Here is a 288,358-nt window from a genome sequence, read left to right on the forward strand (position 1 = left end):
CTGGAAAAGAGTCTGATGCTGGGAGGGATTGGGGGCAGGAGGAGAAGGGGACGACAGAGAATGAGATGGCTGGATGGCATCACCGACTCGATGGACATGAGTTTGAGTGAACTCCGGGAGTTGGTGATGGACAGGGAGGCCTGGGGTGCTGTGCTTCATGGGGTCACGAAGAGTGGGACATGACTGAGGGACTGAACTGAACTGAATATATATAAATGTATTTAGAGAGACAAATATAGGTATCAGCTATAGAGATCATTAAAATGTTGTCTGAACTTTATCTCATAATATGACTTTTTTGTTCAGTAGTTCAACCCGAATATTTCCATACCATTGCATTACCATTTTAGTAGCTTTCTAATATTTCATTGAGGGCACAGCCCACAATTATTCAGCTTAGACTACACTGTGAAATGTTTTGTTTATTTTCTTTTCTTTCTGTTTTGAGCAGCAATGTCATAAACATTCTTGCAGCTATAGTTTTCTTACCTAGTCTTGGTTATTTCTGTAGAAGAAATTGCGAAAAAAAGAAATTACAGATTCAATGTGTGTGTGAAATATTACAGCTTCTGGCAACTATTGCTAAATTCCCCTTCTGAAGTAATATGCCAAACTGATGGCTTCATTAGTGTTTTATTAGAGTGCCTATTTCCTCCTATTCTCTCTTTTTTTTTTTTACCATTACTGTATATTTTTATAACATATTCATTGAAGAATGCTTCAGTTCAGTTCAGTCGCTCAGTCATGTCTGACTCTTCGCGGCCCCATGGACCACAGCACACCAGGCCTCCCTGCCCATCACCAACTCCCAGAGTTTACTCAAACTATTCTCCATTGAGTTGGTGATACCATCCAACCATCTCATCCTCGGTCATCCCCTTCTCCTGCCTTCAATCTTTCCCAGCATCAGGGTTCAAATGAGTCAGCTTAAGAATAAGTAAACAGAAAAGATTAAAATTTTTATAATCTCAAGTACATGATTAACCACTGTTAACATTTTGTCATACATCTTTTTAGTCTCTATAAATATTTATATTTACATTTATATTTCAGTGTGCATATTGTGACTTTTTACTTCTTTGGTGTATTTATTTTTCTTGTGAATTCATAAAAGCCCTCTTATGAAATACAAGTTACAAATTTTTTTCCTGTTTTTTTAATCCTCTTAATTTTGTTCATGGTATATCTTGATGTACATTGAGTTTTTATTTTCATTATCCATGTCTATCCTTTAACCTTTTGTGTTATGCTAGAAAGGCCTTCTATATCTGATAAAAGTTTCTTTTTGCTATTTCTTTTTTTTTTTTTTTTTTAAGTTAGCGTCTTAATCCACCTGGAATCAATTTGACATCTAGTGTGAGGCTGAGAAACATTAACTGGCAACCCACTCCAGTATTCTGGCCTGGAGAATTACAAGGACCGAGGAGCCCGGCGGGCTACAGTCCCTGGGGTCTCACACATGAAGTGACACAAGTGAAGCAACTTAGCACAGTGAGCCTGAAAATCAATTTTTTTTCTTAAGTAGTTAGCCAGTTTCTGTAATGCATTGATTTTTTTATTTTAATCATCCTTTTTGTGATCAGTGGAGAGGTCTTCATCTTCTTTGGACTTTAATGCTGTGTTACTCTGTTTAACTGAGCTTTCTGGCCATTACTGTGCCAGTACCACTGGTTTAATTATTTCAGCTTCATCATAAAATTGTCTACAGGAACATAGCAAATTTTGCTTTGTTAATTCTCTTTGGGAATTTTTCTTAGCTTTGCCAGAATGCTAGTATTACCAATATAATAATTGCCTTTAAAAAATATTTTGACAGCATGTTTAGAGTCTTATGATGTCACACTAATAGAAAAAAACCTTTTTTTCTAACTAGAAATAAGTGTGTAATGTATGCTCTGTCCTCTGTCCTCCATCGTGTCCTGTGTATGATGCTGAGGGACATCTAGGTCTTTTGTTTTACAGTTTCTTCATGTTGTTGTCTCCCCTCCAGTATGACCCTCTTGTGGGAAAGAGATTTTGCTTTGTTTCTGGTCATGGGTTCCCCACCACCTGGCACTTCTCACATTTTAGGCAATCAAAAAAATTTTAAGCTTGCTGAATAAATAAATATCTAAGTAGAGTACATCACTTGAAAATATTTTATTACTCTCTAAGAGCGCTAAGTTTGTATCATAAACTCCACTTATATCTCCTTCCTTTAAAAAAATAGATATAAACACACACACACACATGCATACTCCAAGGATTATGCAGAAACAGAATTGAGGGCCTCAGGGAGTCACTCCAACTTCCCAAATGGAAAAAAATAAATAAATAAATAAAAATGGCAGAGGAAAACAGAACTTTCCCACAAAATATGTGGGAAACCAGTTACATGTGGAAAATAGCCATTTTTGTATTTTCCCTGATAATTTTCATGAAGATAGAAAACAAGGCAAGGAAAATCTGGTCTCTTTGTTGTAACTCGGTTGCTGATGGCACTTCAGTTGCATCAGCTCTGTCCAGCCGGCGTTCTGCCAACCCCAGGACACTTACTGACTTGCGTTGGTACATGCAGCATTGGCACTCATTGGCTCGTAGCTTCCTTATTCTTCTTCAGCGGTTCTTATGGTTTCTTTATCAGTAACTCTAATTTTTGAAAATTATTTTTAAAGAAATGATTCTACCCATTTTCCACCAAAAAATTCTAAGCATTTCTTCTCAATCCCACCCTCCATCCATCAAGTGGAATTCCAAATAGTAGAAACAGAGAATAATTTAGCACTTCACTTTCTTCAATAACTAATCGTTACACATCTATGATGATTACGTATTAGAGAATTATGCAGTTTAAAGTCAGAATGCTGTCTATAGTTTGAAATTCACCAAAATAAATGATGGATAATACCAAACAAAATTTACCTACAAAGTACAAAAGGCTTTTTGCAACTCAAACTTTTTAAAGCTTTGATACTTAGATTTTTTTATTTGAAATACAGTATTATACATAAAACCAGCACTCAGATAGTGTTTACCATGTGCTGAAAATTGTTCTAAGTGCTTTTCTCATCCTGATGACCAATGCTAAAAATGAATCCTAAGATGCCTGTACTGTCATTATCCCAATTTTACAGATGAGAAAATTGAAGTACAGAGAGATTAAATAACCTGACCAAGGGCACACAGCTAGTAAGCATAGGCCTGGGGTTCAAATCTAGGTAGCTGGGTCAAGCTTAGCCATTACACTATTTACCAATTCTGGCTTTAAAATACAGAAACATTCAGATACCATGAAAGCAGGGACTTTTATGTGAAAATACTGCATTGTTGGCCTGAGGGTGGTAATGAAACATGACCGACAAATTTGGAAATTAGAGTACCTGAAACTCAGAGCTAAAACTTTTTCTATCTTAATCTAGTGTTTTACTGAGAATAAAAGTAATAGATTGGAAAATTGGAAAAATCGAGAAAATAAAAATAGATACATATTGAAATGTATGAATTTTTGAGGTAAAATATTTGGAATAATAAAGACAGAAATGTCACAGGGCATCGTCAGTGAACTCAGTGTTCTTGAGTTTATTCAAAGAAATGTGATGAGAGATGGATGGCAGAATGCAAGAACAGCTGTAAATGTGTGTAACACACACCCAGAAAATATCCCGGGTCACATTCAATAAAGCTCAGACTTTAAATGCAACATGATGTGACTGCTCTACAATACTTGACCTCATCGACAGCGAATCAGACTCGATCTGAATTACGACAGATGGTCAGCCTAATGAAGGCAGTGCCAACAGGAGGAACATTTTAGAATTAAGTGTGGCAAAGAAGAGCCAAGAATGTTAAATGAACATCGTCAATCGATGGGTCTAATGATCACAAGGGTTTGTGAGACTATTTTAAAACTTAAAAATACTTTCAATGTATGTATCTATATACAATAAAATTTGCCCATCTGTAAAGAAATTACCAAATTTTTAAAGTAATTATATGTGGAATGTAGGTGTAAAAATGTTGTATACTTTATAAAAAAAATACATTGGACTTTATGCTATATTTTATTAGCTGTGGTGGAAAAGTTTCTGGAGATTATTAGAACACTGGGATTTGTGTCAAAGACTTTTTCACACAGGTGTGCAGTGAATCCAGTGGTTAACTGATAATTGCCTTTCAGATTTGGGTTTATCCTTTGTTTCCAAATTTTTATTATGTGCTAACATTACAGAAATTCTTTCTGAAGAATGTCAAAATGAAACCAAAGATATTTTTCTTTGTCTTCTAAACCTGAAGCAATGTTCTGTTGTTTATCACCTGAATGAAATGATGAATATTTTTAAAATCATTTATAAGAGAATTGATGAATAATGCCAAAATAACCTCAAAGCGTTTCAAAGTGAAATAAACCCTTTCAAAGGAAGAGAAAAATTGTAAGAAAAATAGATAATGGCTATTTGTATACTTCCTAAGAAGAACAGAAAAAATTATTAGTCATAACTAAGAACTGAGTACTCTAGTATGGAATTTAAATATTTTTAGAAAGTAATTATAGTGACATGAAATAAGTTCTAGGTTCACTACTTAAATGGAGTGAGCCATGAAATATAGGAATAGCCAAACATGTACAACTATGTTACAAGCATGAGGCAAATATGATCCTAGAACTTCAACTTGAATGCAGCTACCAAAAGCTCAATTTCAGCTACCATAGTATTGGCCTAAATGACCCTGGCTGATTACTTAACATAATCTTTGTTATAGTGCTTTTGTGCCTGCTCAGAGTTATTATTTATTGCTTTGATTTGGCCAATCACCAAAGCAGATGCAGCCCATTTTTAAAGCTTTTCTTCCTTAAGGCCTATTTTGAAGATTTACAGTACAGCCGAGGAAATGAAAGTATTTCCATAAGGGCAGGGGCTGGGGATGTCAATGGCAAGACTTAAGATTGGGAAAGTCCATGGCTACAGGCAGAAAGCTTTTGAAAGTTGTCACTAGGAGCTGGTGCTTTGTCCTTAGAGTACTTTGGGATAGTGATATTGTCAGATAGGCATTTAAACAAAAGCACTCTGACAGCTGTCTAAAAAATGTATTGGGGGGAAAACAAAACTAGAGGCAAAGAGGTAAATAAGGAGACCAGAAATAGACCAAGAAAGACATGATGAGGGAATGGAAGATATTCAAGAGAAGTGCAGATGTTAGGCAGCTCCTAACAGTTGGAGACATAAGCCGAAGAGGAAATAACTTCTGAGTATTTAAGTGCATCGTTGTAAGGAAGAGTTCAAAAGCCATTGTTTCTGTGTACCCCCACATGATTTCAAAATCACTGGTTGCCAGGGGTTGGGAGGGGAGAGAGGATGAAGAGGTAGAGAACAGAGGGTTTGTAGGGCAGTGAAAATGTTTCAGATGATGGATACACGTCAGTACATATTTGTCCAAGCCCACAGAATGTACATAACCAAGAATGAACCCTAACATAAATTATAGACTTTGGGTGATTATGTTGTGTCAGTGCAGTCTTATCAATTGTGGAAAACATGCTACACTGGTTAGGGGAGTGTTGATAATGGGGGAGGCTACGCATGTGTGGAGGTGGAAGGCATAAAGAATCTTGCTGTAAGCCTAATATGACTTTCTAAAACATAGATTCTAAGGACTTCCCTGGCAGTCCAGTGGTTAAGACTCCGCCGCTTCCAATTCAGGGGGGCATAGTTTGATCCCTGGTCGGGGAACTAGGATCCCACATGCCATGTGGCACAGTCAAAAAACAAAAATAAATAAGTAAATAAATAATAGAGGCCGTTCCTTCCGGAAGTGTATAAATTAGCCTGGGATAGAACCTGCACGCTGAATTTACTAATTAGAAATGAGAAACCAGAACTATAAAGGTGGCATAGAAATACAAGAAACTATTCTTAAGTAATCTTTTAAAACTTTGAACACAGTTACAGATTTTACCATTTGTGATAAACTGGTATATATAATTTAACCAGAACCATAAGAAAATTAGTATTGTGTGAATTCTGAAGCACTTTCAACATGTTGTAGGAATAATGTGGACTTTCTTGAGTTTTACACATTCATAAGTAAATGGTCTGTATCTCATGCCTTTGTTGGTTTTCTGTGAGCTGTAGTTTCTGGGAAGTGAGCAGCTCTCATTCCTGTAACTCTTGTAATCCAGTCATTCGTGTGCCTCCTTCACGAGGATTCAGTGCGGCTGTGGTGCTGTTGTCCCTCTGATAGGAACTCTAACTCAGTGTAAAGCCCCAAAGGTCTGTTACTTATTTTTATTTTATATTGTACTATATTTCATTTACAGTGTGGTGTTTGTTTCAGGTGTATAGCAATGTGATACAGTCATATATATATACATATGAATTAACAAAAGCAGTTCCCATCTTTTGATGGGGTGCTCATGGTTTATAACATAAATGGCATTATTTTGAGAGGGGGATAACTTAGGTATGGCATTGGGTTTTTTTTCTTTTTGCAGCCTGAGGCAGTTGTAAAATAACTTAATGTAGCTTTTTACAACTGTGTATTCTATAGTATTTTTTCATTTGGTGAAATTTTAACTGTTAATGTTTTTGGCATTGTGCTTTGTACCATTTATTAAATAAAAATTTTAAAAAAATACTAAAGCAAATTTAAAAAATTATTTAAATTAATCATGATGCTGTTTAGACTTTATAGGTATAAAAATACATAATTTGCAAAAAAAAAAAACAAACCTAGCCATCACCTTTGATAAGCCCTTCAGTTCAGTTCAGTTCAGTTCAGTCACTCAGTCGTGTCCGACTCTTTGCAACCCCATGAATCACAGCACGCCAGGCCTCCCTGTCCATCACCAACTCCCGGAGTTCACTCAAACTCATGTCCATTGAGTCAGTGATGCCATCCAGCCATCTCATTCTCGGTCGTCCCCTTCTCCTCCTGCCCCCAATCCCTCCCAGCATCAGAGTCTTTTCCAGTGAGTCAGCTCTTCGCATGAGGTGGCCAAAGTATTGGAGTTTCAGCTTTAGCATCAGTCCTTCCAATGAACACCCAGGATTGATCTCCTTTAGAATGGACTAATTGGATCTCCTTGTCGTCCAAGGGACTCTCAAGAGTCTTCTCCAGCACCACAATTCAAAAGCATCAATTCTTCGGCGATCAGCTTTCTTCACAGTCCAACTCTCACATCCATACATGACCACGGGAAAAACCATAGCCTTGACTAGATGGACCTTTGTTGGCAAAGTAATGTCTCTGCGTTTTAATATGCTATCTAGGTTGGTCATAACTTTCCTTCCAAGGAGTAAGCGTCTTCTAATTTCATGGCTGCAGTCAGCATCCGCAGTGATTTTGGAGCCCCAAAAAATAAAGTCTGACACTGTTTCCACTGTTTCCCCATCTATTTCCCATGAAATGATGGGACCAGATGCCATGATCTTTGTTTTCTGAATGTTGAGCTTCAAGCCAACCTTTTCACTCTCCTCTTTCACTTTCATGATGAGGCTTTTTAGTTCCTCTTCACTTTCTGCCGTAAGGGTGGTGTCATCTGCATATCTGAGGTTATTGATATTTCTCCCGGCCCTTAGGAACCTTCAATTTGCAATAGCATATCAATCAGCAACAGGGACTTCCCTTGTGGTCCAGTGGTTAAGAATCTACCTGGGGCGACACTGAGGTCCAGTCACTATCCAACACCCTAGCACACACTGGTATGATCTCTGGCCTGACTGCTGCAACACTTTCCCCGTTCTATTCTGACCTCTTTGAATCTGTTCTCCATACTTTAGATGAATTCCAAAACCCACATCTAGCTATGTATCCTTCCTGTTTAAAACCCTCATGTGTCCTCCCATTGCTTGTAGAATCAAGACTCAAGTCTTTAACACAGTCTCCCAGACTGTGCACAGCCCCACCCCTACCCACTCAGCCCTAAGCTGTTTCTGATCCATTCCCACCATCTTCTTTCAGTCTCAGGATCTACCGTGTTCCTGCTCACGCGGCTCATCACAGGACAGGTCAATAAATCCTGGAGATGAGGAGTTGAGGGAAGGGATATAGCTTTATTTCAGAAATCTACTGACCAAGAAGATGGCAGGCAAACTTCCCAATAACTATCTTGTTGGAGTCTGGATGCCAGGTTCTTTTATAGAACAGAGAGAGAGGGTATAAGGAACTCAAGTCAAAAGGCAGAAAGAATAGAGGGAGAGGCAGTGAACTTTGCAAAACATCTCTGGAAATAGTGAGCCTTTGGAAGAGATGTGTTCATCTCTTCTTTTCACAGGTGGGTAAGGTCCTCTGAGGCAGCCATTATGCATATTTATAATAACAACAGCAGCAAAAAGCAAGTCAAAGATGCAGCTCCAACATGGAGTCAAAATTGGTTCATCTCTGCGACACTCCCTCCGCTCCCTGGGATTTGCACATGTGATCCTCTGCCTATAATATAAAGCTCTTTGCCTGGTTAACTCCTGTCCATCTGTATCAGCCAGCCATTATAGCTGATAAATACTTCAAAACTCAGTCTCTTAAAACCACAAATACTTGATCGTGGCTCAGATCGTTGGGTCAGCTGATGGTTCAGCTGCTCCGGGCCAGGCTGGACTGATCTCAGCTGGCTCACATCTGTGTGTCTGTGCTTGCTTAACAGGTCAGCCGGGGCCTGGCTGGTCTTGGGTGGCCTCTTTCACATGTCTGGCAGTTAGCTGGTTGTTAGTTAAAAGGTCAGGGTTGACTGGGCCAGGTGTCTCTTAACATCCAGGAGCCTAGCTCAGCTTATTCATATAGTGATGTCGGAATTTTCAGAGGGAGAACCATGAACCCCCTGAAGGCCTAAGTTCAGAACTGACTCACCATCACGTCTTCCTCTATCAGCTAAGAAGCATCACAGAGTCAGCTCAGATAAAGACAGTTATGGAAAAAATTCTCTGATGGCAGGAGTTGCAAGTCACCTTGCAAAAGGACAGAAGTAATTGGGACAATTTTGCAATCATCTACCACATTATCTTTTAGATATTGGCTCTGGATAAGCTTCCTTGGGGGGAAAGCCCAGATTAAATCACACCATTACAAGCTCGCTCCAGGAACCACTGCTTCATTGCACTTGTCGCAGTTGGAATTTCACATGTATTTGTGTGATTTCTTTCTTTCCTTTTTTTAGCTTAAGATCTGTTTCTCCCTGTCTCTACGCTGCTTCTGCTTAGACTCAGAGACCGACGTGTCCCAGCACCTGGCACACAGAAGGTACTCAATAAATATTTGATTCATGAATTATTTTATTTCTCATTGTGTTCTTTTTAGAACAGATTCCCTGTCTCCTAATAAAATGATTTAAAATGTGACCTTTTGCTTATTTGGGGGAGAAAGCCAGAGGGTATTGAGTTCTGTCCACAGCAGACCTCCCTCCCAAGTGATAATGTGAGAATTATCACCTTTGGGGGGCATGTGGTCCAAAAAGAAAGAACTGCATGGGAAGCCACTGGGGGCTACGAAGTAGTTTCAGAACTTAGTATATTAAGACTCTCAGGTCTTCTCATTTAGGCAACACACATGCATGGACACGTGTGCATGCACACACACTGGAAAAGCAGCAGGTTACTGAGAAAAGAAAATGAGTTTAACATGCCCAGAGAACGTCCAGGATTAAAGAGGAGGTTGGTGGGTTTACAGTGTGGACACTGGTGGTAATTGCAGCTGGCAAAGTAGATGAATTTGGGCAGGGAAAGAGAAGAAGGCTAAGGACGGATCCCCAAAGACAATAATATTTAAGAGGCAAGAGGAACAAACAAGGAGCATGAGGGACACTCAGAGAAATGAAAGCAGAACTAAGAAACAACCAGTCTCAGAAGTTAAAGGAGGAAAGAGCCTCAAGAAGGAAGTGGCCTCTAGCTCCAAATGCAGTTGAGTGGTCATGAAGATAAGACACAAGAAAGACTGGTTTCCAAACGACAACTGCTTTAAGGTTATGAATTCTTTTCCTTCAAAGTATTATTTCCACTGATGTTTATATTCTAAAAATCTTAAATGTTGTGTAAGTTGCAAGAAGACAATTTACAATCACTGCAATTTACCTACTGTCATTTTGTGGACAGATTTCTACTTTTGATGATGAGATAAGCCCTGTTCAAATTCCTTTCCCCTTCCCCCCACGCTGTTTGGCCTCTCATTTATATACATAGGTAAAATAAGTTATTTTGGAAATGTTCAAGGCCCCCGTGGCAGTAAAAAATACTGGAATAGCTTAAGGATAATTTATTCCCACATTCCACTTCGGTTAAATATCACTGTGGCAAAATATCTCTAAGAACACATTTTTTTTTTAAAAGAAAAGCAAAACTATTTAATAAAGCAAATAGGACATGTCCCATTTCTACCACCAAGTGAGAAGTCTCCTGCCAAACCTGATACAAATTCATTCATTTAATAAATCTTGGCTGTTGCCCTGTCAACTGAAAAGTGTATAGAATGTTTCCCTAAGTTCTGTCTTTTCAGAGAATTGCAGTACAATCCATGAAAAGAGAGCAAATAGTAAGCAAGAAATACTGAACATTCCAAGTATTAAGGAAGCCCATATCTTCCTTTGTAGAAAGGTTTCTAATGTTGAGCTAATTGGAAGCACAATTGTTCAGCAACTTTTTTTAAAAAAGGCTTTTTAGAAGTTTTATCAAAAGGTTTTCAGATGGGACTTCCCTGGTGATCCAGTGGCTAAGACTCCGTGCTCCCAATGCAGGGGGCCCAGGTTTGATCCCTAGTCAGGGAATTAGATCCCACATCCCCCAACTATTCGGTGCAGCCAAATAAAAAGGTTTTCATATCTATTATTTCATTTTATTAAATTTTTAAGTAGTAGTGAGCTGTAACAAAATGAGACATGTAGGGAAAAAACCAGACTTCCATCTGCAATCGGGTAGCTATACAAACATTTTCCCAGTAATTGAGCCTCTAACTAAAGACTTCGATATTGCTACTCTTAGAGAGACCTGTGTTTTGGTTTTGGCATAAATTTATTCCTGAAAAAATATTTTTAATTTCACTGTTGAAATAAAACAGTGATTTTGTTCCCCAGAACATCTATTTATAAAGAAACTGAGCCTTCAAAAGATTAAGTGATTTGTCTAAAATTGCAAAGAGTAGAGACAAAACTGAGATTAGCCCCAAGTATTCTACCTCCTGGTTTCCCCACTTACCATATAAGTATTTATGCATGCATTCATGCTCAGTCATGTCTGACTTTTTGCAACCCCATGGACTATAGCCTGCCAGGCTTCTCTGTCCATGGGATTTTCCAGGCAAGAAACTGTAGTGGGTTGCCATTTCTTCTTCCAGGGGATCTTCCTGACCCAGGGATCCAATTCAGGTCTTCTGTGTCTTCTGCATAGCAGGCAGTTTCTTTACTGCTGAGCTGCTGGGGGAGCCCCATAAGTATTTATAGTAATATGTAAATAAATTTAATAAAAAAAACATTATTTTAATCTAATAGGATAACATTATCTAAGAAGAATAACTTTTTAAACAAAGACTTTTACAATGTTGCTATCTTGTTCTTGAGGTTGTTGTTATTTGTTTTTAACAATGTATATCAGTAAGAGATTACGCAGTATTTGCATTTCAAAGAATTCATTAGAAAACATTTCAATATTTACACTCAACCAGAGATTCTGATAATATCTCACAATGAAAATGTTAATGAGAACGTGGTGCTACACTATGGTAAATAATACTTCCTATCAATGTAATGTGAATCTTTAGAGAATGGATAGATTGTGAAAATAGCCATGGATTCTTCCCTCCCTGTATGCATGCCCTTGTGAAATGACTTCATAAATTCTCCAGCTGGGGCAGTGGAATCTGTTTCTCCACTCTTTGACTATGGGCTTGGCCATGTGACTTGCTCCAGGCAATGTAACATCAACCGATGTGATGCAAGTGGAGACTTGAAAAGCACTTGTACCTTAGATTCAGCTCTCTTTCAGTTCCTGGAGGCTCCACAGTTCAGTTCAGTTCAGTTCAATCGCTCAGTCGTATCCGACTCTCCGCGACCCCATGAATCACAGCACACCAGGCCTCCCTGTCCATCACCAACTGCCAGAGTTCACTCAAACTCATGTCCACAGAGTCGGTGATGCCAACCAGCCATCTCATTCTCTGTCGTCCCCTTCTCCTCCCGCTCCCACCCTTTCCCAGCATCAGAGTCTTTTCCAGTGAGTCAACTCGTCGCATGAGGTGGCCAAAGTATTGGAGTTTCAGCTTTAGCATCAGTCCTTCCAATGAACACCCAGGATTGATCTCCTTTAGAATGGACTAGTTGGATCTCCTTGCAGTCCAAGGGACTCTCAAGAGTCTTCTCCAACACCACAGTTCAAAAGCATCAATTCTTTGGCGATCAGCTTTCTTCACAGTCCAACTCTCACCATCCATACATGACCACTGGAAAAAACCATAGCCTTGACTAGATGGACCTTTGTTGGCAAAGTAATGTCTCTGCTTTTTAATACACTATCAAGGTTGGTCATAACTTTCCTTCCAAGGAGCAGCCATGAAATTAAAAGACGCTTACTCCTTGGAAGGAGGCTCCACAGCCATGTGGAAAAGCCTGGGATGTTCTACTGGTGAATGAGATACTAGGTGGTGTGACTCCCAGCTAAGAGATGAGCCTCCAAGACTACCGAGTTTCCAGCATACGGGGATACTGACCACAGATCCATGAGCGAATCCAGCCAAGACCAGTAGAATTGAGTTCAGTGCAAATTACTTATCAACAGACCTATCAGCTAATTGAAGCCACTAAGTTGTGGCGTGGTTTGTTACCCAGCAAAACCTAACTTATGCAGGGAAAGAGAACAGAAATCATCAGAGATAAACTGATGCTCAGTAAACAAAGCTAAATTGGAAAGAAAAGCATTTTCTCCTTTTTATATGAAACAGGAAACTAAAGTACAATGAAGACCCACAACGTTCTCAAAGGTTTTATTTATTTATTTATTTTGTCACCCTGTACAGTATGTGGAATCTTAGTTCTCCAACTAGAGATCACACCTGTGTCCCCTGCATTGGAAGCACAGAGTACTGACCAGTGGACCACAAGAGAAGTCCCGTGTTTTTAATATAATAAAGATTCAGTTCAGTTCAGTTGCTCAGTCGTGTCCGACTCTTTGCGACCCCATGAATCACAGCACGCCAGGCCTCCCTGTCCATCACCAACTCCCAGAGCTTGCTCAAACTCAAGTCCATCGAGTTGGTGATGCCATCCAAACATTTCATCCTCTGTCATCACCTTCTCCTCCTGCCTTCAATCTTTCCCAGCATCAGGGTCTTTTCAAATGAGTTAGCTCTTCACATCAGGTGGCCAAAGTATTGGAGTTTCAGCTTCAGCATCAGTACTTCCAGTGAATATTCAGGACTGATTTCCTTTAGGATGGACTGGTTGGAGCTCCTTGCAGTCCAAGGGACTCTCAAGAGTCTTCTCCAACACTATAGTTCAAAAGTATCAATTCTTCAGTGCTCAACTTTCTTTATAGTCCAACTCTCACATCCATACATGATTACTGGAAAAACCATAGCTTTGACTAGATGGACCTTTGTTGGCAAAGTAATGTCTCTGTTTTTTAATATGCTGTCTAGGTTGGTCATAACTTTTCTTCCAAGGAGCAAGGGTCTTTTAATTCCATGGCTGCAGTCACCATCTGCAGTGATTTGGAGCCCCCCCAGATAAAGTCTCTCACTGTTTCCATTGTTTCCCCATCTATTTGCTATGAAGTGATGGAACCAGATGCCATGATCTTAGCTTTTTGAATATTGAGTTTTAAGCCAACTTTTTCACTCTCCTCTTTCACTTTCATCAAGAGGCTCTTTAGTTCTTCTTCGCTTTCTGTCATGAGAGTGGTGTCATCTGCATATTTGAGATTATTGATATTTCTCCTGGCAATCTTGATTCCAGCTTGTGCTTCATCCAGCCTGGCATTTCACATGATATACCCTGCATGTAAGTTGAATAAGCAGGGTGACAATATACAGCCTTGATGTACTCCTTTCCCAATTTGAAACCAGTCTGTTGTTCCATGTCTAGTTCTAACTGTTGCTTCTTGACCTGCATACAGATTTCTCAGGAGGCAGGTAAGGTGATCTCGTATTCCCATCTCTTGAATAATTTTCCACAGTTTATTGTGATTCACACAGTCAAAGGCTTTGGCAGAGTCAATTAAGCAGAAATAGATGTTTTTCTGGAACTCTCTTGCTTTTTCAATGATCCAGTGGATGTTAGCAATTTGATCTCTGGTTCCTCTGCCTTTTCTAAATCCAGCTTGAACATCTGGAATTTCACAGTTCACATACTGTTGAAGCCTGGCTCGATAAAGTTTATAATAAAGGTTATGGAACAAAAAAATCAGAATAACTTATATACCAGCTGTGTTCCCATTCAGTTCAGTTCAGTTCAGTTCAGTCGCTCAGTCGTGTCCAACTCTCCGCGATCCCATGAATCACAGCACGCCAGGCCTCCCTGTCCATCACCAACTCTCGGAGTACACTCAAACTCATGTCCACAGAGTCGGTGATGCCATCCAGCCATCTCATTCTCCGTCGTCCCCTTCTCCTCCCACCCCCAACCTTTCCCAGCATCAGAGTCTTTTCCAGTGAGTCAACTCGTCGAATGAGGTGGCCAAAGTATTGCAGTTTCAGCTTTAGCATCAGTGCCTCCAATGAACATCCAGGACTGATCTCCTTTAGAATGGACTGGTTGGATCTCCTTGCAGTATAAGGGACTCTCAAGAGTCTTCTCCAACACCACAGTTCAAAAGCATCGATTCTTCGGCGATCAGCTTTCTTCACAGTCCAACTCTCATATCCATACATGACCACGGGAAAAACCATTGCCTTGACTTACTATTCTGTAATTGTTTCAGATCACCTCCAGTATCTCTTCTACTAAGTGTATTGATTATGTAAATTTAATTCCCTACATTTTAACTTATTTTCTAATCTATTTACTTCTAAGATGTTTTGTCACATTTCCTTTTATATTAAAGCAGTTCTTACTTATGTTTTTGAGAAATAAAATGCTACAAGTACAGCAACTTTTTCTTATCCTATTTATCTCTGTTCCTGTATGACTCAGGGAACCCAAACAGGGGCTTGGTAACAACCATATATCTTAACAATTGTCCTTACTACAATGGTAAATATCCCTCTTTTTATATTTTTATTTACATATATATGTCTCCATAAATAATATATAGGATTATTTTGTATATTTTTTAATATATACACTACAGGAGAGAAAAAATAAAACATTTCCTCTGTCTTCCTAGGTCTTGACTGGATCCTAGCAAATTAAACTGACAAAAATAGATCAACAAGAGAAAAAACAATTTACTAACACTCATGGTAGAAACTTAGTGATGAGAAATTCGAAGTGCTATTAGAACATGGGTTTTATATAGCATCTTAAACAATAATACATTTGTGGAGAAAATTGATAAGACAAAGGAAAAGGGGTTTAGGCTTTTAGGCCTGGAAAACTTTGGGAATGTAAATATATGGGAAACTAATGGAAGACAGGGCTTCCCTGGTAGCTCAGTTGGTAAAGAATCTGCCTGCAATTCAGGAGACCCTGGTTCGATCCCTGGGTTGGAAAGATGCTCTGGAGAAGGGATAGGTTACCCACTCCTGTATTCTGGCCTAGAGAATTCCATGGACAGAGGAGCCTGGCCTGGTGGGCTACAGCCCACAGGGTCGCAAAGAGTCTGACATGACTGAGGCAACTGAGCACAGCATAGCACAGTGTTTATTTGAAAGTTGCTAAGAGAGTAAATTTTACAGTTATTAAACCAGAAAAAAATTATATCTATGTAGAGTGACAGATATTCATTAACTTTAGTCATTTCACTATATATACATATATCAAATCATTATGTTGTACACTTCTTAAACTAATACAATGTTATAGGTCAATTGTATCTCAATGAAATAAGAAGTTGCTCAGAATAATAAACTAACAACAAAAGAGTTTTCCTCTTCCTGGTACTGGAAAGAGAGACTCCTCTACAAACAGAAGTGTATGTCCTGCTTTTAACAGACACGGGGAGGGCAGAGAGCCTTTTTTTCCCCTATCTGTGTTTGCTGTTTCTTTCTTCCTTTTTCTTTTTTTTTTTAAGATTTATTTGTTTGTTTTATTTTTTGGCTGTGCTGAGTCTTCATTGCTGCAAGGGATTTCTTTAGCTGTGGTGAATGGTGGCTACTTTTGATTGCAATGCATGGACTTTTTGTTGTGGTGGCTTCTTTTGTTGCAGAGCACTGGCTCTAGGCACGTGGGCTTCAGTAGCTGCAGTTTGAGGGGCTCTAGAGTTCAGGGTCCCTGGTTATGGTGCCCAGGCTTGCTTACTCTGAGGCATGTGGGATCTTCTCCGACCAGGAATTGAACCCACGTCACCTGCATTGACAGAATGATTCTAAACCACTGGACCACCAGGAAAGCCCAGTGTTTCTTAATTTATTTAAATGTGTATCTTTCTGTGATATTTTCAAAATTCAAAAAGCAGTGAAGCTATATCCCTTTATTTTTTTCCAGCTTTACTGCGCTATATTTTAGAAGGCATATATCCACTTAAATACATAAGACCAAGTTCATTCAGTTTAGCTACTGTGCAGTCTTCAGTTCAGTGATCAATTCTCCTAGTGATGAAATTGAGATTTCTTCTAGTTTCTTGCCGTTACAGTAATTCTTCAGTGTACACCTTTGTGTGCACTTCTATGAAAGCGAAAGTCGCTCAGTTGTGTCCAGTGACTATATGTTTTCCACCCCATAGACTATACAATCCATGGATTTCTCCAGGCCAGAATACTGGAGTGGGTAGCCTGTCCCTTCTCCGGGGCATCTTCCCAACCCAGGGATCAAACCCAGGTCTCCTGCATTGCAGGTGGATTCTTTACCAGCTGAGCAACCAGGGAAGGAATACGTAATAGCATTTACCAGAGAAGTTCAATTGCTGAGGTACAAGAAATTTAGGTCATTAGCTTCCCTAGATATTGTCAGATTGTGCAAAGAAGTTACCCTAATTTACATTCCACCAATTTACATCGACAGGAATGCAGTGGATAAGATTTCCGATTTCCTCACATCGTGACTACTTCTTTGCATAATTAGATTTTTAAAAATCGGTGCCAGTCTGATGGATTAGATATAGAACAGTTTAGTTCAGAATAGATTTCTAGGTTGATGGTTAACATTTACTCAGTAACCTGTTGTCATATGGCAGCTGATGTTGCAACTGAGAGACAGATATCAGCATAACTGTCATCCTTTTTAGGTGACATTTCTCTATCTTTAATTTTTGTCTTCAACATTAGGCAGTTCACTATAACATGCTTAGGTGCTGATGTTTTAATTCATTTTAGTCTAGACTAGGTGTCCTTACATTAGAGCTTTTATAACTTATCATGATTGAAAATTCTCAATCATTATCTTCTAAAAGATTGTCTTCTGGTTTCTGTTTCCAGCAAGTTGGTAAAATTTGGTGGAATCATCCAGGTATAGAACCCTTTTTAAAAAATAATTAATTAATTTCTTTATTTGGTTGCTTTGGGTCTTGGTTGTAGCACTCAGGATCTTTGTTAAGCACGTGGGATCTAGTTCCCTGACTAGGAATCGAACCTGGCCCCCTTGCGTTGGGAGCGCAGAGTCTTAGCCCCTGGACCACCATGGAAGTGCCAGAATCCTTTTAAAGTGATGGATAAAATATAGGAAAAAATTTTATTTCAAAAAAATGTATCTCTGCTGTGGAGAAAGGGAAAACAATCAGGCTGTAAAGCACTTGAAAGCACTATTTCAAATCACTCAAACCAGCATTTAACCTGAGGGCATCTGCAGATCCTTGATGACCCAGAATCTGAAGGCCGAGCAGGCGGAGTCAAAGATGCCCATAAAAGTCAGAATCTTCACCTAAAAATGATTTTGTAAGTGGATGAACTAGAAAAGATATACCTTGAAAAAAACAGAGCATTTGCCTGTGTTGGTCTTGACTCTAGGTGAGGTGTTAAGAGAGGACTGACAAGTCTGCAGTATTTTAGCCACAGTGTGTACTCACCCAGCTTAGGGAGTCAGAGTCCCGTTATTTGTATGGCAAAAAAAAGGTCCAAGTTGCATCCTCTCTAGAGGAACATACTTTAAATGTAGGTCCCAAGGAATGCCAAAATATTAATACTAATATTCAAGCACACAGTTCTGTTAACAACTTGAGTTTAGCCCAGTAAAATCCATTTCAGACTTCTGACCACCATAATCATAAGATAATAAAGATAATAATAAGATAGATAAAATTTTAATAAATGTTGTTGTTTTAAGCTGCATTTGTTATACACCTTACATGCCTAATCCAGGCTCTCTTGGAGGGTTCCCTGGTTTGGGCGTGGGATGAAGTAGCCCCCTGACAATTGTTCTGTCCAATTTACTGTAATTTGCACAGCATCAACAGGAAACTAAAAGCCTGGCAAAAAGCCTTAAATTTTCCCATGGACACAGTATTGTAGGTATGCAGAAAATAGCCTGCCCAGTACATACTGAGGTGCGTGGCAAACTTCTTTGCCCCTTCCTTAACCAGGCAGAGGGCCCCAGTTCTTTCTAATGTCCTTTCCACAAGTGGGGCTGACTTTTGAGCTCAGGTTTATGCACACAACTCAGTTCTAGTTTTCAAACCTGTGCAGTACCCAGGTCATGAGTCCTTGGATTTGCAAACCTTAGCACAGGGGTCACCAACCCCCCGGGCCATGGACCAGTACATGTCCGCTACCTGTTAGGAAACTGGCTGCACAGCAGGAGGTGAGTGGTGGGCTAGGTGAGCAAAGCTTCATCTGCTGCATCACTGTCTGAACCATTCTTCCCCCAACCACCCACCTGCAGGGAAACTGTCGTCCACTAAAGCAGTCCTTGGTGCCAAAAAGGTTGGGAACCACTGCCTTAGCAGACCTGATGGGGAAAAGATTTCCCATCAGCCTTAGGAAACAGGGCCAACAGGTCATCATTCCCACTGACTTATAGCACTCCTTTCTTTATTTCTGGCTTCTTAAGACCTCTTTTTTATTTCTGCTGAGTTATTTACTAAAAATATTTTTGTTATATTTTGTTATTTCATTTCCAAATAATATTAAATCAAAAGGACATTCAAAATAAAATTACCAACATTTTAGAAAAGAGCAAAAATGAGGAAACAGTAAACCTGTGAGATGCAGGCAGAGTGGTGATTAGAAAAAATATCATGTACAATTTTTTATTGGTTGCACCCCTCAGCTTGTGGGATTTTAGTTCCCCAACCAGGGATTGAACCCAGACACTGGGCAGTGAGAGCGTGGAGTCCCAACCACTGACCCACCAAGGAACTTCGGAAAAAAATTTATGAACGTAAAAGGATATATTAGAAAGGAAGAAAGATTAGAAATCAATAAGACATATCAATCATTCAATTTAAGAATCTAGAAAAAAGAATAAAATAATCCACAGAAAGTAAGAAATTTAAAAACTAAAATTAAAACTATAAGATTAGCTTAATCAATAAAACCAAGAAAACTTTTTTTGAAAGGAAGAATAAAAGCACCTGGAATTTTGCCAAATAAGGTAAAAAAAAGAAAGCAAAACTATAGCTTGAAAGTGTCATAACAGGAGATTACTATGTAGAAATTTATAGCAATAAAATATAAAACCTAAGTGGTTAATTTTCTAGAAACATGTATATTATCAAAATTGAGCCCAAAATGTAGAAACCTGAACAGGAAAATAAATAACTACCCTAAAACCCTGAAACAGACACTAGGACAAAATGGTTTTGAGTGGCTTCTGCTATGCCATAAATGAACAGATGGCTCATATTTTATTTTTATTTATATAAATATGATAGGAAAAACAAGTAAAGTTTCAAACGTGTCTGTTACCAAAACTATGTAAGATTTATTAATAGAATATTATCATAAACAGTTTCACTTATGAACATAAGTATAATAAATTGTTAGTAACTAAACAAGCAGATTGTTACATGCATAGTATAAGTAATACATCACTGAAAGAAAAAAAAAATGGATTCCATTGACAAAAGGGAGGGAAATAAGCAAAACATTTGGAAGTAAACCTGACAAGAAATGTAGAAGTCCTACATGAAGGAAATTATAAAATTTTACTAAAGGTAATTTTTAAAAAGTGTTTATTGGTTGTGCCAGATCTTAGTTATAGAATGTGATATCTAGTTCCCTGATCAGGGATTAAACTCAGGCCCCCTGCCTTGGGAGCATGAAGTCTTAGTCATTGGATGACCAAGGAAGTTCCTAAATGTAATTGTTTTTAAATCTTAAAAAGAAAGAGAGAGAGGGTGTTCTTCAGTGTGAAGTCTCAATGTTTTAAAGTTGTAATATTTCAGTTTAGTCTATAGATTTAATGTAATCAATAAGACAAGTTTATTCTCAAGTTGATGAGAAATAGAAAATGCTTAAGTATAGATAATAGATTACTGGAATTGCAGAATCAAAAAATATTCCCATTTAAGTAAAAATTTTAATCCTAGGATGTATGTCCATTTATATCAGTCTATAGAGAAGAGTCTACTAAATATTATCTATGTCCTTGGACATCACCTCTTACCATGAACAGAAATCCAGAGGAATTAAAGAGCTGAAGACATTTCTTTAAAAAACATAGAACTATTCAAAGAAAATGTAAATATTTCTATAGTCATGTATGGATGTGAAGATTGGACCATAAAGAAGGCTGAGTGTCAAAGAATTGATACTTTTGAACTCTGGTGCTGGAGAAGACTCTTGAGAGTCCCTTGGACAAAAAGAAGATCAAACCAGTCAATCCTAAAGAAAATAAATTATGAATATTCATTGGAAGGACTGATGCTGAAGCTGAAGTTCCAATACTGTGGCCACCTGATAGGAAAACTGACTCACTGGAAAAGATTCTGATGCTGGGAAAGATTGAGGGCAAGTGGAGAAGAAGGCAACTGAGGATAGGATGGTTGAATGGCATCACGGACTCAATGGACATGAATTTGAGCAAGTTCAGGGAGATAGCGAAGGACAGAGAAACCTGGAATGCTGCAGTCCATGGGGTCACAAGGAGTCAGACACGACTTATTGACTGAACAATTCAAAGAAAATATAAATATTTCTATAATCTTGGAGAATAGAAATGGACAAATTTGATTATCTAAAAATGTGATAGGTCTTCAAAATAAATGACCCCTTAATGTTGAAAAGCAGCAGGGGACCGAGATAAAATATTTACAACACATGTACTGTTTAAAGGATTAACATCCAGAATAAAGTACCACTACAAATCAATAAAAAAAAAAAAAAACCAGAAAGACTATGAACAGGCAATTCAAAAATTAATAAATATAGTCAGTGTAATTTGTGCCGTGCTATGTTCTAATCCTGAAGGATTTATTTCCCCAGCTGCTGAGAGGGCTGCTGGCTGACTGCCCTCAGCTGTCAGTCTCTCTGGGAATGAGCCTCAGTGGAAAAGAGTGGTCTCATGAAAGGGCATGTGCCTTCCCAGGGTGGCCTCTATTCAAGGACTGGGGGCACAGGGCTGGCCACTGTGAGCTAACTCAGGACAACTCCAAAGGGCCATCCTGGTGTCAGAGATCACCAAGAGGTCAGCTGAGGTTGTACTGTCCAACTTGTCCCTCTGCCTCATCCCGCCTTCCTCCCTTCCCCCACATACCAGTGCCAAGTCACTCAGTTGTGTCCGACTCTTTGTTACCCCATGGACTGTAGCCCACCAGGCTCCTCTGTCCATAGAATTCTCCAGGCAAGAATACTGGAGTGGATATTCCCCCCATGGAGGGTAATCAAAAGAGCACTCCCTAATAACTTCCTGCTCCCTGATCTCCATCTCAGCATCAGCTTCTTAGGACTCAACCTGCAACGGTCAATAAACATGGAAAGATGTCTTGCTTCAGTTCTAATTCATTCAAGACATGAAAAAAAATATTAAATAAAAAATCCTATTTTGCTCATTAGATTAGCAGCATTTTTAAAAACACAGTATCCAGGGTCAATGAGGGTTTGGGAGAAAGAGCATTTCATACACTATCAGAAAGTAAATTATCTTTGTAAAGCAATTTACTATAACCTGTTAATTCTGCCTTGTAGGTACCTATCTTAGAGAAATTCCAGTACATTCATATAAAAAGATATATATGTAAATGTTTCTTTGAAACATTGATAGCTTGGGATGAACACATGCCTTTTAGAAAGAGATGCAGCTGGGAGATTTTCTCAGAGTAGGAGAGCAGCAGAATCAGTCCTGCAATGGGCCAGAAGTCCCAGATCAGAGCAGATCTAGGCCTTGATGACTGGGTGTGTCCTGGGAGGCTGAGAGCCTCACAGAGAACAACCAAAAAGGGCCCTGGGCATGGGGCAGTGCTGACCGATTGAGGCTCCAGGTGGAAGGAACAGGAAGCCCAAAGCCCCAGGGACTCTCTTAGGGAGGCTGGGTGGCTCAGGGGAGAAGGGCAGAAGCAAAGGAAACTGGAGTCAAGCTAGGAAGTTTCCTGAACCCAAAGGCCTGAGTAGAACTGTGGTCTTGTAGAGGTCATCCTGGTGGATACTAGGAGAAGGGGCCGCCCACAATCCATCAGTGGTCTCTATTGCCAGGCCACAACACATAGGCTGCCCCCCAATCCCAGGTCACTCCTACGCAGAGAGCCATCAACTTTCACTGAAGATTTACCTAACAGAGACTGAGAATAACTCAGAGTTGACCAAGTTTATCTAGAAGGGATTCGACCAAGTTCTCTGCTGTTCAGCTAAGAACTGAGTTAAAAGTTTAAAGAAGTACACAGTGGACTAAAAAAAAAAAAGACAGTTTTGTATCCATGAGATTTGTGATCATGAGATGAGCCTGTTACTAAAATAAGGAAAGATCTCCAAGGCATTGTGTCAAGTAGAAAGGAAGCAAGTCATAAAACAATATGTAAGGAATCGTCTCCTTTACTTAGTCTCCCCCACCCTTATCCTCAGTTTTGCTTCTTGCTGTTTCAGTTACTTATGGTCAACCTGGGTCCAAAAATGTTAAATGGAAAATTCCAGAAATAAGCAATTCATATGTTTGAAATCGTGCGCTGTTCTGAGTATCATGATGAAATCTTGCGCCATCCCACTCTGTCCAGCCCAGGACGTGAATTATCCCTTTGTCTAGCGTATCTAGCCATCCCGATTATCAGATGGACTGTTGCACATGGCAGTGCTTGTGTTCAAGGACCCATATTTCACTTGATCATGGCCCAAAGAACAGGATAGTGATGCTGACAATTCAGATTATGCCAAGGAGAAGCTGCTAAGTGCTTCCTGTAAGTGAGAAGGTGATCATTCTCAACTTAATAAGAAAAGAAAAAACATCATGTGACCAGGTTGCTACAATCTACAGTAAGAGCAAATTGACCCGTGAAATTGTGAAGAAGAAAAAAGAAATTCACGCTAGTTTTGCTGTTGCACCTCAGACTTTAAACAAGGACTCAATGGGTGCTTAGTTAAGGTGGTAAAAGCATTATATTTTTACAATAATATTTTTTGAGAGAAAGCACTGCCACATAACTTTTATTACAGTATATGGTTATAATTGTTCTATTTCATTTTTATTTATTTACCTATTTATTTATTTCAAGTTCCTATTGCTCCACATCCTCACCAGCATTGGGTCTGTCAGTGGTCCCAAATTTTGGCCATTCTAATAGGTGTGCAGTGGTATCTTATTGTTTTAATGTGCATTTCCCTGATGACATTTGCTATGAGGCATCTTTTTATATACTTAATTGCCATCTGTATATCTTCTTTGGTAAGGTGTCTGTTAAGGCCTTTGGCCCATTTTTAACTTGGGTGTCTATTTTCTTATTGTTGAGTTTTAAGAGTTCTTTATGTAATTGGGTAACAGTCTTTTATCAAATGTGCCATCTGCAAATATTTTCTCTCTTAAACTGCTTTTCTCTCCAGGTTTGTTGAGATATAATTGACATACAGCATTGTAAAAGTTTAAGATGTACAGCATTATGATTTGGCTTATATACATCATGAACTGATGACCACAGTAAGTTTAGTGAACGTCTATCATCTCATATAGACATGAAATTAAAGAAATAGAAAAAGTTTTTTTCTTTGTGACGAGAACTCTTAGGATTTACTCTCTTAATGGTCCTATAAAACACTGTTGTTTAGTTGCTAAGTCATGTGTGACTCTTTGCGACCCCATGGACTGCAGCTCGCCAGGCTTCCTCGTCTCTTACTATCTCCCAGAGTTTGCCCAAGTTCACACAGCAGCATTAAGTATAGTACCTTACGTCTCCAGTACTTATAACTGGAAGTTTGTAACTTTTAGCCACTTTCATTCAATTCACCCTCCTCCCACCCCACCCCCCACCTCTGGTAACCACAAATCTGATCTCCTTTTTCTATGAGTTTGTTTGTTTGTTGAAGTATAGTTGACCTACGAAATTATGTTAGTTCGTGGTACACAATTTCATAATTGTGTTCCAGTGATCTGATAACTTGATAATTATCCATTTGATCTGATAATTCTATCCATTCCAAATTGATCACCATTAGATTCAGTCTATCCCTGTACAAAGAAACTACATAGTTACACGTTCCCTACACTGTACATTTCAAATCTGTGACACATTCATTTTGCAACTAAAATTTCTATTGCACTATTAGTTATTGTTCCTAATCCCTTACTGAGCCTGATTTATAAATCAAATTTCATCATTGGGATGTACGTATAGGAAAAAGCACAGCATGTACAGGGTTCAGTACTCCCCGAGAATTTGAGCGTCCTCTGGGGGTTCGGGAACACCCCAGCATAAGGGCACATCACTGTAGACAGATGAGAGCAGAAGGAAGTGGGAGGGGAAGGGCATACGGGAAGGATGGAGGAGAGAGAAGGGGAGATGGGGTAGAGGTGGGAGGGGGACTTTCTCCTTTTAGTTCATGACTTTCTGTATATCTTAAACTTTTTACAGGACTGAACTTAACTACTTGTTGTGTAAATACAACAATGAAATGATGTAGTGACTATGTTGCTTTTTTTTTTCTGTTTTACTCAAGTACCATAAATTCAGGACCACCTTTCTGGCTCTGACCTCCCAGTTCCCTCTCCTTCCTCTACCTGCACAGTCTCATCCAATGGTCTTCCTCTGTGTACCTCTATGGTCTTGCTATAGTGCATGTGTAATGTTGGAAATGACTGGTTCATGGCATTACCTTCTCTACTAAGCTCTGAGCTCCTCAAGGCAAGGAGGCATCTTAGGTCTGTTTGTTCTCAGAATTTTCTAGGACCTCAACACATATGTGATGTATGAATGAGGAAAAAAATGATCATAGACCTATTTCTGACTTCAGATTAAGTCCCTGAGTTTTATTTTATCAAGTTTTAAAATACTACTATTATGATCTACTTAAAATTTGAATGTGAAAGCTAAAGCAGAAAAAGCATACATGAAGACTGGAAAAGCAGGATTCTTTATTGAAAGTTAGTTCTCTGCCAACTCTCTAAGCACAAGCCATGTCATATTTAAGATGAAAGCATGAATGAAGGGCATGGATATTATGACTGATCATCACTCTCCTATCTTTAAAATTCAGGCCTAGAATTTTATGTAATAATGATTTCATCTACAGCCTTATTTTAGTACAATGTTTAAACGTTAGCTGGCACAAAAATATTTAGGGGAATTAAAAGGTACTACTCTTCTGCGTCTAAGCAACCCAGGAAGTCCAACCCCATCTCTCTCAAATTTAGGAGACATGACTAAGGCCCACCGGTGGTGACAGAATGGACACTAGATTATGATGACAGAAATTAACCAGCACGGTCTAGGCACCCAAAACTGAAACAGCGAGAAAACTCAGGCATAGAATTCTGAATCTTTATACTGGTGACAGAGAAGGTTCAACAGATTTGCAGACTTCTCTATAACTCTCAGGGGCATGATCGGGTGTGAAAATGGAGTCTCCCGGGTTTGGGAGATGGGCCTGCTTCTGCTTCTGCAGGAAGCAGGAACAGCTAAGTTCAGGAACTGAGAGTGGCGAGGAGGAAGTGGAAACAGCCTGGGCAGGACTTGGGAATCTCTTAGGAACCTCTTGTTCCTCTTCCCCACTTCAGTTCTTCCCCGCGGGGCCTGGAGGACCAGACCTGCCCTGGGTTAACCAGCTCAGACCCAGGGTAGGAAGGCTGTTGTCCTTTGTTGACTCTCAAGGCTACTGTTTTCTATCTTCTGTTCAGTCCTCCGTGGGAACCATCCCATTGCCGACTATTGGACGCAGCTACACAAAGGCAGCTGTGATCATTTCCCTTATGCTGATTTCGGGTTGCATTTCTTTGGCTGAGTTTCAAACATACACATCAAGTCTTTCACTAGGTTTTCTTTAGTGTAGCATCAATACAGCAGCTATTAAATGTGAGAATTAAAAATACTTTCATTAAAGCAAACTTTAGGGGAGATTTCTCTTTAGGTGCCTTTTCATGAAGAGCAGCAATCGCTCAAACCAGGATGCCCTATGGTTTTAGGAATGTTAAAACAAACAGACAAATGAGGCAGTGACTGAGATCTTCCACTAAATTCCCCTTTAAGCAGTGAGGCTAAGTCAGCACTTTCTCCATACTCACTGACGCTAAAACACGGCTGCCCCTCTTTGATGATTTGCCCAGTTTTCCCTTATCTTTTTGTCAAGACATTAGTCCAGAGACTTCCCTGGTGGTCCAGTGGAAGACTCCACCCTTCCAATGCAGGGGCATGGGTTCAATCCCTGGTTGGGGAAATGAGATCCCACAGGCCACATGTTACAGCCAAAAATATACATATACATATACTTATATACATAAGTAGATTGAAGTATAAAATAAACATTCAACAGAGAGGATCAACAAGTCAAAAGTTAACTAAATCCAAATCCTAATGAAAGTAGAAACATCAGGGCTGGAAAATGGAACAAGTCTAAAGATGCTGCCCACATTAAAAAGATATTGTGAAACTCATCAAGTCAGATACATTAAAGTGTACAACAAATCAATCTTACCTCAATAAAGTGTTTTGTTTTCTTTTTTAAAAGATGTTAGTCCAAGCCCCTGTCATCTGTTCCCTGGATTTTCCTATAATAGTTGTCTCACTTTTCTCCCTACTTTGACATTTATGATCCTTCAATCTATTGGAGCCATGGAAATCTTTTTTATAAACAAATTCTCAGCTTCCCAAGGGTTCCCATTACGCTGAGAATAGAATTCAAATCATTTCCAGGATCTCAGTATTGGGGAGCCCTGCCAGTCTCGCCAGGCCTCCTTTGTATCCTAGAACAGGGGTTCTCAGACTGATGGTCCCTCTGTCCAGGTTGCTCTTCACCCCACTGTTTCCTCATCTTTCAGGCTTAAGTATCTCTTCCTTGGAGAGGATTCCCCTGACACTCTGCCTATGTTCCATAAAGGTGCTGGATTTATTACCTTCAGACCCCTCACCACAATCTGTAATTGTCAGGTTTTCTGTTTACTTGCTTCTACTCTATCCTCTTGGATTGTAAACTCTATGAGGGAAGAAGTTATATGTAGTCCCTACAGTGGTACCCGGCACTTAGTAGGTACAATCAATAGATAGTAGTTTCATGAATGCATTTTTTTCTGAAGTGTCAGTGAAAAAATAAATGAGAATACCAACCGTCTTTAACAATGGTCAGACTTAACTCGTGCCCCAGCCATAAGGGACTGGGACAAACTCACAGGCAGCCTGCAGGGCTTGCTACCTTCATAGTAGGGTCCTTGCCGGCCTCCCCACAGCTGGGGTCTCCTTGCTTTCTGCCTCCGGACACCATGGACTTTTCCCTTAGCCAGGACTGGAAACTCAGGCTAAAATCTGATTCTTCTGGCCTTTTCATTTAGCCCCGACTCCTGAAGGTCACACTGATTGCGTGGCCTAGAGTTAATCAACAAAGAATGGAACCTCCCTGCTTCCCCAAACGTTAAGTGTCAGGCATGCTTATTTTTGGAGGCTCTACCTGCTCACTGTATCAAGCATGCTAAAATGAACTCATATCTCACATTTAATACAATACTAATACAATACTCTTGCTGTAAAATATGTTAGAAAAATATTTATAATTTTGCTCTTAGAATTTTGGGCTATGACTCACATATTTGACTGGCTATTTAGTATCTTTTGAATCAACCATTATGTATACTTGTAACATGAAACCAAACCCACAAATAGTTTCTGTCATGTCATTTTCATATAAAATCTAATAAACTTGATAGTATTATATTATGCTGGTACACAGTTAATAAAATCTTTGTTAGAATATTAATTTTGCAGTTTCATTTTGGAGTCCATATTTTTTTCCTGGTTTCAAGCTTCTTTTTTAATTAAATTTTAAAATTTATTTTATTTTAGGCTGTGCTGGGTCTTCTCACTTTTCACTTTCACACATTGGAGAAGGAAATGGCAACCCACTCCAGTGTTCTTGCCTGGAGAATCCCAGGGATGGGGGAGCCTGGTGGGCTTTCGTCTATGGGGTCACACAGAGTTGGACACGACTGAAGTGACTCAGCAGCAGCAGCAGCAGGGTCTTCATTACCGTGTGCAGGCTTTCTCTAGTTGCAGTGTCACAGGCTACTCTTGACTTCAGTGAGCAGGTTTCTCATTGCAGGTTTCTCTTGTTGCAGAGCATGGGTTCTAGGGCACACAGGCTCAGTACTTGTGGCACGTTGGCTTAGTTGACCCATGGCTTGTGGGATCTTTCTAGACCAGGGATCAAACTTGTGTCCTCTGCATTGGCCAGAGGATTCTTAACCACTGGACTACTAGGGAAGTCAAGCTTCTTAAAAATAATAAAAATTCATTGACCCTAAGCATTGGGAATTGGATGTCTCATACATAGAAAGAACACTATTCTATTTTCCTCATATTTGTAGCCTTCTTTTCTCTTAAGGAGTCTTCATGAACTCAGGGAGGAGCTTCCCTTCCTCCTGCATGTAGAAAGATGGCCTGTTCCACTAATACTTATTTTAACAATAACTATAATAAATATTACTGTGCTATTTATTTAATGAGGGAAGATGGTTGCATCTTTTAAAATTATTATAAAGACATGCAAATTTTAGAGAATGCAGACATATATTTTAAAAATCATCCATACTGCACCATACACACACATATACACACATAATATGAGTTTTTTCTTCTAGTATTTTTTTTAAATATTTATTTATTTGGTTGTGCTGGGTCTTATTTGTGGCATGCAAACTCTTAGTTGCTTCTTCTAGTATTTTACATGTATACATATACAAACTCATTTTATAATCTTAAAACCATACCTGTAAATAATTTCCACTCCACTTTTTCACTTATTTTAATATCATAATTATTTTCTGTCATTACATTTCTGTGAAATTATCATTTTTATTAGTTGCACTGTAGTCTGCCATATGGATCTGCTCTGATTCATTTCATTGCTCTGTCAATTTTGGAAATGACTATTTCTGTTATAAATGTGTACACAATAAAGATATGATGCTATCAGAGGTTGATTACTCTCCACCACTCCACTTCCTGTTCCTGACTATAGCCCTCATCTTCTGCTTAGGGAGTGGAGGGGAAGGTGAGGCAGGATGAGAAGTGGTCACCCTAGTGTTGGCTTCTTTTTATCCTGTCTTCTCTCAGTTCAATCTGCCCAAGTCAGGCCAACAGAAGAGCTGCCAACCAAGAGGAAGATTCCTGGAATTGCTGCCCCTGTCCTGGAAGTTCCAGCCAGCTGCAGAAGCCAGAAGAATCACCATTAATATTTTAAATGGGTGGACAATCCCTGCCAGCTGGTGCCAAACCACTGCCAGCCAAGGAAGGGTTTGGGTGCCACAGCCAAACCCCCAGAACTCCCAGATGGCAAATTGTGCTGCATCACGTCAACACCCTTCCCCCGGAAAGTAACTCATATGTTGCAGTTGAATTCTTGGATCTCATTTGCTCGGCTGGCATTTTGGCTGGGTTTGACTGTATATGCACTTTAATAATAGTCTTCCAAAATAACACCATTTTGAATGGCAAGACTCTGGATATCACTACAGAAGATCAAAGGGCATTGTCCCACATTCTGCTCTGATCTCTCCATAGAGCAGTAGAATGCATAACAGCTTCCAAATAGCACTAAGGAAGGTAATGAATTCCTTTTCTCAAGGAAGAATTCTAATTGGAATTATTCAACTGAGGAAGTATATTTTGATGAAAAAGGTAATAAAATAAACCAGAGCATCTACACTATTTCAGCTTCCATTTCTGGTATTGCATACTTTCAGTCAGTTTAGTCACTCAGTCGTGTCCAACTCTTTGCAACCCCATGGACTGCAGCATGCCAGGCTTCCCTGTCCATCACCAACTCTCAGAGCTTGCTCAAACTCATGTCCTTCGAGTTGGTGATGCCATCCAACCATCTCATCTTCTGTCATCCCCTTCTCCTCCTGCCTTCAATCTTTCCCAGCATCAGGGTCTTTTCCAATGAGTCAGTTCTTCACGTCAGGTGGCCAATTCAGCTTCAGCATCAGTCCTTCCAATGGATATTCAGGACTGATTTCCTTTAGGATTGACTGGTTGGATCTCCTTGCAGTCCAAGTGACTCTCAAGAGTCTTCTCCAACAGCGTAGTTCAAAACCATCAATTCTCCCATGCAAAGCCTTCTTTATGGTCCATCTCTCACATCCATACCTGACTACTGGAAACACCATAGCTTTGACTAGACAGACCTTTGTTGGCAGAGTAATGTCTCTGCTTTTTAATATGCTGTCTAGGTTTGTCATAGCTTTTCTTCCAAGGAGAAAGCATCTTTTAATTTCATGGCTGCAGTCACCATCTGCAGTGATTCTGGAGCCCAAGAAAATAAAGTCTGTCACTGTTTCTATTGCATACTTTAGTCAACCTAACATTTTCACTACACTCTTCTAGGATAGTAAATAAACTTGGTTACAGTAAAAGAAAGTTTTTGTTTTTTTAAAGAACAACAATCAGAAGCAAGTCAGTAATGAGAAACTTTCCAACTTCCCAATGTTTCCTTCTTTCTTCTCCATGAACTTGGCTGCTGGAGCATTTCTGGCACCAACGGCCCAACAGGCCAAATGCAAGGAGATGGGAACAGCCTTCCCCTTGACTGACATAACCACATGCCCATCCAAAATAGAACTTCCTTCCTCTTTTTTCTCTAGCCCCGCCCCTCATCAAGACCATTGTGGAATGCTGGTGGTTAGGTGCTTCCCTCCTTGACTATAAAAGCAGACTGACTTAGGTGCTGAACAAAAGACATATTATCGTTTCATTATCACACAAATTCCAAAGGAAAACAGTGATCAAACTGCTAGGTTGTTAAGTCCACGTGACTTTACCATCATCGGAGATGAGTGCAATTGTCCAATGGTTTGAATGCCCTTCCTGTGAATTGGGGTGAGGACTGACCTTTTCCAGTCCTGTGGCCACTGCTGGGTTTTCCAGGTTTTGATATCATCATCTTTTAGGGCTTTGAATAGCTCTACTGGAGTTCCACCACATCCACTAGCTCTATTGACCACAGTGCTTCTAAGGCCTACTTGACTTCGCACTCCACAATGTCTGGCTCTGGGTGACTGACCACACCATCGTGGTTATCTGTTTCATTAAGACCTCTTTTTGTACAGTTCTTCTGTGTATTATTTCCACCTCTTCTTGATCTCTTCTACTTCTACTAGGTCTCTATGTTTCTGTCCTTTATAGTGCCCATCTTTGGGCAAAATGGTCCCTTGATATTTTCAATTTTCCTGAAGAGATCTCTAGTTTTTCCCCTTCTGTTGCTTTCCTCTATTTTTATGCATTGCTTATTGAAGAAGTCCTTCTTGTCTCTCCTTGCTAATCTTTGGAACTCTGCATTTAGTTGGGTGTACCTTTCCCTCCAATATTTTGGTCACCTGATGCAAACAGCTGACTCATTGGAAAAGTCCCTGATTCTGGAAAGATTGAGGGCAAAAGGAGAAGAGGGCATCAGAAGATGAGATTGTTGGATGGCATCAGCAATGCCATGGACATGAACTTGGGTGAACTTTGGGAGATGGTAAGGGACAGGGAGGTCTGGTGTGCTGCAGTCCACGGGGTCACAGAGAGTTTGACACAGCTTGGCAACTGAACAACAACTAAGTCCACATACAGTAGTATTTAACCCTCAAGTTTAAATATTATGGCTAACCTAATCTAACTTCCTAATAAGGTATTTCTTTCTTTCTTCCTGTAATAAACTGTATTTAGTTTAGATGAGTTTTGTTTCGTTTTTGTTTTGGTTGCACCCTGCAGCCTGCAGGACCCTAGTTCCTCTACCAGGGTTGGAACCTGTGCCCCACATTGGGAGCACAGTCTCAACCACAGGATCACCAGGGAAGTCCCCAATAAAGTATTCCTAAGTGGAACACTCCATACACCCTTTGTGGGTATAGACTCTTGTAACTTTGATGTGAGAGATGAAAATTTCTTTTTCATTGATTCACCAAAACTTGGCCATAGGTGCCATGAAAAAGCAAGTATGTTAGATTCATTGGGAAGATTACAGGGTGACTATAACATGGACCCTGCCTTCAAAGAGTCAGTTGTCTCCCCCACAAGTCAGGAAATCACTTAAACCTCTCTGGATCTCCAGTGTCTAATGTAGATAATTTGAGAACTGGGGTAGTTACTTTCTGAGGTCATTTCCATGACTTGAGAACTCTGACACCACACACATCCTCCGCAGAGTAAAAAGGTCGTGTGAAAGGTCATTGGCAAAAGTCATCTCATGACCTATTTACAAATGACATTACCTTAAATGCCATTCAAAGTGAGTTGTTACCAAAAACTCTGTTCCTTAGTGATACTATATTAAAACTTAAAAGTTTCTAAGACAGTAAATCTTAAAGTTTCTCATAGCACACTCACACACCCCCATACACAAGTGGTAATTATGTGTGATGTATGTGTTAAATAAATATATGGTAGTAGTCATTTCACAGTGTAGATGTGTATCAAATCATTGAATTGCTCATCTTAAACTTACCCCATGTTATATGTCAGTTATATCTTAATAAAGTTAGGGGGCAAATTCTGTTCTTTAAAAACTACAAGCTTCCTCACTGTGCTATACAGAGTGGCTTGGGAGGTAAAGAATCTGCCTGCAATGCAGGAGACCACGATTCAATCCCTGGATCTGGAAGATCATTTGGAGAAGGGAATGGCTACCCACTCCAGTATTCTTGCCTGGAGAATTTCATGGACAGAGGAGCCTGGTGGGCTATAGTCCACGGGGTTGCAAAGAGTCGGACTCAACTGAGCGACTAACACTTTCATTATGCTATCTGAAAATATCACGTGGACCTACATCTCCATACCTCTGCCATTGTCTGCCCCCAACAGGGATGACCCCTGCGCACCCATCCAGAGCTCGCTGCCCTCCTGAGTGAGACCGCAGCTGACAGTGGTCACAAGTATCCATCTCTCCTTCTTGTAGGTTCATTCAACACTCTGTCATCACTAAATTCAGCTTTTAAGCCTTCACAGTGAGCCTATCATCTTGCATTATTAATATACAGTTAAATCCAATAGACCCATCATAGAACAAAGTGCTGTGGAAGCACTGAGGTCGAATGGATTAATTTCAACCGGGAGGACCGTGAGGCACCAGGGAAGAGATAATATGAGAGCACAGTTGTTTTCATGAACAGGACTTGGTAAAGGGGTTAATGTGGAGTGGTGATGAAAGGCAATAATCGACAATGATTCTAAGCTTTCATGACTGGGTCGATGATAATTGGTTAAACAAATGAACTTCTAGCTGGAGTAACTCAGTGACATGAATGCCATTTTCAATACAATAGAAAAATGAACCAATATATGAGATGAAGGACAATGTTTGACTTGGTTTTAGATAATTTTTTAGGTGTCTGTGGGCAATCGACATAGAGATATTCAACCAGGGACTTCTCTGAGGCCAGGGAAGCGTTTATGGGTTATTCACAGGAACTCTATGTTCCCTTTTGGTTGTGTACAGTGCTGTATTAACAAAGAGTGCTTTCCAGAGCCACTGTCTCAGTGGTTCAGAGAGGTTAACTGTTTTGCTCAACTGGTGGGAGAACTGGGCAACACTACCTCTTCTCACTGCAAATTTAGGATTTTTTTGTTTGTTTAACCACTAAGAGAGATGAAGGTTGAGGCCGAGGAAGTAGATTACATTTTGGACAATAGTATGAAACAAGAGAGAAAGAATAAAAGGACTTTCAGTTCAGTTCAGTTGCTCAGTCGTGTCCGACTCTCCGCGACCCCATGAATCACAGCACGCCAGGCCTCCCTGTCCATCACCAACTCCCAGAGTTCACTCAAACTCATGTCCATCGAGTCGGTGATGCCATCCAGCCATCTCATTCTCTGTCGTCCCCTTCTCCTCCCGCCCCCAACTTTTCCCAGCATCAGACTCTTTTCCAGTGAGTCAACTCATCGCATGAGGTGGCCAAAGTATTGGAGTTTCAGCTTCAGCATCAGTCCTTCCAATGAACACCCAGGATTGATCTCCTTTAGAATGGACTGGTTGGATCTCCTTGCAGTCCAAGGGACTCTCAAGAGTCTTCTTTCTCCAACACCACAGTTCAAAAGCATCAATTCTTCAGTGATCAGCTTTCTTCACAGTCCAACTCTCACATCCATACATGACCACGGGAAAAACCATAGCCTTGAGTAGGCGGACCTTGGTTGGCAAAGTAATGTCTCTGCTTTTTAATATGCTATCTAGGTTGGTCATAACTTTCCTTCCAAGGAGTAAGCGTCTTTTAATTTCCTGGCTGCAATCAGCATCTGCAGTGATTTTGGAGCTCAAAAAAATAAAGTCTGACACTGTTTCCACTGTTTCCCCATCTATCTGCCATGACGTGATGGGACCAGATGCCATGATCTTTGTTTTCTGAATGTCGAGCTTCAAGCCAAACTTTTCACTCTTTTTAGGACTACCCTTATGTTGAGGGAACAGTCAAAGAAAAAAGGAGCAAATGAAGGCGACCACGTGACCTGTCACTTCCTGCCCCGTGAGGCTCATCAAGCTCCTTAAGGGATGGGGTCTGTCATCCTTTCTTTCCCTGAAAGCAGGTTATGAGAGTGCATAGTGGAAGCCACTATACTTGAGAGAAGTAATAATGGCAGTAGACAGATAAAGACTCTCCAAGTGGGCTTAGTAGGGTAAGTACCTAGAACAGTATGATAACTGGGGAAGATGTAGGGACAGTGGGTTTTTAGACATGCTAGGAATGGCAACTTCCTGAGGTGGGTCATTAAGAAGGGTTAAATTTAGGTATATGTGGATGAAGACATGAAAGGATTTCTTGGAAGGTGGTGGTGTTCAATCCCTCAGTTGTGTCCAACTCTTTACGACCCCATGGACTACAGCAAGCCAGTCTTCCCTGTCCTTCACCATCTCCCTGAGCTTGCTCAAACTCATGTCCATTGAGTCAGTGATGCCATCTCATCCTCTCTTGCCCCATTCTCCTGCCTTCCGTCTTTCCCAGCATCAGGGTCTTTTCTATGGGTTGGCTCTTCGCATCAGGTGGCCAAAGTGTTGAAGCTTCAGCATCAGTCCTAATGAATATTCAGGATTGATTTCCTTTAGGATTGACTGGTTTGATCTCCTTACAGTCCAAGGGACTCTCAAGGGTCTTCTCCAATACCACAGTTCAAAAGTATCAATTCTTCCACACAAAGCCTTCTTTATGCTTCAGCTCTCACATCCATACATGACTACTGGAAAAACCATAGCTTTGACTAGACAGACCATTTTCGGAAAAGTAATGCTTTTTAATATGCTGTCTAGGTTGGTCCTAGCCTTTCTTCCAAGGAGCAAGTGTCTTTTAATTTCATGGCTGCAACCACCATCTGCAGTGATTTTGAAGCCCAAGAAAGTAAAGTCTGTCACGGTTTCCATTGTTTCCCCACCGATTTGCCATGAAGTGATGGGGCCGGATGCCATGATCTTAGTTTTTTGAATGAGTGGAATGGATAAAAGGAAGGGGTATAGGAAACACTGCAGAGGATTTGAGGTAGAAGGTGAAATTCAGGGTGTTATTGCCTGGTCACACCCAGGGCTCTGGATGAGGAATGCTGGGTTCTGTCTAAGGGAGGGTGCTAGTGGCCGTGGGAATGACAGCGCAGTAGCTTAGACCGGAGTCTCACTTCTGCAGGCTTGTGGGAAGGCCCAAGTTCGGGGTCCAAAAGGCCCGACGGGTAAAGGCACAGAAGGATTAATAAGGTCACGGCAGGGCCACTTTGGGAGGCGGCCAACGCTGTGCTCTTTCCCTCGGGGCTAGGGAAGCCCTGGTCTCACAGCGATCCAGGTCTCACTAGCTCTCCCCATTCCTGGCACGGGCAAGCGGCGCTGCACGGAGCCTCCTTTCTTCGCCTGACCACCGCCTCCGGGGGGGCTCCTGTCCTCTGACCTCCCCACTCTCCCCAGCCTTCCCTCTTCTCCCCAGGACGCCGCGCGGGAGTCCTCAGGCTCCCCGCGTCGCACGCCCACCCCGCGGCCTCCTCGGCCCGCGGGGAGCTACCGCACCGAGCTCGCCTGCGCGCCCGGGGCTGCCGGGCCGCGGCCGCCGAGCCGGAGCGCGAGGGCGCAGCTTAACGGTCCCGCGGCCGCGCCCCGCCTGGCGGCGCCGCAGCTGCTGCCCGCCCGCCCCCTGCGTCATGACGCCGGCGCCCAACGCGGAAGCCGCTCGCGGCGCGCCTGGTCCAGCCGCGGGCTGAGCGCGGAGCCGCGGGCGGGCGGGCGCGGGAGCCGAGCCGGGGCGCGAGCCGAGCGCAGCCTTCTCTGCCAGCCGGGCCGAGCCGGCGCCGCGGGCTGAGCGGGACGAGCGCACCGGCGGGCGGAGCGGGGACGCGGCGCGCCGGGGCAGCCGCCGAGGGGGATGCGGCTGCCTCCCCGGGCCGGCGTGTAGAGAGGGCGGGTCCCCGGCCTCGGGAGCGCGGCGGTGGAGGGGACAGAGGCGGCGGCCATGGCGACCCCCGGCAACGTGGGGTCCTCCGTCTTGGCGAGCAAGACCAAGACCAAGAAGAAGCACTTCGTCGCGCAGAAAGTGAAGCTCTTTCGGGCCAGCGATCCGCTGCTCAGCGTCCTGATGTGGGGGGTAAACCACTCGGTAAGGACTCGGGCTGCGGCGCGCAGTCCCTTTCCTCCTCCTCTTCCTCCTCGCTCCCCTCCTCCTCTTGCTGCAGCTGCTGCGGGGCGGGGAGCCCGAGCCGGGCCCCGGCCCTCCGGCTGCAAGCCCTCCGGGGCTGCCCGTTCGCCGCGGCGCTTGGGTGCCCCCAGCCCCGCGCGCTTCGCGCCCGCCCCTCGGGGCCGCCCGGGCGCGCCTCCGGGATCCCCTTGGGACCCTAGGGCCGGATGCGGGACGGGAGGGTCCAATTTGCATTTGAACCCTGCGGCGAGTACCGGTATCGCCCCCGAGTCCGTCCGTCCGCTCTCCGGCCGATCTGTCCCCGCAGCCCGGGAACTGGGAAGTTTGTGCGGGGCACGACTCCGCCGGGGCTGTCACCCCCGGCGGCGGGGGCTGTTGGGGCCAGAGTGCCGACGATCCCTTCCTCTGCGGGGGACGGCCCGGTCCTCCTCTGTCGGGCAGGTGTACCTGTCCGAGATTGGGAGTGTCTGGAGCCTCCCCGCACGAGGGGCAGGGACGAGAATACTGGAGATCGCGGAGCTTTAGCCGCGGCTTAGTGCTTAGGTCCTTCCCCGCCCCACCTCCCCCTTAGAGGCGATATTCTTGGACACAAGGAATCTTTCTGGCAAAGAAAAAGGCACTGTAAATACGGCACTAGCGTTTAGCATCTTTCCCTGCTCCTCTCCGGTCTCGCCCTGCCGCTGTGCCTGCTGAAGAGCTGCTTGGCGGGGCGTCGTACTCCGCACATCTCCTCCCCCACTTTCGGGAGCCAGGCCGAAGTCGCCGCCTGTGGAAGGGCGGCCTGGGGGTGACCGCAGGAGGGGGGTCTCGGCGGGCGCGGTGGAAGGCGGGCTTGAGTTGACCGCACCCGTTTAAGGGGTTTATTTCAAAAGCTGAAGGAGACGGCCTGGGAAGGTTGGCTTGGAAAGGTTAACCTAACACACAAGCCAAGGTGCTGAAGATGCGCGGCTGCGGGCTATGCGGACTGCGGTCTGAGGGTCCGAAATAGCCTCCTGCTGATCTTAACAGCGAGAAACTCTTGCAGTTTTAATCACCTTAGGATCAGGAAACCCGATAGGAGCTGTTGGCTGAGCAGCGAAAGTTTAAATGAGCCTGTGAATTTTGACCATGACCTACCCACTGCAGTCAATCGGCGTCTGGGGATAAGTGTCTGTAAGCTTTTCTTCCGTACTTTTGATTTCGATGGATGTCTATGGGCCCTTTACAGCATAATAGAAATGACGGAAAACCATGCTGGTCTTTTGAAAGAACATTCTCAATGTAATGAACTTAGTTGAAATGGTTCAAAAACATCGTATTTGTATTTTTCTTTCCCTAGCTGAGGTGGGGAAAAGGTGAAACTGTATTAGAATTGATTGATTGTGTTTGCAAGGTGTTTTTAAGAAGGTTGGGACATGATTATTTCTATCAAGCCTAATGCCTGATCATTTTAACTTCCTGACAACTTCTTTAGTAGGCTTTTGCAACAGCAGACACTACTACATCATCCTCCACCCCCCCACTTTATTACAGTAAAAAAAATGTTTTTTCCTATGTAATGCATGTACAGTTCAGAGTTATGTTTTAAAGTTGTTAAACTTTTTTAAAATAATATTGTTGTTAGTTGCTTTTTTAAAAAAAATTAATGTTAATTCTGTATGTATGGATGCTTTTATCTCCTTTGAAGTGCTGATGTTTTGGTCAGGAGAGTTTGTGTCTGAGGGTTTAAACTAGTAGAGATAACATGCCACTGAAAGAGCCTGCTCTCTGGGAATTTAGTCCCAACTCCAATTTACTTTAGAAACCTTGTAATTGTGTGTGTGTTACTGTAACCACTTCTTGGTACTTTGTATTTTTGAATTGCTACATTTGTTTTAGACTTTCCTGCTAATTGGAAATATTTTGAAACTATGTAAAGTTTGTAAAAATATGTGTGATTTGTAGATAGTGCATTTTCTTTTGCTTTCAAGAAAGTTTGCAAGTCTAAGTGTAGTCATCCAGAGAAGTCAAGTTTCCATAGTATGAAATATAACCATGTTATTCATTCAACAAATATATATCATCAGGCATATTGTGGTAGCTTCTGTGCAAAAGACTGCTAAAAATGCTCCTCATAATTTTGTCCAGATATCTTTTTTTTTTGAGGGCTCTGAGTTGACATAAGAAAGGTCTATTTCGTAGCCTTCTTTTTAAAAATGTTTCTTTTCTTTTTTTTAAAGAAAGGAAGTGTATTTAAAGATGAAATCTAAGCACTCAGATGCCATGTGTTTCTGGTTGATTTCATTTTAGGTAGCAAAGTCTAAGATAAATGTTTTCATATGACCTTGTGTGCACCAAAGTCTGCAGTATAGTATGAGAATAAACATATCAGTTGTATCATGTATGAATGGAGACTTTGGGGAAAGCCTAGTGGAGCAGGAAGAGACCATTCAAGTCAGTCCTTCTCTATGTTTCTTCTTCTTCTTTTTATATAATTTTATGCATTTATTTAATGTTATTTTTGGCTGTGCTGAGTCTTCATTGCTTTGTGCGGGCTTTCTCTAGTTGCGTTGAGTGGGAGTTACTCTTCATGGGGGTGAGTGGGCTTCTCATTGTCTTGGCTTCTCTTCTCGTAGAGCGCAGGCTCTAGGCACTCCGGCTCAGTAGTTCCAGCTTGTACGCCCTAGAGCACTGGCTCAGTAGTTGGGTGCATGGGATTTAGTTGCTCCTGGCATCTGGAATCTTCCCGGACTAGTGGTCAAACCCACGTCCCCTGCATTGGCAGGTGGTTTCTTATCCGCTGCACCACCAGGGAAGTCCCCTTCTGTACATTTATAATGTGATCAAAATTAATGGGAAAGATGTCATGAAGATTACAATTTCTTGCTTTTACAGTTTGTATTTGGAGCACTAAAGGGGAAACTACTAGTCTGTAGTCATTTGCTACACTGAGGATCATGTAGGCATCTTATAATGTTGGGAATCATCTACACACCACAGTAAAATGCTCATTGGATCTGTGTTCCCATTCTTTTTCTAACTCTGTTGACTTTGGGCCTATTAACAATTTTTGCATCGATATTTGTTCTGTGAAGTAAGGTTATTGGACTGGATGGTTTCCAACATTTTTCCCTAACTTCAGGATTCATCTACTTTTACAGTCAATTAGGTTCCTAGCATTGACTTAGGGGCCCCAGAATAATACATTACAAAAGAAAGAATAATGATAGAGTTGGACTATTATAGAAAGAGTAATAATACATAACAATAGTTAACATGACTATTATAATCTTGCAAATGCAGCCACTCTCAGGGAATTTTCAAGGCCATGGCTAGAGGCTAGGAAATCTGTGGTGATGGCAAGCGATGTGTGAACTAAGAGTTTGTGGGATTGATTGTAGTTGGACTGCATTGCAGTCTGTTATCTGCAAGTCTATTTGATCAAAATGTAGAAACTTGCAATTAAGGTGGAAAATTTCAAGTTCATTGTGGTGGTAATTCTCAGTGAAAAGAATAAGCTTGACTTTATGTGGTTAATTTGATATGTTACTGCTTTCTGACTTAGAATACCCATCAGTGAATGGACCACTGCCAATTTTTATTTTAAGTATTTTAAGTGGAGAATATAATTGAATACATAAAGGAAAAGACGACTTAAGAAGGCAATTTTGTCTTGTTACATTTGGAATTAAACTAAAAATGATCAGGCAGTTAGCTTCTTACAATATTTTTAATAGTGTATGGAACATATAGAATGATAGGAGCCAGGGCTTGTTTTAAATAGGTATTCTAAAAGATTTTTATGTGAGTGGAATAGCTTTTTAGAAATGAGTATTTAAAAGCCTGTTTAAATATCTATAGGAAGACCTTTTGGACAGAAAAAGTTTAAAGGATGTAAAAACTTGCTTAAAATAAATGTAGTGTTTAGAAGTAATCAACATTAATGTTCGGATTTTTTTTTTCTTTCTTTTTTTGGGTTGCGAGCCATGGACATGTGAATGAAAACAGGCCAAATTCTGAAATATTAGGGGCGGAGGGGGGGGTTGGAACTCACAGTGGAAGGATGAATTGGTAAGCAAACCAGGAGAGCAGGGCAAGGCTGGGCATCGTGAATAATTGGAGCCAGTGCTTGGGTGCTCTTGGGACTTTTCTGTCTGTTTTGGTTTTGTTCTTGCTCATAGCTGTCAGGATTCCTCCATGAGCAGAGAACTAATGCTTCTTGAATTTCACTGTTTGTAATCCTCCCCTGCCTGCAAAGGGGTTTTCTGTCTCTGATTCTGTTAATAAAAATCCCATGGAAGGATTCTGACTGGCCCAGCCTCCATCCGTGGTGGCATTTCTTGGATCGAGCAGTTGCGAAAAGGTGACAGCTCTTGCTCATTGGAGTTGAGGAAGAACAGTTCCCCAAAGAATGGAGAGGCAGCATCAGGCAGGTGTCCATCCTAGTACTAGAGATGAGTGATTGTCTTGGTGCCCAGGCACCATGTTTTGTGTGTTTTGGCAAATACACTGTTTTCTGAGCTAAGCATTGTAGCCTTTGTTATGTTCTCATCAAGATCTTAGACTTGCCATGATATTGGAGAAATAGTGATGCCTTTTAGGTTCATGGGTTTCTATTTGGGCACTGAAAAAGATAAAAGAAGGAAACTAGGGTTTAAAAGTGAAATGAATAACTGTGAAATGTTGACTAAATGGAATGGAATGAGGCAATTAAATGAAAACCTTAATGAACTAGACAATAGATGAAACCCAGTGAATGGAACCCAAATAACCATTCATTGAAGAACTAGTCTCAGACCATTTTTTTTTTTTTTCCTTCCCTTTACTTTATAGAGAAAGGAATAATGCCAGGCACACATATGCAAAATGTATTATTATGGAAATATTTTTATACTCGCTAAACTTGGGATTATATCCTGAGAACAAAATACATTTTCTTTTCCATTTATTGACTACTTTAGCGTGAACCTGAATATTCAGAATGATGCCCTTGGCAAGACAGTGATTTCTCTTTCTATGACAGGATTGTCTGCTGCGTTTTTGCTACAGCAAGAATTGTAATAAACAGACAAAACCTACCTTATGTTGATTAGAAAATGTGGTCAACCAGAGTCGTTAATTCTGCCAACATACCTTTGGAAATACAAATTTTCGAATTTAAGAGAATTGGGACAATTTGGCCAAATGTCTTGTGCTCAGACAGATTATGTTCAAATCCTGCCTCCATCATCGATGGGCTATTTGAGCAGAGTTTCTCCACTTGAGCCTCAGTTTACTCATTCTTACAATGGAGATGCTGATGGCTATCTCACAGGATTATTTGGGGTAAAGTAAGATAATGTATTTAAAGCCAAGCACTATAATTGGCACATGATAAGAATTCAGTAATTGTACCTTAAAAATGAACAAATTCAGATGCCATTAAACTGGTAGCATATCAATCAGCATTAGACAAGTGCTTCTCAAAAATTTGTTGTGTGTTTGAATCATCTGAGGACATTTGAAAACTACCTCCTAGCTTATTTCCCCATATGTACTTTTATTCACGGTTCCTTTTGTGTGTGTGTGTGTGCGCGTGCGCACACCATGGACCGCCCCCGCCCCCCTCCATGGCAGTCCGATGAAGGCTCTGGATACCTTCTCAGAATAATGTTTTTGAACTAATGAATGGAAATGGATAGGGTACTTCCTACCCTTCACAGATCTGCTGAATTCTATCCATGGACCACTTCGGGGGTTTGGAGAACCGAGTTAAGAACCATTCCAAGAGTAAGTTGAGGGTGGTGTCGGGTGGGAAGCCAGGAGAGCATGCAGTAGGCGGGAAGAATTGTACATGGTCGGAACAGGCATGTGTGAAAGAATTCCCCGCTGAGATCATAGTGCTAGAAGGTGGTGGGATTCAGCCCTGTACACTTAACCATGGAGCTGTGCTGCTGGGCCAGGGCCAGAACTTACTAATTTCTTGCCCTCTTTAGTGATCTTTTCTTTCCTTCTTTAGCCTTAAAGGCTTTGACTAGGTATCAGCTATTCATAAGGAGGAAAACAATTTTTCTTTTACAGAAAGAAAGTCATTACTTATATTCAAAGCATCTAAGAAGAGAGCATATGTAAAATTTATTCATGAAAAATCTTATAGGAAGATTTAAAACAGGTTTCCCTATCAAATGCTCCAGAGCCACCTATGGGTGGTGGCCACTGGGCTGGAGAAAGACTTTTGCCATCGTTGTCTCAGTTTGTATGGACAATGCTCCCACTCTGGGGCACCCCTTCTTGGGGCCATCTTTTTTGTTTTTTTCTTGTTTTCCTTCACTCCTTAGGTGCCTCGTGGGGCTCTTCCTTTCCCCCTGCAGTCTCTCCATGTTGAGACGCCCCAGGACTCTGTCCAGTGTCTGCTTCTAGAACTTCAGAATGTGTTTCATCTGTGTGACCTTGCTTAGTCCTGTGACCTCCCATGCTGATAACTGAGAAATGTGTATCTTCTCTTCTGACCTCCCTGCCAGCTCCATATTCAATGTCTTATTCGGTGTCTTCACTTGAATACCCAGTGGGCCCTTCAGATGCATCCCCACCAGGACTCTTGGTTTCCTCCCCCTGCCCTGTCCTCCCTGCCCTCATCCAGTTTCTTCCTTGTCTCAGTCAATAGACACCGTCTCAGGCGCTCAAGCCCCAAACCCAGGAACTAACCTCGACCCTTCTCTTTGCCTCACCCCTCCCTTGCAACTCCCATCTCCAAGTCCTGACTGCATACTTCTCTCTCCCCAGATGAAGTCTCTCTCTCTAGAACACACAGGAGGCTTCAGGTCTGCCTGTGGTCACCCTGCCCCGTCTCAATCAGGTTCTCAACAGCGGTGGCAGGTCGCTCATCCTTCTGAGGTGTCAACGATGTCCTGTCACTTCGGCCGCCCTATGCACATTTAGCTCGATCACTTTGCTGTACACCTGAAACTTACAAAACATTATAAACCAGTTATACTTCAATAAAGAATAAAAACAAACTTGAAGAGGAAAAGAAAACTGAACACTTTTCAAGTGGCTTGGAGATCTTACCCACATTGTCCCAGCTTTCCCCTATGCCTTCTCCCTTCTAGCCACACTGGTCTTTTTCTGTTCCTTAAATAAACGAAGCTCAGAGCAGCCCACCCCCCAGCTTCCACACTGTGTTTCTTCTTCATCTGGAATGTTCTTCCTTGGGTCTTTGAATGGCGGGCCACTGCTCCTCATTTTACTTTCTCAGCTAAAGGCTTGCCTTCTAGAGCCTCTGTGAACTTATCTAGAGAAGTCTCTCCACTCTCACACGGCTCTTAGTCTCTCCATGATACTTGACACTGTGGGAAATGGAGTTGTTTACGTGCTTATTATTTCTCTCCCCCGACTGGACTATGAAGCTGTTAACTTCACTTGTCCAGCAGCTGAGACTTGGTCTTGTCGCTGCTGCCTCCCCGCATCCAGAATGGTGCTTGTATGCAGTAGGTGCCCAATAAGTACTGTGGAGTGAAGAGTGGAGCCACTGAGTGCTCCACAGGGGTATCAGGAGCCCTTCCGCATTGGATTTTCATCAGCACACAAGCTCCGTTTCTGCTAGGACTGAGCAGAGTGTTTAGAGCAATTTGCTGAGTAGGTTGAGCAATGCCTGGGGGAGTGGGGGAGGCCTGCTGCAAGCTGGTGATAAGAGATGTGTGGTAACCACAAGCTGATGACAAATCAAGGAGCCTGTGCTCACAGCCGCCGGGGAGAACTTTGCCTTGTGAACATGGCGGAGAAGGTTCCGAGTCAATAGCCTCTCTCCCAGAACGTCACCAAGTGAACTGTGTTGAAGACTATGAAAGCACTGCTGAACAGTCTGAGACCCTGATATGCAGAAGAGTGCACTGCAGGGTCCTGTCTGGTCTAGCCCGTGCAGTGGGAGTCTGATCACGCAGGAGTCCCCAGCCTCCAGGATCGTCAATAATGCCTGATGATCTAAGGTGGAGCTAATATAATAAAAATAGAAATAAAGTGCACAGTAAATGTAATATGCTTGAATCATCCTGAAACCACCCCCTCGCCACCCCATCCTGCCCCACCTCATGGAAAAAATTGTCTTAGATGAAACCTATCCCTGGTCCCAAAAGCCATGGGGGCTACTCGGTTAATGTCTTCCTGTATCCTCTGAAAGGTCTAGCATTCAGAAGCATGCCGTCCATACGTGAAACTGAAGTTTCTACAAACATTGTGGAATCAGTGATGATCCCAGTGCCTCGGATCTTCCTGGGCATCTTTCTACAGTATTACGTTTCTGCTGGTTCTTACTCATGGTGCCTCCTTCCCATGTTTTCTTGGTAATTTTCACCATGAGCTGCTCATTTCCTATGGACAATATTTGGGGAGGATTTTTGGGTCTTAGGGTGAAAGGGTGTCCCTCTAATGAGGATTGTTCTTGTTGCCAGGTGGCTAGGAGCACTCTGGACCAAGGCCATTTTAAACTAAACTCAGAGCTTGGGGTTTTTTGGACTTGCTAGTGATATGTTTGGGCTGTAGTCCAATGGGGATAGAATGGGTTTATTTTGGGATCACCTTTCCCCTGAGGCTGTAACCCTTTTGGATCCTGGCCTTATGGAGAGAGCGTTTCCTGTAAGATCCCCACATTGGGTGGGCTCCAGGCGCCGACCTCTGTTCCTCTTCACCCACGGGACCATCAAAGCCTTCAGAGTGCAGTGGCTCCCATGGGAGCTGATAGCTCTCGCATCCCATGTTCACTCAGATTTTGGCAAGGTCACTCCTGCCTCCTCAGTGTTTTGATGCCTTTAAGAAGATGTTTTAAAAATATATTTTATTCAGGATATTTAGTTGCTTTCAGTGGCAGATAGTTCCACCTTATCAGCAGATGTGGAAGTCAGCATCAAAGTTTCTAAAGAGAGGGAAGGACAGGGTACAAGCGAGGGTGAAGTCAGAGACCCCAGGGTGCTCGGGTGCTTCTCTGTCCACCCCAGGGATCGGTCATTGAGGGACTCAGTGCCACCAGAGGAGTCCCTGAGAAAGTTATTGTTGTCCTCCAGGTAAGAGGCAACCAGAGTCTGAACCAGGGCAATTCCCTGGTGGCCAAGAGAGGGTGTCTCCAGAGATGTTTGGGAGGTTGACTTGGCTGAATTTGGTAACTGCATGGGGGAATGGATAGGAAGGCATTGAGGGTGACCCCGGGTTTTCTCGTTTGGGTACCTAAATCGTTCTCTTCCATTCATGCCCCATTACATTTATGGTTACATTTTGAGCTATTAGCCAAAAAGAATCCATATTTTCTGCACTTAGATTGCTCTTTTGTAGAAATGATTATATTTGCAATTTTGATGTTTATATAAACCTTTACAGTTTATAAGTAAATCTAGCATTTGACAGATAATTCAGTGTTTGACATCTTCAATCTAAATAAATTCCACCTCCACAACTAGGAGATGTGGTTTCATGGTCTAGTTTTAACTAATATGTACTTCATTTTGTAAAAAGTGTCATTTTCATATCTAAAGTTCTTCTACCAATAACCTGTAATTGGTCTAGGGTACTTTTTGTTTTTTTGAGGTGTGTTCTTTAAGGCCTTAGAGGAAGAAGTATGAAAAAGACAGGTTTTTTGCTTGTAAGGAATTCATAGACCTACAGGGAAGATAGGCATGTAATTATGTAAACAAGGTGCTAAACTGGTGAATTAATGAAACTGCCTTCAAGGTTTACTTGGTTGTAAATGACAGTCACAAAAATCAGCTTAGCTAGAGGAAAAAACAGGGAGGGGTGTTGGGGTAGCTCCTGGAACTATAGGGCCCTGAGAGCCACATGTAGACAAGGATCCAAAGCGTCTGCTTCCTCACTTTCTCTCGAATCTTTGCAAGACTTTTCCCGAATATTTTCTCTGACAACATTGTCTTTTCTCATTGTCCCCCGTCCCTGGGTAGCTATGCTTATTTGCCCGCAGATGCTTTGTATAAGTCTACCCGAGACAGCTGCTGCTGCTGCTGCTAAGTCGCTTCAGTCGTGTCCGACTCTGTGCGACCCCATAGACGGCAGCCACCAGGCTCCCCTGTCCCTGGGTAGCTATGCTTATTTGCCCGCAGATGCAAGTCCATTCAGATGGCATTTAGTCACCCTGCATCTAATTTCAGATTTCTTAACAGTGAAAAAAAGGGGAAGTGACAAAGAAGAGAGTCAGTGGCCATCAGAGCAGCCAGCTGGGGCCATGGGGTCTCCCACAGTGCAGGTTTGGCACCTAGGTGGAGGGACAGCGACAATTCTCAAACCTTGGAGTCTTTCTGGGCGGGGGACTCCTTTCCCCTGGTTGTGTGCCAGATCTACAAACGTGTTGGAGTTCACCTGGTAAAGAGGCTGGAGAGGACAGCTATAGGCAGAGTAAGACGTGTGTTGTTGCTGTTGTTGTTTAGTCTTTAAGTTGTGTCCGACTGTTTGCGACCCCATGGACGAGGCTCCTCTGTTCATGGGATTCTCCAGGCAAGAATACTGAAGTGAGTTGCCATTCCCCTCTCCAGGGGATCTTCCTGACCCAGGAATCGAACTGGGGTTTCCTATATTGCAGGCAGATTCTTTACTGTCTGAGAAGCGTGTACAAGAGCATAAAGCACCTGTGTCGTTTTAGGGACCTGTTGAACCTTTCTTCAGGTGCTGTTATGCTTCCCATCTTCTAGTTTTACAGTTTTGTTTCCATTCTCTCGCATGTATTCCTGTTTAAATTCCTTACTGTTTGCATTGATTCTTTTGAGCTTGGTTATATTCAGATCCTGCCTGCAAGTTGCTGGACACCCTAACAATCAGAGCTTAGTGCTGTTTGTAATGGTAAAAACATACTTTCTTTTTGTTTCCACCTGCATATTGAGAAAAGCATTATGTATTGTACTGATGGACCCAAGGATGAGAGGCCTGGATGGCACTGCCATCACATAACGTGCACAGAGATGCCCGCGTGGGAGGGGTAGTACCGCTGCCCACATGCTCCCCCACCCCCCAGCCAAGGGCTGCAGCAGTCAGAGCCAGGCTCATTTTTTGTAATTTGCCTGCACAGAAAAAGCTCATCTTCTGATGTACACAGAGGTGGCCTGTTTGCCAGCAGCCTCCCTGCTTTCCTCAGGTCAGGCATCCCAAATTTCATGTCGAATTCCTAAGGAATTCTGGAGGAAGCCTTCAGGTGGTGATTAGGCTGGACAGAAGAAAAGAAAGCAGAGTTTCCTTTACAGATTTAAATCAACTCCGGGAAATGCATAATTCCGCAGGCTTTTCTGCTGTGTACAAGCTTGCATTGTGCAAATTAGTTTGCACAAGTTCAGCCGTTGGGGAGTGATGGCCTTTGAGGCAGAAATTGGTCCATACCCAGTTGTTCTTTGGGCACGTTACTGTTTAATGCCTCCAGGTAACAGGATGCAAAATTACCTGACATGACCAAAGGCAGCCGGCCAGAGACACTCTGTCCCCTGTGCCTTGTTCTTTGCTTGACTCAGGTGGTCAGATCCTCGGTGTTGGAAGAATGAATTTCTTGGTTCTGTCCAGTTTTTGTGCATTTGCTTCTAGTCAGTATAGACTCAGTGGTTCCTTACATTCTTTCCATCACGTGATCTTCACAATTGTATTTTTAAAGATAAAGTCCTTTCTGTATTTCTTAGAAATTAAGCACTTCTGAAGACTTATGAAAGTAAGTCTTAGTATGAAAGGCTCTTAGTTTATTTTTTTTACCTATTCTACAGGTTTTGAGTGGCTTGCCTAAAATCTATGTTTAGTGTGTAAATAGAATATAAAGTTTTTTAGGAACACATCTATCACAGTATAAATAGAAACATTTGTCCTTACAGTTTATCTTGCATACCTGCATGCCCAGATTGGAATCCCCCTACTCCCAAACAGAAACACCATCACTGTCATTGTTTCATTTCCGGGGATAACCAGGTGTGGATGGTGTTGGAAGCGTTGCAGACTAAGTTATTCCTAGTCTTAAAAAACTTGATGACCAAATAAGCAGAAACTCAATTTCTTTACTCTTGAATTTTCCTGAGTAGTTCTCCTCCAGCCCCACCATGTTGCCCCCTCCGTCTGTCACAGTCCCAGGTGTCTGGGGTGTTCACGCATCTTTCACAAATCTGCCCTGACTTCTGAAGTTCCCATGCTCCCAAATGACTGGTTCCACTGTGATGCTCATCAGCTTTACCTTTTAGAAAATATGCTCTAGCTTTATTCTGTGCCCCAGAGCTTGAGAAGAAACTTTCTTTCCAACTGACCCCCTCCCTCATAGAACCAAGACCCCAGGCATTTACTCCATTAGGAATTGAAATATGTTTCCCCATCAAAACAAACAGCCAGCCAGCCACCTTCCAAATGAATGCTTTGAACTTTGAAACTCAACCCATTCGTAAAGTATTCTGCTTGAACATAGATGAAAAGTTCAAATGCTCTGGCATAGAAAGAACTGTTCAGAACAATTATGATTAATCCAGAAGGCACTTTTTTTTTCTTGAGCACCTTGAGTCAAATTAGGAGGACAGGAGAAAATTTAAGAGACATTTTAAATGAAGAATATAGGTTAGTATAAGCTAGTATATGCCTTTGACTTATTCACTTTTCTTTTGTAATTTTGGCATCAGATATTCACAAATTTAAAACATGTCAGTAAAGATTTGATCCAGTAAATAGGCCATAGTGAATATTTTTATTTTGTGTTATATGGAACTTCTTTTTTCTTTTGTCTATTTAGGTGAACCAGAGTTGTTCATGGTTTCAGTGGAACTTAAATTCTAATAAGAAGAGAGATGTGTGTATGTATGTATGTATGTATGGTATATCTTCTGTTTGAAAAATATTGACAAATATGGTGAAGAATTAACATGATCATTTTATCCAAAAGCAATCATTGTATATCTTTTTGAAAAATCTCTTTGAGATTATACTCTCTATATATTTCCTCATATCACTGTGTTCTTCACAGTGACAATTTTTAATTACTGCCTAATGGACTTCCCTGGTGGCTCAGACGGTAAAGCGTCTGTCTACAATGTGGGAGACCTGGGTTCGATCCCTGGGTTGGGAAGATTCCCTGGAGAAGGAAATGGCAATCCACTCCAGTACTATTGCCTGGAAAATCCCATGGACAGAGGAGCCTGGTAGGCTACAGTCCATGAGGTCGCAAAGAGTCGGACACGACTGAGCGACTTCACTTTCACTTTAATGAAGTTTTAATAGTCTATACATTGGTTCCAGTTCTTTACCATAAATAATACTGCAATCAACATTTCTGTATATAAAACTTCTTATATCGGATGATCTCCTTAGATTCCCATTTGAGGGAGTTGATCAGAGGGTATGAATATATTAAAGCTCTTGGTCCATTTTGCCAGGGGGCTTCTTGCGAAGCCTGCCCGTTTATAGTCCCAGCAATGTGGGTGAGAGCCCTTTCCCACATCTACTCTGAGTATTTCTAAGTTGAGCAGAAAAAGACTGGAGTAAAATGATACAATTTTCTTTACATGTGTCTTTTTAAGGGGATGCTTTAAACTCTTTTCAAGCTCTGTTTAGAGGAGTTTTGTTATTGTTCAGCTGCTAAGTCGTGTCTGACTCTTTGCAACCCATGTACTGCAGCACACCAGGTTTCCCTGTCCTTCACTGTCTCCCAGTTTGCTCAAACTCATGTCCATTTAGTCGATGATGCCATTCAATGATCTCATCCTCTGTTGCCCTCTTCTCCTCCTGCCCTCAATCTTTCCCAGCATCAGGGTCTTTTCCAGTGAGTCAGTTCTTCGCATCAGGTGGCCAAAGTATTGGAGCTTCAGCTTCACAATCAGTCCTTTCAATGAATGTTCAGGGTTGATTTCCTTTAGGATTTACTAGTTTGATATCCTTGTTGTTCAAGGGACTCTCAAGAGTCTTCTCCAGCACCACAATCCAGTTCAGCTGCTCATTCGTGTCCGACTCTTTGTGACCCCATGGACTGCAGCACACCACGCCCAATCCAATGGCATTTATTGGTGCACAAAACGCTTCGCCTCCAAGTATCCTAGTCAGGAATTTGTTGTTGTTTAGACTTGCTGCTTCATGTCAGACTTGACTGATGGCTGATTCAGATGCATCTGTTCAGAAGATGTCATGGATGTCCACCGGCGTCCGCAATCAGTGTGTGTGTGTGTCTCACCCGTCTGTAGTCCTGTCATTGGCTTGCAGCTTGGGTCTGTGTGCATCTGCTCTGCTCTGACCCACCTTATCAGATGTAAACGCATCAGTCACCTGTGCTGACCTTCCAGCCAACCTGCCGCCTGGCTAGGCAGGGGAGGGGAGGTTGAAGTTTCACTCAGTTTAAACTGTGAGCGTCCAGCTCCCTTCTGTTTAGATAACTGGGATTTAGAAAGGAGAAAGCCAGGTAGTTTTTCCTTTCAACACAAGTGAGTGAGTACACTGTGTATTTTCATAACATAATAAAATTCCCTGTTTTAATTAAGTCTTTTACACAATAGAAAAACTAACATTTCCCTTTTACTGAAGGAGAATTCCTGGGAACATTGAAGAAAACTGAAGAAACAAAGGCAGAACTCTTAGAAAGAAAGAAAAGCTTCGAAGCCAGAGCCACCCAGATCACCGTGATTTCCACTTCATGTGGATGTGTTTTATTGTGACAGTAGCAGTTACAGTTGCCAATTTTCAGGCAGCCTAAATTACTATTTCAGATGGATGCAGGCTTTAAAATTAGCCCCTGGAGAATACATTTGTTTAAAAATTGAACCTTAATTGAATTTTTTTAAAGCTTGAATTAAATAGAAAATTAAGGGCTTTTTATAAGAGATGGTAATATATATTTAACTTGAGTGATCAATTACCTAAGAGAAATATTTCTATCCTATTACTATTTTTAAATATTAAATGGTTGACACAAAAAGCAGAAGGTATTCTACCTTATTAAAGAAATCTCTTTAATTCATGTGTTAGGGGTCACAGACTGTTCTGAATAGACTTCGGGATGTGTGTTGAATGAGAACCTAGTCAGTGTGACTTCAGTTAAATAAACAGTATCAATTTTTCATTAATTCAAAATGAGAACTTTTAGAATTATGAATATAAATCTTTTATACCCCTTCTGTTCTAAAGAAAATACATTGTTTCCTCATGTGAAAATTTTCTGTAAGAATTCGAAAAAGTTTTAGTGCACAGTAATATTTTGAATGGAATTGTTATCTTCCACTTAGCCAGAGTGGCCGAAAATACTATTGTAGAACAAATTCATTCCCATTTCTGAATCTCCAAAGCAAAAGACCATTTAAGAATACATTTCAACTTGGTTACTTATAAGAAGAAAAAACTTTTCTGGTGGTATGTAGAATAGTCCTATATAACAAGTTACAAGCTAGACATATTTACTTAAAACTATTGGATACACTAACTGAAAAGAGATCTAGCCTGTGTTTTCTTTAAAAAAAGAAAAAAAAACAAAACAAAGATCTTTGACAGTAAGACACAAATTGGAAATAATATGACTGTTCATTAGTGTGAAACTTGGACTAAGTGAAGTAAGATGTGTCTGCATGTTGAAATATGTTGCAATTGTTAAACATGTTTATGGAGATGAATGAAGTGCTATGGAGAAGTGCGTATTGAGTAAGAAAGTAACCAGTGAGTTTTAAAAATATTCAATTCAAAAAAAAAAAAATATTCAGTTCAGTTCAGTTGCTCAGTTGTGTCTGACTCTTTGTGACCCCATGAACCGCAGCCCGCAAGGCCTCCCTGTCCATCACCAACTCCCAGAGTTTACCCAGACTCATGTCCGTTGAGTCGGTGATGCCATCCAACCATCTCATCCTCTGTCGCCCTCTTCTCCTCCCGCCCTCAATCTTTCCTAGCATCAGGGTCTTTTCAAAAGAGTCAGCTCTTCGCATCAGGTGGCCAAAGTATTGGAGTTTCAGCTTCAACATCAGTCCTTCCAATGAACACCCAGGACTGATCTCCTTTAGGATGGACTGGTTGGATCTCCTTGCAGTCAAAGGGACTCTCAGGAATCTTCGCCAACACCACAATTCAAAAGCATCAGTTTGGCACTCAGCTTTCTCTATAGTCCAACTCTCACATCCATACACGACTACTAGAAAAACCATAGCCTTGACTAGATGGACCTTTGTTGACAAAGTAATGTCTCTGCTTTTTAATATGCTGTCTAGGTTGGTCATAACTTTCCTTCCAAGGAGTGTCTTTTAGTTTCATGGCTGCAGTCACCATCTGCAGTGATTTGGAGCCACCCAAAATAAAGTCAGCCACTGTTTCCACTGTTTCCCCATCTATTTGCCATGAAGTGATGGAACCAGATGCCATGATCTTAGTTTTCTGAATGTTGACCTTCAAGCCAACTTTTTCACTCTCCTCTTTCACTTTCATCAAGAGGCTCTTTAGTTCTTCTTCACTTTCTGCCATAAGGATGGTGTCATCTGCATATCTGAGGTTATTGATATTTCTCCTGGCAATCTTGATTCTAGCTTGTGCTTCATCCAGTCAAGCATTTCTCATGATGTACTCTGCATGTAAGTTAAATGAGCAGGGTGACAATACACAGCCTTGACGTACTCCTTTCCCAATTTGGAACCAGTCTGTTGTTCCATGGCCCGTTCTGTTGCTTCCTGACCTACGTACAGGTTTCTCAAGAGGCAGGTCAGGTGGTCTGGTATTCTCATCTCTTTAAGAATTTTCCACAGTTTATTGTGATCCACACAATCAAAGGCTTTGGCATCGTCAATAAAGCAGAAATAGATGTTTTTCTGGAACTCTCTTGGTTTTTCAATGATCCAGCAGATGTTGGCAATTTGATCTCTGGTTCCTCTGCCTTTTCTAAAACCAGCTTGAACATCTGGAAGTTCACGGTTCATGTATTGCTGAGGCCTGGCTTGGAGAATTTTGAGCATGACTTTACTAGTGTGTGAGATGAGTGCAGTTGTGCAGTAGTTTGAACATCCTTTGGCATTGCCTTTCTTTGGGTTGGAATGAAAACTGACCTTTTCCAGTCCTGTGGCCACTGCAGAGTTTTCCAAATTTGCTGGCATATTGAGTGCAGCACTTTCACTGCATCATCTTTCAGGATTTGAAATAGCTTCACTGGAATTCCATCACGTCCACTAGCTTTGTTCATAGTGATACTTCCTAAGGTCCACTTGACTTCACATTCCAGGATGTCTGGCTCGAGGTGAGTGATCACATCATCGTGACTATCTGGGTCGTGAAGATCTTTTTTGTATAGTTTTTTTGTATATTCTTGCCACCTCTTCTTAATCTCTTCTGCTTCTGTTAGGTCCATACCATTTCTGTCCTTTTCTTTTTTTTAACTTTTTTAGCCACACTGCCCTGCATGTTTGATCTTAGTTCCCCTACTTGGGATTGAACTTAATCTTTTTGTGTCTGTGATTGCTTATATCTTTTTATAGCTTGATTTCCCCACCCCCACCATGCATTGCAGTGCTTTCATGGTTAGGAAAACAAGACATGTACTAAGATGTGGTGGGTGGAAAAAAATCTTTTACATCTTGAATTTGATAAAGCAGAGATAACTTGTAAATTTTTGTTTATGAAATAGATATACTTCCTTGAAACAAGAGATTGTTTTCTTTGGGTAGCCATCTCAGTAAATACTTTAATTAAAGGCATTACTGACTATATTGAAGAGATGATTAAATAATGATTCTAAAAATTGTTACTTTTTGTGAGCTTAATAAACAAAGATAATCTGGCATGATTACCACATATTTAATAGGTGTCCAAGTTTTTATTTTGGACCACATCAGTGAAAAAAATCTGAACACATGCCCTCCATATTTGAATTTTTATTTATACATTTCATATGTGTACTACTACATTATTTTTTAATAATATGCAGATGTTTTAGAAGGTTGCACTAAAGATAAAATAAATTTTAGCATATAAGAACCTGCTCCAGTTAAAAATAACATTAATATGTTGTGTGTTTTTTTTTAAATGAAGGTACTATGGATTAATTTATATTATTGTTTTAAAAATCTTGGTGAATACTTTGCAGTAAAGCAATTTGAAAGTCTGTTCCTACATTCAACTTATTTTGCTGTTTGTTTTTAAAACTTAGAATAGCTGAAAAAAGAAAAAAATGGTTACTTTACAAAGGTTTATTGATCCAAATGGATGAAAAACATTATTGAAAAATTTTATTATCTAGTGATTCTCATTTTCAAACCATCTGCCAGCTATGCAAGAGTTTTGGTTAAAATCTATCTGATAAATTTCTGTGTTCATTGGTATTAGAGTTTATTTTAATAAAGATGGGTTCAAAGTAAAAAACCTTTTTATATTTATTGAAAATGTTAAAAGAGATGAGAAAGTATTTCTAAGTTTTCTGTAGATACATAAGCACATCTCTTTTCAAAATGTTTTCTCCATAACACGGTTGTTTCTTTCCAAAAGGCAGCTACTTTCTTGCACTAGTTAAAAACCTCATCTTTACCTTGAAGGGATTGATTTAGTAATCTCACTAATAAAGAAAAATCTGCCAGCCCACTTGTGATCATAGAATAGGTCAATAAATTTAGAACAGATTCTTCTTTGTATTTTTTCATAAAGTGACTATAACACCTCTATTTTGTACAAAATATTTTTGTGGTCACTCTTAACCTCATTGCTTAAAGTTTGTTTTTTTTTTTTTTTAATAAAACCACAAAGATGACATCCTACCGTAAATAAACCAGATGCTTAACATAGGGCCCTCTAACATGCAAACCCAAATGAGGGTGCTGATGTTGATATAAGATGCATTTCTTTCCTTTTAAGGTAAAAAGAACCGTAAACTGATGCTCTGGTCTTTTTTTTTTTTTCCTTGCACCAGTAGATTGTCTGCTCACTCCTCTCCCTTACACATGTCTTTGGAGAGTCAGAGTCCCTTATGTGAATGAAGGAATGGAGGGGGGCTCCAGATTTACTCCTCTTTCATTAGATTCTTTTCATTTCTTGGGTTCCATCTCAAAAATCATAAAATGTTAGAACCAGATAGGGCTTGTGACTTTTTTCTCCCTAGTGACAAGGAATTTAGTCTTGACTCCAGTTCTGAAATGCTTTCAGCAGCTCTTCCTTTCCAGTAATTATTAGAAATGTGACAAAGAAAGCTCACTCATTTCTGAGACATTAGAGATGTGCTGCTTAGTGTATTCTCAAGTCACTTACGAAAGCCCTGTGGGTCCAGTGTTTGCTGAGAATTGGGTTTCCCTTCTGTCAGGAGCCCACAACTGAAAACACAGGAAATAACATCCAACAGTCAGAATCATGGACAAGCCCCCTCATCCTTTGTAGCATTGAGTGGGGAGTCAATGAGTATCAGTTCTAAGCCCCAGGCGGCACTAGTGGTAAAGAACCTGCCTGCCAATGCAGAGGGCGTAAGAGGTGTGGGCTCAATCCCTGGTTCAGGAAGATCCCCTGGAGAAGGAATGGCAGCCCACTCCAGTATTCTTGCCTGGAGAATCCCATGGACAGAGGGGCTTGGCACTACCATCCATGGGGCTGCAAAGAGTCGGACATACTGAAGCAGCTTAGCGTATACTATACTGTATTAGACTACTTGTATTTTGCACAAATGACGGTGTAGGGACTTATATTTGATGATGAAAAGTAAGGAGTAAAACAATTTTTAAAACTCAGTATCCAAAAAGTTCTGTAAGTCCTTCTGGAGGAAATAAAAGCCCAGCACCCTCTTTCTCTTGTGACGATGCATCTACACAGAAATACACTGAGACAGAAATCAGTCATCCTGAGAAGGAGGAGAATGTGTGAGAGAACAGGAAGAAACTTGGGGCGGGGAGGACAGGACTTCCCTGCTGGTGCAGTGGTTAAAAATCTGCCTGCCAACACAGGGGACATGGGTTCAATCCCTGGTGTAGGAAGATCCCTCATGCCACGAGGCAGCTAAGCCTGAGCACCACAGCTACTGAGCCCATGTGCCTAAAACCTGAACTTAGATTCAGTAAAAGAATCACTTAAGGGTTTTTCCGTATGTCTGTCTGCAACCCCCTCCCCTGCTTCTCCTTTCTGGGCAAGGTTTTCCTTCTAGGAGAGTTCACAAGGCTGGGCTTGCTGGAACCCTTCCAGGGGCTGCTAGGGTGAGGACCCCTGAGCTCTGGTCTCAATGAAGAGTAGCCCTCCCAGCTCACCCCAACCAGAAAAAGCCCACATGCAGCAACAAAGACCCAGCATAGCCAAAAATAAATAAAAATATTTTTACCTGGGGTTCCATCATATACAGATATGAAGAAAAAAGTAACGGGTCTAGAAAAGCACTCCCAGTTTTTGACCTCTAAGCTCCTGGGAAACAGTGTAGGAGGGAAGATGACAAGGATGTAGAAGAGCACAAGCTTCGTGTCACTGGGCTGAGGTTGGCCAGAAGACCTCTGGGATAGCACAGCCACCGTCCTGAATGCTGCTAGTGAACAGTGTCGTGGGCAGTGTGGACAGCTGTGGTCACCGGGGCACAGACACAAAGCACCTTTCGTGGTATTCACAGAGGAATGCCTGTGTGTGTTTCATCTGAGGGATCGGTGACATTGCAGACCAGTTGGCTTGTTGACATTTCGAGGTGTGTGAAAGGGGAAGGGCTCTTGGTGGAGAGGCCTGAAGCAAGTGGGGGAGGGGAGGGGGAAGGAAGGACCCGGAGCTCAGGGGGTCCTCATCCCAGCAGTCCCCTGAAAGGTTCCTGCAAGCCCAGCTTTGTGAACTCTCCTAGAAGGAAAACCTTGCCCAGAAAGGAGAGGGCAGTGTAGACAGATATATACATGAATCCTCAGGTGATTCCTTTATTGAATCTAAGTCTTGATTGTAATTGATTATTTGGAGATGTGTGATATTATAACAAGCCCAGATCTTTTGCTCTGGATTCCAGGCATACACATATGTAAGGAACTGAATGGAAATAGGAATGCCTCAGCTTTTGTGAGTAAAACACTTCATGCTTTTTGAGACTGTGCAGTTTTCCCATCATATGCCAGCCCTACAACAGAAAAAATATATATATAAGTAAATGGTGTAAGGTGGTTTTTAACTTTGAGCATGATATTTGAGACTGTGTATAGGTCGATTTGGTGCAGTCCTTCGTCTTAAGTATGTACAGATCCTATTCCCTATTGATAGCACATTTTAACTCTTTTGTGTTATGTGATCAATTTCAAATTTTTCTATTCAAATTGCTTCCTTAATGTAGTCAGAAAATTTTCTTCTTTAAGAATATTTCATATTATTTTAATTTTGGTGGGCCCATTTACTCATCTCTCATAAGATGTGAACTGTATTCATTTTCAAATTTAAAATATTAAAATGGTATAAACCTACTCATTACCACACTGACCTTTATTCATGGATTAAAACAGAAAGAAGAGCTGCTGGCTTCAATTATTGATTGGCTCTTTACTCTAGGATAACTGCCAGGAAGAAAATAGGCCTTTTTTATACCTGTTAATATCACTTTTCAAGTCTCTGAAAGGAACCCAGGAATTCAGTGTCCTCTCCCTCCATTGCTTTGTGGGGTTTGACTAAGATATAAAACTATGTATAAAGTAGATAACTAATAAGAACATACTGAGAACTCTACTTAATGCTCGGTGGTGACCTGAATGGGAAGGAAGTCCAAAAGGGAGTTACATGCATGTGTGTTTGTATGTATGTATGTATATATATGAAAGTGAAAGTCGCTCAGTCTTATCTGACTCTTTGCAACCCCATGGACCATAGCCCACCAGGCTCCTCTCTCCTTGGAATTCTCCAGGCAAGAATACTGGAGTGGGTAGCCATTTCCTTTTACAGGGGATCTTTCTGACTCAGGGATCGAACCCACATCTCTTACATTGCAGGCAGATTCTTTACCATCTGAGCCACCAGGGAAGCCCATGTATATGTGTATGTATATGTATGGCTGATCCATTTTGCTGTACAGTAGAAACTAACACAATATTGTAAGGTAACTATACTCCAATAAAAATTAATTTTCAAAAAAAGATATAATACATGGAGCTGATTAGATTTCCTGCAGTAGATAAGAACAACTGTCTAGGAGTTCAGGTTGTCCAAGGATAATGCAGTCAACTGCCTGGGAAATAATGAGTTTCTTATTCCTGAAATTCTCTGACTCTCTGCTGGGTCAGCACATTTCAAAGTTTTATCCATGGTGGTAGACAAGACGCGTAAACATTCACACCCAGAGCAACTCCCACGGGCAGATTGGGCTTGGGCAGCCTTCCTGATTCCCTAGCTTAAAGCCAATCCCTCACCCCTCAGTCAAGAATGAGGCTGAGAGATACAATGGTCTTGAGTCTACTCACATTCATATATAAAAAGTAATTTATTACAAAACCATGTTACAAAGTTATTGTTGGTGTCAGATGACCAAGAACACAGTTGCTGACTGAGTACTGTACGGTTACCAACGCTGGAGCTGACAGTGGCTACCCCCAAGATCTGTCTTTATCCAGGAGTGCCAGCTCCAGGGTGATAAGATTAGGGAGCTTTTAATTTTCTTTCGTTTTTTCTTTTTCATTAATGCATAGTTGATTTACATTATTACATTAGTTTCAGGTGTGCAACATAGTGACTCAGTGTTTTTCAAGATTATACTCCATTTCAAGTTAATATAAAATATTGGCTCTGTTCCCGGTTCTCTAACAATCTGTCCTTGTGTCTAATTTTATATATCGTTGTTTGTACAACTTTTAGCTTTCTTGACCCTGGGGCTTCAATTCTGTGTCATGACCAAAAATTCACAAGGAAAATTTTATTTTAATGATTCACTTGTCTTCTGAAATTTATTACAGTTGACAATATGATTCAGAGAAGTAGACTGATGTCCTCACCCATTCCGCCTGTGTACCTGCATAGCAGTAAATACTTGACCCAATATTAAGTATAAAATCTCTGGGTAAATAAAAGAAAGTCAATTGAAGGATATGCACAGATACTCTGTTAAACCCCTCTTAAAAATTACAGGCATAAAATCTCTTATGCTGTGTAATTATACATTTTTCATTTTCATTCTATATCTTTTAACACTCTCGAATGAAAGCAGAACCTTAAGAATCAAAATCCTATGGAAAATGTAAACCTTAGTATTCCAGAAAAAAACATACCCATGGCTGATCTACCATAGTTGACATGAAATGACAAGATTGTCACCAGTAATGAGGGCTTTTTTCTTGGCATCTGTCACACAAGCATGAAAGTAATCCATCCTAACCCAGTGTTTTACTAGGCTGGACACTTGCCGAAACAGCTGACAATATGAGCAGTCAAGCAGCTGTACATGCTGGGCTGAAAAGAAACAGCTGCGAGCAAGACGGGTGTAAGAAATGCTCGAAGGACCCACCAGAGCACAACTTGAAATGATTTGGCTGGGAGGTAAAATGCTGGGAAACAGCAGTAATAGACTGGGCTTTTTCCCAGACGTTTTCTAAGAACTTGAGGGTACTTTACAAGTGGTCCCTCTGCCATCCACCTGAGACATCATAGCAGTTTTCAGCAGGTGTCTCTGCTTCCAAGGATGATGCCCCAGGTGACTCTGGTGTCTGTGGACCAGGGAGCTCATTGATAACAGGGAGCTTGAGCTGATATTAAGTATGTATTAAGAGGGAGCTTCCGGTTTTCTGATAGCTATAAATGGTGTTTCACTAATATAGTTTCCTTTTGAGGTAGGAAGTACCTTTAAAGGAATAAGGAGAGCTGGTAGATATATATAAACATATATATATATATGATTATAATATATAATATTGTAGGCATATGCACACAAAAGAGTATAATGACACAAGCAAGTAGCGTTCAAAGAATAATCTTAAACACACTGGATGTAAGCTGGGGCAGGGGGGTAAGCACAGAGAGAGAGACTTTAAAAGTTTTTAAAATAGTCTTTGATTCCATTTATACGAGGCACCTAGAGTAGTCAAATTCATAGTCAGAAAGTACATCAGTAGATGCCAGGAGCCAGGGGTGGGGGTGTGGGGGGAGGGAAAATGGGGACATAGTGTTTAATTTAAAAGGAAAAAAAAAGTTTTCAACAACTTTCTCTGGCAAAAGATGTGAAGGGTCTGGCTGTGAGAGATGGAACAAGGGGCGGGACAAAGGATACTTAGTGTTGACTGTTAAGACCACATATGTTGATGCTGGTTTTTAATAAAAGAAGACCCGGTCTGTACTACTCCCTTTGAGATTGCCTGAATGTACGTTTTGAGATTAAGCATTTACAGATAGGAAAACAGCAGACTGATGGGCAAGATGAAGCAAAAGATGATCTGCCCCAGATTTGAAACTGAAGGAGTGGGCAAGCCAGTCTGCCACCGTGTGCATGTACAGAAAATTGTGAAGTAGTGCCTTTAGAACCACCACAAACAAAGAGTCTACATTATACAAAGCAAATACCAGGCTTAATGCTTGTAGTTCAGGGTTATTCATACTGTTTTCTAGCTGGTGTTTGATGTGCTGCCTGTTGTAGCTGATGACAGCCAGGAAATATGGGGTGGTTCTAGGACAGTTTTAAATATTTGAAGATATTATGCTTTGAGCCATAAGCACACTTACGTGTGTGTGGGTGTGCACTGTTTGGTAGAGAGCTACAGAGAACTGGAAAGGGTTAAGAGGAACAACTAAAAGACATTCCCGACCAGGAGAAGAAATTAAAATCAGAAAGTACTCTTCAGTCTGGAAAGACAAAGCTGTGCTTGCAAACCAGAACAAAAACCTAGACTCAACTAACTTCTTTCCCAGCCCCTGCAGAAATGAATAAAACTTTACTTGTTGATACTTGAGGAAGAAGGTTTATGATAAAAGAAAATAACTTCTGTTTTAACATTTAACAAAGCAGCTGTACCTTTGTCACTGGTTTGATCTTTACACAGCCCTGAGAGGTCAGGGCATGGGTCATCATTCATGTTTGATGGTTGAGAAAACAGCCCAGAGAGCCAGTTGGCTGAGTGGACACTTGGGGTGAGTCAGGAGCAAACCCAGCTCTGACTCAGGCCCCAGGCACTGGTCCCGCCTCTGTGTTTGAAAAACTCAGTGTCAATATGCCCCCTGTGTGAAGTCTGTCTCTTCAGTGACTTAAAATGGGACACTGGACTCTAGGTAATGAAGTACAAGTGTAAAACATGATTTGTATTAAGATCCTAAAGGAAAGCCTTGACTGTGGTGGTATTAGCATCACTTTGGAAAGTTCAGGGCATGGACAGTAACCTGTCATCTCTTAGCTCCCCTGGTGAGAGGCTGGGGACTGAATAGGATAAGGTTACTGACTTGTTCCAATATAAAGTCTCCTCATTTTTATTTGTACTGTACTATCATGTAAAATTGATGCTTTTGAACTATGGTGTTGAAGACTCTTGAGAGTCCCTTGGACTGCAAGGAGATCCAACCAGTCCATTCTAAAGGAGATCAATCCTGGGTGTTCATTGGAAGGACTGATGCTGAAGCTGAAACTCCAATACTTTGGCCACCTCATGCGACGAGTTGACTCACTGGAAAAGACTCTGATGCTGGGAGGGATTGGGGGCGGGAGGAGATGGGGACGACAGGGAATGAGATGGCTGGATGGCATCACCGACTCAATGGACATGAGTTTGAGTGAACTCCGGGAGTTGGTGATGGACAGGGAGGCCTGGCGTGCTGTGATTCATGGGGTCGCAAAGAGTTGGACAAGACTGAGCGACTGAACTGACTGACTGACTGGTCATGTAAAATAAGCTTCCCCTCCCCCACCCCCCGCCTGCCTTGATATCAGAGATGGCCTTTGCTAGGCAAAAAAAAAAAAAAGGCTGAAGGATCCAAAAATCAGTCTTGTGCGAAAAAAGGACCACAGGTAACAGGGCAGATGATGAGATGCTGCTTGTTTCCTGGGGCGGGGGGGATGCCAGTGTTTTCAGAGGCAGACCATGCATATTTAAAGATTATTGGACCATCTGTGCCTCCTCAGATGCCTGGTGAGAGGACCAAGTGTTCCGAACAAGGGTTAATGTGGTCTGTTGACCCCAGCGAACATCAAGTTAGAGTCACTCCCTGAATAAAGACTAAGAGCCAAATTCAAATATGAGGAGTTTGCAAATTAGGCTTAACATCACAGCAGATACTCTAAGTATCTTAGAGGCTGTCTTTCTCTCTGTCCTTATCAGCTTGATGCAGCCACCACCACCACCACCACCACCAATAGTGGATACTGTTAATGTGATCATCAACTTTTTTTTTTTTTCCAATTGAATAAAACACTACACTAGGAATAAAATGACCAGAATATGTAGTTTTCTAATTCTTAGGTAGCTGGCATTTTCTAGTATGTGGGCTTACTTGAGGTTGGAAGGCTGGCAAAGGAAACAAACAGCACTTTCTGTTGTCAGTAACAAAACCAAATTGAAGTAATAAGAAAAGTCGAACAGAAAGTAAAGTGGCGCTTCAGTAGAGCAGTTTGAGGGCAGTGAGAAATTTGGTAGCTGTAGGTTGAATGTTCTACACAGGAAACACATGTAGCTGTATGTGTGAGGTACTCAGCAGAGTATTTCCTCTTTGGGCATTTTTATTACATCTTTTGAATTAACTCTAGCCCAGGGATTGGCAAAGTATAGCCTTTTAGCCAAATCTGGCCTCATTCCTGTTTTGTATGGCCCTTGAGCCAAGCGTGATTTCTACATAAAACCTAAGAATGGTTTAAAAAAAATTAAAAGAATATTTCATGATAGGTGAAAATGGTATGACATACAAATTCCAGTTGTCCATAGATGAGTTTTACTGGAACACAGGTACACTCGTTTTGTTTGTGTACTCCCTGTAACTGCTGTTGTGTTAGAATTAGGCCAAGTTAACTAGTCAAAATAGAGACCGTATGACCTAGCCAGCCTAGAATGTCCCCGTTCTAGCCAAATTTTATTAAGGTCAGAAAGTAGAGTTTTTTCCTCTTTTTTTTTCCTGTGATTTTTTTGGAATAGTTAAGTTTCAGCAAGCAATGTGATTTTTATCAGATGAAGAGGCCAACATTTTTTCAGTAGAGTGCATCTCTTATAAGAACAGCAGAAAATAGGAACCAAATAGCACCCTTTCACCAAACACAAAGTTTGTCTGTTGTGTTTCTTGCTCAGCAGTTGAAGGCTGACCATTTTAGAAATGGGTTTCTTTTGGGTGTGTCTCCAAGGTGCCTATAGGTGGGTCCCCCAAGTCTCTCCCATTCTTGCATCACTGCTTCTCTCCGTGCAAGCCAGGGTCTGCTGCTGCTGCTAAGTCACTTCAGTCGTGTCTGACTGTGTGACCCCAGAGATGGAAGCCCACCAGGCTCCCCCGTCCCTGGGATTCTCCAGGCAAGAACACTGGAGTGGGTTGCCATTTCCTTCTCCAATGTGTGAAAATGAAAAGTGAAAGTGAAGTCGCTCAGTGGTGTCCGACCCTTAGCGACCCCACGGACTGCAGCCTACCAGGCTCCTCCATCCATGGGATTTTCTAAGCAAGAGTACTGGAGTGGCTTGCCATTGCCTTCTCCGAGGGTCTGCTGACTTCCCTCTAAATCTGGCCCTTCTGACTTGCTGTGACCAGTGGAATATGGGGTTTGTGATGCCGGATGCCTGCAGCCCAGTTTCTCCCTCTTGACTATCAGCTGCCAGGAAAAGAGGTCTTGGCTGGACTTCTCCCATGATGAAGAGGGACGTGGTGAAGGAAGGTCCTCTAGCTGACAGCCGTCACCAAGACTTGGAAGTCAGAGTGGGGTCACCTTAGGGTGCTGAGAAGAGCCCTCCTTGAATTGTGAGCTGACAAAACTGGTGCTTTTAGGTCACTGTGCTTTGCAGTGCTTTGTTATGCAGCATTGGCGCATGGAAAAAGTCAGGGCATATATGTAGGCTTTTTACTATGAAAGATGAAAAAAATATTCTCTAATATAAGATGCTAATAAAGGCTGTGCAGTTAACTACAATTGCATGCTTGAGTTCCTGGTACATGTGGGTTCGTCTGAAAAAGTAAATAACTGTTTTTATGGCTGTAAAAATAATGTATACTTGTTGGAGAAAATTTAGAAAAAGGATAGAAAATCCTAAAGCGTGATAATTAAATTACTCACCATTCTGCCATCTAGAGAGAAAATCCCTATTCCAGCTTTTTTTTTTAAACAAATATATTCTCATTTTATAAAATTATATGTTGTTTTGTACTCTATTTCTGTAATATTATACTACCATTAAAGTACTTCAAAAACATGACTTTTAATGACCACAGCAGCTTGTTAAAATAGATTATGAAAAATTCACATAATTCAAAGGTATTTACTATAATATCTTCATTTTCTTTTCTAGATTTGCTAGTTAGAGAATTTTTTTCTTAAACAGCTATACTGAGCTATAATTCCCATACCGTACAAATGTACAACCTAAATACCACTTGAAGTGTACAGTTCAGTGTCTTTTAGGTTATTCACAGGATTCTGTAATCATTATCACAATCTAATTTTAGAACTTTTTATCTCCTCTAAAAGAAACACAACCTCATCACCCTCCCCACCCCTGTCCCCAGCCCTTGTTGTTCAGTTGCTAAGACATGTCCGACTCTTTGCAACCCCATGGCCTGTGGTGCACCAGGTTCTGCTGTCCTGCACTGTCTCCCAGAGTTTGCTCAGATTCATGTCCACTGAGTCAGTGATGCCATCCAACGATCTCATCCTCTGTCATCCCCTTCTCCTCCTGTCCTCAGTCTTTCCCAGCATCAGGGTCTTTTTTTCAGTGAATCAGCTCTTCCCATCAGGTGGCCAAAGTATTGGAGCTTCAGCTTCAGCAACAGTCCTTCCAATGAATATTCAGGGTGGATTTCCTTTAGGATTGACTGCTTTGATGACTTTGCAGTCCAAGGGACTCTCATGAATCTTCTCTAGCACTGCAATTCAAAAACATCCATTCTTCGGTGCTCGGTCTTCTTCCCCAGCCCTAGGCAACCGGGAATCTCTTTCCTGTCTATACATTTATATAGCCTTTTGTGACTGGTTCTTTCATTTAGCATAATGTTTTCAAGCTTCATGTATGTTTCAGCCTATTCCTTCTTCTGGTCAAATAATATTACTTTGTATAGATTCATCACATTTTATTTATCCATTCATCAATTGATGGTATTTGGGTTGTTTCCACTTTGGGGCTGCTATAAGTAACACTGCTATGAACATTCATATACAAATTGATGTGTGAACATATGTTTCTGTTCTCAGGTATTAATCTAGGAGTGGAATTTTTGGGTCATGATGGTAACTGTCTAACTTTCTGAGGAATTGCCAAACTGTTTTCCAAGGCAGTTGTATCATTTTTCATTCTTGCCGCCAACGTATGAGGTTTCTAACTTCACTGCCTCTTTCCCAACACTTAATACCATATTTTTGATTACAGCCATCCTAGTGGGTATGCAGTGGTATCTCATTGTGATTTTGATTCATACTTCCCTAATGGCTAATGATGTTGAGCATCTTTTGATAAGATTATTGGCCATTTTTATATCTTTTTTTTTTTTTTTTAGAAATCTCTATTCAGACATTTTGCCCATCTTTCAATTAGGTTGTCTTTTTATTACTAAGTTGTAACAATTCTTCTGAATAAGTCCCTTATCAGAGATGTACTTTGTAAACCTTATCTCAAATTTTGTGGGTTTTCTTTCCTTTCCTTGATAGCATTGTTTGCAGCATTAATGTTTTCAGTTTTGATGTTAGTCTGACTTACCTGTTTGTTGTTGTTGTTGCTTCTGCCTTTGGTGTCGTATCTAAGAAATGATTGCCTTCTAAGAAATGATTGCCTAAACCAAGGTTACACAGATTTTAGAGAATTTCATTCATTTATTTTCAACTTACAGTTAGTACTGCCAAGACTTGTTTTTTGTTTTTAATGCTTACCCCCTTTCAGAGCAATATATATGAAGCACATTCTTTTTAATTGCTGCATAATATTCTATGGTGGATGAATAGACTATTTTCCATAAAGCAAGAGAGTGAAATAAATGCAGAAAATATTTGTAAATAGCCACTGAGAAAAGTATCTCAGTGTGCCCCATCTTCCATTTGGATTTATTTGGGGGGATCACATGAAGATACACACACACCAGAGTATGTCCATGAATAAACTGATGGGAGTGCTCTGGGAAAGTGGAGCCCACACAGCTTCTTTGCTGAGGTTCCATAACTGGTATTTAAGTTCATCTGTATTGTTGAAAGGGGGGTTGGCAGGGTTAAGAAGGATGTACCTGATGTTTTTCAGGTACTTGTGACAAAATGAAGATATTTTAAAAATGGAAGTCAAGCAATTAAAGTCAAATATAATTTTTTGGTATCATTTATTCCTACCGATTTAAAAGGAGTGAAAAACCTAGAGGAGTCTGAACTGACGTTCTAGGCCTGTAAAATCTATTTTAACATAATTACTGGTCAGATTTTCATTTTAAAGAACTAGAGTGGCAGGGCACGTTTTAGTGTTTTTAGATTCTTTCAAGAGTCCTTAGTGGTCTATCATATTTGACTGTATGATGGAACACACTCAGCCTCCTTTTAATAAATCTTCATATCATTGCTCTTATTTAGACTCCCATGAGAGGGCCACTTTGACACCTTAGTGACTGATTGAGAGTTATATTCTAGCGTCATTAAAATTTTTTTCTGATGGTTTTAGGATCTGTTATTCCCTGTTACATATGCATTAAACTAAGTAAATACTATGTAGTCAGCTGGCGAGTAGAGGTGATTTTCAGGGTATTTTTTTAAAAAAACTTTCTATTAACAGAAACCTAAAGACTTTTCCAAAGTAGAGAGAACAGTGTACCAAAGCCCCATGAGCCTGTTCCTCATCTTTAGCATTTAGCATCTCAGACCCAGTTCTGTCTTACTGTTCTGTGCCGTTCATCCCACATGGCAGCCCTTAGGACTGAACACACGAACTATGGCAAGTTCAAGGTGAGAAGCACTTGCGTGTAAAACACCTACAGCCCCTTTGGACATTCTGCCTTCCCTCCTTGGGGTTCCTCAGGGAATCCTTGCCCGCCCCCATATCTGAATAAACATCCCCCTAACCCTGTTCCCTGTAACCCCCTTGTTTGTTTCCTTTATAACCAAAACTTTACAACTAGACGTTAGTTAATTATTTGCTGGCCTGGTTAAGTTTCAGTCTGACTTTCCACCACAATGTAACTCCCAGGAGAGGCGGCCCTGGCATGGACTCACTGGTGACTCGCCAGTGACTACCTGGTGAGTGAACACCCCTGCCACGGCAGGAATGTGCAACCCAGGTGGCTCCCACACCTCCTATTTTGCAAAACATAATCGTCATCTTTACAATCTTGATGTGAAACTCACATATTATAGAAACTGTCAACACACATAATTATTTTTAAAAATTAACAGAATGCCCTAACTAGAATGTCAAAGAGAAATGTGAGTGATTTCTAATAAAATAAGGTACTTTCCTTTTTCTGTTTCTGATATTGGCAGCGTGACTTGTATCAGACTAACCCTCTGCCGGATATAGTTCTGAACTCTGGTTAATGTCCTTATAATGTACATATACATGTGCGTGCATACACACAGTAATGACAGTCCTGAATTGCTTGATCCCTCAGTTACTTGCAATCTCCCTTAAAGAGTTACCAAAGAGGCCCATCTTGTCTGAGTTCCTCGTACAAAAGCATAACCCTCATCCCCCCTACCCTCTTGCCTCAGCTTTTCCCCCATCACTTAGTACCATCTGACATTCTCTTTTTTAATTTTTAGATTTTATTATCTGTCTCCTCAACTGAGAAGCTCCATGAAGGCAAGAGGTTTTTCTCTTTTGTTCACCATATACCCCCAGCACCTAGAACAGTGCCCTGCAATGTAGTAGGCGTTCAGTCCATTTTTGTTGAACAGATGAGTCCTTTCCTTCTTGCTCTGTGATTTTTCAAGAACAGGAAGGGACTATGAATAGCTGGACTGTGGGCAACTGTCCAGTAACAATGTGCCCCTTATAAGCCCATTTTTGAGCCCTCTGGCTAATGTCTCCTCTTTGTCCTGGACATTGCGAAGTCTCTTTCAAAGTGAAATGATATGTCAGGTGGAGACTCACTTGCTATTTTTCCTGCCACATTCAGATTTTTATAGAATACCTCTCTTGAGCTGGCAGTGTGTGCATTTAGTGCCTTTTGGTTGAGGAAGTGAGCCAGATGGCTGAGAGGTGATCAGTTTGATGGTTGACCTATAGATTCTGATTCAGACTGACTGGTCCTTGACATCTAGGAGCCATCACATCGCCTGTTGGGAACAATGCCTTGTTAGTGGAAAGTTCTGTTGGTGCTAGTTTCTGAAAGAAGGGGATATGTTTTGATTAATTTAGATGCAAACTTAACCTTTATTTGCTTTTTTTGGCTGCACTGGGTCTTTATTTCTCTAGTTGCGGGGAGTGTGGGCTGCTCTCCAGTTGTGGTGTGCAGGCTTCTCGGTGCGGTGGTTTCTTTTGTTACAGAGCATGGGCTCTAGGGCACACAGGCTTCAGTAATTGTGGTGCATGGGCTTAGTTGCCCTGTGGCTTGTGGCGTCTTCCCAGACCAGGGATCGAATCCATGTCCCCTGCATTGGCAGGTGGATTCTTAACCACTGGACCACCAGGGAAGTCCCTTTATCTGCTATTGAATGCCACTTAGTGAAGAATTTTATCAAGTGGAAGAAACTTTGGTGAAATGAAAGCACATTTTGTCTGGACCGTAGTCTTTGAGCCGATACTGTCAGTGAAACAAGACCTTGGGAACGTGCCGTTCACTGAACCTCAGGGGGAAGGAGGAAAGGCGTGAAGAAAAGGGCCCCAACTGCACACAGGGCATGGGGGTAGAGTGGAGGCGTGAGGCGCCACAGTCTGCCCATCTGCTTGTGAATGATAGTTGGGAATACTGACCAGCGTTCTCAGAGTGTTTAAGTGAAAGATCATGTGAAATAAGTTGTGCTATTTTACCCAAATGGAAATCAGTTTCCTTCTTCCAAGTCTTGAAATAAAGAGCATTCCAGGATGATGACCAAGACTTAAACACTGCTGGCCTTCTGTCTCTTCTCTGGATAGTATGTAGGATGGAAATGACAGCCCATCTATGAAATTATAGTTCTCGTGTCGTAAGAAATGTGCTACAGTGACCATTTAAGGGAACCCTCCTGCTTGTTACTTATGATGGCTTGTTTATTGGCCTTCCTTCTTTACTGTTTTTCTTTTAAGAGTTAAAGCAAAGGTGTCGGGTAAATACGTCATCGTCATTGTGGCTCTTATACAAGAAGTCCATTTGTCTGTTACTTTCTCCACGCTTGTATTAGTACTAATGTTCCCCATAACCAGTGTATCAATCAACATTGTATGAATAATAAACAGTGTAAATTGTAAGAATGAAGGACCAGACAGACATCTCATAACAGTGATGACCATCCTGAGCTGTGTTCTCTTGAGGCAATTAAATAAGTTCTCTTTGATTAATGGTTACAACCTTGGCTATCTTTGACCAGCCCAAGTAAAGCATAAAACAAAATGTCTTAATAAAACAAAGCTGGTTGGTTGTCCCAATAAAACTTTATCCTGCTACATGGAATCTATAATTATAAAATTACATTTTCAGAAAATATTCACATCCGTTCATCGTCAGCTGAGGCTTAGAGTAAGAACTGCACCCCGCTTAGTGACTGGCACAGAGTAGATGCACAGTGAGTATTTGTTGATGCATAACTGAATGTTGAAGGAACAGAATTTGAGTAGTAAAATCAACTAACCTCCCCTTCTTTTGCTTCCAAGTCTGTCTACCTGTCTGTCTGTCTCTCTTTGCTGTAGCATGATTCTTAGGAGTAGAGGTGTGTGAGAAACATGGAATCTGCTTTTAATTAATTAGTTAACTTTTTTGGCTGCACCTGGATGCGGCATCCTGGATCTCAGTTCCCCAACCAGGGATAGAGCCTGCACCCCTTGCAGTGAAAGCACAGAGTCTGTGAAAGCACTGGACTGCCAGGAAAGTTCCAGAAACTACTTTTAAAGGGACAGTTCACCAACAGAAAGCAATATGAGATGAAAGGGATTACTAGGGAGACTAGTGTTGATACAGATGTCAAGGCTAGTTAACATTTTGTAAATACCCACCATGAGCAAGACAGTATCTCAGTTGCTCGAAGATGTTAGGGAAAGTGAAAGTCCACGTCCCTGTGGTTAAATGTTTGGCTGTCAGCATGCACGGAAGAGACATGACACCACATTAGACACAGGAAGAAGCAGAAGTAAAGATTCTGTGTTGAACCAAGAGGGTGGAGTAGAGAAGGCTTGCTTGCACAGCACATTTCTGCAGAAAATAAGCTGGTCTTTTAGTTGGTGAGATGACTTTTCATTTGGCTGTACTATTCCTCTGGGATGGCTCTGTGAATTCAATAAAACAAAGCTAAAGAAAAACCTATTCTGTTTGAGGGAATATATAATTAACCCATAGAAATTAGTGCCATCCAGTATATTACGGAGGAAAAAGGATTAAATACTGGTATGAATAAAAATAGTGTCTATTATTGTTCTCCCTGGGATAAAATTACAAAGACTGTCAGTCATCCTGCGTAAGGGTCTAGTTTATTATTGGCTGGGTTGGGAACAGTGCCTTCTGTCTCCCTATTACATAATAGCCCACAATTAGGTGAATAGTGGGATACCCGCCCCCCCCCCCCCCAGCTTTTCTTAAGGGTCTGGTATGAGATTCTACAGGAACAGAAAAGGCAGTTGTGGTTGTTTTGGGATTGTGTTTGGTATATTTCTGTGCTGTTAGAATGATTTGTATACCTTTTAAAATTTCTTTGTGGGTATTGCATGCCACTTTTGAGTTTAGTATGCCCTCGACTTCAAATGAGACCCCCAGACCAGAACTGGGACACCTGGTTCTAGTTTCAGGTCTGCTTTTGACTTTTGTGGGTCATTTTAGTTAATTCATGAACACTGATTGCATTTTCCAGCATTACTTTCTGTGAAAACAAAGGAATGGAACCCAGTTCCTGCCCTTAAAAAATCTGTTTAGTTGAAGGATCATCCACATAAACATAGTGATGATGTGTATGAGCTATTATTTTGTGACATAGGGAAGGAACCCAAACCATGCTTGATGGGGAGCAGTGAGGAAGACTTCCTGAAGGAGATGATGTCTAAGTTTGTTTGAAGTTTCCACCCTGGGGGATCAAGTGATTTGTAGGGCATTTGGGCTAGGATCTTCCAGTCTTGCTCTGCCCTGGTACCTATGCCTAGAACTTCTCAAGTTGAAAACCATCCATACCATTGTTATTCTCTGAGCTCTGACCTCCATTCCAGCAGGAGCTTTGCCTCTTTCCACCACTAACCTTGTTCTAACTCAATGGAGATGGATTATCCAGCCAGAGTTGTCCTTTCTCCTTCTTTCATAATGATTTCCACTTTAGAAAGATTTCTTTCTTTTTTTTATCATTTATGAAACTATACCTTTCCTTCCCCCCTTTTTTTTTTGATCTTCAACCTCTCCTCTTTTCCTTTTTATTTTTCTCTCTTGTGTACCAAAAAGATCTCCCCTAATTATAGCTGAAAAACTTTTTTAACACTTTTGATACCCATCAGAGAATTTCAGAACAATACATTTTGAACTAAAGTGAGACTTTTGAGTCCTCTATCTTCAGGGCTCTTGAAAGCTCCATGAGTGCATGCGTGCTTGCTGAATTGCTTCACTTGTGTCCAACTCTTTGTGACCCCATGGACTGTAGGCTGCCAGGCGCCTCTGTCCATGGGATTCTCCAGGCAAGAATACTGGAGTAAGTTGCCATGCCCTCCTCCAGGGCATCTTCCCGACCCAAGAATGGAACCCATGTCTCTTACATCTCCTGCACTGGCAGGCAGGTTCTTTACCACTGAGCCACGTGGGAAGCCCTGAAAACTCCCTGCTGCTGCTGCTAAGTCACTTCAGTCACGTCTGACTCTGTGCGACCCCACAGACTGAAGCCCACCAGGCTCCCCCGTCCCCGGGATTCTCCAGGCAAGAACACTGGAGTGGGTTGCCATTTCCTTTTCCAATGTGTGAAAGTGAAAAGTGAAAAATGTTTAAATCGTCTTTCTCTCCAGCTAAACATGTTTTTCCTAAATAAATGTAAACTGATAATTTTGTATATAATACTAGTGTATTATCAACTAGCAAGAAGAGAGTGGGTATTGGAACCAGGAATGCTTCACTAAAAAATGAAATATATAGAACAGATAATAGAGTTAACAGAAGCTAGACTTGAAGATATATCCCCAAAGTATGCTATTAAATTTTTGCTATTAAATTATCTCATTCGTTTGTTTTATAAAAACAACCCAAACTATGTTTTTGCTTCAAACACCAAGAGGAGTAAAAAAAATTTCTTACATAATTTCCATTAGTGTTTTGTTTTTGTTTAATGTCGAGTGTTGATGATAGAATGGATATTGCAAAGGAAATTATTTTTCTAATATTTTTCTGCCCTGAAACTGATATAACAGTATTTCATTTACAGATGAATTTCGTTTGCATAGAATTTTGTGGACTAGTTTAGAAAACCAACTTCTGTTTGTGACATTAAATTTTAGAGAAAATGTATTCTGAATTGGGAGCTACCTAACTTGTAAACCAACAAAAGGCTTTCACTTTCTACCATATTGAATGCAATCCAGAAACATCTAGTTCCTCTAGCAGAAGGAAAGCTTTTTTTTTTGCTAATTAGCCAGGAAAGACTAATTTTCATTGAAATTGTCTTTTAATTAGTGATAGTTGCTGATGAAAAATACCTACCGAAAAACTTATAATTTTGAAAATTTTTAATTCAGAGATTTTAAAAGAACAATTTAATATTACTAATGTAAATCCACTGACAACTTGAGGATTTTCCATGGCTAAGAGTCATATCAATCATGAAAGCATGACCTACTTTTAAAATATTTCAGAGGAGTTTTAAAACTGGTGTTCGAAGTTTTCTTTCCAGTGTTCTTTGTACAAGTGAGGAGAAGTGTCTGAAAGACACATATATTTTCTAATTAAGAAATACAAGTAAAAGATTCACTTTTAGAAGAGAGTTTTAATCATATAACCCACCCATATTAATGTTTTGGTGTGAAAATGTGTGTTCAGGGAAACACATGTAACATGAGAATTCATTCCTTTGTTAGGTGTTAATTGTTTTTATGACCATTAGTTTTATAAATGATCCTTTGTTTGTTGAAGAATGATTAAAACCACATCAATGTGACTTTCTCACTTAAAACTTTTGGATGAAAGCCAGCACATTCAAAGCCAAAGAACTTATAGTGAGATCTTAAGGTATTTGCTACCATAATTGTAATTTCATTTTCTGTGAAATAATCACACAGTATTTCAAGAGTAGTGTGCTGTATTTGAATACACACATCAAAATTTTCTTTTTCCTGTATGGGAAATTTAATTTAAGGCCATTTAATGGAATGAAATTGAACTCTATAGTTATTTTATTTTCCTTGCTACTTGATGGAGATCTTGCTCTTTCAAGCATTGTATGAAACCATTAGTACCCACATTCTTACTTGGTAAAATAAGGTGTTTTACATGATGTGGAAAATATTATTCTGAATCTGATGAAGCATTTCTGTACCAGTCACACATTATTATTATTTTTTTATTAATACAAAGTTACAGTCTGAGGGTTAGAAATATTAGTATTTTTTCTTCTCATTTTATTCAGTATAATTATTAATATTGTCAAAGTCTTTGTTTTTTAATTGTAGATGATGTTTAATTTCTTTTTTTTTTTCACTTTTTATTTTATATCAGAGTATAGAGCGGAGAAGGCAATGGCAAGCCACTCCAGTACTATTGCCTAGAAAATCCCACAGATGGAGGAGCCTGGTAGGCTGCAGTCCGTGGGGTCGCTAAGGGTTGGACACGACTGAGCAACTTCACTTTCACTTTTCACTTTCACACATTGGAGAAGAAAATGGCAACCCACTCCAGTGTTCTTACCTGGAGAATCCCAGGGACGGGGGAGCCTGGTGGGCTTCCGTCTATGGGGTCACACAGAGTCGGACACGACTGAAGTGACTTAGTAGTAGCAGCAGCAGAGCCAATTAATGATGTTGTGGTAGTTTCTGGTGGACAGCAAAGGGACTCAACCATACATATACATGTATCCGTTCTCCCCCAAACTCCCTTCCCATCCAGGCTGCCACTTAGCATTGAGCAGGGTTCCCTGTGCTATTCAGTAGGTCCTTGTTGGCTATCCATTTTAAATATAGCAGTGTGTGCATGTCCATCCCGAACTCCCTAACTATCCCTTCCCCCATCCTACCCCTTCCCCCCAACCATAAATTCCTTCTCTAAGTCAAAGTCTTATACTTTAAAAAAAAAAATATGTTTTCCTAAAGCAAGTAGTGTCCACCTGCCCTTTTTACAAAAGCTTCCTTGGTGGCTCAGGCAGTAAAGAGTCCACCTGCAGTGTGGGAGACCCAGGTTCGATCCCTGGGTCAGGGAAGATCCCCTGGAGAAGGGAATGGAAACCCACTCCAGCCCTTTTTACATACGGCCCATGGAATGGCATCAGCCAATGATTAACTTTCTTGTAGAGAGGTGAATGCTGGTTATTCTGATGCTGTACTGGCGTATCAGCCACCCATCAGTATAGAACTTTTAAAACCTTTTTGAAAGTTAATGGGAAAATGTGCATTTGGGGAGCAAAGGAGTGCAAGCAACCACTTGAGAAGTTCTGTTTCGGCTGGGGCTTAAACTCCATGTCAGGGCCTATAGAAAAGTAAGTGCCTGGAAACAGTGCAGTAAGCCCTTAGGTCCTTAAGAAGAACCACAGTTGGGGTTCTATGGTGGCTGAAGCAAGTGTTTGATGATAAACCAGCTGCAAGATATTGGCAGAAGGCTGTGTTGGCTTTTGGGTTTGGAGTTGCCTTCTGAGTAGAATTTTAGACTTGCTCCTTGTCTCTCTTTCTAAGTATTTGATTATATCTTTTTGGACTGATAGAATTTCAAAACAGACTTCCTCAATGAGTGCTTCCCTGCTGCATAAAAAAGCTGCTGCTGCTGCTGCTAAGTCACTTCAGTCGTGTCCGACTCTGTGTGACCCCATAGATGGTAGCCGACCAGGCTCCGCTGTCCCTGGGATTCTCCAGGCAAGAACACTGGAGTGGGTTGCCATTTCCTTCTCCAATGTGTGAAAGTGAAAAGTGAAGTCGCTCAGTCGTGTCCGACCCTTAGTGACCCCACGGACTGCAGCCTACCAGGCTCCTCCATCCATGGGGTTTTCTAGGCAAGAGTACTGGAGTGGCTTGCCATTGCCTTCTCCCTACCCTTAGGTAAATTGGGGAAAGAGGCTTTGAAAGGTCCTGATTTCCTTTATGACTTTGGTATATACGTAGTTTTGTCCCCACCTGTAGTTTAGATGGCCAGCATAAAAAACTGGTTGATAATCAGTAAGTTAGTCCATGTATTTTAAAGTCTTTTTAGCACTCCACATTTTTCAGATGTTCATTTTGAAATCAATGGTAGAAAATTTTATATTATTTTCTGTGTTCCTTAAGTAGTGTGAATAATTAGATAGAAGTATTAATGGGAAGCAAAGTATTAAAAGTAGCACAAGCGATATTATTAGGATTGGGGGAGAATGATTAAAATGTGGTCAGTGGGAATTTAGTTTTCTTCCTCAGGATATAAATGATAAGTCAATCTTCATTTCACATGGTTAGGTTTATTAGAAACCTGTCTCAAACATTATAAGAGAATGTTACATGTTTATAGTCTTTCTGGAAAATGATCTAGGGATATCTATCAACATTAAAAGTGTATATTGATCAAAGGTACGCTCCCAGTTCTGATCATCCCTCCCCTAGAAATAAAAGCACTGGGTAGAAAGGTTTTATAAATCAAATACATTTTGGCATCATTGTATATTGCTTCAAAATATTGGAAACAAAAAGTGAATAATGCTCAGTAGTGAATGGCCAAATAAATTGAAGTACATTCATACTCTGGGATATTAGGCAGCTATTAAAAGTGAGTTAGACCAGTAGGGTGAACTCTGTGATGTGTTTTAGGGAACGGAAGTGTCAGCAAAGTATATGTAATAAGAGTCCGCATTTTAAAAACACAAAGTATTTCTCTGCATTGCTTTAAAAAAGAAAAGTTCTTCTTTTTTCTTTTCTTCTCTGCTTTGCTTTGTCATATCTTCCAACCAAGCTGTCAACATTGGCTGTGAGGTTTGGGAGGGGCCAGAAGGTTAGGAGGAAAAAGTGAAGTTTTTCGTTTCTGATAAGACAGATTTACATAGGCAGTTGTTTAAGTAAAAGTAGACATGTGTGTTGTTGCTTATTTGCTAAGTTGTGTCCAACTCTTTATGACCCTGTGACTGTAGCCTGCCAGACTCCTCTGATGGGATTTCCCAGGCAAGAATACTGGAGTGGGTTGCCATTTCCTTCTCCAGGGGATCTTCCTGACCCAGGGATCGAACCCTCATCTCCTACATTGACAGGCAGATTCTTTATATCGCTGAGCCAATATAAACCCAAAACCTTTAATGAAATGCACTACCTTTCAAAGAAATGCAGAAATACATTTATTTTCAGATGAAGATAATCTGTGGCCCTGGGATAGTAATTTGTGTATATCATAAAGCTATTTCCTCTTGTGTTAGATCTATGGCATTATTAGTACTAAAAACTAAAAAGGAAAAATTTCAAAATTATAGAATTTTTGTTGAAAAACACATAGACACCAAACCAAAAACAGAAGTTGAAAGACTTGTATAATGTATACATACACACAAATATGCATATCTCTGACCCAGTAATTCCACTCCTAGGAATTTATCATTATTTAGCTAATTAGAAACATCTTTCAAAAAACATCATGTCCAGTAATATTTATTATGCAGCTTTGTTTATAATGGCCAACTATGCAGATTATAAATGCACAATAAGAATGGTTAAATTATGATATGACTATACAGTTGAGTCTTATTAATACTAATGATGTAACTGTATATGGAAAATTAGTAAAAAAAAATTGCAAAATAATATATAGTATTATTTCCATTTTTATAATATATATAGAGAGAGCATTGCCTGGAAAAAAGTCTGGAGGAATATATGTCAAAACATAATGACATTCCTGGGATGATGGAATTTTTTATCTTCTTCTCTTTGTATTTTTTTAGCATTCTGAGATAACCTCCAACTTTTGATAAAATGGGGTACCTACATACAAATATATATCTCAGTTTTCAAATATAATATGTAATATGTTCACTTTCTACAATGAACATGTATTATTTTTATAATTAAAATAAAGTGACTGTTCATTTGATAGATTAAGAAAACGCCACACAGAAATCCACCCACATGGAAAATAAACAGAATTCAAAGTTAGAGGAGAAGAGGAAGGTCAAAGTAGTAAACATTTATTAAGCACCAAATGTGTGCTAGTTTTTGTATACATTATTTCAGTTAAGTATTCTGTTATTTACTAACTTAGCAAATATATATTAAACACCTACTATTGTGTTACAGTCACAACAAACAGACCTCTTTGCAGAAACTGGCTCATAAATATATCCTTGGAGATCACGCAGCTCGTTAACTGGAAAGCCAAGGACTTACATCCAACTAGAAGTGCCAGGATCCTCTCAATTTACTGCTGACCCAAATCTGGAATGGTTAATCTACCAGTGATCCTGGACTTTTGGTAGGACTAGCAGAATATGCATCCTAATCATAGGCCGATCCCAGAATATTGGAGTTTGCCAGCTCCTCCCCTCCTCGCCTCAGCCTGGACAACGTATTCTGGGTGTTGGAGAACCGCCTGTAGGCTGTACTACTCGTGCCAGACCTTCCTCCATGTGTGCATCCCACCCCCTGTCCAAGCGTGCAGATTCCTAGCATCGTTAGATGGTCAGATTTGAATCACTGTCATTAGACGTCCCTGCCACTGGCTTTTAGCATTAAACCTCCCCCACCTCCCGGCCCAAGTGCAGCTATGTGTTGTATTAGTCGCTCAGTCGTGTCCGTGCTCTTTGCAGCCCCATGGACTGCATCCTGCCAGGCTCCTCTGTCCATGGAATTCTCCAGGCAAGAATACTGGAGTGGGTTGCCATTCCCTTCTCTAGGAGATCTTCCCAATCCAGGAATCAAACCCGGGTCTCCCACAGTGCAGGCAAATTCTTTACAGTCTGAGCCACCAGGGAAGCCCCTATTCTGTTACTATTATTTCTCCATTTCTTGTGGGGGTGCTGGGCGTTTCTAAGCCATTCAAGTTGTCATCAGATCAACCAAAGACTCCTTATACATCACTTGACTTCACATCTTGTCAAATAAGCTTTTAATCTAGCTCAGGAGTTTATTTTTCCCCTGGATAAACAATGATGTGCCTTGCATATTAAAGGGCAAAGCTGAACACTGGAGGCCAGAATCCTTAATTAAGTGCAAAATGTTTTCAACTGCATCTCCTGGCATGCTCACAAGTATCAAGTTGAGGTTGCCTTTTGGAAACCTTGTGGCGTAACATTTCAGAAATCCTCTTCAGCCTTTGGCAGAATCTCACTGAGATGTTGAACCCCAATCAGAGAGAACCCTTCTGATCTTACAAAAGGCTCCTGGTTCTCTTGGTTATATTTAGAGAAGTGGGAAAAGGAAGGGTTTGGAGTGTGGGAAGAGAGGAGATAGAACTGATGGAACAATGCAGTCTGATAGGAAAACCAGATCAAACAATTACATCTGTGTATAAAAATGAAAGTGTGAAAGAGGAGATAAGAAGTAGTGCAGACCTGATATTGACCCAGTATTGATCTGGTACCTAGACTATATTGATTTTCATTTCTGCTCCCTCCAGTATAATACATGGTTACTTACTGGGGTTTTCTTGTTGTCTTGCCTCATGCCCAACTTTTCAGAGTCAGATGCTGTTGTTTCTATGAAAGAATTTTTTAAAAAATAATTTTATTTATGTATTTTTTGGCCCTGCTGGGTCTTCTTTGATGTGAGACCTTTCCTCTAGTTGCGGTAAGTGGAGGCTGCTCTCTAGCTGTGGTGCTCGGGCTTCTCGTTGCCGTGGCTTCTCTAGTAGCGGAGCACAGGCTCCAGGGCACGTAGGCTCCAGTCGCTGGGGCGTGTGGGCTCAGTAGTTGCTGCTTCCAGGCTCTAGAGCACAGGGCTCAGTAATTATGGTACACAGACTTAGGGGCTCAGCGGCATGTGCAGTCCTCCTGGACCAGGGATCAAACCTGTGTCTCCTGCACTGGCAGATGGACTCTTCACCACTGAGCCACCAGGGGAGTCCAGTTATTAGGAATTTTTATTCTTATACACCATGAGCTCCATTCTGGCCTCTGACTGAATTGCACAGGAGTTTTTCCACATCCCGTCCCCTTTCCTCATCTTCCCCAATGTTTGTCTGTGCTTTTCCTCTTGTGACTGGTTCTGTCATTTCAGCCTCTTCTCTCTGGTCCTCACTCTAGATTCTGCTTCAAGTATCTTCTCAGAAATACAAATATATATATATATATACTTGTTTATTGACTGATTCATTCAGATAGCCCTTGTTGTGTACATACTGCCTATTACCAGATATTAAGGAAGGGGAAAAATAGCACTAAAAAGCAAGTTCTTTGCCCTCAAGGAGCTTATGGTTTAATTTTAAAGCTTATGGTTTAATTTAACTTAAAGGTTTAAATTAAAGGAGGGTGAGGGGAGGGATCGTTATTGAGTTTGGGATGGACACATACACACTGCTGTATTTAATATGGATAACCAACAAGGACCTACTGTGTAGCACAGGCAACTCTGCTAAATGTTATGTAGCAACCTAAATGGGAAGCTGAAACTCCAATACTTTGGCCATCTGATGTGAAGAACTGACTCATTTGAAAAGATCCTGATGCTGGGGAAGATTGAAGGCAGGAGGAGAAGGGGACGACAGAGGATGAGATGGTCGGATGGCATCACCCACCTGATGGACATGAGTTTGAGTAAGCTCCAGGAGTTGGTGATAGACAGGGAAGCCTGGCGTGCTGCAGTCCATGGGGTCGCAAAGAGCTGGACATGACTAAGCAACTGAACTGAAATGAGAAGGAATTTGAAAAAGAATAGATACATGTATATGTGTAACTGAATCACTTTGCTGTACACCTGAAACTGTCACAACAGTGTTCAACTGTGCTCCAGTATGAAATAAAAAGGTAAAAGAATTAAACTTCTTTTTTTAATTAAAAAAATTTTTTTTAAAAAGCACACATCGATTTAGGCCACTGATGTAGATGATTATAATGAGGTGCAAAGAAAAGTGTTCTAGAATACGAAGGGCAGCAGGCTGGCTGCTTGCAAACCAGCAAGGGGGCAGCTGGGGAGAGAGAGGGGGCTGAGTGTCTGAGGGCGTTCTGTGAGCTTTGAGCTCATGTCCAGCTGTGATCGCCTCACCCTGTTGGTGGGATTTTCCCCTTTCTGCAAAGGAATCCCTTTACTGTCCAGGCACACTGCTTCTCTGTTTCCTCCTTTGTATCGTCAGCCCTGCTCTTCCAGTGTTAGGGAACATCACTGTTATAGTCTGCCCCCTCTTTCCTTCAGATGGAAACTTGGATTAAAATGGCCTCTTTCTAAGGCTTGTTGATTGGTTCTACCTCTGGGATGGGGCGTGTCTGGAGAGGGCAGGGCATCCTTGATAGTGGGGTTCCATAGCCCACTTCAGAACAGGTGACATTGCTTGTCTTCGTTCTCGTGTATTAAGAGCATCCATACAGATAGGTATAGCCTAATGTACACAAATCAAAATTAAAAACAAGATGAGTTTGGAGAAAAACTAGGTATCTTTCATGGGAAAACTCCATCTGATTCATTTTAGGTGCTTGCACATACCAAATTATTTTATCGTGTTGTGGTTTGTAACTTGAGACATAAACAAAGGGTATGTGAAGTCTCCCAGTCATGTCCGACCCTTTGCAATCCTGTGGACTGTAGCCTACCAGGCTGCTCCGTCCATGAGATTCTCCAGGCAAGAATAATGGGGTGGGTTGCCATTTCCTTCTCCATGGGATCTTCCCAACCCAAGGGTCGAACCTGGGTCTCCTGCATTGCAGGAAGATGCTTTACCCTCTGAGCCACAGGGAAGCTTTTTTTTTTTTTGACAAAGGGTCTAAGTTGTATAAAACACTCAAGTCATTAATAGTGTAGATTAACTGACGTAGGTGTCTAGATTCCATAGCATGTTTTTTGCTTTAAAAAAAATCCTGCAAATTTTCTTGAATTATAGAGAGGCTGTCAAGTATATTTAAATGTTTATTGTTGTCAGGAGATTGGAGGATGTCCAGATTATTAAAGAAAAGTGTAAGGAAATGCTGTCTGAAATTAAGATTAAAATTCTTGGAAATCATTAGCAAGATGAGTTCAAGGTATAAATCTCCTTACTTTCAGGAATAGGTCTTTTGTACAAAATGAGGCAGGCTTGTATTTGGTGTGGGTTGAATGGGGTCCTGTGAGTCATAAAGCATATAGATCACCTAGATTCTTTTCTCTCATCTGCCTTCCTGTCTGCCTTAAAAAAGAAAATTGAATATTCAGGTGAACATTTATTGACCACTGATTATGTGCCCAGCATTGTAACAAGGAGTGGATGCTGAGGATGTAGGGATAAGTGAAACCGTGTTCATGCCCTCAAGGAGCTCACGTCTTGCAGATCAGACAGTCATGGAAACAGCAAAGCTTGTGAGGTGTGATAAGAACGCAGCATGTGCACTCTGCGGCTGGGCGGAGCTGAGCTCTGCTGCGGGTGGGAAGTGTGTGGGCTGGAAGGGTGAGCTTCAGAAGACATGGGACGACTCAGCTGCGTGAGATCACCAGCCCTACCACAGCCCGTCACATGAAAGCAGCTTCTAGAAAGATCCCCAATAGATCTGTCCGTCATATTTTTCTGTGCAGTTCTGTACAATTGAGTCATTTTGTGGCTAAAAAGGGTACAGTGACGTGTAATGTATGTGAGTATATTGGGTTATGGACTTCCCCGGTGGCTCAGCAGTAAAGAATCCGATTGCAATGCAGGAGCCACAGGAGACATGGGTTTGATCCCAGGGTCAGGAAGATCCCCTGGAGAAGGGCATGGCAACCCACTCCAGTATTCTTGCCTGGAGAAATCCATGGACAGAGGAGCCAAGCCGGCTACAGTCCATGGAGTCGCAAAGAGTAGGACATGACTGAAGCGACTTAGCACGCATGCATATTGGGTGACATATGCTTAAGAGAAGAAAAAGAAATCGTGGACACCTGGTTGAAGCTAGCTCTCTCAAACTGAATTCAACTATTAGAATGAGAAGGAGCCAAGACTCACCCAGCCCAGCCTTCTTGGGAGCAGAGGCCTGAGGGCTGGTGATCTGGCCCTCTCCAGATCTCTGAGATTCTGGTTAGTGCACATTCCACAGTGCTGAGCTGCCCCAGGCAGCCTCTGGGAGCCTGGGGAGCTGCTCTGGGGCCTTCTGGAGCCCTTATCAAAAGGACCCGAAGAGCTGTGGGTTTTGTTCCAGGATTAAATACGACCTTGTGATCTTGGGCGAGTTATTTATCTGTTCTGAACTGGATTTCCTCTTCTTTCAAATGGAGATAAAAATTCATATCTAATGGAATTGTTCCACAGACATTATGAGATAATATATGTAAAATGCCTAAGATATTACTGGGTTTAGGATAGCGGCTTAAAGTTAATTAAAAAGGAAGACATTCTTATTTGCATTCCTTTGAGATCTTTTGCTACGTAGCAACTATATAACCCCTGTGGGTTGATGAGATAGAGGAGAGTTGGAAAAAATCTACTGAAAGAAGCTTCTCATTTTTTTTTTAAACAAATAGGTATGGAATTTCTTCTAATTGTGGTTCTTGAATTTGAGTTATTTTATCTGTCTCACTGTATTTTGACCTTTCTGTGGTTTGAATCAACTATCCTTGTTTTTCTTCCATTCAACATAAATTTTATAAAGTTCTCAGATTTCTATTTGTATGCAAAACGTGAATGTACTATGGCTGATTTCTCCACCAGAGCATGGACTTCAAGTGTTAATGATGGTATTTTGTTGCAATTCCTTCTGGGGGAAAAAGAAAATCTTTCCTTGCACTTTATGTCACATTCAACACTTGGAGTCATTTTTCAGAACTTGTTGCATTTCTAATTGGCAATATTTTTCTAAAATGATTTATATTGTGGCATGACATTTTTTGCCACATGTTCAACTTAGAGCAAGCCTTTGAAAGTCTAATTCTGAAAAGATCAACAAACATTGACACAAAACAGTTTCCCTCTGGGGTGAGTCAAGTATCGATATTTTTGCATTTCACTCATAGCTGATTGCTTAGAAAACAATTACATGTTTCTTTTTCTGTCTGTGGCACTTTTGGAGCCACATATTTCTGTAATACTGACCTCAGCATGGTTTGTAACCCCCAAAATAGGTTGATCCCTTTTGTAAGTCCATTTGAAAATGATTTCCCAGTAGTACCAGCTTATGGGACTTCCCAGGTGGCACTAGTGGTAAAGAACCCCACCCGCCAATGGAGGAGGTGTAAGAGATGTGGGTTCCAGTCCCTGGGTCGGGAAGATTCCCTGGAGGAGGGCATGTCAACTCACTCCAGGATTCTTGCCTGGAGAATCCCATGGACAGAGGAGCCTGGCGGGTTATGGTCCATCAGGTTGCAAAGATTCAGACACGACTGAAGCGACTTAGTATTGCACATCAGCTTATATCCATCAAAGAGAAGAAAAAGATACTGGTTCTGAAAGTTAGCATGATTGCAGCCATTTAAAAAGTCATAGTGGGGCTTCCCCGGTGGTCCAGGTGGTCCAATGCAGAGGATATAGGTTTGATCCCTAGTCAGGGAACTAAGATCCTACATGCTCTGGAGCAACTAAGCTCACACTTAGGCCAAAATTGCTGGGCCTAAGGGCTATAACTAGAGAGTCTGAAGATCCTGCATGCTGCAACTAAGACTGAACACAGACCAAAAAGAAAAATAAAAACATAGTAATAGTAATATTTCCATCTACTCTCTCTGATCTCATGACTAGGCTTTTAGCTCTGCAGGTTGACAGGCCAACTATGCTATATACCTTTCAAAGAGTCATAATGCAGTAAAGAACACATTTCCAAAATTCAAGTCTTCTTTTCCTTGGTGGGTATATTCTGTTAGAACACATTTACATAAAGAACAAAGAATAAGATGATTTAGTTCTAGAGATCTGTTTTATACCACTGTGCCTGTAAATTAATGATACTGTGCTGTACACTTAAAAATTGGGTAGAGCTCATGTTAGGTGTTCCTTCTATAACAGAAAAAGAAAGGAAGAAGGACACAATGTTTAGCACTGTAGACTCTAAATTAGTTTTAGTTTTTAACCTTTTTTGGTTTTGTTTCTGTAAAAATAGTCTTTTCAGTGATGTGATAGGCCTTTTTCTTTGCTTTGGAGTATGGAGATTAAAGTCAATCTTTTAAGGGAGTTTCCTAGTGGTCCATTGGTTAGGAGTCCATGCTCTCACTGCCAAGGATGTGGGTTCAATCCTTGCTCAGGGAACTAAGATCCTGAAAGTGGAGTGGCCAATAATAATAATAAAGACATCCTTTTGGAATCCTTCAGGTGAAGAGAGAAATCTGAAATTGCTCTTGGGGGAATTGTTATAGCCACACAAAAGTAAAAAAGAAAATTTAAAAAGTTCCTTGAAAAGGCAAATATTAGTCCATTGAAATCTGGAGGTGTAGGTGGAAGACTGCTGCTTTGTTCCTAAAAAATCATTCATCGCCCTAAGTGATTTGGGGTTATTCTCACCTGTTCTTCCTGGATGTCCAGAGGAATGGGCAGAGGACAGGAAGCCCAGCATTGCCGTCAGCATTGTCTCCACCGGCATGCTGCGATGGGAATGATACTCAGGAGAGTGTCTCATTCCATTTGGAAGCCTGAGTTCTGAAAAGTAACAAACAGATGTTTGATGCGCCCATCGGAGTATTACGTGCTGGGACAGAAACAAAACAAAACATGACCCTAATGTGTACATTAAGCATTGAACACCATTCTCGATATTGTTGGTAACCAAAGGACACTTATTTGGGCTCAGGGAGTTTAAATCCAATTGGTAAATCACTTAGGACTCAAAATTGGTTTTAATAACTCAAGTTGGCTTGATCAAGAAGAGAACTTACTGACCCACATGTACAAAATCCAGGGGTCATTGAGCCTCAAGGCTCCCAGGGTTTACTGTTCCCTGCCATTTCCTTTGTGTCTCAATGTCACTTACTTGGCATTTGCTTTATCTTCACCCTTATGCTGGCAAGATAACTTGAATCACTCCAGCTCTACAATGTTCATCATTGAATCCAGCAGGAAAGTGTCTCTTACCTTAATACAAGTTTGAATAAAAGTCTTGGGCCTGACTGTCCCTGGTTCAGACTGAGTCCTGTTTCTGACCCTGATGGATTTCACACGTTCCACATCCCCGGGCTGGGCTGGGAATCAGAGAGGGGCTGGTTTTCCCAGGTAAGGACACAGGATGTTGTCACCAGGAGCTGAATAGGTGCTGAGTGGCGAGAACAGCAGGTGTTCATCACTGGGGAACAGGGCTAATCCAAGAGGAAAAGAAAAATAACATGACATTGAACAGTTAGGGGTGGTCCTGTCATTATTTCATTAAATGTGCTATAGAAGTTGAGAGCAGCACAAAGTGAGGCTAGAGTGATGAGTGCACGAGAGCTTCTTAGAGCAGATGCACAGGAACTTGGTCCTTAGGATGGGCAGGATTCTCAGTGTGACTCTCCCAAGACCCTGATGAGGCCGATGGTGGGGATGTTCATGTCGTCAGAACTGATGGTGTCCCTGCCAGTCCTTTGCGAGTCTCCAGTGGAACCAGGCAACACTCCACAACAAACCCAGCCCTTAGCCTGATAAACGGACTGAGAAACCAAACCCTCCACCTGAGCAAAGCATGGGTGACGAAACACAGGGATCAACAATATTTTTTTGAGAAAGGAAAAAATATGGAGTTATGGTTCAGATGCATGTTAGAATATTTTCTAGCCATCTGGTCACCTTTGCTTTCAACAAATAGTTGCTGAGTACCTATGCACCAAAATATTTTGAAGGATTTTTTTTTTTTTTTAATTTGGCTACCGTGGGTCTTAGTTGTGGCATGGGGGATCTTTTCCTTGTGATGCACAGACTCTCTAATTATGTCTCAAGGGTCCAGTAGTTGCTGCACACAGGCTTAGTTGCTCCAAGGCATGTGGGATCTTGGTTCCCTGGACCCGTAGCCCCTGCATTGCAAGGTGGATTCTTAGCCACTGGACCACCAGGGAAGTCCCCTATTTTGAAGAATTTTTAAAGGAGAAAAAGTAGGCTGCAGAATGGTTTACTGTAGAAGCTCAGCCATCTGCAAATGACTGAAACCAAAACACCTAGAAGAAATCCATCACAATGGTATGTGGTTGCCTCTGTTCTTGAGAGCCCCCTGTATTGTCAAAACAAAACAGTCTGCACAGCTGTGAACTGATCAGCTAAATCAAGAGACAGTGGTGGCGTCTGAAAACACAGAGTGTGAGGCTTCTGCAGAGATAGAGCAGGAACCACCGTGGTTGTGAAATTCAGGGCAGCGGTCACAGGCAGGCCCTCCACTCCATGAGGGGCTCCAGCCTGGAGGATATTGTCCAGGTGTGCAAACACAGGTGCAGTTAGCAGACAGTGCCTGACCCGTTGGCTTAAGAACTCCTCTTCCCCTAGAAACCTAGGGAGCTCTGCTTCCTCAGTGTTGTTCAGTTACCATGTCGTGTCTGACTCTTTGTGACCCCATGGACTGCAGCACGCCAGGCTTCCCTGTCCTTCACGGTCTCCTGGAATTTGCTCAAACTCATGTCCGTTGACTCAGTGATGCCATCCCACCATCTCATCCTCTGTTGCCCCCTTCTGCTGCCCTCAGTCTTTCCCAGCATCAGGTCTTTTCCTCAGTGTCGGGTCTGATTATTTTTCCACCTGGTAGTTCCCCAAGACCTCCATCACTTACCTTGCATGTACTCCATCTCCTCCTCCTCAGGAGGTACTTTTTCCTTCATCCACTCATTTCTTTCCCCTGCCTTTTCCTCAGTGAAGCTCCAGACCCACTCCTGCCAGACGCTTCCTCTTTGGCTTTAATTTGAAGTGTCACAGGCTTAACCTTTCCTAGTTTTCAAAACAGTCTCACACAGCATGTCAGATGCTTTGTGAAATAGCTGGATGGAGTTCTCATCCCTATTTTGAAGTGTGAGGAGAGGGTCAAGGGGTTTGCACCCTCCTGGAATTACCTAAGCAGGTCATGTGGCTCCAGATTACTTTCTGTGACACTGGTCTGATTCAGACTTTGGGGAATGCCTTCATCTCACCAACAGCAGGACCGGATTCTTTGCTGGAAATTACATGATGCCCACCCTTGCATCTCTTTATAACTTACCTTTCTTTGAAGGCTTTGCTTCTCAGAGACAGCTGAACTAGTTCTGTTCTGTTTAGCTAAACCATCTTCCCTCCCACCATCCTTTTGTTCTTATTGTTTTTGTTAAATCAAATATTTTTTATTAAGGTGAAATTCACAAAACGTAAAATTAGTCATTTCAAAGTATACAATTCAGTGGCATTTAGTGTATTCACAATGTCATATAAACAGCAACTCTGTTTAGTTCTAAAACTTTTTCATCACCCCCTAAATAAGACTATATCCAGCAAGACATCATTTCCCTCAGCCCCTGACAACTAACCACTCAGTTTTCTGTCTCTATGGATTTGACATTCTGGACATTTCATATAAATAAAATCATGTGTAATCTCTTGGTACACATGTAATTTTTATAAATTTCATAAATGTTGCTCAACTGCCTCCATAGAGGTTGTACCAATTTTTTTCATTTTTTCATATAATCTATTAATTTAAAAAAAAAAAATTTACTGGAGTACAGTTGCTTTACAGTGTTGTGTGTCTATTGTACAGCAAAGTGACCACCACCTTTTAAATTCTAAATCTTAGTCCATGTCGAGCGAGAATGCCTTTCACAGGTGTAGTTGTTACTTCTTGTTTAATCGCTAAGTCATATCTGACTGTTTGACGACCCGCCCACCAGGCTCTTCTGTCCGTGGGATTTCCCAGGAAAGAATACTGGAGTGGGTTGCCATTTCCTTCTCCAGAGGATCTTCTCCACCCAGGATTTGAACCCAAGTCTCCTTCATTGGCCGGCAGATTCTTTACCACTTAGCCATCAGAGAAGCCCTATGTAGCTGTTAATAGAATTCTCTAATTTGCAAGTTTTTATACTTTGTGATTGGAATCATTTGGCCACTCTAAGGCTCTGCACTTTTCCATTTTCTCCCCCTCACCTTCACACTGTAAATTCTTGGAAAGGGAAGGCTGTGTTTTCCATTTCCTTAATGGTTGATGTTTCTCCTAGGGGAAGTTCAAGAAGTGCTGAGTGACTGACCGGCTGACCTTGAGGAAAAAAAATCATTTTCATCCTTCAGAAACGTTTTCATGGCATTTCTGGAAATAATTATGAGATTAAATTTTCCTGAAAAATTTACTGAAACATCTGTTTTCCAAAATTAAATTGGAAATAGGATGGCCTTGGGCATCTTTGCCCAGCAGAAAGTCATTTACCATTCCAGAACCCCCTAGCTGGGGGATTTCCTTTCTTCCCCATTATTAAAATCTATGGCCCTTGGCAAGAAGGGACACTGATGCGCTTGCCAAAAACCCTCCCTTTACAGAATGTACAGTCACTTCAGAGCCTTCAGCTGATTGGTCTTGGCATTAATACTGACCTACATATCATTCTCACCTACAGTTATTCAGATTGCAGACTTTCACCAAAGTCTCCACTAACTTTGGGAGTGTCACACTGAAATCTGTTGGAGCAATTGTGGGAATCTCAGAGCACTGCCTCCCCACAGGACTCTTTAAACTGACCAAGGAGGTGTCCGTGCAGGTTTACCCTCAGCCCATCTCTGACCACTGGATGTTAGGAGCTGCTGATGGGCACACTGTGTCTTCCCCTTTTCTCTGTGTCTCGGGGCTGCTGCTGCTGCTAAGTCACTTCAGTGTCTCAGGGCAGCGTGCAGTTTATCTGCTGAACTGAGCCACTGAGAAAAGATGAAGATGAGTGGATGGAACCTGGAGTGTGTTGGTGTTGACAGCTCACCTCCCCAGTGACACTGGCCAGGGCAGAGAAGACAGGAGTAAGAAGTTTGAGAGTCAGTTTTCTCCATCAGCCTGGCTCAGGGTCTCAGGGGACCCCCTCCCTCACTGTGACTGGGTGGGGAGAACAAAGAGGAAGTGGCTTTGCTTTGCAGAACATCATCTGCCCGCCTACCCCTCCTTCTCTCCCCCATGTCTGAGGCTAGAGGGAGGATGCACCTCCCTTTCCATACCTTCTTATCTGTTTTTCCTCCTCCGATTTATCCTGAGTTTCATTCACATCCAGTGAGATTCATACCCTCAGGCATGACCTTTCTCATCAGCATTTTAAAGCAACATTGAAGTAAGGCACAGAGCAGCATTTTCCACTGAGAATTATTTGTTCATTGTTCATTGAACCAAATATCATTTTCCATTTTCCTGTGTTGCACATAATACATATAACCTGAGTTAAGACTGAACTTAGAGTAATTGACTTTTTCTTTTCTAAAACAAAATTTTTATTGGACTACAGTTGATTTACAATGTTGTGTTAATTTCTGCTGTACAGCAAAATGGTTCAGTTATAAATATATATGTGTGCGTGTATAAATACATACATACATTCTTTTTCATATTCCTGTCCTTTATGGTTTATCACAGGATATTGAATACAGTTCCCTGTGTTCTGCAGCAGGACCTTGTTGTTTATCTATTCTATGTGTAATAGTTTGCGTCTGCTAACCCCAGACTCCCAGTCCATCCTCCCTAACCCTGCCTTCCCCTTGGCAACCACAAATCTGTTTTCTCTGTCTGTAAGTCTCTTTCTGTTTCATAGATAAGTTTGTTCATCCCATATTTAGATTCCACATATAAGTGATATCATATGGTATTTTTCTTTCTCTTTTTCATGGCATACCATGAGTCATATACCTAAATGAGAGACTATACTTTTGAGATCAGAAATCCAGATTATTAACAAAATCCAGCTCAAATATGGCCTCACACTGATAGATCACTGTTAGTGTGTCCTGATATATCCTGGTGCCTATTTCCATTTTATAGTTAAGAAAACTGAGACTGAAAAAAAAAAAAAAAAGAGTGACCTGACAGCCAAACATTGACACCCACTAATAAATTCCTCCGCTGGATCATCAGGTCAGGTGTCTGTCACCTGAGAAGTCCCCAAGGGATAACTTAAAGTACAGATAAGTTAAAGTGAGACCGGGGGTGCTCTTTTCGGCTTCCTGCAGCCAATACTGGGGACCTTTTGTGGCCAGGTTGGGGGGGAGGGTTGTGTAAATGACCGTAAGGGAAACACAGAAAAGAACAGACTGGTGGTCCGTTGCTGAAGAAGAGATCTACGTAAGCATTTTGTTCTGGGCCAGCCCTCCCTCCCACACTGCATAAGGGGTCATGTTTTTTTCCTCTGATCAAGTTAATCCTGTGTTCCGTTGTATAGCCATGGGGTCCTTGGCCAGACAAGGTACCAGACGCAACATGGCACTTGTGTAGAAAAGAAATGTCAATTTGGCTCGTATTTCGGCTCAGAATATTTTCTCGCATTCAACAGTGACTCCTGTCACTGGCCTTTTTGTGTGGAGCATGAACCATCCGATAGCCAAGTTAATATTTTCAAAATGTGGACCTAATAAAGAAACTTTTCTTGAATCGAAAAATTATAGTCAAAGGAGAAAGAAACTTAAAGACATCTTAGATTCATCTGATAGTAGAATACAGGAAAATGTTAAATTATTCATAAGTTGCTTGATAACTGGTGAATAAATGCATGACGGAACATTTAGAATTTGGCAAAGCCTTCTAGAGAATCCATTAAACAAATGCATGCACGCTCAATCTCACATTTGCAAGAATTTCTGGAGAAATTATCTGAAAAAAAATGAATGACATATAAGCTAAACTCCAATTAGCGCTATGAATGAAAATATTCCAGTGCCTATGTTAGCTTTTTTTTCTTTTTAAATTCGGGGCTTTCTGACTTGTAAAAATGAGACTTTTGAGGGAAGTCAGATCGAGTGCTTCTTGATGGTAAGGTATTAATATAAAAAATGTGCTTGTTGCCCCCAAGCAAATATCTCTGGGCTACATTCTCATGATCAGAAACATCTCTCTGGTTTCTGATTTCAGGAATGCGTATCTCCAGCTTTTATTGGCCACATTCATCTCTCATAGACATTGTGGTCTGGCAGAAGCACTTCTTGCTAGTTAGTCTTGGAGTAGGTTTTAAATCATTACATTCAATTATATTTGTTGCCTTGAAGCATGGGGAGAAAACACAGCCTGTTTCAGACCACAAAGGGCAAGAGATTTTTGTCATGTTTGATTGTGGTTAATCAGGTTTTTGTTCTTCCTGGAGATAAACTGCACTGGAAACACAAAAAATACAAAAAAACAGATAAGTGGTTCAGGGTCCCCTCCCATATACTTTGAGAGATGTATGAAAGAGAAGAATCAACCCAAATTAATGAGTGTTTTTCAATCTGTGGGGAAAATACTTAGAAAAGGCAGAGAGTTCGTTGTCTGGAACAAGTAGTTAAAGATTTTCGAAGATATTCATAAAAATTTGAATGAGAGGAGTAATGAAAAGAAGCTGTTCCATGGAAGAAATTTCTGTGGTATTACTTTTCCTCTTCTTTGATACAGTAATAACCTGCCTGCTTGCATGCATGCCAAGTTGCTTCAGTCGTGTCTGACTCTGCGACACGTAGCCTATGGACTGTAGCCCACCACAGTCTTCTGTCCGTGGGATTCTCCAGGCAAGAATACTGGAGTGGGTTGCCATGCCCTTCTCCAGGGGATCTTCCTGACCCAGGGATTGAACCCATGTCTCTTTTGTTTCCTGCATTGGCAGGCAGGTTCTTTACCATTGGTGCCCAGAAATAACCTAGTGAAGTTGAAGTTGCTCAGTTGTGTCCAACTCTTTGCAACCCCATGGACTGTAGCCTACCAGGTTCAACCATCCATGGGATTTTCTAGGCAAGAGTACTGGAGTGGGTTGCCATTTCCTTCTCCAGGGATAACCTAAATAAATAACCTAAGGGACATTCAATGTTGGCTAACAGCGTACAGACAGGATGACTGCATTATGCTGATTTACCCCGTAATTTAAATGAGTGTTAGTTGTTGTGTTGTCTATTTTCTATACATAGAAAATTTATCACTCATTATTTGTTGCCTAATTTTTTTTTCTTTTTACTTTACTCAGTCTGTTTTAAGATACAGCCTTTGCAGAGAAAGAGAAAGAAAACTGTATCTATAAACACACAGAAGGGTCTGTTAATAGCCTGTGGAGGCTCAGTAACTGGCAGAAAGATGTCAGACTGGGACATCCCGGGATGGCACTGAGGGGAAAGAGATCAAATTTGACTACCCTTGGAAGATGGGTGAATGTAGGAAGGGATTCGGGAGGGTTTTTAGATAAAAACGATTCACCAGGATTAAAAGATATGGTTGAAATGTTCCCCTTGATATTTTATTTTTACCTTCTAAATGTTTTTCTTAGAACATAAATAATTCTTAATTATTTTTCTCACATTGTTTTTGTTTTGTTGTTCTCAGCCCTCTGTTTCCAGGGCTGACTTTGCCGTACTGCTCAGTGGAGGATTTATTGCACAAAATCCCAGAGGGTCACTCCACATATACTTGTTGTCAGGGGCATATTTTCATATGGTTACTCACTGTGGCTTAATTTGCCAACTTCCTCCAGGGACCCAATGCACAGAAAGTCTTCACAATCCCATCCTCCATGACCTTTCAGGGCAGTTCCCTGGATACTTAGAACGCAGATGCAATGGCTGATTGTGGGAAGAACCGTTCTCACACCAGTCACTTCATTTTTTTTTCCCCTGTAGTTGAAGACACACTTGCCATTTTTTTCATTTCAGTTATTGTCCTTCACATTCTCCTGATCAGGTGGGTCTCAGGTGGGGTTTGAGAGGGGATGTCTCAAATATGAAATCTCAGGAGTGAGTGTTTATCTCTAATGAGAACCTCCTGATGTTCCTTTCATTTTCTTGTCTGTGTCCCTGCCTCTGTCTCCATCCCTGCCTCTGCTTTATGACCAAACAGGAAAACACACACAGTGTTTGGACACTGACTTATCTGGAATAGAATAATTATCTAGATAATTATTTAGAATGTGATTCTCCCTCCCTGTGGTTGCTGCTGAGTGGCAGGCATTTGTGGACACACATACACACTCTCAGAGTTTGGGAAACAATGAGAAGAATAATCATGGTAGGAGTTATGAAAGCTTGTGTTTTGTGAATGTTCATTTATTTATTTATTTATTTTGGCCATGCCTGGAGGCTTGTGGAGTATTAGTTCCCTGACCAGGGATTGAACTAGAGCCCTCAGCAGTGAAACCTTAGAATCCTAACCACTGGACCATCAGGGAATTCCCAAAATCTTGTATTTTTGGTAATTCTGCTTTTGCCAGAGAGCCATAGAGCCTCTTTTAGAAAGTGGGTTTCGATCCTGGTCTGAAAAAACATTGTAGTGTAAGTCAACAATATTACAATATTGCTTATTTATTTTAAGGAGAGAAAACATCTCAGGGTCAGTCTAGTTGACAACCTGGTCAACTTTCACCCACCCATTTTTTTTTCCTGCTGATTCTTTTCTGTAAGGAGACTCAGTCTATATACACTGAAGTCAGTAGTTAATGTATCAGCCAATATATCTTGAGAATGATCTTGCTAGATAATCCTCATCTTTCCTTGATGTGTGCATCTAACACTGGGGTTGGTCCTCACTCTGCAGGGTGGGTTGTAAAGAATAGCTTCCTGGAGATTCTTCTAGGGAGACTGTGTTGGCTCCCACCCCTCCCGGGTTCAAAAGGGGAGGAAAACATGTCCCTCGTAAGTTAGAAACTCCGTTTAGAGAGGGTAGCTTTTACTCTGATAAACAGATGGCATTCCCAACAATTATTCTCAGCAGAAGTAAGGGTGGTCTTGATTTCCTGCCATCCAAACTCCTCTGCTTCCTGTCTCTCAGAGCCCAAGGCTGTTTGTAAGAAAAATGTGTGTACTTAACCCACCACCTATTAAATGAATGAAAGATACCTAGAAGCAAAATGCAAGCAAAATATGGTTCTTAGTTAAGTTCTTTTGTGTGAGGTGGAAGAATAAAAATGGTGTCAAACTGTCTGAATTATTATTTTTAATTAAAAAGAAAAATGTATTGAAGTAGATTTACAAGGTTGTGTTAATTTCCTCTATACAGCAAAGTGACTCAGTTACACACACACACACACACACATATATTCTTTATCTTACCCTTTTCCATCATGGTTTATCATAGGATATTGAATATAGTTCCCTGTGCTATACAGTAGGACTTTGTTGTTTGTCGAATTAAAAGTAACAATAGAATTGGAACTCCAAGAAAATCTTAACCCTCCCTGCTCTTGACTCTTTCTCCAGCTACATTTGGGGACAGGCCCTGTCTTCACTGAGAGAAATGTCATGACCCCAGAGATGGGGCCTTCATGACCAAAGAGCCAGCCTGCAGAAAACAGAGAAGTAGTTTTTTTATAGTGCCTATGGACAGCTGGCTTTCAGATGTGTCCTGTTTGTTGATCTGCTGTGCTCTGCCAGGGCTATTGATTTCTGAGGGGAGTTGATCATGAAATTAAAAGCATTTCACCTGGGTTAATGATTTCCCTAAATACTATACCCAGCTTACCCCATTCTAGCTGAGCAGAAACAGGACTCCATCACCAGGATACTAGGGTGCTTTCTGGAGGCCAGAGCCTACAGCATGGTGGGGACCAGCATTGCCCTCGCTGTGAGGACCTGTTTCATCTTCCACTTCAGCCTCTTCCAGGCCAGACTGTGGAGGACAGTGATGGCCTCCATCCTTTGTATCCTATCAGTCAGCTGTGGGGAGAGGCCAGGGTGAAGGTCCCCAGTCCAACTTAGGAAAGAAGATTCATTGCACCTGCGTGGGGCTGGGGCCAGCCCTGGACTGGGCAGCTTTGGAAGGGAGTAGAGAACTCTGATGACCAGGGAGTAGGGTCCCAGTGTATAGACTCCTGGGCTTCCCAGGTGACTCAGTGGTAAAGAACCTGCCTGCCAATGCAGGGGACACAGGAGATGTGGGTTCGATCCCTGGGTCGGGAAGATCCCCAGGGGGAGGAAATGGCAACCCACTCCAGTATTCTTGCCTGGAGAATCCCATGGACAGTGGAGCCTGGTGGGCTACAGTCCATGGGGGTCTCAAAGAGTCAGACACGACTGAGCGACTGAGCACAGACAGATGTAGAATCCTTACTCCTGTGATAACCCAGGTAGGTGTGGGGAGGGATGTGAGTGGTGAGCAGGGCATTCAAAAGAGAGGGTTGAGTGTGTGTTAAATGAGTAAATATGAGATTTCTGGAAGAGGACATCCTCACTTTTAATGCCAGTGTCACCACCTTAATGTGATCTCTGAGGATCCATTTCTGAGACAGACTGTTTGTCATGATAGAATGGCTTTGGTAATCTCAGGACCACTTCAAAAGGGCTGTAGGCAAAAGCAGAGGCCTGTGGGCAGCAGGAGCCTTTGGGAGAAAGCCTCTTTCTCCCAGCTTTCCCACAGATTCCCTGAGCCACCTCATTTATAAAATGAGGTGGATGGGGTGGATAAGAGGGTCTTGCAGGATACTAGGTACCCTCCGAGTCTAAAACTGCTTTTCTGCCCGAAGCATCATTTCTCATAGAATATAATAAATTTTACCATAAGATTTGACGATAAATTTTAAAAGCACTGCTGTCCTACAAGCATATGTTCCACTTGTTTACTGATGAGGTTTGATCATATAAGACAGAGGCATTAAAATATTTTTTTCAAAATGAAATGTGAAACATATTATGTCTTTTTTCCCCAAAATCTTTCTCTTGCTACTTGGAACTGTGTATTGCCATTTTGCGTGATCATTTTTCCCTAGATCGCATCAGGCTCCACATCTTTGCTACATGTTTATATCAAGTATTAAATATCCTTCTCTTTCATCTAACTGCAACTGCTTGTCCTCTATCTCAGCCGCACTTTGTTTCCACTTTGCATTAGGGAATAGGAAACCAAGCGGTGTTTAAGCAACTTAGTTTCAATCACTGGGGTCTAGATTCCATTTTCCCACAGGCTGAATAGAAGGTAAATAAATTGAATCTAGCAAGAAGTCTGAATATTAGGATGTGCCCCAAATTGTCTTTTTCAGCAGAACTTCATGAAGAGGGCTGGCAAGTCCCCAAGGGGGTGCCCAGGTCACTGGGAGTGCTGCCTTATTACACAGCATCAGCGTAATCCACTCCCGGGGCCCTTTGTGGGGTAGGGGGTCCCTATCTGCCCGCCACAGCTGCCATCCTGCCAGCCAGTTCTGCTGTCCCTTAAACCCTTTCAGTGTAATTTTTTATTCCCGATAAAAAGACATATTGGCCAACAAGTTGACAGATCTACGGCTTGAATCTCATTTTGCCCCATCCCAGGGCAGGATGCTCTTGCGTCTGTAGAAAGAGCTCTTGATTGTTGCCAAGGCTTCTTTTGGTCCTAAAATACCTAGTGCTGCTACCCGGGGAGAGACTGAAGTCGCGAATTTCCCAGAGGTGGCACCGTTGTCATTCTTCCATGATTTATGAGTCCCCATTGTGTAAAGCCAAACAAACATTTTCTTTCAGTATTCTAGAACTAATAAAAAAAAAATCCAGTGAGCTTCATGTAAAGGATTGTGTTTTAATAAAAGTGGTAATTCAGAACACCTGTTTAACTCGTGGCTCTCAATTCTAATCAAAGCTCTGTTAATCCTTTGCATGGGAGATCTTGATTTTTCTTTTGCTTTTTCTTAAAAAAAAAAAAAAATGACATACCCATTTGATTGAAATTTGATTCCTCTCAGTAAAACTGCCAGTTTTAATTAAGTTAGAAAATTGGAATATGACTGTGAGTTGGATGAAATTCAGCATAATAATTTCCTTCTCATGTTCTGCTTGGAGAGACTATGGATTTGTACAGATGAAGACATTGCATGTCTAATTGTTTCCTCTTCTATGAATTAAATACAACTTTTTCTTTCTTTTAAAAGATTGTTTATTTTTGGCCATAGTGGGTCTTCATTGCTGCATGCAGGCTTTCTCTAGTTGTGGGACGCAGGATTCCCACTGTGATGGCTTCTCTTGTGGAGCATGGGCTCTAGGGCGTGGGCTCAGTAGTTTGGCACATGGGCTTACTTGCTCCTCGGCATGTGGAATCTTCTCAGACCAGGGATTGAACCTGTGTCTCCTGCATTGGCAGGTGGATTCTTAACCACTGGACCACCAGGGAAGTCCCAACTTTTTAGTTTTGTTGATAGTGATAAAAGTTCTTTTATGTGTGTTGAAGTAACAGATCACTTAAAAAGATGTTCAGTTTTAGGCTATAGGTACTACTTTTTGTAGCTATAGCAAATAAGGGTTTTGACGGGGAAAGTTAAAGCAGTTTTGGGTTGCGAAAAATGGTGTCCTAATTTTAAAGACATTTTAGACAGGGTATTCATCTGTGATGGTGCACACTTTGTTTTTACTAATTTACACTCCTGAGTGTATTATCTGCTTCCCCCGCTGTTCATTTCCCAGTCTGTTTGGACCTGATAAAAGTTGAGGATGTACATACTTCTTCTTTAAAAAAAGTTCTTTGTCATGACTCTTAAATGGTACAAGTAAGAGAAATGCATTTATTTCGTGCCTCTCAATTAATTAAAGTCTTAATTCTTTTAAAAACCTCTGTTGATTTCTCTTAAATATAAACAGGGGAGCCCAGGGGGGTGTTTTTGGCAAGCTGTAGTGTGATTTCTCTGAACACTTTTTGGTTTGCTTACTTTCATGGTAAAAGCTGACAGTGATCTAAATGTGCTTCAGGTGTAATTTCCTGGTCTCAGTGGATTATCTGTATTTGCCTTTTAGTTTACCTTTTTTTTTCCTCTGAAATCTTTGATTTGGAGGGTATCCTTTTACTGAGGCTCCCCCTCTTTCCTGATCACATATTTAAGTAAACTGTTTTTCCTATCAGTATAATCAGACTATTTATTTTTGAAGAATAGTTGATGTACAATGTTGTGTTATTTTCTGGTGTACAGCAAAGTGATTCAGAGATGTGTGTGTTATTGCAAGATATTGAATATAATTCCCCGTGCTATCTAGTCATCACTGTCACTTATGTATTTTATGTATAATAGCGTGTATCTCTTAATCCCATGCTTCCAATTTATCCCTCCCGACACACACTCACACCTTTCTCCTTTGGTAAGTGTAAGTTTATTTTTTTCTGTATATTAATCAAACTAATTTGATTTTGTTCCCTCTGGTTTAAGGTATGGGCTAGTACCTCTGGCTCTGGCGTCGAGAATATACTAATGCCTTCCAGCTTAACCATCCCATTAGTCACAGCACACCCTCAGAGTGCTGTTAACAAAAATACTTTATTTATTTTAACTGGGTGCCAGAGAGCAGTCAAGATTTAAAAATGTGGATAGTGACAAGGAATATTCTTACTTGGGTATACTCCTGCTAATCTTTTAGAGAAAAACTGTAATAAATATTCCCAGACACAGTGATTTGTAGACCATCTCCTTCTTTGAACATCAAGGTCCCCCAGATTCCTTTAAAACGAAAACCAAAAAAGTGTGTCAGAGAATTTCTTGTGATTGAATATAGAATTACCTAATAGAAAAGTGTCTTTTCTATTAATAGAACATAATAGAAAAGTGTCTTTCCTTCCCTTAAAAAAAATCCTGTTCACTTAGGGAAATGGTAGAAGACAGTTTCTATTTTAAATGTTTACTTTTTAATACTTATTTACTTACTTGGCTATGTTGGGTCTTAGTTGCAGCATGCGGAATCTTCTTGCGGTGGAACTTGGGCTCTAGAGCTTGTGGGATGGGTAGTTGCATGGTGGGTTTTGTTGCCCCAAGGCATGTGGGATCTTAGTTCCCTGAGTCCCCTGCAATGGAAGGCCCATTCTTAACCTCTGGACCACAGGGAAGTCCTTAAATATTTATTTTGAAAAATATTTAGATGGATCAAGAGAAAGGAGGGGAAAATAGAAGAGGGAAGGAGAGACAGGGGGTGTGGTGGACTCTTCCTGCCCTTCCTTTTAATTTCACACTGAAATATGGGATACTTTCAAGACATTCTTCAAGGATAATTGAAAGCAGGAGGTCAGGAAAATTGATTCTTGGAGAAAGGCAGGAGTAACTTCTCTCCAGAAGTTACTGAGAGAGGTTGTAAGTTTAAGTCAAATTAACCAAAGACCATGGCCATCCATATATTGTTGGTGGTGCTGTTCAGTCTCTCAGTCGTGTCCTACTTTTTGTGACCCCAGGAGCCCCATCCCAGGCTTCCCTGTCCTTCAGTGTCTCCCAGAGTTTACTCAAATTCATGTTCATTGAGTTAGTGATGCCATCCAACCGTCTCATCCTCTGTCGTCCCCTTCTCCTCCTGCCTTCAATCTTTCCCAGCTTCAGGGTCTTTTCTAAGGAGTCGACTCTTCATATCAGGTGGCCAAAGTATTGGAGCTTCAGCTTCAGCATCAGTCCTTCCAATGAATATTCAGGACTGATTTCCTTTAGGATGGACTGGTTGGATCTCCTTGCAGTCCAAGGGACTCTCAAGAGTCTTCTCCAACACCACAGTTGAAAAGCATAAATTCTTTGGCACTCAACCTTCTTTATGGTCCAACTCTGACAGCCATACATGACTATTGGGAAAACCATAGCTTTGACTACAGGGACCTTTGTCAGCAAAGTAATGTCTCTGCTTTTTAATATGCTCTCTAGGTTTGTCATGGCTTTTCTTCCAAGGAGCAAGCACCTTTTAATCTCATGGCTGCAATCACCGTCCACAGTGATTTTAGAGCCCAAGAAAATAAACACATATATAGAAACTATATATAAAGTTATATATAGCTATAAAGAAATTATTCAAAGGAAAGAGATAGTGTAGTAGAGACAATGGAGTTCATTTAATATGATCTGCTTTTAATATTCCTCCACTCTAGTTCAGCTGGTAAAGAATCCACCTGCAATGCAGGAGACCCCGGTTCAATTCCTGGGTCAGGAAGATCCCCTGGAGAGGGATAGGCTACTCACTCCAGTATTCTTGGGCTTCCCTGGTTGCCCAGATGGTAAAGAATCTGCCTGCAGTGTAGAAGACTCGAGTTCGATCCTTGGGTTGGGAAGATCCCCTGGAGGAGGGCGTGGCCACCCACTCCAGTATTCTTGCCTGGAGAATTCCCCTGGACAGAGGAGCCCGGTGGACTACAGTCCACGGGATCGCAAAGAGTCAAACACGACTGAGTAACTAGGCACAGCACACCAAATTTTTTATCATATAGTGTTTTTAAAATCAAGACCTAATGCTTTTTATTTTAATATTAACTTATTCTTAACAAGTACAGTCAACCAGAAAGATGAAACCTGATTTAGCAAGTTATTACTCAAAATGCAATCCTCCTGAAGCCCCGTTGGGGATCGTTAGTGTAAATTCCACTGTAGATTTTGTTCCCTGGGGACCGTTCAGGAGAGGGGTGAGGAGAGAATAAGGCAGCCAAGTTGTGGAGCACTGGGTCTCTAAAGGGCAGGTTTTCTGGAGGTGATGTTTGTAGATCCATCACCAAACTGCCTTCTTGCTTATTTTCAGATTATCCATTCGTGTCATCCTGTGAATGAGGAATGCCTGTTTCAAAGTGTACTGCAAACCCTCTCAGTAAATAAGCACTGCATATCCTGGGACTCGGTGCGCATCAAGACTGCCTGTTGCAGCAGTGTGGTTTGCGATCGCTCTGGTGCTGGCGGCGGCCAGAGTCCTGGGCTTGTCTCAGCCCCATGGTCACTGCCACCCTCTCGCCTGTGCAGCTCATGCTCCTTGCCTGGATGATTCCATCCAGTCATTGCACCTGCCTTGACAGAGAGGAAAAGACCACGCACCCTGTGTGCACTGGGGCGTGAGAAAGGCTGACTTTCTCGAGGACAGTGAGTCTATGAACAGAGTCCTTACGGGCTGACCTGTGCCAAGAGTGTGGCTATGACCAGGCTGCTGCATACGGCCCAGAGCATAGTGGGCTGAAGGGTGGCAGTTCTGCATTCTGGTTTTGACGTGAGGAGTAATGAGTTTGCGGTTCTTTAGAGATGAATCATTTCTTTGGTTTTAATTTCCTTGTCTTTTGGTCATCTCTAGGGCCTTTCTCGGAGAAGGCAATGGCAACCCACTCCAGTACTCTTGCCTGGAAAATCCCATGGACAGAGGAGCCTGGTAGGCTGCAGTCCATGAGGTCGCTAAGAGTCGGGCATGACTGAGCGACTTCACTTTCTCTTTTCACTCTCATGCATTGGAGAAGGAAATGGCAACCCACTCCAGTATTCTTGCCTGGAGAATCCCAGGGACAGAGGAGCCTAGTGGGCTGCTGTCTGTGGGGGCGCACAGAGTCAGACACGACTGAAGCAACTTAGCAGCAGCAGCAGGACCTTTCTGCTCTTAAATTCTGAGATCTGTATTTGTAGATTATTAGGGGTGGGAGTAACAGGTGAGACTGTAACAGTTTAAAAAGAGCCATCTGGGAATTCCCTGGCAGTTCCTTGGTTAGGACTCGGCACTTTCACTGTCCAGGGGATGGGTTTCATCACTGGGCAGGGAACAAAGGTCCTGCAAGCCCTGTGGCACAGCCAAAAAGTAAAAAGTGCCATCAGGAAAAGGTGCTCAGAGGGATGAACTCCTATCTCAAATCATGGGGCCATTTTCAATTTTCTGTGGGTAGAGAGTCAACTTTTCATTCTGAACCTCAGACTTCTTCCACATTTGCTTTCTTGTTTCCCCACATGTTCATGCTTTGCCCCCATGTTTAAAATGTTTTGCAGCACTTATTGTTATGCAATAAATCACCCCATAACTTAATGGCTTGAAAACAACTCTTTATCTGGTCATGATTCTGCAGTTAGGGCCAACCTCTGCTGGGCAATGCTTCTGGTCTCATGTGGCTGGCTCTGGGGGGCCCACCAGGGCTGGCTGATCCCTGATGGCTCATCTCAGCAGTCTAGCAGTCAGCCAAGGCTGTCACAGTGCCAGCAGCAGCCCAGAAGGAGAAGTCCAGGACCCAGAAACTTGTCTTGTCAGGCTTGCACCTATGGTCTTGTCTCCTCTGCTGAGGTCCCACTAGCTGACACAAGCCTGGTGCATGGCCAAGACCAGAGTCTACATAAGGGTGTGGATGTGGGAGATGGGATTCACTGGGGATACCAGTATGCAGTCTCCCACACATTTGTCCCCCTGTATTTTGGAAGTTTGTACTTCAGATTTGAAGTACATGTCTGTATTCCTTGTTCTAGATATTAGTAAGCTTTCATAAAGTAACAGTATAGTTTCTGCTTAACAGATTATTGACCAGAGATGTAGCAATAGAGAGAGTGGTACAATTAACACCACTGTGCGGAGTTGTTAGAGCTTAAAATTGATCTAGGGTCTATTATACAACAATGATTGTCATTATCATCCACATTTTGCTCCATTAGGTTTTTTTTCCAACCTTGTGTATATTATAAATGTAAAATTTTCAAAAACGACGCACTGCAAAATTTGAGTGAAGAGTTTATCGGTGAATTTTATGCAGATACTTTCTGTCATTGTCTGAGCAATGTATATACTAGCGTCTCAGAGGGTGATAGTTCTTCAGAATATAGTTCTGATTCAGACAGTGTGAAGATTAGACCAGCCAAAAGACAAAGACCGTAGTGATTGATTCTGATACAGAAAGTGAAAATGAAACTCACAGTGCTAGAGGATGCTCCTTAGCTTCTACAGACAAGTGGATGGAAGACAACATTTCACGAAAATTAGAAGACGTTACAGGTGGGTCAGGTGCAACTATGAATATAATAACCAGCAAAGTGTTAGTTTAGTAACAGAATTTATTTCTGGCCAGCCAAAATAAAAATTGCTGACCATGGGCATTGGTTTCTGCTGAAGTCTCCCAGTCAGTATTAACAATATATATGCTCTGCAGTGACATGGGGAAGGGCATAATGAATGATTTGTGACGGTAGGGGTAGATGTCAGTACCTCTGAGTGGGGCCAGGAGGGAACGTGGGCTGCTCCTTCTGGATCCTCTGTCTCTAAATACTCCTTTTCAGACTCCTTTGCCAAGTCCTTTTCCTGAAGATTCTTTGACCATGTTCTTTTTTCCCTCGGATTGAGACCCTTTGCAACATTATCAATTTCTACAATGGTAGCTCTTCCTAAGGCTTTAATGACTCTCTCTCTGCAGGTTTACTTCGAAATATTTTTGGCCTCAGAACCTCATTTGTAGCTGCGTGTTAGACTTCTCCACATGAATAATCTGCACACACCCAAAATAAGACATCTTCTGTGTACCCCAAATCTACTTCCCTTTCTGTATTTCCTACTTTCGGTAGTGACTTCACTGTTCTAGTCTCAAAAGCTCTAAACCTCTTAGGCATTCTGAGCTCCCCCTCCCGCTTCCCTTCTGGGTCCCCCCGCCACACCCTGTGCCCCAGCCTGTTGCCTCAGGCCCTGAGACACTGTGGCCTCCAGGCTTCATCGTCCCAAACTCCAGTCCACACAGCAAGGAGCTCAGTCCCTACATGACCCTCGTCTAATAAGCTCCAACTCAAGACCTTCTGTAACACCTCACTGCCCTCAGAACAAATACCAGCCCTGTCCACCTGGCACTCGGAGTCTTGTCAGTTGATCCCCCCCATGAAGTCCTCCATGTCCCTGGTAGTCCAGTGGTTAAGATTCCATGCTTCCACTGCAAGGGGTGGGTGTTCGATCCCTGGTCAGGGAACCAACATCCCACATGCCACCTAACCCCAACCAAGATCCACGCCATTTCCCAGGTTAGTAACCCATTCTCTTATCCAAACTCGAGTCCTTTCCCTCTTCCAAGGTCTATCTCTAACATCTCCTTAAACTCCGTGGATAACAGTCTCTTTCTTCTAGATGCTAATAGCACTTTAAAAAAATATATCATAGACTATATATATATATTTTAGAATTGTTTTAGATTCAGATCAGAATTGAAGGAAACGTTCAGAGAGTTCTCAGCCCACCTCCCACCACCATCAACATCCTGCACCAGGCAGTACGTCTGTTCCAATGATGAACCAACATTGACACCTTATTACCAGCCAGAGTCCATAGTTTACATTAGGGTTCACTCTGCATTGTACATTTTATGGGCTTTGACAAATGTATGATGACACTTACCCACCATTAATTATCATCCAGAGTATTTTTCCTGCCCCCCGAACCTCCTGTGCTCTACTTATCCCTCCCTCTCTCCCCTGAAAGCTGCTGGCAATTTTCACTCATCTTACATAATGTCTGTTTTCATCACTTGGTTTTGAGCCCCCCCTCATCTTAGTCTTGGGCTTCTCAGATGGCACTAGTGGTAAAGAACCCACCTGCCAAGGCAGGAATCATAAGAGACACAGGTTTAATCCCTAGATAGGGAACATCCCCTGAAAGAGGGCATGGCAATGCACTCCAGTATTAGTGCCTGGAGAATCCCAGGGACAGAGGAGCCTCACGGGCTATGGTCTATAGGTTCGCAAAGAGTCAGACACGACTGAAGTAACAACACACACATACACACACATGTTAGGTCTTCATTACATAGGTCTCTAAAAAATATGGATACACAGATTACATATTTAAAATCTCACTTAGGAAGTTCCCTGGTTGTCCAGTGGTTAAGACTTTGGCTTCCAGTGCAGGGGGTGTGGGTTTGATCCCTGGTCAGGGAGCTAGGATCCCACATGCCTCACAGCCCAAGAAAAAACCCAAAACAGAACAAATTCAATAAAGACTTCTAAAAAATAAAATCTCACTTAAAGAATAAAATCTCAGTAAATATCTCCTATGGAGGGTCTGGATTTTACTCAAGTTAGAATTTTTTGATGGGGCTGGGGCAAGGGGGACATAGCACCGATTTTAAGAGGTTGCTTTTGGAAGAGAACAATGAACCTTAATAGTTAGGGAGACATTCTTCAGCTTAGTTCAGGTCAACAAGTATTTGGTGAAATCAAAGATGACTTTTGCTTCATGTAGCAATTGTCTGAGCTCCTTCCTAAATGGTTCCTCCACAGACTGAAAAAAATCTATACTTCCTAAAAAACTGTGCACTCTGCTGAATGGAGAGACAGAGAGTTGGGTGGTAGGAAAGAACAGTTCAGTGAATCGTTCTTTAGGGCCATCTCCTTTTCTGATGTAGAATAACTACCTCTTGATTAGTTTTCTAAATTCGGACATTTTAAGGATGCTCATTCATTTTAGTTAAAAAGCAGATGCATGCCAAACAGGTTAGCAGTAAGGGACCACAGAGCATGATACTGTTGCAAAGAGCTCAACAAAATCATATACAGTGCTAAAGTTGTATGAACAGCTCTGTCAGCAAGCGTCCGTATGTTCTGCAGATCTGCAGCCGCTAAGGAAATGAAGATGCACAGTAAACGAGAGGCGCTATAGGAAAGGCAGGGGAGACACCAGAGAAAGACGTCACCACGGTTTCTCAGAACAGAAGCTGTGATGAGCGGTTGTCTTAGGCTTCCTAACCGTCTTGAAGGAAACGGGCAGCCCTACTTCTGGAATACAGTCCTGTTTTGATCACGCCTCCTCCCCCCAGCCCCCATCCTCTGGGGCCGGCTTCTTTGGTCCAGGCTGTAATTTGTGGCCAGATGTCTTCCAGGCACTCAGGGTTGCCCCGGACTCTCGGCTGCAGTGCATCTGCTCTGTGGAATGTCAGCTGTAGTTTCTCACTTCAGTTGCAGGCTCATCAAGTCTCTAAGCCAAATAAGCATTTCTTTCCCCCCTCCCAGTTTTATTGCGATATCATTGACATACAGCACTGTATAAGTTTCAGATGACTTGACTTAGATCATGAAGTGAATAACTCGTGATATTCATCATCTCATAGAGATACAAAATTAAAGAAATAGAGAAAAGTTTTTTCTTGTGATGAGAACTCTTACGATTTACTCTCTTGACAGCTTTCATATATAGCATACAGCGGTGTTAATTATATGTATCATGTTGTACATTTCATCCCTAGTATATGTTTATATGAATAATCACATTTTGATGTAACCACATTTGTTTTCAATGAAAGTCAGCACAAGATTTACTAAGGGTTTTCTCTGGGACAGCACCCTAGGGATGTTGACGACAGTGACAGCCAGGCGCAGTGACCAGGTGCCAGGCAGTGTTGTGGACTCAGTGTGTGCTACCAGCAACCCCAAGCACATAGGCTCTGCTCTAAACACTGCATCTGAGATGCCTTGAAAGATACACTGCCTTCGTCTACGTGTGGAACTTTCACTTCCTATGGCCAGTCGCCTCCAGGCTAGGGCAAGGGTTTGAGAAAACAAAGCGACCCTCAAGTGCTTAGGATCCACGTTTGTTGTCTTGCTTCTTCAGCTGTCACTTGTATGAAGTGTTGTTGGAATGTCAAATTATGAACTTCTGGGTGTGGCATCATGGAATGACCACCCAGTTGAGAAGGATTCAGCACCATCTGGGAGGGGGAAATAGCGGCCCTCCTCTGCTGAGCTCTTGTGGCTGCACTCAGAATAAAATTGACAGAAGACAGATTGACCAGAGAAACAGAACACATTTTAATTAATGGGCACAGAGATCTCATGGAAATGGGACCTTAGAAGTGGGAACAAAGCATGCAGTTTTTACATGTTGTAGATAAATAGATTTTTGAAGAACTGATGGAACAGAGAGACTTAGGTTTGGAGAACCCAATTAGTGAAGAATTTAGACAGAGTTTGGGCTTGTCAATTAAAGAAATAACCAGGCTTGTTTATATAGGCTTCTGGTGTGAATCCCCTGTCTTTGATGATAAGGGTGACTGTCTATCTCTAAATGCAGAGAAGGCACCTTTCACACGAAATTGATTTCTTGCTTTCAAGGAGACAGGGGAGTCAGAGTGTCCCTCCTCCTTTTATGTATATATGTATATAATTTTATTTATTTATTTTTGGCTGTGCTAGGTCTTCATTGCTGCCTGGGCTCTTCCCTAGTTGCAAGGAGTAGAGGCTACCTTCTAGTTGTGGTGCGTGGGCTTCTCATTGCAGTGACTTCTCTTATTGCGGAGCACGGGCTCTCAGACCGGTTGACTTCAGCAGTTGTAGCATGTGAGCTCAGTAGCTGCAGCTCCCGGGCTCTAGAGCACAGGCTCAGGAGGCATGGCACATGGGCTTAGTTGCTCTGTGGCATGTGGGGTTTCCCAGATCAGGGATCGAACCCGTGACTCCTGCATTGACAGGTGGATTCTTTACCACTGAGCCACCAGGGAAGCCTGGAATGTCCCTCTTGGGCTGGCTATTTCTTAATTAACTTTAGTTCAAAATAATCACTATGCCACAGAGGCACATTTTGGGATGGGCTCCCCAACAGCACCGCTTTCCCCGTGGGCTTCTTGCCCCTATGTCCCTCTGCACCCCACTCCCCTCTTCTCCCTATATCCTTTCCTGCAGGCTCGGAGCAGCACCCAGAAACCACAGCCTATGCTGAATGATGAAGGTGACATTGTATTTCCCCTCTCAGACCGGGCAAAGCTGGGGTTTCTTCCATGAAGAATTTTTACCGTGGGTGACTGGGTAAACCAATAAGAGCAGAACACTGTATGAACTTAAAGTGGACAATTGTACTTTACATGAGTGTTTGGTTTGCTTTACGTAGTAGTCATCTACCCCTTAAGCAGTTTTCCTCTGGTTATTTTAAGTAACTGGACAGGTTTCGTTTATTTTTTTCTTTTTAAAATTTATGTCCTTTTTATTTATTTATGAGTATAAGACGAGTGGCAGTTGCCTGCCGTGGCTGAGTGCCCAGGTTCTGGAGTTGCTCTGACCAGGTGAACAGAATCAGGCCACCCTGTTCAGAGGTCACTGTGACCTTGAGCCAGTCACTGAACTGCTTGCAGCCTTGGTTTTCTTATTTGTTTAGGGCTGGGCAGTGAAACAGTCCTGTTCATTTCACAGGGTTGTTAAATCAGTTGCCTAAGAAAGACTATAAAACAGTGTGCACATACCACCACATTTGTTTGTTATTGTTTAGTCCCTAAGTTGTGTCCAACTCTTTTACAACCCCATGGGCTATAGCCCACCAGGCTCCCCTGTCCATGGGATTCTTCCCAGGCAAGAACACTGGAGTGGGTTGCCATTTCCTTCTCCAGGGAATCTTCCCAGACCAGGGATCGAACCCACATCTCCTGCATTGGCAGGTGGATTCTTTACCACTGAGCCAGCAGGAAAGCCTATAGTAAGTCCTACATAAATGTTAGCCTTGAGGATGTGTTGTTATTCTTAATTTTTAAAAATGATGAATGCCAAAGACAATAATGTGCTGCATAGATAGAAAACCAAATAAATAAAGAAAAATAAAACCCAGCTGCTTTCCAAAAGTAAGGCATCCACTCCCCCTCGCCCCCATACCCCTTGACTGGGAATTATTCATAAAGCTTGATAAAGTAACAGAGTCTAGAATATTTCATGTCCTATTTCCCTTATCTTTTTCCCCATAATTCTAATTTTTAAAACATAAGCCTTAAGGATTCATTCATTCATTCTGCACTGAGCCTGGTACCTAGGCTATAGGTATATACCCTACCCCTGAGGGATATGCTTCTTGCTCATAGAGTAGAACAGATGGAGCATGAGAGAAATATTCCCGTTAATTCTATATAAGATGCATATGTGGCATCAGTTCACTTCAGTTGCTCAGTCATGTCCAACTCTCTGTGACCCCATGTACTGCAGCACGCCAGGCTTCTCTGTCCATCACCAAGTCCTGGAGCTTGCTCAAACTCATGTCCATCAGGTCAGCAGTGCCATCCAACCATATCCTCTGTCATCCCCTTCTCCTCCCACCTTCAGTCTTTCCCAGCATCAGGGTCTTTTCCAATGAGTCAGTTTTTCACATCAGATGGCCAAAGTATTGGAGCTTCAGCTTCAGCATCAGTCCCTCCAATGAATATTTAGGACTGATCTCCTTTAGGATGGACTAGTTGGATCTCCTTGCAGTCCAAGGGACTCTCAAGAGTCTTCTCCAACACTACAGTTCAAAAGCATATACTCTTTGGTGCACAGCTTTCTTTATAGTCCAACTCTCACATCCATACATGACTACTGGAAAAACCGTAGTTATGACTAGATGGACCTTTGTTGGTAAAGTAATGTCTTTGCTTTCTAATATGCTGTCTAGGTTTGTCATAGCTTTTCTTCCAAAGAGCAAGCGTCTTTTAACTTCATGGCTGCAGTCACCATCTGCAGTGATTTTGGAGCCCAAGAAAATAAAGTCTCTCAGTGTTTCCATTGTTTCCCCATCTATTTGCCATGAAGTGATGGGACCAGATGCCATGATCGTAGTTTTCTGAATGTTGAGTTCTAAGCCAACTTTTTCACTTTCCTCTTTCACTTTCATCAAGAGGCTCTTTAGTTCTTCACTTTCTGCCATAAGGGTGGTGTTATCTGCATATCTGAGGTTATTGATATTTCTTCCGGCAATCTTGATTCCAGCTTGTGCTTCATCTAGCCCAGCATTTTGCATGATGTACTCTGCATATAAGTTAAATATGCAGGGTGACAATAGACAGCCTTGACATACTCCTTACCCGATTTGGAACCAGTCTGTTGTTCCATGTCCATTTATAACTGTTGCTTCTTGACCTGCATACAGAGTACGAAGCGCAAGTGCATGTCTGTAGGACCACACCATGGTCTTACTGTGCTGCTTTCTGGACAGCATACACGACTTGGCTCCTGACCTGTGAGAAATTGGCATCTTAGTTCCTGCCAACGTTCCTACCATTCACTGGTATTTACTCTTGTAAAAAGAGTGAGAGAGTTGATGTGTTAAACTTGGCCCAAGTCTTCTGGCTTAACTGGGATGGAGGGCAGAGGAAGGTGAGAGGACTCAGAACTCAGGTATGGCACAGTAACTGGCAGGTGATGAGTCAGACCTCAGATCTGCACATCCCGTGTGAGTTTTGATGGGTGTTGTGGTTTCTGAAACTGAGACTTGTAGAACATGAGTTTTCTGTTAGTCATTTTGAGTTTTTTACTCTCCTCTCTGGCTCATTCTAAAATTTTGCTGATAATCACACACTTGCCAGTGTTTTAAAAAAGAACACCCCAGTCATTGGTGTAAAGTGAACAAATACAGCAGTTCTAGAAGCTGCTGACTTGGTGGACTCACATTTACAAGGTAAAGCAGTTTCGCTCTCAGAGCCCCATTCCATGTTATCAAGATCAACTCTATCCTGTTAGACTTTTCATAGTCATGTAGTAACTCTGTATTTTAATATCTAATATCAATGTGTAACATATTCCAAAATGGCTACAAGATAGAGCATTGGAAACCATCTCTGTAGCATCACAGTGTATAATACAGTCTGTCAGGACTCTCAGTTTTTGTGTTCTTTGTCATAGGGTTAGAGGAAAGAATATAAGCTTCATAATTAAACCATTATTGCAATCATCAGGGTACTGTAAGTCATTGTTAAAATTGGCAGTTGGTGCAGGAAGTGGTATGGTATCGTTAACAGCTTCCTATCAAACAAGAAGGCAGCCTGTCCTCGAGACTCGATTCATGCTGTGGCCTCTGGTTGGAAAGCTACTCTAGTGGGCAAGCAATTAGTCAGGAGGAACCTGCTTATCAAGTACAGAGCATCATGTCCATGGTCCAATCAGCTGAAAGGTCAGACTTTTGGGGAGCACATCTGTCATCAGTCCATCTGGGCTTCTAGATCATAACACCACAGACTGCATGGCTTTTAAACAGCAAACATTTATTTCTCGTGTTCTGGAGGCTGAAGTCCAAGATCAAGGCACAAGCATGGCCACATTTGGGTGAGGGCCCTCTTTCTGGTTCCTAGCTGGCTTCTTTTCTCGGTGTCCTCACTTGGCAGAAGGGTGTGGCCATCTCTGTGGGTCTCTCATAAGGGCAGCAGTCTCATTCATGAGGACTTATGCACCTCCCAAAGGTTCACCTCTACTACCATCATATTTAGGAATTAAGATGTCAGCATATGAATTTTGAGGGAACACAAATATTCAGACTATAGCAATACCTAACACCTCTGTTTTCCATCATTTAGTGAAAGTAAAAGATCTTTTTTAAATCCCACTTTGAAACAAATCTTTCAGAAAGGAAGGTTTTCCCCCCACTCTCTAGAACTGAGCATATTTATCGCTATCAGTGGGCTTCCCAGGTGGCTCAGTGGTAAAGAATCTGCCTGCCAATGTAGGAGACTCAGGAAATGCAGGCTCAATCCCTAGGTCAGAAAGATCCCCTGGAGGAGGAAATGGCAACCCACTCCAGTATACTTGCCTAGAGCATCCCATGGACAGAGGAGCATGGTGGGCTGCAATTCAGGGGATCACAAAGAGTCAGACACGACTGAGTGGCGCGTGTGCGTACACACACACACACACACACACACACACACACACCCTGCTGTCAGTAATTACGGGTTCTAACATCTTTATTGTGAAGTAATACTTTACATAGGAAGTATATATCCTTTTAGAGTATTTTTTAAAAAGATAAGAGAAAATAGTAAGACTGGATTAACAAATCAACAATTTGGAAAATGTCATTTTCTAAAGCTTTGGTGAGCGTAGGCCTATCTTCTCAGTGAAAATTGTAAACCATCTCAAATATCATATTTGGCTATTTTATTATTTGTATTTATCTTCAGCACTGTTTACATATTATCTAAAAGTCACCCTTACTTTTTGAAATAAATCATAGAATGTTTTTCTTTTATTTTTTTAAATGTTTATTTATTTATTTAGCTGTGTTGGTTTCAGTTGTGGCATGTGGGCTCTAATTCCCTGACCGGGGATTGAACCCAGGCCCCCTTGTATTGGGAATGCGGAGTCCTAGCCACTGGGCTGCCAGGGGAGGTCCCTGTTTTTCCTTTAAATGAGCAGCTTGTTTTATAGTTAATTTGGTTGATATTTTGCTTGCCTTGAAATAAAAAGTCATCCGCTTCTAGCTTACTGTGTCATTTGGAATATCACTGTCCTTGTCTTTGAGTCATTCTGGGTCTCGGTAGCTCTTTATGAATTCACATTTTTAAAGAACACAGTAGGTAACATTTAACCCAGTGTAAGTAAGTGAGGTCCATAGTGTTTATTTAGGGATGGTGAGATTAAAGGTGCTTGTGTATTGAAACAATACATTCTTAAGCTTTATTGAGCCAAGTCTGATTACCGTTCTGTTCTGTTTCATCGGCTGTCAACAAATTATATGGGAGTGGAAGAAAGGCTTTGTTTTGTCAGTATGAGGAGTTATTGTTTCCTCAGTGTAGAGCAGCGCTTTAAAACACTCAGGGTATCATTGTTTTTGTGGTTTCTGAGCCTTTGGATGGTGTCAGAGGTTTGACAATTTCAGTAAGGAATATGGACATACTTTGTAAATTTGAAATGCTATGCAGATGTACAAAAACAAACATCATCTTCTCAAGAATAGCTCAGCTGGTAGAATTAAGGGCCACTCCCTAGATGTTTTGGGCTTCCCTGGTGGCTCAAAGGTAAATATAGTGTTGGAGAATATTTAATTTACTTTATTTAATAGCAGTCAGTCCATTCTAAAGGAGATCAATCCTGGATGTTCATTGGAGGGACTGATGCTAAAGCTGAAACTCCAATACTTTGGCCACCTCATGAGACGAGTTGACTCACTGGAAAAGACTCTGATGCTGGGAAAGGTTGGGGGCGGGAGGAGAAGGGGACGACGGAGAATGAGATGGCTGGATGGCATCACCGACTCTGTGGACATGAGTTTGAGTGTACTCCGGGAGTTGGTGATGGACAGGGAGGCCTGGCGTGCTGTGATTCATGGGGTCGCGGAGAGTCGGACACGACTGAGCGACTGAACTGAACTGAACTGAACCTTCCCATAAGTCATCTTGCATGCTATCAGCCCAAACTTTGGTAACTTGGTAAATAGGAATTTAGTAATTGGCTTTGTAGCTTTTGGTGTTCTGAGCGATTGATACAAATATCAGGATTTATCTTTGCTAGATAAAATAGTCAAGTCCCTTTTAAGTTTATAAGCGAAGGATTTAGCTTACAGTTTGTTTCACAACTGTTTCTTGTCATTGGTCCCTTTGGTGGGCAGGAGTATACAAAGATGAATACAATCTAGTTCCCACTCTTAACATGCTTATAATCTATTAGGGGAAAAAAACTATAGGCCAGTTTTTCTTATCATGAGAAATTTTGTTTTATTCTTTTGTTACAGCAAATGCCTAGAGTCTCCTAGTCTCCTTGGTTTGTCTTTAGATAAGGGGTCATTAGTGCTCTGGAATAATTGCTATCAATGAATATAATGGAGATTCTTTTTGAAAAAAATATGTATTTACTGTATTTTATTTATTTGGCTGCGCTGGGTCTTAGTTTCAGCATGCGAGCTCTTTCTGTCTTTGTTGCAGAATATGGAATCTTTAGTTGCAGCACATGGGATCCAGTTCCCTGACCACGGATTGAGCCCAGGCCCCCTGCATTGGGAGTGCAGAGTCTTAGCCACTGTACCACCAGGGAAGTCCCTCACAGGGATTCTTAAATTCAGCAATAAAAGGCCTTGTTTGTAGTTAAAGGGCAGCTGTGGAAGCACAATTTGTCATGTATCATAGTAGGGCTGTACATGGCTTTCCTTCTTTTTGTCCACATATTTGACTTTAGTTTAAAAAATGCAGGTTTATTTCAAATATTTTTCAGTTCTCACATCCTTGATGAGCAGAAAAAGGCAGTGTGGTAGCTTTTGATTGCCTTGCTGTTCATGGTCTACCACAGAGAGTCTGATTTTTGTTTTCATTTTTATCTTGAATTAGTAGCAGTGAGCATCAGTAAAAGCTCTCATTCTTCACTTTCAAAGGTATAACTGGTTCCTGTGTGTCACCACTGAACATTTCCATCAGGTCGAAATGACTTATTTGTGACCAAATGTGTCCTTTCCTGCTACTGAGTTGTTGTTTTGTGTCTAGCTCTTTGCAACCCCATGGACTGCAGCACACCAGTCTTCTCTGTCCTTCAGTATTTCCCAGAGTTGGCTAGATTCATGTCCATTGAATCGGTGATGCTATCTAACCATCTCATCCTCTGTCACTCCCTTCTCCTTTTGCCCTCAATCTTCTGCAGCATCAGGGTCTTTTCCAATGAGGCAGTTCTTCACATCAGAAGCCCAAAGTATTGGCGCTTCAGCTTCATCACCAGTCCTTCCAATAAATATTCAGGGTTGATTTCCTTTAGGATTGACTGGTTTGATCTCCATGCTGTCCAAGGGCCTCAAGAGTCTTCTGTAGCACCACAGTTTGAAAGAATCAATTCTTCAGTTCTCAGCCTTCTTTATAGTCCAATTTTCATACCCATCCATGCTACTGGAAAAACCGTAACTTTGACTATATGGACCGTGGTTGGCAAAGTTTGATGTCTCTGCTTTTTAACAGGCTGTCTAGGTTTATCAGTGCTTTCCTTCCAAGGAGCTACTGTTTTTTAATTTCATGTCAATAGTCACTATCTACACTTATTTTGGAACCCAAGAAAATAAACTCTGTACTGCTTCCACTTTTCCCCCTTCTATTTTCCATGAAGGGATGGGACCAGATGCCATAATCTTAATTTTTTGAATGTTGAGTTTTAAGCCAGTTTTTTCACTCTCCTCTTTCACTCTCATCAAGAGGCTCTTTAGTTCCTCTTCACTTTTTGCCATTGGAGTGTTGTCATCTACATATCTGAGGTTGTTGCTATTTCTCCCCACAGCCTTGATTCTAGCTTGTGCTCCATCTAGCCTGGCATTTTGCATGATATACTCTGCATGGAACTTAAATAAGCAGAGTGACAAGATAGCCTTGTTGTACTCCTTTCTCAGTTTTGAACCAATCCATTGCTCCATGTCTGGATCTAATTGTTACTTCTTGACCCACATACAGTTTTCTCAGGGGACAGGTAAGGTGGTCTGGTATTCCCATCTCTTTAAGAATTTTCCAGTTTGTGGTGGTCCACAGAGTCACAGGCTTTCACAGAATCAATGAAGCAGAAGTAGATGCTTTTCTGGAGTTCTCTTGCTTTCTCTGTGATCCAGTGAATGTTGGCAATTGGATCTCTGGTTCCTCTGCTTTTTCTAAATCTAGCTTGTGCATCTGAAAGTTCTCGGTTCATATACTGCTGGAGCCTAGCTTGAACGATTTAAGCATAACCTTACTTGCATGTGAGGTGAGCGCAATTGTATGGTAGTTTGAACATTCTTTGGCATTGCCCTTCTTTGGGATTGTAATGAAAACTGCTACTGAGGAACATAGGCAAATTCAAGTCCTTTGGCCTCTCCCAAGATACTGAGATGACATGTGACAAAAGAAGAAAAAAAGAGAGCACGAGAAAAATTAATAATTAACAGCAAAACAATAAAATGTTGGTCTTCCTCTACTAGAAATATAAAGTATTGATGATTCTCATCGAGTTTCACACAAAATCGCCCTGGTTTTACCTGAAACGGGTTCAGAGGTAGAAAAACACAAGTCATCAGAAATGAACTTACTCAGAGCTGATAATACATCAATTTGGAGTTATCTGTAAGTCACGTTTCTCTCTCGTGTGTGTGCCTTCTACCTGAGAGGTGACTGATACACTTTGTTCAGCTCTTTAAATCATGTTTTCAAAGACAAGCATGCTTCAGACACTGAACCTTTGGGCTTCATGATCAAAGAGGAAGATATATCTGAATGCAAAAGTGGACTTCTGAAGTTAAGGTAAAAAAGACATTCCTGAGAAAATATTAAGATGTTAACCACTATTTAAGACCCGCCTTACCGCACACCTTACCTTTAGGGGAGCCCTGTGTCCTGTATTGTCCCTGAGAATGTACTCGTAATGCTGGCACAAGGAGAGGGTTAAATGCTCATCCACAGTCTATTCCTTATCATAGTGAATACTAGTAGCTTCAAATGATTGAGGAAAAAAAAGATGATTGAAATATAATGATGGAGAATTCCCCCGCATTTCACTGGTTAGGACTCCATGCTTTCATCTCACTGCTGTGGGCCCGAGTTCAACCCCTGGTCATGGAACTAAGATCCCACAAGCTCACCTTCTGGCCAAATTAAAAAAATCGAAAAAGAAATATAATGAGGAAAGAAACATTGGGATCTTTTGTAACAGCTGAGAGTCCAGTTTCCTGTGCAGCCTTTTAGAAGTTTCCAGGTTTAAAATCCAGTGAGAAATGCCTAGATTAAATCTGGTGTGTTGCAACCTTAATTCATGTTTATAGCATATTAACATTATTTGATCCAATTAGGAATCAAGATTCTCTGTCATCTAATTCTCTGGAGGTTTTTGCTTATCTGTTTTTATACCTGGTAGAATACATAGACTGTAGTGGGAGGAGGTGGGGAAAGGAGAGATTCATTTATGCAAAACTTACGTGATGGTGAGTACTCTTTTTCCTAAAATAATGAAAACAAACAGGATTTTTTGTTCTTTTGATAACTTGTGAATTAGGAGTATTTCTGGATAGGAGATCTATACTCCTATCGTCTTTTTCAAAATTAATGAATAATGAAATGGTGACGTGCTTGTTATTTGCATTGTTTGTAAATACTTCAGGACATTTACTTGTGAGTATATATGCATCTAAGTAAAGGATTTAAAAGATCCTTTCAGCCATGACAAAGAAATTAGCCTAGCTAAAGACTATTTTTTAAACCACACCCCTGTGCCTTACAGCAAAATAGAAAATAAATTTGTATGTGTACAAAAAAGTGATTTTCTGCATTTCAGTGTGATGGAAGTGTAGGAATTTTAACTGAAATCTAAGCTGAGCTTATCCTCAAATTTCAGAAACATTTTCAGTGACAAAAGAAATTTATGTAAGAAATGTAGTTTGGTATGTCTCAGAAACAATCTCCTCTTGTTCTGAATAAAATAGCTTTGGACTATTGTTTGCTAAACAATTATTTCTCTTTTTTCTCTTTTGGACAAAACTTGAGTTGCCTGTTGGCTTTCATTTTTTAGAAAGTGCATTTACAAATGCTTGAAATAATCTTTTAGGCTAAAGAATGTAACTCACCAGGAAAACATGACTAATTCAGCATATCAGATAAAAAAGCTCAGAAACAAGTCACTCTAAAGTTTTGGAACAAAATGTATTTTAGAAGTAGGGGAGGGAAGGAGAAATTAACCTAGAAGATTAGATACTAAAAGTGCAGTTAACCATTTTATATAAATTTATATTCCCAACTTTCAATGGGCTTCCCTTGTAGCTCAGTCGGTAAAGAGTCTACCTGCAATGCAGGAGACCCGGGTTTGATCTCTAGGTCGGGAAGATCCCCTGGAGAAGGAAATGGCAACCCACCCCAGTATTCTTGCCTGGAGAATCCCATGGACAGAGGAGCCTGGCAAGCTACAATCAATGGGGTCACAAGAGTTGGGCACAACTTAGCGACTAAACAACCACCAACAACTTTCAAAAGTTGACTCCTGGCATGCCACCTCCCACCTGTATTAACCTGGCACATCCTCCTGTAGACCCACAAAATGGAACTCCGCCAGACCCCTGCTTCCTTGTAAACGATGGGGCCACAGGGGGACTGAAGTGTCATCTCTTTCCATAGGGCACCCCCTTCAGGACTGCAGTGTCCAGTGTCAGAACTGTGTGTGTGATGCTGATGCAAACATAGGGCTTATTAGCACAGAGGAGTCGGTAACTGCCTTTTCTCATGATCTAAGGGAGGCTGTTTAACGTCTCTGCTGAGTTATTTAACTTTATTTCTCATCTGCCCAGGGAGAATAATCCTACATCATTGTTATGAGGGAAATAGCAGGTATCTAAGAAAGTACTGGGGGTAGGGACAGTTTTTAAAATCAGCTATTACCCTGGCTAAATGAATACTGTATGGTATGCCCGCCTCTGGTAGCATGAATACTTGATTAAGTTTCTTCCTCAATAGTGACCACTAAGGGCTTCCAGGTGGCACTAGCGGTAAAGAACCCACCTGCCACTGCAAGAGTCATAAAAGATATGGGTTTGATCCCGGGGTCAGGAAGATCCCCTGGAGGAGGGCATAGCAGCCCACCCCAGTATTCTTGCCTGGAAAATTCCCATAGGCAGAGGAGCCTGGCAGGCTACAGTCCATGGGGTCTCAAAGAGTTGGACACAACTGAAGTGACTTAAGGCACACGCGCACACACACCCCACACACACTAAATGCTCTGAGCAGCAGAGGGCGCACTGGCTCCCTGGGTGCAGGGTTGGGGGAGCAGATGGGGAGAGGATTCATGTTGAGGTTTGACAGGAAACAAAATTCTGTAAAGCAATTACCCTCAATTAAAAAATAAATAAATTTTAAAAAGATACCTGGGGACTTTTTAATTCTCCAAAATAACACACAGCCAAATTCCTGTTTGCCACCACAGGGCTAATAGATAGGGTATAATGCATGCATTTTGAAAAGTTCCCGGTAGAATGATGGACTCCAATTATTTTTGATCACACATCATGTGGGTGAAATTTAAGCATGCTAACATGTATGAAAAATAGTAAGATTAAATATTTTAGAATAATTTTAATACTATAAAAGTCTTTTGCCCTCATTACAAATGATGATTCCGAATATTTTTTTGGGTTCCAAAATCACTGCAGATGGTGACTGCAGCCATGAAATTAAAAGATGCTTGCTCCTTGGAACGGAGAAGGCAATGGCAAGCCACTCCAGTACTCTTGCCTAGAAAATCCCATGGATGGAGGAGCCTGGTAGGCTGCTGTCCGTGGGGTCGCTAAGGGTCGGACATGACTGAGCAACTTCACTTTCACTTTTCACTTTCCACTTTCACACATTGGAGAAGGAAATGGCAACCCACTCCAGTGTTCTTGCCTGGAGAATCCCAGGGACGGGGGAGCCTGGTGGGCTTCCGTCTATGGGGTCACTCAGAGTCGGACACGACTGAAGTGACTTAGCAGCAGCAGCAGCAGCAGCTCCTTGGAAGAAAAACTATGACAAACCTAGACTGCATATTAAAAAGCACAGACATTTTGCCAACAAAGATCCATCTAGTCAAAGCTATGGATATAACTTTCCAATAGTTGTGTATGGATGTGAGAGTTGGACCATCAAGAAGGCTTTGCATGGAAGAATTGATGCTTTTGAACTGTGGTGTTGGAGAAGACTCTTGAGAGTCCCTTGGACTGCAAGGAGATCCAACCAGTCCATCCTAAAGGAAATCAGTCCTGAATACTCATTGGAAGGACTGATGCTGAAGCTGAAGGTCCAGTACTTTGGCTACCTGATGCGAAGAATTGATTCATTGGAAAAGACCCTGATGCTAGGAAAGATTGAAGGCAGGAGGAGAAGGAGATGACAGAGTTGGTGATGGACAGGGAAGCCTGGCGTGCTGCAGTCTATGGGGTTGCAAAGAGGCTGACATGACCGAGCGACTGAACTGAACAAATGATTAAGTTTTTATTGAGAGCAGTATGCTTTGTGTATTTGAAGAAAATTTTGTTTTAATATTGATTTTTTAAAAGCTATTTCTAAGATTCTATATATTTTGATTCTTGGGTTTTTTAAAAAAATTATTTTACATTGGAGTATATAGTTGATTAGAGCTTCCCTGGTGGCTCCATGGTGAAGAATCCACCTCCCAATGCAGGAGACAGTGGTTTGATCCCTGGGTCTGAAAGATCCCCTGGAGAAGAAAATGGCAACCCACTCCAGTATTCCTGCCAGGGAAATCCCATGGACAGAGGAGCCTGGCAGGCTAGAGTCCATGGGGTCACAAGAGAGTTGGACACCACCAAGCAACTAAACAACGACAACATACAGTTGATTAGCAAAGTTATGTTCGTTCCAAGTGTACAGCAAGTGAAGTAGTGATTCAGTTATACATATAGGTGTATCTATTCTTTTGCAAATTCTTTTCCCACTTAAATTATTACAGAATATTGAGTAGAATAGTTATCTGTTTTAAACATAGCAATGTGTACATGTCAATCAAAAACTCCCAAATATCCCTCCCCACCAATTCTTGGTTTTAATGGCTTTTGTTTACTGGCTGAAAACTATACTCGCAAAGATTTATAAATGTAAGTAGAAAAAGTATATCAGTGGCCACTTTTACTAAATCCTCATATGCCTCTTCTCAGCCCATCCTGCCAGTTTCAGCTGACTTAACAAAACTTTTAGTTCACTTTCAGATGGTAAATTTTGGTGGTGGTTTAGTCGCTAAGTTGTGTCCAACTCTTGCAGTCCTATGGACCTGCCAGGCTCTTCTGTCCACAGGATTCTCCAGGCAAGAATACTGGAGTGGGTAGCCATTTCCTTCTCCAGAGGATCTTCCTGACCCAGGAATCGAACCCACGTCTCCTGGGTTGCAGGCAGATTCTTTACCGACTGAGCTATGAGGGAAGCCCTCATAAATTTTAGTTTTAGTTTTCCTGAAAACTTCTACATTTACTGGAAGTTATTGTTGTTTTTAAAGTTTCCACAACTGGATTCAAAACCCAGTAACAAACTTTGAAACTCTTTGGCGAGCTTTCTAATAGGTGAGAATATTCTATTTCTGAGTGTTTGAGTGTGCTGATATAGGAGTTTTCAGATGACACAGTTACATTGTCTTTGACTAAAGATCACAAAACAGTGGATGTATTCCCCAACATCTGTTTTCTTAGAATCCTCTCTTTTCAAAGCTTTGGTTTCTCTTAAAAAGTAGTGATTTTTTTACATGATGCTGAGTCTCACCTTTACTTTGAAAGGAAGCTTATCGTGTGTGTTTGTTTTGCTGTTCAGTAGCATGCTACTGACAGTCACCTCTGACCCCTGCAAAGGTCCACGAATTTGGAACACTTGTGTTTTTTGCGAAGGAAAATTACATGCCTCGTTTTAAATTCCACAACTTTTGAAGTACTTGGGCTCTTCTTCCATCTCAGCAATACACAGTAGTTCTTTGAATCTGTGGGATAATTTAGCAAATTACATAATTCTATAAACATGATAGAATCCTCTTCACTTTGATGCAACTATAAAGCCAGTCACCTAGGCGACATGATTTCTTCTCAACCTCAAGTCTTCAAATGTTGACCAATGTTTTCTATGTATCTGACAAAGAAACTCATTTGAATTTGGTGCCATATGGGTTTTTCATGTACTTTTGGCTATTTTTACTTTAAGTGGGAATAATGAGTGGTATGAGGTTTTTGATAGCTCAGTTGGTAAAGAATGCACCTGCAATGCAGGAGACTTGGATTTGATTCCTGGGTCAGGAAGATCCTCTAGGGAAGGGATAGGCTCCCTTGTGGCTCAACTGGTAAAGAGTCCACCTGCAATGCGGGAGACCTGGGTTCAATCCCTGGGTTGGGAAGATCCCCTGGAGAAAGGAAGGGCTACCCACTCTGGTACTCTGGCCTGGAGAATTCCATGGACTCTGTAGTCCATGGGGTTGCAGAGAGTCGGACACGACTGAGCGACTTTCGTTCATTCATTCATGTGGTTTTTAGTCCTTGACTGTTGAAGGAACCTAGAAAGAAGTATCTGTATGTTAATCATTAAATTAGTAACACTTTGTGGAGTACTAAATTGGTTATTTAGTATTACATGAAGCTGAACATCACTGAAAAAACTATAGCTGTTTGATTTTGGTTGAGTGCTTAGCTTTTAAATGACATGCCCATTTTGATAGCTGGCCTCCACCCATCAGCAGCTAATGTCTGAGGGTACAATGTCCTAAGACTCAGGGAAGTGTACTCATATCAGTTAACCAAAATGGATGGGAGTCCATATTTTAAAGTCTTCTCAGTAATGTCAGTTGTTCTTGAACTATTCTTGTCCTATCTGACTAAATCATCAGTTCTTTGAGAGAATGTATTAATACTAGAAGTGCAGCTGTTAGTACTGCTGTATTCTTGTTAACTGGTGCTTATGTTTTTAATATTAGCTTCACTTGGTGATTTCTTTTCAGGTATCCTGTTAAGCACGGGTCCATTTTTTGAGGGTTGATTTATTAATAGCTTAGTCAAATCCAGATGCTACCTTCTGTAAATCTACCCAGGTGGGGATATGTAAAATGCAAGCCATTATAACACATCAGGCATAGACAAAGCTGGGGGTGTTTTCCACTGCCAACCCCTCCAAGATGTGGGTTCCTACTATTTCTTCAGGTTATCTCCCCTATAGTATAGAGCTCAGGACTGTTTGACATATGAACTGCTGAGGCCATATGTCAAACTGTAATAATAAGTTTTGCAAAGTTTAATTTTCTTAGATATATGAATAGAAATGCTCCTAACTCCTTGCAGAGGAACATGTACTCCTTTCTGGGAACCATTAACTTCAAGTTATATGATATGCCTCTGAGGTAGATACTTCTTGAGTGCTTTGGTTTTCACCTCCATCATTATTATGATAATAAATGTATGAAGAACTTTACCTCCACCCTAGGCCCCCAAACCTGCTCCTCCAGCTTTTAGGTACTTCCTGCAAGTCTCATATACAAACATATGTATACATAACATTAAAAAAAAAATGAAGTGGGAATGTTTTAAAGACATCTTGCTCTTTTCACTTCATACTGTTTCTTAAAGAATTTTTCATAGTAGCACACACATATACGTAATAATTTTCCCTGGTATTTAACCCTGTATTTCTAGGTAATAGTCTTATGCTGTTGTTTATGAATTTGTCAGTTATAGATATCACCTGTTGAGTTTCTGCCCTGCTCTATGATGCTATATAGCTTTACTACACCTTTTCATTTCTCCTTTCATCCCTCCTTTTGGCTAAAGTAATATACAGCTTTTGGTTAAAGTAATAAATGTTCACCTTACTATGCTGCAGGGTTTTTTGGTTTGTTTTTTGGCCACACTTTGAGGCTTGTGGGATCCTATTTCTCCAACCAGGGATCGAACCTGTGCCCCCTGCAACAGAAGCACGGAGTCCTAACCCCCGGACTGCCAGGGAAGTCTCTGCCTCAGTTACTTTGACTACTTCGTGAAGTCCTGAATTTGGTGATTTAATATTATAAGATGTTGGCTATCACTAAAAATTATAGACTTCATTCAGTCCTTTTCTTCCATATTAGAAGCTTTCCTCCCGCATCTGCTGGTTCATTGTCATCCATTCAGGTTCAAGAATGAGACGAGGGAAAACGGACCCTGAGCTCTGGGCACATGGCGTGCTCGACCTGCCGGGCTTCTGCGTGAAGACAGGTGGGGAGGGCCAGCCTGTCTCTGGGGCCTTTCCTCTTGAAAGGCGTGCTCCCGTTGTCCCCGCAGGGAGTGGCCACCAGCTGCCAGTGTGCCTGGGGCAGAGAGGAGAGCAGGGTAAGGGCTACGGACCCAGGGGTGAGAGTGGAGATCACGCCTCCAGTGCCCCAGCCTGGCCGTTCTCCAGGCCTGCTGTTCCCAGGTCTGAAGCCGCGTGGCTTTGGTTCTCTAAAGAATCCATCCTGTGTGTGGGGTCAGGTGGGAGAGCAGTGGTTGGCAATAAGCAATGTGCTTTCTATTACCTGAACCCCAGTTGCCAGGCCTCTGCAATGGTGAGGGCAAAGTGGCCACAGTGCTGAGTAGCAGGTTTCTCTCCTCTTTTATTAGTTAATAATCATCTTTTTTTTTTTTTTGGTCTCTTAAAGATTCGTTGAAATTTTTCCTCTTCTATTATCTGGGCTGCAGTTTTCATTGTCATGCCTTTTTTTTTCTTCATCTCAAGCTTCCTTGACTGTCATTTTAGCAGAGTTTCTGGAAGGGAAGGAGATAAAAATGCATGGTCAATTCATCATTTGACACAGGAATCTGGGAAAGTTATATAAATTGCAATAGGGTAACCTTCCTCACATTGTTCTTCCTTGCACTAAAACTAAAACTAGCTGCCCCTCTGTTCTGTTGATGGAAAGGAAAACACAGGTTCAACTCTACCTGAATCAGGAGTTCAGTGCTTCCCTTCTGGAATCTTAATATAGGTCCCAACTGCTAAAAAAAGAAGTCCTCTTTAGGAACACAAAAATGCTGAACTATATGTGTTCATCCCCTTCTCTGCCATCTGGTAGGCATGGCGATCTCTTGTTGATTTTTCAGCAGATGTGGTCCCTGGGTGTGCTGGGGAGATATCCATCTTCCATACTGGACTCCTCCCTGTCTTCTCCGTAGCCAGCCAGGCCCTGCTCCTGGAGGACTGTGCGATTTAGGGCCTCCTGCTAGAATTGCTGCCAGCATTGAGTCCTCCAGCGTCCTGTGGAAGCCTCTCTGTCACAATCCACTTGGGGGACTCTCTGTTTATGGTGACCTCATTGTAGGATGAATATACAGAAAGCCATGAGGAAGCATTCAGTTTTTGTGGCATGTTAGATCTCTGACTGTGAAAAGTCAAGTCTGTTCATTTGTAACTTGGAAGGTCAGTGTTGTGTCCTTGCTGCTGGCATTCATGCCCCTCAGAGGAAGGAGGTTTGTATTCATTCTCCACTAGGTGTTGGGGTGTTGTGGTTGGTGTCTTCAGTGGTAAGTGTCAGAAAGCTAACTCCTGCTGGCTTAGAGGGCGGACTGATGTGTATCTGAGAAGCGTGGCAGGGCTAGACTGGCCTTAAGGTCCACTGGGTCATCTGCACGTGGCTTTTGTCCCTCTTACCCCAACCTTTCTGTGTGTCCACCTTGACGTTCCTCTGGAGACAGAATCACTGGCAGTTGCAGGCGTATGTCTCTGTTTAGCATCCCTTCCACGTCTTCATGTTGATTTCAGGGAGGACCCAAGATCCTGCCAGGTCCTTAATTATAATATTGGAGCTGTGGCTTCACTTTCTGTGTTGTCTCCACCCTCCTACAGCCATATTAACACCACACTTCACAAGGTCATCTGTTTCTTACAGGAATTAAGAGAATCTCTTGAGACAGTTGTCTCATGATTCATTTCTGTTTGGGAGACTGTCTTCTGTATGCCAGGCACTGGAGCTCAGGGGTGTCTGAAACACAGGAATGAGCAAAGACATGAGGCCCAAGACTGTAGGGAACGGTGGGGCCTGTTCCCAACTAGAGGGTGAATCCCCACCGCTACTCAGCACTGGTGAGTGCTGCCAGGCAGGATGCCAGGTCTTTCCATTTTTCAAAGGAGCCAGAAATCTAAATCTGTATGTAAATTTTCTCCAGTCTGAAAAAATTGGTAATTAATTCAGGCATTTTCTAAATCACAGTCTAGGCTAAACAATACATCATTTGCAATCTCTTTATCTTCTCCAATTCCCCCCCTTTTTTTTAAATAGTATAAAGCAAAATCAAGAGAGCTGGAGCAATTCGCTCAAGGGTAGGCTGTGATGAAGTAGCACAAGCATCAGGGCTCGGGCTCTGTCTCCTGACTCCAAACACAGTGATAATGGACCGCTTTCACATTGTTTTCATCACCAAATTTTTCTTGAATTTTCTTTAAAGCCTGTATTACCTCTCTAGCAGCCCATAAATCTTTGGTTTATTTCAATCATTGCTTGTCAGATTCTTTGGGAGGTAAAATTTTAATGCGACTTCATTCTTTTGGTTGAAGTTGGCCACAGGCCAGCCAGTGAGAAACACCCATCAGAAGTGTCTGATTGAGCTTGAAGATACCAGGTTGACAGATGGTCTATAGTAGAGTATATGTCTGTGTTACAAATTAAAGATTCTAAGAAGAGTTTAAGTACTCCTGATGATGTTTTAATTTTAGTCAAGTAGCCATTAATCAAAAGATTGATTTAATGATCCTTGTTCAACAGAAAAATCACCTTAAGGATATTAACTTGGGCTTTTGAGTGTATCAGTGCTGGAACCGCAGATCTTTGGGCTCAGATTCTCATCTCCATCCAGTTTTGCTATCAGAACAGTTTTATTTGGCTCATCAAAATAAAACATTCATTTTCTAGACATCTGAAGGTAGCTCACATTTCTAAAGAAAGGTTTAATTAAAATATACTTGTTTTGTCTTATCTGCACACAGAAAGATACTGACTTTTAAAATATGGTCTTAGAAAATGAGTTTGATGGAGCAGGTGTCAAAAGTTGACCTCTTGCCTCAAGACAGATAAAAATACAATTCACAAACATTTCAACTGCCTGTTTTTTCCTGCCTCTATAATTGGTTTTAATTTGCCGTGTCTGCCCCTCTGAAACCTCAGAACTTTCAAATTGCTCTTCAATTTACAATCTAAATTGTACTGAGAGCCACACCATTCCAAGAGCAGGCTTTATGCTAGAATCACTGAGACATCAGCTTTGAAAATTTGCATTATTTCTGCCTATATTTGTTACAAAATTGTTTCCAAATAAGAGCCAATATTCGTCAATATATATATTTTAATATATGGAATAAGAAAATATATATCAGATAGTAAAAATCAGATACAATTTTTAGGTGATCTTCCCCCACCACCACAAACTTGCTAAGAAAATTAGTAGAAGACAGTAAGAAGAAAGGTATACTGCCTCTATCATATTCTTTGTTATTAGAACGTTAGGTTGCTACCACCATCATAAAATATGAACTTATGTATATAAATTGGGGCAGTATCCCCATTTTATAAATAAATTGATGTAATACAAACAATTCTTAGAAAGCTTGTTTAGAAGGTACTTGAATGGGGTGGTTATAGGTATTGCACCTAATTTGGACAAATCTGTATACTACAGGCAGTCTACCTAATTTCTTTCTTTTTTAAAAAAAGATTTTATTTTTTAACTGGGTGTTTTTAATTTTTATTTATTTATTATTTATTTATTTTGACCATACCAAGAGGCAGGCAAGATCTTAGTTCCCCAACCAGGGATCAAATCCATGCCACCCCTACCCCCTTCTCCCCCCACCTCAGTGTAAGTGTGAAATCCTAACCACTGGACTACCAGAGAAGTCCCTACCTAATTTCTTAAAGTTTATTATTTTAACCCTCAATGTTGTTATATCTCTTTGCTTCCTGGCTCCCCTCAAGCTGTCGCTCCCCACCCTTTCCAGAAATAGTGAGGTCTGGACAAGAGCATGAAGAGACTTGTACAATCTCTGTGACCTATTCTGGGTCACATTATGGAAAATATTTTCTTAGAAGTGTGCCTGAGGCCATTTTGTACTCCTTTGGGGGAGAACCAGGGAAAGTTCCAATTCACATTTAAACGGCCCCTGCACTAGACTGTCCAGCTGTAGTTTGTCCCAGTCGATCCTGGAACACCCTTAACTCTTATCTCATGGTGGTAGTAATTTTAGTTTTCGACTCATTCACTTTCTAAAGCCGATGAACTCTAGGGCAGAAATGTGCAGGGTAAATTATTGGGTGGGAGGAATCCTATGCTTATCAACCAGAGAGTCACAAAGGAATTTTTTTTAAAGGATGAGTCCAGTAAGTGAAAAGAATCTATTTTCAGACACTGATATGAGAGGCGGGGGGGAGAGATTTTTTTTTTTTAAATCATTAATGGTGAATTTGTATCCCTTTTTTTTGAGTTGTAAAGTCAGGATCCTTTTGTAGAAGCTGAAGCAATTGCAAAACTTGTTAAGTCTAGGGGATCTGGTATGACATAATTATTGTTTGGTTTCCCTAAGAAATTAATTAAAGTTAAAATAGTATCCAAAATTACATTCGTGTCGAGTCATGCACTGCAGTTCTTTTACCCCTTGGGTCTTTACTGATCTTGAATTCTGTGTGCTTATCTGGCCTGTTCTCATTGTTCAGCCTACCCACTTGATTGTTATTATAGCTGAATTGTGCTTTAAAATATGCACTCATATTCAAGTGGTAGGAGATGTTCGGGAGATAAACTAAGCCCTCTTCAATCTGTGTCTTGAAATTTTGTGGAGGAATAAATAGGTGTTTTAAGAGTATTCCCACTCCTGTCATGTCCAACTTGCCCCTGTCTGGGATGTGTTCTGCCCACCAGCGTGCATACTTCCATACCCAGCACCACGCCCTGTGGCTTCATGTTCTGTGCGTCTCTTCTTTCATCTGAATATGGCATAATTTGTGGTAAATTGTCTATTATAATCAGATTAAATATCTCAGTGTCTATACTACATGTGTGAGATTTCCTCGTCTGAGTGTTTTCAGTCCTTTTTGTTTAAACTTGCCTGAATGAAAACCAATAGAATTCTGTATTCATCTGGGGACACAGACAGTATTTAGAGTGAAATACATCTAAATTAATGAAGTGTCATTAATAATGCCTCACAATTTATAAACATATTCTTGACTCAAAAAAAAAAGCCTTATAAATTAGTGAAGTTGATGTTTTAAATGTCTCAGTGTGAAAACGCTGTGTGTGGACATGTCTGTATGCCTTTACTTTAGAACCATTAGCAGCTGGGTCCCACTTATTTATTTCTTGTCCAGTAGATGCTTATTATTCTCATTTTTGCAGCTTCCCTGCAACTTGGTTTTCTTGCCAGTATGAATTCAGTGTTACATCTTCAGGAATGACACCCATTGCAATCAGCAGATTTAATCCACAAAACAAATAAGAAAACATACTTTACAGTGTTGGAGGTAACTTGAGTGGGATAGAAATTTGAATGTTTTGCTGAAGAGAGTGATCAAGATACCTTTTCTGAGTTGGGTCATATGGTATATTACGAAAGGAAAAGTCACATGACTTTTACTGTACCATGTGTTAATCATATTTTTCATAAGGGAAATCTCAGCCATTTGCTTTAATACATAATTGCTTGAGAAATTGATTTTGTATTCTTTAAGGATACACTTTAGGATTCGTTAAGGTTTAATGGAACTTTGAGGAATATTTATTTTCCTTTTTTTAAAATTGAAGTATAGTTAATTTACAATATGTCCCTTTTTTTTTTTTTTTTTGAAATGATAAGGAATGTCAGAGAAGTGAACTTCTCAGAAATACAGATCTTTCCAAATTTAGATTGCACTTATTAAAATTACAGCTGAGGTTAATTGTAGATTGTGGTGCATATTCAATTAAACATGCATTTAATCATTTATTCTAAACATCTATGTAATTACTCCTTAGAGGAAAAAAAGGAAAAGACTCCTTTAGAAGCTTTTAACACAGTGAAGACTTGAATTGCAGGTGGACAGCTTCGTTGCTTGCTCAGAGGCCGTCAGAATCTCCAAAGGATCTTAGGGTCCGCCAGCCAGGCTCTCTGACTTGCATATTTGAGATAACTCATGTGAGTTGCCTAACTGAAGAGGGTTTAGTCAGGACTCCGTTCCGTTCCGTTCCGTTCCATTCCGTCGCTCAGTCGTGTCCGACTCTTTGCGACCCCATGGACTGTAGCCTACCAGGCTTCTCCGTCCATGGGATTCTCCAGGCAAGAATACTGGAGTGGGTTACCGTTTCCTTGTTTAGTCAGGACTAGTTTACCTAATCTCACTAAGCCTCAATTTTCTTATCTGGAAAATGGAGACAATACTAACAGCACCTACTCCATTTGGTTGGAGACTGGGTGAGCTACTGTGTCTAGAGTACTGAATGTGATGCTTGTCAGATGTCCATGAATTGTGAGCAGCACGGTTAATGCCAAATATTAACAGGAGTCAAGGTCAGGGGGAGCCTAGACCTCACCAGCTCCTCCCATCCTCCTCCATCCACCCCCTCAATGTCAAAGGTATCCTTCCCCTCTATACACTCCTCCGCACACCACCACCCGCCCCCGTCCCCCTGTCACCCCCTGCAGAACTGTAATAAAATCAGGAACATTTGGACACTTTGAACTGATCCTTTTACTCACCCTCCCATCCCCACTTTGCCCTTGTGTCTATTGAGATTCACGACAAAGCCGCTTTATTTAATGTCTGTTGCTGGGCCCCGGCACCGTCCACGCTGATGCCCAATGGCTAAGCAGAAAGTCTGGGCTGGTCCACACCAGCCTGTTTACTGCACTGTGCCTGGCACAGTGTAAACCTGAACAGGAGGCCCTTCCCAGGGCACCCGGAGACCCAGCCTCCTGCCTCTCTGTGAGGGTATATGCAATAAACTTTTACGATCACAAGCTTTATAGGACCATGGACGTGACTGTCAGTACAAACAGAAAAGGAAAAAGTATTTGCCTAAGTGGTTTGACAACTATTAAGTACTTCACAAGAATAAAGTGATATTACACCTTTGTTGTGAGAGTTTGTTCAATATTTGTTACCCAAAGGAACTGTAAATGTGGCCTTGATAATGGAACTTCAGTTTATTATTTAAGTAACCTAATAAAAGTTTAATAAGTAAACTCCAAAAGTACTTTTATCTCCATAAATTAAAAACTATTTAGATTTCATGATGTGTGCCTCTTCCTGTGGGGGTGTGTTATTTTTTTCCTCTACGATAGTAATGGTTAAACCAAATATTTTTTATTTCTTTTATAAATACTATATAGCATATATAAATGAAACTATGTGTTTGTGTTTCCAATATCTATGGAATTAGCTATAAAGCAGAAAGAAAAGTATAACTGCTTTGTTAAAATACTGATGCAAGCTAATGATGATAAACCATTATCTGCCAGTTTCCAGGTAGGCTGTATAGAATGGTTAGACTCGGTAGAATGCCAAACTGAAGATTTTGAAACCCAGGAATATTGTTCTAAAGTCAAGATCACAGTCCATCACCCTACATGGACCTACAGAAAAAAATAGAATCAACCCAACCTTATTCAAGTTGATATAGCTCATTGTCATAATCTGCATCAGCTCATTCATGTGAATCAGGGACAAGAATATATTTTAGTTTATGTGATGCCACAGTAATAGGTTATAGGAGAGAATTATCCAGGCCTTTCAATGATCAGGCAGTGCTGTAATGAATATATCTGATAAAACTGATGAATGACTGGTGAGTCCCGTATATAAAAAAATAAAATGTGTTTTTAGAAAAAAGAGGGCTCATGGATACACTACCGAAAAGTATCGTTTACTAATTAAGAGCTTCCTTTAAGCGGTAGGTCCTGTGGTTTATGAAGTGTTTGTTTACACGTCATTAAATCTAGCTACTCATCTGACCAAGGGGTGTGGGGAGAGGATTTGGGGGAAAAGAGAAACCCGAAGGAAATGGGAAGGCATCGTGAAGGAAAGGCAGTCTGGGCAAAACACCCGTGGAGTAGCTGGTAGCGGTCTAATATTATACAAGTCAGTGTCACATCCTCCTTGATCATGAAGGCCACACTGTACCAGGATATGCTGTCATCTGCACAGTGAGGCTTAGACTGGAGGATCACTAAGGGTCTCTCTTAATTTCATCATCTTATTCTCTTTTTTTTCATATTTATTTATTTGGCTGCACCAAGTCTTAGTTGGGGCACGTGGGATCTTTGGTCTTCATTCAAGTATGTGGATCCTTTAGTTGTGGCATGCAGGATCGTTAGTTGTGGCATGTGGGATCTAGTTCCCTGACCAGGGAGGGAACCTGGGCCCCTCCATTGGGAACTCAGAGTCTTCGCCACTAGACCACCAGGGAAGTCCCAAATTTGATCACTTTATGATTCTCCATAAACCAAGCTATAAGCACAGTCAGCTTTGATTTCTCATCTCTTTTTTCCTCTAATAATGAGGGCCAAGCGTTCCCTCCTTCATGGGGGGAACTCCTGGTTTATGAAGATGGAGCTTGTCGAAATGTATTGAAATGAAACACTAGTCATGGCTCTCCATCCCTCAAGAGCCACGCCGGGCTTCACTGCCTCCCAGAAGCCCTTCCGTGTACCTGCCCTGAGTTCCCGGGACACTTCGTGTCTGGACTCCAGCTTTCCCTCTCTGCTGCTTCATCCTTCATGCTGTGTGCTCACGGCTCCATCAGCTGTAGCAGGAGGCTCTCTGTGGTCAGGGAGGACGGTTTTGTACTGACTTTCCATTTCCGAGTGATAATCCTAGAATTAACTCCACTGCTCATTCCAGCTAGCAAAAACCTCAAACCCGAAGAAGCCCGGTCCTCCCTAATCAGCACCAGCTCCCTGCAGCCCAGCTCTGGGGAATGTCACTCTCGGGTTCCCGTGGCGCCCTGTGCATTGACTATCACTGTGCCCCAAAGCCCAGCCGTGTTTCTTCCTTCAGACTTGTTCTCCCACGTTCTGCAATCACTTTTTCCAGTTCTCTGTGTTCCCTCTAAGCCACCACATGCCTTCACCCTCAGCAACGCCTCAGGGCTCCTCCTTCTCAGAGAAAAAAGGAGCCAGTGGACGGGAACCCCTCTCCACTCTGGTCAGCTTCTGCCACTTCTTCAGGGTCCCGTTTCCCTCTTCTCCTTTTTTTAGCAAAACAATGGGATGGCCTTCTTTATTGTAAAACACTGTTGGCCACAGAAAGTTAGTGAATGCAGGAAAAGTGGGAGAGGGATTGAGGAAAGGAATTGAGAGTTACTAGTTTATTGGCCTTCTCTTTGTTTTATGAAAGGGGTGGGCAACGTTTAATTTTTTTTGTGGTGGTGGGAGAAAAGTAAAATGAATGGGGAAGTGCTATCAAAAATCTGTGATTCCAATAGCAGAATTAGTGAGTGTCACTATTTTGACACTGTTGCTTAGATACACTTTGTATGTACCTGTTGGCTGTTTGGAGGGGCTGCCTCCCCAGAGCCCATTTCCTTCAGGCAGACTCGGAGCCCAGTGACCCCCAACCTCCCCAGGAAGGAACATCCCTTCTTTTGACTCAGATCATCCTCACCATCTCTCTCCTTCCAAGCTTCTGAGAAACTAGCCTCGTCCAGGTCGGCCTTCTCCCACCTCCCCTGCTGTCCTCAGTGTCCCGGGCCCAGTTTCCTTTGCCGTCCTCTACCAATCCCCCCACCCCGAGGCCCCCCAACACCTCCAGCTGCCATACTCCAATCATTGTCCTGCTCCACTTCATCCTCAGGGCCTTGCACCCTCGACCCTACTTCCTGGAAAGCCCCTCCCCCTGCCCCCTCCTGCTCCAGGCCGGCCCCTCCTTCACCTCCACCCCCGCCCTGGTCCTGCCGCTGTCCTGCTTGCTCCTGGTCTGATGACTGCCTTCGTCCTGACACCTATCACTGTTGGAACTTGACACTGGACACTTCTTCCAGTAACGTGTGGGCCTCTCCAGACACAGTGTGAGAATGAGCAAGGGTCTCTGCATGGCAGCCAGCAGAGTGGATGCCCATATAAAAAGGATGGATGTGGAATACATATCAGTGAGGGAAATTCACAGATTACACATTCCACTGGGGCTGGAAGGTTGTCATGCGTTTACCACAAAACATTTTTCTGAGCGAGAACCAGATAGAGCAAAAAAGATCCCCAAAGTGTCTCTCTTCCTGCTGGCTTTCCAAAGAGATGCTGTTACCAACACAGATGTCAGCAGGACGGAAGGATGGATGGATTTCTATGTTCCCACTTCTAGACTGGGTTTTGCTCTCTCAGAAATTGCTGGAAGCAGAGATGTGACAGGAATCATGTTCTCTCCAACTTCCATTTAATTTGGTGAAAGCAATATGAAGTTGGTTGCTCCTTCACTTTTCCTTGTCACCCTATAAATTTCCTTTGCTTTTACTTATTCTCTTCTATTTCCACAAGATATTGAGAAATGGATTTAATTGCTATCCAGCTTTGTTCTAACTGTGCTTGTCACAAGACTTGGTTTTTAGTTCTGATTCTTTTTTTTTCCTCTGAACTTTGACAGTCCAGTGCTTGCATCAAGATGTATCGATTTTAATTTTTCACAAATATACTCTGAGAATTATTTAATATTATAAGATACTTGAGTAAACTGAATGGGAGAGATTATATGATTTTAAGTTAGTCTAGTGTCTTGATTAAGTGGAAATTTCATAAGTTTTTATAGGCCATAACACAAAGGAGATTTTAATAATATAGTCTAGAATGGGCTTAAACTGATGCCTGATAAAGTTATTGCCATAATTTCATAGCAACAGAATTGTAATTTGGCTTTGCAGAAATAGAGTTGATACAGCATTATCCCAAGAAAACGATTTTCTTGAAAAGGTTATAGAGATCATCAGTTTATACAGGCTAATGATTAAGGTTGTTTGGGGTGAATATAAAGTGGTTATAGGTTATAATCCAGTACAATGCATTTAAGGGATTATTTTTATTATCTTAGAACATAAATATTCTCTAATTATATTTTATCATTTGCTGTTTTAAGCATCTGCTACTGTTTATACCTGTGGTCCCCAAAATGCACCAAGGTGCCCAGGGCATTGCAGCAAATTCCCCAGGAGTGCCCTGGGATATTTTAAAATTCCAAGGGAACCATGATGATCTCAGCATCTGCACGACACCATGTAAACTACCAATTTGAGGGAGTTCACAATTTCAACTTCATATTACTTCCTGTAGTACAATGATAATCTTTGGAAAACTGGAATCTCAATGGTTATGTTAAATAAAAACAAAAACAAGTACCACTTGAAAGTCAACATGGATCGAGAAATGAGGGTGGTGGTATCCAATCCAAAAATTCATGCAGGGCTCAGCATAATGTAATTCTATCCATGAGATTTCCCAGGCAAAAATACTGGACTGGGTTGTCTTTTCCTTCTGCAGGGAATCTTCCTGACTCAGGGATCAAACCAATGTCCTTTGCATTGGCAGGCCAGTTGTTTACCACTGAACCACCAGAGAAGACACATTAAGTATTATGTGGATATAATATATATTTTATAACTATTGCTGATAGCTTGCATGTACGTTTTTGTCATAGGGTTTTTTTTAGTATTAAAGTATTTAATTTTTAGAACAAGCAATTCTTCAACATGATTCAAAAATCAAAAAACATAAAAAGAGGACTTCCCTGGTGGTACAGTGGATAAGAATCTGCCTGCCAAGGCAGGGGACATGGGTTTGATCCCTGGTCCAGGAAGATTCCATGTGCTGAGGAGCAACAGAACCCGTGAGCCACAACTTCTGAGCCTTTGCACTCTAGAGCCCTCGAGCCACAACTACTGAGCTTAACTTGCTGTAACTATTGAAACCTATGCACCTAGAGCCCATGCCCCGCAATAAGAGAAGCCACTACAATGAGAAACCGAAACCCCACAATGAAGAGTAGCCCCCCCGCCGCTTGCCAAAACTAGAGAAAGCCCAAGTGCAGCAACGAAAACTCAATTCAACCAAAAATAAATAAATAAAATTAATTTTTTTAAAAAAGCATAAAAAGGAACACAGTAAGAAGTCTCCCCATCTTGGTTGATGGCAGCTCCATCTTCTGACTGTTTAGACCAAAGCCTTTTAGACCAAAGTGTCTTTCTGACACTCCCCTATCCAGAACTGCAGAAAATCACATTGTCTCTACTTTCACAGTCTGATTCCCCATCTCTAACTACACTGTTGTCATTGTGGTCAAAACAGGCTATTACAGGAATTCTCTGGTGGTCCAGTGGTTCAGACTCTGGGCTTCCACTGGTGGGGGCCTGGGTTCCATTCCTGGTCAGAGAACTAAGATCCTGCATGCCATGCCAAAACAACATTTTGCTCTTTGTTTTTGTAACTAAGAACCCCTGCCATGCATCTTCCATTTACTTTGCAAAGATATCACTTTGCTGACAAAGGTCCATAGAGTCAAAGCTATGGTTTTTCCAGTAGTCATGTACAGAGATAGTGTACAAAACTCCAAGAGATAGTGAAGGACAGGGAAGCCTGCAGTCCGTGGGGTTGCAAACTTAATGACTGAACCCATAAACCTTTAACATGATTTTTATTACTAGTAACCAGGGAATTATCACTTGGGAGCTAAATGCAGAAATAATTAACCAAGAGAAGGTTCCACTTTTTCAATCAGGTGTCAAAAGCTGTCCCAGCCATTCATGGGAATGTAAACCGAGATGGATTAACCTCTTGTTCTCTGTAACCACATAAAGATGTGCCTTTGTCTTGACCCCTGACCAACCCACTTCCCTGTCATCTAACCCCATGGGCATATGTTTCTTTTCTTCCTGAAGGTTCCTCTTCTGGTAAATTCATGTCCCACCCTAATATTTATTTTTAAATTAGGTCCCATAAGAAAGGTAAAGACTGCATGGATGACAGTGTTGCCTTCTGAGTACCTCCAAAGTATAAGGAAGTAGTCATATCCACTAATTCAACAAATCATTTCTTAATGTGGCTGTGCCAGGTCTTATTTGCGGCACCCAGGGTCTTCGATGTTCATTGCGGCAGGTGGGTTCCAGTTCCCTGACCAGGGATCAACCCAGGCCCCTGCATTGGGAACAGGAAGTCTTAGCCACTGGACAACCAACAAAGGAAGTCCCTCCACAAATATTTATATCAGAAATTAAAAGGCCCTCTTTTTCAGATAGTATTTACAGAGGGAAGTTGCCCTGGACATGTGATCAAAGGAGCTCTGGGTTGAGGCTCTGGAGAGGACGGATAGAGAGGAGCCGAGACAGCTAGCTATGAGGGTTCACCCCCCCAGAACCCCTCTCTTGCCCCTGCCATCCTGGAGGCCGGTCCCAGACAGGGCTGAACAGGGGAAGTTGGAGCTGGGAGACCATGGTGGTGGCCAAGGAGAGAGTGAGGGAAGCAGCTGCAGGATGGGAACAGGGAGGAAAGTGGTCTGGAAAGTGCAGGCATCCACCAGGTTTCCTTGGTAAATGAAGTGTTCAAGATAAGTGCTTCCCACCTAGATACTAATAACCTGTGCCATTTATTTTGTTTTCCTAGATCAATGAACTGAGCCATGTTCAAATCCCTGTTATGTTGATGCCAGATGACTTCAAAGCCTATTCAAAGATAAAGGTGGACAATCACCTTTTTAACAAGTAAGTACAAGCATGACCTTTTGTAGAACTGATGTGGCTGCCAGGAGTATGGTTTTTGTGAATTTCTATAATCACATTATTTTTCAATGGGTGGGAGTAAAGTTTTGCTGATGAAGTTAATCCTGTGATAAACATAACCATCTGTCATTTTCAGAGAAGCAACAGCAGGCCCTCTTGGGTAATATCTTTTTGCCATATGGCATATTGTTCTCTATGAATATCTTATATGTTAAAAGTGATATTCTCATTACAATTTAAATGTTTGAAGCTGTAAATTGCTTGGAATTTTTTTTAAGCAGCTATAGACTCAGCTATAGACCTTACACAAAACTCTGCTGATGATTCCTTCATGAACAGAAATGACTGCTTCCTAGAACAATAAGGAATTAAGGTGCATTTTTATAAAATGTAATTGGAAGCCATGTTGGGCATCAAGACTATTTCTCCCTCTTTTGAAAGTCATTTTAGACATCATTAGGGAGCACCTTCTGGGGCACTACACTGAGAGCCGGACATATAGGGATGGATAAGAAATATACTGCCCTGGGACTTCCTTGGTGGCCCATGGATGGGACTTTGCCTTCCAATGCAAGGGGCACAGGTTCAATCCCTGGTTAGGGAGTTGAGAGTCCTACATGCCTTAAGGCCAAAAAATCAAAACCTAAAAAAAAAGCAATATTGTAACAAAATTCGGTAAAGACTTTAAAAATGGTCCACATAAAAAAATATATATATATATATATACACACACATTTTTTTTTTTTTTAAAGAATACTCTGCCCTCAGGGTGTTCACAGTCAGGCAAGTGATTGAAAATGGACACAGGTACAAATTACCATCATTTCCTGTCGTATGTACAGAGTACCATGATAAAGGGGTGTGTGTACCTGTGCATGTGCGAACAAAAAGGAGGAAGCAGTTCTGAATGAGTGGGATGAACCCCAGAGAAATCTCTCTCACATGAGGATCAACTGTGAAATTTCTTAATAGGGCCATTGTTCTAACATGAAGCTGCTGTGATAATTATTCTCATAATGCTCTTTAAAGGTTGACCTTTTAAGGGGGATCTTTCCATGTGAATTTAGAATTCGGTATTTACATAAAAGATAAAACAGGTCGAGCCAGGAGTGAGAGAAGGTCTTGTTTTGTAAGCTTTAGTCAGAAGGTAACCTATTAGAGGGCTTCCCTTGTGGCTCATCTGATAAAGAATCTGACTCTAACGCGGGAGACATGGGTTCGATCCCTGGGTTGGGAAGATCCCCTGGAGAAGACCACCCACTCCAGTATTCTGGCCTGGAGAATACCATGGACTATATAGTCCATGGGGTTGCAAAAAGCCAGACAAGACCGAGGGACTTTCAGTTCACTTCAACCTGTTAGAACGTGGGGAGCATCGTTTGTACTCTGTCTGCTGCCCTTCCCTCACTCTCCAAGCCTTTTGCTTCTCTTTTACTGTTTCCCCTGAATGTCTCTCCCTTCTGTCCCCCAGATCTTACTGTGGGTTGTAGCAGCTATAGACCTCAGTTCTCTTACACAAGCGAGTTCAAGCGAGTTTGCTTCTCGCTTGAAGCCCATCTGTGCCTTCTGTGGGTGGGGAGCTCCAAGCACGTCGTTGGCTGCAGGTGAGCAGGATGGTGGCAGATTCACTGTTTGTACATCTGAACTTTATTCCACAATCTGACTGTTTCAGAGAAAACATGCCGAGCCACTTCAAGTTTAAGGAATACTGCCCCATGGTTTTCCGTAACCTACGGGAGAGGTTTGGAATCGATGATCAGGATTTCCAGGTGAGTTGCTTTCATAATATTTATCTCAAATGGGTTTCACTCATGCCTTTTGCTCTGTAAAATAGAATTCATGTTTTTTTCATGTCAAGTAATTAGATAATAGTAACTTTCATTTTCTGTAAGAATTTTTAAGTGTGCTTTCTGAAATAAAAGGTTCTTTCAGTTAGGGCCCGTTATACAGTATGATTTCATTGTAATTTCATTGCATTTTTTCTGAGGCCCCCACAGGGCCCTGCGGTGCAGACTGGTTTACTGACAGCAACAGTGCTGTCACCAGCCGGGGCCCACCAGTCTGCGGGACACTTCTGTGCATACGACCTCCTTCTGCTCTTGCGACCCACCACGTGAGAATGTACCCTGTTGCTTTCCTCCCCATGTTTGCCCAGTTGTCAATTTTGACTTCTAAAATCGAGCTCATGGGCTGTTGGATCTGCTGATGTACGGTCATTTCTCCTGAAAGTGCACCTGGCATCCGTTACCTGATTTTCAGAGAGTCAGCCAGATTCGTAAAGGCCAAGGACTTTTTTTAAGAGTAGAAGTCTAAGTCAGAACATACCAGGGCTGCTTCCTGGTCTTTTATGACAGTCCAGTCATTTTATTGTGTGAATACTGACTTATTAAATGTAGTTAATTAATTAATTTCTACTTTTTGGCCACACCACGTGGCTTGTGGGATCCTAGTTTCTTGACCAGGGATGGAACCCCACCCTTGGCAGTCAAAGTGTGCAGTCCTAAGGACTGGACTGCTGAGAATTCCTGTACCAATTTATTTTAAATCTAGTAAACACTTTTTCTCATTTGCCTCAAACCAGAAATTCTAACTTATCCTGCATCACGTGTCCTGTTCCCTGGGTGACCTTGCAAGGTGAATATTGACACAGCTTATCCTGTACTTTCTCTTAAAGAATAGGTCCCCAAGGCAAATCGAGCTTAGTTAATACACTTTCCTATACATCTGTAGCCTCCCCATCCTGTCCCACTGTTGAAAGTTTTCAAGAATTTCTCATAGGCTCATTCACACCCGAGAAGCCTTCAAAGCACCATGTTTTGAAAAAGGATCCCTAGGTTGGGAAGGTCCCCTGGAGGAGGAAGTGACAACCTACTCCAGTGTTCTTGCCTGGAGAATCCCATAGACAGAGGAGCCTGGTGGGCTAGAGTCCATAGAGTTGCACAGATTTGGGCACAACTGAAGTGAGTTAGCACACACACACACACACACACAATGCTGGCCAGGCTGCGGGTGACATTCCCTCCTCTGTGGACCAGGCCCAGGTTTCCCCGGAGGCCCAGGTTCTGAGCAGAGGCTCCAGTGCAGCCCAGAGAGGGTGGAGGGGAAGCCTGCAGGGAGGATGTGGTCACGGCGTTTGCTTTTAAAAACTGAGGTGGAGCCATCATTTACTTGTCGGCTTCGTGTGTAAGAGAGAAAGAACTTGAATCACACTTGGACTTGACATTTACTGCTGCAAAAGCAAGTCACCTTTAAAGGATAAATTTTGGAACAGTAATATATTAGAAGATATATATGTAGAGAGAGAATATATTTCATATAAAAAGGAATAATTCTCCATTATGTAAGAACTGTTAACTACATTTCGAGAGGCCGTGTGAAAATAAACTGTGTACTTTAAAAAGAAAAACAACTGATAACTGACTTCCTCAGAAAATGGCCTCTCTCTGACGCTGCATTCCACTGTGTTTCTTCCTTTGTTCACCTTCCCCCCGTTAAAAAAAAAAGTGTTTTTTAATAAAATAGCTGCACTGGCATTTCACAGAAACTGACTTTCAGGGCCGATGCAACAGGATCTTGTTAGATTCCTCATTACCACAATGAAGTCATATTTCTTCTGAGAACCAACCCTGTTAAATGAGATCTAAAAGGGACCCATTAGATCCTTAGTTGCTGAAATATTAGGACACTAGGCTGGTTTCCCTCTCTCTTCTCCCTAAAAGCAAAACCATGTAAGTAGACATTTAAGTAAGGGCAAATAGCTGAGGACAAACTTCGAAGGCAGATTAGGCAACTGGAGGGTGATTCACATGTAACTAATTGGCAAGTCTGTTAAGCTCTTAGCTTGAGAGATCAGTACAAGGGAAAACCAGTGTGAGTGTAATTAATCATTTGAACACCACTCCTTCCCTCAGCCATGTTTGTGCTTTTGGCATTTAGATTGCGGCTTTCTCTTTGGCAACTGTATTTTTTTTTTTTTAAGTGGGTGTTTAAAGTAATTTCCGTAAACCAGACATATGCAGTTCCTCCGCATCCACAGATTCCACCTCCTGCGGGTCGAACTGCGGTTGGTGGGATCTGCGGTTACGGAATCAGCAGGTCAGGAGGGCCGAGAGTTCAGGCCTCCCTCCGTTTCTGTGTTCGTTTCTCAATGTCTCTATCTCTTAAAGGAGAAGGCGATGGCACCCCACTCCAGTACTCTTGCCTGGAAAACCCCATGGACGGAGGAGCCTGGTGGGCTGCAGTCCATGGGGTCGCAAAGAGTCGGACACGACTGAGCAACTTCACTTTCACTTTTCACTTTCATGCATTGGAGAAGGAAATGGCAACCCACTCCAGTGTTCTTGCCTGGAGAATCCCAGGGACAGGAGAGCCTGGTAGGCTGCTGTCTATGGGGTCGCACAGAGTCGGACACGACTGAGGCGACTTAGCAGCAGCATACCTCTTAAAATACTTTCAGCCAGGGCAGGGCCCCTAACTGAAGACAAGATCTTATATGTGAGGCTCAACCCACTTTATTGCCTACTCAGTTTAGAAAAAGGGAGGAACTTGTGCCAACTCTGGCTCTGGGTTGGTACCTCCGGGTGCCTGCACACACCTAGCCAGGCACGCAGAGGTGATGCGTGCACGTCGTGGGGTGGCGGTGCCTCGTGCACGTGTGTGTGTCGGTGCAGGGTTGGGGGGTTCGGTGGCACCGCATGGGGCCCAGACCGGAGGGGAGGTCGTGTCAGCTCCTCTGTTGCAGAGTCACTTCTCCCGGGACACTTCATTCATTGTGGCCAGAACAGGTAACAGTTATCAATTGTCACCCAGTATCAAATTGAACCCTCTTTTCCCAATCTGATTGGAAAGTGGGATCAATGATCTGAAGTCTCCTCCTCTTTTGGAGACTCTGGATTGCTCCAGCGGCCCAGCCCCTCCGTGTTCCCCTTGCCTTGCTGTGTTTATTTTTCTGAAGTGCTTGCTTTTCGGACAAAGGACTTTTAAATCTATGTGTAGTAAGGGAGCCCACCATCCAGTTCACATTCAAACCTTCATATTAAATCAAATGCATAAATGTTCACCACCTGCTCTGCGTTTGTAAATGCCCTTTTGCTGCACCTGAAAACAGGTCAGTATCGATCCATCTGATCAAAGTAGAACATAGTGATTAAACAACTGACCTCCTCAGCCAACTTCTAAAACTGAGAAGCTTCCCTGCTGTCTCCATAAACATTTGTTATCTTTCCTTTGGTTTTGATTCCTTGAATGTCTTTTAAAAAATAGAACTCCTTCCTGCTGTTAAAGTCAAGCAACTGTTCTAGAACACTCATTATTAACAAGAGTATCACTTAACATACACATGTAAACCTGTGTGTGTACGTGTGCATATGTATGCCCAGTGCTTCCAGATTCAGAACTTTCTCCAACTTATTAGTGCTTGTTAAAATTACTTTGGTTTGTGATATGCTCAGAGTTCATATATATTCTTCCGATCATTGTTGGGACAATGTCTCTCCATGATCATTCTTTTAAGATGTCTTTCAAGATGAATGCTCCCCCGGAAGCCTCCACTGTTACTGTTGCTATAGTTTTTGTTTCTTTGATCTCTGCCACTTTAAGCTCTAGTCCCCATAGGTGGGTGTTTTTATGCACAATTATCAACTCAGTATGTTTATTTGCGCCTACTGTGTGTCGGGCTCTGTGATAGATATAGGGAATGCAGAGGAAGAGAAAGGATGAACAAATCCCTTTTGAAAAAAACTTATTACATGACAGATTCTGTAATGGATGCTGATGAGATTTACAGAAACCCAGATGTCTTGATTGTTAATGTTCTTCAAGAAAGAAGAACGGCATCCCTCTTTGCAGTCTCTGAGTACCGGAGCCTGTTAATGACAGGCCCAGCAAGTCAGCTAGAGACTTCAGTTAAAATTTCTGAGCTGCAGAAGAGGATAGCCCAGTGGAAACCAAAAAGTTAGGCAGGATTGCAATGGTGCAGTTAATGTTAAATACACCACATAATAGAAACCCAGCCCTCTGGCTCTTTGTGAAGGATAATACCAGGCTTGCTTTTCCCCTGCCGAGTCTCCTGAATTAGAATCTCTTATTATTCACATTTGATGCACTTTCCTCTTTGTATTGGTAACAGAGGATTCTAATTTTAAAATAATTTTAAAATCTAACGTTTTATTAAACTTTTGATGTTCTTGTTTCCAGTTCAAAAATAAAATTCTCAAGTGTCAAAGACCTTTAGTATGTACTAAACTTGGGGAAAAAATTCTCCCATTATCTCTAAAGTCTATCATGGTGTTTGTAGTTTTCCCAAATATAATTGAAACGGTCTGAAGGCAGAAGCTGAGTGTAGCTTGTTTACTAGGGTTGCAGGTACAGGGGTGAGCACCAGCCTGGCTCTGGACAGTTAAGAAGCATTTGAGGAAGAAAGGGAGGAAGGGCTGAGGGGACATTCCTGGAAGAAATGAGCCTCTGAACCAAAACGTGGAGGCCAGAGCCAGATGGTGGTGGGCTAGCGGAAAGAAAGAAGGGAACTCAAAGTGGGAACTGGGAGAAAGACCTCCACTGGATTCTCCAGTCCAAGAGCAGCCCTGAGGATTTTTCTTTTTTAAGATTTACTTATTTTTTGTGTGTCCATGGTGGTTCTTCGTCTCTGCACCCAGACTTTTCTCTAGCTGCGGTGAGAGGGCTGCTCATTGTGGTGGCTTCTCTTGTTTCAGAGCTGGGGCTTGGTAGTTGCGGTTCATGAGGGCTTAGTTGCTCTGTGGCATGCGGGATCTTAGTTCCCCAATCAGGCACCGAACCCATGTCCCTTTCATTGCCGGGCAGATTCTTAACCACTGGACCACCAGGGAAGCCCCGATGCTGTGGATTTTGCACAGGGGAGTAATGTGATGACATCTTGATTCTCTAAAAGCAAACTGAGGCGGTTATGTGTAGAATGCATCAAAGGGAGGCAGAGAAATTAGGAAGCTACGAAATACCCCAACAAGTGAAGAGGCCTGAACCAGGGCACTTGGCACAGAGAGGGTTGAGCTGAGAGCAGCTTCACAGGAAGGGGAAAAGGGAAAGCCCAGGATCAAAGGACAGAAGCCGAGGTGTGAGACCCTGAGAAAGCAGGAGCGTGGGGGTGCTGGTCGCCAGGGGAGGGAAGTGTGGGAGTGGGGGAGGGGAGAGAGGAAGTTGAGTTTTTAGCCTGTGATTGTGGAGGTGACCTGGAGCTGCTGTGTGAGGCTGGTCAGCATGTAGTTGGGCGCCCCGGGATTGGGGTCAAGTGCAGAGGCCCAGATCTTGGGGTGATAGACACAGTGGTTCTCGCACTGTCTCCGCTCCCAGTTTGCTGACTCGAGTCAGGTAAGCTCTTTTATCCTGTGTAACTGTCTGTCATCTCTTGGGTTTGCTGTGCCCGCTCTTTCACAGTTTCTCCTCGCATGCGTTGGCCTCTCAGCTTAGTTATCGTGAACCTCACAACGAATATCGGACAGAAATTCTGCCTGGGCTGAAAATCAAAGGGCGCCCATCCGCCCTCAGTTTGGACAGGTCTCTGAATAGACTTTTGGGAAACCTCCCTCCCAGCCCGTCAGCATTCTCAGGTGTTTTTCATGTGCTTTTCCTGTTGCTTCTTAAGTGTTGAACCAATTCCTGCCCCATCGCAAATTGCCCTACCCGGCAACCCAGGCCGGCTGCGAGCCCTCGTTTTCCGTTCCTAAACTCATGTTGGGTGAAGTCTTGCGATTTTCAGCCGAGCTCTGACAGTCACTCCCGCCCAGGGAGCTCCTGTCCAGGCTGGACGCTGCCTCAGACACAGGCCTCTTGTATTTTAGTCTCAGGCAAGTACCAACCCGAGCTTTTTAAAGGCAACCTTATGGCACTCAGACATTCCTGTAACTCTTTGTCTTTCTCTGCCAGTCATTACCATTCGTTTCTGTGTCCTTTTCTGCTCAGTTGTTTCATTATTAATAAGTGTTCAATTGCACTGCCTCTCACCCTCCTCTGCAATGAAGGCCATTCCACGCCTGGGATCACTGCTCAGACTTTCTTTGAAATTCCCCAGGAGGGTAACCCAAGGATTTAAACCCAGTGGGCTTTTAATCCTTGATGATGATGTTCTTGTTTGAGTGTTGGCCTTGCCCCCCTGATGGGGTCAGAGGACCATCTGCTCACTCAGACCATCCAAATGCAAAGCCAAAAGGCAGCCCGATCCAGGCTCTGGCTCCTGGCCCGTGTGATTTGAGGCATGTAATTATAATTCTGAGTTGTCAATGAGGCAGCGACCTGCTTCCAGGTGGCAGCTCCGTGAAACAGGTAGCCCGGCTTGGGAGAAAGAACATTTTCCTGGGCGTTGGGAAGCTGGTTTGCATCTTGGCTCTTCAGTGACGGTTGCTGTGACTTAATCCATCCCCTCGGCCCTGGTAGGTCTCAGTTTTCTCATCTGTGAAATGAGGGGGAAGAACGCCATGCTCTCTGAGGCCAGTAGGTGACTGTCACTCGGGTTCTTGTGCATGGTATTGCCATATCTCCCCTGTAAAGTGCTGCCTTCACACGTTTGAGCATGGCAGAATTGATTTTGTATGTGGCTTTCCCATTGACTAAACAGGAAAACTTCCACACATGCTTTTTAGCAGAAATTACAAGCTCATGTTAAAACGGGGGAGAAAAAAAACCCAAATGTCTATAAGACTGTATGAGTAGTTCAAGAGAATTAAATGTTCAAAATGCTTGGGTATTTAAAAATTGGATAGGGGACCATAATGGTTGGTAAATCACGACATTTTTATGAGAAGTCTAGAAAGATTGGTGGTAAAGATGAGCTAATTAAATTGACATTTCCTCCATCCCCCTTGGGGGCCCCAGTGATCCTGGGCCTCCCACTGTGGAAATAAACATCTTCAATGCAGACTTTTAGAGGCTTGGGGAGGAAGGCAAGCACATTAATCCCTTTCTTTAGGGAAAGGAGAATGAATTTCCGATTATAAATGTAAGCAGTCCATTCAAGAGTGAGTTTTCATCTCTCATCTTCCTTTATTTCCTGTTGAGTCTGACATGGCACTAGAGCTTCAAATGCAGCTCTTGAGGTTTGAGATGGGGTTTTGCAATGCTATCAGCCAGGGTTCTTGGACTCCTTAATCTATGGAAATTGATAAGAGGCCAGATGCAGGCAAGGCTTTATTGGGACTCCTGTTGCCGCGTGAAAAAGTGAAACAAGTAACAGGTGCCTTCACTTGCTCCCTGAGAGCACGTGAGCTGGTCCTTTAAATGCAGGGAGGGTATAGGCAGGATCAGGTCTAGGGGTCGGGCTGGAGGGTTGACTGGGTGGTTTGCCCACCCCTTGGTGGTGCTTTGTGCAGGGCGCATGGGCAGTACCCTGGTTTTGCTCCAGACACCTCAGAAGTGGCAATTGGGTTTTTGGCCCTTTTGTATCTTGTTCATAAATTGTCAGAACTCTTCACAGTTATTTTTTAGTCCCTTATAGTTTCTTTGTATCTGTCACTGGAGGAGATGTTTGTTCAGGTGCAGGCACTGCAGCAAAGGGTCCCAGATCCCTGCCCATCTCCTTAAGATATGTGATGTATTTGGCTATGGAAAACGGGAGTGGTGAAAAGTGAGTTTACTTATCTAGTGGCATGATCATCCTGAAACACAGACTAAGTTATCCTGTTCTTACATGCCCTGCATCTAATAGCTTTACTCTGGAACTTTGATTTTTGTCAGTTTATTTTATCCCTAGCTCCCCAGCAAGCCTGGCAGCATCCTAAGAAGCGGCATGGACTTGCTGTCACGTGTTCACTGCGCTGGACTGATAGAGAGTGCCAACGATGCCACCACGCTCACCCAAACACAGCCCTGGGTCTACCGCCAGGCCCTCGGGGTGACAGGTGTGCTCAGGGGACTTGCAGGAAGAATGTTTGGACCAGTCACAAATGCCTGCGCCCTGGACGATTGTGTTATATGTAATGTCCAGAACAGGCAGGTCTCTAACAAAGTAGATGAGCGGTTTACTATTTGAGGGTAGGGGCGGGGTGGCAGGGCGGAGGGCAGGTATGGGACTGACTACTAATAGGTACAGGGTTTCTTTCTGAGGTCCTAAAATTCATTGTGGTCATGGTTTAACTGTAATTGAACTAAAAAGAATTGATTTGTAGGCTTTAAATAGGTGAATTGTCTGGTGCATGAATTATATCTCAGTAAAGCCATTAAGGAAGAAGAATGTTTGGAGTTTAAGATGAGTTTATATTTGGTATGAGACCTTTTTCTCCTCCACCACTGATTTTGACTACCTTTTTCTTGATGTATGGGGCTTGTGTTAAAGTATTTTAATTTAGAACAAGTGAATTTAAGGCATTACATAGTTTATAATATACAGCTGTCAAATGTATAGAAGAAAAGGGTAGCCAGTGAATAAAAGCTATTTGTGTGCATTTATCATTGACAGTGAAAGTCTTAGTTGCTCAGTCATATCCAACTCTTTGCAACCCCATGGTCTATCCATGGAATTCTCAGGCCATAACACTGGAGTGGGTAGCGGTTCCCTTCTCCAGGGGATCTTCCCTACCCAGGGATCGAACCCAGGTCTCCTGCATTGCAGTTGGATTCTTTACCATCTGAGCTACTGGGGAAATCTTATCATTAGATCCCCCCGAACTGAAAGCAAATCATTGTCCATTTCCTGGTTTCTGCAAACTGAAAGCAGAAGCACATTAATGAATCCTCTTAGTAGAGCAAAAAGGAAACCTAGAGACAATCAATTCCGACTGTCTTAGCAGATAATCAAATAAAAGAGTAAGGAGTAGGAGGGGCATTGATCGGAGGGGGGCTAATGCCCTTAACTTCTCACTGCTTCTCTTTCTACCACACATGCTGAGACCTGAAAACCTGAAGAGGAAAGAAAAGTAATCAAGAAAGGCGGGAGCCACTACTTGGGCAGACCTCTGCAGATTTCTATTACTTCTATATTTTCAACGTTGAATTAAGCCCTTTAAGGCTCTGCATGGACCTGGATTTTGTTATGGCCCAGCACGTTCCGTAAATGACTTCCCAGATTGGCACCCCAAGATTGCTCTTCCAGACCTCCTCCTCTCCCCTCAAGCTCTCATCTAGCCTGCCCCTGGTCACCCTTCTTGCCCTGGCTGCCACCTCAAGGTCACCCTAAGTCAGTCTGTCTGGCTCCCTGACATTCCCTGTCCTGTACCTTCCAGTTGGTTGGCATCTTCAGCCAGCTTGCTTTGCCTCCCTCCTCCTCAGGAAGGGGTCTTCCCAGCTCCTGTGCTTGCTCTATCCTGTAGAGGATCAGCCCACTCCTCTGCTGTTCCTCCTGCCCTTTGGGTGGAGAGGATGCCAGAAGCGGAGCAGGAAACATGTATAACCTTGCAGGGTAGGAATTTTCAACTTGAAACTTCTTTGTGTAAAATGTTTTAAATTCTCTTTTTCAAACTGCAACTGGTTCTTACAGAGGGCTGTAGAAAGTAAGCCATGACATGGACAGTATGAGAGTGGCAAGAATGTGGTTCTTGATTTTCACTGGATACACAACCAAAGGCTTGGCCAGGGTGGAATCAAGAGTTAACTGGAGAGACTTTCCTGGCAGGCCAGTGGTTAAGGCTCCATTGCTGGAGGCATGGGTTCGATCCCTGGGTGGGGAACTAAAATCCCATAAACTGTGCAGCCAAAAGAAAAAGGAAAAGCCAACTGGAAGAGCCCATTCTATAAGTCCTTCATTTTTGACTTACCAAATTACAGAGTAATTTGTTGTTATTGAGCTGTATCTCTAAATGTCTTTCAAGTTGAAATTTGCTATTTATAATAATAGCTACTGTTAAGGAGTACTACTATTTCCAGGCCCTGTTATCAAAATTTTTGTCTTACCTCATTTAACCCCCAGGAAAACTTTTAATGGTGATGATTCTGTCATTAGTACCTTTCTACAATGGACACTGAGGCAAGAAGAGCTTAAATAACTTGTCCAAAATCACTCAGTCTTAACTGAAAGCTCCAGTGTCTAATACCATGTTATACTGTCTTCTAGCTTCAGTATCCATGCTGAAAGGTCATCAGACCTCTCCTCATGACAACATGAATCTGAGAAAATAAGGATAAACTAAATGAGAGTATGAATAAATGTAACACAGTTTTGACGTTTGGAACCTTCTGATGAGTGTGTACATCAGGGGTTTAGAATGTCTGTTCTCCTGATGGCATCCAGGCTTGTAGAGGATGTTTCAGAAGACCAGTGGAAGGTTTCGCTTCCACTTGTGTTGTCTTTGTATTGTGACTTTGATCTTGAATCCTTACTTTGCTTTGTAATTGACACTTTCAAACTAAGAGGTTCAGAATCTCAATTTTGAGTTTGTAAAATGTCACCTTATTCCAAGAAAATAGAACTCCCTAAGGTTTGTCCATGATGAGGAATTTGTTTTCTGAGGAGAGTGGACATCTCCAAACCCTAGGTAGATTTCACTGGGTAATTTTCTCATAAAGACAGATAGGGAGGTAAGGGTGAAGGTTTCCAAGAATAAATATTTAAGTTGGAAATGGGAATTATCTTGATGAAGAATAAACCAACCCAAGCCTTAGTGCTTTGGAGGCTTTTGGACGGATGAGATCTTCATCTCAGACTTGGCTTTTTAAACTACGGGGTTAAATGGTGCTTTCAGCTAGAACTTCACACTTATGCATAAATCTTGTCCTGACTTGCAAATTTTTTCCTTTTATTTTTTTCCTATTTGCTTGTTTTAGTATTGTAGAGAGTGACCCAGAGCATCCCCAGTGTGAAAGACTTCCTATTCCGTTCAGGCTTGGCATTCTTGGCATTGTGGTTGTAAGCAGGGAAAGGAGGAGAATGGGACAGTTTTCTAAAGATTAAACCACTGATCAAGAGAGAAAGCAGACCTCCAGCAATTCTCAGAACATGTGAATTAATTGAATCAGACATGATGAATTGTGCCACATGGTTGGAAATGTGAAGAGTTCATAGGATTGACGTTGTCGCCACCGTCTACGGGACCGTCGGACACATTACTGAGCGCCAGCCCTGTCTCTGCAGCACAGATTCACTCTCAGCCCGGGGCTCAGCGTACATCCTTCTCCTGTCCTTAAGCCTTGCTTCCAAACACATCTGTCTCAGCTCTTGTTGAGAGAGAAGACAGCCCTGTTTCCTGTCCGTCTCAGATAAAGCCAAGTAATGACTGTCCTAGGAGAAGTCAGGAGAGGTTTGTACACATGTTAATAAAAGCATAAATTGAGGATTCTGGGCTGCATTAGCATTGAGGCTGTTATTGATGGTATTTTTACACATTTTACTTGGCAAATTTGAAGAACAAAGACAGGTTTGGCTTTGTGCCAGCTGGCTCAGGCATTATATTATGGTTAGAAGGTGTTTGTCACCGCAGAAAAATCTATGGTAACAGTCCCATCCTAATGCCCTCCAGACACATGTTCAAACAGGAGGCGGAGGCCTCTGCAAGGCCCTCCACGGACACTGACCCACTCAAGTCTCAAGCAAGTGGTTTCTGCTCTCTGGGCCTGTTTTCTGCTCTGTAAATTGGGTGGTTTGGAACAGTCTCCAAGGTTGCCCCCAGCTGTCATGCTCTGCGACTAAGAGGTTTATTTAAGCATAAGGAGACCCTTTGGGGTCTGGAGGTCACTCCCTGGCTGTTTCTCTCAGGTCTTTCTCCTCTTGGCTTCCCAGACTTGTCCACGTGTATGGACAAGTACGATGCTGTGGTTCGTTCTTCCTTTGTGACAAAACAGAGGACGCTGAGGAATTTCAGTTTCTATATAGGCTGTTCGGTCCATGTACCATGCCCGTCCCGAGATCAGCTGCCGCCTCTGACGCCTTATTTCCGTGCTGCTCTGAGAACTGTTACCATCTCCCTTCAGTCCTGGCCCGGGTGTCCTGAGCCATTATTGTGCCCCTGCTTGAGAGGGCGGTCAGACTCTCCTCTCACTGGACTTTTGTTGGGAGACGTCAAGTCACCTTGAGGCCTGTGCTCCCTGCACGGCCTAGAGCCGCGTGCCCTGTCTTCCTGGAAGTGCCTTTTAGAGTTGTTGGAGGTCCAAGGAGAGACCACCACCCCAGCTTACCCTCCATCACTTTACAGTCCCGGGAACTGATGCTCAAAGAGGCTTACTGCCTTTGGGTATCAAGGGTTGATGATGGAGAGAATGTTCTAGGGCCCAGAGCGGCACCTGCCTTAGTACTGCCCTCCCCAACACACATACTTCTCCCTTATGCTAGAGGTTACAGAAAGTCGACACTCATAGTATTAATTAATGGCAAAATTTAGCCTTGTCTTTGTAAATTGCCCCAAAAGGTTGCCTCAGAAGTTTTAGGCAGGAGCCTTAGGTATGTCACTTGGCTCTATTGTGTCCCAATTTCATTATGTTCACATGGGAAAAGGCACCTGGTTCTTTCTATTCCATAGTAATGCTGTGGAAATAAATATGAATATAGATTTTTCCAGGCCTTAAGAGTCATTCTAAGGGCCACACATTTTGTATAAAATTGCATTTACTCTTCTGATTGCTTGTCTAAAGCTTTCAATAAATCCAACTTACACATTTTTATATTCATAGCAATTATAAAAAGTACATCCCAATTGTTGATAAAGTGTGCTTGTTCCTAATTTCACTGTTTATTAGAAAACTAAGAGCCTTAAAAAAAATCTTCCAGACATTGGAAGCAGATATTGTAGGTTGGGACTTCTTATGTGATTATTAAAAGATTAAGACAGAATCAAGATTAGAATTTGTGATGTTTTATATCCCAGGCCATTATGAGAGGGCCAATATCCTTATACAAAGTCTGTAATAAATAATCATCAGTATCTTCGAGACTGAATGGAAAGGCAAAGAATTTGGAAGGAGGTAGCATCTGTGCTAAGGAGTTAATACATTTTTTTAAAATATTTTTTATTTTATTGGAATATGGTTGCTTTATAGTGTTGCGTGTGTTTCTGCTGTGCAATGAAGAGAATCAGCTATATGTGTACATGTATCCCTTTCTTCTTGGACTGCCCTCCCATCTCGCCCCTCTGGGTCATCATGGAACACCAAGCTGAGCTCCTGTGATTGCAGATTCTCACTAGCTGTCTGGTTTACGCTTGGCAGTGTATATACTCAGTGCGACTCTCCCAGTTCATCCCACCCTCCCCTCCCGCCACCGTGTCCACATGTCTGTTCGCTACGTCTGTGTCTCTGTTCCTGCCTTGGAAATAGGTTCACCTGTACCGTTTTTCTAGATTCTACATATATGCGTAAATCAGAAAGAGAAACACAAATATCAGTAATGCACATATGAGGAGTTAGTACATTTTAGATTCTGCCTTTTCTAGCCCTTTACTTTGTAAATCCATACACTGAACATAGTATTATCAGACATTTCATTAGTGAATTAATACACTGAATGCAATGAATTATTATTCACTGTAACGTTTTGCATTTTAACCAAACCAGAGTTGGGCAGACTATCGTGGGACTGGCACTCAGGCAGGCATGTTTGTAACTGTAACACTACACGAGACCCACCATGCTCTGCTCCAGGCAAATCCCATCGAGCCACCGTTCAGGAGACTCTCGGTTCTCACGTGTGGTCTGCAGACCCGCCATATCGGCGTCATCTGTGCTTCAGATGCCCCACCCCACACCTGCTGTGTCAGACTCCGCACTGTCACGTGATGCCCAGGTGACTCCATCGCCCATTAAAGTTTAAGAAGCGCTGACTCGGCGGCTTTCAATTCTGTTCTCTCCCACTAGTCCATGATAAAACTTTAACGCTTTCACATTCCGTAAGAAAACAGTCCATGAAACTGATGCTGCTGTTAATTCTGTCCTTTGCTGAATATGATTATCCTTTGCTAGCCTCTCTTCCCCCTTAAAAGTTATTCTACATGTATTGTCAGTTTTATAGTTTATAATCTGGTCTGCCTGTCTTTCATCAAGTTGATTATTCCTGCTTTGATTTTTATGCCTGAAAGTAATTTGTAATCTTACAATTCCTAGTGTTCTTGTTTTATTTGGAATAACCTTTTACAAATGAATGTTCAGGAAGAAAAAGACCACTTGATAAGATCAGTGATTGCTTTTTTTGGCCAGTGTTTAAAACCTCCAAACAGGGTATTCACCTTGATTTCCTTCCCTTTTATTCGTAGTAGGAAGTGGTAAAAAGGATTTTTATTTTCCAGGGGAAAAAAAAAAAGAAAAACAATATAGGTAAGAATCAAACTCTTGTTAATATAGCCATTTTCTCCCCCGAATCCTTTTCCTACTTCTCAGTCCGTCTGATGACTTTCAGCTGTCTTCATCGTTTAAAACAGCCAGATCCTTCCATTTAAAGGCATTGGGAGTTGCTTTTCACAAGCTTTCTAATATGCTAAGGAAAGCAATTTCGGTTAATTGGCCAGGGAGGCTCTGCCCTTGCCATGTGTGCCTGGTGGCCTTCAGATCAGGCTGTGCTGTCTCAGGGTCTCGAGATGTAAAGACAGTGACCTTGGGGCCAGGGCAGGTGCTGGGAGTGAGAACGCGCCCACCTCCATCAGCCCGAGACTAGGCTGCCCTTTCAGAGCTGCTGCAGCTCTGCAGTGTCACTAGACCTCTTAAGGCCCAGTCCTGGATTTCGTCTGGAAAAGGAAAGGTTAAGGAAGCTTATATTCTAGAAAGACGGGAAACTCTGCCTGACAGTCATGATGCAGTGATCCCACCTGCCTCTGAAGACATCTGCGTCCCCCTAACCAGACAGACTTTGGATCACTGGGGCTTTGGCATGCCCACTTGGGAAGAGGAAGGTGGAGTGACTGTCTTTCCCTGTGAGTCCCTCACACGCCATCCACTGGGACCGGACAGGGAGTGGAAGTCAGTTCTCAAGGGCTCAGTGAGCAGAGGTGAAGACCAGACTTGTCAGATGCTGGGGGTTTGCTGATCCCAGTAAGCGGTGTAATACTCTTGGGGAAAAGGAGGAGAGTTCCCCAAGGCTCTGAGAAGAGATGCAAACGGGAGCCACCGGAGAGGGCAGCAAGGACTTAGCTAGTGGGAGTGTGGAGAGCCTGAATCTGGCATGAAATTCTAGGTACTGGAGTGAGATGACGCCAGGAGAGCCCCCACTCACAGCCCCACCTCATCCCCTCCAGGAGATGAAATGTCCTCAACAATGACTCAAGTGGGGTTGTGGGGTGGACCAGGTCAGAATCTTCTAGAGCTGTGTTAGAGCACACCTGCCCAGGCCAGGCCCTCCCAGGGCAGCCACAGACCTCCGGGGTTTACTAATTGAGTCATTTCCTACTTGACTAGTTGAGAACTTGGGTTCGGTGCCAGCCACACTGCAGATGGAATTCTGGATCTTCCACTTGCTAAAGCTGTGTGACCTTGGCTCAGTTATTTTACATCTCTGATCCCCATCTCCTCATCTGTAAAACAACAGTGATATAAATAGTAATTGTTCCACAGGAATGTTATCAGAGTTGGGAGAAGTGTTCTGTGCTAACTTGGCAGAATACCTGTTGTATAAGGGAACACTCAGTGAACGTAAAATGTCCTTCCATGGCTGGAACCTAACTTTATTCAGAAGGAAACCTGAGCTCTTGTTCAACTCGAAAGAACAAGGTAAACAGAGCAACTTTTATTATAATTCTAGACGTCAGAGTCACTATTTTACTTTCATTTGAAGGACTTGCCATTTGAGTTACAATGAATAGAAAATGTCCTCCTCCTTATCAACTTCTTCCAAACACAGATTTTGTTCTTCTTTAAAACTTTTTATTTTGTAGTGGGGTATAGCCGATTAATAATGTTATGACAGTTTTGGGTGAACAGGGAAGGAGCTCAGCCATACATATACGTGTTCCCAAGTTCCCCTCCCATTTAGGCTGTCACATAATACTGAGCAGAGTTTCCTGTGCTATACAAGTAGGGCCGTGTTAGTTACTGATTTTCAATATAGCAGTGCAAACACATATGTTTTTGAAAACTTGTCGTGACAACAAATGACCTGGAAACTGGTCTTTAACTGGTTCTCTTCCTTCCTCCCCCATCGCCCACGGGAAGAATTCCCTGACCCGGAGTGCACCTCTTCCCAACGACTCCCAGGCCCGCAGTGGAGCGCGATTCCACACGTCCTACGACAAGAGGTATATCATCAAGACCATCACGAGTGAAGATGTGGCCGAAATGCACAACATCCTGAAGAAATACCACCAGGTAATGTTTCTTTATTTCTATTTGAAACTCTGAGGTGGTCAACATTCGTAATGAATTATCATCAAGGCCCAAGATTTAAATATATAGTTAGTTCATGATGAGAACACACTTGACACAAAAATTCCCTCTAGCTGTGTTTGTAAAAATCATTGTATCCAGCTTACAGACAATTAACATTTAGGAATGGTAGATTGTTAGTTATATATGTGACACTTCTAATCTAAACACCCTTCTGTACAGTAGTTTCGATGATTACCATTCTGATTTTAAAATCACTGAGCTTAAGGGTTGGCAACATTTTGGAAGTTATTTTGCGTATGCCTGTCGGCAGTGAGGTGTTGACCCCTGAGTGTTTAACCAATTACACCTTTTGAGAAAAGGCTCTGATTTTAGGAAATGGGTGTCTGTCTACTTACTCCCTCCTTTTCAGAGCCCTCAGCATTGTCCCTTCATAATCTCCTGGGGGCAGAATGAAACTACCCTGGGGAACGTCCATCTCTTTCTATCCTGTGCCCCCCACTGCTCTCTTTCTCGATAAATTCCAGCACAAGTGCCTGCAGAGCACACTTGCTGCTGTACTCTTAAGCCCTCTGTAAGTGGTAGTGGCCACAGCGTCATCAGGTTCTGCAGCCATGACCAGTAACCAACTATGTCACCTTGAGGAGGAAGTGTACTCTTGGGGCGTGAATAAGGCACTGTTGATGGCATTTTCAAAGCAGTCACCTTGAGAACTGGTGTTTAAACCACACACTGCAGCACATACCCACACAGGCGCACATACATACTGTTGTGTTCACCAAAGTCTCCTCAAAAGTGTTTATATCATCACATCAAGTACCAGCCTCACAAAGTGACTTCTTCAAAGGCGCTGCTTGGTTGGATCTGTGGGCGCTGAGTGTCTGTGAAAGTCAGCTTCCTTCCTCTATGGTCCTGCTTTCTGCTCTAACATCAGAAATTGTTTCTTGCCAGTTGCTTACTTTTCTCAAATGTGATCGACTGCATTTTGCTCCGAGTGAGGTCAGTGAAACTCTTGAAGCTCCCTACCTCCTGTTTCTGGAAACTTGGAGCTCCCCTGATTTGTCATTTTAAAAACATTAGTCAGCCTCTTAAATTCATTTAACATCTATTCAAACTTTATAACACAGATTCCTTTTGAAATCCATTCTACAATGTTTGCACTGTTGCCAATTATGAAGGAAATTTTAAAGTGCTGGGTTAATACCTGTAAGGGCAGACACTCCAGGCACTGGCTTCTGAATGGATGGAATTCTAGGATGCAGCTCTTAACCAGTCACCCCCCCTGCTAGAACTTACTATCATGCTGATGCATCTTTTTCTACTTTCTTTAAATTGTCTCGGAACTTTGAACTGTGGTACCTCAGTGACCAATGAAAACGTATTATTCTGATAAGTGAGACTGTTCAAATGCAGTGTGACATGCATTTCAGATACCAACTTCTCGATGACATCTCTGAGTTCAGAATTTATTGGCTTTTACAGAAGTCACAGTTTGAAAGGTTTCCTCTGGGGTGGTTACTGTAACGAATGTGCAGATTTGACTTATCAGCAGTATTACATGAAATGCACTGGGGACCAAAATATAAGTCTATTAACATGCTCCAGGGGCTGTCACAGAACTAAGTATTTCCTTTCACTTCACTGCTACAAAATGGCTATTTTTATAGTGTGTTCTTTATGCAGAAAAAGCTTCTCATTTCTTCATCGTTTATGTTTTTCCTCTTGTAAAAAGCCTTTTATTTTTACTTTTGGCTGCGCTGGGTCTTCACTGCTGCACACGCTTCCTCTGGTTGCAGCGCACCAGCTTCTAACTGTTGCGGCTTCTCTTGTTGCAGAGCTCTGGGCATTCAGGCTTCAGCAGTTGTGGTGCACAGGCTTATTTGCCCCATAGTATCTTCCCAGACCAGGAATTGAACTCTTGTCCCCTGCATTAACAGGTGGATTCTTAACCAGTGGCCCACCAGGGAAGCGCAAAAAGTATTTAAAATATAATGAAAGGGTCTTAGTGCTATCCTTAAAACAGAGTGTTGTGGGTCAACTATTCTTCAAAAACAAAGACACTCATAGAAAAAGGGATCAGATGTGAGGCTACCAGAGGTGGGGGAATTGGATGAAGACAATAAAAAAAAGTACAGACTTCCAGTTACAAGATAAATACTAGGGCTGTAATGTATAATATGATTAATATAATTAACACTGCTGTATATTATATATGAAAGTTGTTAGGGAGTAAATCCTAAGAGTTCTCATCACAAGGAAAAAATTTTTCTTTTGTAACTGAATGAATGATGGATGTTCACTAAACTGTGATAATCATTTCTTGATGTATGTGAGTCAAATCATTATGCTGTACACCTTGAACTTGTACAGTGCCATATGTCAATTACATCTCACTAAAACTGGAAGAAAACAAAGGAGATCCAACCAGTCCATTCTAAAGATCAGTCCTGGGTGTTCATTGGAAGGACTGATGCTAAAGGTGAAACTCCAGTACTTTGGCCACCTCATGCGACGAGTTGACTCACTGGAAAAGAGTCTGATGCTGGGAAAGGTTGGGGGCGGGAGGAGAAGGGGACGACAGAGAATGAGATGGCTGGATGGCATCACCGACTGTATGGACATGAGTTTGAGTGAACTCCGGGAGTTGGTGATGGACAGGGAGGCCTGGCGTGCTGTGATTCATGGGGTCGCAAAGAGTTGGTCACGACTGAGCGACTGAACTGAAAGGGTCTTCATGACTGAAAATCACCATTGCTAATACAATTTGCTTAAAGGACACTAGGTGGAAGGTCAGGAGACCTAGGTCATAGCTGGTCGCAAGCTGGCTAGTTCAGGGATCTCTGAACCTCGGTTTCTCCATCTGCATTTCACTCATTCATTCTTTGTGCATGCATTCACTCTTTTTCTATTGAAGTATGGTTGACTTACAATATTGGATTAGTTTCAGGTGTGCGGCATAGTGCTGTGATATTTTTATAAATTATGTACCACACAAGTTTTTATAATATTATTGACTATATTCCCTGTGCTATGTATTTACTCTTGACATAATTCCATAAAGGAGGTAAGGTGGCCTAGACTACTTTTAGGCTTTACCACTAGTCAGAATGTTTTTCTTACTTCGGTGGGGACTGTCATTTCTTCTTTTCTTGCTTTTTACTGCTTTTACCTTCTAATGTGCTTCTGAACCAGCAGTCTGGTCTGGACAAGTCATTAGACAGGACAGTTTCCCTGAGAGGGCAGCTCCTATGGAGTACTTTGGATGGGCTTTCTGACAGCGTTGGTTACTCTGTGGCTCTTCTTTTTTTCTTTTCTTTCACTGTTTTTTCTTGTGTTTAAATAAAATATATCCGGAGGTGCAGCTGTATTCTGGAAGGTTAAAATTACCCTAAGGCCAACCTCTGAAGGAGCAGCACAGTGCTAGATGTTGAAAGAAATTCCTCCTGATTTTCTGATGAGCCTCACCAGCAGTGCTGGTGTGGCACGTGGTTCAGAACATGAACTCTGGAGCTGACTGCTTTGCCCCGACCTGCTGCATGACCTTAGGCAAGTTACCTAACCTCTTTGTACCCACTTCTCTGTCCATACAATTTGGATGGTAGTGTCTCCTCCATCCCGTGTCGTATGGGCGTCCTAGGTGGTGCTAGTGGTGAAGAATCTGCCTGCAGTGCAGGAAGACTTAAAGAGACTGAGGTTCGATCCCTGGGTCAGGAAGATCCCTATAGAAGGGCATGGCAACCCACTCCAGCATTCTTGCCTGGAGAATTCCATGGACAGAGGAGCCAGGTGGGCAACAGTCTCCATAGGGTCACAAAGAGTTGGATACAACTAAAATGACCTAGCAGCAGCAGCACCCTCCTTCATCTGGTGTTGTGCTAATTAGGGGAACTGATATTTATAACCTGCTCAGGACAGTGTCTGGTAAATAACAAGCGCTATGTAAATGATCGAATAAGATCTTTAAATACTTCTCTTGCACATACTCAGTTGCCAGTGTCCCAGTGTTGAAATCATTAGCTCTTTCAATCCACTAGGGGGCCTGGTTTCTGGTAGAGTGTGGCACAGATGCAGAAAAATTTGAAGATTCAAACTGTAAGAAGTTAAATTTCTTCCAGGCTCCAGCATGCTGCCATAGTTCTTATCTGCTGCCCAGATCCCACCCTGATTTTCACTGTGTGCTAAGAAAGCACAGCAGCATCTTTCAGACCAATGGAAAATTTACATTAAGCAGAGCAAACCTTTATGTTCCTTTTCCTTTGTTTTTGTCTTTTTTATAGTTGGGAAAATAACTTAAGTGTTTTGCTGTGTATACCCTTTTCTTCTTTAGATTTCTGTCAGGTCAGGACAAACTTGGGTCTTATAAATGATGATTATTGACTGATTAGCTAAGCAATGCTGGAGCATTCAAAAAGGAAAAAAATGGTCAAGAACTTTCTTGAATATCTTATTTCTCCTACGTTGACTGATTTTTTTAACTGACCTAAATTCATTGGAAGTTTTGGAATCATGTAGCTTCTTCAGCTTTAATTATAATGGAGTCAGTGTCAGTAAAATTTTTAAGATTTTAGGGGAGAGAACAAGTTCCAATATAGATAATCAAGAAATGCCTATGAAAATAGCATTAAGGATATCTTTTATGTCTTTGAAATGTAGGGTTTAAAATTGACCAAGTAACTCAAAAATCCTTTCTTAACTTTTGTTATCTGGGAGACTAACTTGAGCCAAATCTAGAAGTTATGCCTAAAACTCTGGAATCGTTGTTGAAAAAGCTACCTAGTACATCAGGTTTCAGTGTAGGATGAGGGGGCGTGACTGCTTGACTTTTTTGGATCTTCCTTGGAATACATCTTTCTATCCTCCCACGAAGGACAGTGGTGTTGGCCATAAAGAAACTGAGAAAACAGGCCCCATGAAAACCAAAAGTTAAAACTAAAAAAATTAAGGGTGTGATGCCAAAAGAGAAGTTTGACACTCCATCAGCATTTCCCAAATTACTGATTGGAGACAGAACCCCTGCACTGCTTGTAAGAATTCATGTTCTGACTCAGTAGATCGGGGTGGACCTGAGGCGCTGCATGTCACGGGCGATGCTGATGGAGCCCCTGTAAATGGCAGTGTGGGCCCTACCTCCTGGAGCAGGAGAAACACTCTGAGTCTGCTCGTTGGTTCTTTTTGTTCTCTGTGGAGGAGAGGCCGATGGAAATGTGAAAAGCACAGTCAAGTTTTATGTTTAAGCAGCTGGAACTGTGAGATTCACAGCAAGTAGCAGCCCATGGATGGAGGAGCCTGGTAGGCTGCAGTCCGTGGGGTCGCTAGGGGTCGGACACGACTGAGCGACTTCACTTTCACTTTCACACATTGGAGAAGGAAATGGCAACCCACTCCAGTGTTCTTGCCTGGAGAATCCCAGGGACAGGGGGCCCTGGTGGGCTTCCGTCTATGGGGTCACACAGAGTCGGACACCACTGAAGTGACGCAGCAGCAGCAGCAGAGCCTGTGTCTTCAGGAGCTGCACACACTCTCAGGAATGCCAGGAGGAGTCCCTGTGGCTCTGGGAGCACCTCTCCAGCTCCACTCTGCGGACGGGGCATCGCTATCTGCCTCCAGGTTCCAGCAGCCGCACGGCCCACTTGCTGGCACACGTTTCCTGCAGCATGTGATCTCATTTCTGGAAATCCCGTTGCTCTTTTGTGTTTGGATAAGGTCTGTCTCCCCGCCTCTCTCCAACATTTGTGGACTGGACATTCTCATCCTGGCCTCCACGGCTCTCACTTTTCCTTTCCCCTTTTCCATCTCCAAACATCTCTGCTCGATTTGGGGTTAATTCCTCAGCTGTGTCTCCCACTCCTCATTCTCTGATCAGCTGTTTTAATCCGTGGTCTCCCCTATCCAGTGATTTTTTTATTTCAAAGATTGTAGTTTTTCTTCTAGAAGTTCCATATTAAAAAATCCACCTGTGCACTCTTGATCATTTTTCATTATATACTCATTTCTGAAATTGTATCATTTCTTCAAATACTTTTATACATAACTCTTCCAGTTCTATTTCCAGTAGTCGTAACTTCTGCCATTCCTGGGGTCCCGACTTTGCTGTCTCTTGTGTCTGCTGACTCTCAGGAGTGACTGACCGGAGCAGAAGGCCCTGCAGAGTGTGAGGTCAGGATGCTGATGAGAGAGGGACTCCAGTACAGGGAGAGGAAAGGAGTAGGATTGAGCAGAGTAGGAGGGCAGGCTGCCAGGCAGGCCCTACAGGCCACAGCCAACCGCTGGGGCCCTTCAGGGTCCTCCGCATAGCACTGCCGTGTTGGGCCCAAGGAACAGGAAGGCGGACGCAGAAGGAGCTGCCAACTGAAGCCTGCTGACCACACTCCACAGCCGGACAGCGTGGCCCCCCAGAGTGCATCACACTGTGACGCTTGGGACAGCCCTGCTCCATTTCAGCTGTAGTCACTGAGCAAACACCAACTCCACTTATGGTAAGGTGCTTACTTTTAGTGGTTTTGGTTTTTTGGACACACCGACCGGCCTGTATCTTAGGTCTCCAACCTGAGCCCTCTGCAGTGAAAGCTCAGAGTTCTAACTACTGGCCCACCAGGGAATTCCCTGATAAGGTGTGTATTTGTTTTTCACAAAGTCATCTCATCTCTCATGATGATGTCATGTATGGGTATTTATGATAGCATAATAAACTGAGTTTGGAGCACCAGTGTTGGCATGTAGGTATATTCTGCAATATTTCAGTACTAAGAATGTTTGTAAATACTGCAGAGAAATGTTTATTCCCTTTAAGCCTGATTTTTATTATGTTTAAGAAAAGCAGTAAAATTTTGTACTTACATTAGATTAAATGGAGTCATCCTTACATTCTTTTATGACTCTTGAAACCAAAACATAGTAACTGACAAAGACCATTCTCCCAAAATATCAACTCAAGAACTGTTTGGATTGTTTGTTTGATTCTTCTGAAGCAAACCAACGCTTAGTTTCAGGTTGTCGTCTTCTCTCTTCCCTCCTTCCCTCTCTTTCTTTCTGTCTCCCTCCCTCCATGCCTCCCCGCTCCCCTGCCCTGGCCTCACATAAAGAACATTGTTGAAGTGATCTATGAACACAGGCAGAGGCACCATAAGAATTACAGATAATTTAACCTTTCAAAAACATTAACTGAAGCAAGACTTTACATTGAAGTATTAATTTGATGCTATATTAAATTGTCACTTCAAGCCCCTAAAAAAAAAAAAAGAGTGAAACATGATAATAACAGCAATTTTCAAGAGCTGGAACCCAGGTTCACACTCTCATGCAGAGATATAAATATTTATCCATTCCAGTACATCACTTAGAATCCTCTCTGCTGAAACCGTCAGTCAGCTGTGAATCTTTTAATGGCATTTCATTTTGCATAAGAAAAAGCAACAGACTGGGGGATTCATAAGACTTGTTATTCTTGTTGAGTACCCATGAGCAAAGGAAACTGAGATCCTGTGGCTGTTGCATTTTATATGTTTTTAAAATTCCAATTTCACCATGTCAGTTTATCATTATAGTTCTGACAAGCTGCTGTACAGGAATAAAGTTCTAGGGGAGACTAATGAAGAGGTAAAATTTGCCTCTATTGGTGACAAGGAGTCATATAAAAAAAGACTGTTTTAAGACAGAAAAAAGTAAAAACTGTGGGTTACAGATGAACATTGCCAGCAAATACAAGTGTCTGAGAAGCACTCTTGAAAAAAACCAAAGTCACAGCATGAAAAACTACAGCCCGAGGTGACACGAGGCATCCAGCTATGAAAATGCTAAAGTGAAAAATACTTAATAAAAATGGTATTTTTAAAATGCAAACGTAGGTAATGCAGCCAGTTTAACACTGAGAATGTGGACACTGACTCCAGGAATACTTGGTGATGGTTTTAGTTCTGTACAGTAAGCATAAGAATTAATGATGATCAAGGTCAGTTTTTTAAAAATTTGGGACTGTTCCGTACCTTATTTAGATAGAAGGTCAGTGTCCTGGCTGAACTGCGAACATCTATCAGTTCAGGTGCCAGACAAGACCTTCCCTGTTTGATAGGAGAGAATGCGCCCTAGGGACCGAGTGGTGGAAATAACCGGCCAGCTTTGGGCCACAGATAGGAAGGCCTCTGGGAAAGGGCGGGATCTGAGGAGCCATGGAAAGGAAGGCTCTGCAGGCTTGTGTGTACCCGGCTGGCACCCTCCTAAAAGGCGTCATCCCTCTGTCTGTGTGTGCCCTCAATTCCTGGTCCGCACGAGGATGACTGGTGCTGCGGTGTTTGGCCCATTTGTGTCCTCTTACCTCCCCTGGGACCTCACAGTGGCAGAGGACAGACGCCCACAGACCCACCTGACCTCTAGAGAAGAGTCTCCCACGCAGCACTAGGGCACAGCACCTGTCAGAAGTGGATTGAGATATTAAAGTGGCAGATAGGGAACACTATCCTCTGCCAGTGAGAAGGACTGCCTTGTAGCCACATCAGGACGCTGATGGAAAGTGAAAGAAATATCCTCCCCTTTCTATTATTTTTTGGTTTGGGCTGTGCTGCGAGGCTTGTGGGATCTTAGTTCCCTGACCAAGGACCCAAACCGGGCCCCGGCAGCGGGAGCACCAAGTCCTAACCACTGAACCAGCAGAGAATTCCGCTACACCTTTTTAAAGAGTGGCCCTCGGGATTAAGTCACTATTTCTCCATGCTTGTAGTCCCTATTTCTCCATTCTTCCAACAAGAATTGGAAACTAAGCCTGTAAAAGGGAGGAAGCAAAGATTCATCGTTAGATTGTCTTGTGATCGAATCAACAGTGTTAAAAGGAAATTAATAGATGCTGAGGCTGTTTTTAACTATTAAAATAAGGGGCGCTCATGCAAAAAAAAAAAAACCAATCATGAGACTGTAGTGCCCCAGTACACATTTTTAAAATAATTTTTGAAGCATTTATTTACAGGTTCTTTTGTTAATTTGTCAGTGATTAAGCTTTTGAAGGGGACGTGCTCAGAGTTCTGATCCTAAAAGCAACATAAGTGAGAATTATAATTTTTAGTGTATTTACAAAAGTATTATCATACTTTATATTAAAAAATGCACACACATAAACGTTATTCATTTTTGGAAAGTCTGTTCTGTGGAGATGTGCTTTAAATTGGGAGTTCCTAGCCCGTGTTTAAATAGAACCCACTTCTCAGGGAGCATTTGAGGAGCACGGCAGGTGAAACCTTTCCCCTCCCCCTTTCCTTCCTGCCTGCCTCTCCCACCCCTCTCCCCAGGGTCTTGGTTTCATTTGGAAAGAGAGTGAAAAGGTTGGCTGGAAGTTCAACATTCAGAAAACAAAGATCATGGCATCTGGTCCTATCACTTCATGGCAAATAGGTGGGGAAACAGTGGAAACAGTGTCAGACTTTATTTTGGGGGGCTCCAAAATCACTGCAGATGCTGATTGCAGCCATGAAATTAAAAGATGCTTACTCCTTGGAAGGAAAGTTACCACCAACCTAGATAGCATATTAAAAACGCAGAGACATTACTTTGCCAACAAAGGTCCGTCTAGTCAAGGCTATGGTTTTTCCCGTGGTCATGTATGGATGTGAGAGTTGGACTGTGAAGAAAGCTGATCGCCGAAGAATTGATGCTTTTGAACTGTGGTGCTGGAGAAGACTCTTGAGAGTCCCTTGGACTGCAAGGAGATCCAACCAGTCCATTCTAAAGGAGATCAATCCTGGGTGTGTTCATTGGAAGGACTGATGCTAAAGCTGAAACTCCAATCCTTTGGCCACCTCATGCGACAAGTTGACTCACTGGAAAAGAGTCTGATGCTGGGAAAAGTTGGGGGCGGGAGGAGAAGGGGACGACAGAGAATGAGATGGCTGGATGGCATCACCGACTCGATGGACATGAGTTTGCGTGAACTCCGGGAGTTGGTGATGGACAGGGAGGCCTGGCGTGCTGTGATTCATGGGGTCACAAAGAGTCAGACATGACTGAGCAACTGAACTGAACTGCGTCATCGCTGTCCCCCCAGCGCGTTTCCCTGATCTTCACACCCTTCACAAAGCCGCTGTGCTCTAAGCATTGTTACTGCACCTCTTCTCCAAATGCAGATTCACAGAGAGGCTGAATGATTCCCAAAGGTCACACAGCTAGTGCTCATGGTGCTGGCCCAGGGAGGCTCAAGCAGTGTGATTGTGGCCCTGTGTTTACAGTCTCCCTAGCTGTGGGATGACCTCCAGGAGTTTGTGGGGTGGGGGAGCCCTCCGAGACATGCCCACTGGTGTTAGGGTGCATGCACAGCACTTAGTGGGTCAGCAGGTGAAGAACCCAAGGGGATTACCATCTGGGCCTCTCTGTGTCAACTCTCACATGCCCTGACCCTCATGCTCCAGTTCGGTGGTCTGCCAGCCCAGCTGCTCACAGAACCAGTGGGACGTTCCTCCACTGAAATGAAACAGGGTCTACTTTTCCCAGTGCTCCCACCCAGAAACTCAATTCATGGGAGAGGTTTTCGCTCTTGCAGTTTGATGCGGGAGTGCTTTCTAAACCTTTGAGACCAACTGCTGCTTGTCAATACTGGAATCTAACATGACAGGCTTTCTGGGGTTGTGGTTTTGTACATGATTATAAACTCAGGAGTTTTAAGTTTTTTAAATCTCTGTGTTGCAAGGTGTTCAACAAAGCCCCGTAGGTGAGCCTTGCTTTTGAGTATAAGAACATGTAGAAACTTGCTGATAAGATTAATCAAATTTGATCTATGTTTTAAATATGTATTATTTTATTTAATTTTATAGAGGAATTGCAGAATATAATGTGTACGCGTGTTTCTCCCTGGGGTAGGGTGGCAGGGGAAGCGCATCAGTGATTTCCCGTGTAGTAGTCAGGTGTCTTTCACATATTCGTCAGTACGGATAGTGGTATCTACACTGATCTGGGCATTCTGTTGCTCTGTACAGAGACTTGGATCAAAGAGACGTGTTCTGCCAGCAGGATTTTTAAAAGATAGGCCATGATGAGACTAAACTGAGCAGAACAGCACCAGGGGTGGGGTGCAGGGGGAGGGAGCTGAATGGCTAAACTGAAACCTGTGTGCCCCCCAGGGCAGGGGGCATGTCGCGTGGGCCCTCAGATCACCTCTGCAGAGACTCCCTCTGGGTAGACTTCAGATCACGTCCGTGAGTCAGTTTGGAGCACAGAGCAGACGGGCTGACATTGAGATTCCTTACCAGAGATTCTGGTAAGATTCCTTACCAGAAAGTAAAGAGTAACCGTGATCACCGTCCTCTTCAGTAGGAGAGAGAGCAGCACAGAACACAGGCATTGTGTGAGGTGCGCTGACACCCTGCTACCTGTAATCCTCACTCTAACCTTCTTGTAGGAATTACGGTGCTTGTTTTCTAGAAAATGACATTGAAACATAGGATAGTTTCCTAAGCTGCCCAAGATCCCACAGCTGGTAAATGGAGGCTCCGGGATGCCCCTGCATATCATCTCTCTGGCTCCAGAACCTACATCCTTCCTGCCGAACTTATGCAGCTAGACTCCCTCAGCCTCCGTGCGGCCAAGGCCCAGCCAGCCAGCCCTCTTCAGAGGCACCAGACCACCACTCCTTTTATTTCTTTACATCAGATGTGAGAAATCTTCTTTTCAGCCAAGAGCTCTCTACCACCTGTTTTGTATTAGCAAAACTCAAGTTTATTGTTTTTTGAAAGGCGAGAAATAGAAAAGTTTCCTCTGATCTGACTTCAGATTAAGAACAAGTTGGGGGTGAAACTCTACTCAGAAAAAGCCACTGTATTGAAATATGTAGCTCAATTATGGTAAGATTTTTTTTTTTTTAAGAGCAGAAGCATCTTTAAAATCTTCCAAACTTTGGGTGGCAAAAAGCAAACTCCTACACTGACGCTGTATTTCTTTTCTTTAATGATAAAAATTAAAGGCTTTAAAAAAAAGTCTTAAGATGGCTTATTATTATCAGAGTTGACTATTGCAGTGTCTACCACTAAAGTGTGTGACAGGGCATTCTGTTTACTTTCTTACTTTTATAAAAGTTCTTTGTACAACTGAAAAATTTGAGGACTGTTTTTTTTAAATGAAGGAGTTACCTTAAATGTCACCAGTACCATAGTGACTATTCTTCCAGCCATCTGTCTGTAAACAGGCACAGTAAGTACAATTGTTACAACAGTAGGTACAATTCATGCTGTTATCCTAGCGATTTCACACACATCACCTTTTTAAAATCTTCTTTTCCCCTTGTTTTAAAGGAAGGAAAACGTAACTTTAGAAAGTACAGTGGGACCCAGTTTGTAAGGATGGTCTTTTGAAAAGTGTCTCCATCTGGTGGCCATTTAGAGTATGGTCATTGAAGAGTGATAGACACATGTTGTGTTTTTGCAACTCTTGGAAACGGTGTCAGTGCTGGGGCTGACTTGTCCAGTGATGAATCCAGTGTGGGGCCAGAGAGTGTCCATCTGTCTGTAGAGCTTCACACCACTGCTCTGGTGGGCAATTTATTATTTCTTTCACTCACATGAATTTTTTATTCAATATCACTTGTAAATCTACAAAATAATCGTTTTAACATATCCAAAAAAGTATTAATTTTTTCGTAAATTATTTTTAAAATTTTATTGAAGTTGATTTACAATGTATTAACTTTATGTATAGCAAAGTGATTCACTGATACATATAAATATATATATATGTGTGTGTGTGTGTGTATATGTAAAACCTTGAAACCGAGCCTCCTGTGTCTCCTGATTGGCAGGTAGATTCTTTACCACTGGGCCACCAGGGAAGCCCATATATATGTATTTTTTCACATTCTTTTCCATTATAATTTGTCACAGAATATCAAATATAGTTCCCTGTGCTATACAGCAGGACCTTGTTTATCCATCTTATACGTAATAGTTTGCATTTAGTAATCCCAAACTACCATTCTTTCCTTCATCCATCCCCCCCCACTCAGCAACCAAAGATCTGCTGTTTTGTAGATGATTTGTATTGTATTTCATATTCCACATAGAAGCAATATCATATGGAATTTGTCTTTCTCCTTCTGACTTACTTTGCTTAGTATGATAATCTCTAGGTCCATTCATGTTGCTGCAAGTGGCATTATTTCATTTTTTTTTTTCATGACTGAGTATTCCATTGTATATTTGTACCACATCATCTTTACCCATTTATCTGTTGAGAGACATTTAGTAGGTTGTTTCCATGCCTTGGCTATTGTGGACAGTGCTGCTGTGAACATAGGGGTGCATGTATCTTAATGAATTATATAGTTTTGTCTTTGTCTGGATATGCACACAATACGTAGTGGGACTGCTGGATCATGTGCTTCTAGTTTGTTTTCTGAGGAAATTCCATACTGTTTTCCACCGTAACTTTACCAACTTACATTCCCACCAACAGTGTAGGCAGGTTCCCTTTTCTCCACAGCCTCTCTACCATTTGATATTTGTAAATTTTTTAATGTGATATCCATTCTGACCAGCATGAGATGGCACCTCAGTGCAGTTTTGATTTGCATTTCTCTAATGTTTAGTAGCAAAAATGGCAGTGAATCTAACTAGGCTGACATCAGATTAGTACTATACTGAAAAACAATTTTAAAAAACTGTGAAAGTCAGTTATATTCTAGTTGATCTTCACTTATGAAAGACCCGTTTGAGGGGCTGAACCTGGATGTATTATTTCCGAGGTCAGAGTTCTAAATTCATCCTTCTATTTTCCCATATATTTAAAGTACTTAGTAGTGCATCTTTAATGAGAATGACTACAGGTAAAATGTTGTAAGTAACACACAGAAACCCGTGTTAGTATTACATAAAAGGTAGAGATCTACGTAGAAAACTCTACTTCAAGAGAAGTTATTTAAGTAGTGGAAATGATTTGTTGTTCAGTCACTCAGTCATGTCCGATGCTTTGAGACCCATGGACTGCAACGCACCAGGCTTCCCTGTCCTTCACCATCTCCTGAAGCTTGCTCAAACCTCATGTCCATGGAGTCGGTGATGCCATCCAACTAACTCATACTGTGTCATCCCCTTCTACTCCTGCCTTCAATCTTTCCCAGCATCAGAGTCTTACTTTAAAATGTTTTCCCAAAATAAGTGCAGTTATGTTAACAATAAAGTGTGATCAAGGATTTTCATGATAAGGCCTTGAGGGGTTGAAATAACATGTTCTTCTAAGAAAGGAAAAGAAATGTTCAAAAGTTTACATCACATTTATTATGCAGCGTTGTGTGTAAAAATTGTAAGTCTGTGCTTTTTACTGTTTTTCATTTTTTAAGGAAACACCCTTATTATGGCAGTTACGATTTATATTTAAACACACCTAGATTGGATGTTATGGGTTGTTTTTTAATGCTCTTTACACTTTAGGATGAAGGGCCTCCAGGGGCCGGGGCGGGGGGTAGTCAATGGTAAAGAATCGGTGGGATTCTTAAGAATACGTGGGATCAGTTCCTGGGTCGGGAAGATCCCCTGGAGGAGGAAATGACAACCTACTCCAGTATTCTTGCCTGGATGAAATCCCATGGACAGAGGAGCCTGGTGGGCTACAATCCATGGGGTTGCAGAGTCAGAAATGACTGGGCACATACATACATACAATAATTTGTGATTTGAGCATCATTTCATGTACCTGGTGGCCATCTGTGTTTTCTTTGGAGAAATGTCTACTTACGTGTTCTGTTTTTTTCAATTGGGTTTATTTTGTTGAGCGGTATGTGCTATTTGTATATTTTAGAAATTAAGCCCTTGTTGATCGCATCATTTGCAAATATTTTCTCCCATTCCATAGGTTGTTTCATTTTGTTTATGGTTTCCTTGGCTGTGCAAAAAGCATGTAAGTTTAATTAGCTCCCATTTGTTTTTATTTCTATTGCTCTGGGAGACTATCTGATGGCAATTTAAACATTAGAGTCTCAATAAGAAACAGAAAACCGAGAGCCTGACTCTCCCAGCTTCTAACACTGAGCTCTCTCCACAATTTCCTCTGTAATCTCAATTTTAACACTATCAAAGGCGTTGATCTAGTGGCCAGGTGATGCTGCCTGAACCTCGTAAAGTCGTCATCAAGGCTTCTAGGAAGGAAGATGGTGCCCCAAGGTCATGATTTCACTTTAAAGGAGTTATAGAAAGGACTAGTCCCTTGTCCTCTCTCCTCATGCCATTATATACAAATTAGTTGGGAATGTTAAGAAAAAAGTATCTCTGGAGATAGATTTTCTTATCTGTCTGCATGGTGCACTCAGACCTGGTCTTCAGGTGTATAAACATGGTCATTTTCTGTAAATAAGACATTAATGGTTGTATAAACTATTAAAAAGCAGAGACGTTACTTTGCCAACCAAGGTCCGTCTAGTCAAGGCAATGGTTTTTCCCGTGGTCATGTATGGATGTGAGAGTTGGACTGTGAAGAAAGCTGATCGCCGAAGAATCGATGCTTTTGAACTGTGGTGTTGGAGAAGACTCTTGAGAGTCCCTTATACTGCAAGGAGATCCAACCAGTCCATTCTAAAGGAGATCAGTCCTGGATGTTCATTGGAGGGACTGATGCTGAAGCTGAAACTGCAATACTTTGGCCACCTCATGCGACGAGTTGACTCACTGGAAAAGACTCTGATGCTGGGAAAGGTTGGGGGCGGGAGGAGAAGGGGACGACAGAGAATGAGATGGCTGGATGGCATCACCAACTCTGTGGACATGAGTTTGAGTGTACTCCGGGAGTTGGTGATGGACAGGGAGGCCTGGCGTGCTGTGATTCATGGGGTCGTGGAGAGTCGGACACGACTGAGCGACTGAACTGAACTGAACTGACTGAAACTATTATCACTTTGTAAAACACCATAGGCAGAGGAGTTATTTTATATCTGAACAAACAGCTTTTGACTGGATCATTTCCCCTCCTTTTTTTCTTTCTTTCCTTTGCAGTATATAGTGGAATGTCATGGGATCACCCTTCTTCCCCAGTTCCTGGGCATGTACCGGCTTAACGTGGATGGAGTTGAAATATATGTGATTGTCACAAGAAATGTGTTCAGCCACCGTTTATCTGTATATAGGAAATACGACTTAAAGGTAAGATTTTTATTTTTTTGTTCATTAAGCTTGTTCATCCATGTTGTGTGTAACTGATCAGGCTGAGCACTTAAGAGGCACCCAAAGCTCAAAGCACTAGGCAGCCAGCAGTGCACTTCATGTTAAGTGAGGATCTGGTGGCCCAGACGGTAAAGCATCTACCTGTGATGTGGGAGACCTCGGTTTGATCCCGGATCAGGAAGATCCCCTGGAGAAGGAAATGGCAATCCATTCCAGTACTCTTGCCTGGATAAATACCCTGGATGGAGGAACCTGGTAGGCTATAGTCGATGGGATTGCAAAGAATTGGACACAATTGAGCAACTTCATTTTCTTTCTTTCTTATTGTCCCTATGAGAGATACCACATCTAATTTATTGAGCTAGTATGTATTGAACACCAGCTATGTGCCAGACCCTGCTTTTAAGTGCTGGGAACAGTGTGATGAACAAAACAGACCAAATCTGCCCTCAACGAGCTGACATTCTGGTGGGCAAAGACAGATAAGTCAGTCACATGGTGTGCTAGGAACTGATCAGTGCCATGGACAGAAGAAAAGACAGGAAGGATGGGGAAAGGATGCAGTTTGGAATCAGGAGGTGAGGGACAGTCTGTTTCAAAGATTTGGAGTGGGCGGTAGACCACTGGAAATTCTGACTGTGGAGTGAGGGGCTCTGACTTCTGAGGTCACTGATGTAGACAATGTCCGGATCAGAGGCTGGCATACCTGCCCGCATGGCAAGTTCAACTTGGCCATTTTTGTAAATAGCTTTATTGGAGTCCCACTATGCCTGTGGTTTTTGTATCATGTGTGGTTGCACTATAATAGCAGAGTTGAGTAGTTACCATAGAGACCATTTTGGACCACAAAGCACAAAACACTTACCCTCTGACCCTTTTCAGAAAAAGTCTGCCAACCTCTGGTCTTCATCAGTCAGTCTCAAATTTTTTTGATCTCAGACTCCTTCACACTCTTAAAAGAAGACCCCCAAAAGCTGCATATATAGGTTAATACTAATATTTACAATGTCAGAAATGAGAAAAAATTTTAAACTTCGTTTTTTTTAAATAGTAAAACTATTAATGTTAGCATATCTTTATGAAAAATATCTTTCAAATCAAAATGTTTAGTGGGACAAGTGGCATTGTTTTACATCTTTGCAAATTTCTGTGATGTCTGCCTTGGTGAGAGAGCTGAAATGTCCTGTCTGCTTCTGCTGTCATGTTACTTAAAGTGTATGAAAAAAATCAGACCTTACACAAATACGTAGTTGGAAAAAGGGAGGGGTTTTTAAATAACTTTTTCAGAAATTTGTGGGTGTTTTCCTTTGATGGCACACCTAGACCTGACAAGAGGTAATTTCTCAAAGCTGAGTTACAGTGTGGAATCTGAAATCACATCAGTGAACTTTTTAAAACCCATCAGTCTGTTTGCATGCATTGATCTGAGTACATCATGCCTTCGTCATTTTGAACAATGGGTTTAGCGACTTATGAGCTCTTCCGAATACTAACATGTTTCATTAAACAGTATCAAGAAGCCACATTAATATCACCACCTGCCTCATTAGAAAAACCTTTATATACTGAGAAGCTGTCAAGCTCAGGGTGGTGGATACAAGTTTTTAAAAGTTTTCATTTTCATGTGAAAGCTTTAATTTTATCAGTGGTTTCCTGTGAAATCACAGCACAAAGCTGAGCCAGCAGTTTCGTTCCTCTCTGAGCAAGTGCCAGTCAGATGCCCAGAATGGAATAAACAGGTTCCAGTTGTCCTTTCGTGTAGAAATGATTTCTGGACAAAAGTGACTAGTTCAGCTCATAATTCAAAACCGTCACACACACCTGCTTCATAAACAAAAGAGCTTCGGGCTACTCCCTGCACAGAACATTGAGAAGGTACATCATCCAGTGTCACGATTTAACAAGTCAGATGCCATTGCTTCCTCAGGGATATTCATATGTCGTATGACAAACTCTACTAATACCATTTGGTGCCACTGCTGGATCTGTGCTAACTGCCAACAGTTCTCCCCACCGTTGTTTTGCAGTATCCATGTAAATGTCAAGGCAGGGACTGTCTCCACATTATTATAAAGATACTTTTGACTTTGCAGCACCCCTGGGTGCTGAACTATGCTTTGTGAAATGTTGGTCTAAGGGAGGGGAGATGTTCCAGGCTTATCTCTTACCTCTGGAGTCTGCTCTCACCTCCAAGTCGTAGCTGTTTTGTTCCCTGGAAATGCCAGCAACCCTGCAGGGCTCTTTGGAACCATCTCTCTCACAAGGCCCTCTGAAGTGTCACTAGCTCGTCCTGTTGAGTATTAGAGGTCTGTCTGTTGGTCTGACTCTCCCACGTCAGGAGCACCATGTCCCGGTCTTACTACGAGTCAGCTGTCTGCGAGATGCTGAACCTGTAGGGGCCACAGTTCCTTCATCTGTAGAACAGAGATGGTTCTACCTCCCTTCCTGGGTTGTTGAGAGGATTAATAGTGATATGTTTGTGTCACATCCAGCGTAATGCATACAAGAAGAGGTGGGTGGATTTTCACTCTCATCCATTCTACTAGTAAGTTTCTTAAAGACAACTGTTTTTGGTCCCACTTTGTCCCCCCGAAGTGCTTCAAACAGTGCCTCATTCAAGCAGACATCTAGCAAGCATATCGTGATGTAAATTACAGACTGGATATTATGGTTTTTAATTTAACCTTTGATGTCCTGATTTCATCTCCCTTTTCAGCTTATAGAATAAACTGTTCTCACCAGTGCTTGCCATCGTGAGGGAACCTGGGCACCTGGCATTGTTTCACGGCTCAAACTCATGGCTTTGACTGACTTCTCTAATTTTGTTTTTTTAATTCTGAATGAATTTAAATCTGGATGAGTTTTTCCAGGCTAATGATCCGTATTTACATAGAGATGAAGCATCACTGAGATCAGAAGCAGAGTAAATTATATTGTAAGGAGGGAAAAAATACACAGAGACTAAAAACTTGGTTAAAGATACAAAAATAATTTCCTTCCTTTGCCCATTAGCATAGGAACTGCTCAAGTATTACAAATGCAGTAGCCAGGTATTCTAAGTATTTAATACTCGAGTATTCACCCCTCCCTTCTTTTAAAATAAGGGTATATTCTTTATTAGCAGTCAGTGTGTAAAGGAAGATATTGTGACCCGAAATCAAGACCCTATGAAGGAAGGAAACAAACCATTGCAAGTGACAGCTGCTGGGCTTGGCTGGCCAGAGGGCTCTTCTTCACGGACAACTCACAGGGTTCATCCTCACTTGCTGGGTCAGCTTTGTGCTTCTCCAACGTGTCCCCAAGAAGCTTTGAGCATTGTCCTGGGCTGGCCCAGCAGGGTCTTTTAGATCCACCAGACCTGGGAACACTGGGCGTGGGGATGATGATGAACTGGCACCGGGGAGCCCCTGGCTCAGGCCTGGCCCCTTTGCCCAGTATGAGGAGTCTCTCCACCTGTGAACAACAGGTGACACACATCCTAACTAATGCCTGAGCTGCTTGAAGGCAAGATGGTCATAGAGTAAAAATGTTAAGAGTGGCCAATCTAGAAGCTACTTTAACATTTCTCAAGTCACACACTCATTCTCTTAATGACTAGCTAATGCAAGTATTCCAGGCCAATAAATGTGTATTTAACAGACAAGTGAGCAACTTGCGCCACTGACCTCTGGTCATAGTTTGGGTGTCCGGTGCTGGGCTGTGATCCTTCCCCAGCCGTTTACTCAGCAAACACAGGTGCTGCTGTGTGAGACCCTGTGATGATCACCAAGGAGCACGGAAAAGGGATGCTCATTGTTGTTTAATATTATCAAAGTTAGGAACTTACTGGCCATTCATTTCCTAATCTTTCTTTTGCATTAAGATCTTTCACAAACAGAGGACAGTCTCTGTTCTTGAACTCTACCCTAAAGTCCTACTGCTCCATCAGCATCTACGACAGACTTGGTCGTGTTGGACAACACAGAACCAAGGGCGTTATTTGGAAAACAGTGCAGCAGAGTAGAACTACTGCAGCCAAAGCTGTGTTTTCCTCTACTTATCTCTTTTGTGCTCACCCTAGAGGCAAAAGGGGTGCAAGTAGATGTGTGTTTGAAGGGACCTCCAACGTGAAAGGGGCCAGAAAGTCCCCACTGGGTCTTAGGGTGAGTGAGGAAGTAAGGTCATCAGGAACCCTGAGCCAGGGAGATGGGCTATCAGGGGCCAGGGTGCCCCACCCTCGGTGCCCAGTGGTCACTGCAGCCAAGTGATGACCCACTGTACTTTGAAGACCCTCAAACCAACCATTTCTGGTGATGTGAGGAGGAGAGTGTGGTCTGACCCTGAGTTTAGAAAGGCATCGTTCACATGATTGTCGGGTTTTCTGGTTTCCACCAGGAGGTCAGGAACCAGGGAAAAGACAGCACAGGTGACACCAAAAAGGAAAGGTTGGAGACAGAAACCCCTACAGAGGGCGCAGTGTACGCTCACTCAGGGAGGGGACAGGGCACAGTCAGTGCTCGGCTGTTTCGGAGCTCTGCCCTGGGATGTTTGCACGTTTCACGTGAAGCCGATGCCTCGCGTGTGCTTATTTTCATCATCTCTGTTTCAGGGCTCTACAGTGGCCAGGGAAGCAAGTGACAAAGAAAAGGTAAGTGCCTGGCGTCTCTCACCTTGGTCCTCGGCACGGGGCCCAGCCCCTCTTAGTTCTGTCTTCTCCCCGTGGTTCTTGTTTCCCCTCAGCTATGGTAGGAAGCTCTTTGTCAATCTGAGGAACACTCTCCAGTTCTTTCCCTCAGGTTAGCTGCCCTGTTGAACAATGAAGTAGTTATTAGTCTGAAGTGTGGGTGAGACATTTCCCACAGCATGATCTTGAAAACACAGCCATCATTGTGATCTCATGACCCAAACAGGTACAGCTCAGCACCCGGGTCCTAACCCCACTTTAGACTGACAGGCCAGGTGTGACCCTGAGTCAGTTTCCTTACTCCCTGAGCCCCAGTTTTCTCACCTATAAAATGACGGTGTTGAGCTTCATACTCACCTGGAAAATGTTGGCTTAATGAGCTTCAAACTCCTTTCCAACTATAAAATGTTAAGACCCATTAGGATATTTTTTGTGTATAAGGACTTAGGGACAGATGAGACGCCTTACCTTTCTCCGAGACACTGGACTTTAGGTAATACTTGAACCACATTTTGTCGATTATGCAGGACTCTAGACAGATTCAACGGGAATCAGCTTAAGAATTTGGGAAGCGGCTTTCTGTGCATAAACTAAGCAGCCTGAAATTGGAACGTGTTTACATGAATGGTGCCTCTCTATTCTCAGCTATTCCTCATCATGCTGAGGTGCCTTTTCTTGACCAAACGTTTTGGAAGCTGGGCTCAAGGTTTTTGTTTCTAAATTAAATTCTTTCAGGCTGGTATCATTCAGTTTGGGTTTGAATTTTATAGATTTGAAAATCTTTTACTTATTCATCCAGAACATCTACGGTTACTGTCCTAGCTTCAGGGGCTAAAATAATGAACCACACAGACATGTCCAACAAAGCGACACACACATTAAGTAGGAACTGACCATATCAAGTGATAAGTGCTACGTGGAAACACGTAGCAAGGGGACCTAAATCTGGTTTGGTGGTCTTCTGGGAAAAGCTGATTGGAAACCTGAAGGATGGGTAGGAGTTAGCTAGAGGAAGAGGCAAGAAAGAGCAGTGGGAGTACGGGCACGCAGACGGGCAGCACTTGGTGCTTTCGTTGGAGGATGAGGTGAGGCCAACTTGCAGGACCACCTGGAGAGGCTGCTGAAATAACCCAGAATAGATGGTGGCCTGACCTGGGCTGGTAGAAGATCGAGATTTAGGGAGACGAATCCACAGACCTCAGAGACTGAACGAGGGAGGTGAGTGGTGCCAGTGAGTGTATGTGGAGGGAGGGCGGGGCTAGGGCGGCGCCCGGGTTTCTGGTTTGGACAGTGGGGTGGGTGGGAAAAGGGAGCAGATGGAGTAGTTGGAATTGTCATCTCAGCATCAGAGCAGACGTCCAGTCGGCATGAGAGGCTGCAGAGAGGGCCTCAGCTGGGAAAGGGGGCTTGGGAACCTCCTGGGAAGGATGACCAAAGGCAGGGCAGCGTTTATGAGGTCGTGCAGGACGAGCCTACATGAGAAAGGAGACACTCACTGAAGCACAGGGAGTCCTCTACAAGATAAACCCAAGGAGGAACATGCCAAGACACATGGTAACCAAACCAACAGAAATTACAAAGAGAAAATATTAAAAGCATCAAGGGAAAAGCAACAATTAACACCTGAGGGAACCCCCATAAGGTTATTAGCTGATTTTTCAGCAGAAACTGCAGACCAGAAGGGATCCAGCAATGTTCTCATTCAGATTTGGTAGAGAAATCAAAAACTTCACAGATAAACAAGAACTAAGAGAATTCGGCACCACCAAAGGAGCTTTACAGCAAATCTTAAAGGAATATCTAGGCAGAAAAGGCAACTAGAAAACAAAATTATGAATGGGAAGCCTCACTAGTAAAGGCAAACATCGGTAAAGGTAGGAAATCATCCACACACAAATATGACGTCAAAATCAGCAACCATAGAAGAGAGGAGTACAGTGCAGAATATTGGACATGCAGTAGAAATTAAGGGACAAGCAAGTGAAAGCAATCTTTATATACAGACTGCTATATCAAAACTTCATGGAGACTGCAAACCAAAACTCTACAGCAGGTACACAAAAAAAGAAAAAGCAATCCAAACACAACACTGAAGACAGTCATCAAATCATAAGAGACGTGAACAAAAGGGGAAGGGAAGAAAAAAGACGTACAGAAACAAATCCAAAACTATTAACAAACTGAAAATAAGAACATACATATTACCTTAGGGACTTCCCCAGCAGTCCAGCGGTTAAGACTCCACCTTCCAATGCAGGGGACGTGAGTTTGATCCCCAATTGGGGAACTAAGGTCCACATGCTTCAGGGTGCAGCCAAAAATTAACAATAGTAATAATTACCTTAAATGTAAATGGATTAAATGCTTCCACCAAAAGATACTGACTGACTGAATGGATACAAAAACAATATCCATATACATGCTGTCTATAAGAGACGCACTTCAGATCTAGGAACATTCAGAGACTGGAAGTGAGAATGGACAAAGGTGTTTCATGCAAATGGAAATCAAAAAGAAAGGTAAAATAGTAATACTCATATCACATAAAATAGACTTTAAAGACTATTGTCACAAGAGACAAGGAAAGACACCACATAATGATCAAGGGATCAATCCAAGAAGAAGATATAACAATTGTAAATACATGTATACCCAACATAAGAGCACCTCAATATACATAACAGCCACATAAGAGGAAACTGACAGTAACACTAGAGGACTTTAACACCCTCTTCTCATCAATGGACAGATCATCCAGACAGAAAATCAGTAAGGAAACACAGGCCTTAATAACACATTAGACTTAACTGATATTTATAGGACATGCCACCTGAAAGCAGCAGAATATACCTCCTTTTCAAGTACACGTGGAATATTCTCCAGGATAGATCACATCTTGGGCCACAAGTCAAGCCTTGGTAAAGCTAAAAAATTGAAATCAGGTATCTTCTCTGATCACAGTGTTATGAGATTAGAAATCAGACCCAGGCAAATAACTGTTTAAAAAAATATATATGAACACATGGAAGCTAAATGATATATTACTAAAGAACCAATGGATCACTGAAGAAATAAAAGAGGAAATAAAAAAATACCTCTAGATAAATGAAACAAAAACACCACAATCCAAAACCTACAGGATGCAGTGAAAGCAGTTCTAACAGGGAAGTTTATAGTAATTCAATCTTGCCTCAGGAAACAAGAGAAATCTCAAACAACCTAACCTCTTACCTAAAACAATGAGAGAAAGAGGAACATATAAAACCCAAAGTTAGTAGAAGGAAAGAAATCATAAAGATCAGAGCAGAAATAAAAACAATAGAAAAGATCAGTGAAACTAAAAGTTGGTTCTTTGAAAAGATAAACAAAATTGATAAACTTTAAGAAGGGCTCAGATCAATAAAACTAAAACTGAAAAAGGAGAAGTTACAACTGATACCACAGAAATATAAAGAATCATAGACAACTTATATGCCAATAAAATGGACAGCCTAAAGGAAATGGACAAATTCTTAGAAAGGTACAACCTTTCAAGACAGAACCAGGAAGAAATAGAAAATATGAGCAGACCAGTCACAAGCACAGAAATTGAAACAGATTTTAAAACTTCCAACAAGCTAAAATCCAGAGCCAAATAGCTTCACATACATTCAGAGAAGAGTTAACACCTATCTTTCTAAAACTCTTCCAGAAAATTGCAGAAGAAGGAACACTCCAAGTCCATTCTCTGAGGCCATCACTCTGATACCAAAACCAAACAGACCACAAAAAAAGAAAATTACAGGCCAGTATCACTGATGAACATAGATGCAAAAATACTCAACAAAATACTAGCAAACCAAATCCAACCATACATTAAAAGGATCAATACACCATGATCAAGTGGGATTTATCCCAAGGATGCAAGGATTCTTCAATATCTGCAAATCAATCAGTGTGATACACCACATTAAGACTGAAGAATAAAACCATATGATCATCTCAATAGATGTAGAAAAAGCTACTGACAAAATTCAGCAGCCATTTATGATTTAAAACTGGGCACTGAGGGAAATTAACATAATAAAGGCCATATATGACAAATTCTAATTTCTTCAAGAAAATTAGATACACCAAGGGAACATTTCATGCAAAGATGGACACAATAAAGGACAGGCACTGTATGGACCTAACAGAAGCAAAAGATATTAAGACGAGGTGGCAGGAATACACAGAAGAACTATACAAAAAAGATCTTAATGACCCAGATAGCCATCATGGTGTGATCACTCACTTAGAGCCAGATATCCTGAATTGTGAAGTCAGGTGGGACTTAGGAAGCATCACTACAAACAAGCTAATAGAGGTGATGGAGTTCCAGCTGAGCTTTTTCAAATCCTAAAAGATGATGCTGTGAAAGTGCTGCACTATGCCAGAAAATTTGGAAAACTCAGCAGTGGCCACAAGACTGGAAAAGGTCAGTTTTCATTTGAATCCCAAAGAAAGGCAATGCCAAAGAGTGTTCAAACTACTGCACAATTGCACTCATCTCACACACTAGCAAAGTAATGTTCAAAATTCTCCAAGCCAAGCTTCACCAGTACATGAACTAAGAACTTCCAGATGTTCAAGCTGGATTCAGAAAAGGCAGAGGAACCAGAGATCAAATTGCCAACATCCATTGGATCATAGAAAAAGCAAGAGAATTCCAGAAAAACATCTGCTTTATTGACTACGCCAAAGCCTTTGACTGTGTGGATCACAACAAACAGTGGAAAATTTAATTAAAGAGATGGGCATACCAGACCACCTTACCTGCCTCCTGAGAAATCTGTATGCATGTCAAGAAACAACCATTAGAACCGGACATGGAAAAACGGACTGGTTCCAAATTGGAAAAGGAGTACATCAAGGCTGTATATTGTTCCCCTGCTTATTTAACTTATATGCAGAATATATCATGTAAAATGCCAGACTGGATGATGCAAAAGCTGCAATCAGGACTATAGGAAGAAATACCAATAACCTCAGATATGCAGATGATACCACCCTCATGGCAGAAAGTGAAGAACTAAAGAGCCTCTTGATGCAAGTGAAAGAGGAGAGTGAAAAAGTTGGCTTAAAACTCAGCATTCAAAAAACTAAGATCATGGCATCTGATCCCATCACTTCATGGCAAATAGATGGGGAAATAATGGAAACATTGACAGGCTTTATTTTCTTGGGCTCCAAAATCACTTCAGATGGTGACTGAAGTCATGAAATTAAAAGGTGCTTGCTCCTTGAAAGAAAAGCTATGGCCAACCTAGACAGCATATTAAAAAGCAGAGACATTACTGACAGATGTCTGTAGAATCAAAGCTATGTTTTTTCCAGTGGTCATGTATGGATGTGAGAGTTGGACCATAAAGAAAGCTAAGCACCAAAGAATTGATGCTTTTGAACTGTGGTGTTGGAGAAGACTCTTGAGAGTCCCTTGGACAGTGGAGATCCAACCAGTCCATCCTAAAGGAAATCAGTCTTGAATATTCTTTGGAAGGACTGATGCTGAAGCTGAAATTCCAATATTTTGGTCACCTGATGTGAAGAACTAACTCATTTGAAAAGACCCTGATGCTGGGAAAGATTGAAGGCAGGAGGAGAAGGGGATGACCGAGGATGAGATGGTTGGATAGCATCACCGACTTGATGGACATGAGTTGGAGCAAGCTCTGGGAGTTGGTGATGGACAGCCCAGCATGCTGCCGTCCATGGGGTCGCAAAGAGTCAGACACGACCGAGCAACTGAACTGATGACAAACTCACAGCTAATACCATTGTCGACAGTGAAAAGCTGAAAGCATTCCCTCTAAGATCAAGAACAAGACGAGGGTGTCCACTATTGCCACTTTTACTCAACATAGTTTTGGAAGTCCTAGCCATAGCCATCAGAAGAGAAAATAAATAAAAGTAATCCAAATTGGAAAAAAAGTAAAACTGTCACTGTTTGCAGATGACATTTTACAGAAAATCCTAAAGATGCTGCCAGAAAACTATTAGAGCTCATCAATGAATTCAGTCAAGTTGCAGGATACAAAAGTAATAACAGAAATCTCTTGCAATCCTATATACTGTCAACAAAAGAACAGAATTTAAGGAAACAATCCCATTTACCATAACATCAAAAAGAATAAAATACCCAGGAATAAGCCTGCCTAAGGAGGCAAAAGACCTGTAATTTGAAAACTATAAGACTGATGAAAGAAACCTAAGATGATACAAACAGGTATACCATATTCTTGGATTGGAACTCTTACAGGAAAACATAGGTAGAACACTCTGATATAAATTGTAGCAATAACTTTTTGATCCACCTCCTAGAGTAATGACAATAATAACAAAAATGAAAATGGGACCTAATTAAACTTAAAAGCTTTTACACAGTAAAGGAAACCATAAACAAAACAAAAAGACAACCCTCAGAATGGGAGGAAATACTTGCAAACAAAGCAACTGACAAGGGATTAATCGCCAATGTATACAGTTCATGCAGCTCTATTAAAAAGAAAGAAAAAAAAAAAAATGGACAGAAGATGTAAATAGACATTTCTCCAAAGAAGATATACAGATATGACCCAAAAGAACATGATGAGATGCTCAACATCACTAATTATCAGAGAAATGCAAATCAAAACTACACTGAAGCATCACCTCACACCAGTCAGAATGGCCATCATCAAAAAGTCTATAAACAGAAAATGCTGGAGAGGGTGTGTAGAGGAGGGAATCCTCCTGCACTGTTGCTGTGAATGTAAATCGGTTTAACCGCTATGAACAAGGAACTTTATGCAGGTTCCTTAAAAAACTAAAAACAGAACTACCATATGATCCAGCAATCCCATTCCTGGGCATATATTCAGAGAAAACCATAATTCTAAAAAATACATGAACCCCAGTGTTCATTGTAGTGCTAGTTACAATAATAAGATGGAATCAACCTAAATGTCCATCCACAGATGAATGGATAAAGCAGATGTGGTACATATATACAGTGGAATGTTGCTCAGCCATAAAAAAAGCCCAAAATAATGCCATTTACGGCAATGTGGATGGACCTAGAGATTGGTTAGTGAAGTCAGTCAGAAAGAAAAAGACAAATACCATATGTTATCACTCATGTGGAATCTGACTTTTTTAAGCGATATAAATGAACTTATTTATAAAACAGAAACAGGCTTATAGATTTCAGAAGCAAACTTAACAGTTACCAAAGGGGAAGTGTGCAGAGGGATTTATTAGAAGCTTGCAATTAACATATACACACTACTGGATATAAAATAGATAACTGTTAATAACAAGGACCTACAAATAGCACAGAGAACTACTCAATATTCTATGTGGGGAAAGAATCTGAAAAAGAATGAATATATTTATCACTGCCATAGTCCTGAAACTAACACAACATGGTAAATCAACTGTACTCCACTAAAGTTTTTTTTTTTAATAAATAAAAATTAAGAAGTGAGGCAGAGAAAGGAAACGGTGGCTCCTTTGACAGTTTATATTTTTACTGTGCACCAGTGACTATATTTTCACACTTCCAACCTCTGTGTAAATCACCCTGAAGGCACCAGCTTTGACCCAAAGCAGCAGAAATGACAGACTGTTGGCTTCCGTGTTGCTGTGTAAACGTTTCTTCCAGGTGCCGAAGACTCAAGTGGGTGTTTAAGTTTTAGTCCATGAGAAACTCAAGAGACTCACTATTATTGGAATCTTCTCCTAGGAGAAAATAATCTGGGCTGTTTAAAGGACCACACACTAGCATTGAAAGAAGGCTTTCTCAGCATCATCAAAAGAAGCCGGCCCCCAAGTAAGCTATGGATATGATGCCATGCGTTACACCACAGGGATTGCTCTGCTTTTATTTTGTTCCCAAGTCTCTTGTGACTACAGCCAGCGGTCTCCGCACCATCACCCCAGTTTTGATCTCTTCAGGTTCTAGCTCCAAGGGCTTGCTTGGTCTGCTGTGACAATAACCAGTGCCAAGAAAGACAGTTATGGCCAATGGGGTGATTGCCTCAGAATCCCAAATCCTAAAACAAGAATGCATGTGAAGGAAAGCCACAGTGTTTGACGTGGCCATGACGGTTCATCGTCCTCTGCCTGTCCCTCCCCATCTCTGCCTCTAGGACCACACGCTTCCCAGGCACCCCCGGCACTCACCACAGCCCCACCCCCTGCCTCACCAGAAACGTTCAGCCTTTTATTGGTGTACATTTCTGTGAAAAGACAGGAAATTACAGAATGTGTTTAACAGAAACCCAGTTTTCTGAGGATGCTTCTTATCATACATTGAATGTATGCAAACTATTCCTCAAAACATCTCCCCAGAGGTGGACGTCAGAGACAAGAGGGACCTTGAGAATCAGAGTCCGGTTCCCCCACCTCACATGTGACAGATGTGAGACTCGGGAGCTCCTCTTCTCACACTGCATCACACAGCTGGTGGCAGAGGCAAAACCTTACCCGGGCGGGGGTGGTGAGGGGTGTATTTTTTTCTATTAATCTCAATATACTGGGATTTAGAAAGGTATGTAATAGTAACCAATGTTTGTTGAGCGTATACTCTACGCCAGACCTGTTTTCAATTTTACACAAATTTGGTCATGTCATCCTGACCACTGCCTTTGAGATGGGGGCTATTGCTACTTCCTCTGTGTAAATGAAGTCACTTGGCAGACAAGCTCTAACCTGTCCCACAGCTCTGACATGACAAAGCCAGGTTTCCAGTCTTCAGTGCACATTTCTAACCTTCTAAATGTTTAGGACTTCCTTTTAAAAAAAAGAAAAAGGGGTTTATTATCAAAACTTCATATTAATCCCATGAAGATGAACAAGGAAACATTTCACCACATTTCACCGACAAAAGCATGTAACTCAAAACAACGTGGTGCTAAGATAATTCACTGAGTCTTGATTTAAAAGTTAAAAAAGTAATGAAATGACTTCAAACCATGTTGGCAAAAACAACCAATTCATATTTCCTCCATTTGAGAAGTATAGTTACTTCTGTAAATATGGTCTGTATTACTGTATCTTACACTATATAAACATTAAGACTGTTTATACAACAGCCCCAAGGAAGACGTCAATGCTCCCTGTTCCTTTCTGGGCTTGGGCTTCCTGATAGCTCTTCTTCCAGGAGCAGCAGCTCCAAAATGCCATCTACCCTCCCTTCTAGCTTATAGGCGCTCACTGGGAAAGGCTTAAAGACATGGGATGTGAAAGTAATTAAACTTGGTAATTGATGGAGACCTGTGCGTGCTTTGACAAGAGAACATCATGCCTCTCTGACAAGGCAGTTTGTTTATCAAAGCTAGCAACAACCAAAGTAATATTCACTAAACTGTAATACATAAAGATAAATGAAATGAATCAATGGAGCTGAAGTCTTAAAAACTTTGGATTTTTAAACTCGAAAAAATTTCTTTGCTTTCTTTTTTCTGTCAATTTTCAGGTTTTCTTTCCATGATCAGTAAATAATTTTGACTCTTCTGAACAGCATGCTCTTGTCTTTATAAATAAAACCATAAATTATCAAAATAATCACTTATCTCTGGTTAGAAATAATTGGAAAAGGCTGAAAATATTTTCTACATTCTAGCCTTTTATAAACGAAATCAAATGGTTTGCAAGAATATTTTCACTACAGTTGTATAATCATTTTCTGCAAAATTGCAAAGAACAATTTTCATGGAGAATCTCCACTGACGTGGCTTAATTAGTAATCTGGATTCCTAATTTTTCTTTCATTTGCATCACTGTAGTTGTTTTAATTTCCCATACTCTTCACTTGTTGATGACAAGTTTTCAAACTGTCATTTCAAATATTTCACGATATAGGTGCAGACAAGTCTCATCCCTACGATTTGAACTTGACACATAATTAGTGCAATCTACATTAGCATAATAATGAGTATGGAACTGAAGGAAATAAAGAAGCTATTTTCCAACAATAATGGAATCACTTTCATGGCAACAAGTATCAGAACATGCATGTACAGATGTCTTGAATTTAAAAAAAAAAAAAAGCAGAATGGTGCTTTAAAAAAAAACGTTGTCAGATTCTGACAGCTGCTATGACTTGTTTTATTCTTTAATTCTTTCCTTTATTAATGGAAGGGCATCTTCCATTCATGGCTCCAGCAGTTTTGCCCCCTCTAAATGAGACAGAAATGTGAATCTCCCTGGTGGTCCATCTTTTCACAGCTGCGCTGCAATTCCAGTGTGACATCAAATTAGTAATTATAGCTGAGCAGACCGCTTTTTACAAATGACAGTCTTAGCATGCTGCCAGCAAGCAAGCTACCCAGCAGGGAATCCGGACAAGTAAAAGAAAACATAACTGGACTCACTTGATTTCTGGGGGATTTGACCTGACTCTTTAAAACGCCCATGTTCTTGAGAGAGAGTGAGTGAGTCCTGGGGATTTACACAAATATGCATTTTGTTCATCGTTCTGCACAGTTCTTCTCAAAACTCATGTCTGGTTTTATTAAGTAAAGCCAAGCCTGTGTAATGGAGTCACTGGGTCACAATAAGAAGATTCCTTTTAACATCTAACCTTCTCCCTGGAACCTATTTGAAAGAAAACAGCTGCCCTGCAATTGGCATTTGTATAACTATATTGGCAATAATCACTGTTGACACCTTGATAATGGGCTACAAAAAGCTGCCTGGTCGATTCCTAGGAATTGTGAATTGTGCTAGCAATTAAGTGACTGTCACCATCTCTGACATTGTACCTATTATTGACTGAAGGTTCAGGAAAATTCATCCTTAATACCCTCACACCAAAAAAAAAAAAAAAAGGCTTTCCTAAACCAGTTTTCAGCATTTATTTTGTGATCTTTAACTTGTAACAAATTATAATTAATTACCACCTCCAGCTGGTTCTTAGGGATGAGTGAAAAGCAAGGTAATAAAGACAGTGAGCTCAGAGCAGAAGGAACAGAAACAGCAGTGCATTCTTCTGGGAATCTTCCTTTGCTATCAGTGAAAAAGCGCTTCCTTTTCCATGTCAGTGAATGACCAGTTAAAGGGAGGTTGTCAAAGGTTTTCAGGTCCTCAACTCAGCTAATGCTTTAACCTTCTGTAAAATTTCTTCTCTCTCCAGATGGAAGTGAATTATTTCCTTTGCCAGCCAGGGCTAGATTCGCCTATCCCAGCATCCAAAGTGCAGGGGAAATTTTCCCATAGGGCAGAAGCAGGGCCATCTGCCTGTCTCCTGGCCCTGAAATGCTGTATTAATGTAAAAGGGGGCTTGGAAGGGAAAGGCACCAAACCAGAGCCTTAGCCAATCTGAGTCCCAACCCCTGCTCTGGCATTAAGGGAAGTTTGGGGATAAATCATTTGACTTTGTCTTCATTTGTAAAATTAAAGGATCTCATTGGTCCTCATGCTTTATTGTTTGCAAGAATCTCTTGTTTCAGGTGACTCTTTCCCTCCTGCAAAGGTGCACCGCAGCCGACTTGACAATCACCAAAGTCCTGTCTGCTCTGGCCATGGGTTATGGTGATTGCTGTCACTAATGGGAAAAATGTTCTGGATTGTTACATAAGTCTGCAGATGTCTGAGCAAAGGCTTAAGAACCCTATAATGTAAACCATGGGGGTTATTCTGGGAAGTGGAGTTTTAAAGTTTGATTCCTTTGGAATTTGGTAAGAGTGGCATGTGAAGAGGAAAGATAACATGCAGTATAATTCCTGGGAGCATCTCCCAGATGACAGCATTAGAGTGCTCAGGCCAGTCTGGGCTTATGGCAGTGTATAAACACAGCTTCACTGAATGCACTCAACTCAGATTATCCCAAGCACACAGAAGCAGTGCTGTTAGATGTGGGAATTTCTGACAATTTATGCAGTTGATTCTAGAAAGAGTTGGAGCAGAGACACAACTTCCAAAATGTAATATGGCTTGAATTTAAGCTGACCTGCTGCAGGTGTATAATAAAACAATGAAGTTCGAATGTTCACTAGACTGGTATTAAACCAAAAACTATACAATTTAGCAAACTTTGTGCATTTTCAGACTTTGACATTTCTTAGATTATCACCATCAACATTCAGGCCACAGAATCTCCCAATCAGACGGAAACACATCTATTCTGTAGGGCTTGCACATGCTTCATCTGTCACATTACAGCTCACAGAGGAAAGCCAAACCATCACCATGCCACTTAAATGGCCCTTCTGAGAAGTCTGACAGTATTAGGAAAGGAGTAAGTTTCACTCTCTTAATATCAGCTTTTAGGGAAAATAAATAACCAACAGCTGGGTCCTGCCAGGCTTAACAATTCTAAATTGTAGAATTATGACAGGGCTTATCTGGTTTTGTGCTTCTTAGTTGCAGTGCTATTTCTCCAAGTATGTTGAGGTATATTCTCTTTCTACATTTACACAAAGAGGTTCAAAACAAAAATTATGTGAGACTTTCATATCCAGATGCTGGTCACAAATGTATACATTCTCAGCGTGGAAATAACTAGTTATTAATGACTTGTTGGATCATTTCCCAAGCTATGAACTTGTGTAGACGTTCCGCTTATGTTTTTAAAGGTTATATGTACTTTTTTTGTGAGAAAACACCTGTTATCTTTGCTACTTCTGTTTGAACTTTACGCGTATTCACTAATTTGCCTTTTCATGTATCAAATTTGTGACTTGGATGTTTGGAGAAGCAGAACTGATTTTATTATAAAATCTTTAACCTCTCTTGCTACCCCCAAATTGATACCACATATGTGATATTATTCGGGCAAATTATCCCAGCTCCAATGTAAGGATTATCTAAAAAGTCTCTCCCTTACAGAAATATTTCTGCAGTATATCTTCAGTCCTACAGACTCTGATTCTTATGAAGTTACTTCGGCAAGCCTGATGAAAGGGAGTTTATTCTTTCTTTGCAAGTTTATTTTCAGTTACTTGAGCTTGGACTAACAAGTAAATCAGAAGCATCAGCAGTCCCTAACTTGAGACAATAACTAGTACATACTTTTTATGTTGTGCATTTGGCTCCAAGTGTAATATGGTCCATCAAAGGGACACCGGACAGCAATTTTGGACACCAAGGCTTACAATTAGACTTTTTAAAAACAGGTTGCCAAATGAGCACGTTGAACAAAAATTCATTTCTTTCTGAAATACAAGTCCTTTAATCACAGAGTGATGTGCTATGCATCATCCTTTTCATTGAAACCTTCTGGTGCCAGAATCCTGTTTGCATTAAACACTTGAGTGTGATAGAAGTACATTCCGTCTTCCCGTTAAGGTTTCCATCCTTAAATGTGACTGCATTATATAAATTTTGGCTCTGAGCATTTTAAGTACATGTATTTTTTAATTTTTCTGTTAGTAGCAATTTAATAGACTCTTTGTAAAACTTAATTGTAGAATGATGTTAAAAGCCAGTATATTTCCATTTGAATTCTGTATTTGAAGTTTTTGTCTGTAAATACAGATTTTAAATATTTGATTTTAAAAATGTTTGAGTCATCCAAAAGATATTTCAGTGACATTAAAAAGCTAATGAAAGTTTCCATGTAATTTCTGGCTTTACTAATAACTCTTAATACATTCAATATTATTAAACTCCACGCGAATGACAGCAATCATGAACCAAGTTACAGAATCCAGTGAAATATAACATATTACTAAAAGGTTAACTTCTATTTGAAACAAATAGAAAATTTAAATCCTTTTAGTAAGCATATTTTTGTTTTGGGAGAATGTGCAAAATTCAGTAATTTAAAATTTTAAAGTTTATTAAAAGTGCTAAATACTTTCATATTAGAAGCAAATGCAATGTACAAATGCCTTGCACTTTCTAAAACTCTTTCTACCATCCTAATGGAAGGAAGCAGAGCCCTCTGCTCCCAGGATCCATCATGTCTCTCTGGCCACCGCCTTCTGCTGAGCTGTCTACAGAGGCCAGTTCTAAAAACAATGCTCTAGACTTTGTAGCTCTTAGTTCTAAATATTTTTCCCTTTTTTATCTCAAACTGCTGGCCAAGTGTGTCCTGAGAGATCATTTATATCTTTTATTGGATCCTAGGGAACACTTACATATTCAGAAGTGTTTATAGATTTAAAATACTGTCCACACATCGATTCTCTTTAAGCCCTGATGCACATAAAGCATCTTTGACAATGACCAATATTGTTAATAGTGTGTTTCTTACTATTTAAGAATATGGACTTGCTGAATGACAACCTATAATACTGTGCTTTGAAAGAAACAAAAACTGGCGCTTTCCTTGTGATCCAGTGGTTAAGACTCCGTGCTTTCACTGCCGAGGGCCTGGATTTGATCCCGGGTCAGAGAACTACAATCCCACAAGCCACCTAGCGTGGCCAAAAATAAATAAATAAGAGACTTTTTTCCCAATAGTGTAGTTACAAAAAGCAAAGGAGGGAATGTTTATAATGAAACAGTTTTCTTTTTACAGCTCACAGCCAAAGAAAAAACACTTTAGAAAGTGTTCCCAAGGAGCTTGCTACTCTCTAGTTTTTGGGGTTATTTTCCGGCTACTGAGATTTCAGTTAGTGATAAGTCAGCAAAATCACATTCACTAAATTACCCAATATTATCATTTACTCTCTGAGGAAAATGAAACCCATGAAAAATTAAGACAGACTTCTGTCTTTGGCCATATATATAACTATTTTATTCCATATTAATAAATGCCATAAAATATACTTTATTACCCTAAAATTTTAACTTACCCAGTTACTGTAACGCAACATTTTATTCTCACTTGGATTTCAGTGGAGCTTTCTGGCTAGGGAGAGCTTTCGCAGTGACCAGAGGTCTTTCTGGCCAAGAAAATTCAGTCAAGGTTTGGAGAGCAGCCACGGCAGGGGCATACACAGCTTCTAATGTACCTTGTGTGACACAGTGAAGTGAAACAGCCTTGAGAACATCATGGGAGGTGTTTGTGCCTAATAAGAAAACCTGAAAACACAGGCAGTTTTAAACATGGCTTAGGTTACTATATCCCAAATTTAAAGAGCCTGTTTCTTCTAAGGAAGGATAGAAGAGACGGATAAGTCTACATTCTTCATTAGTAGGAAACACTTTGTAACAAAGTTGGTCATGGTCAAAACTGATGGGTAACTAAGATACCTAGTGAGTTCTCACTGCCAAGCACTGCGTGTTTCCTGTCTTTTCTTTCAGTTGCTAACCCTACTGGATACGTGTTATTAACATTCCATTATATAGATGAGGAAACTGAAGCTTGGACGGATTGAGCAGCTGGGTCTAAACACCCCAGCTGCTATTAAAAATTTAAATATGCCAACTTTTTATTTTAAATCTTGCTCTGGATTTATCAGTGATGAACTTTTCTCTAGACTCACACACCATACTTGAGAATATGACCAGCAAATAACAAGAACATTTATATGTAACTCTCCATGTGGCAAGCAGAGCCCTAAGCTTTTTAACTGTACAAATGAGTGTAATACTCACAACAGTGTTGTCTGCTAATCCGCATTTAAAGATGAGGAAGCCAAGCCACAGAGAAGGTTAAGTAACTCGCTCAAGTCACACAGCTAATAACTAACGAAGAGCTGAGATACAACCCAGGTGGTGCGGTTCCAGCCTGTGCTCAAAAGCACATGCTTCAATCTGTGTCCCAAGTAGAAACTGGGGCCATACTGACTCTAGCTGCGGGAGATCACCTGGCAGGAAAGTACCAGGAATATGCACTGTACCAATTTCATCCACATAATGAAAGCAGGACAGCTCGCTTGCCGGGAGGCCAGTGTCGCTCTGCTTATGCCTTTAGCTGCGTTTGTTCATTTACACATCACATCAGTAGAGATGAATGCCGTTTTGAGTCCAGCCCACACCAGTACAGTCACTTCCTGCAAAAGGGATATAGATGTGAGCTGTGCTGGCCTGGGTTTTGCACACCTCACCCCCCTGGCCAGGCCGGGCAGACCGGGGAGGGCAGTGTAGGAAGAGCAGGACACCTCATCCTCCTTGGCATTGCTGCTTTTAAGCACCATGTGAGGTACTGGAGGCTCCCAGTCTACACAGCACTAGCTGGGAGAACTTTAATGCAGAGCTAATAAATGAAGACTTAACCTACAACCACTTCAAAAAAGGTGACTGACCGCTAGCTGGGAGCCAGCTCCGAGTCCACAGTTCACAAGTGTTTCTGAGCTGATGTCTTTAGCCCTAGTGGTTTCCTCCGCCCTCTAGCTAGTTCTGCATTGAGTCAGAAAGGCTATGAAAGATGCCCATTAAAGAACCAGACCCAGAGATTTCAATGCTTTCAAGGCTCCCCTAAGTGCAAATAATCTGGTGCTGCAAAGCAAGGGGTGGGATCAGTTGCTGCCCACAGTTATTTATGTGCTGCTCTGTGGACATCACCTTTGTGGACAGTGTTAACACCAAGAGTTTATGATATTCACTAATTCACAGCAAAATAGTTTCCCTCACGTTAAAAAAAAAGTGCATCTTTAATATAAATGCTGCTCATCATTAGAAGGATATATTGAAATTTATAAGAAGTCAAGCACCAGGGTTTTCTTGAGGGTGTCTTGTTGTCAGGTGACTTCAGTTTTGTCATTGAGCTCTTAGTAGAAAACAGTGAAGCTCTGATTTTAAAGAAAATATTTTCTCTCAACCTATAATACAGTTGTAAATCCACAGCAGTTACTGAACGCTCCCAGCAATGACAACAAGTGCCACTCGCCTCACTGTTTAAACGTCACACAAGTTTTGGCCAAAATCTCAGTCATTCTGCTACAGGTAGAGCTGTGCTGAGAAGGACATGGCAACGCACTCTGGTATTCTTGCCTGGAGAATCCCATGGACAGAGGGGCCTGGTAGGTTACAGTCCATAGGGTCACACTGAGTTGGACAAGACTGAAATGACTTAGCATGCACACACAGAATTGTGCTAAGAGTCAGGCAGCCCAGGTTCCCATCTCAGCTCAGGAACTAGCTTACCAGCTCCACTTACCAAGCTGGGAGACCTTAGCTGTGTTATCTCACTTAACCCAGTTCCTCTATCTGTAAAATGAGGACAGTGAGAATTAGGGTGGTTTCGAAGAGTAAATGAGATGATGCACTTTAAGAAATGGATGCACATCAAGGGCTTAGCAGGGTCTCCCCTTCTGCATGTAGCCGGACAGCCTGCAGAGGTCCAGGAGCTGGCCTCTGGCTAGAAAGGGGAGGATTAAGGCTAGGAACCTCAGAATTCATGTTTCTAAACCCTGGTGCTCCTAAGCAGTCTGCCATCCTGCTGACACAGGGAGGTGGGCATCTGTGGATCAGCACTGGGTTCCTCTAACCACTGCCCTAAGGATCCACCTACACCTCTTGAGCCTTTCAGTAAGCCCTTAAGTCTCTTAACCAATCTGGTTGCCCTCTTTTGAACTTGATCCAATCTAAATACATCCCTAGTGCCTGGAAATTTCACAAGTAAGCCTAGAAATATAGTGCAGTGTGTCCAGAGTTTTATGAGGTAGGATTATATTCTCCCTGTCACATGAGGTAATTCTGCTGGGGTGACCCTAAAATGGCATTCATTCATCTGCATGAATGTGACTGGTACCCCCAACACAGATTGTGTGTCATTTACTGCCTTGTCCGTAGCCTGTCAGCCCTGCCTTCAGGTTTCTCGCTCACAAACAAGAATCCCTCTTCTGTTCTTTGCTTACACTCATAAAATGAGTTGTGGCGTTTAGGCAGATCTGAATCCTTAATACCCCCCCAACACACACACACAGCCATCCCCTAAATGTAGACAAATGCCCATGTTGTCTACTTAGGGAATCATGATCCCTCTGCATCTCCTATGTTTGTATATAGATCTGGCTTCAGTGCTTTCTGAAGCACTCCAGTTTTTTACCTTCCCTGATGCTTAGCTTCTCACAGGCCTCTGAGTTTGTTAAAACTTCAAATCTTCACATTTCATTCACTGTGAAATTTCATTGTTTCAGTTCCAAGAAAATAACTTAGGGTCTATGCAATTGACTGAAACATTTAATAATCTTCACATTGAGAGTTTCTTTCACATTTTACATTTTTAAATGGTGAATGACCAACTTAGGCAGTTAATCCATCTGGACCCTGGTAAGTTTTTGTGATGAAGGATATTTCATTTCTTTAGACTGACTCAGCATAAAAGTATTTGAAAGTAGATAGTCCTCAAGAACCATATTATTTATCTGTATGCCTTACACACTGCCTTGTTTTCTTGCTTTCAGTGTCTCTCATACAAAATTACAAACTCCTTTAAGGATAGAAATGTTCACCTATTCATTTTTACACTCCTGTACATGACAGTCATTCAGCAGCCACTTATTGAATGGAATCTTTGGATTTCTGAGCTTTGCAAAGATAATCAATTTGGCAGTAGTTACATCAAAATCAGAACTCACAAAACTGCAGATTTTCTCAAGGTTAAAATGAGCAGCAAAGCTCCTGATTTAGAACTGCATAATACACGTGCATGTGTGTCTACCGATAGACGTGAGTAGTTCACACACGTACACCTTACAAAATAGGAAGAAAAAGTGAGCAGTTCAGAGATTTGGAAGGTGGTTCAGCTTCCCTGGTGGCTCAGATAGTGAAGAATCTGCCTGCAATGCAGGAGACCCTGGTTTGATCCCTGGGTTGGGAAGATCCCACGGAGAAGGGAAAGGCAACCCACTCCAGTATTCTTGCCTGGAGAATTATTCCATGGACAGAGAAGCCTGGCAGGTGCGACTGAGCAACTCACTCTTTCACTTTTTTTTCCAGTAGACATATGTACCCAGTGAGTTTTTTATACCTCTGAATGAGGGGAGGCAGTGTGGAGACCAGGAGGGAGAATATTTTCTTTCCTTGGGTTTCTTCCCCCATTTGGTTCACACTTAAGGAAAGGAGGCATTCATTAGTATACTAAGGTAAGGTATTATGTTGAATTCCTTTCAACTGGAAGAAAGAAGAGGAATGGTTGTTTTTTACAAGGTCAGTCAAAAGGAGGGAGGAGGGGTTTTGAACTCTCCCAGAATGCAGGCTGCACAAAGGTGAATAATACACACTACTTTAAAGCTAGGTTGTTTTTGTTTTTTTGCTTGCAACCCATATTTTGATAATCACGCATTACTTTGTGTTGGTCAGCATAAGTATAGTTTAGTTGCCAGCTCACTACCATCCTGTTTATTTTTAAAGGGTAGACATCTCATCTTAATATGCTTTATGCCAGAAGACATTTTTCTTCAATATTATCCAAATGAAAAGAGGATTTCCTTCTTGGAGTGGTGTGCCGGAAGGTTTAGAAGGGCAGATGGCTAACCTCTGGCTGCATATTCTCCCCAACTTAGATTTATACATGATTATGGATGGTGCTTTTCTGAGCAAGATCATATTTTATCTGTAACATGAACCCAGCAAAGGCTACCCCAAAAGTGTGTGTGTTGGGGGGGAGGGAGTGGGTGAGGAGTTGGGTTGAACCAGTAAGAAAACTGAGGGTTCCTGACAAAGAATTTCAAGAATACTAATTCTATACTTAGAAGACTTCTTGTGAATCTAAGAAAGCCGTCAGGTTCATTCGTAGGAAACCATGAAATCTGTTACAAAAGCCTCATGACATGGAGTATGCCTGACCCTCCATTCCTAGTGGGAATGCTTCCAGTGGTCATGGCTCACTGGCGCCCCCTTGCGGCACGCAAGCCACCTCACATGTTGTTGCCTTGGGTAAGACCCCTCAGGGAGCAGGGCAACTCAGCCTCGCCGGTGGAAACTTAACCTCCATGATTGGAGAGCATGGGAGTCCTTTAGATTTTAGTCAAGCTCCTTCCTTATTCTTTTTCTCTCTCTCTTTTTTTTTTTAGGCCAAAGAACTGCCAACTCTAAAGGATAATGATTTCATTAATGAGGGTCAAAAGATTTATATTGATGACAACAACAAAAAGGTATTCCTGGAAAAGCTGAAGAAGGATGTAGAGGTAAGGAAGAAGAAAAAATCAATGTAAAGGATGGCCCCTCGTGTGAATGTCAACACTACTGGGTTTTTAGAAGCTTTTAAAACCATCTATTTCTATCTGAAACCAAGGCAAAAATGTATGTTGCACATTAGCTGAAGCAGTTATAAACAGGTGTGGCTCACATGTGATCTGATTTAAAAGAGAACTCTGCTGATTCAGCAGCTCCCTCCTTCAGAGGACAAATGAAAGCAGGCACATGGTGTCTTCTGCTGGTGTCCCCTGCCCCAGGTTCCCATCTTCTCTGTTGTGGGGGTAGCCTGTGCGAGGTGACAGCCCCTTCAGACCCACCGCCTTTCCCCGCCCCGCCAGCAACCAGGGCCGGGGTGGAGGGGACTGACTGCATTCTGTCAAAGACCAGAGCATGTTGATAAGTGTATGGTAGCTATTTGAATTTGGGGTTTTCTCCATCTGAACCACATCTGGGTGTTAGAAAACACCAGCCTCAATAATACTGCCACCAGCCTCTATGAAGTCAGTATCACTGGGCCCATCAAGTCAGCCTTGCACAGCATGGGAACAGCACAGAGGCAGTTTAGGACACCAGGGTCAAGGGGGATGCTGTGGGAAATAAAATACTATATGGAAATGGCCTTTTAGTCTATAAAGGAGTTCTCTTTGTAAATATTGTTTTAAGTATTAAAAATACACCTTTCCCTATCTTTTATTTATTGTAAAGGCAGTGCAGTTCTCCCAATGAACTTCTTTACATAAATCTGCTAGAAATAAATTCAGGAAAAAAGTTCTTTTTTTGAAGTTTGTTAGGTTACAAAACAGTGCAGAGAGAGCTCTAATTTAGACAGTTACTAAGCGACGGTATTCTGAGCTGTTGCTTTTGTTCACGTGTGCATTGTTTGTTTTTGTTTTTTAACTTGGAAATACAGTTCCCCACATACAAATACAGATCTGCTACTTAGAAAGGCTTTGTGAAAAGATTCTTTCTTGTGTCATTAAAGACAAAATGACTTGGGAATTCCCTGGCCGTCCAGTGGTTAGACCTCAGCGCCTTCACCACCAGGGCCCGGGTTCGATCACTGGGCAGGGAACTAAGACCTGGCAGGCAGCACAGCATGGCCAAAAAAATTAAAACAAAACATGACTTAAGCCAAGAACAAACAAATGTCATGGATTAGATTATATCCCCCATGAGGGGAGAAGCAGTATTATAATTTTCTTTTTAATCTCCTAACATCTTTCATTTAAAGACACACAGACTGACCAAATTAGTTCATGATTATTTTTAGGTTATAAGTTACTTTAAGAAATTTTTTTTGCATTTTAACCTACATTATATATATGTTTTGATTAGAACCTAGATATTGGTTATTTGTAAAGAGGATGACCAAGTGTCTTGTTAAAAAGTAGTTTTTCTCCAGTTTCTCATTATTCAGCATTTATTTTTCCTCAGTTGTCAGCAGTTTTTATTAAAATGCATATTAAGTATTTCCCTTTTACTTTGGGGTCAACTTGATCTGATAACTAAGTGCCATAGGTAGACGTACTATTTGGAAGTTTTATTCATTATCCTGAAAGGCTTTGATCCTGAGAAGTAATACTGCTTTAGCAGTTATAGTAAATAGCCCTTAGGGATATCTCATCTGCTTGCAAAAATGTTTATCTTTTTTTCCTCTCAGCTGTATATCACTCTGATTTTTAGACTCCAGAAATAATGTAACTGAAGCCATTCAAATTTACAGTTGAATTACACAAGGATTCTCTTTGCCTTTTCATTGTCTCTAATAGTGTCGTTGATTAGAAGATTTGGTTAATTTTAATCCCATCCATGGCTCTCCCACTTAGCTGTTTTGTTTAAATGGAGGCAGGACATAAAGCATTCTTTCACTTTAATAAAATTCTCAATGGTTGGTGTCTAGTTTTGAAAATCATGCAGAAGCATTATTAATTTTTTAAGCAGGTAATTATGGTAAAGCAGCTTGACATCTGATAGAATGTAATCTAGTTTCGTTTTCCATTAGTTCCATGCTTGCTAATTTAGCTGGCTGGCCTGTTTAAGTACTGGATTGGAGTGGGGGTGGGGGTGTGTGACTTAATGCTTTAAGTAAAAAATGAATTCATTACAGCTCAAATATTTCTGTAGGAAAATAAGAACCTAGCCAGCTTTTCTCTGCATTTGAAATACTGTTCTATTTATATGCTGGGCAAAGTAGCAAAGTACGTTAGTTCTGATAGCTTTACACATGAGCATATGTGAGCCTTTTTCCCCAAAGAAAGCACTTGATGGAGAATGGAAGGTCACTTTGGCCCTCTGACTCTCCTCTTGTTAGCTTTGAATGTGACCATGGAGGGCTGGTCCTCGTCTCTCATTGGCTCACACTGGGATCCAAATTTCACACAAGAGACTATGCTTTGTGTCCCATGGCATCCACCCCATCACTGGCCATCTCATGCCTCACATTTTGGGGGTGGGGGGGTGGCGTGGAGGGGAGGGAGCAGCTATCAAATCACCCATGACATTTTCCACAGAACTAGACCAAATAACCCTCTAAAATATATATGGAACCTTTAAAGACTCAGAATCACCAAAGTAATCCTGAGGAAAAAACACAGTACTACAAAGCTTGTTGTTCAGTCACCAAGTCATGTCCGACTCTTCACAACCCCACGGACAGGAGAACGTCAGGCTTCCCTGTCCCTCACCATCTCCCAGAGTTTGCCCAAGTTCATGTCCATTGAATCCAATACAGTAATCCAAACAGTGTGGTACTGGCACAAAAACAGACATACGAATCAAGGGAATAGAACAGAGAGCCCAGGGGGGAAAACCAACACACCTACGGTCAAAGGAGACAAGAATGTAAAATGGGAAAAAGGTCCTCTGTTCAGCAAGCGGTGCTGGGAAAGTTGGACAGCCGCATATAAATCACTGAAGTCAGAACACACCATCACAACATGCATAAAAATAAACTCAAAATGGCTTAACAACTTAAAGATATGACCATAGGACTCCTAGAAGAGATCATAGGCAAGACATTCTCTGACATAAATAGTACCAATGTTTTCTTAGTCATTCTCCCAAGGCAATAGAAATTAAAAAAAAAAAAATGAGACCTAATCAAACTTACAAGCTTTTGTACAACCAAGGAAGCCATAAACAAAATGAAAAGACAGCCTACAGAATGAAAGACAGTATTTGCAAATGATGCGAACAACAAGGGCTTAATTTCCAAAATATATAATCAGTTCATACAACAACAAAAACACAACCCAATCGAAAAATGGGCAGAAGATCTAAATAGACACTTCTCCAAAGAAGACATACAGAAAGAGACTTTATTACGCCATACAGTTTTCAGTAAGTGTTTGTTTGTAACAGGGCTCGTAAAGGGAATACTAGCTCAGATTTGGCATAACGAGGAATGAATTATGAGGGAAGCAGATTAGGTGGAATATTCTGAGGGACAAAGAAGCTGATCAAGGTCTGGCGGACAGTTATTAAGAAGTTGGAAAGCAGGGGAACCTAAAGATTAACAAGATTTTAAAATCTTCATGGTTTGAAATTTTATATACTTAAAAATCACTAATTTGAGTTAGAAGTTTAAAGGAATGAGCAGAAAACAGTAAATGTGTTTAAGTTCCAAATATTAGCTGGAGGCAGACCCTCCGGGCAGCCCTGGATCCCTCTTCTTCTTGGGGCCTGTCATCTTCAGCCCACAGTAGTTTCAAGATGCCCTACAGCGACTTTCTCCAGCAAGAATCTCAGGTCTACTGCATATTGTGTTTCCCTCTACTTTAGAAGAGATTTTATTTATTTTTTTAATTTTAATTTTTATTTATTATTGTTTTATTTTATTGGAGGCAAATTACATTAATATATTGGTTGGTTTTGCCATACATTGACACGAATCCGCCCCGGGTATACATGTGTTCCCTTTCTTGAACCCCCCTCCCACCTCCCTCTTCCCCATATCCTCCCTCCAGGTCATCCCTGTGCACCAGCCCCAAGCATCCTGTATCATGCATTGAACCTGGACTGGTGATTCATTTCACATATGATAATATACATGCTACAATGCCGTTCTCCCCAATCATCCCACCTTCACCCTCTCCCACAGAGGTGGGTAGAAGAGATTTTAAACGAAATCTTGTGATAAGAGCTGGGGCATCAATACAGGCTGTTCAACACGTCTCCCCCCTTGGTGCATGTCACCTGAACCTGTATGTTTAAGTTACATACTTGATGGAAAAAAGGCTTTTACCACAGTAACAACAGGGACAGTTATAAAAACCACTTCTGCTGTTACATGCAAGGCACTTCTCATTGCCCCCACTACATTCTCTCTAATCCTTTCTCCACCACTGTGAGTTTAGTGGTGCTGTCCCATTTTAGAATTAGAAACACTGAGGTTCAGAGCAGTGAATTCATCATCAAGACACAGAGCGAATAGGTTCATCAACACCATTTTTCACAGAATAGAGGCGAGGATGTAGGGAACAGACTTGTGGACACAGGTGGGAATAGAGAGGGTGGGAGGAATTGACAGCGTAGCACTGAATATATTTTACTATATACACTACCATGTGTAGAACAGACAGCTAGCGGGAAGCAGCTGTATAGCACAGGGAGCTCAGGTCAGTGGGATGGGAGGGTGAGAGGAAGGGAGGCTCAAGAGGGAGGAGATACATGTATACATATGGCTGATTCATGATGCTGTACAGCAGAAACTAACACAACATGGTAAAGCAATGATATTCCATTAAAAAAAATTCCATAAAAGATGGAACAAGTATCCTAAGATTTAATTGCCCATCTGACTCCAAAACTTAAGACGATCTGATACTTCAGTGGGTCACCGTGATCAGCAAAAGCTTTACGTTTAAGCCCGGTGCTGTCCTCGGTCTTCTTCATTTGTCTCAGTCACATGGATTTGAAGACTTACATAATCCCCATTTTTTATATAATCCCCGCTTGGGACTGCAACTCACCTCCTTAGTCTTGGGTATGTCAGAACAGCTTCTTACCAGGAGATGCATTTTTCATCTCACTGATACTTTAGTGGGTGAAGCCGGGAGCTAACTTCACTTTCATTATTGAATACAAATGTTTCTTTTCTGGGTAAGGAGTCCAAGCAGTGGTCAGACCACAGATCAGAGACCCAGGAAAGGAGCTCTGGGCCGGGCTGACGTTGTGAGTAACACAGGTGCCAGGGGAAAATGCAGGCCTGCAGACACACTCTACCTTGTGGGCAGTACAGCCCAGGCTGTTACCCTTTCCCTGCCTGACCTTTGGCACGTTAATTACAGGCCGCCCCTTTGGTACTCTCCAAAACGCTTGAAAGTGGATTTGTACCTCATCCCTCTGAAAGTCAAACGGACCTAAATGTACAGAAAGACTCTGCTCTGCAGAGCAAAGATGTCGTAAATGACCTCATTTTGCTTCCAATGGGTGCTGCCTCTTGCAGTCTCATAGGAAGGTTTATTTGTTGTTGCTTTATTCTTTTTATTTGGTTTAGGGGGTTGTTTTTCTTAGAGGAAGGGGTCAGGGGAAGTTAGAGGAAAGGTGGACAGGGGAAGTAGCAGCAAGTAGCCCATTCACTTGTTCAGTAAATATCTAGTAGCTCCATCACTTACCTGGGAGTCAGGAGGGCAGCGATGGCGTCACCGAACCAGGTTCGTTTGTGCCCAACCTGGAGCCAGCCAGACACCGAGACGCCGAGGTCTGCAGCAGAGGGTTTATTCGCAGGGCAGCCATGCAGGAAGAGCAAATCTCCAGTCCGCCTCCCCAAGCCAGGGGCTCACTCGAGGAGGTGTTTACCGGCCTAGCGGCAGGGCGGCCTGAGGCGTGGAGCGTAGCGAATGATTGGGAAAAGGTGCGGGAATCCTCGTTCCGCGCAGGCGTAAACCTACTGACTTCTGCACGATCCAAGAGTGGGGCTGGCCATCCTCGCACGTGTGAAAGGACCCTCAACGCATGCCCAGTTGGAGGGTCGGCGGGTCTCTCCAGCCTTAACCCGCTCAGCTGGAACTCGACAGAGCTGACTCCAAGTTCCTAGAAAAGAACCAGGCAGACAACGTTGTTCAGGCTACATGCCCCTTGGGGAACCTGCGAGTCTTCAACGACCTTGATTAGTGAAGGCAGGTGAGATGATCTTACTAATCATAATGCAGTTTCAAGGGCAAAACCTGCCAGAGCCCCTGCCCCCGGGGGCCTGCAGTGTTTGGGGAAGATAGAGAAGTTTCTCAAATAACTTAATAAAATGAAAAAAAAAAAAAAGTGAACGTGTCAGTCAGTGTTGTCCCAATTCAGGATCCCATGGACTGTAGCCCTCCAGACTCCTCTGTTGATGGAATTCAAGTGTGCAGCTAAGCCAGGTGTCCTTAGGGGAAAGTGTGCAGGGCACACATGCCCAGGCAGGAATTACGACAGGCTTCCGCAAGCAAGGGCCCTGCAACTGAGACCTAACGCTGTCATGGGAGTTAAAGGGACACAGTGAGCCGGTCAGAGGCCAGAACAGGATGCAAGATGGCCTGAGGGGTGATGAGACCAAACTATCTAGGTCCCATGGATCACGTGAGATTTTGTTTCTACCCTTTGAGAAATGAGACCGCATCTAAAGGCCTGACAAGATCAAATGCTTCCCTCGCCAGAGGACCAGAAGGGGAAGTTCTGACAACATGCAGTCCTTGCCAATTCTCAGGGACCTTCCAAGGGCCAGAGGAATCAGGGAGGGGGAGAAGGGGGCTTGTGCCTGGTCACCCTACAAGCTGAGCAGGACCAGGCCTGGCCAAGCCTCACCCACCCTGCACCCACTACACACTCATGGGTAGGAGATGTTGCCACCTGGCAACCCACACCTCCAGCTGTGCCCACACCTCTGGAGGGCATCCAGGGTGGGCACTGGGGGCTAGGGGAACAGACCAGAGAGAGCCCCTGGATAAAAGGGCATGGGAGGGGGCAATGGAGAAGCCTCCCCAGCTCCCACTCCCATCAGGACACCCCCAAGCAGGACTGAAGGAGGGTGTTGTTCACAAGAGCAGTGACAGAGGCATTTGCTGGTTGATTGGGACATTGGTGCTTTTATTTATTTGTGACGGACAGCATAATACTTAGCTTCACTGAGTGTGCTGCATTTCAAAGTGCTTTCACAAGCCAGATCTGAGAGGCTCCCCTGGCAGCGACATGGGAGGTCCCTGGGTTCCCCAGTAGCCAGTCTTAATTGTTGGGAGAAATCGTTTCTTCCCTGTGTGCCCTCCTTGCAGTCGTGCTCTCTGCACTTTGGTGCAGTCCTCGTCGATGTGATGCACACATTCCTCTCAGCTTCCAGCCTTGTAGTTCAGGGAAGCTGCCTGGGAGGGGACTGCCCCATACAAGAGGCTCCTGGCCGCTCTGCAGGAAGTCCTCTTCTCGCCTCTGCCGCCCCAGGGCTCACAGCCTTCTACATGTGCTTCTGTGAGCTTGCTCTCTTTAAATCTGGGACTGTGTTTAAGGCATAAACAGTTGTGTCGCTTCCTCCCCTCCAGTTTCTTGCCCAGTTGAAGCTCATGGACTACAGCCTGCTGGTGGGAATCCACGACGTGGAGAGAGCCGAGCAGGAGGAGGTGGAGTGTGAGGAGGACGGGGAGGAGGACGGGGAGAGCGACGGCGCCCACCCTGTGGGGACCCCTCCCGACAGCCCTGGGAACACGCTCAACAGCTCTCCACCCTTGGCTCCGGGCGAGTTTGATCCAAACATTGATGTCTATGGAATTAAATGCCATGAAAGTAAGTGGAGACACCATCCACTTTTTTTTTTTTTTTTTACCATTCGTTTTTTTTTTTTTTTGCACTGTTAATCTACTGGTAATCATCAACCCGGTTAAAAGCATGCTGTCCTGTAAGACTCCTTCTCAAGAGTCCTAATCAATTGATTTCGGGACAGAGTGTATTAAAGGTAATTGTAATCTCTGGTTTTGAAATGTAATGTGATGAAATCCTTGAATTGTGGGATGTTGAGGGAACATATGAAACCACACTACAGTATGCTGTGTATAAACAACACCCATATGCATATGCTTGTGTAAATGTCTGTACCATATATAAGAAATATTTTTCAATATTTTTTTTCTTAGCCATCTCTCTGTGGATCTCAAGTCACAAGTCTGTCCTGAGCTAGCCACACACATGGTCCACGCCAGACCTCCTGTGGACATTGTATAGGGCAGGTATCCTTCCTTCTCCGGAAAGGAAGCTGAGGCTAGCCCAGGTGTGGGAAGAGCATCTCTGATTTGCTACTTCATATCTGTCCTCTGCTCTTCCCTCACTAAGGGGGTCTGTGGCTCTATTCACGAAAGTGAGATTGATTTTAATCCTCAATATCTGGGTGACTGGATATTTATAGGAATATTACATGCTATGTTAGCTACTTATACATGAAAAAATTTGAGATAAACGCAGGCCTCTGGGGTTTTTTTAGTAATAAAAATTACTTGGTGGTTCATCATTGTTTAAAAAAAAAAAATCTCATGGCCTAACAGCCAGGTCGAGTTTGAGTTCTGCTTTTTATTTTGCTCACCAAAATGGTTTCTTCAACACAGAAAATTAGAGTCAAGTATACTTGAACAATAGTCCATAATTGAAACAGCAGCTTATTTGTGGAAATATGTAGAAGACGGGAATTGGAGATGATGTATGCCTTTATCCAGTTCTGATACTAGAGCCAATGAGCATTAGGAACAGTTTCAGGTAACAGTAGAAAGTGTAAGCATAATTACTTCTATTGGGTTGGCCAAAAAGTTAGTTCAGATTTTTCCATAGAATCTCATGGAAAAACTGGAATGAACATTTTGGCCAACCCAATTCTTGTTTTAAACAGTTATTTCTTTAAAAAGCATTTTTGTTTATACCAAAGTAATATACAATCACTAAAGAAAATGCAGATTAATAAAAAACATACAGTCTCACTCTTGGGCCTCTGCTGGTAATATCCCGGGGTTATATTCTCTTTTTTACTTTTTAAATTGAGAGGGAATTGGGAACAGAAAGTTAAGCTGCTTCCTGGGGATGCACAGGACTTTCTAACAGCCCCTACTGCCTTTGTCTTCAGACCTTGAATCCCTCACCCCGTCCCCCCTCAGCAGTTCACACTGTTCCAGGTGTTGTCACCATCTGTCCCACAATCATGTCTCTCATCCCTTTACAGATTCGCCTCGGAAGGAGGTGTACTTTATGGCAATTATTGACATTCTGACGCATTATGATGCAAAAAAGAAAGCTGCCCACGCTGCAAAAACTGTTAAACACGGCGTAAGTATCTCCGTTTGGTTTCCCTCTCCTCTCCCTGCTTCCTGTCGTGCAGGGGCCAGCGCAGGTCCACTCCTTTCCTAGGAGCTGCCCAGTCCCTTCCATGGCTCGGGTTATCTGCAGGGGCTGCACCCCAACGCAGAGTCAGAGCTCCCAAGGCCTCTGGCAAGTCACTTAGACTCTGCGCGGCTCTTCTGTTACCCACTGGGGTTATTAACAGACACATGCTTCATGAGAATATTACACAAATTTTTTTTGTTTGAAAAATACTTCAAAGACAAAAGCGCTGAATGACAACAGCTGTTTTAATATGAAGTGCTTAGAACTGAAACACTTAGTCTCTGCTTCAGATGCTTCTAAGATACACAGTATCTCTTTCCACACAGTCGACTGTATTTTTTTCTATTGCAGAAGGTTGTTGAGTCCAAGATCAAAGTTAGTGATACGAGTCCCTCGCTTTTATTGTCCTTGCCCGGAATTCTCACTGTTCCCAGCATTTGTTAACTTGTGGAATCCCGTGACGAGCCTTGATAAGGATAACTAGTGTGCTCCTTATCAGGTGAAGGAGCTGAGGATGAGCATTTACGGAGTAACTTGCCAGGATCAGGTCAGAAGGCAGGGTAGAGAGGACTGCTCCCCAGGACCCAGCCCCACCCCCCAATAAAGCAGTGAGGCCCACTTTGCCGGTTGGACTTCACCAGTTGTGAATCTCCCCTGTGCCTGCATTGCAGGACTCCATTTTGGCTTTCCAGGTGTGCTGAAAAGGCCACAAAGCCTACCACACACGGATGAACTTGTGCTCTGGCTCATTCACACTTCCCCAGTGTGGAGTCAACCAAGATCCACCAGAACATCAACATCTATTAAAGGCTTTTTCTTTATTTTAAAATCAAACAGGCTGTCATTCCAGCAATGGAACCAGCCCAACACCATATCCCATTTGCCACAGAAATATTTCAGTCACATTGCCAACAAGTTACGGTGGTCCAGCTTTGTGCAGTGCCCAAACCAGGACCTCAGCCTACCCGCTGAACACACTGGAAATCCTCTGTCAGAGAGGAGGGTACACAGCAGTTCTCACACAAGGTTGGGCACTGCAGCCTTCTGAGAACCATTTTAAAGTCTGTGCCAGCCAGATGCACCACCCCTTCCCCGGATTCTGAGTCCAGTTCAAGAGGTTAGTGGGGGAGGTTGTCTCTGAAAGGCTCCGGTAACTCCAGTGCTCATCTCCGGTTGAAAAGCCTAGCTGTACTGCAGGGATGGAACTGGGCCCAAGTCCCTACCTCACCTCTCCAGTTGTGTGACCTGGAGGAGATGCTCTGGTGCCCCAGTTCCCCCAGCTGCTGACAGGGCCCTAACACCTTGCTGATGAGGTTTTGTGGTGAGTGGGGAGAGGCTCTGTTTGTTCCCACCCTTCCTCAAACCTGTATGATATTCTAGACCAGGTGAAACTGGAAATGTGCCAGGGCAAACACGGCTCCACGTGTGCCTCCCCTGTCTGTCACCAGCTCAGCTCCATGATACAGCACCCAGCCTAAAACCGGGTGCAGTTTGCAAGAGCAAGACATTACTCTCCGCAAAGGAACGTTGTATCGACCTGCTGCTTGGAACCGTTCTCTGCCTTCAAAACCGGGGCTCCCATGTGGAGATCCCAGCGGCCCAGGCCAGGCGTGGAAATTACAGCTTCCCCTGCGGGTATCAAAATAGAACCCTGGTGACCTGGTAAAAACTCTGGTCCTGCCCTTTGCAGCTCTGAAAGCTGGCCAGTAACTACTGAGGGTCTTCTGGTCTGCACTGTGCTCATCACAGGAAACCCCACTGAGCCTCTTCGAGGGGCCAGCTTCCCAGCTCCAGGCAGGCCTCTGTGAAGGGGGCCAGTGGCACCCCTGTGCCTGCGCTGCGAGGACCAGCCCTTGCCCCTCAGGGGAAGTTCAGTCACAGCTGACGCCACCCCTGCCACTGCCGCTCCTTACGCTGGGCACCCAGCAGCTTACTTTGGACCTGAAAAATGAACACGGTCCTTGTGTCCTTGTCATCAGAGTTTCCCTTTGGCCAAACGTTGCTGTTTGTGTCATTCTCAAGGTGTCTCCCATCTGTTCTTCTGAATGGAGGCCACACAGATGCCACATTTGACGGGAACATCTCAAACGTGGTTGGATTTTTTGGGGGGGGGCAGCAGTCACAGTGTATATGACACCAGCCTCTGGTTTTCCTGAGACTCTGCCTCATTTTCACACCCAGATTCTTAAGAGTCTTGGTTATTCAGACCCATATCCAAGCTATTCTGAGTTACGAGTAGAAGCTGCACAGGTTTGAAAATGGCTGGCTTCATATTCAGCTGCAGTGGGAGCTGCTGTAGGTGCTGATCAAGCAGTTCTAACAGTATCACTGTTCCTCTTCTCCCACACTGCCCAGGCTGGTGCGGAGATCTCCACCGTGAACCCAGAACAGTATTCCAAGCGCTTTTTGGACTTTATTGGCCACATCTTGACGTAACATCCTGCACAACTGTGGACGGACGTGAGCATGGGAAGGACGGAGGTGGCTTCAGCGCAGGAAAAATGAACACCAAACTCAGTGAAGCACACCTCCTCGGTTCCATCTTCAGGCCAAGATGACTGACTTGGGGGCTACTTGCTTTAATAGCTACCTGATATTTCCCAGCATCATTCTAGCTATTTCTGACGTGTGTGTGTGTCTGTGCGTGTGTGCATCTTAAAAAATGATTGATTAACGGAAACTGACCAGCTTCGGTCAGTGTGTGTTTGGGGCAACAAACGTCTGATTCCAGCTGTGGACAAATGAATGAATGTGTGAGTGAGCGTGCGAGCACAAGAAGGGGGAGGGGGAGGAGGCCATGCATATCGGACCAACCAGGTTGGCACCACACGGTAAACTGTGGATCAGTTTATCTTCTGGGGTTGGAAGAGGTGAGACAGTATTCGTAATAATAATGAAGATAATAATAATGATGATAATAATAATGATGGTGATTAAGAGGGAAAAAAAAAACTTACTGCAGATGTTACACTTCTCCCACGCACACTGACACTCCTTAATATTTGTACCCGGGCGCTGGACGAAGGAGGCTGGCCTCTCCTGTGCCTCCTGGGCTGGGTGTCGGGGCTCCCCAGGTCTGGGGACAGACGCCCCTCCTCCGCAGGAAGCTGATGCCCCTAGTGGCCCTCTCTGTGCATTTTCACCTCAGTAAATACGTCCAGGAAAACGGCTTACTTCTCTTTTCTTGCCTGGAGCTTCTTCACTGGTAACACTCTTTCGTTGCAATACAGGAATTAATGCTACAAAATAAAAGCGTATCTGAAAAGCGCATAGTTTTGGGCAATGGTATCTACATCCCCCATGGTAGGAAGGTGAGCAAAGCATTCAGAACTCTCAATTCTCCTGTTGAACAGTGGTATTTTGTTATAAATTTGCCCTTTAACTGAAATCCTCAATATTACTGTTTACATTATTAGGAAAACAGGGATATTTTTGAATCTAAAAATTTAATGTACAGCACGTGATTTTTGACGTTTACATGTAAAGTCATTTTACAGTGTAGGTGAAATAATGTTTGTCATATTTTGAAATGTATCCTGCAGTCACGTTTTGGAGTGAATGTTTTATTCAAAGTACCAGGTAGACAGTCTTCTACAGTAAAAGGAAAAGGGTTGTTTTCCTCCAGATGTACATTATCAGTCTAATGATTTTTTTATTTTTAAAGAAAATGTTTAACCCAGATCTGGTTATGTAAGTTCATTGCCCTAAACTGTGCTGACTGTGTCTAATCGAGTTATAAATTTCCAACATCGATCATGTATTTACCAACTTCCTGGCATTTTCTGAAAGGCGTCAAGCTAAAATATTAAACTTGCTTAGGAATACGTTATCAACTTATACACTGTGCTAAAGCTGTGCCTTTGAAATTCTTTGTTTAAAATGTGAGATGATTTTTATAGGCAGGTTCAGGAAAGAAAAAAAAAATCCACCCTTTAATAATTACTTGCAACTCAACAAATAGTCCCGCCATACTGCCTCAACTTTACTTGAGGGCTTATCAAGTCTGCAACTGTGCCCAAAGTATATAGGTTTACTTCAGAAAATACGAAGTGACAGAAGCTGGAATCTGGGGAGCAAGGCCATTCTACCACATCTACTGACTTCACTCAGAATTTTTATCCTCAGCAGACGCCGTTGACAGCACTGTGATCTGGTTGTCCAAATCTGTATTTCATGTGTCTAAATTAACTGAAATGGTGATTTAATATGCCCCCACCCCCACCCCGCCATTCATTCTGGCATCGAGTCCCTTTCAGTGCTCTGAAGTTAGGCTGTGGTTTCTTTAATCCAGAATTACAAATGTGAGATCCTGAAGTAAAGAGAAGGTACCCACACATTATTTGAGTAACTGTTTCCTTTGTGGCCCATCGGTGTATGCTTTTAGAAGTTTACAAAATGCTTTATTTTTGTCTGTAAGAGTCTCCGTCATCCATCCTGTTGATCAAATCTTCGGACAGAGTGAGGAAGTTTGCCTTGTATCTTCTAGTGCTAACAGTACACTCCAGTTATGAGCCGGGCTTTACAAAATAAAGCACTTTGATGACTCACAAGGAGGCGTCTTTGTGCTTCTCTCTCAATTGTATGTCTCTCTATTGCAAACAAAATTTAAATACTCAGTACTAAGAGTGTCTCTAGCTGATTCTGAAGAAGGAAAACTAAAATTGAATCTTTTCACAAACAGGAGCTTTGCCTTCAACCTGTGAACTATTTCACTAGTAAATAATAGAAACGTGACATGACACACATGGCAAAACTGACTTATTGAAAGGTGGACAGAGAGAGGAATCTCTTCAATGAATACCCTTTAAAGTTACACAGTTCTATTTTTCAAATCTACCAACCATAGTTCTGTGGGTCATTCAGCGTTTTTTTGAAACTTTACTGGAATGCCATTGGTGGCTTCTAAGAAGTTAGAAGGCTTCTTAAAGTGTTTCCTTGTCACTGTGCCAGGTGAGAAAACACAGTTAAGCTTGAACGGCACTTGTTTTGAAAATGTGCAACTGTTCAGTGGGAGAGAGGTCAGGGGATCATTTGAGCATCATGCACTTTTCACATCTGCTGTGTGCACGCTGGTGCTCATGGAACATCAGCTGTGAACAGAAGACTGCCCCAGTTAACTGCACTGGCAGGAACACTCCAGGCACACCCTCACACGACCAGGGTGAGCTCAACATGCCGGGGGGCACACTGGCCAGGACCTGCTGACCTCACATCACTCTCCTTCCCTTACTTTCAACAGCCCAGGAGCTGCAGCCCTTCTGATGCCCACTACCCATGACCACAGGCATCCTCCATGTATTTTCCAAGATAATGTGCCACCTTTATTGTAGCATTTATGTATTTCCTGACCATTTAGTATGTAAAACTGTGCTACTGTTTGTATTGATAGGCTCCTTTTTCACCAGCGTATCAGTAATGACACTTTTGGGTGTTGTGCCCCAATCTCATTATTCCCATGAGCTCTGTGGGCTTTTTACTGTGTGATTTTGCACAGAGCAGGGATTTTTAGGAACATATATGCTACATTACAGCAGAGCTGACTGTGGTCAGCAGGGAGCTTAAATTCCATTTTCTTTGTGGAACAGAGACATTCATTTTCATTTTGGTTATTTAATTTCATGGGCAGAATTCACATTAGTCCCAGAAAATTGGTTATTGCTAATTCACAGAAAGACCAGAGTTGGTCTGAAGCATTAATCCTTCATGCAGCACTTTTGGAAATAGTGGTTAAGGTTAAATGCAAGAGATTAGGAACTGTATGTAATAATAATGAAGTGGTAATGCATATAATATATAAACGTATAAAATGAAGTAGGGGACTGGGGAGAAGGCAAGGCTGAGAGGTTTAAGTCCAGAGTTCTTAGCATCTGTGAACTTGAGACCCCAGGACCACTGCACACAGCCTCTCCGGAAATTCTGTAATCAGCACAGAAGCAGTGTTTATAGTGTGTGCTGTGCATGTGTACAGCCTTCAGCTCTCAAAATCGCGCCCCGTCTCTTCCTCTCTTCCTATCTGCTATGACTGCTATGTTAAAAACAGAAAAGTTACCCTCTGAAGGGCAGAAACCTGCTGCGCATTTTGGAGTCCCACACACAAGTGTTACCTGACTCCCCCGCTCACCCCGGCCCAGTCTGCAGCCCCTCCTCACACACAACTGGCATGGCCCTGTAACCAGCCTGGCACAGTGAAGTGGCCCAGAAGACCGGCGGAGTGTCTGGAAAAGTCGAGTTGACAAGTTCTCCTGAGTGATTATTGAAAGTTCCTTCATAAACGGAAACCCCATCATCTAAACCAAATGTCCTTCAGAAGTTCAGTCCTGTTTTTGTGATTCTATGAAAAATCCTGCCAAAGGGCTGTTAACATGCCATAGGCAGTGATTTTCCCACTCTTAAACACTTGTATTTAGTTTAATTTCATAAGAGAGGGACAAAGGTTAGAATTTCTCCAAAGCCACTATGAGATGTCTGTGTTTTATGGAATCCTACCCGTGCTGCTGGGGGAGGGGGTCCCAGAAGAGGAAACCTTGGCCCAGAGAAGCAAAGGGGCTTGTCCAAGGTCACGTGACAGTTCATGGCAAAGCCAGGGCTGGAGCCTGGCTCTGACAACTCAAGGCTGAAAGCTGAAACCATGAGTGAGGGACCTGGTACCGCTGGGGCTCAACCTCACAGCCACTCCTCCGTCAAACTTCTTGACCCATCCCTTCTGCTGCTTCTGGAGAGGGCTGCTGGGTATGCACCCTCCAGAATTTTAGTGCAAATGGTTCACATATTTCATTTTATGAGAGTCAACCTATATTATTCCATTTTCCTATCATTTTCTCCTAGTCCTACAGCATTTTATATTGTCACTTGACTTTTTAAATCAAAAGATCTCACTAGAGAATATAAAAATATCCCTAGACCTACTGAATGGCAGTCTCTGGAGGTAGAAAATCTATAACTTAAATGTTTCCCAGGTGCTTCTGATGAATGGCCCCCATTTGGGGAACACTGTCTTAAGCGATTAACCCCTCCCACTAAACTGAGCATGAATTTTAAATATTTTTGGTAACATGCGTCCCTCCCCCTCCTTCCTACCTCTCCTCTTCCCCCTTTTTCTGTTCCTGTAATATATGAACAAGGCAGCTTCTTACTGATCAGAGCATCAGTCCACCAACCACAGCCTAAGGGTCAAATCCAGGCCACTACATGAGTTTTATAAATAAAATTTTATTGAAACACAGCTATGCCCATTCATTCACATATTTTCTATGGCTGCTTTCAAATCACAGTGACAGTTTGTAGAGTTGTGACTAAGACTGATGACCCACAAGTCCTAAAGTTTTACTACGTAGCCCTTTTCAGAGAAACTTGACCAACTCCTGAAAGAGAGCCTCATTTCAGTATCACAAAGTAGTTTCTACAATGGACTTCAGCTGCAACTGCTGTTTTACCTACAGAGATCTTTCACTTCCTATCTGGAGACACCGAGATTTCTTTCATTCTTTTACTAAAAGCTGTTGTGATCACTGCCCTTGGTTTTTACTGAAGGCACACAAACTGAAGAAAGTAGGGAAAACCACTAGACCATTCAGTTCAGTTCAGTTCAGTCGCTCAGTTGTGTCCAACCCTTTGCGACCCCATGAATCACAGCACGCCAAGCCCCCCTGTCGATCACCAACTCCCAGAGTTTACCCAAACTCATGCCCATCGAGTCGGTGATGCCATCCAGCCATCTCATTCTCTGTCGTCCCCTTCTCCTCCTGCCCCAAATCCCTCCCAGCACCAGGGTCTTATCCAATGAGTCAACTCTTCACACAAGGTGGCCAGAGTATTGGAGTTTCAGCTTCAACATCAGTCCTTCCAATGAACACCCAGGACTGATCTCCTTCAGGATGGACTGATTGGCTCTCCTTGCAGTCCAAGGGACTCTCAAGAGTCTTCTCCAACACCACAGTTCAAAAGCATCAATAATTCGGCACTCAGCTTTTTTCACAGTCCAACTCTCACATCCATATATGACCACTGGAAAAACCATAGCCTTGATAAGACAGACCTTTGTTGGCAAAGTAATGTCTCTGCTTTTTAATACATTGTCTAGGTTGGTCATAACTTTCCTTCCAAGGAGCAAACGTCTTTTAATTTCATGACTGCAATCACCATCTGCAGTGATTTTGGAGCCCAAAAAAATAAAGTCTGACTCTGTTTCCACTGTTTCCCCATCTATTTCCCATGAAGTGATGGGACCAGATGCCATGATCTTCGTTTTCTGAATGTTGAGGTTTAAGCCAACTTTTTCACTTTCCTCTTTCACATTCATCAAGAGTCTTTTTAGTTCCTCTTCACTTCCTGCTATAAGGGTGGTGTAATCTGAATATCTGAGGTTATTGATACTTCTCCCGGCAATCTTGATTCCTGCTTGTGCTTCTTCCAGCCCAGCGTTTCGCATGATGTACTCTGCATATAAGTTAAATAAGCAGGGTGACAATATACAGCTTTGACGTACTCCTTTTCCTATTTGGAACAAGTCTGTTGTTCCATGTCCAGTTCTCACTGTTGCTTCCTGACCTGCATACAGGTTTCTCAAGAGGCAGGTCAGGTGGTCTGGAATTCCCATCTCTTTAAGAATTTCCCACAGTTTATTGTGATCCACACAGTCAAAGGCTTTGGCATAGTCAATAAAACAGAAATAGATGTTTTCCTGGAACTCCCTTGCTTTTTCGATGATCCAGTGGATGTTGGCAATCTGATCTTTGGTTCCTCTGCTTTTTCTAGAACCAGCTTGAACATTTGGAAGTTCATGGTTCATGTATTGCTGAAGCCTGGCTTGGAGAATTTTGAGCATGACTTTACTAGCGTGTGAGATGAGTACAATTGTGCGGTAGTTTGAGCATTCTTTGGCACTGCCTTTCTTTGGGATTGGTATGAAAACTGACCTTTTCCAGTCCTGTGGCCACTGCTGAGTTTTCCAAATTTGCTGGCATATTGAATGCAGCACTTTCACAGCATCATCTTTCACGATTTGAAATAGCTCAACTGGAATTCCATCACCTCCAGTAGCTTTGTTCATAGTGATGCTTTCTAAGGCCCACTTGACTTCACATTCCAGGATGTCTGACATTGTGATTATCTGGGTCGTGAAGATCTTTTTTGTACAGTTCTTCTGTGTATTCTTGCCTTCTTAATATCTTCTGTTTCTGTTAGGTCCATACCATTTCTGTCCTTTATCGAGCCCATCTTTGCATGAAATGTTCCCATGGTATCTCTAATTTTCTTGAAGAGATCTCTAGTCTTTCCCATTCTGTTGTTTTCCTCTATTTCTTTGTATTGATCGCTGAGGAAGGCTTTCTTATCTCTTCTTGCTATTCTTTGGAACTCTGCATTCAAATGGGAATATCTTTCCTTTTCTCCTTTGCTTTTCCCTTCTCGTCTTTTCACAGCTATTTGTAAGGCCTCCTCAGACAGCCATTTTGCTTTTTTGCATTTCTTTTCTATGGGGATGGTCTTGGTCCCTGTCTCCTGTACAATGTCACGAATCCCTGTCCATAGATCATCAGGCACTCTATCAGATCTCGTCCCTTAAATCTATTTCTCACTTCCATGGTATAATCATAAGGGATTTGATTTAGGTCATACCTGAATGGTCTAGTGGTTTTCCCTACTTTCTTCAATTTAAGTCTGAATTTGGCAATAAGAAGTTCATGATCTGAGCCACAGTCAGCTCCCAGTCTTGTTTTTGCTGACTGTATAGAGCTTCTCCATCCTTGGCTGCAAAGAATATAATCAATCTGATTTCAGTGTTGACTATCTGATGATGTCCATGTGTAGAGTCTCTCTTGTGTTGTTGGAAGAGGGTGTTTGCTATGACCAGTGCGTTCTCTTGGTAAAATTCTATTAGCTTTTGCCCTGCTTCATTCCATACTCCAAGGCCAAATTTGCCTGTTACTCCAGGTGTTTCTTGACTTCCTACTTTTGCATTTCAGTCCCCTATAATGAAAAGGACACCTTTTTTAAAAGGTCTTGTAGGTCTTCATAGAACCGTTCAACTTCAGCTTCTTCAGCATTACTGGTTGGGGCATTGGCTTGGATTACAGTGATACTGAATGGTTTGCCTTGGAAACCAACAGACATCATTCTGTCATTTTTGAGACTGCATCCAAGTACTGCATTTCAGACTCTTGTTGACCACGATGGCTACTCCATTTCTTCTAAGGGATTCCTGCCCACAGTAACTCAATGAAACTAAGCCATGCCGTGTGGGGCCACCCAAGACGGACATGTCATGGTGGAGAGGTCTGACAGAACGTGGTCCACTGGAGAAAGGAATGGCAAACCACTTCAGTATTCTTGCCTTGAGAACCCCATGAACAGTATGAAAAGGCAAAATAATAGGATACTGAAAGAGGAACTCCCCAGGTTGATAGGTGCCCAGTATGCTACTGGAGATCAGTGGAGAAATAACTCCAGAAAGAATGAAGGGATGGAGCCAAAGCAAAAACAATACCAAGTTGTGGATGTGACTGGTGATAGAAGCAAGGTCCAATGCTGTAAAGAGCAATATTGCATAAGAACATGGAATGTTAGGTCCATGAATCAGGAAAATATTGGAAGTGGTCAAACAGGAGATGGCAAGAGTGAATGTCAACATTCTAGGAATCAGCAAACTAAAACGGACTGGAATGGGTGAATTTAACTCAGATGACCATGATATCTACTACTGTGGGCACGAATCCCTTAGAAGAAATGGAGTAGCCGTCATGGTCAACAAAAGAGTCCGAAATGCAGTCCATTCAGGTATAACCTAAATCAAATCCCTTATGATCATACAGTGGAAGTGAGAAATAGATTTAAGGGACTAGATCTGATAGAGTGCCTCATGAACTATGGACAGAGATTCGTGACACTGTACAGGAGACAGGGATCAAGACCATCCCCAAGAAAAAGAAATGCAAAAAGGCAAAATGGCTGTCTGAGGAGGCCTTACAAATAGCTGTGAAAAGAAGAGAAGCGAAAAGCAAAGGAGAAAAGGAAAAATATACCCATTTGAATGCAGAGAATAGCAAGGAGAGATAAGAAAGCCTTCCTCAGTGATCTGGAGAAAGCAAAGGCAAGCCACTCCAGTACTCTTGCCTGAAAAATCCCATGGACAGAGGAGCCTGGTAGGCTGCAGTCCATGGGGTCGCTATGAGTCGGACACGACTGAGCGACTTCACTTTCATTTTTCACTTTCATGCATTGGAGAAGGAAATGGCAACCCACTCCAGTGTTCTTGCCTGGAGAATCCCAGGAATGGGGGAGCCTGGTGGGCTGCCGTCTATGGGGTCGCACAGAGTTGGACATGACTGAAGCGACTTATTAGCAGCAGCAGCAGCCTCAGTGATCAGTGCAAAGAAATAGAGGAAAACAACAGAATGGGAAAGACTAGAGATCTCTTCAAGAAAATTAGAGATACCAAGGGAACACTTCATGCAAAGATGGGCTCGATAAAGGACAGAAATGGTATGGACCTAACAGAAGCAGTGAAGTGACTTAGCAGCAGCAGCAGCAACAGAAGCAGAAAATATTAAGAAGAGGTGGCAAGAATACACAGAAGAACTATACAAAAAAGATTTTCCTGACCCAGATAATCATGATGGTATGATCACTCACCTAGAGCCAGACATCCTGGAATGTGAAGTCAAGTGGGCCTTAGAAAGCATCACTATGAACAAAACTAGTGGAGGTGACGGAATTCCAGTTGAGCTATTTCAAATCGTGAAAGATGATGCTGTGAAAGTGCTGCATTCAATATGCCAGCAAATTTGGAAAACTCAGCAGTGGCCACAGGACTGGAAAAGGTCAGTTTTCATTCCAATCCCAAAGAAAGCCAATGCCAAAGAATGCTCAAATTACCACACAATTGCACTCATCTCACACGCTAGTAAAGTCATGCTCAAAATTCTCCAAGCCAGGCTTCAGCAATACATGAACCATGAACTTCCAGATGTTCAAGCTGGTTCTAGAAAAGGCAGAGGAACCAAAGATCAAATTGCCAACATCTGCTGGATCATCGAAAAAGCAAGGGAGTTCCAGGAAAACATCTATTTCTGTTTTATTGACTATGCCAAAGCCTTTGACTGTGTGGATCACAATAAACTGTGGGAAATTCTTAAAGAGATGGGAATTCCAGACCACCTGACCTGCCTCTTGAGAAACCTGTATGCAGGTCAGGAAGCAACAGTGAGAACTGGACACGGAACAACAGACTTGTTCCAAACAGGGAAAGGTGTACGTCAAGGCTGTATATTGTCACCCTGCTTATTTAACTTAAATGCAGAGTACATCATGAGAAACGCTGTGCTGGAGGAAGCACAAGCTGGAATCAAGATTGCCAGAAGAAATATCTATAACCTCAGATATGCAGATGGCACCACCCTTATGGCAGAAAGTGAAGAACTAAAGAGCCTCTTGATGAAAGTGAAAGAGGAGAGTGGAAAGGTTGGCTTGAAGCTCAACATTCAGAAAACGAAGATCATGGCATCTGGTCCCATCACTTCATGGGAAATAGATGGGGAAACAGTGGAAACAGTGTCAGACTTTATTTTGGGGGGCTCCAAAATCACTGCAGATGGTGATTGCAGTCATGAAATTAAAAGACGTTTGCTCCTTGGAAGGAAAGTTATGACCAACCTAGACAATGTATTAAAAAGCAGAGACATTACTTTGCCAACAAAGGTCTGTCTAGTCAAGGCTATGGTTTTTCCAGTGGTCATGTATGGATATGAGAATTGGACTATAAAGAAAGCTGATCACTGAAGAATTGATGCTTTTAAATTGTGGTGTTGGAGAAGACTCTTGAGAGTCCCTTGGACTGCAAGGAGAGCCAATCAGTCCATCCTGAAGGAGATCAGTCCTGGGTGTTCATTGGAAGGACTGATATTGAAGCTGAAACTCCAATATTTGGCCACCTGATGTGAAGAGCTGACCCATTTGAAAAGACCCTAATTCTGGGAAAGATCGAAGGCGGGAGGAGAAGGGGATGACAGAGGATGAGATGGTTAGATGGCATAAGCAAATCAATGGACATGAGTCTGGGTAAACTCCAGGAGTTGGTGATGGACAGGGAGGCCTGGTGTGCAGCAGTACATGGGATTGCAAAGAATCGGACATGACTGAGTGACTGAACTGACTGACTGACATTGCCTTCTGATTTTGTTTCTTAGTAAACTGTGGTTATTTAAATTAACATCACAGTTACCGGTGGAGCTGTCTGAGAAACCCATTTATAAAAGGGTCATAACTTTAAGTCATTCGATCAGTTTATTAAAATCTTGTGAAGAAAGAGGACTAAGTTCTTCAACACATGTGATGTTTTCTTCACGAACAACTTTAATATCTTTATATATACTTAATATTGTTTGGTCTCACACGGTATCAGATAAAGGTTCTGTGGCAACAAGTATGTGCTATTTTTACTTAATTTTACTAAAGCTGATAGTACTAAATTTTAAGAATTTGGTTGGACTCTGTTTACCTACTTGTTTTTTCCCCTTAGGCTTCTTGGTGGCTTGGGGTGGCCTGTGAATTCAGTGCCTTAAATGACCTCAGATAGTTTCCCCCAAAATTCCAGAAAGGAGCTTCTTCTTGCTTTGGTTGTACTTATACAATCCCAAAACAGGATTTTGACCAGACAAAATAAGGAAGTTTTCCATTTAAATTCTGATAAACGAACCCATGGGCTTCCGTGGCAGCTCAACAGTAAAGAACCCACCTGCCAATGCAGGATATGCACATTTAATAACTGGGTTGGGAAGATTCCATGGAGAAGGAAATGAAAACCCACTCCAGCATTCTTGCCTGGGAAATCCCATGGACAGAGGATCCTGGCAGGTGCCATTCCATGGGGTAACAAGAGTCGGATGCAACACATTTAATTTATATGCAGCGCACACCTTGCAAAATGCCGGGCAGGATGAATCACAAGCTGGATTCAAGGTTGCTGAGAGAAATATCAACAACCTCTAGATATGCAGATGATATCACTCTGATGGCAGAAAAAAAAAAAGAGGAACTAAAGAGCTTCTTGATGAGGGTGAAAGAAGAGTGAAAGAGCTGGTTTGAAACTCAACATTCAAAAAACTAAGATCATGGCATCTGGTTCCATCACTCTGTGGCAAATAGATGCGGAAACAATGGAAAAGTGAGAGACTTTATTTCCTTGAGCTCCAAAATCACTGCAGATGGTGACTACAGCCATGAAATTAAAAGACACTTTCTCCTTGGAAGAAAAGCTATGACAAACCTAGACCACGTTTTAAAAAGCAGAGACATCACTTTGCTGAAAAAGATCTGCCTAGTCAAAGCTATGGTTTTTCCAGTGGTCATACACAGATGTGAGAGTTGGTACCATAAAGAAGGCTGAACGCTTAAGAACTGATGCCTTCGAAATGTGGTGCTGTAGAAGACTCGTGAGAGTTCCTTGGTCAGCAAGAAGACAAAACCAGTCAATTCTAAAGGAAATCAACCCTGATCATTCATTGGCAGGACTGTTTCTGAAGCTCCAATACTATGGCCACCTGATGTGATGAGCTGACTCATTGGCAAAGACCCTGATTCTGGGAAAGACTGAAGGCAAAAGAAGTGGATAGCGGATGATCAGATGGTTAGATAGCATGGCCAACTCAATGGACAGGAATTTGAGCAAACTTTGGAGATAATGCAATACAGAGGTACCTGGCATGCTGCAGTCTACAGGGTCACAAAGAGTCAGACATGACTTAGTGACTGAATAACAACTCATTCTTCTCCCGCCATACCCTCCTCTCCCCACCCTCGAGTGTGGAGTTGATTTCCTGAAAATGAGCAGGTCTTTCTAAGTCTCTGAAATAAATGAATAATCAGAGTGAATAGAACATGTTTCTGCAGTGAATGCAGATGCAGTGCTGGGCATGGAAACCAAAATATCCTCACACTGTCAAACACAAAGTCCCCAAAATCAAACACTGAGTGTTAAACACTGAAATAATTTTTTTTCTTTAATATTTTCCTACATGGACTTACTTAGCTTTTAACTAAACAAAATGCCATAAACTGAGCACTGCCTCTTTTGACCAAAAACAAGCAGCAGCAAACAATGCTAAAAATACACAAATGAATTGTTGAAACTGATCACAGCTCTAGAGACCAACCTCAGGGCATCTAGAATTCACTGACGGGCCTCACATCCACTGTTTCCATGTGGGTGGAGGATATATATGCCATCAATGTGTAGATGTTATCAGGTTTGTCCAATCTTCTTGACTATTCTAAATAATATTATGTAAAATGGTGTTTACATCATCAATGTGATGAAACTTAGTAATTCTGATGAAGTGTTTCTATAACTCAGGTGTTTACATTATGACATGGAACAACAGGCTGGTTCCAAATAGGAAAAGGAGTACGTCAAGGCTGTATATTGTCACCCTGCTTATTTAACTTAAATGCAGAGTACATCATGAGGAACGCTGGGCTGGAAGAAGCACAAGCTGGAATCAAGATTGCTGGGAGAAATATCAATAACCTCAGATATGCAGATGACACCACCCTTATGGCAGAAAGTGAAGAGGAACTAAAAATCCTCTTGATGAAAGTGAAAGAGGAGAGTGGAAAAGTTGGCTTAAAGCTCAACATTCAGAAAACTAAGATCATGGCATCTGGTCCCATCTCTTCATGGGAAATAGATGGGGAAACAGTGGAAACACTGTCAGACTTTATTTTTGGGGGCTCCAAAATCACTGAGGATGCTGATTGCAGCCATGAAATTAAAAGACGCTTACTCCTTGGAAGGAAAGTTATGACCAACCTAGATAGCATATTAAAAAGCAGAGACATTACTTTGCCAACAAAGGTCCATCTAGTCAAGGCTATGGTTTTTCCAGTGATCATGTATGGATGTGAGAGTTGGACTGTGAAGAAAGCTGATCACCAAAGAATTGATGCTTTTGAACTGTGGTATTGGAGAAGACTCTTGAGAGTCCCTTGGACTGCAAGGAGATCCAACCAGTCCATTCTAAAGGAGATCAGTCCTGGGTGTTCATTGGAAGGACTGATGCTAAAGCTGAAACTCCAATACTTTGGCCATCTCATGTGACAAGTTGACTCACTGGAAAAGACTCTGATGCTGGGAGGGATTTGGGGCAGGAGGAGAAGGGGACGACAGAGAATGAGATGGCTGGATGGCATCACCGACTCGATGGACATGAGTTTGAGTGAACTCCGGGAGTTGGTGATGGACAGGGAGGCCTGGCGTGCTGTGATTCATGGGGTCGCAAAGAGTCGGACACGACTGAGCGCCTGAACTTAACTGACTTACAGTTCATAAAGCATTTTCCTTCACTTTCTCTCATTTAAAGCTCATATCCATAGTTTTGCTATTATTACTATTCTCCTTTCACAGCTGAGAACACTGAAGCTCAGACAGGTTGATAAGCTCTGAGGTACTGAGTCACAGAGCCAGGTGGTCTTTGCATTCTCTACACTGCATCCCATCACCGCTACTTTCAAGTTTCCCAAACTATTAGAAGTCCTGTTCAATTTCCTTCCATTCAATGCATGCGGATTCAACCTAGATGTCCATCTGCAGACGAATGGATAAGAAAGCTGTGGTACATTTACACAATGGAGTACTACTCAGCAATTAAAAAGAATACATTTGAATTAGTTCTAATGAGGTGGATGAAACTGGAGCCTATTATACAGAGTGAAGTAAGCCAGAAAGAAAAACACCAATACAGTATATTAACACATATATATGGAATATAGCAAGAGGATAACGATAACCCTGTATATGAGACAACAGGAGAGACACGGATGTGTGGAGCGTCTTTTGGACTCTGTGGGAGAGGGCGAGGGTGGGATAATTTGGGAGAATGGATTGAAACATGTATATTATCATAAGTGAAACGAATCTGATGTGGTTGGGGGCTCCCCACCTCAACACTCTGTGGATTTAACAAACTGCTTCCTATACCTTTATACTTCATCTGATTTGGGCAGTCATGGTTGGCTTGCCTTGTTTATATTAATAGCTCTTGAAACCTGTGGCTTTCTGAGACTCACTCCCATGGCTTCCCCAGAGATCAGATAAAAACAATCAAACACTAATCCAGGTGTTGCTGTGAAGGTAATTTGTAGATGGGATTTAAGTCTATAATCAATTTACTTCAAGAAAGATTATTATAGACAACCTGGGTGGGCCTGATTCAATTAAAGCTTGAAGGGCCTTAAGGGCAGAACTTAAGTTTCCCAGAAGAAGAAACTGTATCTGTGGACAGCAGCTTCAGCTCATGGCTAAGAACGATAGCCCATCCTACCTGAGCCTCTGCCCTGTGTGTTGTGGACTTAGCTAAACAGTTCCCACAGTTGCATAAACCAATGCTTGCAGTAAATTTAATATATAGCTCCTACTATATTTTTTTTCTAATGGAAGATCAGATCTGATACAGATCTTCCAGAGCTTTTTCAATAACAAAGGGAAGAAGCACTTCTAGAATGGCGGGATGAAAACCTCTGAAAATCTACTCCTCCATGAAAGCATCAGGACTAGCAGAAACAGTAATACTCTACTTTTTCTGGACACTAGCCAAAAAGCATGCAGCAATCTGAAGAGTCTTTATTCAAGAAAATAATTGAATTTTGGAAAGAACAGTGAACTTTTTGAGTTTCATCTTGGTTTATATAAGCATTAAATGAGGTCCTTTGAGCTCAATTGAGAGTGAAGTCAGCAAGATGGTGGCGTAGGAAGCCCTAGAACTTCCTCCCCAACAAACCCACCAATTCATCAGCAGTTCACAGACAAAGTTGCTTTATGAAAAATTCAGAAACTAACTGAAAAGCTCCCACACCTGGGAGAACCCAAAGCTAGATGCAACAGAAGTCAGCAGGGAGATTCAAGATTCCCTCTCGCTGGAGTCCCTGTACCCGGCACAGCACCAAGAGATCAGGAAGAGACCCCCTCACCCTCTGCTTATTGCAGGGAAGGAAGGGGTTGGCTTACCATTTCAATATCTCAGCTCTTACAAGTGACCTCCTCAGAGGACTAGCTGCTTCTATTTTTTTTTTGGTCATGAGGCTTGCAGGATCTCAGTTCCCCCATCAGGTGCTGAATCAGGCCCACAGCAGTGAAAGCCTCAAGCCCTAACCACTAGACCAACAGCAAACCCCTGACTAGCTCTGCTTGCCCGTCCTGGAGCTCTGACAGGTCTGGAACAGTTTAGCTGCCTGGAAAAACAGACATGGGGGCTTGGGCTGGCAGATGCCACAGACCTGCCCCCTGCCTAGCAGAGAATGAGTAGATGAGAAACCCCAGAGGTCAGCACCCTCTAGGGAGGGAAAGAGTTGATCTGTGTGTCCACAGACCCAACTTCTCCAGGACTGTCCAAAGCACTAGCGTCAGTCTTGGTCTCTGACAGGTGCACACAGTCCAGCTGCCTGGCGGAGAACAGAGACAATGGTTTGGACTGACAGGTGCCATAGCACCCCCCAGCTCCCACTCAGGTGGCAAAAACAACAGCAAGCCGCTTCCCCCTGAAGAGGGAAAGAGTTGGTAGAGACCCCCCTAGAATCTCTAACTGGGCTGACTGATGGGAGTTTTCTCCTGTACAAGACTAGCTCATGAAGACTGGAAGAAGTGCCTGTTTTGTCCAATGTATAGATACCAACACAGAAAGTCAAGGAAAATGAACAATCGGGCAAAAACGTTCAAAACAAAGGAACAAGACTTGTATCAAGAATTCATCAAGAACTCTTACAACTCATTATAAAAGACAAATTTTTAAATGAGGAAAGAATTAGAACAACCATTTCTTCAGAGAAGATACACAAATGGTCAACAAGCACTTTGAAAGATGCTCAATATCATTAGTTATCGCTTCACCCCTGACTAGGATGGATATAATTAAAAAAAAAAAAGACAGACAACAGCAAGCATTGGTGAAGATGTGGAGGAACTGGAACCCTCAAAACACTGCTGGTGGAAATGTAAAATGGTGTATCCATCTTGGAAAACAGTCTTGGGCACAGTTCCTCAAATGGTCAAGCATAGGTTACCATGTGACTCAGATTGTAGGTAAATACCCAGGAGAAGGGCTGCATTTCTTCTGGAAGCCCCAGGAAAGAATCCATTTCCCGCTTTTCCAGTGTCTAGAGGCTGCCTGCTGGAGAAGGAAATGGCAACCCACTCCAGTGTTCTTGCCTGGAGAATCCCAGGGACGGGGGAGCCTGGTGGGCTTCCATCTATGGGGTCACACAGAGTCGGACACGACTGAAGTGACTTAGCAGCAGCAGCAGCAGAGGCTGCCTGCACTGTGGGCTTGCGGCCTCTTCATCTTCAAATCAACCTCTCACTCTCCTTCCTCTCTCCTTCTCTTCCGCTCCTTCCCTCTCTCTCTCACTCTCTCTCTGACTCTGCTTCTGTCATCAAATCTCCTTCATTAAATTAGTCAGTGTTCCCTTCCATACTTTTTTCCCAAAGGACCAGAATTTTGATTAACAGATTTGATCTACTATTTTTGTTTTCACTCTCAACATAATCTCTGCATTTACCTTTATTATCTTTTTTGCTTTCACTTAGCTTATTTTATTGTTCCTTTTTTCCTAGATTTCTGAATTGGGATCTAATTCATTTATTTTCATTCAAAATGTTTACTTGATACAGGTGTTTAGGGCCATGAATTTTTTTCTGATCACTGCTTGCTTCATAAAATAGAACTATATGCTCTCGATTTATAGCCTTTTCATTATAATTTTTCAGAAATTCTGTAGTGTTTTTACTATTTCCTCATTAACCCAAGAGTTGTCTAATAGAATTTTTTTTAATTTCCAGGTGGAAAATTTTTTGCTGTTGTTTTTAGTTTCATTTTTAATTTCTAGCTTTCTTGTACTGTGTTCAGAAACTGTTACTAATATTTAACTTTGATGAAGCCTATCTATGATTTCTTTATGCGCTAATAGATGATATTTTTTCAGGAAGGTTAGTAAGTACTTTGGACTGCAAGGAGATCCAACCAGTCCATTCTAAAGGAGATCAGTCCTGGGTGTTCATTGGAAGGACTGATGCTAAAGCTGAAACTCCAATATTTTGGCCACCTCATGCGAAGAGTTGACTCACTGGAAAAGACTCTGATGCTGGGAAGGATTGGGGGCGGGAGGAGAAGGGAACGACAGAGGATGAGATGGCTGGATGTCATCACCGACTTGATGGACATGAGTTTGAGTGAACTCTGGGAGTTGGTGATGGACAGGGAGGCCTGGCATGCTGTGATTCATGGGGTCGCAAAGAGTCGGACACGACTTAGCGACTGAACTGAATAAGTACTTTAAAAGGAGGTGGTCCATCTAGACAAAGCTATGGTTTTTCCAATAGTCATGTATGGATGTGAGAGTTGGACTATAAAGAAAGCGGAGCACCGAAGAATTGATGCTTTTGAACTGTGGTGCTGGAGAAGACTCTTGAGAGTCCCTGGACTGCAAAGAGATCCAACCAGTCCATTCTAAAGGAGATCAGTCCTGGGTGTTCATTGGAAGGACTGATGTTGAAGCTGAAACGCGAATACTTTGTCCACCTGATGTGAAGAGCTGACTCATTGGAAAAGACCCTGATGCTGGGAAAGATTGAGGCAAGAGGAAAAGGGGACGACAGAGAATGAGAGAGTTGGATGGCATCACTGACTTGATGCACAGGAGTTTGAGTAAGCTCAGGGAGTTGGTGATGGACGGGGAACCCTGGCGTGCTACAGCCCATGGGGTCGCAAAGAGTCGGACACGACTGAGTGACTGAACTGATATTCTACATTAGCAAGGAGTAGTGTTTGATATGGGCTTGCCTCATGGCTCAGTGGTAAAGAATCCGCCTGCCAATGCAAGAGACGTGGGTTCTATCCCTGGGTTGAAGATCCCCTGGGATAGCAAATGTCAACCCGCTCCAGTATTCTTGCCTGGGAAATCCTATGGACAGAGAAGCCTGGCGGACTACAGTCCATGCGATCGTGAATGAGTTGAATAGGGCTTGGCGACTAAACAACAATAAAGTGTCTGATATACATCCAAAGGATACTAAGATGGCATACACAATCCATTCTTTCGGGGGTACTGTCTGAATTGTAGTCCACAATAACTGCAGGTCCCAGTTTTTGTTGCTTTGCTCAAATTTACAAACACTTTCAGATGACCAAGAGCCCCCACCACCATCCCACACTATCACCCTTAGTTTCAGTCAGGTCGGCTCTGCTATTAAACCAGTGGCAAAGTTTCACTCACCTCTTTCTGATGACTTACAATTCGAATTTTGCTGTAGTCTTTAACATCACAACCCTGGCCAGTGTGTATGACCTCTAAACAGTTTGTGCCCCGGAGCAGGCTCAGGGCGGCACAGAGCTTCCGGCCCAGCAGCAGGCAGTTCCCCGCCAGGCCGCCATCTCCCTAGACTGACCTTTGACCTGGCGTGCCATTGCGTCAGTGCCCACGCATGCTCACTCTATCATTTAATAGGCATCTTTTGACTTCTTTTACTTACACAGCAACATACAAGCTTTCTCTGCTTTCCTGTCTTTTCTTCCCATTTTGAGTTGCACTCTACTTTCTCAGACCATACATATGTTTCTATATTATTCTTATACCCATAACTTTTATTTTAGCCACGGATTTGCAACTAAATATAGGACATACTCACCCTCAGTCCTTTTACACACGTTTGCTCAATCATCTCTGATTAGGTGAATCTCATCCCATTGAGCCTCAGGTGAGACCCAGGGCTGACAACTTAATTGCAGCTTCATGAGAGACCTTTAGGCAGAGGTACCCAGATAAACTGCTGCTGGATTCCTGACCCACAGAATCTGTGAGGTCCCACAGAATTGCTATTTTAAGCTGCTAAATAAGGAGATCCAACCAGTACATTGTAAAGGAGATCAGTCCTGGGTGTTCACTGGAAGGACTGATGTTAAAGCTGAAACTCCAGTACTTTGGCCACCTCATTCGACATGTTGACTCACTGGAAAAGACTCTGATGCTGGGAAGGATTGGGGGCGGGAGGAGAAGGGGACGACAGAGAATGAGATGGCTGGATGGCATCACCGACTTGATGGACATGAATTTGAGTGAACTCCGGGAGTTGGTGATGGACAGGGAGGCCTGGCGTACTGTGATTCATGGGGTCGCGGAGAGTCGGTCCGGAGAAGGCAATGGCAAGCCACTCCAGTACTCTTGCCTAGAAAATCCCATGGATGGAGGAGCCTGGTAGGCTGTAGTCCGTGGGGTGGCTAGGGGTCGGACATGACTGAGCGACTTCACTTTCACTTTTCACTTTCACACATTGGAGAAGGAAATGGCAACCCACTCCAGTGTTCTTGCCTGGAGAATCCCAGGGATGGGGGAGCCTGGTGGGCTTCCGTCTATGGGGTCACACAGAGTCGAACACGACTGAAGTGACTTAGCAGCAGCAGCAGCAAAGAGTCGGTCACGACTGAGCGACTGAACTGAACTGAACTGAATAGATACCAAATACCCCAGGATATCTCAAAGTTGATCATACCAGGTTCATTTTGAATGTGCCCTGTTGTTCCCTTTTTTAAAAAATGTGGTAAAATACACATAACATAAAATTTTCCATCTTAATCATTTTTAAGTGTAGAGTTCCGTAGGGTTAAGTAAATTCACATGTACATTCACACTGTTGTACACCCTCCAGACTCTTTTCATCTCACAAAACTGAAACTCTCTACCTATGAAGCAGCAGCTGGATATCCCTCCCCTCCCTGGCAACTACCCTTTCACTTTCTATGAATTTGACTACTCTGGATTCTTCATATTAGTGGGATCATAAAGTACTTCTTTTTCTGTTGACTGGCCTATCTCACTTAACGTAATGTCCTCACGTTCACCCATGTTTTAGCATATGTCAGAATTGCCTTCAGTTTTAAATAGAGTATTCCACTGTATATATATACCACATTTTATTTATTTATTCATTCATTGACAAACTTGGGTTGCTTTCATCTTTTGGCTACTGTAAATAATGCTATGAATGTGGGTGCCAGTAGCTCCTTTTAATAGATTCGGGGTTTGTTGGTTTTTCCCAGGAAGTTTTCTTCCATTTTAACTTTAAATATCAGTTTAGTTCCATTGCTTTGATCTTCTGCAGGCTCTCCAAGTATAAAAATACTGGACCAACTTAGCCCTCCATTTCAACCACTTTTTCTGTAATCCATTTCACATCTTTATTTACCTAGTTTTCTATCTCTTGATTTTTTTTCTCTATGTTTTTCTTCAATATCCTTTATTAAAATTTCACTAGAAGTTATTCTTTCTTGGGTATTTTGTAATTGAACCTTCATTTCTGAGAAGATTTTTTCTTTTCCTATTGCTTTTCTGAGTTCCATATTCCCTTGTCTTATTTCTTACCTTTGTTCTTTTCATCTTTGCTCTTCATTTTTGTATTTCTGGTTCAAGATGTTTCATCAAATCCCCAAATACTGTTTGAACATATTTTGAAGTATTACATTATAGTTTTCTTCAGCTTCACAGTCGTCATTCTGGAGAGAATTTTCACTGTCAGACTACTGTATGTTTTGTAAGTTTACAATAGTTTTGTATGGATATGGTCTGGCCTTGTTTATTTTCTTGCATTTCTTTAACAGGGTGGGAGGAGGCATTGGCATGCCTTTTGTTTCTGCCAGATCCTTCATTTTCTCCTCTTGTATCTTTCTTTTCCTCACTACCACATCTCCAATAAGTACTTTCCTTCCCTTTGTAGTTAAGTCTCCCCCAGAAGCAGTGCTTCTCCAAGAGGCGACTTCCTTTCCTACACACTTTCAAGCTGCTTTCCTGTAGCCAGTGCTATGAATTTCCGAGTCCTGACTTGCATTCAGTGTTTTGCACTGGACTTTTTCTTTACAGAGGCAACTTTTCTGTTTGATGTACCCCTCTGCTCTCTCTTTTTTTAATTGAGCCTCTTAAGCTTCCTTTCCTCTGCTGTCCACACCCACAGGTTTGCAGTGGTGAGTGGTTGAGGTGATGATGGGAGCTACTGGAATTTGGAATTTTCTATAGGTCATTTGAGCATGATGATAGTCTCTTTCTCTTCATACTGCTAAGAGGTGGGTCATGTGTGGTTTTATCTGCTCTCCTTATTGGATTTATAGATATTTTGGGAGGGGAAGTGGGAAGATTCAGAATTAAGCAGCCATCATTATCCTCCAAACCTGAAAGTTCTAACTGAGCTTTAAATGGTTTCCCTTGGAGGCTGGACCTGGGTCCTCTGTTCACTGTGTAAAACCAATTCTAGGCAACCTCGGCTACTTTCATGACTCCAGTACAATTTTATCAATTGTACATCATTAACTCCCACATATAACCTCCTACCCAAAACTTTAGCCAATTGCCTAATCATCCTCTATATATGAACTTTTCAAAAGCCCTTAATTTACAGATTTTGAAAGTACCAAACTAAAGTCATGCTATTATCTTCCCCAAACCCAGGCTTCTTTTTGGCGTTTCCTATCTTACCCCCTCCATTTAGGTTTATAAGCCAAAGTCTTAGGAGTCACTCCTTCCCAACCTCAGTTCCGTCACCCCTGCCACATCCAGTAATACCACACCTTCCTCATTCTCCCTCCTTAATGTCCCTCAGATTCACCTACTTCCTCCAAATCCATCCACCCTGTTTAAGCTCCAGGCTTCATCCAGTTGTTCAATCCACAAATCTGGGAACCTCTGTTATTTCTTTCCCTTACTACCATATTCCACTGATTAGCAGATCCTATTGGCTTTTCCTTCACAGCTCTCATTCCACTAACTTCTCTGTTTCCACTGCTACCCATCATCCCTCCCTGAGTATCCTTTTGCTAAAAGTTATATTCTCTTCTTCCTAAAAGGTAAATTGAAGCATGTCATTCACATATATAAAAACTTTCAGTGGCTCTTATTGTACTTAGAATAATACGCCCTCCTCACATGGCCTGTCATGCCTTAGATCATATTGCCCCTTCCTGGGTTTTTTGCTTTGTTTCCTTAAAACATTATTTTCTTATTCCTTCAAAATAATGATTTATTATTAAAGTATAATTGACATGTAACATTAATTTGATTTCAGGTGTACAAAATAATGTTTCGATATTTGTATATACTGTATCAATATTCTATACACTATATTCAATACATGTATACACCCTGAAATGATCACCACAGTAAATCTAGTTACCATCCATCTCCTTACATAGTTACAAATTCTTTTTTTCTTGTGGTGAGAACTTTTTAGATCTACTCTCTTCCCAATTTTCAAATATACAGTACAGTATGATTAACTTCATTGTTGTTTAGTCACTAAGTCGTGCCCAACTCTTTGCAACCCCATTGTCTATAGCCCTCCAGGCTCCTCTGTCCATGGGATTTCCCAAGCAAGAATACTGGAGTGGGTTGCCATTTCCTTCTCCTGGGGATCTTTCTGACCCAGGATTCAAACCCCTGTCTCCTGCTTGGCAAGCACATTCTTTACCACTGAGCCTCCAGGAAAGCCTATGATTAACTTTAGTCACCAGCAATTTGTTCTCAGACTGATTTAAGGTTTGATTTCTCGGAGCCTCCCCTGGAGTGAGGCTGTGGTCAAGTGTCTGTACTTCAAAGGGCTCTCAGAGAAGACAGTGGGACCAGAGCTGTCCACACAGCAGTCCAAGCACACAGTTAATTCTCCTTTCTCCTGGTGGCTGCGAGCCTAGATATATCTGCTTGTGCACTAAGCAGATAGGGTGATGCATGGCAACTTTTAAAGCACTTTTGTTTACAGAGAAAGTTGGGGATTCACCTTGAGCTAAATTCTCAGTTCCACATTCCCCACACCCTCAAGTAGATTTTATAAGTCTCAGTTCAGTTCAGTCGCTCAGTCGTGTCCAACTCTTTGCGACCCCATGAATCACAGCACGCCAGGCCTCCCTGTCCATCACCAACTCCCGGAGTTCACTCAAACTCATGTCCATCGAGTCGGTGATGCCATCCAGCCATCTCATTCTCTGTCGTCCTTGTCTCCTCCCACCCCCAATCCCTCCCAGCATGAGAGTCTTTTCCAGTGAGTCAACTCGTCGCATGAGGTGGCCAAAGTATTGGAGTTTCAGTTTTAGCATCAGTCCTTCCAATGAACACCCAAGATTGATCTCCTTTAGAATGGACTGGTTGAATCTCCTTGCAGTCCAAGGGACTCTCAAGAGTCTTCTCCAGCACCACAGTTCAAAAGCATCAATTCTTTGGCGATCAGCTTTCTTCACAGTCCAACTCTCACATCTGTACATGACCACGGGAAAAACCTTAGCCTTGACTAGATGGACCTTTATTGGCAAAGTAATGTCTCTGCTTTTTAATATGCTATCTAGGTTGGTCATAACTTTCCTTCCAAGGAGTAAGTGTCTTTTAATTTCCTGGCTGCAATCAGCATCTGCAGTGATTTTGGAGCCCCAAAAAATAAAGTCTGACTCTGTTTCCACTGTTTCCCCATCTATTTCCCATGAAGTGATGGAACCAGATGCCATGATCTTCGTTTTCTGAATGTTGAGCTTCAAGCCAACCTTTTCACTCTCCTCTTTCACTTTCATCAAGAGGCCTTTGAGTTCCTCTTCACTTTCTGCCATAAAGGTGATGTCATCTGCATATGTGAGGTTATTGATATTTCTCCCGGCAATCTTGATTCCAGCTTGTGCTTCTTCCAGCCCAGCGTTCCTCATGATGTACTCTGCATAGAAGTTAAATAAGCAGGGTGACAATATACAACCTTGACGTACTCCTTTTCCTATTTGGAACCAGTCTGTTGTTCCATGTACAGTTCTAACTGTTGCTTCCTGACCTGCATACAGGTTTCTCAAGAGGCAGGTCAGGTGGTCTGGTATTCCCGTCTCTTTCAGAATTTTCCACAGTTTATTATGATCCACACAGTCAAAGGCTTTGGCATAGTCAATGAAGCAGAACTAGATGTTTTTCTGGAACTCTCTTGCTTTCTCCATGATCCAGCAGATGTTGGCAATTTGATCTCTGGTGCCTCTGCCTTTTCTAAAACCTCCTTGAACATCTGGAAGTTCACGGTTCACATATTGCTGAAGCCTGGCTTGGAGAATTTTGAGCATGACTTTACTAGCGTGTGAGATGAGTGCAATTGTGCGGTAGTTTGAGCATTCTTTGGCATTCCCTTTCTTTGGGATTGGAATGAAGACTGACCTTTTCCAGTCCTGTGGCCATTGCTGATTTTTCCAAATTTGCTGGCATATTGAGTGCAGCACTTTCACAGCATCATCTTTCAGGATTTGAAATAGCTCAACTGGAATTCCATCACCTCCACTAGCTTTGTTCGTAGTGATGCTCTCTAAGGTCCACTTGACTTCACATTCCAGGATGTCTGGCTCTAGGTGAGTGATCACGCCATCGTGATTATCTTGGTCGTGAAGATCTTTTTTGTACAGTTCTTCTGTGTATTCTTGCCACCTCTTCTTAATATCTTCTGCTTCTGTTAGGTCCATACCACTTCTGTCCTTTATTGAGCCCATCTTTGCATGAAATGTTCCCTTGATATCTCTAATTTTCTTGAACAGATCTCTTGTTTTTCCTATTCTGTTGTTTTCCTCTATTTCTTTGCATTGATCGCAGTCTGGTAATACCTAAGAGCTGATTGGCTGGGACTTCTTGTGGCTGAATTAAATCACACATGTCAGAGATGGTACAAGATGTAGATTCACCTCCTCATTATTCTTTGAGTGAATGTTAGTTCAGCATTTATAACTTTTCTTGTGAAAAATAGGATGTGAATCCCCATCCTTCCCCTTTCTCCTTTTTTATTTTGTCACTTATTTTCATGTATTTGTTATTCCCCGGTCAGAATTCTCACAGAGGCAAAAACAACTGAGAGATGTGAATCAGATGTCAACAATAAGCCCTGAGTTTGTGCAGGGCGTAGCCTTAACAGTCAGCAAAGGCAGGGAGAGGGTTACGTGGGCAGACAAGTTCCCAGACGCTTATAAAATCAGGCCTGAGACTCAGAAAGTGCTGCCGAGAAACAAGATCTCTGGATGAATGGAAAAGGCCTCCAGGATTTGATGATACAGAATTGGCATCATAAACTCTCATCTAACAAATGGTATGGAGCTCCTGCTAAGTGCTAAGCTTCGTGTGAGCCACTGATGATGTAAAAGTAAGTGAACTGAATCAAAAGGCTTTCAGGCTAGCATAAACGATACCAGCAACGTTCTGCCAGCACTGGAGGGCTAGGGCCCCCCAGGAGACCGGCCTGTGTCCTGGGTGCCATTGTGCCAAGGGTCCGGGCCCCTGGTCTTTGCTCTCTGCCTGTGGGTATATCTGTGTCTCCCTTGTACAGTCTGTGAGTGGACAGCTCAATGTTCTTCTTTCATATCCCATCGTGAGAAGAGCACAGACTTTAAAATCACTCAGATTCAAGATGAAATCTCAGCTCTACAGCATGACCCCAGGCAGGTTTCTGAGCTTCCATTGCCACATTTATAGAAACTGGATGATCTGCAGCTCACATGGCTGCTTTGTGATGAAGGGAGATAACCTACATTATGCACTAGTTTTAGGACCTAGCACATAGTAGATGCATGTGTTCCCCACATCACTCAGGACTCTGGGTATTCATAAGATATTCCTAATTTATTAATTAGGAGGAATTAATGGAATCCACTTCCATACAGTCATCTAACAAGACAAATGAGTACCATATGGGTGGATGGTCGGAAGAGATCTGTCTGCATCCTGTCCTCAACCATGGTTTTCATTCCTTTTTATTCCTGAATCAAGTTATCAGAAAATGGCTCTTCCCTCTATTTGTTCTTCCTTTCAAACTTCCTTCCTTAGGTATTCTTATGCTGTCTCAGAGCAAGGTCACCCATGTCTAACATGTCTGAGCAAGGATAATGTTTGGGAGATATGATTTGATGTATAGGTAAGGTAAAGTAGGTTTCAAGGCAATAGGAACAAATGGGTCACCAAATAGGATCAGCTTTTGCCCTAAATGAAGTGATATCTTTTCAGGCAGCTATAGAAAGCAACACAGTAAGGGACTTCCCTGGTGATCCAGTGGCTAAGAATCTGCCGTGCAATGCAGGGGCTGCAGGTTCGATCCCTGGTTGGGGAACTAAGATCCCACATGCCACTGAGCAACTTAGCCTGCGCACTGCAGCTACTGAGCCCACGTACTCCAGAGCCCGTGTGCCACAACTAGAGAGGCCCAGTACCGCCACTAAGACCCAACACAGCCAAGTAAATAAATAAATATATATATATTTTTAAAAAGGCAATGCAGTGATGAGAGGGTTATAAGTGCATAGAACTGGGTACCTGCCTCAGAGCCCAGGCCCTGGCTGGGGGGGGGAAGGAAGGGGAAACAAAGGTGAGGAAGGAGGCTGACTCTTCACCCCAATTCTATGAGAATTTCCTCCAAGATGGCACGACAGACTCTCACCTGCAACAACAGAAAAACACCTTTTGCAGGACCTGGTGTCCACACGGCTCTGATGGGTTTTCTGCTGGGATGAGAATTTTATCTGAAGGTGTCATGATAACATGTTAGACATGTTTTTCTTCACCTTCACTTTGCCTCATCATCACCTAGCTCCTTGCTCAAGTCCTCCTGAAACCTTCCTTTTTGTCTAATGGCTTCCAGTCTGATTTCCAGTCTGATTTTTCTCTACAGGTAAAATGTACACAGACCCTCTGTCAGGGTGTTCTTTAGAGGATCTATGATGCAACTCAGAAAAAAAAAAAAAAGCTTTATTGGAGTAGAAATTTGGATAAAGCATGTTGACGGGGATGTTTTCATCTTGAGAAGTCAGAGGGATGGTGTTGGTGAGTGAGAATAATTCTTCGCTTCTTGGATGTTGTAACTAAGTGAACCTTAGATGCTTTACTAAATTTAAAAGGCTAAATAATGAAAACTTTCCAAAATGTTTTTGAAGAGCAATGAAAATGTTTTGAAAGTATAAGGAAAAAAAAAAAGATGTCCAGCTCATTAAATTGTAAATATAGGCAAAGTCACAAAGAGAAACTCAACGACATAAATCCCCAAATCTAAGTTGTTGTCTGTGGCTTAAATCAGACAATTCTCGCTTCCAGAGGATCCCATTCTCAGAGCTTCCAGCAGCCACTGAGGAATCCCACTTAGCAAAGGTCAAACCCATCAACCAAGGTCAACACTGTGGTGGCCCCTCCAGCAAAATTCTGTCAAAACTTGGATAATAGCATGTTTCATAATCTAAAAGCAAGAATAAAAATGTAAGTAAAATAAATTCCTATTTATCAAGAATCAAAGTTATCTGAAAACAAGGGTTGGCAGGATGCCTTTGTTGAACTGTGAGATGATAAATGATGATCAGACACCACTCTGTCCTAAAGAGCTTTATGGAAAGTCGCATCAATCATGGCTGGATTGGTTTTGTGCGGTGTGAGTATTATCAGGGCCTCTGAACACTGTTTTGAAATTAAGTGATTCATTTAGGGCATATTAATCAACTTAATCAGAAGTCCCCATTTCCCAATGATCCAAGGTGGTGTAGGGGGGAGGGGAGATCTACAAGGATAAGCACTGATTGACCTTCTTGGTGATTCACAAAACCTTTCACTCCATACATCCCATCCAGGAAAACAAATCCCTGCAGATACCTGCGTCACGTCCTGGGAGCTCTGGGGTGCCTACAACTCCTTGATCCACCCAACACCTCCACTGACCCATTTGTCCTTTTCTCCTTCTCCTCTGTTTCCATTCACCTGCTAGTCCAGTCATTTGTGACAGAAATTGTAAAATAAAGCCAGTTTTACAATTTGTTTTCCCCAGACTTCTCATAGGTGCACTAATTGACTGCTAAACGCTCGGGACTGAGACCTATCCTCAAACGCATGATTTTCTCTGAGACATATTCAAGCTTTAATGAAACAAAGTATTCATTTATGCCCTGCTTCTCAAAAGCCTTGTTTTTAACGGTGATTTCATGCTCAGAACCAAAGGCAGACATCACCTCATTTGACAGTCACGTGGGTCTCATGCTTTCACCCTCTGGTACCCAATCATCACTCTGCTGCTCAGAGCCTGTTCCTGAGACAGAGGCTGCTTACATATTACAACTCTTTCAAGTACCTTTTCAAAAATAAATTTACCAGAGAATCTCACTTTTCCTTCATAAATCCTCAAATTAGGGGAAAAAAAGAATTCATTATGGAGGAAATCTGAAATAATAGGATTACCTTCTAAGCAATTACTTAACCGTGTTTTCACCCTGTGGATGCGAAACCCAGCCAGATGCCTCTTTCACACAGAACAATGTTTTAACAAGGTGAAAGCAACTTCTTTTGATGAATACGCTTTAGTAGAGCTTTAACATGGCTCTTTATTTGCAAATAGTAAGTGTAACCTGTATAAATGTTCACACAGTTGCAAACCTTGTCTTTACTTATTTTTTTTTTAAACTTTGTCAGGAGTCTCCTCTTTCTAACAGCAGCTGATGCTTTCTTCTCTAAATGATAACACTATTTAAAAAAAATTTTTTTAATCAGTAAAAAACGCATCTACATTCATTTCCCCTTGCTTTGCCAGGACTGCAGGTGCTTGTCAACATGCACTGGCTCTACTTTGTGTCTTTAAGTTAGTCTGTCTCCCCCTGATTCTTAATACATGTTGACTTGGAGAAACCAGTCAAGTCATTTTAAGGCATTTCAAAAATGTAACATGCCATCACAGGGCAAATAAGTCATCATGATGAGTATGGAAAGAGTGGTAATGTTTACCACTGAGTCCATTGCCCTGATGTGAGAGGAAAGACAGGTTGGGGGTGACTGGAGGTGAGGGGCAGGGTGCTTGGTGAGGCCATATTCCTCCTTCAGGAAAATCACCTTCTTGATTTTTTTGTTTTGTTTTTGGGCCACACCACGTGGCATGTGTGATCTTAGTTCTCCAACCAGGGATAGAACCCACGTCTCTTGCAGCAGAAGTCTTAACCACTCAACCATGACAGAAGTCCCACATTCTAGCATTTTTTGCATTTAACTGCAACGGGATTGCCAATAGTCAATAACTCTTGACTGTTTCATAATGATTTCTATTGACATGCCTGTTTCTAAATCTGGCCTGAATCAGCCTGTGGCACTGGGACTGATTTCAGAAATAATCTGAAAAGGGTCCTGATATGTAGTGGGATCTGATATGTCATAATAGTACTTAAGCCAGCTCTTCTGATTTTTACTTGAAACTCTTAATAAAGGCTCCTAACGCCCACTGGATGGAGAAGGCAATGGCAAGCCACTCCAGTACTCTTGCCATGGATGGAGGAGCCTGGTAGGCTGCAGTCGTGGGGTCGCTAAGGGACGGACACGACTGAGTGACTTCACTTTCACTTTTCACCTCCATGCATTGGAGAAGGAAATGGCAACCCACTCCAGTGTTCTTGCCTGGAGAATCCCAGGGACGGGGGAGCCTGGTGGGCTTCCGTCTATGGGGTAACACAGAGTCGGACACGACTGAAGTGACTTAGCAGCAGCAGCAACACCCACCGGAAAGGTGGTTCCCCCTGATTTGCAAAGAACAAACAAGGCACGTACGGTGAAGGACATCTCCAGCCACTTAAGAATCCTGGGGCTACACTAGAAGGTTAGAATTTGATGGATCTGATTCTGAGTTTTTACATCTTGCTAGGTGAACATTCTCCCTCTCTTTAGGCCAATAAGTCACAGTAACCCAGGAATTGATGTTGCTATTCCAATCTAATCATAAAGGTCATTTTCAGTAATGGGAAAAGGACACATTTGCATATATCACTGGCAGTCCATTGTCCTGTGAATACTGCGACGAGCTAAACAAAGGCTTCCTTTCGAAGGGTAATCACGAGGGAACTTCAGAATTCTTATCTGTCTCCACGGTCCTGAATATATGGCCCACGGCACAGTATAAAAATACAACTGTCAGCTCAAGGCAAGTTTGTGTCACTCTGAATGCCACAGGAAGCATCTCTGTGTATGTGTGTGTCTCATCAAAGCCATTACTTACTATAGACCAACATTTTTTCCTTATGACCCTCTCTATAATTCCTGATTTTAAAAGGAGGAGAAACAGAAAGACTGGTGTAGGCAGAAATGTGTGGGGAAAGTGCAAATGTATGTATTGATTATTGCAAACTGCAGGGTGGACCTGGGTTGGGTTTTTTAAGCAACTTATAGTTGGCAGAAAATAACGCCTGACAGAGGAGAAGATAAACATCACTGAGGAACACCACAAACAACTTCTGTCTCTTTTCCGTTTTAGCTGTGATGCATCCTTCCCTGAGGCCGGGACCACGAGACACTGCATGTATTCATCTTCCCTTCAAGGTTTCCTCACTCTGCATCTTTCCTAACATCTATTTCCTCCCAGTCCCCAGGCCAGTCTTCAGATTCAGGAAAGGACGGGATTGGCTGCTAGCACTGGAAACTTTTCTCCATGAATGACTTTTATATGGTTTTGGCAGACACGTATAATATCAGCAGAGAGAGAGATCCCACTGGCAGGAGAAAATAAAACTTTAACATAACTGTAATGGCTTGAGTGGTGTTTTACATGTTCTGTCTGCTCAAGATTTATGTTAAAATCAACCTTGCAAAAGAGGTTTTTTAAAAGTCTATCAAGCTGCCAAAGTTTAAACAGCTCTTTCTTTCCTATCCAATGACAGTTGGTTTAACAACCTAAATGACCTGGTACGAACTGGAGTTTCCCAGCAGTCAGAGACCTTGCAGGCCTGGTCTAATTTCACCAGGCAATTTTTCATTTACTTTGTAAATGTCTGAGTCCTTTTATCCCTTCTCTCTCTCCTCACTTCTCCCTCCTCTCTACTCCTTTCGCTCTAAATCTATCCTCTTTCTGACCCAAGGGAAGTAATAGTGATTAATCGAAAGGCATTGAAATCAGTGTTTTAATTTGGAGACCACATTTGGAAATGCTCTTTCTTCACCCTAACCCCCTCAGACATCTCTGCCAGGCCCTTGTGTTGCCATGATCACTCCTACACCACTAATTGCTGATGGTTTTTTCCTGAGTTACTGGCCATCGCTATTCACACACACCCTTCCCCAGCACTGCCAGCGGGTGGGGGTGGGAAGAAAGGTACAGGTCTCCGCAATGCAGCTCTTTACATTCAGGAAGAAGAAACGCCTCTGCCTCTGCATAACTAAGCAACGTTTACATCTCCGTTAGTTGCCTAATTAATCCTGCAACGGACACCTTTTCAATCTCTGTCTGTGACACTCTTACAAGAAAAACTGTTTTCTGCATAGGATGTTCCTTCATATGGTTTAAGAATATACTTACCTCGAGTGAGGACTGGGTGTCTAATAAGAAACCAGTCTAACAACAAACCAGGAATGTTTTCTTTCTTTCTTTCTTTTTAATATATTCATTATGGAAATGCCACCTGCTTCCAAGAAGGAGCTGAGCCAGCAGAACCAGGCAGGCAGGTAATGAGTTTTCATGCTGACACGGAACCTCAGATGCCCAGTAAGTGACGAAGGGCTACAGGCTGCAGAGGGAAAATGCGAAAGCACTTCAATAAGCACCTTCAAGGCAAAGGAGGTTGGCCAGCTGTTTTCCATTGAGTGAGGCCAGAGGAGAGAGAAAAGCTGAGCTAGTGACGTTGAGAAAAAGGACAGACTTGCCAGGAAACCCAGGTCCGGGCTTGAGGCTGGGCTGCCTGGCTCGGGAACTACAAGGAGCAGATGAGGCCCCTCTGGATGAAGGGCTCCGTGCAAGGACTCTGAACCCCTGCCCAGACTAGGACTCCTCTCCAGTTGATTTGAATTTACAGCGTTTTCTAATTGCTCCAACAGTTTATAAACAAAAGGCAATGGTGACAGCCGTCAGAATGAGAGAATATGTTGCTCTGGCTGACAGCTCTGGTCCCTCAGTCACACCAGCCACGCACTGTTTCCAGATGTCTGAACAAGCAATAAAGCCCACACTGCTTTACAAGCTGGGAGGAGTCAGCATAGACTCTCCCACACATGGGACTTTCAGGTGGGGATTTCTTAGTGTGAGATATGAAGGTGTTCCCTGAGAATATGGCAGGTTGGGAGAGGAAGCCTGTGTCCTGTGAGGACAGATCAAAAAGGCAATGATGGGGCTCCTCTGGTGGTCCCGTGGTAACGAATCTGCCTGCCAATGCAGGGAGATCTGCGGGTTTGATCTCTGGTCCGGGAGGATCCCACATGCCTCAGAGCAACTAAGCCTGTGTGCCACAATTTTTCAGCTGGTGTCGTAGAGCCTGGGAGCCGCAACTGCTGAGCCCATGTGCCACAGCTACTGAAGCCCATGCACCCGAGAGCCTGTGCTCTGCAACAAGAGAAGCCACCACAATGAAAAGCCCATGTACCACAGTTGGAGAGTAGTCCCCACTTGCCACTGCTGCTGCTGCTGCTGCTACGTCGCTTCAGTCGTGTCCGACTCTGTGTGACCCCATAGACGGAAGCCCACCAGGCTCCCCCGTCCCTGGGATTCTCCAGGCAAGAACACTGGAGTGGGTTGCCATTTCCTTCTCTAATGTGTGAAAGTGAAAGTGAAGTCGCTCAGTCGTGTCCGTGCCACAACTAGAGAAAAAGCCTAAGCAGCAATGAAGACCCTAGCGTAGCCAAAAATAATAAATAAATAAATAAAATTATTTTTTTTTTAATCCAATGATGCAGAGGTTACCATTTGTTTTCTCATGGGGATTGACTCCTGCTCCAGCCCCCGGGCCTTCACCCCACTTCTTCTGAGGTATCTGTGAGCTGCTGAGCAGAACTTTGCCCCAGTGCTCCTTTCAAGAACCAGCTGACCTAAGCCCTGAGTAACAAGATGAGATTTGTGCTCCAGGAAGATGCTCTGACAGCATTGGGGACTGTAATGTCTAGTGTTGGGGCTGTGTGCAGTGCTCTCCATTGGGAAGGAAGTGGTCCCTGTGGCTTCTATAACACATATATCGAAAGGCTCTTACCTTGTGGCAGAATCATCTATAATGAGCATGTTTTTCTTTTATACTCAGAAAAGTTCTCTCTTTAAAGCAAAAACATTACCAAAAAGATGAGACTAGCATCAGATTTCAAAGGAATGTCAAGGACCAGGACTAGCCCTATCACGCACTCTGCACCTAGACAGTGGCGCTCTGGAAAATCACTCCTGGGATGTCTGTGATAGCACCATTCGGCAGCACCTGCCATGCTGGCAGCCACCTTGTGGACATCGGGCAACCTACTCACATGGTGTTTCAGCCTGCTGGCCCTCAGCTGGCACACTGGTCCTCATATGCTAGAGGTTTGGCAACTGTGGTCAAGTGGGCAATGGGCAGTGGGAGTAAAATCAGACATAAAACAAAAATCAAGAAACAGAAAGCTGAATCTGTGCAGACTGAGTGCAGAGCAAACCACAGGGACAAGGTGGGTTGGGGGGCTTACAAGAGTCCGAGACGGTAACTAAGGAGTAAGTCAACAGCAGACAATTCCCCCCACCCAGGTCTGGAGAACCCAAAGATCATTACAGAGCTGAAGGTCAAAGACAAATTAGCAATCAGGGGCACAGAAACACCTTGATTTGGGCAAATCCTGATTCAAATATGGGCTTCTCTGGTGGCTCAGACTGTAAAGAATCTGCCTGCGATGCAGGAGACCTGGATTCGATCCCCAGGTTGGGAAGATTCCCCTGGAGAAGGGAATGGCAACCCACTCCAGTATTCTTGCCTGGAAAATTCCATGGACAGAAGAATCCATGGGCTGTAGTCCACAGAGTCCCAAAGAGTTGGACGCGACTGAGTGGCTAACACTATACTGACTCAAATATGAAACCTTTTATACTCTTTTTTTTGGCTACACCTCGAGGCATGTGGGATCTTAGTTCCCCAGTCAGGAATAGAACCCATGACCCCCACATTGGGAGCTCAGAGTCTTAACGACTGGACCACCAGGGAAGTCCCATAAAACCTTTTATAATCTTCCTACTGTTGGGAGAAAGTTAAATACTTGCTACAGTTTAGTAATCTCAGTTGCCAAGCAGATCTTGACATCTAACCAATCATTTTGATGGAGTCATTCATTTAACTAATACTTACTGATGTGGACTGAATGCTTGTATCTCAGCTAAAATTCATATGTTGAAACCTAATCCCCACTGTGATGGTATTTGAAAGTGAGGTCTTTAGGAATAAGTAGGTCATGAGGGTGGAGCCGTCATGGATGGGATTAGTGCCCTTAGAGACCCCAGAAAGCTTCCTTACCCCTTCCTCCGAATTAGGTTACAGTGAGAACCTGAAAGTGGGCTCTCAGCAGACACCAAATCTGCCAACACCTTGATTCTGGACTTGCCAGCCTCCAAAAGTGTGAGAAATAAACTCTTGTTGTTTATAAGTCACCAAGAATATGGTATTTGTGATAGCAGCCTGAGCATATCAGGATACTTACTGAGCACCTATCATGTGGCAAGGACCCTGCCTGGTTCTGCAGATAGAGAACAAGAAAAACAAGCTGCTGACATACATTATGTCAGCACTTGGATGCTGCCTTGGAAAAAGTAATTCACCATTTTCAAACAGTTGGAGCATATTTAAATTGTGCGTTTAGCAACAGAGGTGCCACATTTACAGAAAATCTAAGTTGTACCAGGTCTTCCTGCTGGAAAATGATTCAGTCAATGGGATGTCCTACTGTCATCCTGGGTAAGCAGCCTGGGAGAAGGGGGAGCACCACATGAAATTTTCATTGCAGTCCCCTTCTCTGTGACTCAGCGTTCTGTCAGTACATGAACCGGAATTTCCTAAAAAGTCAGCTTGTCAAATAACACAACTTAGAGAAATCTCTCCAGATTTTAGTATAATTTGGCCTCCCTCATTCCGGTCCACTGTGATGTTTGTGTACCAGTGATGGTGATGGTCTGAGACTCACCTTAGGAGTCAATGAAAATCAATAGCATTACCAGTGCTTCTAGATACATCTGGAGATTTTAGAGAAGTGATACTCTAATCACCAAGTTGTCAAGGTTAGGTGAAATCCTCCTTTGTGCCTTTTTAAGAGACCAGATACCCTTTCTTCCATGGCATTTGCCTCATGCGTGCTCAGTTGTATCCAACTCTTGGCGACCCCAAGGGCTGTAGCCCACCAGGCCCCACTGTCCATGGGATTTCCCAGGCAAGAATACTGGAGTGGGTTGCCATTGACTCCTCCAAGGGATCTTCCAGACCCAGGGATCGAACCCTCATCTTTTATATCTCCCGCATTAGCAGGCGAATTCTTTACCACTGAGCCACCTGGCTTCCTTGGTGCTACCATGTTGAAAATTTACATTTATGTGCATGGTTATTTAATTAATACCTCTCACGCTGTTGATGTACGAGTCATGAGGGTAGATACCACGGCTGTTTTCTCTCAATCTTATCCTCTGAATCTAATGTAGTGCCTGGAACAATGCGAGTCCTCCACAAAGACCTGTGAAAGTGTGAAGGGTTGGGTGGGGTCAGGGCAGAGTGAGGAGGGACTGGAAACCGGAGAGGGGCGGAGAAGCCTGTTCTGAAGCTGCAGGGCAGTGCACGTTTCCCAACTGGAGAGGTTTGTTTTATGTCACTGAATTAAGCTGAAACTGTTCCTCTGAGCTCTCTGCCCAGAAAGGTTCCCGGGGAGATTCAGCCAGGAGAAATTTGCACTGGATTTGGAAGCAGAAGGGAAGTGGTAGGACACGCTGAAGGTCAGGATAGGACAGTAGGGGCGCCGCAACGCCTGCCCATGACCTGCTGGCTCACCCGTCGGGGTGGAGCAGCCCCTGGCCGGCGGCCTCTGCAGCTCCCACTGAGCTCCAGCAGCTCCTGCCTCATTCCTGAGACCTGGGTCCTCAGTACCAGCTCCTCTGTAGGCCTCCTGGGACTTAAGGTTTCCTTCAGTGAGAGAAAATGCAGATTCCAGAACCCTGTGGATTCCAGTCAGTCCCCACTCTCCTCCAATTGCCTCCAGATCTTCTTCCCTACTGCCATCCCTGCCCACCTCATGGACAGCCATCAGCTAATTCCTATCGTAAATCCTTTCTTCCAAATCACTCTCAGTGCTGATTGCTTCCCCAGGAGCCCCAGTCACACCGTCAGAGCAGTTTGAGCCTTTTCTTTTTGGGGGCAGTTGTTCCTATAAATTAAGTGCTTTCATGATTAATATTTATAATCATCCATAGCATTAGCTACCAATTACTGTGTGCCCAGCTGAGAAACCCACCCTCTACCATGCAGCTGAAGCAAGGATTGGAACCTGGATCTGTCAGCCTCTAATGCCTGTATTCCTTCTGTCACGCCTTTTGTATTAGTAAGGCTTTATTTTTAAATTTGACATTTGTCACGCTTGAATTTCACCCATGAGCCATAGTAAGCTGATGTTTCTTTTGAAAAACAACCAAAAAAATGTAGGGCTGTGCTGAGTAAATAGGGCTGCCCTGAGACACCAGGTCCCATCTCTTTGGCATTAAGAGGAACGGTATTCTAGTTGTGTGTGATTTTTAAGTGTAAGATGTCATGAATGGGGGACCTGAGGAAGTTTGACTTTCTAGAAGTGAATTCGGGGAATCCTTTGAGGGCCGTGGGGGCACTTACACCATCACAGTGCTTCTCACAATGCAGGGCACGCTCTGCTCACCACCACTTTCTTGGGAATGGCAGTTCCACCAACTTCATGTTGCCTCTTCCACACCTACCACCGCACCTGGCAAACGAACAAATAAATGCCTGTTCTTGAACAGATGGGTTGTGAGCAAGTTTCATTTATTCCACCAGCATACTCTTTATTTCTCTCATCACTGTTCTATCAGTCTCTTGGATTATTTTGACGTATTTTTAGCCTGGCAATTCTTACTTCCCCATTAGGTTGATTAAATGATGATATGCTTAGCACTTAGGGCCAGATTTGGGAAGTCTGTATGACAAAGAAATGAGCTGCATCTGCCCTCTCTGACTCATAACATGTCTGCCGTGAGCCAAACCCCAAATTACATGAAATGATGTAATCGGAGTTAATTCTCAAATATATTTTACTTCCCATAAAAGACTCTCATGACAGACACCCTTCTCATAGGTGGAAATCTCTGTAACTTCAAAATACCCTCAAAGTTAAAGGGAAACTTCTGTACAGTCAAATGACAAATGGTGTTGCGAGGTTTCACTCTTCTTCCAGTCTGCAGGGATGGGCCCGGGAAAGAATGCCGTGTGTCAGTTAACAATCTGTTTCCAAAGTGACACATGGTTTTTCTGACAGCCTCTGTCATCTGGCTACTGGTGACAGGTTTTTTTTTTTTAAGGAAGTTAAACTGTGACTTTCCATGCTTGCTGGCCATTTGGAATTTGACAGTGAATTTGCTAATTTATTTTCCATATAAAACATTTATCCAGTCTTTATGAACCATGGACTTTGCTTCTATCGGACCAGCCCCTTTGGGAGATTAACAAACTAACAGTGATTTTTGGTAGATCCTTTCCACCTGCCAAGGTCTTGCTGTTTTCAGGGAACTTGACACACCAGGTATCTATTCAGCCCTTTTCACCTTTGGGATTGCTCAAAAACAGTAAGTGGTGTTCCTACATTCAGCAAATATTTACTAGGAACCAGAAAGAATACAAAAGCAGTGGAGGAGAGAGGGCCTGCCCTGGTCATGAAGGGGAAAATAGTTCAGGAAGAGCATGTGGAGAAAGCCTGGGTGATCCAGGAGGTCTCCCTGGAGGAGGTGGGTCAGGTTTCTTTGAGCCCTGCGAAGCTGCAAGGTTTTAGAGACCAGTGGGGACTGATGACCACAGGCCTAGAGCAATACATTTTACTACAATTTTAAATTAAAGAGTGATAGCTTAGGAAGGAAACAGGCAACAACAGGGTGGAATAATACGATCTAAAAATAGATCCACAGCCTCAGAGACAGGAAAGGCCATCAAGTGACTTTAGCTGACACTTGCCTTGACTTTCCCAATTTCAACCATCTTCCCTTTATTTCATTCTCAGTATTCTTTTGAAGAAGAACTTGTCAGAGACCTAAAGAGATACCAGGTTCAAAGCTGGATTTAGGCCAAATGGGACCAACCCCGGCTCCACCACCACCAGTTTGAGACAGATAAGCCACGTAAGGCTCAGCTCTCTGAGTCAGCTCTCTGGTGTTTAAAATCAGGGTCATAACACTTAACTGGACAGATTGTTCAGAATACTTAATAAAATTGCATTTTATTTAATAACAAAATTGCAGCCACAATGGCATGATTTGACTCCTCCAGTACAGGAAGTAGAGGGTCGGGTGTTTCTTTCAGTGAGGATGTGCAACGGGCATGCACTAAATGTTTACTACAATGAAGCGAAGGTCCTTGCATTCCATTGAAAGCTACTAACAATTAGATCAATGTGCCATTCACCTTCATATTCCAGTGACACTTGAGCTTGTTTTGAAGAACACCTGTGACAGAAAATGCTCTTATCTAATACTTGACCTCAGAGAAGTAAATAGTTCTGGTCTTCTACCCAAATTGCCAAGCGCTGCTAATGAACATAAGAATCTAGAATGCAACAACTATACTGAAATAAGTATTTGGCTGCCAAATTCAAACCTGAAGAATTATGAGTTACTCCCTTTCTCCTCTCATTGGGTTTTTTTTTTTAATGTATTAAATTTATTACAACGTTGTTTCTGTTTTCTGTTTTGGTTTTTGGTCGAGAGGCATGTGGATCTTAGGTCCCTGACCAGGGATCAAAGCCACACCCCCTGCATTGGAAAATGGTCTTTCACCAGGGAAGTCCCTCTCATAGGGTTTTTCTGGGTCTTTACAATAAATGGCTACCTCTCTCTTCACAAAGGAAGATTAGGTGAGTTTTTTAAAAGAATATAAACAATCCATTTGTTTAAAGTAAATTGGCTTTCTTTAAAAAGAAGATGTACCATCCACCAGAGGACACAGTTTCCAACTCCTATTTCTCAAAAAAGGGCTTTGTAAGTTGCTTTGATAGGCAAATGTTGAGATTTTGAAGGAGACGTTTCAAGCCTCAGGTATACAGTCAGCTCATTGACACATTTCAAGAAGTACCTGTAGTGGTGTCAACACTGATAAAGGAAAGCCAGAGGATAAACAGATGGTAGAGTGCAGCGTATCAGAATGAGTGGGGGCGGGGTCGAGGAACATTGACAGTGAACCCCTCTCTGTAGATTCCTTGGTGTTTTGGACACCATCTGGGTCAAATTAGCTTCATGGTCAAGGATATCCTGCTTTCTGAAGCTACTGTGCTTTGAGCAATTTTGTAGCATCTGTTGGAAGTAAAATATAACCTGTACCAACTCACTTGAAATTTTTTTTTAACTTTGCCTCAGCAAAGCCCTTCAGATGTTCTAAGAGTATGTAACCCATTGTTGGGGGCAGAGCTTTGATGAAAACTGATGGTCTCCAAGAGAAATGAGAAGCTCCTGCTTCTGGCCACTTTTCTGGAAAGGAAGAGTGGCTGGGCAAATGTTAATGGTGGCCATGAAGTCAATGGCCAGAACGGCCTGATGGCCCACCAAGTGCAGGCACTGCTCTAGAAACGTGTTATTTCCGACTTCTTTTTCCTGAATATTTGCAGCAAAAAACAACAAAAAAACAAAAAACCTTTCATGACGGCCACAGATACAGATTTTCCTACATTAAAAAGAAAGAAGAGAGGGATTATAATTCATTCCTGGTGCTGGCCCTGGCTACAACCCAGTTATTAATGTTACTCTTCAGGACTCTGGAGAAGTGAGAATAATCCAGGGGTGAACCTTTACAAAACAGTGGCTTTGTGTGCGGTGGGGGTGGGGAGGGAGGGGGAATTTGGCAGGGAAGAGTAACACCTTCTAGTCAGACCACTTCTTGCCACCCCATGGGTGTGTACTTGGGCCCTGGTAACTACCTGTGAGCAGATTTGTTAAAAAAAAAAAAAAAGAAAGAAAGAAAACAAAAATTAAAAATCTCTATGAATGAGTCTTAAAAGATTCAGTGTTGGGGGAGGGGAGAGAGGTTGCTTACTAAAATGCACACATTTAAGGCATATAGGCAGAGATCATATTAAATTAAGAAAAATAACTCTGATATACATGGTATTTCCACCTCAGAAAGCCTTTATGATTAGGGGAGAACAGTCATGTGTAGTCCCCAGAGGCTGTCTGACTACCTAGTAAGATTACAAAAAATTGTCTTTTCCATTTCGGGAAAGTACAGGGAGAGGGAAGTGAGGACTCAATCTGTGTTAACACTACCTACCCTTTCAGATTGCTCATGTTGATCCAAATGAAATATTGTTTCTGTTCTTTGCTTTAAAATGTTTTTAGAACTAAAAAACATAAAAATCAGAGATGTCTATGCTGGTTTCTATTAAAATACATATAAGTTTATTATTTTTAAAGAAAAACACAGAGGCTACATAAGCTTACTTGTTGCTGCTGCTGCTGCTAAGTCACTTCAGTCGTGTCCGACTTTGTGTGACCCCATAGACAGAAGCCCACCAGGCTCCCCTGTCCCTGGGATTCTCCAGGCAAGAACACTGGAATGGGTTGCCATTTCCTTCTCCAATGTGTGAAAGTGAAAAGTGAAAGTGAAGTCGCTCAGTCGTGTCCGACCCTTAGTGACCCCACGGACTGCAGCCTACCAGACTCCTCCATCCATGGTATTTTCTAGGCAATAGTACTAGAGTGGCTTGCCATTGCCTTCTCCGAGCTTACTTATTACATGATTCTATTTAAGAACTTCTGATTTCAGGGACAGAAAATGCAGAAGTATGTTTCATTTCCCCCCGAAGCTTGAGCTTAATCTGTTAGTGTCGAGGAAGCTCACCCCTAATTGACTTCAAATGATCAACTTCAATTAGTCTTGATAAATAATACTGTATAATCAAATCACCACCAAGTCATCTGGCAGTGCTGCAAAATTGATCATTTAAATCATGGAATTATTCTCTTTAAATGTAGTCTACAAAAAAAAAAAAAAATCACAAAATCAGCCATAGCCTTGAGCAATAATCACCTCTGAAAGATGAGGATTATTATGGATAAGATAAAAAAAGATCATTCAAGTTCATTTAAAAAATTGACCCCTGTAAATAAATGGGCAAAGTATATTAACCACAATTTACATGCAAGAGGAAAGACAAATTAGCAAATGTTTCAAAAATATTTCTGCCCTCATTTTGTAATCAAAGAAATACATTAAAACAACCCCACAGTCTGACTTTACACCTGCCCAGGAGCATCTTTATAAAGTAATTAACAACAGCATTCAAGGTTAACAAAGGTGAAGGTGAAAGTGGTTCTCTTTCTTCTTTGCTGGAAGGATTATACACTCCTGCAACCCCTTCAGAGAGCAATATGACTGGGCCTAGGAAGAGCCCTAAGGATTCTTTTCTTCCCTGGAAACTGATCAATAAAAGACTACAGATAGATGTCCCGCAGCCTGATTGTCACAGTGGCTGAGCCCCTGTTGGAGGAGGGTGTCCTAAGTGGATTCTGAATCTAGCTCAGCCTCTTCCTGTGTCTGCTGCTTCCACTCAGAGCCTGATTCCAAGTCTATGGAAGAAGACTAATAAAACCTATCTTCCGAGGCTTCTGTAAGCCTGAAGTGATATCATATAAACTTCTTTTTAAAGGCTCATAGATTTTATTTATGTGTTGGCCATGTTGTGAGGGATTCAGGATCTTAATTTCCAGTCCAGCAATCAAACTCGTGCCCCCTGCTGTGGAATTCTTAACCACTGGACAGCCAGGGAAGTCCCTCATATTTGTTTTTAAAGTGCATATTTTCTTAGTATGAAGACTATAGAAATCATGAGATGTTTATAAAATCATATATTAAATAATATATAAAATAATATTGTTTACTCTTATTGAAATTCTTCATGTGAATGCAGTGTTCAAAAATAAAAAAGATGTATAAGGGTAGTGTTATGGTTAACTAAACATGATTTTAATGTCATGTTTCTATTTATAAAATTAAACTGTGTACTACAATCAGGGCACACAGGAGAACAATTCTATACTTTGGCATATACTTAGAGCTTCCCTGGTGGCTTGGACAATAATCTGCCTGCAATGCGGGAGACCCAGGTTCAATCCCTGGGTCAGGAAGATCCCCTGGAGAAGGAAATGCAAACCACTCCAGTCTCCTTGCCTGGAAAATCCCATGGACAGAGGAGCCTGGTGGGTTACCATCCATGGGGTTGCAGAGTAAGAAAAAATACTAAATCACTTTCCTAACCAGTCATTTACATCTACTTAGATCAAAATATTTCCACTTCAAGAGAATTTCTGTATTTCTATTAAACTAGGACTTGCGAAGTTGACTCACTCTGGCATAGATACAGATAAGATTATTCAGAAGAAGCAAAAAGAAAATCTTAAGAGGTACTCTGACTAAATACAGAGGCACAGAAAAACTTTTGGAGTTATACATTGTTTGGAGTTATTAGTAACTTCTTGGTCTAATTAGTCTTTAAAAAAATTTTATTATATTAATAGCCAAAAGCATGAGACTATGATACCATATACTTTTTGGCAAGTAAATATTCTGAGAATATTATTAGTTAATTAACCAGTCCCCCTGGATTTCAGCTTGCTGCTGCTGCTGCTGCTAAGTCACTTCAGTCGTGTCCGACTCTGTGTGACCCCATAGACGGAAGCCCACCAGGCTCCCCCGTCCCTGGGATTCTCTAGGCAAGAACAGTGGAGTGGGTTGCCATTTCCTTTTCCAATGTGTGAAAGTGAAAAGTGAAAGTGAAGTCGCTCAGTCGTGTCCGACCCTTAGCAACCCCACGGACTGCAGCCTACCAGGCTCCTCCATCCATGGGATTTTCTAGGCAATAGTACTGGAGTGGCTTGCCATTGCCTTCTCTGGGATTTCAGCTTATTGATCTGTAAAAAGGAGCTGGTCATATCCATCCATCAGGATTATCTGGAAAATAAATAAAACAACGTATGTAAAGAATGTAGCACCATGTCTGGCACTCAGAAAACAGCTTTCCCTTATCTTCCCCAATCCTACCTATTCATTTTTTCTGAGAAAAGATAACAGGCCCCATCTAACTCTATGTGAGAATAAATGAAATAATATGCCCCAAAAAAGTGCTCTAAAAAATAAAGCACAGAATACTATTATTTTTTTTAAAAAAGTCTGTAGGATTAGGGAAAATACATGTGTCTAAAAATGTTTTGAACTACAGCATTTAATAATCACTGAAACAATAGCTTGAGGGTCAAATAATTCTCTCTGAAAATCTTTCATTGGCATTGATAAAAAGCTGTGTGTATATTAATCTAAGCATTCCTTTTCATTCTCTTTTTATTGTTTTCAATGCATTATTTTACTTTTGGTTTTATTCTGTTCACATCTCATTTCTCTGCTTTATTACAACGATTTCAGTTAGCTTTATCCCTGCTGCCGCTCTCATTTCCTCTGATTTAAGAGAAAGATAAATAAGAAGGCAGTGCTGTGACAAGCCAGACTGAAGCTTGAGGCAAAAGGAAATGTCAGTCATACTGTTTTTATTGAAAAATTTTATCATTTGTTCATTGTGGAATTTTTTGTGTTGATGTTGATTTTTTTTTTAATATTGCGTTAAAATATTTATCTTGACCACTGAGTGTTTTGGCATCTCCTGAAATTCTGTGCACAAGGCACATAGCTCATTCACCTTGCCCTCATCCCAGGCCTGCAGAAATGGCAGAGGGAGGTCAGAATCCTAGAAGTTGTCCAAATAGAATAGACGCAGTAGCCAAATGCATACACATAGGGGAACCTCACTTGATTCTTCTACTCAGGAAGAAACCTGCATGTGGACCATTCCACTTTCTGTCTTGCCAAAGACAGGAAGAAAGAGCAAAAGAGAAAAAAGATGTCTGAAATTTTTAAAAAACACACATCTCTTTCTAGAGAAATCCACTTCGACGTCCTAAATTCAGTCTCTTGGCTAAATTTAGGATTTGGATTGTTAGGACAGAAGAAGAGGCAGAAAAGCATCTTTGTGCCATGCTGAGGGTTAGCTCATGGATGGAAGGGTTTCTAAACTCTGATTTGCTGCGAGAGGATGAGAACAATTTAGGGGAAATGCATTGAAATGTGAGCAAGTAGTACAAGGTGTCATGAAGGGAAAACCCTGGAAAAAAGTGTCTGGGTAAGACTGCCTCCTTTTGATTGTGAAGCTGGCAGGCATGTTTACATTTTTCTCCTTCCGAGGGCACAAGAGGGCACAGTGAGTCACTGGGTTCTATCTGGTGCAGCTGGCCCAGCCTGGGATCTTTCTAACAAGGGAACCAGCCTTCCATTCCATATTTTGAGATAAGGCCTCAAGTGCCAAGAGGAAATACCTAAAATGAGAGACTGTGTGTGAATATGCTTTGTAGACTAAATACACGCAATTGTGTAAAAGACACTGTCATCACTGACTCAAGGCGCCGTGGATGTGGGATGGCTGGTAACATGTATTTTCTTTGAACACTTTGGCTCAGCTGGATTCGGAGTCCTTTGGGATATAGGTTACAAGATGAATGAATGGCTACAAATCATCGCATTTAACCACTTGCCACCTTCCTCAGCCTGTGGCTCAGCCACAGGAATCAGCTCCAAGGGTGAAGGGGCAGGGAGGAAAGAGGAGAAAGAAAATTTAAAATGCGTTCTTGCTAAGACAGTGAAGAATTAACTTTCCAAATGAAGCCACTTGGCATTAGTGACCACAGCTTTGGTGAAACCAGCTAAACCTGTCTGATTGATGACTCGGCATTAATTCACAGGGGAACAAGATTTAGTCAGATCCTGACTCTGAACTTTTACCAGCACTGTTACAGAACAACTCTGTGCCTCAGTTTTCTCACCTGTAAAGTGGGTAGAGCCATAGTCATGGCTACAGAGTTGTTGTGGAGGTGAAATGAGTCAGTACATGTTAAGTGCTTAACACAGTTGCCAAGTAATTTGACTCACTGCTTTGGTGAACAGCAGCTGAGTTGTAATTTTCATACATTTACAAGTACTTTTACAAACATCTTTAAATGCTTTGTTAACCTCAGCCCTATCCATCAAAGACTGCCTTTTTCCTTCTTCCAACACACCTTCCTACCTCATGCCAGTATTCTTCATGCCATTGGACTGAGGATATGAGGAATCCTAAGTAGCAAATCTGAAAATCCAAGCAAAAAAGAGAAAGATTAGATTCTTTTAGATCCCAGTCTCATTTTCTTGAAACCTAACCAGGTGAGAGGTGTAGATCAGATTGGCTGTTCAGGACTGGGAATGGTGGGTGTGCCCAGGTATATAAAACTCAGGAGACAGTAAGGTCTGAGGTTGTTGAATGTCTAACGCTATTAAACATCACAGTCTGCAGCTTCTGAGGAGAAAAAAAAGTCCCAGTCCTTGCCCTTCACTGATGAACAAGGCCAGCTGCTGGGCCTAGTGTCCACTGAGTCAAGCAAGTGTGGAGGGGAGGGAAGAGGAGAAAAAGGGGGACTTATCACCACTTGGGCAAAACCCCGTCTTTGTAAAAAGAGGCTTCTTCTTACTTGGGGAACGACCTCCAACTGGAAGGCCACATCCTATGGAAAGGCCTGGCTCGCCCTTATCTTTGGCACTGTTGCCTGGACTGCACCCTGGTTCTTGTGAGGAGCCCGCTAGTTTTTCTACCTCTAAAATGGTGTGTTTGCCAAACAGAAGTGAAAGTGAAAGTTGCTCAGTTGTATCTGACTCTTTGCAACCCCATGGACTATACAGTCCATGGAATTCTCCAGGCCAGAATACTGGAGTGGGTTGCCATTCCCTTTTCCAAGGGATATCAAACCCAGGTCTCCCGCATTGCAAGCGGATTCTTTACCAGCTGAGCCACCAGGGAAGCCTAAGGATATACTGATATATTGAAGCCAAATTGTGTTTGCCAAACAGAGAGGAGATGCAGTTCCAATTCCAGGATGAAATACTGATTAGAGTTCACAGTGTCTATTGCTGACTTCAAAGTGACAGGTCTGGTAGCAAGAGCCCAAGGTCAGACTCACAAGAACCCAGTTCTCTCCATGTGGCCATGGCCTAAGTGCTTAACCTCTCTGGGCTTCAAGTCTCTTCATCTGTGAATACAAATAACAAGGAGTTGTTACAAGGAAGTGGTAAGAACCTTATTGGCTCTAAAGCCCAAGCCCTACAAAGAGGAAGGTGTTATATTGTGACTCCTGTCAAAGCTCCAGGGGTTGAGGGAGGATCATGCCACAGAGCTCATGTCTGGTCCAGTCTGGCACCTCAAAGTGGCTCAGCCGGTGGTGACAGATCCAGCAGTGTTCTGGGCCCTACTCTAGTGTTGCATCACCCCAGGAGGAACCGGGTAAGGCTGAGCCAGCACAATTCAAAAACTGCTTCCAGACTTGTACTGCCAGAGAGGACTTAGAGTTGTGGGTAGGGTTTCAGAGAGACAAGTTGGTACATGACTTTGATCTTTAGTAAGCTACAAAGTTTAACCCAAAATACAAAAAGGGTAGATGTGTGAGGTGGGGTGGGTAGGAGAGCAGGGGTAAGAGAGAAGAGAGATTCCATTAGCAAAGAACAATGTCCCAACAACCAGCTAAGCCTGGTGAAACCCTTCTTGGTGGAGATGAAAGAGTTTTCAAGACAATCAGAGAAATACTGCTACTATCAGATTTCCAGATGCTTCCTGGGCTCTAGGGACAGGAGGCCCTTAACAGCTGTCCACTTGCCACCACTGCCTGTCTCTACCCACCATGGCAGAAAGAAGAGTTCAACAGAATGAATGTTACTCCTTGCAACATCTAAGCCTGATTCTAAACAGGGAACTGAAGCCAAATTTCTCTTTAGAGAAGGCCAACTGCAAGCTGTCTTCATAGAGCTCTGTCTTTTTTAACTCAACACTGGCTGGGTGCAGGAATAATAATAAAAATCCATGCCAGTCCAGATGCCCACTGCTGCCCCTTCTGTCTGGAATCTCAATGCCCTCATCATTACCTCCTCCCCCAGGCTCACTCTCCCAAACAGGTGACCTGGGTGCCAGCTGGTGAAAGCAGAGAAGGGAAAATGCAAAACCACAGTGTTAATGGTGCTAGCACTGATGCCCTGCCCTGGCCACCAAAACTGGACCGTCCCCAAATCTGAGCCTCAGTTTACTTACTGTAGACTCTGGAGCCCATATTCCTGCTACAGGAAACTGATTTGATCAGTAAAAAATCCAATCTTGCCTCTGGAGTGACTTGGAGAAACTGCCTACTCTTCAAATAGCATGCACAAGCATCCGACCTCTTTTTTTTTATCATTGCAGTGGACATGAAACTTGGTGACAACCACAGGTCACCCTAATCTAATTGACACTTCCGGTTGAATAGTGAGCGTCTTTTAACAGGGCCTCCCCGATGAGTTTGCATTTTTAGTTAAAATAAAATGGGTACTAGCTTAACTGTTGCGGTTGTTTTACCTAAATCCTTATTTTGCATTTTGAACTTTCCTCTCGATGCAATTTAAGTGGGAATGAACAGAGTAAATGACCATTAATAATTTTAAATGTTCATAAACTCGCTAGGAATTGGACAGCACCTCTCTGTCATACGCAACTGTTTGCTGCTGCTGCTGCTACTGCTGCTAAGTCACTTCAGTTGTGTCCGACTCTGTGTGACCCCATAGACGGCAGCCTACCAGGCTCCCCCGTCCCTGGGATTCTCCAGGCAAGAACACTGGAGTGGGTTGCCATTTCCTTCTCCAATGTGTGAAAGTAAAGTCGCTCAGTCATGTCTGACTCGTAGCGACCCCATGGACTGCAGCCTACCAGGCTCCTCCGTCCATGGGATTTTCTAGGCAATAGTACTGGAGTGGCTTGCCATTGCCTTCTCGGCAACTGTTTGCTAGCACACAACGATTCGAATAAGCGGCAATGCGAAGACAAGAAACGACGAGGCGGCTCGTCTCGGCCATGAGTGAGTAGGTCGACGCGCAGATGGCCAGGCCTCTTCGAGCCTCCTCGCGACAGGGTGTCCTGCCTCCACCGCTTTTCCAAGAGGAGCGCGCCTCCCGCGCCCCGGGCGCTTGGGTTCCGCAGGGCCTTCCCCGGCTGGTGGTTCCCGCCCCTGGGGAGTGAAGAGGGCTTCTTTCGGCTCTGCCAGCCCTGGGGACACTCAGCGGAGGCGCGTCCCTGAGTGTAGGGCTGCGCCGTCGAAGTCCGCGGGCCGGGAAGCGGGAGCCCTAAGCCGGGGCCTTTTTCTGGCGACTCCCAGGGCCCGGCCATCCGCGAGCCCGCCGCCTGTAGGCCTGAGCAATGGGCGCAGCCAGCTAGGGGCTGGACTTCCCGGGCTTCGCACAAGCCCCAGTTCTCAGCATCCGGGGCGCTCTGGGAGCGTGCACGGCACAGGGCACCAGTCCACGCACTCACCCCAACCTCCGACCCTGGGGAGCGCTCGCTGAGCCACGGAGCAGCGGCTCCCCAGCAGGCCGGCACCGCTTCACCGCGTGCGGCTCCTGAGGGATACAGGGAGGAGCGCGGCGGGCTGGCGGGGCACCGGGTGGCCGGGACTACGCTCGGGAGCGCCCGGGACGCTGGGACTGCTCTCCCGGGCGCCGCGGGGCCGAGCCCTTCCGCAGCCCGCGAGTCTCGCCCAGGACCCGGGCCGGGGCCGTCACAGGTACCTTCGGGTCAAACCCGGAACAGCTGCCCCCAGTTCTTTCAATCCCTCACACTATTGCTTAAGGAGCAGGAGGTCGGGGGTGGGGGGGGGGAATAGAGGCCAAGTCCCCTGGTAGCAGGGCGACAAATAGGGCGCACTAGGCGGCCGGGAATGAGGCGAGCGAAGGGCCGTCAGCTCAAATCTCTCCGGGGGTGATTTTAACACGCCGAGAGGCGCAGCATATGGTTTACATGTTGGGCGGAGGATACAAAGAACGACTTTGCGCCGAGGGAGTCTCCTGACACCAAAACCTAGCATTCCCGACTTCGTGGGGCCTGAGTGGCAGGAGATTGGATTTTTGGTTGAGTTGCAATTAAAGGGAGATAATTATGCCCTGGCCACTCAGCTTATTAATATTTATAGCCTGGAGCGACAAGACCTTCGCTCCCTGGAAGCGGATTTTTCAACCCCAGGCACGGAGCCCGGATGTCTCCGCAGACAGGGGTTTCTCCAGTAACCCAAGAGGAGAAAGTGCGGTGTGTAAAATAGAGCTCGTCCGCTTTCTGCGTTTCTCCTAATTAAGTAAACCGTGGAAGTTGAGCCTGGGTATGGATGCGTCCCGCGGGTACCGCTGCCGATGCTTCCCGAAGCGGCCAGGCCGGCACCTCGCAACGCCTTCCGTTCAGCCCTCGGCCGGCACCCGGCAGCGCGGGTTTCAGGAGGCCAGTTATTGTTTCTATTAATTAATTACGCAAACAATACCTTCCTGCAATAAGCTTCTAGCCACTGGGACAGCCAGGGTGTTAGGAACATGTTCCGATAACTAGGACTCTGGGTAAATGTCTTTTATGCTCCCTCCCTACTCTGAGAGAGTCTGAGGGGCGAGTAGTAGTAGTCAACGCCGCTCGGTTCTGCAGAAATGCCCACGTCGGGGTTCTGTCTGTATCTGCGGGGCGCCGCGCGGCGCTCCTCCTCCTGGCGTGGGCCTAGGGCGTTGTCAAAGCGAAAGGGGCTCTCTGCGCCCCGCGTCGCACCCCGGGCCTGGGCGACGAGCCGGAGTGGCGACGAAGCAAGGGCTGCACGGGCCGATCCCGCAGGGGCCTCCACCCGGGGCGTCCGGCTCAGCCAGCAGGCTGAAGCGTTTGCAAAGAGTCCTTCGCGCAGCGTCTGATTTCTGCTTTCCCCGCAAGGCTGGCGGGGACTGGGAGGATGCGCGTCTACCCGCCGGGGTGGGGGACCGTGGGGGGAGGGGCAGCGTCCGCGCGGCCCATTCTCAGGTAATAAACGCTCGGTTCCGCCGGGGCGCCGCCGCGTTCCCATGGCAACGCAGCGCCTCGCAGCTGCCCCGGAGTCCCGGCTGCAGGAGGCTGCGCTGCAAATGGAGCTCTTCGCTGTGGCCGCCGCGGCAGCCAGCCTCTTCCTGCTCCTGGTATTCCTAGTCTTCGTCGGCTCTGGGCCTCTCCACCAGTCTTTGTCCCAGAACTGTTAAATACAAAAAGAAATCTGTCGTTGCAAGGGGTGCTCCTAATGGAGCTGCACACCACAAAGGAAGGTACCTGCTACACCCTACGGGTACCGAAGCGGTCCTCGCCTCTGCACCCCGGCCCAGATGTGGCGACACAAGACACGGCTTCACAGTTCATCGGCCCTGAGGGCTGGTTAGCACCGATATCAATCAATGAGGAAGACTCACTGGGTATGAAAAGGGTGATCAACAGGCTCTTATAATAATGAGAATGGAGTGTAGCATAAAAACATATTTATCAGAGACGTGGATGGCATTGTAAGCGAGTTTTCTTCACACACCATCTCTTTATACACACACACACCTGAGAAGAAAACGTTTTTGGCAGGCATGAAATGAATTTTTCTATTTACCCACATAAAGACTGTGTGTAACTCTTGAGTGTTAAACAGGACGGAACAGTGGAACTACATAATTTACAATGAGGAATCTGCTACTTCAAAAATAAAAGTTATACTGGTTATTCAGTCCATTGCCGTTTTTATGTGTACAACCTTTTTAATGGGTTAGCCCGGTTAAAAAACAATAATGCTAATGGTGATAATCTTCAGTTTTATTATGGGAAAGTAAATATGATAGAAGGGTAATCTATTCAATGCTGATGTCCAGTAAATAAAAACACTTGCTTTTTGTGGCTAATTTACACTTACTGCTTGAAAGAATGCATACCAATATTATTTTTGTTTTCTTGACATTCCAGCAGGGTCTTGGGTGACTGCCATATTATCCATCCCCTACCCCTTCTTATCCTGCTTTTTTCTATTTTTAAAATAAGTTTAAAAATGTTTAGAATAGGGTTGTTGAAAAGTGGTAGAGCTTTCCTTTCCCAGTCCCAGTTTCCCCTATTGTTAACATCTTGCATTAATGAGGTACTTTTGTCACAACTAATGAACCAAAACTACTATATTGTTACAAACTAAACTATATACTTCATTGGAATATCATTCAAAGTTTTTCTTTTTTCTGTTCTTAGATCCCATCCATGATATCACATCACATTTAATTCTCATGTCTCCTTAGGCAGTGACAGGTTGTCAGACTGTCCTTGTTTTTGATGACCTTGAAAGTTTGAGGATCTGTCTAAATTGTGGTATAATTTACAGATAGTGAAATGCAGAGACTCCAATTTATAGTGTTATGAATTTTGATAACTGCATATACCTTATATAATCCACATTTGCATAGAAAACATCAATCTTATATTTGAAATGTCATAAATGGTTTCGATGTATTTATATAGCTTCTCCCACAAAGATACACAGTATACTAAAAATTTCCGCAAATGTTTCAATTCCAACTTAATAGTTAAAATTTTTAAGTTCCAAAGGCTATTATTAACCTACTGTTGTCTTAATGAGCTGTTGATCTCTTAGTTCAATAATCTTAATTGATGCTACTCATCGTTCTTTATTCTAGAACATTTTCTTCCCTATGGAGAGCAGTCTAGGCATGCTCCTTAAAAAACCAGACAAATTGGAGGATGAGTCAATCTAAGGATGCTTACAGGGATGGCTTAGTAATTTTAAAAAGCAGATTCTTCATTTTTAAGTTCTTAATACTGAAGTGATGATTAATGCACTCATTCATGCACAGCTCTTGGGGGAACTGTTTTTAAATACATTTCAGCAATTTTGTCACAGCTCACTGATTCTCCTAATTATATTTTAAAAAAGCTTAACATTTCCTTAATTCCTTAACAATTTGACACATGGTATAACCCTCAAACATATATATTTTAAGTGATATGAAGTAACTTATAACTGGGAAAGGAAAGAAAGGTCTTATACCCTTGTGAACATGGACACTGTAACCCAGAATGTGTAACAGGTGCGTTCACAGATGAGTGAAGCACCCAATCTCAGGCATACCTCATTTCATTGCACTTTGCTTTATTGCATTCCGATTGCAATTTTTTTTATTTTTTTAATAAATCGAAGGTGGGCAACCCTGTATTGAACAAGTCTATCTGTGCCATTTTTCCAAAAGCCTTTGCTCACTTCATGTCTCTGTGTCATATTTTGGTAATTCTCACAGTATTTCAAAGTTTTTCATGATTATATTTGTTGTGATGATATGTGATCCATAATTTTTGATGTTTTACTCCTATGACCTGCTAAAGGCTCAGATGATGGTTAGCATTTTTTAGCAATAAAGTACTTTTAACTAGGTGTGTACATTTTTTAAAACATAATGCTACTGTACACTTAACAGATTACAGTATAGTATAAACATTTATATGCACTGGGAAAATGAAAATGTGTATGACTCACTGGATCACATTATTTGCTCTATTACAGTGGTACAGAAATGAACCTGCAATATCTCCGAGGTACACCTGCAATAGAATCTTATTTCCTCTCATTTCTGTGGTATTTCATGCTACCAGATTCAGTGGATCATATTTTTATGGCTAGTAATATAGAGGAATAGACATCAGAGAATATGTAAAATTTAAAGGCCATGTTTCTCCTCATTACTATTCACTATTCATGCAGGACTATTTTTAAGAACCCCAGTAGGGTTGGAGCCCTGACCACATTCAGTTGAAGGTGGTCATGTCAGACGATGTTTCTGTCAGTAATTCCAGAAGCTGCCTTTCAGAAGAAATTTTTGGATATTATAGCTTTTAGAGTCAGGCCATTTTGTGTCAACACAATTCGGGCTCCATGTTATCTTTCCCAGTCTACCAGTAAAAATCAAGCCAACAAGGGCAGAAGACTGTTCAAAAGGCATGGGTAGCAATAAACAGGTGACAAAAGAAGATGCAAAGATCTGTGTAACTAGCATGAGTATATTTTCCACCCATTCTAAAGAAAAAAATATCAGTTCCTACCCAAACCAAGTAATATCAACAAATAACCTCCAGAAAAATAATTCTGGGGAGGAAGAGAATGAATTTTTTTGGAGAAGTAATGCCCTTTTAATGAAGCCTACCTTTATGAATAGCTAAGAAAAGACAATGTTAAACAAGTTAGCATCTGTGATATTTGATTATTTGCCTGAATTTGGATAAGTTGTGACTATCAGAAAGGATGTCAGAAACAGTCTGTGTTTTTCTACATGCTTACAAATTGTATTTCAGCAGCTGTCACTCATGGCGGAGTGTTTGGCTGAGCAGAACCATGGAATCCTGTGTGCACTGGGTCAGGCAGCAGTGACTAACAAATGTGGCCTCTGAGATTAGATAGCCAGGTCTATATCTAGTGCCACAACTGACATGCAGGTGACCTTAAGCATGTCACTTAACTGTGTCCTCAACTGTAAAATGGGATATTAATATCAACTTTATAAAATTGTTGTGAGGGTTAAATGACATATGAAAATAACACTCAGAATAGGGAGCACATAAGAATCATTTAATAAGTGATAAATATTATCATTATTTTTGTTATTAAATTTTGAATAGTTGCCACAGCCAGGGAATATACTGCAATTTTCAGTAATATAAAAATCAGAAATGTTAGTGCATGAAGCCTGAAGATCGAATCCCTAGGTTTGAGCCTGTTTGACCTGTCTATTGTAATTAACAAGCTCTTATTTCTGGCCTATAATACTGATTGTCCTAAATGCTGTTGATCTTGCTGTGTTTTTTTTCATTATCACAAAAGAGATCCAAATGAAAAGGAAATGTAATTCCTGGCATGCCTTCCCCAAGCCCCAAGTGGATAAACTGTGTGATCACACAGCAATCCTGACACGATTCCCCCAGGAACACTGAAGACAGGACACCTGCAAAGTCTCCACTTTCTCAACAGTTTAATGAGTAATGACCATGTGTCAGCTCTGTTCGGAGCTGACTATTCATAAACAGACACAGTCCCCGCCCTCAAGAAGCTTACAGTTCACTGGGGCAAGATACAAAAGTAAACAAGCAATTAGCAGACAGGATGATTGCTGTGATAGAGGGGGGCACAAGTAGAGAATGAGCTTACCCGAGCCCAGACAGAGAGGCGCAGGGTGGAAGGCCCAGAGAAGATACCTAATGTAGGTGTCGAGGAAAAATGTCACACTGATCCAGGTGAGTAATAAGGAACGCTGAGCTGAGAAGGATGGAGAGAAGGGATGAGGCTCCAGAGGAAGAAGAAACAAAGCCTGGCCATCAATTGGATATGGGGAGTGAGGGAGAGCAGAGGGGAAAGGAAGACCCCAGGTTTCCACTTGGGGGACTGGGTGGATGGTAGAGCTGTTGATTGAGGGTAACTCTGGAGAAAGAGCAGGTTTGAGGAGGAAGATGTCTTGTCTGATCTCAGGTACAAAAGTTTGAGGTGTCCAGGAGAAATGAACTTGGAGATGTCCAGTCTACAGATGGATACCTGGGTGATATCTGACTTGGAAGCATGATGAAAGCATGATTTCCAGGTGTTCTAGAGTGTCCTATATGGTCATCCCTATAATCTTAACCCTCTTAGGTCAGGGAAATTTTCTGTAAAAAGTAGACTTACAGTTTTCATCTATAGGAAAATAACATTCACTCTGTAGAACATCACTTTATAACTAAATTGAACACATTTTCTAATCCTAAAACAAAGTATATGCAGCATTATAGTTAATTCCCTCATTTAGCATAAGACATTTATTATAAAACATCTCAAGGAGTTTTAAGAATTATGAAAATGGATTACAGTAAACACATTTCACTCCTGCGAGTTTCTTTGCTTATTCTAGAGCACTAAGAGCCAAAATATGAAGTTCTAATACCTGTGAACAAAGAAATCACTCTTACTGACTCGGATGGCCTGATTAGGGTGGGTGTTGAGGGAGAGAGGAACCCATAGCCTAGAACAGAGATGATGTGACATGGCAGGTGAGAGCTTTGGCATCAGAGTGGGAGGGGAAAGCTTAGTCCTGGCAGGCTTCACTATTTCCTAGTGGGCAAGGTCATACCTCCAAGCCTCATTTCTTTCTCTGAATATTGGTTACAACATTAGAGCTTTTCTTACTTATTATGAAGATTCAACCAGGTAATCCATGTCATAACCTTAGCACAAATAGCTGCAACATAGAATGTCTCAGTAAATTTAGCTATTTATTACGGATGACCCACTTAACTATCTTGGGGCCACATTTTATTTAGAATAAGTTAGTATCTCTTGGGTTATTTACTTCTCAAAGTCTGGTTTCTTCCGATAGGCCATCTTAGGATTTGCTATTTATTGTTCATAGAATTGTGCCTGCATTTAAAATAAATGATACTAGAAGGAATGGCTTTACTGATTTCAGGGACTTTACTTTTACAACAATAAAAACAGATATAGAGTTTTAGGCATCATTTCTGAGGTAAATTGAGACCATGGTCCACACTTCTCCCGAGCTCTCATGGCAACAGCAACAAAAGTCTTTTTCCCTGTTAGATGAAGACCATGCTTTCTGACTTTTGGCTTAGTTGACTTCTCCATCCATTCTCTTACCATCTCTGAAAAAGGCCTGAAGGTTGAACTCTGCAGACTGGAGAGTGAAGCCAGTGTTTGTGTCAGTGACTTGCTGCGGCACTGGGAGCTTTGGTTAAATCCAAGTATAAATGCTGCTTCTCTGAGCTCTGAAACTGACACACTACAACTCTGCTTCAAAAGAAAGCACAATTAACAATTTTGTTAAAGTTGTCATTTGGCAATAAGGACGTATGGCCAACATCCCTGCCAGCTCATGCCTAGGAGGGAAGACGTCTGGGAACAAGGCCAGTGAGAGGCTGGGCCTGGTGGGAGGACTACCACTCTGCATCGGAGGCCAGGACCTTTCCAGTGTGAGAAGGGCTCAGGAGCGTGCTCTGGGCACAGGGTCCAGGAGGAGTGTGGTTCTCAAGTTCAAGCATTCTGTCCTCAAACTCTTTGGCAGCAATGCATCATGCAGGGTCTGTGAGGGTGCAGCAGACAAGCTTCCCCTCCTTCTCACATGAGACTGACACTGTGTCTTCTGCAGCTCCCAACTTTTCTTGTAAACTCAGTATACACATCTTGTGTTGCCTGGTTATTGTTCTTGAGTTAAAAAGGAACTCCAGAGTAAACTGAGGGGTGTGAGGTTAGGAAGTCAAGGGTGCCAGAATCTGGCATAATACCCATTACTATTTTTGAGGCAAAAGAGTAAATATATAACAAATAAATATTTGTTGAACACTGAATCACTGCCTAGATACATGTCTGTTATTTCCTAAGCATGATAATGTATGAAGACGCATATATTATCCCATTTTTGACAGGTCAAAGTGAGTCACATCAAATTAAGCAAAGAAGTCACTCTGAGCTGGAATTTCAGATCCTTTAATAATGAGTTGTGTACACACACACACACCACTCAGTATCAAGAATATCATTTACATGCCAGTCAAAACTACAGTGAGGTACCACCTCACACCAGTCAGAATAGCCATCATCAAAAAGCTTACAAATAACAAATGCTGAAAGTGTGTGGAGAAAAGGGAATCCTCCTATGCTGCTGGTGGGAATGTAAATTGGTGCAGCCAGTACGGAAAAAAACTAAAATAGAATTGCCATATGATCCTGCAATCTAACTCCTGGGTATATATGCAGAGAAAACTATAATTCAAAGAGATACATGCACCCCTATGTTCACAGCAGCACCACTCACAATAGCCAAAAAAATGGAAACAGTCTAAATGTCCATCAACAGATGAATGGATAAAGAAGATGTGGTTTATATTCAATATATACAATGGAATACTATTCAGTCACTGAAAAGAATGAAATTATGCCATTTTCAGCAACACAGATGCAACTAGAGATTATCATACTAAGTGAAGTTAGTCAGAAAGAGAAAGACAAATGCCATATGATATCACTTATATGCATAATCTAAAATATGACACAAATGAACCTATCTATGAAACAAAATCAGTGGCCACAGGACTAGAAAACGTCAGTTTTCATTCCAATCCCAAAGAAAAGCAATGCCAAAGAATGCTCAAACTACCGCAAAATTGCACTCATCTCACATGCTAGTAAAGTCATGCTCAAAATTCTCCAAGCCAGACTTCAGCAATACATGAACCGTGAACTTCCAGATGTTCAAGCAGGTTTTAGAAAAGGCAGAGGAACCAGATATCAAATTGCCAACATCCGCTGGATCATGGAGAAAGCAAGAGAGTTCCAGAAGAGCATCTATTTCTGCTTCCTTTACTATGCCAAAGCCTTTGACTGTGTGGATCACAATAAACTGTGGAAAATTCTGAAAGAGATGGGCATACCAGACCACCTGACCTGCCTCTTGAGAAACCTATATGCAGGTCAGGAAGCAACAGTTAGAACTGGATATGGAACAACAGACTGGTTCCAAATAGGAAAAGGAGTACGTCAAGGCTGTATATTGTCACCCCGCTTATTTAACTTACATGCAGAGTACATTATGAGAAATGCTGAGCTGGAAGAAGCACAAGCTGTAATCAAGATTGCCGAGAGAAATATCAATAACCTCAGATATGCAGATGGTACCACCCTTATGGCAGAAAGTGAAGAAGAACTGAAGAGCCTCTTGATGAAAGTGAAAGAGGAGAGTGAAAAAGTTGGCTTAAAACGCAACATTCAGAAAACTAAGATTATGGCATCTGGTCCCATCACTTCATGGCAGATAGATGGGGAAACAGTGGAAACAGTGTCAGACTTTATTTTTGGGGGCTCCAAAATCACTGTGGATGCTGATTGCAGCCATGAAATTAAATGATGCTTACTCCTTGGAAGGAAAGTTATGACCAACCTAGATAGCATATTAAAAAGCAGAGACATTACTTTGCCAACAAAGGTCCGTCTAGTCAAGGCTATGGTTTTTCCCGTGGTCATGTATGGATGTGAGAGTTGGACTGTGAAGAAAGCTGATCACCGAAGAATTGATGCTTTTGAACTGTGGTGTTGGAGAAGACTCTTGAGAGTCCCTTGGACTGCAAGGAGATCCAACCAGTCCATTCTAAAGGAGATCAGTCCTAGGTGTTCATTGGAAGGACTGATGCTAAAGCTGAAACTCCAATACTTTGGCCACCTCACGTGAAGAGTTGACTCATTGGAAAAACTCTGATGCTGGGAGGGATTGGGGGCAGGAGGAGAAGGGGACGACCGAGAATGAGATGGCTGGATGGCATCACCGACTGAATGGACGTGAGGTTGAGTGAACTTCGGGAGTTGGTGATGGACAGGGAGGCCAGGTGTGCTGCAATTCATGGGGTCGCAATGAGTCAGACACGACTGAGCAACTGAACTGAACTGAACTGATGAAACAAAAATAGACTCACAAACATAGAGAACAGACTTGTGGTTGCCAAGGGGGAGAGGGCTGGGGAAGGATGGAGTGGGAAGTTGGGGTTAGCAGATGTAAGCTATTATATATGGAATGGATAAACAACAAAGTCCTACTGTATAGCATAGAGAACTATATCCAGTATCCTATGATAAACTATAATGGAAAAGAACATTAGAAAAAAATATGTATGGGTATAACTGAAATCACTTTCTTGTACAGCAGAAATCAACACATTGTAAATCAACTATACTTCAATAAAATAAATTGAAAAAATAAATTTAAAAAGAATATCATTTATAGGATCTTTCTTTTTAACAAAAATGCAGAAACTAGGTGATGGGTATCATATATACTAAATGTTAAATTGCTTCCTGGTTTTATACTCAGCAAAAAGAGCAGAGCAAATTACCAGACTTCTTATTTTTCACACAATTGCCTGCCTAGGATTATTTCTACTTCTTAGGAAACAGCTTGAACTATATAAACTACACAATTACATTTTTTAAAAAATCATTTTCAGTATAATCCCAGCAACATCACATAAGACACTTTCAGTATTTGCTGTCACCTGGAATAAAATACAGACAGAAGCACAAGCTTGTGTGAGAAGGGGAAGTGCCAAGTCAACGCACAACTTTAGTATTGGTATTAGTCCACTGTATACAGTAATTATATATTTTAAACCAAAGTCTGGCATCTGATCTGGTAGATACACATGAGAGTAATAGGGCAAATATTTAAAACCAGAACAGCCTCAGAAAGTTTGGATGGTCGTTTCACTGAGTTATTAAGCGTGACGAAAGTATTTGGGGATAATTTGGACATGCCTGTACATTCTGTTTGGAGAAGGCAATGGCACCCCACTCCAGTACTCTTGCCTGGAAAATCCCATGGATGGAGGAGCCTGGTGGGCTGCAGCCCATGGGGTCGCGAAGAGTCGGACACGACTAAGCGACCTCACTTTCACTTTTCACTTTCATGCATTGGAGAAGGACATGGCAACCCACTCCAGGGTTCTTGCCTGGAGAATCCCAGGGACTGGGGAGCCTGGTGGACTGCCGTCTATGGGGTCGCACAGAGTCAGACACGACTGAAGCGACTTAGCAGCAGCAGCAGCAGTACATTCTGTTACTACTGATTTTAATTGTACCTTTTCAGTTCTGTATACCTGCCTGTTTTCTAGAAACCTAAAATAACTATTAGTAGTAGCAATTCGACTTAAGAATCTTAAACCTTAAAATAGCAAATGTTGAACTTCAGATAACATACTGCTAGTTTTTCCCCAAGATAAACTCCAAAGACTATGTCTACAAAGGCACTGGAAAACTGTGTATTGAATAATGCCAATGTGGGCAGACGTCGTGGAAAATCAGATAGGAACATCTTTCCTTTTGATTTAAAAAATCTGTATTTTCTCTGAATTATGTGGCTAATTTTACTTATTCTGAATTTTAGTTACTTCCAGATATGTCACTATTTGCTTGATTTGAGGGAGATATTAAAAGAACTCAAAGAATCATAATACCTGGAAAAATTTATTTACTGGGTACTTAACTATGTGCAAGCTTTGGTATTCAGACACAGAAAAAGAACAAACAGCCAAATCACCTTATGGCAGATTAGTTACTGGCCTCAAGATGTCTCTGAGAAAAGAGAATAGCAGTAAGGGGATGGTGGCAATACAAGGTGGGATGGTTTTGACGTGCCAGGAGCTGAGGACAGCAACTCGCCCCGGCCCTCTGAAGCACACCCAATAAGTGGCTGAGTGACAACACCTCACCTCAGCCATGCAGTGGCTGAGTGCCTGCCTCATTGCTCTGCTTCTCAGGGATCAAACCTTCCAAGAGTCTCCACTGAAGGATACTGCTCAGGATCAACAGAATATATGTCACAGTTGAAAATATACTTTGTGGGGATAAAGATAGGTAGTCATCCTCAGGATGAGTCTAAACTCACAGCAATCTGTTTCTGCTCAGTAAGTTTTTTCTTTTCTTTTCTTTTAACTGGAGTATAGTTGATTCACATTGTTGTGTCAGCTTCAGGTATACAGCAAAGTGAATCAGCATTGTTGTTGTTCAGTGGCTAAATTGAGTCCGACCCTTTGTGACCACACGCACTGTGGTACGCCAGGCTCCTCTATCCTCCACCATCTCCCGGTGTGTGTGTGTTCGCAGGCGCACACTCAGTTGTGTCTGATTCTTTGTGACTGGATGGACTAGAGCCCACCGGACTATGCTCAAATTCATGTCCAGAATCAGTTACATATATATACATATAATCCACTCTTTTAGGTTCTTTTCCCATGTAGGCCATTATAGAATATTGAGTAGAGTTGCCTGTGCTATACTGTAGGTCCTTACCAGCCATCTACTTCATATACAGTGGTGTGTATATGTTAATCCCAATACTCAATAAGGTTTTAATGTCAAGTCTTAAGAGAAGGTATGGGAGTGCAAAGCACAGGAAAGCAGGCACTGGACAAGCTACAAACTGTAAGGTAAATATGCATTCTTTGAATTAAAAATGATGTATTTGCCCAAAGCCTTTAACTGTGTGGATCACAATAAACTGTGGAACATTCTGAAAGAGATGGGAATCCCAGACCACCTGACCTGCCTCTTGAGAAACCTGTATGCAGGTCAGGAAGCAACAGTTAGAACTGGACATGGAACAACAGACTGGCTCCAAATAGGAAAAGGTGTACGTCAAGGTTGTATATTGTCACCTTGCTTATTTAACTTATATGCAGAGTACATCATGAGGAACGCTGGACTGGAAGAAGCACAAGATGGAATCAAGATTGCTGGGAGAAATATCAATAACCTCAGATATGCAGATGACACCACCCTTATGGCAGAAAGTGAAGAGGAACTCAAAAGCCTCTTGATGAAAGTGAAAGAGGAGAGTGAAAAGGTTGGCTTGAAGCTCAACATTCAGAAAACAAAGATCATGGCATCTGGTCCCATCACTTCATGGGAAATAGATGGAAAAACAGTGGAAACGGTGTCAGACTTTATTTTTTTGGGCTCCAAAATCACTGAGGATGCTGATTGCAGCCATGAAATTAAAAGACGCTTGCTCCTTGGAAGGAAAGTTATGACCACCCTTGATAGTATATTAAAAAGCAGAGACATTGCTTTGCCAACCAAGGTCCGTCTAGTCAAGGCTATGGTTTTTCCCGTGGTCATGTATGGATGTGAGAGTTGGACTGTGAAGAAAGCTGATCGCCAAAGAATCGATGCTTTTGAACTGTGGTGCTGGAAAAGACTCTTGAGAGTCCCTTGGACGGCAAGGAGATCCAATCAGTCCATTCTAAAGGAGATCAGTCCTGGGTGTTCATTGGAAGGACTGATGCTAAAGCTGAAACTGCAATACTTTGGCCACCTCATGTGACAAGTTGACTGGAAAAGACTCTGATGCTGGGAAAGGTTGGGGGCTGGAGGAGAAGGGGACGACGGAGAATGAGATGGCTGGATGGCATCACCGACTCTGTGGACATGAGTTTGAGTGTACTCCAGGAGTTGGTGATGGATAGGGAGGCCTGGCATGCTGTGATTCATGGGGTCGCGGAGAGTCGGACACGACTGAGCGACTGAACTGAACTGAACATATTCTAAGAGTTTGATATTAGCCAAGTTACTAGTCTCTCTGTGCTTCTTTTTCCTCATCTTCAAAATGGGATATTATTAATATCTACCTCAAAGGGTTACTGTGAGGATTAAATGAGATAATTCATGTAAAGGACTTGAAACATTCCCTGCTACATAGTGCTATTATACTTTAAGCCAAAATAAAAACAGTGTCTGAAGTAGAGATGTTAATAAAAGGGAATAGATTCAATTTAAACCATTTGATTTGGAAGAAAGGCAGAATTTGTGTTCTAAGTTTCCTTTATTTTTATCTTTTACTTATTATTCATGTGAAAATTATTTACTTATTATTATTCATGTGAGAATCCTGGTGGTCCCACAGTTAAGAATCCTCGCTTCCACTGTAGGTGGGTCTGGTTCAACTCCTAGTCAAGGAGCTAAGATCTAGTAGGTCTCACAGTATGGTCAAAAAAATAAAAATAGGGTCCTTACAGAGATTCAAACTGAGGTGTTAGTGGATGAAATGATATGATAGCTGGGATTGTTTAAACAATGAGACAGTGGGTCAGGGCTGGAGAAGGAAGGAGGATAGAAATGAAACAAGATTGGCCATATGTTAATGGCTATTAAAGATGGCAACAGACGTGTAAAGCTTCGTTACACTTACCTCTACTTCTGTATATGTTCAAACCAACACTATATTTTTTTATATAATAAAGTCAGGATTTGTAGCTACTATCTGCTCTTATGTATAAATTCTCTGGTGGAGACTGAATGTTCAATTTTTCTTTTCAAACTAGGCAAGCATGAATTTATGTCAACCTGATGCAGGAATCATGTTGCTATGGCAACTCTTCATCACATTAAATGATCGTAGAGTCAAAATGGCAGCAGGCTTTCTCCAGGGGATGATCTGAGTATTGGAGAGAGAAAGCCGTTCCAAAGGCCCCTCCCAGCCACCCCCGTGCCTTCAAACAGCCTCCATCTCCCACCCACCATAAGGGACTGAGGAGTATAGCTGTCTACTGAATTGTGAGTCCAGAAAATTAGATGATGGGGAGCCCTTGGTGCAGACTCTTAGAAGAAGTCGCCTAAATTCTCAATCTGTCAACTGGATTTCATGGGAAATAGTTCGGGTGAAAGTGAAGTCGCTCAGTCGTGTCTGACTCTTTGTGACCCCGTGAAATGCAGCCTACCAGGCTTCTCTGTCTATGGGATTTTCCAGGCAAGAATACTGGAGTGGGTTGCCATTTCCTTCTCCAAGGGATCTTCCCGATCCAGGGATCGAACCCAGATCTGCCGCATTGTAGTCAGACGCTTTACCGTCTGAGCCACCAGGGAGATAGTTCAGGTGAGAGCCCAGTTGGCAAGCAATGAGTTCTTCGTAAAAAAAAAGATCATCAGTTTTTTCCCTTTATGCCCTTTTCCAACATGTGCAACTGGGTCATAAGAAACAAAGCCCAATCCCAGCTTCCTGCAGGTGGGACTCTTTCCACAGAGGCCCACCGTGCACTTTTAGAAGGAAACCATCAGGTGGCCAGGATCTATGGACATCATTAAGTCCATGGTCCTGCCCTCAGAAGACTTTCTCTATGACATTCCATATGTGACCTGAACAGCCACATGAGGACAGAGGGACCCCAGGTAAGCAGCAGGAGGGTTCATTCCATGACACAGAACAGGCCATCTCAGCTTTGCTCCTTGGAGAGACTGGCTATGGTCCCCACCTCTCAATCTGCTTGCAAGAAACCGTGGGCAAGTTGTATTACCTCTGTGTGTACATTTCCTCATGGTGGTTCCCTCAAGGTTGTGATGAGAATGAAATAAGAGAAAATATGAAGAAAAGCCCTGAGGAATATACAGATGATTGCAACTCAGGAGAATGGGGGGAATTATAAAGCCACTTAAATCATTGCTTCTTCTCCCTTCTCTTCTTCCTTCCCTCTCTCCTTCCTTTCTCCCTTTCTTTCTGTCTTAAAAATTCTACAAACTAGCCTGAGATTTCTAGCATGTTCCTTGGAGACAGTTTCCTCACATTTTTAACAACTAGGTTAAGTTCCTGGGTGTTAATAAGCACCTAATACATGGCACACTAGTCTTTGAATTCAATCATCCATCAAATTCCCTGCTAGGGCCTCTCACACTAACTCACAGTGCTGTCTTTCTCCTTCAATCTCTCTCCAGCCAATCAAATCCAGTACTTTGTCATCCATGCTATTATGTTGCATCTCTGAAAATTGCCTACACTGTACAACCCTGGAAAGCTAGTTACCTGGAATTTCATCTATTAACAATCAAGAAATCATCTTTATTACAGAAGTAATGAAATGTTTATTTTGGCTGAGTCAACATGGAGGATTTGTTTTTTGTTTTTTTCATGTTTTCCCAACACTTGGTGCTGGCTGCAAGAAACCTCCCACATCCTGCTTGGCATCAGGGATTCAAAACATTTTTAAAGTGATGGAATGTCTGTGCTGGTGTGTATTTTAATATTGCTTCATGGCTTTGAACAGGCTGTTTTTCAAGAGGCTGCTTCTGTTCCCTGTTTTTTAATTATTATTATTATTTCAGGTAGAAATGCTGACAAGTGCAAACAGTCTTTATTCAAAGCTCTTTATTTTTTTTTTTCTTTTCACTCTTGAAAATGGTCCTTCCCAATCCTGTCTTTGGTTTTCAGAATGCATGATGCTTGTCAGGCCTTTGAATGGTGTGTTAATTATAAATTGATTGAGCATGTCTTCATTCAGTTACCGCAGCACGCTGGCTGTGGGGAGGGAGGCACATTCTCCTGAGAGCTCCCCATGGGGCAGAGGCCCCTGAGCAGAGACAGGCTGAGCCTTGAAATGCAGCACACACAGCAGGAGGCCTGCTGGAGGGAGAATGTGGACCAGAGTCTCCAGTGAATCCAAAGGGCAACAGGGACCCACTTTAAGTCCTAGAGCAGTGACATGAGAGCCTGTTGAAAGCCATCATCTTGTGGTCACCTTGTGACTTAGGTTCAGTCTATAACAATCCAATCAGATCATAAAGTAATCTGCTTGATGGCCAGGCAGTCAAATGGCAAGTAATGGCCTAGATAGGGCTCACATCTAAATCTAAGATGTGTCAGTATTAGACAAAGGAACTAACACACTGTGAACACACTCAACCCAATTATTTAAAAAAAGCAGTGGAACACCTCCCTCATTTCTAGGGAAAATATATCAAGGATTTGTTGAGGAGAGGGTCATCTGGAATTAAGGAACTTTGTGAAGATCACTGTCTCCTAGTTATATTTGCCATCATCATGGAAAACAGACAAAACTCTGAAATTCATGCAACACTTTGCAAAATCCTGCACAAAGAAGAGGAAGCCTTTGCACAAAAGAAGTTTGAACTCCAACTCACAAAATACCTGCAGAGGTGTGAAAAAGATATAAGACCCATCATCCAAACAGACTATTCACGCACGGTAAATGTAGGACTTACATCCCAGACCCACTAGTTTGGGAGTAAAAATGGTGTCCAATCAACACTCAAAACCTCCTATTTCTCCAGATACAGTATCACTTGTTCAGCAGGGGCCCAGTCTTCCCCTCAGACCCCTAGAATCCCCCCAAACATTTTCCGGACTTCGGGATGGGGGAGGGACTGTTGGGGGGAATGAGAGTTGCCTCTCTGGGTTGCCATGTCAGTTGTATAATTTTCCTTCTCTTCTGCCTTCATGGCAGCTGTGGTGCATGGCAGGAAGCTGGGAGCTACAGGGCCGGCTCAGTCCACAAGTGGCTCCCTGAAGCTCTGTGTTAAGTTTGCCTCCCCCTTCATGATTGCTGACATTGCTTTTTTTGCTCTCTGTGTTCTGTGGAAATTTCAGTGAAATAGTTCTTCATTTTATCCCTTCCTATCATCCACTGTAGGGATTTATTTCCAGGTGGCTCCGTGGTAAAGAATCTGCTGCCAATGCTGGAGATTCAGGAGACTCGGGTTTGATCCCTGGCTCGGGAAGATCCCCTTGGGGAGGAAATGGCAACCCACTCCAGTATTCTTGCCTGGGACATTCCACAAACATATGAGCCTGGCAGGCTACAGTCCATGGAGTAGCAAAGAGTTTGACATGACTGAGCAACTGGCCACACATCATCCACTGTAATTTTTATAAGCAAGGGTTCTGATGCCAGACAGACTTGGAATTTGAGCCCCAGACACCCTTCTCTCTCTCTTCGTGGTCTAGGGCAAGACCAGTGTAGATCACAAGAGTGGCCACTGAGCCTCAGTTTTTCCAGCTGTAAAATGGGATGATCATAATAGTGCCTCTGTAACTGGGATGTCCTCAGGGCTAAACTAATCGATCCATGTAAAATGCTAATCCTGTGCCTGATCCTGATCAGGCTCTCAGTAAACATGACCTGTTTCTGTCCATGTTGCTATAGCTGCTATTGCTGTAGCTTCTGTTCAGACGACAGTCCTCTTCGTGCAGGCATTTGGCCATCAGTCCAGGGGGACAGGAAGAGAATGATTTGCATGGCCCACACTATGCTATTGGAAAAACCCAGCCCCATAAAGCACCCAGGAGAGTACCTGGCACGTGACATCTGCTCAGCAAGGCTGATTTCCCCTGTGGAAATGGTCCTTCCTTCCATTCTTTTCACATGTATCTGTCACCAGTGGTATGAAGGCTACAGTTGATTATATATTCTCTCCTTATATATTTTTTTCTTTCTTTCTTTCTTCTTATTCTTTTTCTTAAAAAGCTTTTTGAAAAGCATTCAAAATATCTATGTTGTTGTTGTTGAACTTGCTCTTGGAGAGCCCCGCCTGACCTGGAAACAAACCGGCTCAGTGTTGTGGGAGCCCCTACCCTCTGGCTCCACCATGGCCACCTTGGCCCCAGTAGTGGCTACATCGGCCTGCTCCAGACTCTCTGCTCCCCACATTCTCTTCCGTCCAATGAAACAGGCCCCAGCTTGTCAAGAGTCTTCATGACACTGAAAGGAGTGCTCAGACTTTTAAAAAATACTCCCCCAAGTCCAACAGTCTTCAACATGGGCCTGCTGTAAGAACCCCATGCCTGATTAAAATGCCATGAGCCATGCCGTTTGACTGGAACACCATCAGCAATCAAGGACAATATTTGTTCTGCCTGCTGATCAGGTGCTCTGAACTTCAAAAGTGGAAAACCAATTGATGACTGCTTCTTTCTTCTGTGATTGGGGATACTAAAAAGTACTTGGTGGTAAGAGGTTGGATGCCTCTGCTCTAGTCAATTTTATTTTACTGATTTTCATGAAAATTACACCAGAGGGAGTAAAACAGATTATACAAGAACATGAGAATATTATGAGTCTTTAAGGACAATGCCTGGTTTGCCTGAATCCCAAAAAGCTGGTTTATTTTAGGCTGGAGGCCTCAGGGCACCCATGTTTAGCTTCCTGAGGGGAGATGCACTGCTGCCCTCTGAGAGCAGCAAACCCCAAAGTCCTTTTTAGATGTCTGATCAGCGAGGTGGTGGAAGGCAGAGACACCTGGATGAATATTCCCCCGCACTGTTCCACTGCCCACCAAACCCAGGTCCCTTCTGCCTCACTCTTGCCTACTAGCTGACTTCTCTGTGCCTGGCCAGTTATGGCACATATGTGGAAATACTCTCCTGCCCCAGAACCCTGTGGGGAACAGGTAGGGACCAGACTCCTCATCCCTCCCTAAACCACAGAGGAGGGCATAGGATAAGCTATTCTGACCACACTGGAACCTTTGGTTAAAAAGACTTTCTTTCCTTACAGATTCATATTTTTTCTATGATGACTCTGATCACGTTGTTTGATGAGCCTCAGAATTAATGCCATGGTCAAACCATGGAAGAGGTGAGTAGTCTGGAGGAACTATTTCACTGTTGGGGCAAGGTGGTGGCTATTTTTAATTCTGTGCTCTTAGACCTCATTATCACTCATTCTCCTAGTACTTTATTCTTTGGATTGGTCATATTAATAAATAAAACATGTATAGGGAGGGATCTCTCCTAAAAGACAAGTTCATTCATCTTTGAAAGCGTGTAGGATTTTAAGTGTCTACTTGGGAAAATGCTGAGGTGGCATTAATAGACAACAGTGTTTTAATCACGAATCTGATATACTTGTATCACAAAACCTGGTAATTTCAACAATAAAGCCCTGTGATTATATGAAGCATTTTAAGAAACGGCTGAATATACTCGTGAACCACATTAAGATTCAATTTCAGCTCTCGTTAGCAATACCAAATAACATTGAGTGCACTGGTTATTTTAAGTGTATTTGATGTAAAGTGATTTTGTATTGTCAGAAAGAATATTGAGGAATGTTCTATACTCGCCTATCTCACATCCTGCCCTGGCTCCTGACCTGTATGTGTCTAATCATGAAAGATTTATCCAGCATTTTATTTTTATTATGTGTTATCCTGAATTACAGATAGATATTTGCTATATTTTGCTTCCCACCAACCTTGGACTTGTCTGATCAACATGAACCAGGGGCCATTTGGGATAAACACTGAGTACCAAGCTCAGGGCAGAGCTTGGGAGACCCAGGTGAGATCCCAAGAGCAGGCTCCAGAGGCAGCTGCATCACTTTCCAGTCCCTTCTCTCCCATGGTCACTGGTTCTGCAACTATCAAGGTCAGTGACCTTGCATCTAAGTCACAAATATGAATTTATCATGCAATATGAGTTAAGACTTTTCAAACCTAACTTTATTCCACTTTTGGCTGGATGACCAAGTACTAACTGTGAGTTTCCCTGGGAACTGAAGCAAGAAATCTGGCTATATGAAAACAGCTACCACATGATCCTGCAGTCCCACTCCTGGGAACATACCAGAGAAAATAATAATTCAGAAGGATACATGCAGACTTTCCTGGTGGTACAATGGGTAGGAATCTGCCTGCCAAAAAAGGGGACATGGTTTCAATCCCTTGTCTGGGAAGATTCCACATGCCACTGTGTGCTGTGTTTAGTCGCTCAGTCGTGTCTGACTCTGCAACCCCATGGACCATAGCCCACCAGGCTCCTCTGTCCATTGGGATTCTCCAGATAAGAATACTGGAGTGGGTTGCCATGTCCTCCTCCAGGCGATCTTCCCAACCCAGGAATCAAACCCACGTCTCCCTCATTGCAGGTGGATTCTTTACTGTCTGAGCCACCAGGGAAGCCTGTAAAGCAACCAAACCCATGAGCCACAACTACTGAAGGCCATGTGCCTAGAGCCTGAGAGCCACAACTACTGAGCCCATGCTCCGGAACAAGAGAAGCTGGTGCATCGCAACTAGAATATAGCCTCCCCACACCCTCTACCACCCCCCAACCCTGCTCGCTGCAACCACAGAAAGCCAGGTGCTACAAGGATCCAGCAAAACCAAAAGCAAAATAAATTAATTGTAAAATATATATATGTATACATGCACCCCTATGTCCACAGCAGCACTATTCACAATAGCTAAGATATGGAAGCAACCTAAATATCCCTCGACAGAGGCATAGATAAAGAAGATGTGGTACATATATACAATGGAACATTACTCAGCTGTGAATGTGTATGTGTGTGTTAGTCATTCAGTTGTGTCCAACTCTTTGCGACTCCATAGACTGTAGCCCATCAGGCTCCTCTGTCCATGGAATTTTCTAGGTAAGAATACTGGAGTGGGTTGCCATGCCCTTCTCCATGGGATCTGAGCCACCAGGGAAGCCCCATTCAGCCATTAAAAGAATAAAATAATGCCATCTGCAGCAACATGGATGGAACTAGAGATTATCATACTAAGTGAAGTAAGTCAGACAGAGAAAGAAAAGTATCATTTATTATTTATATGTGGAATCTAAAAAAATGATAAACAGACTCACATAGAACACAAACTGAAAGTTACCAAAGGGGAAAGGTTGGGGGAGAAGGGATAAATTAGAAGTTGAGATCAACATATACCCATTACTATATATAAAGTAGAAAACCAACAAAGACCTACTAGATAGCACAAGGAATTCTGCTAAATAATCTGTTAATAACCTATATGGGGAAAGAATCTGGAAAAGAATGGACAGATGCATATGTATAGCTGAATCACTTTGCTGTACACCTGAAGCTAACACAAAATTGTAAATTAACTATACTCCAGTTCAAAAAAAAAATAGATCTGGTTATCTGTCATGTTTAGGTTTGCTCATGAAATATATTTCAACACATACACATGTTTAGTAAATACAACAATCACATACTTCTTAAGGGCTTTCCTCTTCTTAAGTACCTGGATGAACATGCAAAACATGAAAGCACAGGAGAAATTAGAACAGAAAGCAAGACCTTAAAAGATGAACATATAGTGCAGAAAACACTTATCAAGGAGGACTGGGGGGTGCACTGACATGGGGAAGAGAGAAGCATTTTCCAGGCAGGAGAACAGCACATGCAAAGGCCCGGAGGTAGGATGAATGAGAGGGCAGACCAGGATGATGGAAGCAGAGCAATGGGGGGTGGGGGGGAGGCTGGGCTGGGCCCAGTTGGAAACTGCCCTAAATTTCAGGGCTTCTCTGAAGGCCCTGACCAGTCATTGAAAGAAAAAGGTGGAAGTTGTTTCCAGAAATACATATTATATATAGTTTTTGGGTTTTTTAAAAAAACATAATTGCCATTGTCTATCCTCTGTGTTCAGTTCAGTTCAGTTCAGTCGCTCAGTCGTGTCCGACTCTCCGCGACCCCATGAATCACAGCACGCCAGGCCTCCCTGTCCATCACCAACTCCTGGAGTTCACTCAAACTCATGTCCATCGAGTCAGTGATGCCATCCAGCCATCTCATTCTCTGTCGTCCCCTTCTCCTCCCGCCCCCAACCCCTCCCAGCATCAGAGTCTTTTCCAGTGAGTCAACTCTTTGCATGAGGTGGCCAAAGTATTGCAGTTTCAGTTTTAGCATCAGTCCTTCCAATGAACACCCAGGATTGATCTTCTTAGAATGGACTGGCTGGGTCTCCTACTCTGTGTTAGTGCTTGCTTTTTCACTTACCTGTATATCATAAATATTTTCTTTGTTAAAAATAATTATTTATTTATTTACCTAGGTGCCAACCCTGTGGTTCAGACAGTAAAGAATCTATCTGTAACGTAGAGACCCGGGTTTGATCTCTGGGTTGGGAAGATCTCCTGAAGATGGGAATGGCAACCCACTCCAGTATTCTTGCCTGGAAAATCCCATGGATAGAGGAGCCTGGCAGGCTATAGTCCGTGGGGTTGCAACGACCTGGACATGACTGAGAGACTAACTACACTTTCATTTATTTACTTATGCAGCTGCTCCAGGTCTTAGTTTTGTGTGGGGTCTTTTAGCTGGGGCATGTAGGATTTTCAGTTGTGGCATGCAAACTCCTAGCTACAGTATGTGGAATCCAGTTCCACAGGGATCCCACCAGGGATTGAACACCGCCCTTCCCACCCCCGCCACATTGGGAGCATGGAGTCTTGGCCACTGGACCATCAGGGAAGTCTCCAAAACATTTTTAATGTTCTTTATCACAGCCACTTTTCATTGCAATTTTGTTGTTGTTTAGTTGCTCAGTCTTATCCAACTCTGTGCGACCCCGTGGACTGCAGCACACCAGGCTTCCCTGTCCTTCATCTCCCAGAGTTTGCTCAAACCCATGTCCATTGAGTCAGTGATACCATCTATTACAGCCAGTCATTCCATTATTCCCCTTTAATTCAAATATTTAGATTATTTTTAACCTTTTTTATTATTATAAAGTAGAGTAGTGCTAAGTTTTGTACCTAAAACTTTTCCTCCTATTTAAAAGTAATTCTGTGTCAGGATACATTCCTAGATGTCACACTGGCAATATGTGGCCATATTAGTTCCTTTGCTACTATGACTCTTTGATGGGGGAAAATCATTATCTTCAAGTTTTAGTTTACATTCCTTTGATGGCTAGGAAAATGCAATAGGTCTCCATATTTATCAGCAAGTATTCTTAGGGCAATAGGTAAAGTCATAAAGCAATTTAGTGAACAGATAAAAAGAACATCAATTTACCCCAGTAAATCTATGGAATGTGCAAAGAAGCAAACAATTTTAGACTAAGCTAAAGTTATTTTATAAAACTATATTATTATTTAAAAATCAATGTGTTTTCTAAAAGTGAAATAAATTATTCTTTGGAAGAAAGGCATTAAGACAAACTAATAAATTACATCTATAGACAAGTATAGATAGTGAAATCCAGTTATCTATATGGCTTAGATACCAGAGTAATCTGTTTATGTGGTTTAAGCACAAATTTATGCCTAAATCAGTGTCCAAGTATCTGAGAAGTTGTCTATTTTACTAACAGAAACAGACTTAACTCTTTTTTATTGACCTCAAGGATTGTCTGAAATGATCTCATTGGAGGGGAGCTTTGTGTCAGCCTCCACTGGTTTTAAAATAGATGCTTCACTGAGCCACCCCACATAGGAAAGCTGTGCTTTCCAGCCCATTAGGACAAGTCCACAAATTGATTTACACCTGTGTTCGTGAAAAGCTCAGAGCAAGAGAGCTGGCAGAGTCCACTTCAAAGCCCACATTCTAAGAAGAAATCTGTACCCCTCCAGCTGCCCCCAGGATAGGACCTTACTCTTAAAAGATTTGTTTGAAAACTCTGCAAAATCAGACTGGTCCTCAGTGGAATAATTACCACCACTGAGCCTCAGATGGCGCAGATACCTGACTCCATCACACAGAAAGCCATCAGCCAGGAAAGGCTCTGGTGCTGAGGAGAACCTCCCTCTTCCCAGGGCTTGTTTCCCAGAGTTAAGGTGATCCGTCAGAGGCCAGCCCAAGAGGGCTAGCACTGGAAAGCCCCCGCAGACCAGCACAGGACTGACCCCTGGCAGGCACACCCTGAGGAAATCAGAATGTGGCCTGTCACTGGTGGGGACTCTGCGCTGAGGCCCCTGACTGAGTCCTAGTCAGGGAAAGCCTTTGGAGTCCACAGATCACCATGGTACAAAGTACCCATGGGCCCTGACGTTAGCCCAAGCCAAGGAGTGATGCATGTGGGCTCTTCTCTGTTGCCAGGCCATTCCTGCAGGTGTCATAGACCAGAAACTACACCTTCCTGCCATCAATGCCTATTTAATGCCCTTGTGAAAGTCAGTCATTTAAAACTGGTTTTAGAAAAGACCGCCAGAATTCTAGACGCCACTCCAAACTGAAACACTGAGGATCATCACTCCTCTAAGCCCAGTCAGCACAGAACCACTGGAGATAAGGTTTAGCCTCTTAGCCACGGCAGTTTGTTCTTATCTTGGAAACCTCTGTCGTACTATTTTGGGCAACCTCACAGGCATCAGATTGAAGAGCAGAGAGCATTTTGCTGAAAGCTTCCATGTGGAAAGCCAGTATGACTGGACCCAGCCTCCCTGATTTAATGATGGTCTGAGGTAGAGTCAGAAGCAGGGCAGTGAGCAAAGGACCTGAGGAAGGATGAGAAATCTCTCTATAGAACTTTCTGCCTCAGGAAAGAGGGGCTTTTCATTTGGAGGGGGTTACCATTCTCTTACAGGCTCCTGAAACTAGATACCACCCTGGTGAGGGAAGAGGATGGAGAACTGGGACAACACAAATAAAGGGATAATTAATCAGGTCGCTACTTGGCTTCCCGCCATAGCTTCCTTGGCAACATGGATCCTTCAGCTGTCAGCAATCAGTCTACAGGCAACTTTCAATTATCAACGCTCATGGAGGGGGCAGTGATGTGGATAATCCAAAACAGCAGATAATCCCTCCAAATCATTTAATTTATCTTTTGAATGATTTTCACATGTACACACATGCAAACACACATGATTCTTTCCTTCCTCATTATGTTCTGCTTAGGCCAAAAATCAAATTGATATGCATTCCTGGGCGTACACCAATTGATAAGGAGGCTGACTGAAGGAAGCTAGTCCTCAGATTAAACATTTTCTGTGGATCATCCACTCATGGATAATCAAGTGTTTAATATATTGATTTCATTCATAGACTCATAGGACTGGAAGGAAGCAGGAAATTATTCTAGTCAAACCCTTTGCTTTGCAGATGAATAAACTAAGTCCTAAGGCACTTACCTAAAACCTTTTGGCTGGCTGATGCCCATGGGCTGTCTTTATTTCATTCACAAGACTTGCTCTTCCACCGACTTTAACCAGTTGGTGCCCAGTGGGGAAAACCACAGGAACCAAGATACACATCTGTTCAAGAGCTTCTCGTGGGCTACATAGGCAAATACTAAGGGACTAGAGACCCAACCATGACCACTCACTAGAATTGCCCAAAGAATATATATATATATTTAATTCCCTGACCAATTAAATTAGAATCTGGAATTGGGGCTGGGCATGGCACGGGGGCATTGCAGCTGAGACCCAGGCGTGAGAGTTTAAAAAGGTCTCTAGGCGAATCCACTGTGCGGTCAGGGTTGAGAATCACTGCCCAGAGCCAGAATCCTGACCCCTTTCCCTACTAGCTACATAACCTCCTACAAATCCTCTCCAGTGGGATTTCCCTGAAGGTCCAGTGGCTAAGACTTCATGTTCCCAATGCAGGGGGCCTGGATTTGATCCCTGGTCAGGAAACTAGATCCCACATGCTGCAACTATAGAACCCACACACCACAACAAAGACTGACGATTCTATGTGCTGCAACTTGGACATGGCGCAGCAAAATAAATGAATATTAAAAAAAAAAAAAACCCTTCCCCTTTCTGTGCCTCATTGTTTTCCCTCCAAAATGGAATGACAAGGATGATAGTTTAATAGTTGCCTCACTGAGTTGTTGGCAGGATTAAATGGTTTAATATAGAGAAAACACCTACAACAGTTCTGCTACGGACTAAACGTTTGCAGCTCCCCTAGAATTCGTATGCTGGAGTTCTGACCTCTAATATGATGATATTAGAAGCGGGTATTATAAGAGAGTTTGCTTTCTCTCTCTCTGCTCCCCTACATATGAGAATACAAGGAGAAGCCAGCCGTCTGCACACCAGGAAGTGGCATCTCCCTAGATCTTGATATTGGACTTCCAAGACTCCAGAACTGTGAGAAATAAATGCTTGTTGCTTAAGCCACCCACACTGCGGTCTTCTGTTACAGCAGCCCTAACCGACTAAAACATGCTCACAGTGCACACAAATCACTATATAAATCTTAGCTGTTCCTGTTGCTGTTGTTGTCATGACTGCCACCACTACAACTGTTACTATCATATAAGGCCCTGAACAAGAAGGAACATGTTAGGGTACTTCTGAAAACACTGGACTTTAAAAGACACTCCTTCTGAAATGTTGGCTTGGGATCTTGAGATTAAGGGGGACTTCTTTACTCAACCAAATATCCAAGGAGAGGCATGTAAGTGTAAGATCTGGGAAGAAATAAACTAGCTTCTGAAAACACATTTGGCTTCAACTTGCAGGAAAGGAAGATCATTTTGATGAGCTGGATTTGAAAGCTATCTCTGTTTTTGTTTTAAATTACTGCAGCATTTGGTTGTTTTTCACTTAACACTTACTGTGTTGATTTTAATCACATGCAACAGAATACTGTCAGAATCCAAATTGAAAGCTTTACTGAGGGGCTTCCCTGGTGGTCCAGTGGCTAAGACTCTGCACTCCTAGTGTAGAAGGCCCAGGATTAATCCCTGGTCAGTGAACTAGATAGCACGCGCTGCAAGTAAGAGTTCCCATGCTGCAACTAAAGATCTCAGATGCCACAACTAAGACCCAGTGCAGCCAAATAAGTAAGTACAGGTACATTTTAAAAAATAATAAAGCATTACTGAATCTATACCACATTGTAGTCACAGCTTCCTTTGAGTCCCTGTGAGGTATGTTACACTGAAATGAATGTCAAAATCGGTATTTGCTTCCCTGGGCCCATAGTGTCAGGGAGCACTTTTGATATCAGTGTACTGGGGATTTTCAGAAGTTTTATATTATAATTTCACTCTATGCAAGGAGTTTTTTATTTCCTGTGTTTTATTTTGTTAGCAAACTGATGAGTTAGGAATTATCAGCTACTGGCCTTCGGAAATTGGCTTATTTGCTGCTCCATAATAAAGTGGCAGTCAGTTTTATTCTATGGAAGCAGATGATGGAAAAGCAGTTTCAAGCTAGATAAAACTCACGTGCTTCTCATTAAATGATTCCTATAAAAGTGCTGGCAAATGGGCTTCTTCCTAAATAGAAAACTATTATTTTACAGAACATTTTTCTAGTAACACATAAACCATGATGATATTTGTACATGATAAATGCTACAAGAGTTCAGAATTTAGTTCACTTCTTGTGAAGAAACAATGTCAGAGTAAAGCCATGATTTAAAAGACTTCTTTTAGTAGAGAAGTTTCAAAGAATTCACTGCACTTTTTTTTTTTGGTAAATCGTACTGATATATTACCTACATACAGAAAAGTGGACCAATCATAAGTGCACAGCCTGATGATTTTTCACCAGGTGTATAAACCTGTGTAACGAGTAACTTTATCAAGAAGCAGAATGTGACCAGCACCCCAGAACCCTGCCCCCCATGCCCAGTACCCTCCCCCACATACCACATAACTATGATCCTGATTTATAAGGCCACAGACTAGTTTATCTTTAGAAAGTGTTTTTGTATTTTACTATAAACACCTTACTGTTTTAGAAATGGGATCATAGAGTGTGGATTCTCTTGCACCTGGCTTTTGTCTAACATGAGAGATTCACACATACAGTGGCACATAATTGTAGTTTGTTCCTGTCATGGCTGTGTAGTATCCCATTTTATAAATAGGCCAAGATTTACTCAGCCATTCTACTAGAGATTGACACTTTGTTTCCAGTTTGAGGCCACTGTGAGTAGTGTTGCCATGAGGATTCTAGTGCTTGCATACACCCTTCTATTGGGCTACACATCTAGGAATTGAATTGTCAGGCCTTAGAGTAAAGATTATATGTGTGTTTAGCTTTACTAGATACTTTCTGTTTTTCAAAGTGGTCATACTAGTTTACACTCCCACCAGCAGAGTATGGTCATTCCAGTTGTTCCACAACCTCACCAATCCTTGATATCATATATCTGTGTGTGTGTGCACATGCTCAGTCGTTCACTTTCAGACTGAGTCTAAGTCCAAAGACAGAAGACCAATGTCCCAACTCAAAGACAAGCAAAGAGAGAGAAAGTTCTCTCCACTCCCTCCACCTTTGTGTTCTATTCAGCCTTCAATGGAGGATGAGGCCCCCTCATACTGGAAGGGCCATCTGTTTACTCAGTCCACTAATTCAAATGCCAATCGCATCCAGAAACACCTTCACAGACATACCCAAAATAATCTTTAACCAAATATCTGGGCACCCCATGTCCAATGAAGTTGACATATAAAATTAATCATCACACTTGTCAAAGCACACGTCAGTTTCAGTCAAGTGTCTCAACTCTGATGAGGCTGCACTGGTACCACAGATAAAGCCACATCAGGGAAATACTCCTTCTTGGCCAAGGCAAGTCAGGCAGCTACACCCATGGGCTGAGGAAGGGAGTTCAAGGAGTGATCTATTGTATTTTTATCTCTGAAAATTCTGTCTTCCAGAACCATCAGGTGTGTTGACTTGATCCCAGTGTTCTAGGAATTTTCTTCCATAGTTTGTTCATTTCTCTACTTCTTCTGAAGAAAGACTATAGAGTGAGCCCAAACAGCATCAACCTTTCTGGTTGATTTGTCATTTTCCAAATTTGAACCTCAATTTTTCTCAACCTTGATCCTATTCTTTGATATCATTACTTTTCCCACCTCTTCTCTATATAGTTTAAGTCTCCAGATGTATTCTCAAACACTTTTCTTAAGTGGTTATTGTATAATCATGAAGCGAAAATGTTAGTTGCTCAGTCATGTCCGACTCTTTGTGACCCCACGGATTGCAGCCCATCAGGCTCCTCTATCCAAGGGATTCGCTGGGCAAGGATACTGGAGTGGGTAGAAATGCCCTTCTCCAGGGGATCTTCCCAACCCAGGAATCAAACCCAAGTCTCCTGCATTGCAGGCAGATTCTTTATCATTTAAGCCACAGGGAAGCCCTACTGTATAATTCTATATAGTCCCAAAGGTAAGCTTAGAAAATATGGGCCAAGAAGCCCAGCTCCTAGGCCTAAGGAGATTACAGCTAGATGTTGACACCTGAATGATTTGCTGAGATTATCTAACAAATATTTATTAATATGGGGATTCCCTGGTGGCTGAGTCAGTAAAGAATCTACCTGCAGTGTGGGAGACCTGGGTTCAATTCCTGGGTTGGGAAGATCTCTTGAAGAAGGGCATGGCTACCCACTCCAGTATTCTTGCCTGGAGAATCCCTTGGATAGAGGAGCCTGGTGGACTGTAGTCCATGGGGTCGCAAAGAGTCAGACACGACGGAGCAACTTTCACTTTCGTTGATTAATATTCACTTGGATTAAGGAACCATGAAGGCCCCAAAGACCAGAAAGACTGCTCTTGAGGGGCTCACAACCATGAGGAGAAAATAATTAAACAAGGCACAAGGGCAGAAGAGTAAAACCAGGGTAACCAACACTGGTCTCCCCCTACTGCTTACAGGCTGTGTGACCTTGAACAAGCCTTTTATCTTCTCTGAGCCTTACTTTCCTGATTTGCAAGGTGGAAACAGTAAAACTCTTCTTTATTGCACACTGGGAGGATTAAATGAAGCAACACTGGAAAAGCAACCAAGCATGTTAGATGGCATAGCAGACACTCAATAAACTTCCCAATCATAGAGCAATACTTGTACACACCTTAAAAATCTCAAGATATGTTTAAAACTGGGGAATATTTTCAATTAATTTAAAAATGGAACTTTCACATGTATCATTGACATGTTAACTAAACACACACTTAATGGCAATCATTAGTTCCAAGAACCAACTGACTAAGTGTTGGTAATTTGCAGGATGAGAGTAATAGACTGGGCAGGAAAATAGCCTACATTCACAGATTATTTTGAGCAAATCTGGCCCCAAAAGTCCAAGTTTTGATATGTAATATTTAAGTTTCATAAGATATTTATCATATAAAAACATTGAAGACAATATTATGCTGAAGATACAGGTAATAGAATGTTCTAAGTAACCAATATTGTGCAAACTAATTCAATGAAGTTTTCTTTCTTT

At 42.4% G+C, this 288,358-nt stretch overlaps 1 protein-coding gene across 2 annotated transcripts; it reads left to right on the forward strand.

Annotated features, from left to right (window-relative positions):
* Nucleotides 1-36,710: 36,710 nt before the first annotated feature.
* Nucleotides 36,711-210,807, forward strand: PIP4K2A (phosphatidylinositol-5-phosphate 4-kinase type 2 alpha). Of its 2 annotated transcripts, none has more exons than XM_055428312.2 (10): nucleotides 36,711-37,138; nucleotides 137,871-137,968; nucleotides 139,659-139,755; nucleotides 156,011-156,163; nucleotides 172,129-172,275; nucleotides 176,885-176,923; nucleotides 196,810-196,923; nucleotides 204,439-204,679; nucleotides 206,097-206,200; nucleotides 208,613-210,807. In XM_055428312.2, exons 1-10 carry the CDS (start codon nucleotides 36,995-36,997, stop codon nucleotides 208,691-208,693), a joined length of 1,218 nt encoding a protein of 405 aa, XP_055284287.1. In that variant the 5' UTR covers nucleotides 36,711-36,994; the 3' UTR covers nucleotides 208,694-210,807. The 2 variants fall into 2 exon arrangements, with proteins under 2 accessions (XP_055284287.1, XP_088700266.1); XM_088844140.1 differs by lacking the exon at nucleotides 36,711-37,138 and adding an exon at nucleotides 38,044-38,329.
* The last annotated feature ends 77,551 nt before the right edge of the window (nucleotides 210,808-288,358 follow it).

The sequence above is a fragment of the Moschus berezovskii genome, chromosome 15, assembly GCF_049115385.1.
Source record: "Moschus berezovskii isolate FMDL1 chromosome 15, NW_MosBer_1.0, whole genome shotgun sequence".
Taxonomy (NCBI): domain Eukaryota; kingdom Metazoa; phylum Chordata; class Mammalia; order Artiodactyla; family Moschidae; genus Moschus; species Moschus berezovskii.

What these genes read in the sequence shown, in the direction of transcription:
- PIP4K2A (XM_055428312.2), top strand. Translation starts at nt 36,995, where the DNA reads ATGGCGACCCCCGGCAACGTGGGGTCCTCCGTCTTGGCGAGCAAGACC. An exon ending in TCGATGATCAGGATTTCCAG is followed by an intron (nt 139,756 to 156,010) that starts GTGAGTTGCTTT and finishes GCCCACGGGAAG; the next exon opens with AATTCCCTGACCCGGAGTGC. An exon ending in ATAGGAAATACGACTTAAAG is followed by an intron (nt 172,276 to 176,884) that starts GTAAGATTTTTA and finishes TCTCTGTTTCAG; the next exon opens with GGCTCTACAGTGGCCAGGGA.